This window comes from Lycium ferocissimum, chromosome 2 (genome assembly GCF_029784015.1).
Source record: "Lycium ferocissimum isolate CSIRO_LF1 chromosome 2, AGI_CSIRO_Lferr_CH_V1, whole genome shotgun sequence".
NCBI classification, from domain to species: Eukaryota; Viridiplantae; Streptophyta; class Magnoliopsida; order Solanales; family Solanaceae; genus Lycium; species Lycium ferocissimum.
This window is the reverse complement of record NC_081343.1, coordinates 70,311,451-70,562,357: the sequence shown is the minus strand read 5'-3', so window position 1 is coordinate 70,562,357 and position 250,907 is coordinate 70,311,451. Positions and strand designations below refer to the sequence as shown.

General features: G+C 34.1%; 23 protein-coding genes, 1 long non-coding RNA gene and 1 other non-coding gene across 56 annotated transcripts; 12 read left to right on the top strand and 13 right to left on the bottom strand.

Annotated features, from left to right (window-relative positions):
* The first annotated feature begins 7,977 nt into the window (after positions 1–7,977).
* Positions 7,978–11,002, top strand: LOC132047252 (uncharacterized). Of its 2 annotated transcripts, XR_009412819.1 has the most exons (3): positions 7,978–8,456; positions 9,026–10,223; positions 10,838–11,002. XR_009412819.1 is itself a non-coding variant. In XM_059438245.1 (2 exons), exons 1-2 carry the CDS (start codon positions 8,391–8,393, stop codon positions 10,124–10,126), a joined length of 1,167 nt encoding a protein of 388 aa, XP_059294228.1. In that variant the 5' UTR covers positions 7,979–8,390; the 3' UTR covers positions 10,127–10,597. The 2 variants fall into 2 exon arrangements, 1 of the variants encoding a protein (XP_059294228.1); XM_059438245.1 differs by lacking the exon at positions 10,838–11,002 and having other exon boundaries at positions 7,979–8,456; positions 9,026–10,597.
* Positions 11,003–11,597: 595 nt separating this feature from the next.
* Positions 11,598–15,878, bottom strand: LOC132047251 (SUPPRESSOR OF GAMMA RESPONSE 1). 3 transcript variants are annotated; one of them, XM_059438243.1, is made up of 7 exons: positions 15,697–15,878; positions 14,517–14,649; positions 13,972–14,158; positions 13,320–13,816; positions 12,202–12,498; positions 12,046–12,104; positions 11,598–11,952 (listed from the first exon to the last, which is right to left on the bottom strand). In XM_059438243.1, exons 1-6 carry the CDS (start codon positions 15,708–15,710, stop codon positions 12,051–12,053), a joined length of 1,182 nt encoding a protein of 393 aa, XP_059294226.1. In that variant the 5' UTR covers positions 15,711–15,878; the 3' UTR covers positions 11,598–11,952; positions 12,046–12,050. The 3 variants fall into 3 exon arrangements, with proteins under 3 accessions (XP_059294226.1, XP_059294225.1, XP_059294227.1); XM_059438242.1 differs by having other exon boundaries at positions 11,598–12,104; positions 15,697–15,877; XM_059438244.1 differs by lacking the exon at positions 15,697–15,878 and adding an exon at positions 15,607–15,629 and having other exon boundaries at positions 11,598–12,104.
* A 3,974-nt stretch (positions 15,879–19,852) lies between these two features.
* On the top strand, positions 19,853–19,924 carry TRNAD-GUC (transfer RNA aspartic acid (anticodon GUC)). Its single transcript has one exon. It is a non-coding gene; the product is annotated as a tRNA-Asp (tRNA).
* Positions 19,925–20,839: 915 nt separating this feature from the next.
* Positions 20,840–25,999, bottom strand: LOC132047250 (serine/threonine-protein kinase STY13-like). 2 transcript variants are annotated; one of them, XM_059438241.1, is made up of 6 exons: positions 25,267–25,993; positions 24,521–24,653; positions 24,208–24,403; positions 22,782–22,906; positions 22,522–22,680; positions 20,840–21,506 (listed from the first exon to the last, which is right to left on the bottom strand). In XM_059438241.1, exons 1-6 carry the CDS (start codon positions 25,395–25,397, stop codon positions 21,192–21,194), a joined length of 1,059 nt encoding a protein of 352 aa, XP_059294224.1. In that variant the 5' UTR covers positions 25,398–25,993; the 3' UTR covers positions 20,840–21,191. The 2 variants fall into 2 exon arrangements, with proteins under 2 accessions (XP_059294224.1, XP_059294223.1); XM_059438240.1 differs by having other exon boundaries at positions 24,208–24,653; positions 25,267–25,999.
* A 13,079-nt stretch (positions 26,000–39,078) lies between these two features.
* On the top strand, positions 39,079–50,197 carry LOC132047249 (uncharacterized). Its single transcript, XM_059438239.1, is given in 23 exon segments — positions 39,079–39,226; positions 41,421–41,649; positions 41,976–42,037; positions 42,146–42,210; positions 42,396–42,439; positions 42,696–42,738; positions 43,522–43,582; positions 43,682–43,749; positions 44,200–44,251; positions 44,542–44,601; positions 44,698–44,769; positions 44,883–44,925; positions 47,002–47,060; positions 47,209–47,289; positions 47,391–47,502; positions 47,888–47,938; positions 47,941–47,954; positions 48,050–48,106; positions 48,968–49,091; positions 49,315–49,481; positions 49,570–49,642; positions 49,724–49,853; positions 49,940–50,197. Coding segments are annotated over 23 exon segments (1,848 nt in total). The 5' UTR covers positions 39,079–39,184; the 3' UTR covers positions 50,079–50,197.
* Positions 50,198–50,474: 277 nt separating this feature from the next.
* Positions 50,475–54,748, bottom strand: LOC132047248 (ribosomal RNA-processing protein 8). The gene is made up of 9 exons (XM_059438238.1): positions 54,553–54,748; positions 54,422–54,483; positions 53,895–53,946; positions 51,847–51,961; positions 51,663–51,757; positions 51,459–51,565; positions 51,256–51,370; positions 51,128–51,172; positions 50,475–51,045 (listed from the first exon to the last, which is right to left on the bottom strand). The coding sequence occupies exons 1-9, from the start codon at positions 54,703–54,705 to the stop codon at positions 50,974–50,976; spliced, it is 816 nt and encodes a 271-aa protein (XP_059294221.1). The 5' UTR covers positions 54,706–54,748; the 3' UTR covers positions 50,475–50,973.
* Positions 54,749–56,992: 2,244 nt separating this feature from the next.
* LOC132048397 (chalcone isomerase-like protein 1) lies at positions 56,993–59,284 on the top strand. Its single transcript, XM_059439302.1, has 4 exons — positions 56,993–57,408; positions 58,028–58,268; positions 58,391–58,482; positions 58,926–59,284. Exons 1-4 carry the CDS (start codon positions 57,057–57,059, stop codon positions 59,057–59,059), a joined length of 819 nt encoding a protein of 272 aa, XP_059295285.1. The 5' UTR covers positions 56,993–57,056; the 3' UTR covers positions 59,060–59,284.
* A 2,563-nt stretch (positions 59,285–61,847) lies between these two features.
* Positions 61,848–64,928, top strand: LOC132047245 (putative pentatricopeptide repeat-containing protein At3g01580). Its single transcript, XM_059438236.1, is given in 2 exon segments — positions 61,848–64,182; positions 64,184–64,928. Coding segments are annotated over 2 exon segments (2,049 nt in total). The 5' UTR covers positions 61,848–62,226; the 3' UTR covers positions 64,277–64,928.
* Positions 64,929–65,546: 618 nt separating this feature from the next.
* LOC132047246 (altered inheritance of mitochondria protein 32-like) lies at positions 65,547–69,694 on the bottom strand. The gene is made up of 5 exons (XM_059438237.1): positions 69,281–69,694; positions 68,492–68,577; positions 67,789–68,094; positions 67,185–67,268; positions 65,547–66,117 (listed from the first exon to the last, which is right to left on the bottom strand). The coding sequence occupies exons 1-5, from the start codon at positions 69,641–69,643 to the stop codon at positions 65,796–65,798; spliced, it is 1,161 nt and encodes a 386-aa protein (XP_059294220.1). The 5' UTR covers positions 69,644–69,694; the 3' UTR covers positions 65,547–65,795.
* A 6,183-nt stretch (positions 69,695–75,877) lies between these two features.
* On the bottom strand, positions 75,878–80,335 carry LOC132047244 (serine/threonine-protein kinase D6PK-like). The gene is made up of 3 exons (XM_059438235.1): positions 79,877–80,335; positions 78,235–79,187; positions 75,878–76,900 (listed from the first exon to the last, which is right to left on the bottom strand). Exons 2-3 carry the CDS (start codon positions 79,164–79,166, stop codon positions 76,063–76,065), a joined length of 1,770 nt encoding a protein of 589 aa, XP_059294218.1. The 5' UTR covers positions 79,167–79,187; positions 79,877–80,335; the 3' UTR covers positions 75,878–76,062.
* Positions 80,336–84,701: 4,366 nt separating this feature from the next.
* LOC132047243 (uncharacterized) lies at positions 84,702–90,536 on the bottom strand. 2 transcript variants are annotated; one of them, XM_059438233.1, is made up of 4 exons: positions 90,390–90,536; positions 89,665–89,808; positions 89,464–89,586; positions 84,702–84,982 (listed from the first exon to the last, which is right to left on the bottom strand). In XM_059438233.1, exons 1-4 carry the CDS (start codon positions 90,396–90,398, stop codon positions 84,803–84,805), a joined length of 456 nt encoding a protein of 151 aa, XP_059294216.1. In that variant the 5' UTR covers positions 90,399–90,536; the 3' UTR covers positions 84,702–84,802. The 2 variants fall into 2 exon arrangements, with proteins under 2 accessions (XP_059294216.1, XP_059294217.1); XM_059438234.1 differs by lacking the exon at positions 90,390–90,536 and adding an exon at positions 89,970–90,320.
* A 79-nt stretch (positions 90,537–90,615) lies between these two features.
* On the bottom strand, positions 90,616–93,616 carry LOC132047242 (heterogeneous nuclear ribonucleoprotein 1). Its single transcript, XM_059438232.1, has 6 exons — positions 93,305–93,616; positions 92,701–92,741; positions 92,443–92,606; positions 92,226–92,328; positions 91,960–92,129; positions 90,616–91,377 (listed from the first exon to the last, which is right to left on the bottom strand). The coding sequence occupies exons 1-6, from the start codon at positions 93,454–93,456 to the stop codon at positions 90,853–90,855; spliced, it is 1,155 nt and encodes a 384-aa protein (XP_059294215.1). The 5' UTR covers positions 93,457–93,616; the 3' UTR covers positions 90,616–90,852.
* Positions 93,617–102,438: 8,822 nt separating this feature from the next.
* LOC132047241 (F-box/LRR-repeat protein 4) lies at positions 102,439–104,133 on the top strand. The gene has a single exon (XM_059438231.1). The coding sequence runs from the start codon at positions 102,629–102,631 to the stop codon at positions 104,027–104,029; it is 1,401 nt and encodes a 466-aa protein (XP_059294214.1). The 5' UTR covers positions 102,439–102,628; the 3' UTR covers positions 104,030–104,133.
* Positions 104,134–111,777: 7,644 nt separating this feature from the next.
* Positions 111,778–118,247, top strand: LOC132048396 (sister chromatid cohesion 1 protein 3-like). The gene is made up of 14 exons (XM_059439301.1): positions 111,778–111,982; positions 113,267–113,528; positions 113,609–113,655; positions 113,756–113,805; positions 113,898–113,965; positions 114,222–114,595; positions 115,027–115,138; positions 115,227–115,399; positions 115,486–115,559; positions 115,965–116,342; positions 116,898–116,998; positions 117,078–117,210; positions 117,797–117,925; positions 118,020–118,247. Exons 1-13 carry the CDS (start codon positions 111,859–111,861, stop codon positions 117,896–117,898), a joined length of 1,998 nt encoding a protein of 665 aa, XP_059295284.1. The 5' UTR covers positions 111,778–111,858; the 3' UTR covers positions 117,899–117,925; positions 118,020–118,247.
* Positions 118,248–128,805: 10,558 nt separating this feature from the next.
* LOC132048395 (cyclin-dependent protein kinase inhibitor SMR6-like) lies at positions 128,806–129,615 on the bottom strand. Its single transcript, XM_059439300.1, has one exon. The coding sequence runs from the start codon at positions 129,502–129,504 to the stop codon at positions 129,178–129,180; it is 327 nt and encodes a 108-aa protein (XP_059295283.1). The 5' UTR covers positions 129,505–129,615; the 3' UTR covers positions 128,806–129,177.
* Positions 129,616–135,488: 5,873 nt separating this feature from the next.
* LOC132047240 (uncharacterized) lies at positions 135,489–140,795 on the bottom strand. The gene is made up of 3 exons (XR_009412818.1): positions 140,360–140,795; positions 138,994–139,197; positions 135,489–136,197 (listed from the first exon to the last, which is right to left on the bottom strand). It is a non-coding gene; the product is annotated as an uncharacterized LOC132047240 (long non-coding RNA).
* On the top strand, positions 138,585–152,106 carry LOC132047237 (uncharacterized). Of its 14 annotated transcripts, none has more exons than XM_059438217.1 (20): positions 138,589–138,813; positions 140,806–142,458; positions 142,572–142,967; positions 143,079–143,501; positions 143,615–144,013; positions 144,127–144,795; positions 144,909–145,355; positions 145,469–145,894; positions 146,008–146,457; positions 146,613–147,011; positions 147,125–147,766; positions 147,874–148,272; positions 148,461–148,880; positions 148,994–149,398; positions 149,530–149,931; positions 150,062–150,508; positions 150,622–151,029; positions 151,144–151,509; positions 151,624–151,945; positions 151,985–152,106. In XM_059438217.1, exons 1-19 carry the CDS (start codon positions 138,778–138,780, stop codon positions 151,933–151,935), a joined length of 9,099 nt encoding a protein of 3,032 aa, XP_059294200.1. In that variant the 5' UTR covers positions 138,589–138,777; the 3' UTR covers positions 151,936–151,945; positions 151,985–152,106. The 14 variants fall into 14 exon arrangements, with proteins under 14 accessions (XP_059294211.1, XP_059294209.1, XP_059294201.1 ...); XM_059438216.1 differs by having other exon boundaries at positions 138,590–138,813; positions 149,530–149,949; positions 150,622–151,011; XM_059438215.1 differs by having other exon boundaries at positions 138,590–138,813; positions 149,530–149,949.
* LOC132047239 (uncharacterized) lies at positions 151,953–154,671 on the top strand. Its single transcript, XM_059438229.1, has 3 exons — positions 151,953–152,115; positions 152,248–152,640; positions 152,816–154,671. Exons 2-3 carry the CDS (start codon positions 152,251–152,253, stop codon positions 154,508–154,510), a joined length of 2,085 nt encoding a protein of 694 aa, XP_059294212.1. The 5' UTR covers positions 151,953–152,115; positions 152,248–152,250; the 3' UTR covers positions 154,511–154,671.
* An 8,952-nt stretch (positions 154,672–163,623) lies between these two features.
* LOC132047234 (uncharacterized) lies at positions 163,624–168,737 on the top strand. The gene is made up of 16 exons (XM_059438208.1): positions 163,624–163,885; positions 163,974–164,086; positions 164,365–164,473; positions 164,568–164,632; positions 165,452–165,490; positions 165,662–165,758; positions 165,879–165,966; positions 166,117–166,180; positions 166,269–166,345; positions 166,450–166,531; positions 166,765–166,844; positions 167,083–167,167; positions 167,265–167,333; positions 167,410–167,477; positions 167,561–167,609; positions 168,098–168,737. The coding sequence occupies exons 1-16, from the start codon at positions 163,819–163,821 to the stop codon at positions 168,488–168,490; spliced, it is 1,545 nt and encodes a 514-aa protein (XP_059294191.1). The 5' UTR covers positions 163,624–163,818; the 3' UTR covers positions 168,491–168,737.
* A 5,152-nt stretch (positions 168,738–173,889) lies between these two features.
* On the bottom strand, positions 173,890–176,110 carry LOC132047235 (LOB domain-containing protein 25). 7 transcript variants are annotated; one of them, XM_059438213.1, is made up of 3 exons: positions 175,842–176,091; positions 175,543–175,627; positions 173,890–174,634 (listed from the first exon to the last, which is right to left on the bottom strand). In XM_059438213.1, exon 3 carries the CDS (start codon positions 174,603–174,605, stop codon positions 174,051–174,053), a length of 555 nt encoding a protein of 184 aa, XP_059294196.1. In that variant the 5' UTR covers positions 174,606–174,634; positions 175,543–175,627; positions 175,842–176,091; the 3' UTR covers positions 173,890–174,050. The 7 variants fall into 7 exon arrangements, 6 of the variants coding, with proteins under 6 accessions (XP_059294196.1, XP_059294195.1, XP_059294193.1 ...); XM_059438212.1 differs by having other exon boundaries at positions 173,890–174,631; XM_059438210.1 differs by having other exon boundaries at positions 175,543–175,576.
* Positions 176,111–186,255: 10,145 nt separating this feature from the next.
* LOC132048394 (oleosin H2-like) lies at positions 186,256–191,222 on the top strand. Of its 3 annotated transcripts, XM_059439299.1 has the most exons (3): positions 186,256–186,640; positions 187,473–187,546; positions 190,871–191,222. In XM_059439299.1, exons 1-3 carry the CDS (start codon positions 186,360–186,362, stop codon positions 191,011–191,013), a joined length of 498 nt encoding a protein of 165 aa, XP_059295282.1. In that variant the 5' UTR covers positions 186,256–186,359; the 3' UTR covers positions 191,014–191,222. The 3 variants fall into 3 exon arrangements, 1 of the variants encoding a protein (XP_059295282.1); XR_009412960.1 differs by lacking the exons at positions 186,256–186,640; positions 190,871–191,222 and adding an exon at positions 189,215–189,937 and having other exon boundaries at positions 187,474–187,546; XR_009412961.1 differs by lacking the exons at positions 186,256–186,640; positions 187,473–187,546; positions 190,871–191,222 and adding exons at positions 187,584–187,603; positions 189,215–189,937.
* Positions 191,223–192,835: 1,613 nt separating this feature from the next.
* Positions 192,836–209,304, top strand: LOC132047232 (protein RST1). 5 transcript variants are annotated; one of them, XM_059438204.1, is made up of 25 exons: positions 192,836–193,407; positions 194,283–194,564; positions 194,703–194,786; positions 194,927–195,203; positions 195,614–195,864; positions 196,576–196,756; positions 196,855–197,045; positions 197,169–197,269; positions 197,949–198,024; positions 199,670–199,801; positions 199,874–199,955; positions 200,563–200,635; positions 201,242–201,410; positions 202,313–202,443; positions 202,533–202,624; positions 202,992–203,077; positions 203,162–203,377; positions 203,474–203,551; positions 203,767–203,949; positions 204,667–205,551; positions 205,692–205,988; positions 206,672–207,322; positions 207,714–207,864; positions 208,009–208,127; positions 208,576–209,304. In XM_059438204.1, the coding sequence occupies exons 1-25, from the start codon at positions 193,021–193,023 to the stop codon at positions 209,011–209,013; spliced, it is 5,613 nt and encodes a 1,870-aa protein (XP_059294187.1). In that variant the 5' UTR covers positions 192,836–193,020; the 3' UTR covers positions 209,014–209,304. The 5 variants fall into 5 exon arrangements, with proteins under 5 accessions (XP_059294187.1, XP_059294184.1, XP_059294185.1 ...); XM_059438201.1 differs by having other exon boundaries at positions 202,986–203,077; XM_059438202.1 differs by having other exon boundaries at positions 192,837–193,407; positions 194,930–195,203; positions 202,986–203,077.
* Positions 209,305–210,104: 800 nt separating this feature from the next.
* On the bottom strand, positions 210,105–218,454 carry LOC132047233 (zinc finger CCCH domain-containing protein 41-like). Its single transcript, XM_059438207.1, has 5 exons — positions 218,295–218,454; positions 213,601–214,399; positions 212,359–213,504; positions 211,483–211,833; positions 210,105–210,812 (listed from the first exon to the last, which is right to left on the bottom strand). The coding sequence occupies exons 2-5, from the start codon at positions 214,300–214,302 to the stop codon at positions 210,435–210,437; spliced, it is 2,577 nt and encodes an 858-aa protein (XP_059294190.1). The 5' UTR covers positions 214,303–214,399; positions 218,295–218,454; the 3' UTR covers positions 210,105–210,434.
* A 2,719-nt stretch (positions 218,455–221,173) lies between these two features.
* Positions 221,174–226,909, bottom strand: LOC132047231 (uncharacterized). Of its 2 annotated transcripts, none has more exons than XM_059438199.1 (4): positions 226,755–226,909; positions 226,394–226,660; positions 223,652–223,930; positions 221,174–222,534 (listed from the first exon to the last, which is right to left on the bottom strand). In XM_059438199.1, exons 2-4 carry the CDS (start codon positions 226,658–226,660, stop codon positions 221,425–221,427), a joined length of 1,656 nt encoding a protein of 551 aa, XP_059294182.1. In that variant the 5' UTR covers positions 226,755–226,909; the 3' UTR covers positions 221,174–221,424. The 2 variants fall into 2 exon arrangements, with proteins under 2 accessions (XP_059294182.1, XP_059294183.1); XM_059438200.1 differs by having other exon boundaries at positions 226,394–226,645; positions 226,755–226,892.
* Positions 226,910–229,629: 2,720 nt separating this feature from the next.
* Positions 229,630–234,161, bottom strand: LOC132047229 (probable galactinol--sucrose galactosyltransferase 5). Its single transcript, XM_059438198.1, has 6 exons — positions 233,333–234,161; positions 232,939–233,208; positions 232,419–232,849; positions 232,122–232,299; positions 230,838–231,205; positions 229,630–230,352 (listed from the first exon to the last, which is right to left on the bottom strand). Exons 1-6 carry the CDS (start codon positions 233,868–233,870, stop codon positions 229,789–229,791), a joined length of 2,349 nt encoding a protein of 782 aa, XP_059294181.1. The 5' UTR covers positions 233,871–234,161; the 3' UTR covers positions 229,630–229,788.
* Positions 234,162–250,907: the final 16,746 nt, after the last annotated feature.

Here is a 250,907-nt window from a genome sequence, read left to right as displayed (position 1 = left end):
AGCATGCATGACTCCGCCTTAAGAGACAATTAGTTACAGGCTGTCTCCTTATCTTACATTTTTGTATCTCTTTATCATGTTATTGTGTGTGCCTTACATACTCAGTACATTGATCGTACTGATGTCCTTTCTTTTATGGACGCTGTGTTCATGCCCACAGGTAGGCAGGGAGGCGGCTTGGATTCTTAGGAGCTATGTAAGCTTATACAGGAGCACTCCACTACTCCGGAGGTGCAGCTTATTGATGCATTCTTTTGTGTACATATTTGGGTATGACGGGGTCCTGTCCCGTCCTTATGTCTCAGTACTCCAGTAGAGGCTCGTAGATGCGTATGCGTGGGTAGTAGATGTCTCATGAATACACCAGTGTATATTTTGTATATCATTTTTTGGTAGCCTCGCGGGTTGATGTGTGTGTGTGTGTGTGTATATATATATATATATATATATATATATATATATATATATATATATATATATATTTTGTAAATGCTAATGACCATCTTATGAAGAGTTTCGTGTTGAAAATGCTATACGTCCGGAGTTGGGTATGATAGATAGCATTGTGAGTGGTCTTGTGATAGCCGACTCCGGGTACCCGTCATGGCCCACTAGTTGGGTTGTGACACCCACCCACGACCATAATCTAGTAGGAGGCCACGTGTCATATCTGGTATTGTAAAATCGCCGTTAATGAAAAATGACATGGATGAATCATTTTGCTAATGGGCGATGGCATAAATGAGCCAAACTATTGATGAGTGGCATTAATGAGCCATTTCCGATAGTTCGATGGCATAAATTAGCCAAACTATTGACGAGTGGCATAAATGAGTCATTTCCGATAGTTCGATGGCATATTTGAGCCTTTTTCCTAAAAGTTTGACCAGACACCACAACTTTCTAAAATAAATATTTTTAAAATTTTTAATTTTAAAAAGGAAGCACTTTTGACTTCCTATAAGCTTGGCCAAACAGGCTATTAATCCACCCGATTCATCGAAGCTATTTTCTCTAGACAGAATCAGGCTAGATTTATTAGTAATTGAGTCACTCCTCCTGACAAACACAAAAGGCAGATTCAGGCAATTGACAAAAATAATCTTTCCTTTCTTTATGACAGAGCAATTGAATGAGGCGATAAAAGCAAGTAAAATTCCGCCCTCATTTGAAGGCTATCTCCTGCTTCGGAGTTTCATTCCCACCTCATATTTACATATTAAAATTCTACGTTCATAATTAGTTCTGTTTGAAAAAAAGTTCGGTAATTTTTACATACATATTTATGATCCGCGTCTCATATGAACCCCATTACACAAGTGACACATGTTGTGTTTGAACACATTCACTGTTCTCTAAAATTATCATTGTGACACTAAATTCGCACAGAGTAATAATTAGTCAACCATTGATTCAAACTTTAGATTTGTCTCTATCAGCAATTAATAGTTACTTACTGTACTTGTTAGATGACACATGGTGACTTAGGTGAGCTGTGTTAGAGACTGAAAATGGTGTTTTTGCTAATAGACAAATTAATCGATCCAAACTAGGTAGAGGACATTTATATAAATCCAACACTATGTGATGAACAAACCTATCTAATATCGAGACCCCCAAATTCAAAAGCATGCATGCATTCACAATATCATTCTTGTTAATTTCTGGCCAACTTCACCAAAAATCACAATCATTGTAAATATTATTCCAAAAACAACCAAAAATAAGTCTGATTGCTATTTTAATTGTATAAATTTAATTCTACACTGCATCGCTTAGAGGTGGGACTTTAATCAATTGTTTTTTGCTTTTTCCTTCTTCAATCTTCTCCTTTCACAGACACGAAATTCAAACAAGTATAAATTAAAAAGAGAAAAAATTCAAAGTTCAAAAGTTTTCCTGCTATGAAAGCCCTATATTCCTGATAAAGTGATTATAATAAGTGGTGTACAAATTGAAGACGAAGAAAATCGTTTAACTAAAGCCACTCAAAGTTGGTCACTCAAAAATTAGCCATGTGACCTGTGAGTCAACTTTGGCCCCTATAGTCACGTTTGGGTCGATTATTGATTAAAATCATAACCAAACCAATTTAGTCGGTTTTTAAATGTCTAAAATCATAACCAAACCAAATAAAATAATAACCACCGGTTTGGTTCGATTTGGTTCGATTTTTTCGGTTTTATATTGCAGCCATGAAACTTATCAGTAAAATATTAAAAAGTTTTTTTTTTTTTTTTTGGTTCAAATGATAACTTTTATTTATAGTTTAAGGTGGAACATACATTATAGAAACATTTTCACTATTAGTGATAGTGTAGTACTCAAGTTACCCAAAGTTGCTAAACTATTACATATAGAGCTGAAAACTAACTTAGTAGTGATTGCATCATTTTGTCATCTAAATACACATACCTGGAATTAAAAACATACATATTAATTAAACATAAAGACTACCTAAAATTAAAATGAAAATATATGAAATAAAAAAACTTTGTGTAATGATCCCAAACTTCAGTTGTTTTTCTATCATTATCCCCAAGGCTAGGGTCTCGACTACAAAGAGTTGTTCTTTTCTACTTTTTAGGAGGATTACCCACGGAAGAAGTATTAGGGATTACCATGTGCTTGAGTTGCGATAAATCTTGATGTTCTTTAGAACTATTATAGAACCTCCAAATCTACAACCTCTGTCCTTTTCATATGAAAAATATTACAAGTTTAGGACCCATTTAGATAAGAAAAAAGAAAGGTATAAATTAGAAAAACAATAAATAAGAAGCAACCTAAAATCAAATGGCTGACAAAGAAAGGCTAAAAATTTAAGTTAAAGACATTAGACTCTAACGTGAGAACACATTAGTAGGTTTACACTTAACACTTAAAGAGTTAAAAGACTTAAAGACATGGGCTTGGACATATTCTTAAAAGCATGGGCCTTAAACAATCATGTGAAATAAGTAGATCAAAAATCAAATTAATGATTAAAGGTATAAAATATTTATAATTATTTATGAAAAACTAGTATTATACATATAAATAATTATAAAATTTATGTAAATAATTATAAAATTATCGGTTTGGTTCAGTTATTTATTCGGTTATTTTTTAATAGAACCATAACCAAACCAATTATTATCGGTTTTTAAAATTTATAACCAAATCAAACCAAACCAAACCAAATGTCGGTTTTTTTATTCGGTTTGGTTTTGGTTTTAACCAAAACCGTGAACAACCCTAGTACTCATCTTCCTTAATAAAAATTAAAAATCACCATGTTTTGTCATTTTCCTTGTCAATATTATTTGGAAATAAATCTTTTTGTTACTAACTTGTGGTTGTTAAGTACTCTTTTATCCCAAAATGAAGAGTTTTTTGGGAGGAAAAACGAGGACAATTTATGATCTAAAATTTTTAAGAGAGCTATTGACATGATATTTGATATTTGTGTGCTATAAAAGGCTAAAAACATATTAATAAAATCCAAATAAAAACATTAAAGTTAAATAGTTTTCAAGTTCTTAAAAATAAAATATAGCTTTCAAGTTATACAAAATAACTTAGAATAGCTAAAAATAGGTTCAAGCGGAGACGACAAAAATAACATATAGTATATCAATTCCAAAATATTTGACACACTATTTTCTCGAAATTTATATTAATAAGAAATCTCTAACTTATATTTTAAAGTTCACTCTTTCGTTATGGGATATGAAAAGATGTAATTTATAGTACTTTGTGTAGTTTATAAATATTTAAATGTTAAATAAGTTAAGAATTTTTATAAAAGTTTAAAAAAGAATTTATTATATTGGTGAATGGAGATAAGGGAAGAAATGTTACGCTATTGATGAGATTTGTACACACTGCAATGTTAAAGACAAATATTTTATAAAACTTGACTTCTATTTTTTTTTTTTTAAATCCGATAATGAAATTATTCTGCAAGATTTTTCTGGACCAGTCGGAGACAGCTATTTAATAATTAATTACTCCTACTTGGAACAGTAGGCTATTCAATTCGAAAATTGAATTGTATAGTTGCGCATTTAATTTGGGAATTGCATTATATCTCTAGTTTCTCAAGATCAAGTCAAGTCTACTACAACGACTACTCACTACGCCTTTATTGTCAAAGTTTTACTTTAAGTTTACGGAGTCAACGGACGAAAATTCCCAGAGAATGTGTGAAATATCCATAAAAAAATGTCAAAAACTGCAATATCTTGTTCTGCCGTATGCGTCGGTCCATAATTCAGAAGTTGTGGTTCCCTTCGTTTCAATTTATATTTCTTAAAAATACCACTTTTATATTTAGTGACACGTTTAAAATTATAAGATTCAAAAATCTTTTTTTACAACTTCTTTAAATTTTCATGTTCGATCCAACCAAGACATATAAAATTAAACCGAGCGAGTAATAGCAAGAGGGTTTATCCAAGTTGCATTTCTTATTCAATCTGTGATGCCATTCTTGTCAATTGGTTTTCTGATCCCATATTGTGATTAGACTCCCACTTTCTAAGAAGCTGCCTGGAAGCAAACCTTCTTTCACAAATGAATGATCTTTTTAAAAATGAAAATAAGGCGAGACGTATCATTTAAAAATTTAAGTTGTAATGTTCTATACTTTTGATTTGTAATCAATGAAGAAAGTTTTTGAAAAGTCAAAAAGTTAACTAAGAATAATTTAAGGCTCTACAAGGTTCGCAATAACAATTCCACTAAGTTTCTTGATTTTCATTCATTATCATTAGCTTAACGTCAAATTGAGAAAGAGAGATGTGCCTAAAGCGACATGTAAGCAAATTTAAATGCACTCAATGACCATCCACTAAAACTACAAGCTAGTCTACTATTATGTGGTTTATGTGGAGAAATCTAATTTTAGCTGAAATGTTACACGTGATCTGTGTGACTTTATTTTTCCTTTCCGAAAAAGGAAAATTAATAAGGAAATTGACATTTTAGACTCTTTTTTTTTTTCTCGTTCGGAACTAGGGAAAACAAAAGAAAGTTACAATTGTTTTATGTTCGGAATAAGGGAAAATAAAAGAAAGTTACAAAGATCCGTGTGACTCTTTATTTTTCCTTTTGAAAAAAGGGAAACTAATAAGAAAAATGACATTTTAGACTCTTATTTTTTTGGTTCGGAACAAGGGAAAACAAAAGAAAGTTACAAAGATCCGTGTGACTCTTTATTTTTCCTTTTGAAAAAAGGGAAACTAATAAGAAAAATGACATTTTAAACTCTTATTTTTTTGGTTCGGAACAAGGGAAAACAAAAGAAAGATACAAAATGTCAATTTCGTTAAACGAAAAAGGGACTCGGTTCGTAGAATTATGAAGTCTTTCACTTATTAAAGTTTTGTTATTTAGCTCAAAAAACATTTGGCACACGGCAGTGTTTGGCATGGTCAATTAGTCTTGGTCGTTGGACTAAACTCATCCTCCATTTTTTTACTCTTTAGGCAAACATGAAGTTAATTAGGAAAATGTCAAACTATATGACATTTGGCATAAAATTATTGGGTCATATTCCCCTATAACATTTACACCTAAAATACCCGGTCTTTACTCCTAGTTTATTTATATGCTTTATGTGGAATAGTTTACTTGTTCTGATTTTTTATTGCACAAATTCCTAGAAAGAGATTTGATTAGTTAAAATAATCATTGCAGGAAATATTCTCTTGAAATGCCATCACAATTTCTAATGCTGTCAAATTAGTTGTTTAAAAGCATAGTTAGAAGAGAAAAGTACAAGAATATGTCGTTGAACTATTTACCTCAAGAATATCTTGTGCGGAACAATAACCTACGTCAGTTTTTCACAAGGCAAATTATTTTAAGTTTGTTTTTCCCAATCAAAGTGAACTTTGAAAAATAAGAAGTCTTCTTCATTGAGTGACTATTTAATTATTGTTTTCAATTGTTCACTAAGGCGATTTTTTGATATAAATTGATAATTACAATAACCTATTAAATTGATTGTGTGGGAATTCCAAAGCATATGCCATTATGAACATTGTGTTCTTAGCCATTTGCAATGTTAAAATTCAAGAGTTGAGTGAAGACAAACACAATTTTGCTTGAGTTGAGCTGGATTTTGTACCTTGTTTTCTTTGTTTTTGTCACGATGCATATGCATTTTGTAGTATATGATTTTTTGAAGACAATCATTGTTAATAATATAATACCATAAACATTTAGTAATATCATCGTAAAAAACTACGAATTACATTATGCAAACATATATATAATGTAAATTGTAATTTTTTAATTATTCCCTGAGTATCTAAACTATTGAGTTTTGGATAGCGGTTAGCACTTTATTAGTCTTAAACTGCTAAATAGGAACAGCAGAAATGGGAAGGTTCCATTAAGGCTAATTTCGTAATTGAATAAAATAATAATACTTCCCGTTCACTTTTACTTATTCATTTTTTACTTTGAACCCCCTTTAAGAATAAATAAATTAAGTATATATTTTACATAATACTCATATGAATTAGTGTATAGTTTCAATAGATTTGAAAAATGATTTGAAAATTAATAATTACTATATATATGTATATATATATATATATATATATATATATATATATATATATATATATATATTGATATGTTAAAATGGATAAATAATTTTTTTTTTTTAATAAAGTAAATAAGTAAAAATGAACCGAGGGAACACATGTCAAATCGGTAGGTAGTGTTGCTTAGGAAATGTGAGGAGAAAGACCCTCTCCATGTCAATAAAAAATTAATGATAATTAAGTAATCCCCAGGAATGAGTAAAAAGTCTTTAATTAATCGTTTGTGTCAAATGAAATTATAACTTGTAATACTACTAGCAGTAATAAAACCACTTGTCATAGTAATCAATGTCCACTTGTTTCCAAGTCACTGATTACAAGAATAACACCTCACAATCAATATGGTTCAACTTCTGCGGACTTGGTCCAAGATTCAACAAACTATTGGCTTTTTTCTTTTTTCTTTTCATGCACCATTAATTGACATATTTTTCCTCTTTTTTATTTATTTAATTTAAGGAAATAATAGAAATGTAGGTAGGAGAAGATTATATCAAATGATAGAAGAAAAAAGAATATTTACCCGAAAAGCTAGCCAAATTTGTTGTTTACTTTTCTTAATCGGTATATATAAATTATACACTGATTATGTATTTAAAAGGCACACACATTACTTATGAACTATACATACTATATATATTCGCCGGCTATTTTTATTTAAATGATTGGGTGTGCCATTATTTAGGTTAATTCTTTGATTGCTTACCTATATCTTAATGATGCAATGATATAAGAATTATTATAAGACTACTTTAATCCTAAGTTGACATGTTTTTTTTTTTACTCCTATTAAATTCCAAAATTAATATAGAAATACCACTGTTTCAATTATTTCTCAAGTGCAAGATTATCTATGCTTTAATGTGCCTATGATGGCGTTACATAAAAATGAAAGCAAGCACGAAAAATAAGAAGAAGAAAAATCCATGCTTTATTGTTTCGTAGACTTTGGCATTGGACTGTAACTTCTGTAAAATACTATTAATACCAATTATTCTAATTTTCCACTTTCATTCCCTTTTTATAGAAAAAAAGCAAAGGAGAATCACAAATTTTTCAATAATATTTTTTCACTTGATTTACATTTTCTTTTTCATTTCCTAAAAGCAAATTTAATAGAAGTAGAAGCGGATAAAATGGTAGCAGTACTTATACTGTCGGGAATATGCCTCGGAAATCTCCCCACGTAAAATGTTTATCAATTAAATTTAAATTTATAAAAAAATGACAGAAGCAATCTTATGTGGAATAAGATTAATATTATTAATATTCAAATTAGGACTATCTTTTATTCCCTTTCTAGTTACATTTAGGAATATTTTTCCCCTACATCATAGACTTTCACATGGGAAGGAGTAGATACCCCCGCGAGGGGGGGTGGGGTAAAATTACCCTGCATGTGTGTCTCTATATATATGTATGTATCTGCAGAGAAAGAGTGTTGAATTACAAGCAAAAAAGAAGAAGAAGAACCCAACAAACGGCTATAATTTAGCGTTTTCCCATTTAGTCAATTCACAAAGGAAAAAAAAAATTTGTAAAAATTAATTCCCTCCTCTCATTGATAATGGCAATTCCATTGCTGTAAAATTTGAGAGGGAGGGGGTTCATTTTTTTTAATCTGGGTTTTTTTTTCTTCAACAATCTCTCTTTTGATATTTTTGTTATCTTCTAAATTTTATAGAAGGTAACAAAAGATCTTGAGAGATAAAACATAAAAAAGTTGGAAAAAAGCCAAAGTTTCATTGGCCATTTATTGAGGGTTTTGAATTATATAGTTATTGTGTTGTAATGGTGTCTGATATTTATTATCCTTCAAAGAAGAGTGACGATTTTTGTGAAGACGTTTGTGGCGAGGTACTTTTACCCTTTTAATTGTGAATTGCCATTTTACATGAAAATTTTGTGCATTAGTTTGGAATTTTGGTAAAGATCCTTTTTTTTTTTCCTTTTTTTTAATTGTGTGGTTATTGTTGGGTTTCTGGGGAAATATGAAATATGTGTTTTTTTATTCTGTTATTGATATAGATTGCATAAAAACCCTAAAATCTTGAATTGGTGTGTGCAGTTTGGTTGATTTTTTCAAATCCTTTCATATATTGTTATGAGCTTCTGGAAATTTGTGGTTTTGGGAAAATTTATTGATTTTAGTTATCCATTTGCATATTATCTTAATTGATTGAAGCTTTAGTTTGTCATATTGTGGGATCACACTGGGATTGTTGTTGTTGTTGTTGCTCTGTCTTGGAAGATATTTGGGAAATCCTCTATTGCTTTGTTCTGTTTTTCTATATGTGGTCTTTAATCATTCTTTTATATGCCTACACCCAAACTGTAATTAGTTTGTCCATTCCTGTCAGCTTAGCATATTTCAATGTTTGCTGCTATTTCCAGTTGTTTAAAGTTGTTATCTTTTTTATATGCAGCAATCTACCCCTGGAATAATAGGCATGTCGAGACTACGATGTATGCTTCGAGGATTAGATTTAAAGGCTATTGTCTTTTTGGTTGTTTTTGTGCCAACATGCATAGTTGGCATATACTTTCATGGACAAAAGATTACATATTTCCTCCGTCCCATATGGCAATCTCCTCCGAAGCCCTTTACTGAAGTTATTCACTATTATCATGAGAATGTATCGATGGAGAATCTTTGCAAGCAACATGGATGGGGAATTCGTGAATATCCTAGACGTGTCTATGATGCAGTTTTGTTTAGTAATGAAGTGGACATGCTTACTATCAGATGGAAAGAATTGTATCCTTATATTACGCAATTTGTTCTTCTAGAGTCGAACTCCACGTTCACTGGCTTGCCCAAGCCTTTTACTTTTGCTATCAACAAGGACCAATTTAAGTTTGTTGAACCTCGGTTGACTTATGGAACCATTGGAGGAAGATTCAGAAAAGGTGAAAATCCGTTTGTTGAAGAGGCATATCAGAGAGTAGCACTCGACCAGCTTTTGAGAATAGCTGGGATAGAGGACGATGATTTACTGATAATGTCAGATGTTGATGAAATTCCTAGCAGGCATACCATCAATCTTTTGAGATGGTGTGATGATATTCCTCCGATTCTTCACCTTCATTTGAGGAATTACTTGTACTCTTTTGAATTTGAGATTAAGCACAGAAGTTGGAGAGCTTCAGTCCACAGGTATCAGAGTGGGAAGACTAGATACGTACACTACCGTCAGACTGATTACCTTTTGGCGGATTCAGGTTGGCATTGTAGTTTTTGTTTCCGCCACATCTCGGACTTCATATTCAAGATGAAAGCTTACAGCCACACTGATAGAGTGAGGTTTTTGCATTATTTGAACCCTAGAAGAATACAAGATATCATTTGTCAAGGGGCTGATTTATATGACATGCTTCCTGAGGAGTACACGTTCAAAGATATCATCGGTAGCATGGGACCCCTCCCTCATTCTCACTCGGCCGTTCATCTTCCTGCTCATCTGCTGGAAAATCCCAACAAGTATAAGTATCTCTTGCCTGGCAACTGCAAAAGAGAAAGTGGCTAAGTTTTTAATTTACCAGTGCTGGGAACATTTTCGTAACATGGGAGGTGTTTTCATGTGCCGATTTTATGTTGCACCACGAGGGACAGACTCTTATCAGGTAATTGATGATGGTCACGTGGCAGTGCTTTATACAATTAAATCTTATAGGTAAAAGTAGTTTCAGGGAAGCGGCCGGGTGAATATTGTCTTTTGGTTCATTTGAGGTATCAGTACATTTATTTGCCAAGTAAACATTTAATTTAGGTGATGACGTGAAGGCGTTTGGGGAAACTTGAATGTTTCCTGTCTGTATCGCATATAAACCTGAGAGAGGACTCTCTGAATGACAATGCTCGGGCTTTTTGATTGTAGAATTGGTTTTCTGACTCTTTTCCTCCTGTTAGTGACATTATTCCAATGTATAACTCTTGTTTTCCCGAATTTGTTGCATATATATCATGCTGAAAAGCATCGAGGTCAGTTAGACGCCAAGTCATTGTGGTTTTTGATATATTATGATGTTTATAGTTTCATATTTGATGGGAAATTTTGAAACGAATGCATGTTTGGTTTGCCATGTTAATTGAGCAGTTGGTACCACATCAAACAATTGTTTCCATGTTCGAACCTAAGATCCTAAATCTCTTTTGAAGCTAGTCATTTTCTTTCTTTGCTTTCTAAGATGGAAGTTTGATATGTAATCGTGTTAATATATTTCTTTTTTCCCTTTAGTTTTTGCAGGAACTGAATCTCATCCTTGAATCCAGAAGTCATTTTCTGTCTTTGCCTTTTTAAGATGAAACTATGATTTTGCTGTTCACTACTTTATCAAGATGTTCCTTTGCCTGTTTCTAGAACAAAGATGATTCTGGCAATAATTTTTTCTTTAACCACAAAGGTGATTCATGGAAGTATTTTTTTCCCCAAGTAATCGTTTAAACTTGAATAAGTAAATATCAGACCCCTCGTTTTAGATTATATATTAAGCCTGTATACCTAAGGCTTTCCTTGTAAATACCAAATACTCCATAGCTTTAACAAAGATCACCACTTTTGATTTTTCTAGTACAGGAATTCCGATAAGCATACAGAGAGACTTAAATATGTATTTTTATGCATGCTTAAACATATAGATGCAAAGCAATCCATATAAAAGAAGTCAGTAATACTGGTAGCGCATCCAGTTAATTCAAATTAGACAACAATATGTTGTCAAAACAGTAAAATGAATCTTTGCTCTCTAATGCAAACAAAGAAACCAAATTGAGAGCATAAACTCCAATGCATATTTGTCTGTGCTCTATTGCAGTTTATGCTCTCAACTTGGTTTCTTTTTTTGCATTAGAGAGCAAAGATTCAAGCATCACAGTTTTTTACTTAACTACACAGAAATTAGCAAAAACACAAGCATTTACCCAGAAAAATTCTATGCAAAACGAAAAGGTACATGGAGTCGGACACAACGAAATTGGCATTAGAAAGCAATAGAATCCACGCTTTTAAAGTAAAAATAAATTAGTACAAACTAGAAACTTTCCAAAGTATTTGGGGGTCAGAACATGCTGAACAGTACACAAAGGATATGAAAGTCTTATAACAAGAGAGGTCACAACATTAAATCAAAATTTGAGCCACGTCAGTATGCTGAGTTTTAACAGTTCCAACTCCCAAATACTGATCCTTGGTAGATTGTAGTAGTAGGTTCTTGCAACAACTCCTTCAACTCGTCTATCTTCCAGCGTTTGCAGGATATAACAACCAATATTTGTGTTTTTTTCCTTTTCTCCAGATTACTGGTGGGAAAATTAGCATTTTTTTGATAAAGCAAATGCTGAAACCACAAGAAACTGAAATCGAAGAGCACAAACTTGTTGAAATATATTCTCCATCTCAGAATGCACAAAGCATTATCTCATTGTCATTAGAAACAAAGTATTTACCATCTCTATAGCCGGTCCAACCAACTAAAGATATTCTCCTGAGAACCAAACGGCAAATCCTGGTAGACCACAACATCAGATTCAACTATAGATGTTATTATGCATATCAAACAAAAAGAAAAAAAAATTATTAGCAACTGCAAGGATGAAACTTACTGCAAGTTGGAAGTCTGGAGGAGTATCAAATTCCAAGTTATCCAACTCTGAAATTTCGCAGGCTGTGTTACCATTTCCTTGTGGTAAATGGCAAGTGTCGTCTGCAGAAGGGCCATGATTGGGTCCAGAACCATCAAGAAGTGAATAAGAATCATTACGTTCATCACACAACAGAGAAATATCAACATCATATGCATCAGCTGCTTGTGATTCTCCAGCCAAGCATGTAGGGTACTCCATTTCGCACTTAATTTTAGCATCAGATGGTTCCCCTGGTTCTTTGGCAACTTCCACTTCCTGAACAGCAAAATGAATGTTATTGTATGGAAAAAATCAGGCTAAATGCACAGAGTTAGATGGAATTACTTAAATTATGTGTTCCTGAATTGAATGTGCACAATTTTATGAACAGAAATAATGTACAGATAAGGGTGTCAAATGGGCAGATTGGGCTGAATTTGGGCTATCAAATTTTTAAGAGCTGAGTTAATAAATGAACAGGTTATTGACCCGCCCAAAAGTTTCTTGGGCTTAAAGCAGGTCATAACCCAACCAACCCGATTCTTACTAAGTGTTTTTTTTTTTTGTTCTTTTATTATTTTTTAGTACCTAATACGCCCTCTGTCCCAATTTATGTGGCATCATTTTCTTTTTGGTCTGTCCCAAAAAGAATGTTACCTTTCTATATTTAGAAACAATTTAACTTTATGAGATGATTTACAGCCACACATTTATATAAGGCTTGTTTTGGACCACACATTCCAAAAGTCTTTCTTTCTTTCTTAAATTCTGTGCCAAGTCAAATGGTGCCACATAAATTGGGACGGAGGAAGTAATACTTTTTATCCTTTATTATGGCTATATATACATACCGAACAAAAAAAATGAACTTCAACAAATATTTCGATAAGATTTCTCATGGGTCAATTTAGCTCACATATCAGCCCAATTTTTTTTATGGCCTGAGCTAATAAATGGGTAGATCAATGACAAGCCCAAACTTGGATGATTGGGCGGGTCAGGTTTTTTATTGGGCTAAATTTTCCACCCCTATGTATAGAACAGCCAATGATAAAATTATAAGGAAGATGCAACTGCATGATCAACTTATTTATTACCTGATCAGGTGAAAAGGGTAAAGAGTCATCCACAATATCATCACAGGAAGGGGTTTCTCCAGCTCGAGGGGGATTGGGAGTAACCGTCTTTGGAGTTGTAGGTTCAGTTTGATTCGCTCCCACACTGGCTTCTTCATTGGCACGAGAATCATTGGCCTTGACGGATTGCTTCTGCTGCTGGTAAAAGATTTTTGAAACCACAAATTCGCCTTCTTTTTCATCTTCATCAGTGCCCAAATGGTACTGATGCATTACCCAATTAGTCTTTTCCTGCTTCGACCCCTTCGTACTAGTTTGATAGAGAACCATGACCTTCTTACATCCCTTTTGGAGCCCATTCTCCATAACAACTTTGGTCTTTCCCGTCTTGTGCCAGCGGACATGTTCTTTCATCAAATTGTTTTCATCATGAATCTTTCTACGCTTACGTTTGCCACTTGCATACGCATTAGTAGTGCGATAAAAGAAGTGAATGCTACTTCCATCTTTTTTGGCACCTGAAACAAAATTAAGGCGATTGCTAACTCTTAATTCTGTAGGAATCACAATACAATCCAAAATGGAAACTTATACAGCATAACCTATATACTTGATAAATGCAGCTAATAACAAACAGAAGATAGTGTATTGAAGAATTGAGTGCTTTACAAACCAGGAAGATTTTCAGGATGGGTATAGCAAATCCCTTCGTTAACGTCAAGAGTTGGGATGAATTCATCAATGAATTTGTGTTGCTCGGAATTTCCCATCCCGCACTTTGCTTCTAAATGTTCCACGAGCTCTACATCAGATGGATCAAATTTCACACCAACAGGTAGACCAGGCCATTCCTGAGAAACCTGCACCAGAAAGCAGCAAAATATTAAAGTAGGCTTGAGCAACAAATTTATGATACATTCAAACCTCTTTATAACTACATCGTTTGTTTAGATATTTTTTGGCTGCTATAGTGAAATGCAGTTATAGAGTATAACATAGCATAACATGACAAATCGGTTCCAAGAAAAACATGGTCACTAGAGTGAAATGTTGTTATAAAGGATGATTGTTATAGAGAGGTCTGACTATACAACTATTTGTTGGCCTAGTCTTGAACCAAGGGAAAAAAGAATGTTCTTTACAAGAGAGATTCTCAACTAGACTAAACAGTTTAACAAAAGATGTAAGTAAATTATGCAGGGACACTTATTAGCTTACATCTTTGTTATCGATACAGTAATGGCAGTTTGGGCATTGCCGTTTTGCCCCACAATCTTTTATTTGATGTGCAGCAGGGGCACCAACATTTTTAACTTTACTCGCAAGTCCTCTACCATCAATAATCCAAGATCTGTATCAATAAAAGGAAACAGATTAATGAATTAGAACCTCATCCAACAGATTCAAAAACTTCCACCCTAAAAAGAAAGATACTTTAACAATTAATGATAAGTGCACCAAACACTCTTGATAAAATTCAATAATTTATCTCTTTTCACTATCAGTTTAGACTTTAGGCCAACTTTTCCAAATCTTTCTATGACACTAACATGTTGAACAAGTAAAATAGACAGGTTTCAACATGACGTTTTGATAGTTAACAAAAAATTGGGGCAACTGGATAACTTATGAAAACATAAGGTAAAAATGACAATGTGACTAACAAACTGGTGTAAGAACTAGTGAAGACTTGCAGCAACCAGCCAGTAAAAGAAAACATTTGCATCTTTAAACAAAATGGGAAGTTTCTACAAACTGACACTACTGGAGAGATTAGTGTCTCGTGTAATCCATCACACACTAAATACACTTAATTAAAGCAACCCAAAGATTCACATTTTCAAGAGTGTTAAACAACCTGATCATCTAGCCCCAAAACAACAAATAATGTGCTCCAAATCTTTACAAACCCCTTAAAATGTTTTTATATACCCGATTAAACATTGATAACTCAACGCCCTTCAGCATTCTACAGAGCCCAATATTACCCACACAACAAAGGAGCTGCTTTCTCAAACTCAACTAATAGTTATTATTCTATCAGAAAGTCACTTTATTAAAAACTGGAGTAAAAAGGACTGAAAGAAACCCACATTCTTAATGAACTACAGTACTATTCAGCATTATCGCAGTAACAAACACAAATCTTACAACGGAAGCTACACTGATCACCGAAAAGATAAAAATTTCCCAATATTTTAAAAAGATTTAATTTTTGACCATCTCCGATCATACCAAATCAAACCCAGAACAAATCTTTTCCTAAAAACACAAACTTTCAAGTTTCATCACAAATATTCATCCTCACCTTCCCATAAAGGATTGAAAAAAATTAAAAGCTTTTTCAAGAAATATCTCCTAATCCAAGACTCAATGTTAGTCTTTCTACTATGCTTACCTCGCCATCTGCATCTATTAAAAGCATTCGAAGACTAAGAAAATGAGAGAAACTTGTCTGTTTTTATGGTGCCTTTATTTTGCCCCTATTCTCCACTGGATTAAGCAACTAGCTGGAGTGTGAATGAGCGGGAAAGTTTATCTTCCCAGGTTTGGAATCCGAGCCTTTGGTTCGGATGAAAATAAAAAATGATTAAAATGGTCCTTAATGTATGACTTTGGTTTCATTTGATCCTAAATATATATAAACATGAGGGAGATGATCCTTAATGTATTCTAAACTATTGATCAGTCTACTCCTAAGCTTATATAATTAAGGATATCGTTATTTTTGTTGTCAAAATAAACAGAGGCTCTAGACTTGCACTGAACGTGATTTATTAAACTATAAAATAAGGTATATTTTTGTCTTGTTCAATCCGATTTTAGAACCCACACCAAAATTTCTAATCGTAACTTGAAAGAATCGAAAGAAAACTTTGGATACAAGGGCTTGGAGTAAACTGTTATTTTATTGTGAATAAATCGAGTGGAGTAAAGAAGCTAAGTAGGCTGTGTATGGATGAAAATGCTAGAGCCTCGGGTTATTTTGACAACAAAAAGAGCGATTGTCTTTACTTATATATGGCTTAGGATCAAATTGATCACACTTTAAAATACATTAAGGACTATTTCCATCATGTTTATACCTTAAGGACCAAATGAAACCAAAGTCCATAAATTGAGGAACATTTTCTCATCTATATTTAACTATGTACCCGAACCAAAGGTTTGAGGGTGGCCCACTGTTGACCGAACCTCGGGTCTGCTGATGACTTCATCTTCGAAAAATGGGGAGTGGTGTTAAAACGGTAAATTTAGCAGGCCCCGAATTCCTTGCCCACCAAGCTATAAATGGAAATGTTTTATGTTCACCTGATTTCGCCTTTCGCTTTTTTTTTAACAACTCATTTGAGTAGATTTGACTTCTTTTGAAATATTTAAATTCATAATATTAACCGGAAAACCATATTATAATGCTCTATTAATTTTTTATATGAATTTTAATAGTTTGAACTTATCAATTATTTAACTTAAACTATCACACAATATTTAATATAGTAACTTAATTTCAAGTGTAATTCTATGAGTATTTTTTTTTTTTTGTCGTTGTTGAGTAGTAGTGTAGTACAACTAGTTAAGTCTAATTAGATTAGCTCGGATTAGCCTCAAGGTTAATGCGAATGATGAATGTAGCTTTTCTTTTGAAGCGTTAACTACGAAAGTGTCTTAGACTTTTTTTCCTTTTTTGTTTTTTGGTTATTTCATCTACTGAAAACCATATTATAATGCTATATTAATTTTTTATATGAATTTTAATAGTTTGAACTTATCAATTATTTAACTTAAACTATAACACAATATTTAATATAGTAACTTAATTTCAAGTGTAATTCTATGAGTATTTTTTTTTTGTCGTTGTTGAGTAGTAGTGTAGTACAACTAGTTAAGTCTAATTAGATTAGCTCGGATTAGCCTCAAGGTTAATGCGAATGATGAATGTAGCTTTTCTTTTGAAGCGTTAACTACGAAAGTGTCTTAGACTTTTTTTCCTTTTTTGTTTTTTGGTTATTTCATCTACTGAACTGTTAGCATAAAGACAAGTTTGGATGTTGCTAGAGCGTAAATTACTGTGTTATTTGATCTATTGAACTTTTAGTATAAAGATAATTTTAGATGTTGCTTGAGCGCAAATTAATCTGGCATAAGCTTGTATTATTCGCATATCACCGTGTTTTAAAGGAAAAACTTGCTTACAATGGATTGTTACGTTGCACTAAATTAATATTTACAATCTCATTTTTAATTATTGAGAAACTTCCTCGTCAATTTTTTAAAGCTGTCGGAGCCTCGAAGATTGGGATTACAAGAAAATCCAAGAGAAGGATTAACTGCAGAGAGAAGAACGGTTGTAAATTGATTACATGCTTCTGTTCCTACCAATGTTTGACACGTGTAATCATCTCCAATCTTATGCATCTATGTGCTGAGTACTCCGTTCACTTTTACTTGTTTATTTTGGACTTTTCACGCTGTTTAAGAAAATAATAAATAAATAGCATAATTTACCAATTTACTCATATTAATTGGTGCATATTTTTATTAAATTTGAAAAAATGATTTGAAGTGAATATTTAATACAATGGTCTATGGGTAAAATAGGAAGAAAAAAGTTATCTTATCTTGATATGTGAAAAATGACAAATAAAAATAAAAATAAAAATCTATTTTTATAATAGTAGATAACTAAAAGTGAATGGAGAGAGTACAATGTTTAACACATTTCACCTTCCACTTCCATATTTTGTTTTCTTATTTTCTTTCTTTAGCAGTCAAAATCTTTTTTTTCTGTATATAAATTTGTAGCTAATGTCACATGAGTTTAATTTCATAGACGATTTCATGATGAAACGTTCTATGTCCGCGGGTTCTGATGGTCATTGCTCTTGTGACATTTTGTTTTGTATTTATGACACTTTATTAATTCCATACATAATACTGTTGATATTTGTATCAAAACTATTTTAATTGAAAACCATTCCTGGACATGCAGCTTAATTAAGTTAGTAGTAATTTGCTATGTGCTCCCTACAAAATGATGGTAGAGAGGCTTTGTACACAGAGACGAATTCAAGATTTAAATTTTATATATGAGTTCAACCTTTAACGTCTTAACATTGAGCCTATTATATTTTTAAAGTTTTTGATTTATGTCTACTAATTTTGAGTTTTAATAAATTTATACTTCACATAAAAGTATTGAGTATGAACCTGATAGCATCAAGCTGCATCCGGCCCTGTTTGTACTTCCTACATAATTAGTAGAATAATGTGTTATGCATGTGACCCTAAAGTTCTACATTAATGATGTGAGATTTTTCGGAAAAAAACTATACTAATTTGATCCAAATCAGATAATATCGCATTATATCAAGAGTATATTGGTTTAACCAAACCAAATGGAAACTCCATTCTCACCCTTTTTATATTCCAATTATTAATAAGATTTACCTACCTAGGTGTTTTAATAATATAAATAAAATAAATAAATAAAAGAATATGACCGGATGTAGTCATGCAGCGTACATATTATGTGACAAAAAAGTTCACGAATAAGTATAATAACAAAATTCGAACTCGCTAAACCAAATACCGTGAAATCCATTACTCAAACTTATAAAGTCACATTTTAAATCCAACCCACGAAAATACACATATCAAGAAAGCAAGAGGACTCTGAATATCAAAACTGTAAACTAAAAAAAAGAATTCTACACACGAAAGTTAAACTAGCACATACGCAAATGCTCTCCTCTTTAACATGTTCCTTGAAAGTTGAAACAGATACACACGCCCTGTTTTATACAGTATTAATTAATTGCCCACCCACCATATTCTGTCAAATACGATTTCTTGTCTGTAGTAGTTTAATCTTTTCGTACAGATCCTTTCTTGATTGTGTATTCATTCCCTTTTTCCATCACTAATTATTTAAGCACAGCGGAATTAAATTAAAGTTGTCTTAGCAGCATCACTAATTTAATGAATTTATTTGGATGTATTGATTTATGTTAAAAGCAACATGCCCTTAATTTTTGTAGCAAATCATGAAAAATACCCCCTCTCTTGGTAAGACGATCAAATTATACGAACAGTGCCTTTTGCTTTGCTTACTTGAACGACAAATTACGAGTGTACTACATTATTATTTTAAAGGTAGAATTAACGATTTAATAGTACACCAAAGCACTCAGTATCAGAAGTTAGTATTTTCACTCGTAAAGGATGGAAATGCTTAGCTTACTAAATTAGCAACACCGGACTAAGCTCATGGAGGAAAAAGTCAAAACGTAGTTGTCTTAATTATCGCCTCAACATATTCTCTCCCCGGTCTCATCTCACATAGAAAGAAAGAGCGCAAGGATTTGACTAATTTTTAGTTGAAGAACCTAGTGAACTAATTGCTGAAGTAGATACATGAATATCAAGCATAGCTCATAAATCATAACAATATATCTTCTAGATCATACAATACTATCGGGGAGGAAAAAGATACTGTAGTTGAGGAGCTATACATGTAGTATTCTACATATTTCCGATGTTCCCTAGGCAACAAAGTCGTTGTAGTATAGTGGTAAGTATTCCCGCCTGTCACGCGGGTGACCCGGGTTCGATCCCCGGCAACGGCGTCGTTTTCTTTTTCTTTCCTTTTCTGTTCGAAAGGGCCGACAACTGATAAGCGCGTGACGCGCGTTCCCTGTAGGCTGTAATGATTGATTCTTTGGTCCCTCCTAAACTTTGTTCTATTTTAGTGATTTCTATGGTGGACCAAAATCATTAACTTTCACTGTCTGGCCAAAAGGTCCAAGACCTAATTATTTCTTGCCAAAATTTTCCTTGATATACTCATCCATCAATCAAAATGATGGAGTTATTGTTAGAGGTCGTAAATGGACGAGTTAAGTTAAATTTCAATAGTTAAAATTAGTCAAATCAATAAAGGAGCCATGACCGTATCAATCAAAATGAGTTGGATCAAATTAACAAGTCATACTCAACTAACATAATCAAATCTCCCCCGTTTTTTATTTTGCTTGTAATGTATTTTTAAAATTATTACTACCTTTGAGTGGAGGCGAGAGTCTATCAGAAATAGTCTCAGACATAAGATCTACGTACATGATGTACGGTACATGCTATACCCCCAAACCCCACTTGGGAAATTACACTAGATTTATTGTTTGTTTGTTATTATTACCTTTAAGTTCTTCAAAATTTCATACTGTATTTGTCAATAATATTGTATTTTGACCAGCCGCGTTACACTATTTTAACTCATATTTACCCAATTGACGAGTCATCTTAAGTTCAACCCAAATTGGTGGAGTCGATAACCGGATTATAACCCAACCCGTTTAAGCTCGGGCAGGTTGGGTATTTGTTGAAGTATGGATTAATGTTGCCACCTCTAGCTGTCTTTTACATAAGTAGTGCAAATTTTTTATGTCCTTGAAAACTTCATTTAACGTCTAAGGGAAAATGTTAACAAGTTCCTAACTTCCGATGCAATAGCTGCATTAAGCAGTTAATATAATGCACCAAAATGACGAGAGTCCATTGAGGTTTTTAACAATAGATTGGAGTACAGGCCTTTGGATGGACCTTATTTTTACAACTATAATATACATCACAGCAACCCAACTCCAGCATCCAGAAACTCCACACAATTAAGTCAGAACACATTTCGAGTTAAACAAGTCTAGATCATGCATCTTCCTTCACCAACTTCACCTTTGAATTACATAGCTGGTTTACTATAGAAGCTAAAATTTCAAAAGAGTACCTTTTTTCTTGTGTGGGACTGAGGAAGAAAGACCAAAAGCTAAGTTTCTAGTGACATATCTGGGCTAAACTAGGAATATCATCAAGGAGATTAACAAACTTTTCCCTTAGGGATCAGTAGCATTGGTTAAAGCAGAAGAAGAATCCTCTTGGCTGATTCTCCATTGGTGTTTTAGGGGTCTCACCCGAGTCATCACGCTTGATCATTAAGGCGCTAGTACCTGGAGACTCTGGTGGTAAGACATGATTCTCTGAAGTGAAAATCCTAGCTGGTATTACAGGTTCCGGTGGTGAAACTGAAGAAAGAAAGTGCAGAAGCATCTGTATTATCTGAGTGAAGTTGGGACGAGTGTTTGGATCCTCTTTCCAACACGAAGTTACAATTACAGCCAAATCCTCTGGAAGATCATCTGTGCTTGGTCTCACACTCTGCAAAACACAGAAAGTATAAACTTGGTTAAGCAAAACCAAACAATTATTAATTGTTATGCTAACCTTCTTGTTGGACGAGTGGCGGAGTCAGAATTTTCACTAAATGGATTCAAAATATGAAGAAGTAACATACAAAGAAGTTAAGAGTATTCAACACCTACTCTATATACATAAACAATAATTTTGACATTGTACACACAGTGGAATTTTTTGACAAAAGGGGGTACTCACCCTAGCTCCGCCCAGTGGCGGATCCAGGATTTTCATTCAGGGTGTTCGGAAAAAAAAAAAAAAAAAGCTAAATATACACTGTAATTTTTTGCCGAGGGTGTTCAAAAGTTAATATATGCACATAAATACAGAAAATTTACCCTATATATACATTGTAATTTTTTACCGAGGGTGTTCGGGTGAACACCCTCGACAACACGTAGATCCGCCCCTGGCTCCGCCCATGCGCTGGACGAAGTTAAAGGACCATACCTAGCTTTCCTATTGTGACAGAGACCAAGCATGGGCCCAAAGTTTCTTTTTTATTTTATTTTTGTGGTGGTGCACGGTTCAGAACTCGGTGGATGATGGCCTGTCCCTTTACCTTTTCCACTTAAATACCAGGCTTTCATCCACAGCATGCACTGCATGCTTACACTTGAACAAATCCCTGGGGCACTGGGCCCCAAGTTTCTGGATAGTAATCATCCATCTATTGATGTTATTCAGTCAAAAATTTAGGTACTTCCAGACAAAAACAACTTTTAAGAAGTCTTCAACTGTGGGACAAACCTTTGTAAATTAAAGTCCATTCAGCCAGAGTTGTTCAAGCGTCCCAGTGGTCCAATTTATCTTTAATGTGCCCTTTGAGAAGGAGGTAGTGTGAAGTGAACCAACTAAATGCTATCATATCTTAACCTCTCTCATCGTTTTAGATCAGGAAACTTACAATGATGATCCCAACAGAAGAATTATTGAGATAACTAGACGACAAAGACCAATAGGGAGAGAAGATATTTACCTTAAAAGCAGCTGCATAAGCAGCCTGCAAATTAGACATGCCCTCAAATGGTAATTTGTTATGTATGAGTTCCCACAGGACAATTGCAAAACTATAGGCATCTACTTTGTGATTATAGTGCTTCTTCTCGCCGTGTCTTAAAGTGACCGTGCTGTAGAGCTACCACCAAAAGGAGAGTGCTAAGTCAGTTGTATAGCCATAGCAGAAGCGAAAAGGAACGGAAAGTATATTAATAAGCACAGGGTTTAAAGAAAATAAACCTCTGGAGCCATCCAGCGATAAGTTCCAGTTTCAGCAGTCATCATCTCTGTCAATGATTCTTCTCTTGCCAAACCAAAATCCGCAAGTTTGACAGTTTTATGGTCTGCCGTCAAAAGCAAGTTCTCTGGAAGTAAATGCAAACCCAACCCAAATCAGAAAGAGGTTAGAAAGAGAGAAAAAAAATGATACTAGTGGCATTGTAATTTTTAAGAGAATAGCTAAGTTTGAAATCATTGCTAACCCTGGACAAGTTACACTACTGGGCCAAAGAAGATAACAAATATAATTACTCACCACTTATTGTGACTTTGCATCTTCTTGATGTTTTTTTAATATAACTCTTTTCTTCATTAAAGGAGAAAAAGCTTACATCTAAAAAAACATTATGTATCTCATGAGAGATAAAATTGTAGTAAAAACTAAAAAGACCTTAACTTTTTATTTAGGAGCAGAATAGAAGAATTTTTTTTTTTTTAACACCGGAAGAAGAAAATAAAAAAGTAAAGTTTCAATTTTTTTCGACCATTTTATTACAAAGGATGATGAGTAGGCATCTTTTTCTGGGAATTTATTCGAATTAAAGTTTCTTATGTATTCAGCTCCAGTGTACCGGTAGTGCTGCCAAGAATCTAGCTCCATAAGATGACACCAATGAGAGCATCTTAAAATTCCTATGAAATAGGAACAGTGAGTAGCAAAGCCAATGAAGGCTTGAAAGACGTCTTTTCTTTTTTCTTATAAGCAGAATAGTTGGCAACACAAAGCAGAGGATGCAAGAAAGAATGCGAGGGCTTATCAGTGATCTCGAACCACATGTCATTTGAATTTACTAAACCGGTAATGCTTTTACCATTACAGGGGCAGGCTAACAGACTGCATACCCTGTTTGGCCAAGCTTCAGGGAAGCCAAAAGTGCATATTTCTTTTCAAAAAGTGCTTATTTTAGAAAGTTGAGGTATTTGGCTAAGCTTTTAAGGAGAAAATAAGTGTTTTTGAGTGGTAGCAAAAGCTGATTTTCAGAAGCTAAAAAGTAGCAATTTCCCAAAAGCACTTTTGGAACATTGACCAAGCACAAGATACCGTCGAATATTGGCAAAAATGCTTTTCAAATTGATTAGCATACTTTTTAAAATAAGCAGAGTTATTAAGCTTGGCCAAACAGGCAAGCAGCATCTGAAGAAACACATTACCAGAGATCAAGACCACATAAAAGTTAGAATATCCATGGTAGTTTCGACCCAATAGAAATGGATGTGGACCTCTATTCATGTCTCAACTAATTTGTTAAACTGAGCAGTTTGAGACATGGTTCAAACTTTAAATGAGTTTGTGAAGCAAACTCAATAAGCACAACTTCTCAGTTGAAATAGTCTGAAATTTTTTTTTAAAAAAAAAAAAATCACGTGAGAGAGATGTATCAGTTACCAGGTTTTAGGTCACGATGAATGATTCCATGAGAGTGCAAGCATTCCATTCCACGAGCTATATCAAGGGCAAATCTAATAGCAACAGCAGTATCCAAACACCTCGGCCTCATGCTCACCAAGTATTTTCTTAACGTCCCACCAAGAAGAAGTTCAGTTACAATGACCATGACAGGCTCCTTGCAAGCTCCTATGAACTGTAAATGAAAAATAAAATGAAAACCAATAACCAATGTGAGCAATTCATTTAGCCGTCTTAATCGCTCATCAAATAGATCATATCCAAACACAAGTTTGGGACTTAAAAAAGAAACCTTCACTAAGTTCTTGTGCTGAACTCTGGATAACATTGCAACCTCCCTTCCAAAACGAGCTTCCCTCTTGGTGATCTCCTCAGGCGTTTCGCCTCTATGCACAATCTTTATCGCTACATTCTGGTTTCTGTACCTGAGAAGAACCCAACCAAAAAAAGAGGGTAAATTTCATAAATGGTTAATAAACTATCTTTTTTCCCAGCAAAGTCACATATAACTTTATTTTTGTCACATAAAAATCACAGAAGTCTACTAATGTAACAGAAAAGTCACAATGACCGGAAATATAACCTTCCTATGCATAAATTTCCACATCAGCATAAAACTACATCAGGAGCAGAAATTTAGGCGCTATTAATTTAACCAACTAACCCATATTTTTAAATAACTCTCACTTCAGGATTAAGGACCATATCTTGTAGCAAAACATTTTAGGGATTTTTCCACAAATAGCCAGTCGAATTCACTGTTTACTTTCCTAGCCATATACCCTGATTATACACATATTATACATGATTATAAATATATTATACATCTACAGGCAATTTTTAGTTTAACGGGTTAGTTAGGTAGCGGCTATTTAGATTAATTCTTCAAACATTATTTTCCTAAAATCAAACCATTGAACACTGAATTAAATCAAACAGTAATGCAATAAAAACGAAAGCTTGCTGTATCAGTTCAAAATTCAAATAAACAAACAACTCTTACAGATCAGTCAAAAAACATAATTTTACTAAACTTACTTTCCCTCATACACCTTAGCATGAGCGCCCTCTCCAATCTTAGGACCAACAAAAAGAAGCTTTGGATCAATCAACCATTTGGCCTCCAAATTAAACTCATCACAAGAGTAAAACCCATTAGCAGATCCCATTTCAATACCCCAAAATGCTCTCTCTAGTAACTTCAAGAATCAACAACACTAGCACATCTATTTCACTACCAAAATTGAAACACTTAACAAGAATTCACCAACCATTTGGACCAAAACCATTAAAAAGCAAAAAATTCAAAACTTTATGACTAACTATCAGAAAACTTAGTGATTTCTTGAAAATGAAATGAATCTACAACATGTGCCTGTGTTTATAACAACAGAAAAATGAACCCCACAAGCAAGGAACACCAGAATTTTTTACTGGTTCACTTAGATATCAAAACAAACAGTTCACAACTAGTAGATCAATTGGGATTATGGGAAAAAGAAGAGAATACTAGAAAATCAAGAAACTATATTTCTGGATAAATAGGCTGAAGAGTAAAGATGCTTAAATGAATAGAATAAGGTGAAAGAAAATGAAAGATATAGATGGATGTTAAGCAATTGGGAGACTTTGGTTAGTGGTAAATATACTTTATTTTTTTTAAGTTGCTTTAGTTCTTGATCTGCAAAAAGGAAAGATAAAGCCGTGAGGAAGGTGGTGTGTGTGAAGATGAACTTATTAATTTGTCCTTTTGAATTATTTTGAGGAGATAATAGAAATTATTTAAAGAGAGTAAATGGAGACAGGGAAGGGTATAATGGGAAAATAACAAGATGCCGTTGAAAAAGATATTATATTTATACTGAGACTTAAAGAATAAAGTATTCGAATTGGCACATGGAAGATGGAAGAAAGAAGGAAGTTGATCCTCTTTCAGACTTTCAACATCTAACATTTTTTTTGGTTTTTACCCGATGTCTGATTCCTGCATTAAATTTCGACTATATTTGGATTGGCGTCGCATAAGGCCTCATTCGGGGGAAAGCACTCCCTATCAAAGATTTTTTCACATCCAAGACTCGAATTCGAGACCTCTGATTAAGGAGAAGCATCCTTATCCACTGCACCACATCTTTTAATGGTCAACATCAACATTTAAGTTGGTGAGATAGAATATTAGGGATTTGATTGTAGTATTTAACAAAAATAACTTCAATATAAAATTTGGTACGAACTAATATAAAAATTTTAGTTGAATATATCAATAAATAGTTTTTTTGTATAATTAATATATAGCATCTGGTTGGTTGTATGTATAAGAGAAACTAATTCTTGCTTAACTAATGCAATGTTTGATCAATGATATTAAATAATACTTGTACTAAGCTATACAAAAATTTATACTATACAATACTATACGTAAGATAGGATCATGTATGATGTAAACAAGGATAAGCGTATAAGAAATTTAGAGACTAATTGAGTATTTAAAGACATAGAATTCCCTAAGGTAAATCATACTACATAACTGCAGTGCATAATAGCCTTTACTATTATTCACTGAATAAAAATAGGAATAACTACATGATATAACAAACATATAGTGAGTATTTACATTTAATAGTTATAGTTTAATTTAATTACTTCTCATAGCAAATATTTGTGTATTAATATCATTTAGTAACTATATATATATATATATATATACACACACACAAAATAGAATACTCATCCTACTATTCACTTTCAACCCATCTCTCAACCCATCTCTCTCCCCCCTCTTCTCCCCTCTTTGCTCCGCCGCCGCCACCACCGCCGCCGAGCTCGGCAAATGCCGTGCCGTTCACCACTGCCAGCCCCTTCCCCTTTTCCCCTTTCTTCTCCCAAGATACCCTTTTTTCTTTTCTTCTCCGACGGATCTGAGCAATGTTGGTAGCAAAAACCAAAAAAAGCTCAGATCTATGACGGATCTGAGCAGTGCAGCCGGCGGTGGCTTCTCCGGAGAAGAAGAAAAAACTCAGATCTACATCGGAAAAAAAAATGTTCTCGTTGTATTAGTCGAAATTTTTTCCGGTATGTTGTTGTATTAGCCGGAATTTTTTTTCCGTCGATCTAGAAAAAAATCTAGATTTTCGCTGTATTTGTTGTATATTTACCGTGTATACAATATTTTTTCGCTTGTATTTGTTGTATACATACCGGAAAATATGGTGTACTTGTTAATTTTTTGGTGTATCTATGTTGTATACAATATTTTTCGCCTGTATTTGTTGTATACATACCGGAAAATATGGCATATTTGTTAATTTTTTGGTATATGAATGTTTTATATTGTATTTTTCGTCTGTATCTGTTTTATACATACCGGAAAATATGATGTTTTTTGTGTAATTATTGGTGTATATGTATTCAGTTTTTTAATCGTTGTATTCATGAATACAGCAAGTCAATTTATGAATACAGATAGTTATTTTATGAATACAATTGGAAAAAAATTGTTGTATTCATGAATATAGCTAAAAAAAAAAAAATTGAATACACATGTGGGAGCTGGGCTGATTTGCTACAGAACGTAAATATTGAAACATTAGCATGCGCAATTTCATTAAACCCTAAATGTTTGCTATTTATGTAAAATGCCCATAAAAATATTCGTCATTAGCCGCTCAAACAATACACGCATTGCGATATTGCATAACTAATACAAGAAGCAAATAACTGTGCATTATGGCATTTACCTTGTATAATACCTACAAAGTTAATACGTCTATGAATATTTTTCATGAAGTAAAACCAATAGTAGTAGATGCATGCATTTTGTAGTAGTATTTGTCATATAAGTACTAATGTAGTTTGAATTAAAATACAAAAAATACACTTATGCTAAAGTATAGATCTGTCCTCATGATCGAAGGATGTTGTGCAGCGGATGGAGTTGCTCCTTCCTTAATAAAAAATTTTGGGTTTGAGCCTTGATATGAAAAAATCCTCTATATGAAGCCAGTGGCGGATCTAGAATATTCTTTGAGAGTGTTCGAAAAATAAAAATATAGCGCTTGAGGCTTGAACTTGAAACTTCAAGGTAAATTTTGAACCGGCTAAATCACTGAACCAACCCCTACTCTTGTATTCAGGGTATTCAAAATCTATATATATACGTAAAACATATAAAAATACCTTATATATATTATAATTTTTTGTCAAGAGTGTTTAATAGGCTGTATATCTGCCCCTCTATGAAGCGCTTCCCCATGAATGGACCCTATCCAATGTGAATTCAGATATAGTTAGGACACTAATGTGGATACTGAATACGGTGCGGGAAACAAAAAAAAAAAGTTAATTTGTCCTCACCCTTAGCCGGTCCCAAGGGACAGTACCAGTACCAGAAAACTAAAGTGATGGCGGCTATGAAAATCAGTACCATACGTCCTCTATACAGAACCATGTTTGTCCTCATATGTTGTACGGGTCGTATATATCTTGATATTTTCATTTTATTTTACTCGCTCTTTACAGGTTCATTATATTCCCAAGGAAAAAAAAATCACCATTCAATTGGATAAATATTTGGGTTACGTTTGTTTGGGAACGAAAATGACTTTTTACATTATTCATGTTTGATTGATGATTTTTTATTTTTATTTTTTGAGAAAATAACTTCTCTAACGGAAAAAAAAAAGTAATAGCCTGTTTGGCCAAGTTTATTTTTCCCTCAAAAGTATTTATTTTTTTAATAAGTGCTTATTTGAAAAAAGTGAGGTGTTTGACCAAGCTTTTGGGAAAAAAATAAGTGCTTTCTGGGAGTAGCAGAAGCAGTTTTTCAGAAGCTAAAAAAAACAGCTTTTGCCCAAAAACACTTTTTTGAAAAGTACTTTTGAAAAAAATATAAATAGAAGCAGCTTGGCCAAACATTAATTGCTTCTCAAAAGTGTTTTTTTAATTAATTGGCCAAACACAAACTGTTTTTTGACCAAAAGTGCGTTTTTGAAATGTACTTTTTAAAATAAGCTCATTTTAGAAACTTGGTCAAACAAGCTATAAGTCTTATAAGTGGCATGTTGATTCTCCCTTCCACCTAAACACTCCACCCATCCGCCACAACCCTGCCGCCTCCGACCCTCCACCTCCTTCCCCTTTCTCGACTTCAACTTTAATTGATTGAGACATATTTTCAATTTACTTACCAAATATAAAAATAAGTAAGATATTTATTTATCAGGGAAAAACATTTGCCGGTATCACTCACACCCTTGTTTATGTCTCCAGTTCCAAGAAAAGATAGGTAATTCAAATTTTATGTTGAAACATGTACTCATTCGAAATCTGTATTAATAGGATTTGAAGTTTGAATATTCAACCAACGCATGCATGCAATTAGTGTGTCTTGCAGTGTTACGTCAAATCAAATTAAGTACGGAGTGTTACATAACGCATGAATTAACAGCGCTATGCCAGTGGCTAGCAAAGATAGCTCAGTGAAATACCGCGTTATGACATAATAATGCAGTAAATTATTGCGTTATATATGTATAACGCAGTAAATTAGTGTGTTATTCTGACATAACGCAGTATTTTACTGCGCTATACCACTGCACTTATTGTCACCTTAGTTGTCATACAGAAAAACGTCATAATTCTAATCAAACTTTGGGTTTCATGCAGCAAGTGTTATATAATGTAATTTGAAGAATAGTTACCAACCGCACAAAATTTAGTTACTATGTCATTTTTTGACCAATTTAGAGATATTAGTCGTGTTATATCGTTCTTTCCAGAAAACATATTCGATGCAATGGGTAGGACATGGGAATTGGGTGAAGATTTTGAACACTCGAACAACCCGAACGAGAGATACAACTAACGTTACAACAATGTGATGACAGAGGAGTGGAATTGGCGTGTTAGGAAGGCTGTAGCACTGGAGCAAAAGTTAGCGTCAGTAGGGCTTAAACGGCCAAAAAAACGTGCTATATCAATGCCTCGTGGAACTCCACAGGAGTTTAATTTTGTTCTTAACCGTTTTTGCGAAGAGAACAGTCAGATGCAAATACGTTACCTTAGGGTAGAATATGGTATACATGGTAGCACAAGGTTTAGATCCAAGTGGGATTCGGACTGTGAGATGTCCGATGAAGATTAATAGTTTTTTATATAAAGTAAGTAGGTAGAGTCATAAAGACCACTACCCCCCACCCCCAACTACAACTAGGAGTACATGGGGGTTTGCAACTATATAAGTAGCACTTTCTTTTGTTATTAGACTACAACGTATTCAATGTCAAGTAGTAGAAACTCAGTGGTTTTTACTCCTTCTAAAAGAACCAAATAGCAGTGATGATGAGAGTTCAAATCATAGCAGTTTTGCGAGTGATACCAGTGATTTCAAACTAGACGAGCTAAATCTCCATCTTCTTATAGAGCGTAATGATGATTTTTGCAGTGTGAAATATTCAGATCCGCGAGAATATTTTTGCGGTTTACGTTGAGAATGGTCATATCGGCTTGCCGAATCAGAACGTCTTGTTCGTGACTTGGAAAATCTCAATGCTCCAATCCCAACAAGGTACTCCATAAGACCATAACCATGCCTCGAGTAGGTTCAGAAACTTGCGAGCTTGTCGTACAAAGGATTAGAAAAGAAAACAACAGAATGCTGGCAAGACAATATAGATTTTACATGCTAAAGTTGGTCGAAGAACAAGCATCATCAACCGGTAGAGAACTAACATCTACTGAAAAAAAGATGTGTCTTAAGAAACCGCCAATATTTTTCTGAGGATGATATTTAGGACTTTTATTCTGATGATGATTACGAATGTTGTAATTTTAGTTTTTAGTTTAATTTATGATGATGTTGTTATTTTGAAGAATATTAGTAAGTTTCGTTTTCATCAACTCAAGGGCATGAATTGATGAATGTATTTTAAGTTTTTTATTTTTTTTTTTTTTTTATTTTTTATGATTGTATTTTTACTAGTTTTGGTTTTTTAGTAATGAACAAGTTTAAGTATTTAATTATTTTGCGATTAGTATGAATGCAACAATTTTGACTAAAAAATAGTACACTTAAATCTAAACCCTAAATCATAAAGAACTTAAAGCTAATGATACCAAACCTTCAAACAAAAATGGCGTTCGAGCACTTTTCAACCACTAAAACGACAATCCGAAGATTTTCTTATCCTTGATGTATTGAGCCTACCTTATTAATCGCACAAAAATAAGTAGGGTTCTATATAAAATATTGAAGTTTCGAGATCCCGAAGCATGATTAATCTATGGTCAAAGTACGTTAAAAAGTGTAATGAAAGAGGGGTTAAACAAAAGAAAAAAAAACAAGGACCCTTTAGCGCAGTAATTTACTGCGCTAAAGGTAGTTTTGTAACATTTTTTTGTTGTTGGAGGTATTTTGGTTCAAAAACACTTTTTTGGGATCATTTTGGTTCCGAACTCAATATGTGTAGAGACTTTCGCTTTAATGATATTCAGTAGAAATTAAGGTGCCGTTTGGCCATAAAAATTATTCACTTTTTTCCGGAATCAGCGTTTGGCCATGAAAATTCCGAATACAACTTGAAGTTGTATTTCGGAATACCAAAAACTCAAAAAACTTGTTTTTTTTTTTAAAAATCACCTTTTTCACCTTTTTACAACTACATTTCACCAAAAACTACAATTTCAAAAACTATGGCCAAACACAACTCCAACTCCAACTCCAACTCCAAAATTTCAAAAAAAAGTGATTTTTTTTTTTTGGTATCTATAGACAAACGGGGCCTAAATAAGTTTTAGATGCAACTAAAAAAATTCAAAGATTGAGGTAAAGAATAATATAACTCGCGCCCTCTAAAATATTACTACTAGCTATTTTTCTACGATATAAACTCTTAAATATATTCTTGATCCCAGTTTTGGTATCTCATTTTATTATTATATGATTATTATAGTGTGAAAGTTGAAAGTTTCTTTATATAAATACCTAGATCGGGGCAGGGTGAAGTTCATGAGATAAGATTACCCAAATGTGAATCCAAAAAATACAAATAAATTTTAATATCTTACTGGTTAAATAATTGATTTTAATTTAATCGATTTCATCGAATGACATGTTTATATTAGTTCAAACTTTCTAATAGGACAACCAAAACAATGACTACATTAATGGAGCTGAACAATGTAATCTAATGGCGTTACGTTGACTCACTTAATCCTTTTTCTAAATCAATAATTCTTTTGGGCGACGAAAGATGCATGAAAGCAAATATTTATTTAGAAGTCAAAAGTTTTGGACTTTTCTTCTTGCATTAAAATTTCAAGTGATTTTCATTCTAGGAAAAAAAAGCATGCAGACCGCATCTCGCAGAGTCTAATTGCCTTGAATTCTTCTAAGACAATATTTAGAGTTGTAGCTTGTACGCACAAGGAGGTTGACTTTGTAAAGGGGTCAGGACAGAGAACCATTTTGACAATTTTGACAATGGTACAATATTATTCGTGGAAAACTTATTATTATTAAGTATTATAGTGTAATTATAAGTACCGTCGGAAAAAAAAATTATTTAGGCTGACTCTCGCGCGTATATCTCACTCTCTTTAAGTAGCTCAAGTACTAATTTTTTTTCTTTATCGTGAATTTGTTACAATCTTGCACTTATTTTTCTTCATAACTCTCTTTTGTCATAACACATAACTATACCTCGCTTTTGTCAATCCAAACAACAATTAAATATTTATAGAATGAAATATCCTTAATATTAAGTGATAACCATTACTGCAAATAAAAATCTATAGGCTCCATGTGATTCTATTTTGTGATATGTACTTAAAAACGCATAAGAGTGTAACAATCCTGTAAATATAGAATCAAATAGTCTAATACTATAGAGCAAAATCCAAATAAATTAATTATTACAGGTTAAAATATTGCATTTTTAAAAATTGTGGATTTAATAAATAGAATGTTTTTGGTACTAAGTAGTTGAAAGGAAAAGATTTCTAGTACGACTTTGAAAACCAACGTGATTTGCTACACAAAAGTTAAAGAATTCAAGTAGTACTGCGTGTCAGTCACTCACCGAATTTACGAAATTTTTCATAATAAAGAAAGGTGTCGGTGTGGAAATTTTGCTATGAGAAAGAGTCAAAAGATTGAAAATCAGATGAAATCATTTGTAGTAAAAGACTGTTTCTTCTTTTGTTTGTCTAACTAATTGGGTTTTGGTTTAGACTTTTGGGGAAGTCTTTGGCTTTTTTGTTGGCCCTACACCCAATTTTTTTTAGTAACTGATGAAGTCGACCTGCGAAGAAACTATTCTTCTAACAAAAAAATTGTTGGATAAGTTATTACTAGTATTATTGTTAGAATTTTTTTATGTTTTTTTATTTTGTCTCATCTCATAAGTCATAAATGTAATCACTCTCACCGAAAAATGTGAATATGTCATGTTAAATATTTTGCACATTAATTAAGTGGCACACCACACTTATTTATGAGTCTAATTTCACATCTAAAAACTATGAAACCCATATAACCCCACGTACCGACTTTAATAACCCAGAAAAAACATGTTAAAATGAAAACCCCAAATAAGAACGTTAAATTTTAGCACTAACGTAATTTTACTTAATACCCGACCTTAACAACATTAATAACCCCAAATAAGTGATGTGGTATGCCATTTAAGCAATATGCAAAAAAAGTTAACCTTATATATATTTTTTCGGTGATAATGGATTTTAAATGAATTGATAAATAATTGTTAAGTGATTTTTATGTGACAAGTAAGAAATATTGATTTTCCAGCAATAGACCTAGTGTATATTTTGATGACTATCCATGAAATTCAAATATTTGCTTGCACATCTAAGACTGGATATCAATATGATATGACATGATATTTGAGGCCCAACAATGACTATGAATCAGAATCTAATACGTCTAGAATAATAAGTCTTACTTTAATTCAAAAGTTAGATTAAATTGCAAAAGTGTCCAGAATCATATTACTACTATATATAAGGGCAAACTTAGGGACTTTTGTAGTCCTCACAAGAATTTCCAATTTTTTTTTAAACTTTTTAATTAATTACTTTTAGGTCCTAATCTATTTATTTAAGTCAAATTTTGTTTTTTGTTTTTAAGGTCTACTTTTCAAAATCTATCGAATCTCCTACCTCATTTTTCATGTTCTTTGATTTTCTGTTTGGTGCTTGTTATTCGCATTTGAGCCTAATTAATTCAGATAATTCGCATTGTATCACGCCCATTCGGGGGAAGCGTTCCCTCCAAAGATTTTTTCCATATCCATGTTCGAACCCCTAATCCCTAATTAATTACTATATATAAGGGCAAACTTAGGGACTTTTGTAGTTCTCACAAGAATTTCCAAATTTTTTTTAAACTTTTTAATTAATTACTTTTAGGTCCTAATCTTATTTATTTAAGTCAAATTTTTGTTTTTTGTTTTTAAGGTCTACTTTTCAAAAGCGATCGAATCTCCTACCTCATTTTTCATGTTCTTTGGTTTTCTGTTTGGTGCTCGATATCCGCATTTAAGCCCAATTAATCCAGATAATTTACACTGTATCACGCCCATTCGGGGGAAGCACTCCCTCCAATTTTTTTTTCATATCCATGTTCGAACCCCTAGTCCCTAATTAAGGGAGGAGCAGCTCCATCCGCTGCACAAGTTAAATTATGTATTTGTCTTAAAAGTTCATTAATTATGTATAGATTATTTATTTAGAACTAAATAACTTCAGAAAATTAGGATACATAACTTATAAATGTCAAATTTTGACTTCGCATTTGATTTGAAGTAAATAATTTTATCAAAATGAAAGTTAAAATATTAAAGGAGTGGAATGAAAGTTTTGCTTTCATATATTGAAAATATACTTATATGAAATTTAATTATTACTCTGTAACTACCCACTTGTGAGACTACAATGGATATATGGTTGTTGTTGTTCTACACTTGTACTAATACAAATTATATTTCTTTAATTAAAATATCTACTTTTATATCTTGAGTTTGGGCCCGGAGTGGAATGAAAGTTTTGCTTTCATATATTAAAAATATACTTATATGAAATTTAATTATTACTACGTAATTACCCAACTGGGGACTACATGGGTATATATTGTTGTTGTTGTACACTTGTACTAACACAAATTATGTTTCTTTAATTAAAATATCTACTTTTATATCTTGAGTTTGGAGCACGGGCCTCACATAACTAGTTACTATTATATATTAGGACAAACTTAGGGACTTTTGTAGTCCTCACAAGAATTTCCAATTTTTTTTAAAACTTTTTAATTAATTACTTTTAGGTCCTAATCTTATTTATTTAAGTCAAATTTTTTTGTTTTTTTTGTTTTTAAGGTCTACTTTTCAAAAGCTATCGAACCTCCTACCTCATTTTTCATGTTTTTTGGTTTTCTGTTTGGTGCTCGATATCCGTATTTGAGCCCAATTAATCCAGATAATTCGCAATGTATCGCGCCCATTCGGGGGAAGCGCTCCCTCCAAAGATTTTTTCCATATCCATGTTCGAACCCCTAATCCCTAATTAAGGGAGGAGCAGCTCCATCCGCTGCACAAGTTAAATTATGTATTTGTCTTAAAAGTTCATTAACTATGTATAGATTATTTATTTAGAACTAAATAACTTCAGAAAATTATGATACATAACTTATAAATGTCAAATTCTGGCTCAGCATTTGATTTGAAATAAATAATTTCATCAAAATGGAAGTTAAAATATTAAAGGAGTGGAATGAAAGTTTTGCTTTCATATATTGAAAATATACTTATATGAAATTTAATTATTACTAACGTAATTACCCACTTGTGGACTACAACGTATATATATGGTTGTTGTTGTTGTTGTACACTTGTACTAACACAAATTATATTTCTTTAATTAAAAAATCTACTTTTATATCTTGAGTGCCTCACATAACTAGCAATACAACTATGAATAATGTAGTTGTGGATGTGATATTCTAACACATTTCCCGTCCTCTTTTTCATTGCACAACTTCCCCAACTACTTTTAGCCTTTTATCAAATGTATCACGTTATTAGCCGTAAGTCAAAAGTCATAAATATGGCGAATATGTATGTATGATGAATGTACTCATTTTGGGTACCTATGAAGCTGATTATTTTCAAATTATTTAACATTCTTAGTGTCACTGTCAATTATGTACATACATCTTTTGTCTCTTCTCTCTAGATCTATATTTAATTTAATAGTCCATCCGTGCTAATAAAGTATACCACGTAAAGAGGTGATTAAAATAAGTTGGTAAGATCTAGTAATACTTAATTATAACCAATCAACTTATAAGTTAATAACGTAGTGATACACAACTGCTTCTTCATTTAATGATGTTTCCTAATTATTCCACTATCCTTTGTCGGAAAAGTACGCTTTAAATCATCGGCTCTGGGCCCCTGGCCTAACTTAGTTTGTACACAGAGTTAATTCTAATATGTTGAGTGTATCCTGACATATTTCCACCTAGGCCAAGTACATGTACACATTTTTCATAAAAATATGCAACTATGCATTGAGTGACTAAGAAGTTAATTCTTCATCCGAAAATAGGATAAGATATGAATGTATATTTTCATTATAAGTAGGCGTTTGGACATGCGATTTGAAATCATGAAATGAAATCAGCGTTTTGACATGCATTTCATCTCATGATTTCAAATCATGATTTGGGGTTTCAAACCATGGTTTCAAAAATTTTAAATACAAAACTTGACCCGTAAGTTTATATTTTGTAAAAAAAAAAAAAAAAAAAAAAAAGACCCATAAGTTGGTAGACAATTTTAACAATTACTCCCACCAACCATTTACCAACCTTTATTTATGTCTACCATGTGGGAGGATTATATTAAAGAGTAATTACATTACAATTCATGTTAAATTTTCTTTTTTATTGAATTAAAGTTTGATCAATTGATGTTGTACTTTTTAGAAAGGCCTTCTAGTAACGTATTAATTTTGTTATGAACTATGACTTGCTCATTTTGTAAGATTGTGTAAGAATTGAGAATATTTTGATAATTTTCACAACTTGTGGGGTTTTTATATCTATAAGAAAAAATATAACTTAAGAAATCCAAATTGCATGTTCAAACACGGTTTCAAATCATGGTTTCAAACTATGTCCAAACGGCTCCTAAGAGAAATTTAGTAAAGTGGCAAATTAATTTTTTTACTGGTATTCTATTTGAACACTGCTATTTAACTTGTACTTAATTTCTTTTTGAAAATTTTGCACGACTACCTACGTCAGATATGTGGTGTCTGAAGACTACATATGGTTGGAAGTTTAGGCATTTTACCTGAAGTTAAGACAAAAATGACTGAACTTTAGCTATATATGCGGGAATTTCAATAAAAATGACTGAATTCAGCTACATGTGCTTGAACTTCAACCATATGAAACTTCGGACACCGCATATTTAAAGTTGTTCCAAATTAATTAAACTTTAGAAGTGTTTACGTACTACAAATATGATTTAAACAAAGGATCCCAAAATCAGATATCTGTGCACTTCAACAAGGGCAAAGGAGGTTAAAAAAGGAAGAATGATGTATATATACATAAGAATAGGGTATATTTACAAAATACGATGATACTTTTCAATTTACAAAACATAACGATAGATTTCTCACAAAACATATACGAAAATTTTCACTCAAGGCTGAAAATTTTCGCTCAAGATTTTGTGTATGAAAATTGTATGAAATGTGTATATCTCGCTCAAGCCTAAAAAATTTCGCTCAATATTTTGTGTATGAAAATTATATGAAATATGTATATCTCACCCGAGGCTTAAAAATTTCACTCAAAATTTTTATATGAAATATGTATATTTCACTCAAGGCTTAGAATTATCACATTTTTCGTATATGAAAACGGTATAAAAACAATGTGAAATATGTACATAATTGTATAAAATTTTGTATAAAGTTCATGTTAGGTTTTTGAAAATTTAATACAACTATAACAACATTTTATACAACTTTCATACAATATTCATATAAATTTGATACAATTTTGAATCTCACTTTGAAATTCGACTGAAATTTAATACAACTACAACAAATAAAAAGGGATGCAACAGGCTGAAGGTTGGCATGAACATGTTAGTTTACAAGGAATCCTTGTAGTACTGAAAGTGATTATGTTAAAGTCCAATATTTGTTATGAGGCGTTTTAGTCGTTTAGAAATTTGTATATCAGCAGAAAAGGAAGAACCTTCGGTGTTAAAGAATCTCAATTTTTTGAGTAATTGAATGAAACGGGTCAAGAAGATGATAGATGTTGAAGATTCAATCAATGAATCAGAAAAAGAGCAGCTATCGGTAATAATTAAAACATTCTTCTTTGGAAAACTCTATTGCTACCACTTCTGACATTTGAATTCCAGTTAAAAACTATATTTCCTTCATCTTGCGATTATCTTTGTCGAGTTTCTAACATAGTTGGACATAGGCACCTGTTATAATTCTTAGATCTGAAGCAGAGGTTGAGTAGAAGGGGGAGAAGGGGAACGGAAGGGTGGCGGCTAGGAAAAGGGCTAAGGAAGGGTGGTGGTTGTGAAAAGGTAAGGGAAGAATGGGCTTTTAAATTTCCAAATTTGGTATGATTTGTAATTAAGTTACTATTATGTTTTGTAAATATGAAAAAATATTCTTATATTTTGTAATATAGTGTGTTAGGGGGTATTATTAGGTCATTTTCCTTAAAGGATGATTATTTTGAATCCTTGCTATAGTTTTTGCACCAAGCTACTGGGCTTCAAATCAGCCCAATATCCATTGCATTGGCCCAAAATATTAATCATCAAAATTCGGCCCTTCTATTTTGGCGCCAAGGCAGCTCTAACGGCCGTAATTGCCTCCGTCAATTTTGCCGCCGGAAATGTATTCAACCGCTCGCCGTACTAACCCAGTTGACTGTAGTGAGAAAGGCCATAAATAGTCCCTTATCTATGGGAGTAGGTCTAAAATGGTCCCTTAACTATACACTTATCGGTTTTAGTCCTTTAACTATTCAAAAACTTATCAAATTTAATCTCCGTCTATTTTTTATACAAAGATAAATGTTAAATCATTCTTCAAACCTGTCTCTCTCTCTCCCTGCTTCTTTTTCCTCGAGTTCCTCTTGTTAAAAAAAGAAAAAGAAAAAAAAAAGAGCATTCTGGCACTGGTGTCGCTCTCGAGTCTCTAAAATTCGAAAAGACAAACTCAGACACACAATTTCTGTAACCATTCTTCTCAGAGGCGGATCTAGGATTTGAAAGTGGCGGGTGCCACAATTTTTTTCAATGTACATCTTGTTAGGAACGTGTATTTGGGTCGGGTCCATCTCTTTTTAGTTTATTCGGGTCAACTTAATAGGCTTTTTTTTATTTGCAAATATGAAAATTACATCTCAAAAATCAAGAAACGAACATAATTAGCATCTTAAACAAGAAATCACACTCATTAACACCTATTAACAACAGAAGTAAAATCAACATTTTTTCACCGAAGAACTTGCATCTCTTATGTATATTAAAAAATGAATTTGCACAAGTAAAATAACATCTTCAATTAGGGAATTACACCAATCAAAATAAGAAAAATAATAGAAAAACTCTTCAATATGTAAATACACCCCATAAGTAAATGTAAAATTAGATAAACTACAAGTTCTCAACAATAAATCATAAATTTCATGTTTTTTCTAAGCAGTGCTTACGAAGTTTTCATCACAATTTAAGTAGTAGAGTGATTTAAATTGAATTTAACAATTATAGAATAGCATAAATTTTTATAATACACTCCCTCCGTCCATTTTTCTTTGTCCATTATAATAAAATTATATGTCCACTTTTACTTATAAGTTATATAGTTTGAAAAACCAAGACATAATTTACCATTTTATACCTATTTTACCCGTATTAGTAAGTACTCCAATTCATTTCTCATTTTATTTATTGCTTATTAAGAGTGTCCCAAGTCAAATATAGACAAGTAAACATGGACGGAGAGAGTAATAAACAAAAGAAATTATTAAAAAAAATGAATTTTGATCTCAATCCAAAATTCCCATTGAAACCCAAGTTTTTCGATTTAAATACTCGATTTGAGATTAAGAGAAATGCTTAATTTAAGGGATTTTGAAGTTTCTATTTGTGTGTTCTCGCTAAAGATCACAGATAAAATAATAGAAAAGAGGAAAGGCAATATAAATAATAAAAGATAAATAGAAAATTGGGAGGGCCGAAAAGGGAATTACTGGTACAAAGGAAGTAAAAAGCGCAAAGAAAAACGGGAATCGGAAAATGTTAAAGATATATTCAAACTTGTGTCTACCAGCCGTGACACCTTTGTCTAATTTACGACTGGGGGTGGCAGGATCAAATATTTAATCTAATTTAAGCAAATTACAACATAAGTATATAAAAAAATTATTAATCGAGGGGGTGCCATGCCACCCCCACCCCAAAGGGTGGATCCGCCCCTGATTCTTCTCAAACACTACTAAAAAACTGGCAAAAACTGATGGACTGCGTCGGTTATTTTTTGCGCAAAAATGCGCGAAAAAATATAATTATTTTTTATATTATTTTCTAAAATAAATCGATGGAGTCCGTTGGGTTTTTTTTCTTTTTTTTAGTAATTTTTTTATAAAAAACCGATCTATTCCGTCATTTTTTGGAGCGAAAAAATAATATAAATTAAATTAATGTAAGTATATAAACAAAGAATATCAGTAGTCTAGTGGTAAAGCTCTTTAATGCCAAGAAATATATCCGGGTTCTATTTCAAGTTCCGACATTTTATTCTTTAATTTTCAAAAAAAAAACCGACAGGAGTCCATCGGTTTTTTTAATTTTTTATTTTACAAAACTGACGAACTGCGTCGGTTAGCGAGAGAGAACTTGAGAAAAAAAGTTGAGGTTAAAGAATGAATTTGAGGGAAAAGAAGCGGGGAGAGAGAGACAGGTTTGAGGAATAGTTTAACATTAATCTTATGGAGGTTTATGGATCAAATTTGATAAGTTTTTAAATAGTTAAAGGATTAAAATCGATAAGTGTATAGTTAAGGACCATTTTAGACCTACTCCTGTACATAAGGCACTATTTATGGCCTTTTCTCTGACTGTAGTCAACGTTATTCGCCGTCACCGATATACAAATCGTCTTTTCAACTAATTCAGTCACGCAAAATTGTTTCCATTTCTTTCTACGCTAAAAATCATCACTTTCCCAATAGATTCCGGCGAATCCGTACCATATCCGGCGGACACGTGTCTTCTCATTCACCGGAATCTTCAAGTGTCGATAACAATGCATTTAATTGCGATTCAACTCATAATGACTTTGTATTGCCACCTGGTCCGTTATTTACAAACCTATATTTATACATGTGTATGTTAATGCTTTGTTATTAGTTGGCTTAATACATATGTAGTCCCTTAAACTTGTGATATTCCATTTAGACACTCAAACTATGCCCTATTCAAATTGAATACCTCAAGTCCTAATAAAGTGTTCCAATTAGACACTTTCAGTTCCAATTTTGGAATTTTTTGCGTGTGTTTTCATTCGTCTATTAGGTACTTAAGTTAATTACATAAAATATGTTAACTCACAATGCCGCCTGTGTATTCATCTTTATACCTGTGTATGTTAATCATTTATTAGTAATTTGTTTTATGTAGGTAAGTTGCTGTTCAGAAATGTGACATGGATTGGTGTTGCCACTATTACTAGCAAAGTTCTGGTGATTATTTTGTATTCATATTTTTTTCAATTGTACCTACTGTTAAACTTTTAAATATTTCCTCAATAATTTTTTTTGTTTACGGTTTTTCAATTTTTGGTCATGTAGGGATTAGTGAGGGAAATTGTAATAGCTTCAGCTTTTGGGATTGGTCCTGTAGTAACTGCCTTCAGGTATATGTTTACATGACTTAGTTTTTTTTTTCTTTTTCCCAATACATTAGGACAAATTTGTTGTTCTAGGAAAACAAGAGAGTGTGCTATATTTTCTAAAAAAGCTTTGTACTTTGTCAAACTTCAAGATATTTAGTTACTCTCCTCACCAATTTAGTCCAATTTGAATGGTGCTTTAATTACAGGTATGCTTCGGTGCTGCCTGGTTTTGCTGCATCAGTTCTTGGCGGTGAGTAGAGAATAAAATGAAGTAGCTGGTTTATCCATCCACAAGAATAACAAAACATAAAGCATATTAACATGATCTTTAGAGTTGGGTTCACTTTGTTCGTGTATGCATGTTTATTTAGAGTTTACGAGATTTCTTGCCATTGTCACTATCTTCCTGTGCATGTTTGCATCCTGTTGTTGACTTGTTAGTGCTATTTTTCGTGTGTAGGAGATGATAGGGAACTTTTTGATCACTGATTCCTTACTTTATGCAGGTGTTAATGGTCCCATTCACATCACAATGACAGCTACATTAAGGCTAGTTGATGTCTCTGTATCTGCTATTTTCTTGATTGCTAAAGCTGAATTCAGAGTGTTCTTCACTTTCACTGCGACAGAATTATATGTTTACCAGGAGCCAATGGCATCATATCCCTGTTGTCTCCATATTCAGCTAAAGCAGCAGGAAGCTTGCGATACTTGAATTTTATGTGTCGCTACATGTGATAACTCAGGATTCATTGTCCTCAAACACCCACATATCATGACAAATTACATAACGTATAGTATCCTCTTGGTCATTAGCCTTCTTTTGACATTGACGTTCTTCTGGATTAGACCTCGGAGACCAACTCAGTTAATTAGATAAAGAGCTGTATATCCATGTTCTAGTCCTCTACACACATATAACTTAGCTTCTTTGTCGACCGGGCTGTTTAATGCTTACCTAACTTGTTGCTAATGAGAGATTCTGAGGGTGGATGCTTATCTCCAGAAATAAATGCAGGTGTAGACAATGATATTTTGTCTTCTCTCTTGGTAATTAAATCTACCTGATATTAAGTATGACTAGAATTAAGTATGACTAGTGGCACTTCTAGACAAGGGGCAAACTATATGATGACTTTTGCATGTTCTTTTTTTCTCCTTCTTTTAGGTGATCTTTCATCCTTCATTGCAACCTTAAGTTTTATAAAATTTTGAAGCAAATTTAAAGTCTTTGAGCTAGTTTCTCAGTATTTAAGCATTTCCACTTTACCTTGTTGATAGTCTTGAGAATACATTTCTTACTCCTGGCTTATCACGACTGATGATCTTCAGTAAGCTTCCAGAGGATCGTCAGAAGAAGCTATTTAAGCATGCAAATACCCTCATGATCCTGGTGTGTGTATTCTCATTGTTTTCATATTACCTTTTTTTAACTTATCTATTACAGCTAAACAATGTGTTAGCATTTAGCAACAAAATGACTTTCATGCAGGTAGGAGGTTTGATGGCTGCCCTAGTGTTCATATTTTCTGAGTCTGTAATTCATATATACGCATCAGGGTAAGAAGGTTCAAATCCAATTATTTTTGTGCTATGTGAATTGCAAAATAGTACGATGGAAATGACCTGTTTTTCTAAACAGTGATTGTGCATTTATGCCGCACTGATATTTTAGGACCACTTAAGATGGAATTTTTTTTCTCAAAGTAGTGTGACAAATAGCTCATGATGAACGGCCCGTAACAGCCTTTTGTTTTATACTATGTTTTTACCTCTCTAGGTTCATTTTCTATTCTCAAAGATCTCCAGTGCCTTCTTCCAACATTTGATTCTTACTTTCCCTGCTCATGCCAAGTTGTAGGATCTTTATTTTGCACTTGCTTCTCACTGAAGGTTGTACTGCCAGTATTTCATAATTAACCTAGACAAGAATTTTTTTTTACTGGCATCATTGGAATTTATATGCTTGTGATTTCTCTTGCTGATTGCACTTCATTGATTCATTCTCAGTCTGTGGACCTCGACAGAAGGCCAAATAACAAGCCGACTAGCTATCCAACAGGTAATGAGTTTAATTTTACGCAAAATTCAGATTGAGTTTCTTCCTACTTTTACTTATCTGGCCATGATTGTTTAGTCAATTGTTTAGTCAATTATTTGTCTATTATCTCAGTTTTCTCTGACCTAAAAGTCAATAAGTCCCTTTGTATGCGTAATCCTTTACTTTGTATCAACATGCCAATTGCCAATTGGAGCACATATTACTGCTAGTCTTTATTTCTGCAATGTGTATTTTCTCCTTTTAGATTTAGATATTTTACTATTTTAACTAAATTTCACATATTTTTTCAGTTGAAAATAATGACTTCTTGCATAGTTTTGGCTGGCCCTGTTGGGCTTGGATTTGGTTATATATATATATATATATATATATATATAAATATATATTTTTTTTTAATTTCCTTGTCCCGTTATTGTTTTTTGAATAACTAACATTATATTACCCACTCTAGTGCAAAAGGGGAAAATGTCTTTCCTGCGATAAGCCCTACCTTGTCTAGCTTGCTCCTGATTGCCAGTGTGAATTTCTAACTTCTCGTAGCTCCAGTATTATGTCATTCAAAGTGGTTCTTCTATATATCGTGGTAGATTCTTTTAGACTCTGACATATATACAGTTTTAATTTGTTGCAGTGCATCTTTTACTCCCTTAGCAGACCGGATGCCTTTTGTTCTGGTAAAGTACTCTCTCAGTTACTTTAGTGATGTTACGTGTGCTAGAATATTTGCTTTTGGATTGCAGTAACTTTGTTTTACTGCTTTTGAATAAACTTTGTTTTACTGTTAGTAATTTAGTTAGTTAGAAATTCTGCAGAGATATTCTAGGCTACGTTGGTTAGTTAAAGATATACTTTGCAGAGATATTTTAGGTTGGTTTATGATTATCTTTTTATTGTTTTTTTCCTATAAATGCAGAGCTAAACATAGCTAAATAATATAATTCTCTTTGATTGCATTGCAATATATTTTTCTCTATTATTTCCTACTTTTCTTTGTTAAAAACCGACAATTGGTATCTAGAGCCATTTTCTTGAGGGACCTGTGAGTGAGATGGATTCTGAAAATAGCTTTTCTCAAATAGCTCCTCCTGTCTTTGATGGTGAAAATTATCATCTATGGGTAGTAAGAATGGAGACTTATCTTGAGGCTTTAGATCTTTGGGAGGCCGTGGAAGAGGATTATGATGTTCTTCCGCTGCCAAATAATCCCACCCTGGCCAGATCAAAAGCCAAAAAGAAAAGAAAATCAAAAAATCAAAGGCGAAAGCAACTTTGTTTGCTGGTGTGTCTGCAACAATTTTCACAAGAGTTATGGCTCTCAAAACAAAGAAAAGAAATTTGGGATTATCTGAAGGAAGAATACACAGGAGATGAAAAAATACGAGGCATGAAGGTGTTGAATTTAATAAGGGAATTCAAATTGCAAAAGAGGAAGGAATCTGAGACCGACTCAGACCGGCTCCTTGGCATTGTTAACAAGGTAAGGTTGCTTGGCACTAAGTTTAAAGATTCAAGAATCGTTGAAAAAATTCTTGTTACGGTGCCTGAAAGATACGAAGTATCCATAACTACCTTGGAAAACACAAAAGATCTGTCCAAGATTACTTTGGCAGAATTGCTAAATACATTGCAGGCACAAGAGCAAAGGAGGCTTATGAGGCAAGATGGTATGGCTGAAGGAGCCTTGATAGCCAACCACAAGACTCAAAGCAAGGGTGATAATTCAAAGAAAAATTACCCACCTTGCCAGCATTGTGGCAAAAAAGGTCATCCTCCATTTAAATGTTGGAAGAGGCCAGATGCAGTGCAAGATTTGCAACCAACTTGGTCATGAAGCAGTGATTTGCAAAAATAAATCTCCAAAATATGAAGCAGATGCACAAGTCGCCAGTGAAGAAGAAGAAGACCACTTGTTTGTGGCAACATATTTTTCAACCAAGAAATCCGATTTTTGGATGATGTACAGTGGTTGTACAAACCACATGACATATGACAGAAATATTTTTAAAGAGTTTATGTCAATGGAAAACAAGAAAGTCAGAATCGGGAATGGTGACTATATTCCTGCAAAAGGAAAAGGGACTATTGCAATCAAAACAGGTTCAGGTACAAAAATAATTTCAGATGTTCTTTATGTGCCTGATATTGATCAAAATTTGTTAAGTGTTGGCCAGCTAGTGGAAAAAGGATTTAAATTGTTATTTCATGACAAGTACTGTCGAATCTTTGATGCCACTAAGCAGGAGATTTTACGAGTTAAAATGAGGGGTAAAAACTTCTCATTTAATCCAACAGAAGATGAACACATGCCAGAAAACTGCAAGACCAAAGATGAATTGGCAGATTTGTTCACAAAGTCAATTCCAGCCAAGTCTAGAGTTTGCAGCCTCAAAACCAAGGAGGAGTGTTAGAATATTTGCTTTTTTACTGCAATAACTTTGTTTTACTGCTTTTAAATAAACTTTGTTTTACTGTTAGTAATTAGTTAGTTAGAAATTCCGTAGAGATATTCTAGGCTAGGTTGGTTAGTTAAAGATATACTCTGCAGATATATTTTAGGCTAGTTTATGATTATCTTTTTATTGTTTTTTTCCCATAAATGCAGAGCTAAACATAGCTAAATAATATAATTCTCTTTGATTGCATTGCAGTGTATTTTTCTCTCAGTATTTTTTTCTCTGTTATTTCCTACGTTTCTTTGTTAAAAACCGACAATGTGAGAATGATATTTAAGTTTTAGATTCTTTGAATAGGCGGTATTCTTCTGTCTTGTGGAGCTTCACTTGGTGTAGTAGTTCAATGGATTATCCAGGTAGCCATTGCTCACCCCAACTCTTTCATACCCAGTTTTATTGTTTAGGGTTAAAAGCCAATCATTATATGATATATATTTTCCATTTCTGTGTTCCACGTTTTACATATACTTGGTTCTTACATATAAATGTTATGCTTGAGTTTAGGTGCTATTGCTATGGGGAACAAGGCATGAAGTTATTTCAGAATCATGGATTGACGGATTGAACAGCGAGGATATTTATGACGTAGACCTTGTTGACCTCCCACTTCGTTCCACATTTCATTTTCAATCAGTTTATTGCTGTTGATCACTTTTCCTTTGTTTTCTTTTTTTCTTTTGTCATAGCTTTTCTCGATCCTAGTACCAGCAATATTCAGTTCAGGCTTGGCACAAATAGCATCATATACTGACCTCTGTTTCGCATCTCATTTTCATGGTGCTGCTGCAGGTCTTTCATGTAAGTGAAAGCGAATTTTTTATGGCATTGTCCATGCTAATCAAACACAACTTTTTGACCTTTATAATTCTTTGTAATGAGAAGAATGCCCTATAATTCCTCTTTGTTGAGGATAGTGTATTAAAAAAATGCAGAAATCCAAAATGAAAATTTTGATATGGTGGATGAGGTTATTGCCTTGGCCATATAGCTAAAGAAAGGAGACAAATTGTAAGGTATCTTTCAGGCAATTGCTCTTAAAGCCTCCCTGCAGGACACTAGTTTTTCCATCCTTTTTTCTGCATCAGAGCTCTGCTATTTTCTTTCCCTTTTCCCATTGTCCTGTGGTTGTTACTTTGTGGATGCCCTAATTCTCATTTCATCATTGATATGGTCAAAATTTCAGATGCTTTTCTTTTGGACATGGCACCTTTGGGTTTGCTTTCAAGCATGGTTATACTGGACTGATAAGGGTGATCATATTTTTGGCTTTGTGGCTATCAGTTTGTAACACTATGTAGTTATCCTTTCATTTGTATTTGTCTTCTAACTCCAGATCTTTTGGCAGACAGAGTCATGGTCAACCCTGGTAAAGAAGAAAAACAGAGCTGTTCTGCTTTGCATGGTTAGAGCTTTATCTCAGAAAACATGTTCATCTTGAATGTTAGTGATGCATCAATATATGTGCGACATTGGTAGAACTCTGAAGGAATGGACAGTTATTTTTCTGATCTTGACAAATCTCGAGCTGTACTCTGCCATTTCTTTAACCAACTTCTCTTTCTGGGGTATCCCAAAATTATTGCCCTCTGTGCTTCAGGGTTGCAGATTTATTCAAGTCAATACTATGATCGCGTTCTAACTTGATGCTATATCTCTGATTCCCATATTATAGCAGAAGTGACGAGTTGTATATTATTTTACATTTAGTTTTTAATGAAGTATTATTTTACAATTAGTTTGGGGATATTATTTTCCTCTTTTAACTTGAACAACCTGCTGGTAGGCATTTCATTATCTTAGGTCCCTAAAGTTAGTCTAGGACTCCTATCGCCCAAATAACATTTAGAGGATGCAGTTGGGGTCACTTCATTCGGACTGATTTGGTGAACAGATTTGTGTTGGACTCTTCCAAAAGCCCTTAACTGTACAGAAAAATTCATAGTAATACAGTCGTTTTTTTTTTTTTTTTTTTTTTGGGCAAGGAAAATGGCGCTTTGCTGGAGAATCGAACCCTTATAGTAATACATAGTATTGGTGGCATGGTTCCATGTAGTGATCCTATCAATCAACTATTACTCAATTCCAAACTAATTGTAGTTAACTATATGAATTCTCTACATCCATTCCACTCTATTCGGGCCATTTCAGTATGGTGCAGTGTAAATATACAAAGTAAGTATTAAGATTTTTCACCAACAAGTGAGTTTCACTTCCAAATGTACTTGGTTTCTGATTGTCCGACCATGTTCCTTTTTTGTTATAGGTGGTTCTCTTGCCGATTCTTTCTGTCATGAGTAGCTTAGCTGATCCAATCATCCGTGTCTTGTTCGAGCGATATGCATTTGATTCTTCGGCAAGTGCTTTAGTTTCTTCTCTTTTCCTTTTCTGTAAGTATTGGATCAATTCATATTAGGATGTCTGAATTACAATTTTACACTTTTTGAGTACTTTGTATGAGGGGTTTATAGATTATAGCACCTTTGTACTCGTGAGGGCCGAATCCATGTCTAGACATCAGACAAGAGCTGGAAAACTACAATAACTTCTTTGGTTAAGTGTACTTGTCAAAAAAGAAAGAATATAGTTATTGACTTCTTTCCGTTGTTATAGATTCTCTTGGCTCACCATTCTTGATTGTCAGAGGATTGCTAGTTGCAGTGTTTTATGCCTTTGGAGATGGACTGAGACCTTTCCTGGTTAGTATTGGAGCTATTGCTCTAAATGCTATCTTGGATTGGTTCTTTGTTCATAGATTACATATTGGAGTGCAAGGATTGGTTAGTCATCTTTACCTATTTTCTTGCAGTAAATAGTAGATAATATTCATGCTTTAACAAAATCTCATAGCTAATTACATTTATGAAGGCACTTTCAACATCACTCACAGCTGCCTTGATTCTCATTACTCTGATCCATCTTCTTCGAAGGAAGGTTGGAGGTAAAATTTAGAAGTATGTTAGTCCAGCAAAACAGTTAGTCTATTAATTCTGTTTTATGTAATTTTGGTTGTACATTGCAGGACTTCTCCTTCTTCGTGAATTGATAAGTCCTGGTTTGCTTCTATGCTTCCGTTGTGTCATCTCAAGCTTTGTTACCTCCTTCAGTTATGAAATGGTTTCCGAAATTTTCCTTTCTGAATATATTACAAGGTTTGCCCTTTTTGCTTGAGCCTATGATATGCCATGGGCCATGAGTATAATCATAATTTTAATTGCTCGTTCATATTCTAATCCAGGTTACCTAGGATCCAAGAACTCTTCTGTATAGTATCAGCCGCTGTTCTTGGAATTATTGGCTTCTTTGCTTCTCTTCTGTTATTATATATTTCTGGATATAAACTGGAGCAGAATAACTTGAATATTGACGAAAAATAAGATTAAAGCACAGTTCCTTAGTATTTGGTCCTAAACTACTTGTGCATGCCAGTTATTGCCAAGTGTTTTTGTTCAATGAAGATTGAAGAACTCAAATAATTCAGAGTAAAGTTTTGGATGATTGTTGGAACACATAACATTTGAATGGCTTAACTGGTATCAATGTGGGCTTGAGATAAGCCTCTTGATACTAGGCAGTCTTCTCGAATATTTGTTATGTACTTGCGTACAATTTATCTCGCACTTGCCTGATCTCGGTAAATGCATTTGACATGACAAGCAAATGCATAAAGCATTTGTTCTATAAGGCTGGATAATCTCATTGTATCTTTTTCCTATGTTTTCATCGAAAAGCATAAAAACACGATTAGATCCACAAGACTTGACCCAAAAACGAGCATTGAAGCAAACACTTTATTGAATTGAGGCACACGTAAGATTAAAGAGTATCAAGCATATATTAATTTAGCACTATAATCCTCAAATTTTCAATTTAAATAACTAATTTCAGAACCCATTATACAATAATGCTAATATTAATCCAACTCAAAATTGAGATTTAAAGAATTGACCACTTCTCGTCAGGATCAGCGTGCCATTGTTTTAAGCGCACACGTCTATGAGACACATAACGCCGTCCATGAAATAGACAATCCCTCACTCATCACTTCACTGCTGTAAGCGACAAAAGAGTGCTTTTAATAACACTGGTCTTTCCACAAGGCACAAAGGACTTTCTCATTCCTCACTTTAAAAAGCAGCAAAACTGAGCAGAGCTTCCCTTCCTTTTTCGGGAGCACGGGCTTAGATAACGAGTGAGATTCTAGAAAAGTTTAAACCATCTCCAGATTGGACAAGGACTACACTGAAATCTTAAGCCATATTATGACCAAGCTTAGCGCCGTTTATATATACAAGGCTTGAGCTCAGGCCAATTTATCTCCTTCTCTACTGAATTCGTTTTTTCCTGTTGAGAGAGGGGCAAAGGCAATTAGCAAATCTTTGTGTGTCATGGAAGAACCATAACAAAATTATGCATCAAATCTAACCTTTTTCTTTAAGTAGAACAGCACAAACATTTTGTTGGAGAAATCCTGCAGAAACATATATAAGTTTTAGAAGTTGATAGTAGATTTCATCAACTCATGAACGTATAATGAAAAGAGTTGGAAGAGACCTTTGACTCGATGGTAAACCCAAGCTCACAAATAGCTTTCAAAAATTTGTTTGTGTCTGCTCCTCCAGTTGTTGGATCAAGCCTGCTTTTAACTTCTGCAATCAAAAGCCACCCCCTGGAAATAGCCATCCAACTCAGTTCATAAACTAAACGATTGGACGAATATACTTATCTTACGATATAAGAAAGTAGTGAATGCCAACCTGGGTTTAAGAACTCTGCGCGCTTCCTGAAGGAAGCTTGGATAGTCAATTCCCATCAATGAAAGGCAAAAGACAGCCACATCAACTGACGAGGACTCTAGGGGGGTCTGCCAAAAGAGCAGCAGTAATTTAGAACAATGTTCCTAATCATTAATGTATTCAATATACTAAACTTAAAGGCAAGACACCAAGCCAGGCCCATACATTTGACATGTCACAAGCAATTACTGAAGGATCATTTGCAACAAGATCCAAGGACCAAACTTTGTTCTTCACGCTTCTTGCCAGCCGTGCATCTCCTGAAAAGTTGGACAATCAATGAGTCATACAACTGCAAAAGTGACAATCACATGAAATTTGCAGCTTCCTGATAATTTGAAACCCATACCGCAACCAAAGTCAGCAACAATTAATGAAGGGCTATGATCCTTTAGCCATTTTGTGATTACATTAACAGGTTGTTCTGGCCAATGTAACATTTGCTCTTGATACCCTGCATGATACTGACCAGCTAAGTATGGTTAAGAACAAGAAGATCATTACAGGATGATGGATACTTAACAAGAAACACTCCAGGATATTACATAAATTACAAAGAAAGCCGAAGTTGAATCAGACTCAGAAGTTACAGTCCATACAATTCTAGAAGGGGATGTAAACCAGCCATCACACAGGGGTAATTGTGGAAGACAGCAAAAATCTTATTAGGAGTGATTAGTCTGCCGTTACGAACATGCGGTCAGGGAGAAAAAAATCGACTAATTGTTCTCACAAGCCATACTTGGTAACAAACTTAGTCTTCTGAACCTGCCTGTGGGCTTAAATATATGAAATTTTTTTCCTCTCAAAATATTAACACCTTCATTCCTATACAACTTTCAGGAATTCAACTTCATTAAATACGCCAAACATTAATTTTTGATATGATGCTTTCTCTAAACTATAACTACCATAATATATAAGTCAATTTAACATCTTAGAGTTCGTGTTCAGTCAAATACCAGTAATATTGGACAAACGAAGTAATGAATTTGTACCAATATGAGGCCAAGAGTCCTTATAGAACGAAGTAATAGTGGATAGAGGGGGTGCAATAATCGTTTGTTTTTACTTCTCATCCTCTTTTAGTCCTTACCATCAAATGTAAAAACCTTATCCTTCCAATTTTTTACTTCTACTCATCCAAAGCCGCCTCTTTTCAATTTTGATGAAACGTCATATACACTATAACCGGTCATATTTTTATTATTTAGTGTTTGAACATTTTTCATCCTTTATTGAAATCCAAATTTTCACGTTATTTAACAACTCTTTTGTTTAAAGATTTTTATTGATTCTCCGTGTATATATTTGTAACAAATTCATCACACTTTAGAAATTCTAGGATATTTAATTGATTAGTTTTAGAATTACTTCTACCGGGTGATGGACAATTAATGAGTTATGGAGATGGTCTTCTATTTTTCTTTTTTGGATAAATTCGCTGGGAAGATAGTCTACGAGTCAAACAAGAAGGTCAGTAAGTAGTTTGTAGAGACTATTATGAAATCTGCGGAATCAAGAATTGGTTCTTTGCAGATTCTAAAACAAGTAGGTGTTATGGTACAAATTTGCCAATCTCCTTATATTAGCCATTGGATCCTTGAGGTTAATTTCTAGCCTTAGATAAGAAGGATAAAACTTTTACCCCTTTTGAGCAGTTGTCACGGAAAAACATCATTTGTCCCAACTTATCTTCTTTATCATCATTTTTATCTCCCTTATTAAAGCTCTCAATAGCAAACCTAAGCACTTTCTCAATAGAATGGTTTCTCCAAAGGACTTCCACTAAAGGAATTCTCTTGTTCCAAAGCTCCTTAACTTAGCGTAGCGTGCCAAGATATTGATGTGTACTTAGCGTAGCGTGCCAAGATATTGATGTGTTCTTCTTCATATGTCAAGTGATGATCGACTTCAATAGATTCAAGGGCCAGAACATGAGACGGATCAAAGCAAAAAATTTTAAGAATAGAAACATGAAAGACATTATGGATCTTGTCTAACTCAGTGGTAAGGCTAGTCGGTATGCAACCGGGCCAGCTCTGTCAAGTACTTCAGAAGGCCCAATGAATAAAGGACTAAGTTTTCCTTTTTAACCAAATCTCATAATTTTCTTAAACACCCACTTGATGTTCAATTTCACGCCTCCTAAGATCAGCATAGAACTGTTGTCTATCTGAAGCAGTTTTTAATCGGTCCTTGATAATTTTTACCTTGTCTTCAACTTGTTGCACAATTTAAGGATCTAAATTTATTTTCCCACTGACTCTCTTGCGGTCAAGTTAAGTCCAAAGCGATCTCAAGTCAAACCAACTCTAAAAACCTTGAGTTATCACGCGTATAAATAGAGGTGCAAAATACGGATGATAAATCTAACTAACAAAAAGTGATGCTTACCACATTAAATAGTTCTGGATTTTCTTTGAAATAATTGAGCGCCTCATCTCCACTGCATTTTAAAAAAAAAAAAAACAAAGCAATTAAATCAACATTCCACAGGGACAAGTAATTCAGACCATATCTTCACAAAAGACTCAATCTTGGAACAAAATTACAGCAACCTGGGAGAATTAGCTAACAAAAATGCTACTCCCTCTATCCCAATTAACGAGACACTTTCCTTTTTAGTCTGTACCAAACAGAATGTCACCTTTTACTATTTAGAAACAATTTACCTTTACGAGATATTTACAGTCACACAAATATTAAGGCTTGTTTTGAACTAAAAATTTCAAAAGTCTCCATTTCTTTTTTAAACTATGTGCCTAATCAAATGGTACCACGTTAATTGGAACGAAGAGAGAAGCTTTCTTTAAACTTCTTTTCATAAATATGCGAATAAATCTAGCTTATTTTACAAATAAAAACCTTAGTGGTTTTTCTCAATAAGATTAAAAGAATAAGAAAAAAGGAAGACGACGTACGAGCAAGTGTAGAGCTTTTCATTGAGCATACGGAAGTGTCCTCCTGATAATCTTGCCTTCATCTGCGTTAACAACACACAAGTATTATAAAACTATTTCTACAAATATGAATGGAGAAATATAATTGCAACCTTATCGAGAAAAGACGAAGATTTCTTGGTTTTTGAGATAGCATTTTTTGAAGCAGAAGATTGATCCAAATCGGAGATATTAGATGGACAAGATTTTTTCTGAACTTTTTTTCCTCTGTTGCGTTTACGGCTTCGCTTTTCTTCTTTCTTCATCGGAGCTATTCAGGTTGTCGCTTCTCACTTGTCACTGTTGTTGTTTAGGAATAGGTACCCAACTAACCAAAGATGGGTCAGCCCAAGACGTACTGGGGGGCTTAAGAGCCCAAATTTCTTATAAATTTGGGTCATTAGTCCTTATGCTGGTCTTTAATTTTTGTCGGCACATAAGAGTCTACATTTCCACATCATAATGCTCCACAAATAACGCACTTATGCCCTGCTAGGTAAGGGCAAAAATGAAAGACCAGCTCATTTAAAAGATAAACATTAAAGACCAGCCAATTTGAAGGTTTGACCTTCAAACGGGCAATTCGCAGGAATGGCCTTATTCGAGGTGGTCTTTAATTTTTGGTCCTCAAATTGCTGGAATTTAATTTTCGTCCTTCCCCTAGAATATTCTGAGGTTCTGAGTTCGAACGCCGGCTCAGGCATACAAATAAAAATTATAAGGCAGGGCTTTCGGAAAAGTCTGCCTTATGCTGCATAGGTTGCCTTAAGGTTGCCTTATGAGGCAGACTTTTAGTTATGCCAAGGCAACCTCTGTCGGAGACGGTATAGGTTATCTTAAGGCATAACTAAGTTATGCCGGATCCGGCATAAGTTGCCTTATAAGGCAGACTTTTAGTTATGCCTTAAGACAACCTATGCCGGATCCGGCATAACTAAACTTTAGTTATGCCTTAAAACAACATATGCCGCATAAGGCAGACTTTTCCCAAAGTCTTGCCTTGCGATTTTTTTTTTTTAATTGAGCGGGAATTCAAACCCAAAACCTCGGGGTATTTTCAGCCACTTTTTTAAATGAATGGCAAAAATTAAAGATCAGCAATTTGAGGGACGAAAATTAAAGACCACCCCAAAAGAAGGTCAATCTGTGCAAAAAAATGATTTCTTCGTTATATTGGCCAAGTATGGCCCAAGTTTCTTACTCCATAAACTTTCCCAAATAGAAGTAGTCTGGCCAGATTTGTAACTAGAGAAAATTACATCATTAGTCATGGTATTAGATTTGCGAACATAATTATCACAACTATCAAAGTTCATCAAAAATAGCAGTTTTATCACTTTTTTGGCATAATTAAATGCGGTCAATTAACCCTACTAGAAATTCACATTTAAATTTTATCCTACTAATTAGGGATTCACATTAATTCTCTTATACTTTATCTTTATCCTTTATTCTTTATGCTCATTTTCTTTCTTCTTTAACGAATACACCTCATTATTTTCAATTCTTTCTCTTATTCAACTAACTAATTTGATTTACTATAAAACTCTTAACTTGCTATGTAGTGTTCATTGCATTTACCTGCTAAGAGTATGTAAATATTATTATATTATTGGCTACATATGTTTTTTCCCTTGTAACTAACCAAAGATGGTTGGCCCAAGACGTGCTGGGGCTTCCGAGTTAGAGCCCGTTTGAATTGGCTTATAAGTTGCTAAAGACAAACTTATGTTCGTTTTTAAATTTTTTAGTGTTTGGTAGCCAAAAAAGTCACTTTGTGCTTAAAATAAGTTCAAAAAAATAATTGGATCCGTTTGGCTTAGCTTATCTAAAGCAGCTTATAAGCTGCTTTTTTAAGCCCATCCAAACAGGCTCTTATTGTGGGGCCAAGTCTGGCCCCAGTTTCTTATAAAATTCCCAAATAGAATTAGTCTGGAATTTGTAGGTCTTTCAAGACACCTTATCTTTAGCTAAGTCTGTGTTGATTCAAGGGATTTGTAGGTCTTTCGAGACAAACTATTTCCATATGATTTTAGTGTACCCTGTCTCCTTTTAACTCTTCCACGTATTTTCACACCTACCAATCGGTGCATCGGTAGATTGACACATGACATGATATATAATAGCATTTCATATGACTTTCTCTCATTTTAATATAGTTAATGCATGCTACGTGCACGTTTTAATGAATGTGATAATTTTTAATCTTATGGGAGGTGTACCTTATTACCCAACCGTTCGATTAATATATCCGCACCTCGAAATTGTCGGAATATCACTCACTCACAATGAAGAAAGGAGATCATTAATGAAAGCCAACATCACAGGTCCCTTGAAATGTGTATCACTACAATGAAAATAACTGCCTCCTCCTCTTTAAAGGTAAGCAGTTAATGAGCCTGGCTAAGCTACATATGGAATGACACGTATAAGAAAATTATCTGAATGCTCATACCGAGGTACAATTGCATGGGAAATCAATGATATTTCACACAATTTTACACTATAAATATAACCCTATTTGCCCCTAAAACTTCAAACCACAGCACACCAATATATATTATAGTCATTCATACTTGTCATCCTATTTTTTTCTTTGATCAACCATCAACTTAAGATGCCAAGCACTATGGAAAATGTGACTTCAAAGACTGAGGCAATTGAAATCGACCCGAAAACTGGTCTTGCTTTGAATAATAAGTCATCAGTTGATGATGAAAAAAAGAGTGAAACAAAAAAGGAGAATATTATTTCTGATGGAGCCAAAACTGAAGAGGAAAAAAAGGAGAAGGATGACCAAGAATCCAATGGTGCAGCAGCTATAAAAGAGGAGGAAATTCCAGTTGAGACAGAACCAAAAACTGGAGTTTCTTTTCCAGTCAAATTATTAGAAGATGGGAAGCTGTTGAAAGCTGTTGGTTTAAGGAAGAAAAGCATGCTTGGCATGGGCCTCAAAATTTATGCATTTGGTAATTTTCTTCCATTAAATCCATCTTTCTTAATGTTAACAAAATATAACTTTACTTCTGGTTCTTTTTCCGTATCATCACTAAACTTTATTATCTATATATAACGGTAAATTAGTCGTAGAATAATTCTTTATCATATTAAATTAACTGAACTTATCAATTACATAAGAGTAAGTCACAAAATTACATTTTGTCACATTAAAATAATTAAACAAAATCTAGTATAACAATATAATTAATTACTGCTTAACTTTACCAACTATACATATAACAACACAATAATTCAAGATATATCATAGGTGACTTTACTGTTATAATGGATAAAATTTAATAGTTATTTTAAAGTGAGTTAAAAAATTGTGACATTTTCAGCGTTATATATTATAATGTAGCATAAAATAGTTTTGTTGCTGTTATACTGAATAAAATTCAGTGACCATACATTTAATTAGCCCTCAATTTCACATAGATTTTTGGCTTTTTATAATATATTGTTCAAGATTTGAAGGAGGCTCACCTGTAGATATTTTTTGGATGACTTAATAGTGTAAATATTTTTTACACTAACAGTATATATTACTCAAAACTCATATATTAATCAGTTCTTCGTTTTATCCAGGAATATATGCAGACACTGAGAAACTGAAAGAACTTATGCTCTCAAAGATTGGAAAAGCACCATCAAAACCAACAAAGGAAATGTATCAAATGGTGATTGATAGTGATTTGGGTATGATGGTGAGATTGGTGATAGCGTTCTCTGGGCTTTCAATGAATATGGTAAGAAAGAATTTTGATGAAGGACTTGGAGCAGCCATAAAGAAACTCACTGGTGGCAAGAATGAAGAGCTTACCAAAAAGTATTACCACTACTTAATTATAATAATTTTAAATACTAGCTAATTAATTAATTAATTAATTTTAATTAATCAACTATATATAAGTAGAATGCTCAAATTCTAAGATCTTGTTGTTATTTTAGAATCATGGGTGAAGCATCTGATGACATAAAGCTCACTTCTGGATCAGTGATTGAGATTTCCAGGCTTCCAGGATATGTTCTTCAGACTAAAGGTAAAACTCGTAGGGTATGTTTGGTACGATGAAAAATATTTTTAAGTAATGAATCAGTAATTATCAAAAATATTTTTCAAGAAGAAAGAATTCCACCAAAAGAAGAAAATGATTTTCCTTACATTTGAATTGACGTCAATTTTCATTCACAATTATTTTAATTCTTTAACTTCATTTGTTGCGAAAGCAACAATAAATATTATTATCAATTTTTAATACGCATAAAAATCATGAATACACTATCCTATTAATTTGCTAGTTATTATAAACTTTTAATAAATATTGAGAAAATATATTCCAAAACGAATGAGTAAGTCATCTTTCAAAAGTATTTTTTGAAAAAAAGATTTTCATCGTAACAAACATGCCCCTAATTCTGACCAATTTTTGTGCGCTATCTATCCAACTCTATTATTAAACTTAAACCTTCACTAAAAATGCAGTTATGGGTGAGATTGTGAGTAAGGTGGAAAGTGAACTACTCTGCAGGGCCTACATTTACATGTATTTAGGTGAAGATCCCTTTGACAAGGAAGCCAAGGAGAAGTTTGGTGCATCCATGCTCTCTATGTTCTAATAAGATTGTAGAATTTCAATAATTTCTAGATTGTTCTGGAATAAGTTGGTTATTCGTCTTGTGCATCTATGGTGTTCTGTTCGTACGGAGAAAATCGCGAGAAAGTGCTGTCTTTTCATCTGTGCTCACTTTCGTGAGAAATCTAGTCTAGTTTAGCTATAGAGGACTTAATTTTGTATCACTGAATAATATGTTGTTGAATAAAAGAATGAGTAGGACATGGTTGCTCTTGAATTATATGCAGGATTTCACAAGTTCTAATATGCAAAGCTTCAATTGAGTATCTATGGTTAAAATGTTATATTAACGCAAAGCATTCATCCATCCAGTTGATTTTCCATAAGTTTGTACAGTTAGCTCTCCACTCTAATTATTATTTACCGAAATTCGAAGTAGTAAGTAGGTTGAATATGGGAGAGATCAGCGATGAATACATATAATCCAAACAGCTGCACTATAATAGAGTATTAAAAAGTACAATTATTCGTGTGTTTTCTGACTTTTTTCACACAGAGTATTAAAAAGTACAATTATTCATGTGTTTTCTGACTTTTTTCACACACAAAAATACACCTTATTAGCAAGACAAAAAGGATAAAAAGTTTTTTCTTAAATTACACAAGCCAAAACCCACTCTGCATAGGGATCAGTAGGGTGCATTTGAGTGTACTTGCATGATTTACAAATCCAACCATCAGAGCAATCACTATCAATGTTGCATTTCTTTCCACAAGTCACTATATCTGTGAGAGATAGTAACTTTTTTCCCATCAACATATTTGGTGGCATCACTTGGACAGCCATAACTGCATATAATAATTTTGGCCAAAATCAGATCACTATTAGTAATTTAGTATAATATAAACTGAAAAAGAAACATAACAAATAACACAATTGTCACTATGTTGCTCGGAATCTCCAAAAATGTTGTGGTACTCAAATTTGATTCTTAAATATGTACTACTTTGGAGAATTCGGCACACAACAATCGACATTTTCAAAGAATCCGAATAGCAGTTGATAAATATATACTTTTATCTTGTTTAAATATAAGAAAAGATAGAGAGAAAGAGTGATATTATAGTCACATACCTGAAGATGCTATAAAGAGAATGGTGAAAAAGATGCCACAATATTTGACCAATTCTTGTCCACTAGCCATACTAACACAACTTTGGATTACTGATCATAGAGAATAGAAGAGTGTATATATAGTTATTTGATTAAGACTCAGATCTATAGCTGCTAAAATTATCCTACAGTCAACTTATATAAAAGAGAAGTCTTTATTAAATAATGCTGAACTAATTAATTTGGAGTTTTTTGGGACAACTTGTTGCAATTGTTTAAAAATCTAGCTCCCTATTCTGAGGATTCATGAACATGTCACTGAAATAAATGATCATATCACTAGTTGGTATCCGATCATGTCAATATTTAAATGATTAATTAACTTTTTTTTAATTAATGTCAACTCTTTAGCCAAGATCAAATTACTAATAGTACCTCTATTTTTTCATAAAATAATGTCAAAAGCATTTAGGGTTTATCCATCTTTTATTTTCTAGTTGGTTTTTGGGGATCTCACTTGATAAATATTTCCACAATATATCAGAAGATATATTATGATTAGTTGTTAATCTCATTTCTAGACTTTTACCAACAGTTAAGAGTGTGACTAGAGTCTAGATTCTAGAAGTCATTATTTTTTCACGTATTTCCCATTGATAAGTTCATGATTTCTTTTTCTCATTTATTGAATTTAGAGAGCAATTGGCCATGATTACAAGTTATTCTTATTTAAATATTTCCCACTGAGAAGTAATCCTGATTACTATTTATTAGTCTCATTTCTTGACCTTGTAGAGCAGTTGATTGTAATTGATTGTGATAACAAGTCCTTTTTCTTGAATTAATCTAAAAAATAATGTCTTGTTATCATAGTCAAGTAATCAACTACTCTCTACAGTCTGGAAATGACAACCTGCGGCAGATTAATAGCTAGCCCATGTTACATTTTAAAAATCTTTTTAACGTACACATACTTAGTAGGCGTTTGGACATGTGAGATCATGAGATGAAATCAGCGTTTGGACATGCGATTTCATCTCTCATTTCATCTCAAAAGATGAAATTTTAAATCATCCAAAAAGGCATGATTTGAAATTTGAAATCATGATTTCAAAAAATATAAATGTAAAATTTGACTCATACGTTTATATTTTGTAAAAAAAAGACCCATAAGTTGGTAGATATATTTACCAATCATATTTACCAATCATTTGTATTAAATATTAATCTGCAAGTTAGTAAAATATATTTACCAATCATGTTTACCATGTGGGAGGATTATATTAAAGAGTAGTTACATTACTATTCATGTTAAATTTTCTTTTTTATTAAATTAAAGTTTGATTAATTGATGTTGTATTTTTTAGAAAGGCCTTCTAGTAGCATATAATTTTATTATGAAATATGATTTACTTATTTGGTAAGACTGTATAAGAATTAGAATTTTTTTTATGGTTTTCACAACTTGTGGAGTTTTTATGTTTATAAAAAAAATTACAACTTAAGAAATCCAAATTACATGTCCAAACATGATTTCATCTAATGTCCAAACGGCTCCTTAATAAACTATAGAAGAAAGAGAAGCTCAATCACAAGTAAATCCATGAAGAACTTTTCTAGGGTCACATTGCGCATGTTCTTTAATAAAATGGACTATCGCATTTACTTGACCCAAGAATTACTCAAAATCATAGTATAAGATTCTTTAACCAATATGAAACATTTAACTAACACCAACTAGTACACTAAGGGATGTTTGATTCGCAGACTAAGTTACCCAAAATTATAGTCTTGAGATTATAATTCTTGGACTAATTTATCCCAAACGACCCCTAAAGACCGAAATTTCCTAAGTATGAGGCATGGGGGCCTAACATTGAAAAACACAAGAATAATGATGGGTTTATAGTGTCTGCACTTCACCCATTATCTTAAATTTTTTGGTTGGTATGTTCAAATTCTTTCACATGATATTATAGCGAAACTTTGATAAGCCTGTTTGTAGTGAAACTTTGATAAGCCTGTTTGTAGTGAAACTTTGAAAAGAAATTTTCAATGTTGTAACTTCCTAGGTGGAATATGTGAAATGTAATTTCATGCGAACTACTTATCTTTTGCGACATATGAGATCACGGGAAATTGTCTTGAATCTTGTAGGAGTATGTAGAAAAGCCAAATTGCTGTCTCAATTGCATTCTTTAACTATCAAAACTGGACTACTTTACGAAACTCACTTGGCTCCAAAGTTGACCGAATTATATTTCGAGTTGTTACCTTTTCAAACTGCACGTAAGTTGTTCGATGAAATTCCTCACCCAAATGTATACACTTGGAATTGCATTCTTCAACGCTTCTGTGGAAGAAAACAATTTGAGGAAGTATTGTCACTCTTTTCGTCTGTGTTTTTATTCGAAAAGCCTGATCATTTCACTCTACTTTTCGCATTAAAGGCGTGTTCTGCATTAAAAACACTAAATTTTGGCAAAACAATTCATGGGTTGGGGAAGAAACATGGTAACATTGATTCAAACATGTTTCTTGGATCAGGCCTTATTGAGATGTACTCAAAATGTGGAAATATGGACGATGCTTTATGCATCTTTGAGGAATATTCAAAGCCGGATATTGTTTTATGGACTACATTGGTTTCTGGATATGAGAAGAACTTTAAGCCTGATGAAGCATTAGCTGTTTTTACTGGAATGGTGATGACACGTGGCGTTAGTCCAGACCCGATAACTCTTGTCACTGTTGTTTCCGCTTGTACTCAGTTGCTGAATTTGAAAGCTGGAAAAAGTATTCATGGAGTTCTAATTCGAAAGGGTTATGAAAATCCCCTGCCTTTATTTAATGCTTTGCTAAATTTATATACAAAGACTGGTTCCATAGAGTACGCGGAGAGTTTGTTTAGGGTGATGGAAGAAAAAGATGTAATCTCATGGAGTTGTGTGATCTCTTGTTATGCTCATAATGGGGCTACTGATAGAGCAATAAGTCTTTTTGATGAGATGATATATAAAGGAGTTGAACCTAACTCGGTAAGTGTGATTAGTGCTTTGCAGGCTTGTGAAGCTTCTTGTAATATAGGAAAAGGCAGGCAAATACATGAACTAGCTTTTCAGAAAGGTCTTGAACGGGATATATTGGTTTCCACAGCTTTGATTGATATGTACATGAGCTGTTGTTCACCTAATGAAGCGATTATGGTATTCGATATGATGTTGAGAAAAGATGCTGTTTCTTGGTTCGCTCTGTTGTGTGGTTGTGTTCAAAATGGAATGGCCAACAAGTCCATGCAAATATTTTGTAATATGTTGGCCAGCGATATCCATCCTGATGATACTGTGATGGTTAAAATTCTTGGAGCTTGTTCTGAGTTGGGGATTCTTCAATTGACTTGTTGTCTTCATGGTTATGTCACTAAAGGTGGGTTCATCAGCAATTTGTTCGTTGGGGCTTCACTTATTGAATGTTACGCGAAATGTGGTAGCTTGGAGGAGGCTATCGAGGTTTTTGGAAGATTAACAGATAAAGATGTTGTTATCTGGAGCTCCATGTTTGCAGGCTACGGAATTCATGGGCAAGCTAGGGAATCAATTAAGTTATTTCATCGTATGGTTACAGATTCTACAGTGAGGCCTAACAAAGTTACTTTCCTGTCAATTTTAGCGGCTTGTAGTCATGCAGGTTTTGTTGAGGAAGGAATTGAATTCTTCAATATGATGCTGAATGAGTACCAACTGATGCCAGAATCAAAGCATTATGCAATCATTGTTGATTTACTCGGACGAACTGGAGAATTGGACAAGGCTATGTGCATCATTAACCAAATGCAGTCAGAGGTTGGAGCACACGTATGGGGGGCCTTGCTTGGTGCTTGCAGGATTCATCAGAATGCAGAGATTGGAGAAGTCGCCGCCAGGAATCTTCTCCGGCTAGATCCAGATCATGCAGGATATTATATCCTGTTATCAAATGTGTATGCTGTTGATGGGAAGTGGGATGATGCAGCTGAACTTAGAAGTTCAATTAAAGAGAGAGAGTTGAAAAAGATTACTGGCCAAAGTGTTGTTAGACTTTAGGAACGAGGTCCATGTCTTTTTAGCCAATGGTAGATATCACTGGGACTTAAGAGCATATCTATGATCCTAATTTTAACATTCTGCTGCATCATGCTGAAAAAGTTAAATAGTTCTGAAAGTTGAGAGAGAAGACATCTGGGCAAGATAGTTGTCCACATTTAGAGAGATGGTTGTGTGTTTTTGGACTGCTGTAGTGTCACCAGATCCAGGATATAACAGATTGCACAGGAAACAAGAGGGAAGGTCAGAAATGAGTTGCTCAACTGGCCTTCATCTAGTCCTAAGACACGTTGGGGAAATTTTCTAAAAGGTTACATTTGAGAAATCCACCGAAGAGACGTGAGAGAAGATCACGTTCAACAAGTATTTGCTCAAGTCAGAGCTCGGGCAGTGGCTTAGATCCTTCTATCCTTAATCAGGTGTCTCAGGTTCGAGCCTAGGATGGAGATATTCCCGATGGGAAGCTTTTTCCCGTTGGTGAGCCCTACACAGCGCAAATCCCGTATTAATCGGTCAAGTGAATTTCACATACGGGTTGGTTATAAGCAAAAGTATTTGCTCGAATCCATAAGATTAACCTCACTTTTGAGCAAAAATTTCTCTCTTTGTTCTTTTTAGTCTTACAGTGATATACTTGTATCATGGTTGTGGTTGTAACTAGGAGTTTAGTCGAGCACTAAAGGGATATGTTGTGACTTGTGTGTGCTTATATCCATGACGGCATGTTACATTCATTTCATTTTACGGCAAAATGTCTTCTTTAGGAGCAGAATGGCCTAAAATCCTTCATACGGTACTGAACAAACATTCATTCATTATTTTGTCAAATATCCCACCAATTATTTTAACAAAATTGCATGAGAAGAGGACGAATTTTATAATTTCAAATTCCCCAAAAAGTTGGGAAACGGAGATAACCTAAGGTTCACGAGCCATTAGTCAACAAGCATCGCGTAAACGCATTTATAAGTTGTAACATTCAACAACTGTTAGAAGACAACGAAGTACAGACACCAGACGTACCACTACTGCTTGCTAGCCATTCATCAAGAAGTATTCTGTGACTCGTTTCCATGATGGTCAAAGGGAGCGGGCTGAAAAGACTATTATATCACCCTGTTTCTCAAAAAAAAAAATTGCCCATAACGATTAACGAGCCGGAAGCTACAATCCAACCCATTCCAGATAGAATTATTGAATCTACCAAATTATTAAGACAGAGAACCTAATAAAAACATATTGATCTTCACCCTTGAATCCAAGCAAGGAGAAGCGAAAACTACCAAGGCATCTGGAATTTAAAGAATCTATGTATAGTGTTACTTTAAAGTACATGTAGCAATCAGTTGGCATTTTATATTTATCAGTCCTAGTTCTTGCTTGGAACGAGCAGAGGAGCCCATCTCCATAGTCTGAATTACAGATTGCATTTAGTTTTCACTCTTAAATTTGACATATACTAATGTGTATGCATTTTCAGTGTTCGAGATATCACGAACATTATTACCTTTCTACAAAACCTAGATGCCCGAAAACCCTTGAGCGAAAAGTTTGTGCCACATTAACAATGAGTCAAGGATGTTTCACCGTGACTTCTTGTAAAAGCCATAAGCCACAGCAACAACAGCAACCGCTCCAACCACGCCCACGGCTGTGAGAACTTCTCGCTGCTCCCATTTGCCAAACCAGTTTGAAACTCTTCCCTGCCCCTTCTTATTCTCTTTCTGCTCAGCACTTGCATCTCTACAACAAGAAACTCCTGCATCACCTTGGCAACAGCTGAAACCAGTCACATTACTCTCCTGAGTTCCATTTTCTAGAGGCTTCTTTTCTTCATTGGTTACTTCGGGAACCTTCTGTTCATCCACTTTATCAGTTACCTTCTCATATTGTCCCATTTGGCCCCTACAGTAGACCAGAGTAGAGTGTATCACATCTGTGATTACAGCAATTTAAGAATAAAAGCAAAATAAATTCATCTTTTGCAGCTGTGCTAAAGACGCTTCCTCCATCCAAAACTTTAGGAGACGATAAAATTTAGAGGTCAAAGAAGCATGATGTAGGTCAACCAAACCATCAAAATTTGCAAAAAGTGGCCGCATTGAGGCAATTAATCCTAATAAAGGGGTATGGTTCCTCCAAGCAGTCCTCATAGAAACTGGTCCAATCATATCGGAGACACATCCAGAAAATGGAACTGACTAAGATGATATAGCCTCATACAAGGACTTGTTGACTGTTTAAACATGAGGGAAAGGAATAAGCTCTGTGTTTCTGAAATTTAGTGGCCCATCGTATGGAATATACTTATATAATATAATATATAATACTATCAACATACATCCTCCAAGTGTTTTTTTATAAGGCAAACAATTTAACTAATAATGGGAAAATCTTCCTATACACAACGCCCAACTGATAACACTCTCAACCCAAGAATATCTCCTTTCTGCAATGAGAAGGATCACCTTGCCGCTAGACCAAATAGTATGGAGAGAAATCAACTTCGCCACATTATGACATAATCAGCTAGCAAAAGAAAACAAGTTTTTCAAACAACAGACTAACCAAATCCCTAAGTGTCTTAAAATCAATAAGAGACAACCTTTTGTTACGTAAGAGAAGTAAGTGAGTGATATTGAACTATGTAAGTAAGTATAACATCATTCCCCATGCTCCACCTAAAAGGAAAAGGAAGCAACTGCTGCTCCTTCAAAATGAAATGATGGGCAAATATGGCATAGGAATGAGCACAATCGCACAGTTAAAGAGTACGTTGAGCAAGCTCATAGTTGAAGAGTAAGATGTATGTCTAGCTAGAGTTTAACGTATGGAAAACATCGAGATATTTCATAAAGATTAAGTGGCCCACAGCCAATCTTCCAAAAGCCAAACAGAAAAGTGGTTCCATGTAGCAAAACAACACTAAAGCATGAAAAAGAGAAACAAAGGAAAGGACAACCAATACAAACCTCCAAAGTCGTTCAATGACTTTTCCCTCTCCAATATGCTCATCAAGCAAAACAGGTACATCATTTGGTGTAACATAGCCATACCTGCAGTACGACAACACAGAGCACATAACATGTCTGTAATGGACAGTCTAATGCAAAGCTTCTTTATTGATTCTTGACATGCTGCTCGGAATGTGTGTTTTTCTTAATAAAATCATTTTCCATGTTGGCTTAAATTGTTCAACATCTTCCCACAATGAAAATGTTTTCCATTGAGTGGAGAAAATGACCATCTCCTAACACAATTCTTACTTTATTTCACTTGCTTCAACCAATATGTAATCAATGCGTCAATAATTAGCACTCAAAAATATCACCAGAACACCAACCCATGCCCCATCTCCCACCTTCCATGATTATGACATGTGACACAACTTTATAGCCAACCAAATACAAAAACTTATCTGTATAATAGTTTTCCAAGGTAAAGGATTTTAAAAATAAATAAATATTCATGAAAAACATTTTGTATCATACTGCCGTTATCAGATTACGAGTTTATCTGGAGGCCAGTGGAAAAACAACATATGGTCTTCCTTTATAAGAGAAGAATATGACTTACCAGTGGCCAACAATTTCCCCATCTTTGCCAGAACTGAAGATTATAACATTACCAGCATACTTGTGGCCACCAATATGGGAACAAGCTGTTACATGAACTTTGTCTTTCAAACCCTTGGACTCAATCGCCTTGCTAAATTCCTCAATTAGAATTGGTCCGCAAACACCACATCTTCGATCGCGATTATTATGGGCACAGACAAACACATAAGAACCACTCAGTGACTCCTGCAATCCAGAGCTCCAAGGATTTCCATTAACAAGCACATCATCAACAAATGCATCCACATCCGACTCCTTCAAATCCCTTCATCATAGAAACAAGACTTGAATATAAGTCATGAGATTCAACTGATTCGGACGAATCCAACAATGCATACTCGTTTAGATCGAAATTTTTTATAAGAAAAAAAATGTAAGGTTAATGAGGCAACTTAGTGTGGTATGGGGCTATGGCCTATGTGCCTACATCAGAACCGGTTTCTTCTGAAATATCAGAAAGCTAGGATCCAGCTAATAGAATCAAGTCAAATTCATGAATGCTTATTTCTCATTTTCTTGTTTTAAAATTGAGTATAATATTGTCATTCTTCCCCAAATGCTTGGAATATAAATATGAAAGAAATATCAGCTTTCTGCTGCTCTATGCCAAACTTTAAAACAAATGAATCTAGAACTAATAAATAAATAAATAAATAAACTACCTGTATTTGATCATTTCAGGAAAAATCAGAATATCACCATCTGATACTTCCATGTCATCACGTACTTCGCATACCGTCAAAAGAGTCTACAGCAAACAATCACCCAAAAAAATCAATCAATATCAACCAATCAACTAAACCTTAATCTCAAATCAGTTGGATTCACTCTAGAAATAATTACAAAACAGAAAATCAGCGCACTACTCCAGTTAACACACTTAGAAAGCTATTATTTTCACGAACGGCATCCACCTTACCTTTAATTCGCTTCTATATATTAACATATAAGGAAGCGGTAATCACAACAATAAAGTTTCTCCTAGCACAGCTTGACAAATTCAAAGTTGTAGGAAACCGATTTGGTATTTGCAAGATTATTGAATTCATAATAAATCAGAATTAAATGATATAGGAATAGGTTTTCGTGTTTTGAGTTAAAGTAGTTTTCGTAATATTTGCAGCTAGCTAGTTTCATAGCTTAGCATGGAGAATTGTAGAGAGCATTCAAAGATATATTAGTTTATGAATAAAATATTCTCCTTCAGTAATCAGTTCAGAAAATCTTACCTTGATTTTAATTTTTTTTTCTCATTTTATCTTACTTATTATCTAATAATCTTATTTTATCATTAATTACCGCTACAATACAATACAATATTATAGGACACAGAAATGATATGTAACAACCAACCAAACAAGGTGTACGTAATTCGCCTGTAGACATTAGCACATAAGGAAGCAGTAATCACAACAATCGTAGCACCGATTAACAAAATTAGTAAACCTAACCTTGATTTTGATATCATCCTTACGAGCTTTAAGAGCATTAGAGAGTAACTTAGGAAGCAGATCGGTATCAGATGATTCAACGCGAGGAGGCCACGTGTCATGAGACTTGTAGCAGAGGAACAAATGACGATCATATGACGTAGCTGTACCTGCTAGTTTACTCTCGTACATCTCCGAACGCTTAAACCCAAACTTGACGTCATCACCGTCGTCAGCAGCAGTGGAGATGTTTTCCGGTGTTCCGGTGGCCATAGAGTGGGTTAGTGCACGCGCGGATAAGAGAGTGAAGGGTTTTTGAGAGATTTTTGTTGAAGAGAAGTGCAAGAAAAATGTGATTGAGGAGAGAGAGTGCTTAAAAAGCATGGGAAGCCTTACAAGTTACAAGGTACAGACTGACTTGGGATTTGGGAGAAAATGATATTGTTGACAACAACCAATTTTCTCGTTAGAGATTTGTAAAAAGTTCGAGCCAAAATCACATTAAAGACAAAAAAGGAAAAAAAGAAATTTTACATACATTGTAGGGAAAAGGGTTAAAAATACCCCTCAACTTTCATAAATTAGTTACTTTTACTCTCCGTTATAAGTTGGGGCCAAATCTATCCCTTAAGATTCCTGATTGAAGTAAAATATCTCATAAATATATTTCTACAAATATACCCTGCTTTCTAAATATACCCCTCATTTCAACATAAGCACATGTTGTGGAATTGAGTGACATGAATGCCACATGGATTTTAACGTATTATATGTGGCGCCTACGTGATAATTTTTTTTAAAAATATCTGGAAAATTACTTTTTTTTTTAAACAAATTTGGAAAAAAAATGGCTTTAGTTAAAGATCTGAAACTTTTTTGATTTTAGAAAACCCGTTTTCTAAAAATATATTCTCGAAAATTAGATTTTTTTAATTTAAAAAAATCTGGAAACTGATTTTTTTTTAATTTGGAAAACAGTAAAGTATTTTTTTTAAAGTGTCCTACATTTTATTTTATTTTAAAATCTAGATTAATTTAAAAAATCTGAAAAATTGATTAAAAAATATTTTTAAGACACTTTTCAAAAAAAAAAAAAATACGTTACAGTTTTCTAGATTAAAAAAATCATTTCCCCAGATTTTTTAATTAAAAAAATGCAATTTTTGAATTTCGAGAATATATTTTTAAAAAACGAGTTTTATAAAATCAAAAAAGTTTCAAATTTTTAATAAAAGCCATTTTTCTAGATTTGTTTTAAAAAAATTAATTTTTCAGATTGTTTTTAAAAAAATTGTCATGTAGGCACCACATAGAATAAGTTAAATGCCATGTGGCGTTCAAGTCACCCAATTCCAATGACTAGGCTTGCTTATGTGGGAATATGTTATAAATGAGGGGTATTTTTGAAATTTTGCTAATGGTAGGGGTATATTTGGCCCCAACTTGTAATGGAGCGTAAAAGTAGCTAATTTATGAAAGTAGAGGGGCATTTTTAACCTTTTCCCCCTACGTTATATCACATCAATATATAATTTTTTTTTACACCATTACGTTATAATAATAGATAAATCCTAGTATCAAAGCTTAATATGATAATCTGAAAAATAAAAATTAACATGTTATCATCAATTTCGACTTAATGGTATAAAATAAAGGGGTAAAGGGTCAAAAATACCACTCTACTTTGGAAAGAGGGCTGAATATCCTCCGAACTTATTTTGGGTCAAAATACCCCTCTTAACCTTAAAGTTTTCAAATATACTCCTGTCTTGACGGAAATTATCCCCAAAATAACCCGAAATCATTTTTTAAATCCGCTCCATTATTTAAATTTGACCCAACTAAATAATTATTTAAATTTGACCCAACTAAATAATAAGCCATAAGATCCCCTTATTCTCTCAATTCCCTCAAACTTCAAACCTACATATTAGGGAATAAAGAGATCTTATGGGTTATTATTTAGTTGGGTCGAGTTTAAATGATGGAGCGGGTTTAAGAAATAATTTTGGAGGATAATTTCCGTTAAGATAAAGATATATTTAAAAATTTTAAGGATTAGAGGGGGCATTTTTAACACAAAATACATTCGGATGATATTTTTAATCTTTTTCCAAAGTAAAGGGGTATTATTGACCCTTTTCCCTAAAATAAATATACTATCCATATATATATATAACTTAAAATCTAAAAAGATCATATACTAGTTGTCCATTATTAAAAGATGATAGAATTGAATACCTAAAACACGTGCCACTTCAGAATGATGGAGCCGAACATTATAATAAGTATGGTCAATGTGTAAAAAAATTATACCATCACGTTAAGTTTACGTACAACAATAAGTATCTTCACACCAAACCCGATATGGAGACATAGTAACTTGAAAATAGAAAAATACTTGGGCAATTTGCAAGGTTGTCCTTCGCTTTGGGCCCGGGGGGGGGGGGGGGGAGTCCTTTAATTTTTGTCCTCTGCTTTTATAAATGGGCAATTAGCAGAATTGCCCTTCTTTTGGGGTAGTCTTTAAATTTTCTTTTCCCTCATATTGTAATTTTTAAATTTTTTTCTTGTTTAAAACCATGGGTTTCTAGGTTCGAACTCACTCGGTCAAAAATTTTTAAAAAAAATTCGCAAGACGAGTTTAAATTTCGTTATGCCCCCACAGAATTTTAAGTATGTTTAACCAAAAGTCTGCAGATGAAATGCGGATTTTGCCTTGAGGCATATATATATATTTTTTAACTTTTCAATGTAAACTTTTAGTTATGCCTTAACTAAAAGTGTGCCCATAAGACATAACTAAAAGTATCTCTGCAGCCAAGGCGAGAAACTTTTTCCTTAAGAAGAACTAAAGTTATGCTTAGAACCCGACATAACTATAAGTTCCGCCTTATAAGGCAAAGTTTATGCCTTAAGAAAAAGTTCCGCCTTAGGGGCATACTTTTAGTTATGCCTTAACTAAAAGTCTGCCCCATAAGGCATAATTAAAAGTATGACCCATCAGGCGGAATTTTTCCTTAAAGCATAACTAAAAGTTTGCCTTATAAGGCAAAGTCTATGTCTTAAAGAAAAGTTATGGATTATGGGGAATACTTTTAGTTATGCCTTAACTAAAAGTCTGCCCCATAAGGCATAACCAGGAAAAGACTTTTAGTTAAGTCTTAAATAAAAGTCTGCCCATAAGTATGCCAAACCCGGCATATATTTTTTAAGGAATAACCAAAGTTATGTCGGACCAACATCCTTATGCCAAGTCTGCCCATAAGGCATGAGTATGCCAGGTCCGGCATAACTTTGGGTTATTCCACCCTAAAATAGGATATTTGGGTTCGTCCACCCTAAAATAGGTACTTTTTTTATTCCATGCTTGAAAATAGGATATATCCCGGGTTCTTCCACCCGTGAATTAGGATATGCATCGAGTTCTTCCAAAGACCGAATAGATATATTGGGTTATTCCACCCCAAAAAAGGATATATCCAAGCAAAAAAATGTTTGCAAAAATAGATATTTTGGGTAGAATTTCGCAAACACGGCATTTAGGCTCGTCCGCCTTTAATTGGACATATTAAGTTTTTCAAAAAAATTGAATTGCACTTGCATTCGCACTACTTTTACCTTGAATGATTTTCGTACTAATGAAGGGCAATCCGCTACTTTTATCTCAAAAATTTTAAATACTAACTATTTTTATCTTAAATATTTTGGGTATAAAAGAAAATACACTAGCAATATATATAAACTTAAAATTTATGAGGTAAAATCTTATTTGATTTTTAAGTTTTAAACTTTAAAATTTCCTGCATAGTTCAAATAAGGAAAGACTTGATTAAAAAAAATATGTAGCTTTTAAAGTCATAAATAGTAGGAAATAATTAAATTACAATTTTAACCAATATAAAAACTATTTTTAAGTGGAGAAAAAAAAGAGCGAAACTATTTCGCTAAGGGGCTTCATGTCTTCAATATTATATATAGATTGTTCAATTACTTCAATCTCTTAGCTATTTCATTTTCATAAGCCAATAATATTTCTTAAGTTTGTATATATGTTTTCAATTTTGAAATATTATTTTATTGATAATTCGTAAAATTAACCTGAATGATATATATTGTTGTTATATTATCACTTGGTAAATCTTGTAAAATATAGATAAGTTGTAATTGTATTAATAGGAAGAAAAAAAGTAAATTGAAATTGGTAACCTGGAGTTATAATTTATAATTGGGATTAAATTATTATTGTCTTATTACAGATCTTATTACATGTTTTCTCCTTAGCAGAAGGAGAAAAGAGTACTTCAATGATTTATTGAAGTAGGAGATGATAAATTACAAGATTGAAAAGATATGACACTCTCTTTCGGAGGTAGAACGATTTTAACATCATGTATAAGAGTTTGCAAATTAATCTGTTCTCAGCATGTGTTCCTTCAAAATTTGTTTTGAATCAAATCTAGCGATTTCCTCTTTTTTTTTTTTTTTTTTTTTTTTTGGTGGGGGTGGGGGTTGCGGGGGGGGGGGGTGGTAGGAATGATGCAGAGCATAGGAGTCAACATTGGACATCAAGGTAGCTTAAAGGGGAGGCTAGTAAAACAATTATTTTAAGTCCCCAACATTTTGGGGCTTCAAAAAATATTTAATATTAAATTTATAATTTTATTTTTGCTTAAAAAATATTAAAGATTTTAGGGAAATACAAAAAATTTACAAAAAGAAATAATAGAAATACTTTTTTTAATAGTAGATATATTTTACACCTTAAATTAAACTACTCAAATCTTCATATTCATAAACAAAATTTCTTACAAAAAGATCCATGATAATGTATTGTAAACACATGTTTAATATCTTATTAGTTTGAATTAATCCTGATCAATATAAGAAATAACATTACTATCAGATGTTTGTTGTAAATTTAAAGGCTTTACATCTTATAGAAGTACTATATTATTTTTCTTTATTAATAAGTATGGGAAAAGAAGCGACAGTGTTGTTTTGCATATTTGTAAAACATAGATTCTATTTTAAAAAATTACGGTCTCTTACTAAAAATAACTCTAGGCCACTAGTTTATTGAGTTGTTCTTGTTGGGCATTCTAGGATAGTACATGTCTTCTAACTAATGAATGAATTAGGACAGAGAGAGAAAATCACAAAGTTAAAAAATTTAAATTAAATAATACTAACATTACGAGCGATAGTACGAGCACGATCACGACAAACCAATTCATCGTGAAATATAGAGATGCAAAGAGAACTTCACCGATGAACATTCAAGTTAAGATCCATTACATAGAAATGACTTATCTTTTTTGTATTTGTTACTTAAAAATCACCTAACAATGCTTCAATACACTAACAAGTCACTCTAGCTGGATTTTTCTAATGCCTTATTGGAAAAGTTGATGCGGTCCTCTAAAATAGGTTGATGCGGTCCTCTAAAATAGGCAATTTCCTTAACAAATATATTGTTTATGTTTTATCCTATTTATTACCGGTTTTTTAATTTGACCCTGACAAAAAATCAAATACCTATTTATTTACCCCACTAACTTAATATAAAATCGGAAAACCCCTATCATTCCCAACCAAAAAAATCAACATCATCTCAGTTAATTTCCTCCAAAACGTGAACTTCCAAAGATGCACCAGTCCAATATAACTTAAAACCAAAAAATGTACATTAGTTATCCACTATTAAATGATGATACAATTGTATACCTAAACACGTGCCACTAATATTGTATTATATTAAAAAAAAATTATTATTTTTGTTAAACATCCAATCTATGATGTTCTCACGAAAAGACTGCTTTTAATTTTTATAATTAATTAAAATTAAAATATTATTAATTTGAAAAATATATATCGATTATGTTTTACAATATATATGTTTCAAATACATGATTATTAATTAATATATTTTTAAGAAATAATGTATTGTTAAATACATATTTAATATAATTTATAAAAGCGCATATTTTTAACAAATATTAATTTTTAATTTCATAATTAAATTTTATTTTTAAATTAAACTAACTATGTAATCTCTTTCCTTAATTCTCTCTCTCCCTCACGAAAATGGGGTATGTAATTACTAATTTGGCCGTGAAATTACTACCCTAGTAATTACACCAATTCCAATTACCAGGTGGCTTTCCAAACAGACTCTTAATCTCAATTCTTCCGTTCACTACATCAAAGTATACATCTTCAAAAAACATTGTGGACACGTCGCGTCAGCCTATTTCTAGCGAAATTTACCCACATGATAATATTTAGCGACTGTATGTTCCTCTTCCTTTAATAAGCAAGTGAAAATGGACAATATGATGAGGATATGAAATGAGCTTAAATGAAAAAGTAGGCATTGATATAGCCGACCCCAACTTGTTTAGGACTGAGCCGCAATTGTTGTTGTTATGCATTTTGCGATTCCATCTAATACTCCCAATTACCATCAACTTTTTAATGACTGGATAATGGCACATTAACATTTGATTCTTCAGTTGTAAATTTTAAAACATCACATCCAGTAATGCCTAGCTTTAGAGCCACATAACCTCCACATCAAGGCCTACTTCATTAATATCAACAACATGCTTAACCATGGAGAGAAATCATTCATTTCTAGTTGGATAACATTGAACTTTGAAGAAGTGTATACAAGGGAAAATGGCCTTCAACATCCACATTTCAACAGAGTATGCGCTTTACATTAGCATAATCAAAGGAACACAAAAACAATGTTTCTTCAACGTGGCTCTCCGTATAATGCGGCCAAGGAAAAGAATTCCTCAGAAGAAATCAATCTCAAAATAATTACCTGAAGGTTTCACATCAACTCCGGGGGCCTTTCCTGCTGGTGGTGTTCGGGGCATATCATATACCATGGATGGCTTTGGTACATCTGGAGGACTGGCACATCGTATAAGTGCCCAGTTCACATTTTGAAAGAAAGGATGTTGCTTTATTTCAGTAGCTCCTCGCCTATATGCAAGGCGATGTTGTGGCTCCTTCACAAGTAAACCTCTTATCAAATCCCTTGCAGCAAAACTAACACTAGGTGTTTCAGGAAATCTCAAGGGCTGACCAACAACATTAAACAATGTTGCCCTATTGCCCCCTCCTTTAAAAGGAGTTTGTCCAAACAAGAGTTCGTATAAAAAGATCCCGAATGTCCACCAATCTACAGCACTGCCATGTCCTTCGCCTTTTATAATTTCTGGAGCCAGGTATTCATGCGTCCCCACAAAAGACATCGATCGAGCACTTGTTGGTTCAGCAAGAAGTTCAGGGCGATTCACTTGGTTATATGTTTCAGTTTTTAGTTTTGACTTCTTTTCTTTATTGGGCTTGCTTAGAAAACGCGGTGTAAAACATGAAGGTTGGATACATGAGGGCTGTACAACACAAGATGGCTCGATACAATATGATGAGCTCTTGGACTCTAAGCTTGAATTTGAGGATCTAACTAGAGTTGGGCTAACGGCACACCTCAAGGAGAGGTCAAAATCAGAAAGCATTATATGACCATCTTCTCGAACCAAAACATTCTCTGGTTTAAGATCTCTGTAAATGATTCCAAGCATGTGCAGGTACTCTAGAGCAAGAAGAACTTCGGCCACGTAAAATCTATACTCCAAAAATAGAAAAATCAACGGTAAGAATCGCAACTAAACTCAAACATAAGTACATAACTCCAACCTATTACTCACTGAACTATAAGTGTAGGTGTACTATCAATGATCATAGCAGAATGAACTTATCTTTGGTTAAGACAAAACTACTCGTTATATTCAACTCCATCAGCCCCAATAAACAAAATTGTAGAACCTTACACCAACAGTTTCCTTTTCTAAACCAAATGACAGAATGATGAATATGAATATGCACTGGAAAACAAATATTTGCCACTGAACTGCACATAGCAGGAAAGGTCTGAACTTAATTTTGAGAAAAATCAAGAATGAGTAGGGAAATAAGCAAACATGTTCAAGTGAAGAGATATCAAGGGAAATATACGGATACAGATCTAGAATACAACAGGACGAAACAAAGTCAACAGCTATAAGCACAATGCGGTATATCTAACTCATCATGTTTCGAACAGCAAGGCCTATAGAGGTAATAAAATTAGCAGAAGATATATATATAGGGACTTACTTCTGTTGACACAGGATCTTCCTTACGTAATAGATTAAATTTAGTTCTACTTCAACAGACCTTTAAGACACTTAGGGGTCGTTTGGTTGTTGGTTAGGAAGTGAATTGTTCATGTATTAAAACCAACATAATTAGTACCATGTTTGGTAGCATTTTCGATGCTATGTTAAAATTCATCACACAAAGTACGGTGTTAGGTTACCAGTTTACAATCCAAAGATAACTAAAACATGTACTCCCTCTATTTCAATTTATTGTGAACCTATTTCCTTATTAGTCTGTGCCAAAAAAATGACCTCTTTCTATAATTACAAACAATTTGCTTTTATGAAATGATTTATAGCCACACAAATCATATGTGACTCATTTAACACCACAAGTTTAAAAGTCTTCTCCTCTTTCTTAAATTCCGTGCCCAGTCAAATAGGTTCACATAAACTGAAACGGAGGGAATATAATTTATGAGCGAATTTATGTATTATTTTATGCAGAGCAGAAGATGGAATAACTAATACATGAATACTAAAACCAGCAAAATGGGTACCCTGCATAACTAATCTCTGCATTACTAGTACCTGCATAACTCTAACCAGCAACAAAACAACACTTAAAGCATAATAATAATGGCAGGTTCTCAGAAAGAGATACTTACATCGGCATTGCGTATAAAACAAAATATGCTAACAGATTTATTTATCCAAGCAGCAATTCTAAACGTTGTTTAATCATTAAGATCGCAGCAATAGTTGGATATCTTAATCGTAAAGCAAAGAGATGAATAATATAAGCGGACAAACACTAACCTGGCAGCATGCTCCGGAAAAAATTTTCCTGGCTGTTTTTGCCTAAGTGCATGTAAGTCTCCACCAGGGCAGAATTCCATCACCAAACAGGAAAATTTGTCTGTTTCAAAGTGTGAATACAGTGTTGGTAGAAAGGGATGATCTAGAGACTGCAGTATCTCTCTTTCTGTCTGAGCTCTCACAAGTTTCTTGCGACTTTCTAGAGCTGCCTTATCCATCACTTTCATGGCAAAGAAACTTCTCGTCCCAATCAACTCTGCTAGAAAAACGCTTCCAATATCACCACATCCCAATCTCTTCAAAAGTCTGAAGTGGTTAAAGCCCAGTGTACCCTCACGGGCTCTAATGGCTTGAATTGCATCCCACCTAGTATCATTTGACTTATGCGGCTTATATACTGCACTGTTGAAACTACTAGAGCTGCTTTCATCACTAATGTCACTACCTGTACTAGTTTTTCTGCTTTCAACAAAATCACATGAATTGCTCACTTCACCACTTTCAGTACCAGACTTGTCCACAGTACTGCTAGCGCATTCACTGACAGAAACTTCTGTGTTGGAAAAACTTTGTTTGGCTTCTGTGTACTGTGTAGCGGAATAAAAACTGTTTTGAGGACTAGGAGGACAATAGGTGATTCCTTTGGCAGCAGCATTTGAAGTAAAATCACTTGGCTCTAAATCGTCGTTTGAAGTAGTATTCTTCAAACCATGATGTAAATCCTCGATAGATGATTTAGTTTCAAAGGCCAAAACTTGCTCTCCTGAACAACCTTCTGCTAATTGATTGACAGTAGCTTCTGTTTCCTGAACTTCCTTTTTCCCTTCATTTGCCACTGATCCAGTTGGAGTGTGAGTTGCATTGCACTCAACAGAAGTGAAAGAAATGTGACCGTTTGGCAAGGAACTGATTCCATCAACAATAGACTCCATTGTGTTTTTATGGTGCAAACACTGCCATTACACAGTTTGAAAATGAAGAAATTAGCTACTTAAGTTCAACAAAAACTGTAGTTCAACATTATTTTAACTGAAGTTCACATTTTCGAAAAGAATTGATTTCCATGATCTGGTAATGCAGCATTGATTACAGAACTACACGTACACTAACAGCAAAGTTACAAAACTATTCAGAATGAAATGATCATACAACAAATCGGAACGAGGTACACAACCACAACTCACCCTCTAAGGCAGGAGTAGAGGGAGAGTGTCAGCTACAGGTTCGGCTGAACCCAATAGCTTTAATTCAAACTCCATATTTGTCTCAAGAATCTATTAAATATGTACTGATTATTTAATTTAGAACTCAGTAACTTAAAGGATTTCGAGTTCAAAACCCATAAGCTTCAAATCCTGGTTCTGCTCCAAGGATTCTTCCAAAAGAACGTTAAAATACACAGAGATTGCATTTCAACTTTCCAATCTCAAAAATCAGTTCATAATAAGGGGAAAAAAGAAAAAAAAAAAAGAGTTGGGTTACTTGCAAGATTCAGGAAATAGAGGTGCCAAAAAGAACTTATACAGCTTCTTGCATGACTTGAATTCTCATTACTATTTCCACAATTCACAAAGAACCAAAAAAAGAAAAAGAAAAACAGAACAGAGAAAGAAAGAAGAGAGTTATAGGCTATTGATTTCACCTGATTAGCAAATGCAGAAAAAAGAATGATCTGTCATGATCATTTAGAGTCACCAAAAGAGATAAATTCGCTCAAAAAGCGCAACAGCTTTGCATTGGTAGCACCTTTTCTCTTGTATTGATTTCTGAGTCCTTTTTCAGATCCGATCGAAACAATAAAGAGTGTAATAGATATGATTTAATTAGTAATCTAATAATTTTCGGTTAAAACATGAATATAATTAGTTTGGATAATGGGCTGAAATAGTAAAATTATATTGGGAAAGAGAGTCGATGAAACAAAGCTCCCAACAAGCAAAGCAAAAGGCTAATGGAACAGAGCAAAGCTTAAAGCCAACTGCTTAGAGAATAAATTGGTACGTGAAATTTCTCTTATTCTTTCTTCTTTCTATTTCACTCTGTTTTTTCCCTTCATCTTCACCTTTTCTTGTTTCTGTAAACGCTTATATTGTAATCTTACACGATGCTGCTTTCTTCTTACTTACTTACTCCACTATCCCAAAAAAGTTGGCACATTTCGCTGGTTAAGAGTTAAACTTTTTAATTTTGATCATGTGATTTAATATAAAAAAATATTTTTTTAAAATAATATTTACATATTTAAAATTATATAAAAAGTACTATAAATCACCATAATTAATAATTTAAAATATTTAAAAAACCTATGAAAAAATTACGATCAAGAAACAATTCATTTGATTCCGAAAAAGTGAAAAGTGTCAATTTTTTTGAGATAGAAGGTTTTTTTTCGTAAAATACGAAAAGAAAATACAAATACGGTAATTGTTTGGGGGGGGGGGGGAGTGGGGGGGCGGGGAGAAAGATGACAAATGGCCTTGTAGTAGGTTTAAAATAGTCCTCTAAATATCTCATAAGTAATTTTGGTCCTTTAAATTTGTTGGTCTTTATCAACTATTTATCAAATGCGTTAAATTTAATCGGTCTGGAAAAAAATATTTGACGTAAACTACCATTTGGAAGCACAGTTTTTTTGCAATTTATTTGTCTTTTTTCTATTTCAAGAGCTTAGTGAAACTTTGTTAGGTGCAAATTTAGTTTTTTTTTTTTTTTATCTATTTTCTGTTAGTATAGCTTTTTATGTTGCAGTTGCTGCGATTTAGCCGAAATTCTAGTGTTTATGTCAAATATATTATATTTTCATCGGTAAATTTAGGTTTAAAGGATTATAATTGTTCAAGTGATGCGTAAGGGACTATTTTAAATCTACTATGAAAGATGATTTAGGTTTAAAGGATTATAATTGTTCAAGTGATACGTAAGGGACTATTTTAAATCTACTATGAAAGATGATAGACCATTTTTGTTATTTTCTCTTACCTTCAGCACAGAGTTCTGGAAATTACAATTTATCATTTATTGTTACTGCTAACTTTTTTACCGAGAGCCACTGTTAGTTACTGCCGAATCATTCAGTGTTTTGACTGTTTCAAAGCCTCTGAATTTCATGCTCAATTCCGTTTTTCTTATCATTAATTTCATGCAAGTGGGAAAGCATGTTTTCATTTAAGAGGTTTCGGTTTTTAAAATTCGAAATTCCAATTTGAAATAGTAATAAATTTCAGGTACGTTACCCAATTCAAAACTATAGGTGCCAGTGAAAAAATAGAATCACTTCAATTATTGTTGTCAATCAATAGTATGATAAGATAAGATGAGTAAAGAGACGTGAAAATATATGAACAAAAAAGAGACAACATCTGTCACAAGAATAGTTGTTTATCAAAATTTTGCATATTGTTCCCAGTTTTGACATTATATGAGATATTTTTTATGAAACTAACTTTTGGTATTAACTATTTTAATTTTTTCTCCAGTCAAATAATTTAATATTAAATGAACTAAAGGAGTAATACACAATTATATGTCATTTAAAGAAAGGCTAGTAAAATTCTAGTGAATCAACTATTTTTTCAAATTGAAATTTTGTAATATTCAATTCCCAAATTTATCTCAATTCTGAATTCTCAAGTCGTGTTTGACTTGTGATGCTTCAAGGTCAAAGCAATTCAAAGGAAGCTACCTGGTTGTGCATATTATCAAGCTACGACTGACGTGTGTAATGAAGTTAAGATAGATAGGCTTCTCTTATACTTTACAACTTTACTGGTAAAAAATTACTCACATCAGTATTTATACCAAATCAATACAATTTATTACGGTTAAGTGGTTTAATAAAGTAAAAATGTATGTTAATTAATCATGATTAAGTAAAAAAAATAAGTGGTTTAATAAAGTAAAAATATATGTTAATTAATTATGATTAAGTAAAAAAAAAAACTCTATATTCAAACACATGGCATGTCTATATTGATTTGGTGTAAACACCTGGTGTGGATAAATTTTACCTAACTCTAATATAGTTATCTCCCTTTTTTCCTAATTTTGAAGTTTCAGGATATTTGAAGGAAACTTTTTTAGATTATGGTTTCTACAGTTGATATGATTGGAAGGTCCAAATTAAATTAGTATAACATTTGTGATAATGTGACGGCCCAAATAGCTTTTACGTGTACTAACATTAGTTGCTAAAGATGGCAAAACAACAGAAAAATAAGAAAGTATTGTATCCATTATGTTTGCGTTCATGCTATCACGTCAGAAGAATTGAAATTAAAGTTTAATAATTGCAATTTAACAGCATATAAATTATGAAATTAAAGTTTATCTTATATGTATCACTTAGGTGTTAGTTTCAATTTTGAAAAGTGAATTATTTTTTCCTTCCTCCCACACACTAATTACAAATTACGAACTCAAATTCACCCACACACACACACACAAAAAAAAAAAAATATATATATATATATATATATAGATAAAAAGCTAAAAAGGCAACTTAGGCATTTTGTCCAGATTCGGTAAATTCCATTTTTATTGGAATGATCTTTCATTGGGTTTACTTAACTATTATAGGGACTTTTACCATTATGCTTTACTTCTCTTCGAATTTGCACATTCTTGCCTTGTCATATCAGCATAAAAATAACTTTATAGCATTTATATACTAAGAACATTTATTTTTAACTAATAATTGAAAACCATATATACGATGCGTAAGACATGCAAAATAACATTAAGAGAGATAAAAAAAAAATACATGAAAAAACAAGTATGTATAGACTTCAATATATATAGTAAAACTCACTTATGAATTCGTTACTGCAACTGTAACACATAAAAAATCTTTTTTAAATTATCCTGCTTCTGGTAGATGAATCGGGAAAGGTGCAAGTTAAGGGAAAAGTTAAATTTTGACATATACTAATACTACTAAGAATGGTACATTATAACATTATAAAACTGCACTCAATTTAGTAGAGTAATAATTAAAAGTAATCACATGATGAGAGGCACCAAAGTTGAATAGATACAATATAACTACAATTACGAGACAGGGAAAAGGGTATCACATGCACGCACGTGAACCGGAACCGTCGCATGTGGACCGCCTGTCGAGTTCCTTTAATTATTTTGTTTATAAAATATAAACCATTAAACTAACCTCTATATACGCCAAAATTACTTAATGCAGAAACTACATCCACAAAAGAAAAATATTTGTCCAGATAAATTGCTCTATTTAGAAAATTTATAAGTAGTATATAATAGCAGAGGTCAATGGCAGGCAATGCATCCTTCGCTTATGGAATATTCACTAAAAATATCCTCTAGTCTTCTGATCCAGGAAACCTCAATACTGCATAATTGTTTTTCGTATTCTTTATCTTTCTTTTTTCGTAATGATTTCATTTGAATAGCTTACGTGCCTTTCAACTATTTCATCAGGTACGTATTGTCCCGTCAAAACAGATATATGACAACTTTGTTCACCTGAGCTTAGATAAATGAAAAGAAATCATCTACTAACGTTTTTGCCTCTGCTAATAGGTCTAATAGTACTAATAGATCTCATGGCACACTGAAATCACCAAATCGAAATTGTACATCCATCCATGCCATCCCGAAAGTTTTGGGTTACTTTGAATATTTTGAATCACCGTATGAAATGAGCTTGAATAAAGAAGTGAAATTCGTATAGTCAATCCCAATGTGTTTGTGATTGATTATTGTTATTGTTGTTATGATTTTAACTCGTAATTTAAAAGTGTGATGAATTTTTCGAATTTCTACCCCCCTAAATCAATGTCACAAGTTCGGAGTCTAATGAATGAAGAACCGATAGGAAGCTTTTTATCCTTGTTACTTGGTGGATTCATTCGATGTGAATATAAATGTCTGATCAGTGAAATTCGGATACTTGCAGAGTGTTGTCGGACAAGTTATATAGAAGCAACTACAATTATGGCTGAAAATTCAAAAGGCGTTACTCAATAGGCTACTGAGAAGAGAAAAGTAGTGAATAAATGGTGTCCTAACACGTGGTAGAAAAGATAGTGAGACAGTGCCTGCTATCTCGTGGACCCTTGCCTGCAATCAAATATACATGCTTTAAGCTTATACCAAATCACTCATTGTCAACGTAATACGAGACTTCATTCCCGTATCATTCTCCACCATAAGCTCTCCAATGTGGGAAAGTTCCCATTACCATCAACAATAAATATAGTAATTCCCTTCTTTTTATAGATTTTCCCCCTCCCTGGTAACATTCCCCTTTTTATTTTTTGTACTTGAAAACAGTAGTGTTCAAGTCAATTCGACTATTTCACTGAACACCTGATGCCACTTACCAACATAGTCACCTTGATAACTCCGACCACCAAGGCCTAAGCAGATGAAAAGGAACCTTGATACAATTTAATATTAAGGATCTGATGTATGATTGAGACATGCTACCAGCAAGATATCGAACGAGTTCTTTTGACATAGGCAATTCAATTAAGTTGTATTTCATAATGTACACATAAAGATGAAGGGAAGAATCATAATCAAGATTGTTCTAGTATCAAGATTGTTCTAGCAAATTTTCTAAGTACAAATTTAAGATGTATCTTCCAGTAGACAACACATCAAGCCTCTTCTCGCTAGGCTCGTATTTCCCTTTTCGAAGCTGATAACGATGGGTTACAGCTGAAATGGTGTAAGCTCGGCCTTCAATGGTTACACTCTCTCCGCACTGCAAGTTCTGTCATTGAAAATGAACTTTCTATTAGACCAGACACCATCAAACACTATATCCCAATTGCAAGGCCATTGTTAGATGTCTGTCAATTCCAAAATCTTATGTAGGGTCTATGCATGTAGCAATTCAATGAATTAGTGAAGCATTATTGGAAACATTACAGAAAGGTCACATGTCTTTTGTATGACATGAATGTTCGATATAGGAAAGGCATCTGTTGCAGTGTGTATACCTTTGCTTAGTTTCACATCAAGCTAAAATCTGACTGTTACATTGAAACAAGAAAAGCACAAACTTTATGAGTAGTGCTTAGTCTTAATATAACTGCCGACAAAGTGTCAACACCATGAATAATAATAGACTAGTGGTTGCATGAACAGGTAAATCACTTCTTATTGATTGTATTTTCTGACACACCGACCTATGCTTCTACATTCATCTTTCTGGTGAACCAAAAGAGGAGAGAAAAACAAAAAAATTCCACAGCCCACAGGTAAGCAGGATTGTGAACTTAAATGCACAAAGAGCTTAATGAAATTATATTCAGCCAGTTGAAAATTCACAGCTATTGTTCACTTTTGGGTTTTACGGTGAACCATTGAAACCTGTGACTTATTTCCAACTTTATCGGATGTCACCGAAGGGGCAAACCCAGTGATTTATTTCCTCTGTTCTCTCCAAGAGCAGAACAAGTACAGCCAATTCGAGGATGAACGATAAGATATGTTTGTATTTATTTTTGGTTAGGTAAATAATTTTATTAGCAGTAGGGGTATATCTTCGATAAGGAACCTCAGAGATAAAAATTTGCTTCTTGTGAAAAGAAAATAGGGTGATTCATCCCTACAAATGTCATATACCTTAGTCTTACGCACCACGCTTTGCACATGGTACACCGCCATTCAACTTCCAAAATTGGAGCTTCACTAAGGAACAATATCGTATTGCTTCCTGCCCTAGCTCTCTCTTTTTCTTTTTTAAATGAAATAAGTGGTATATTAATAACAAAGCATCCAGGGGAAGCGAGATCCTGCCCTAGCTCTCTCTCCACAGGACTCGTTCATCCAAGGGGATAATTATGGTGCTATCTTTATCATTCTGAGACTTGATTCAGGGAAGGAGAATTATTGTTCCGACACACACCTATCAAATACAGATTCCTATGACTGGCTTGGCATGAAGGACCAGCTAAAGGGCCCAAAAGCAACCAATTAGAAGGTCCAACCCATGAGGATCATTTACTTTTGGTTCTAGCAATTTCAATCCACCAATGTGCCAGATGAACAAAGACAACTAATAATAGAGTTAAAGAAGCCTCAGCCTTTACATCCTAAACAAAAAATATCATCAGCAGGTAACACCTTAAGGCTTGAACAGAAGTACAAATGCTTAGACAAGTGTGCTAATGCAGACACAACCAATGACCCGAGTACTGGAGGGCAAACATATCAGGCATCTTTCAGTTCTCAGATCTAGAGTTTAAGCAAAGATTTGCTAATTGTGAGCCCTTCAATCAAGTAGCGGCCCAACTTTACCTTTTCAACAACAAAGGAAACAGGTTAATTTCACCGACAGTCAATGAATTTACTCTTTGTAACACTTAAAGCATGAACTTACTCTTTGTAACACTTAAAGTAAAAAAAAAACTATCTTTTGTAAAAGTAAAGTCACTAAACTAACTATTTGTAACACTAACTACACCTGCATGCCACACCAACTTATATAAGTTGTCTTCTTCTGTTTTGAATAGTTAATGCCTTTGGCCTTAGCTTGTCCAAAATGGGAAATGCTCCTCTGAATGCCACCAGTAGAAAGGCTCTACTCAAGCTGAATTGCTAACATAAACAGAAATTGGTAATTCCTTAAGTGTCCTGTTGATGCTGCTTCACTATACATATTACATTTCCTATAAGAGGAAGTAAAAAACAGCACTACTTCTATAATTAAGTGGCAGCAGTAGTTATTATTCCCATTCAGCAGTGTAATCTACCCGGTATGCCCTTTAATTTCCACAAGTGTACCAACTCTAGTCCACAACTCATTCAACTCCACTAAAATACACTGCTTTCTTCCTCTGTTATGTTGTCTTCTTTCATCAAATTACTCTTCTTGCATAAGAAGATATAATTTGATCATATAAACAAATCCAAAATCCTTTGAGATAGAGCCACTCGTTTGTTTCCAACCGTGGGTGAATGGGATCCAATACATAAAATCTACTATGATAATTTTGATGTATCCCTCATCCCAAATATTGACCAAATTACTTTTTTTGATAAGAATTATTGAGCAAATTACTTCTTGAAGATTTGAAGAAAATTTTCTTTCAAGACGATTTTCCCAGATAAACACTGAACGTTATCTCTCTAAAAAGTTCTATTGGCAGTGTTTCTATATATGCAGTTCAAGTATAAATTTTGTTCTAAAAAATGCAAAAAACACATAAAATATGAGACCAGAACTTGGTCAGTTTGACCACCATGAACTGAGTCAGTAAGTTTGATGCTAAAGGAAATGTAAATGATTGGCATGAATATCATAACGTTGTTAAGTGCTTTATGGATAAAATTTAAACACATAGAGCTAAGGCAAAAAGCATAAAGGGGTCCACAATCTAAACAAGAAATCACAAAGGAAGGATATTTATATGTAAGTCAAATATCAGCAAGTTGCAGTGCTACAGAGTTCAACCAAGTTATATTCATCTTTATCAGTGAATAAGAGAGACCTGCAGCTTTGGACATATTTTGTACAGGTCTAATACATGCGAATGTAACTTATTCTCACAATGCCTAATAGAACCAGTTCCTGTTAATGGACCAGCGACAATATTCATGCAGGAATGTAGTCAGGGAATATCAGCAGGAACCCAAATTGTGCACCTTCAAGAATCTGACTTGTTTCTTCTTTTCATTTTCATCTCCTGTAGGGACATTCAACCAATACTCAAGATTCAGCAAGAACCCATAATTTCACTTGAAAGTTTTCCCTCTTAGGTTTTGGTTCTTCGTAAGCAAAACTATGAGCACTGTTAGCAGATTCTTGGGATTCAAAAGAAGAAAACCTCAAGAACTTTGCCACCACTCTCACCATGCCTCACACCCCTCGCTGAAAGATAACTTTACTGTAGCATATCAAGCCTACAAAAATGAATCTTTTCCTGACCATGGAGCCATTTTGGAACCTCTTTCTTCAAGCAATTAGAAGATTTTCACCTAATTTCACTAGAAAAAGTACTTTCGCGAAGTTTTTCAAACATTTTGTCCCTAAACTGAGTATATGTGATCAGGTTTCACCTTCCTTGGAACACTGGCGAAGAACATAAGTGGTTGAAATCAGGTCATTTAGTCTTTGCTTTACTGTGTATAATGTCGATATGGCATATCTTAGAGTTTTTTGTAAGCAAACTATAAGCAGTGTTATAGCAGATTGTACTGGTAACTAATTGTATAATAACTAATAAGCCTAGAGGTCCAGTCGTAGAAATGATGATGATGATGCCTTTAAGCTATAAGTACCAAAGAGTTTCAATACTGTATCTATAATTCTAGACGCAGCTCACGTGCTATGAGGCACAACTATGGTCCAACAATGAACCAACCAATTCCTGTGGGAGCACATATAGCACAAAATTCGCTCTTTGTGCACTACAGGTATTTGAAACGAAGGTGAATAGAGTGGACTGAACATAGAGATTCATAAAGTTGACCTTAACTAGCTTGAAGTTGAGCTGTACTTAATACCCACGTGAATGTAAAAGGAACATGAAATTAATCTGAAAACGTGGCCATAAGAATGCCACAAAACAAATTAAGACATTCAACAAAAGCCAATCAACCACGTCCTCCACAACCTCCTCGGCTGTTTCCAAAAGACCCTCGGCTCAAGAAAAACCATGACAAAAATAGGGTCAAATAAGAATTGACGAAAGTAAAGAAGTCATGGCAAAATACTATAGATAAGCATTATGAAGAAAAGTAACAGTAACTGCAGCAAACTAATACAATAAACGAAGTACAAGAGACACCATATAGTAACAGAAAATCCAAGGGCAGGAAACTACAAGATAATACTACGCCTACTAGTATGGATTATGGGAGGATACACGAGACAACACCCTACAACCAACTAACCTTCTACCCTAATCCACAACCTCCTACCTAAGGTCAAGTCCTCGGTATCTAATCCAATCAAATGACAAGAATTCCAACAACAACATACACAGTGTAATCCCACAAGTGGGGTAAATGACAAGAATTCCAAGATAAAGAAAGTTCTTTTCTAATTTTCCCAGTAAAGTAAGATGATATTTCTCCTTTTAACTATATTCAAACCAAAAAAAAAAAAAAAAAACAATTGCAAGAAAAGGAGCTTTAGCATAAACATAATAATCATAACGCCAATCAATCAATAAACTGGGAATTCGAGGCCATAAGCATTATATCAAACAAAAAAAAAATTGGTTTGAGAAAATGATTGCTTACAGAGGGAAGGCAACGTATGCCAAGGTTCTTGGGAGGCGGAGAAATTTCAATAACTTTATAAGGCTGAGGATTTTGACTCTTATCTTTCTCTTTCTTTTTGCAGTAAACTTGGTACATTTGTGTCTGCAATTTTCCTAATAACATCAAAACCCATATAGGCTTAACAAAACAAAAAAAGGAGATTAGAGAGTTGATTCATACCTTTAAGAATGCATTAGTGTTAGATACCATTGCCATTTCTCCTCCCACCTGCTTGTTTTGTTTCTTCTCTCTTTGTTGAATGCCCTGATCGAAAATATGAAGATTTTTATTTGGGTATCTGCAGTTTCTTCCTCGCTGTTTTCCCTTCATTCACCGACAAAAAAAAAGAAAAGGAAAAGGATAATCAACTTTCTAAAGTCTACATAAATCTGAGTTTAGTAACTTAATAGACATGGTAATTAACTTCGTAGTTAGTACTATTGGTTGGTTAAACTATATAAATGGCTTAGAATTAGAAGTATTACTAGTTGTTTCAATTTTTGATAAGGCTAAAAAGGTCCATACGAATCTGTGAATTTGCTTTTGTTTTTGACCTTCCATTCCATCAATGTTTTGTGTTCGTTCTGATTGTGTGGCTACGGGTTTACACCCTTTTTGTTTTATCTTTTGACACGTCTACTCCTTATTTGTTTAGAAAGATTTTTGCCATTGCGGACAAAAATATCGCGATTCAGCTATGCAACATTGCAACTACAGTATATGACAAGTTAACACATGTTTGGCTCTGAATTTATCACGTTGGTTATTCAAACCGATAAGCTGCGTTCCGAGACAAAAGTAAAGTACAATGCTACACTGTAAAATAGTAACTTCACTGATCATCTAAAAGTAATAGTACCGATTATCAGGACGAACAAATCAGGTTACCAAGTACAACTCCTTACCTTATTCATTTGCTCGTATTGACATTGTCACTAGAATCTATCAAAGCAAAATTTAACTTGTTTAACCAGCAAATTTGACCCAGGAACAATAGAAATACAAGAAAAAGGACAGAAATGTGACAGACAAAAGAAATGAAGAATAATTTTGATACTACGTAGATGCTATAGGGACAATGCTGTGGATTCTCAATATTTCAATTGCTTAAGGATTGCAGATAGCTGATGATGGCAGAACCATATTTTCCTTGATAAACCAATCGATATTAAAGAAACCAGTATATAAATTGAGCAAGTACATAGATTTAACAGAACTTAAGATTTTTCATTTAAAAATCGAGAAAAAAAAAAACAAGATTAGATCTCAACAATTGCCTCATTACGCAATGCGCATACATCTTTGGCCATAAGCTTAAAATCACCAAGCCAAAGACAATTCAGCTCTGCCCCTCAATATTTCAGCTTTCTATCTCCCATAAGGGTGATACCTGCTAGAACCAGAACCACCATAGCTTCCCCTACTACTTCCATACATAGAACCTCCGGTAGCATCTCCGCCATAACCACCCCCAAGACCAGCACCATATCCACTGCCATATCCACCGCTACCGGCACCATATCCTCCATAACCTTCACTGGGTCCCCCATAGCCACCACCAACATCATAGCCTCTACCAAAGGCACCACCGCCATAACGGCTAGAATACCCAAAAGAAGCCTCCTCTCTGAAGCCGCCTCCGTAGGCCCCACTGCCACCATATGCTGCTCCATACCCACCCATTCCGGCTCCACTATAACCACCAAATGCACCGGATCTGCCACCATAAGGGCCACCGGACCTATAAGGACCAGCACCAAAACCAGAGTCTCCATATCCACCATATGAATCTGAAAATCCACTGCCAAATGCAGCTCTCGGATGACCTTGACGCCTGGATGGGGCTGGTGGTGGCGCATTAGGTCTCTTAGGCTCAGCCTTCTTGATTTCCACCTGTTAGCCAAATAGAAAAAGGATAGCAAACTGTTAAGTTAAGCAAAGCTTCAAAAGGCTATTGAAAAAAACTCGATCATGCAACAGATGAACGCTCAACTACTATGAGCAGAATCATTTCAATTAGTAGTTATATTCAATTCAATCAGGGCAACTCGAGCATCATCACTCAAAAAGTAAGCTTGTATGGATATGCAAGAGCCCTCAATCCAGTTAAAGCAACTTAAGCTCATTGATAAGTTTGACGGAAGATACAAAAATACATGGTACAATGAACATAGGCATTAACATCGTGCTGCCCAATACATAGCATTGATTTTTCATTGGGAACACTCGATTTCATTCATCTTAACAAGAAAAGAGAAAAAAGATCATAAGCCTAATTCCTTTCAATTTAAGGACATTTTTCAGAAGGCCTAGAACATTTAAAAAAAAAATAAGCACATATATTTAAGGGCGCAACTTTGGCAACAAAATCATGTTCGAAGAAGACAGAGAAAAGCTTGATAACTTTACAAGTCCACCAAAACAATCCAGAAAAAGTATCAAAGCTTAATTAAGACACACTATGCCTATACTGACCTGGGTTCCAGCAAAATCAAGCCTGTTTCCATTAGCCAAGATATCCTCAACAGAATTTTCTGTCTCAAAAGTAATGAATCCAAAGCCGCGAGAACGACCAGTAGAATGGTCTCGCATGATCTGGTGCTCTTTCACCTCTCCAAACTTTGAAAAGAATTCACTGAACTCATCTGAAATATAAAAAGCAACTTAATACCTCAAAGACTTGTTTTAGAAGAATCCAACTAGTAAAGAAAGGGATCAGTTTCTAGTTACAGAAATTTAACCTTCACTAATTGTTGTTGGGATGCCACCCACAAAAATCTTCTTCGTCTTGAAATCTTTTGAGCTGGAACCTCCTCCTCTAGGTATAGTTCGCTTGATTTCCACCTGACACAATCAGAACACCAGTGTGAGGTTCCAATATTTCCATCCAAAATAAAATGAAATTGCACACAACTAATTCTAAGAATGAAATTAAATAAAAGGCAGATGTAGTCTTACTTGCTTTCCGTTTATAACATGGTCTTCCTCAATGACTTTATCCACCACAGAGGGGTCAGCATAAGTCACAAAACCAAACCCACGTGGCTGTCCTGTTCGCCTATCCTTCATAATCACGGAATCAATAATTTCACCATATTTACCAAAGTGCTTGACAAATTGAGCTGCAGATTTACATGAAATATTAGAGACAGGAAAGAGAGCTAAGGAAAAAACAATTTGTCAGACGAGCAAAACGGAGGATGAGAATCGACAAACCTGAAGTTGTCTCTCTAGCCAAGCCCCCAATAAATATCTTACTGCATAGCCACCAAATCCGTTGATTAATACAATAACATGAGCAACTAGATTAAAAATCAACCAAAACAGCGAGGCCTGCCCAACCAATAACTAAGTAACTCCTAATAACAATGCTAAAATGAAATTCAGCATGGTCTTAGATAAAAGAAAAACGCTTGATACATAGGTAGCTTTGACCGAATATTTCATTTAGACACTCGAACTAAGCCGTGTTACAATTGAACACCTCAACTCCTATAAAACGTTCCATTTAGACATTTTCGGTTCAAATTGCCGCAAAAAACCCAGGCATTTTCTACTTGAGGTTGATGCGTATAATTAAAGGAGATACATCTTTTATGTGATTAACTTAAAACCCTAATAGACGAATGAATTTGAACTGAAAGAGTTTAATTGAAACGATTTATTAGGCGTTGAGGTGTTCAATAGTAACATGAATTAGTTTGACCGTCTAAATGGAATATCCTGACAAGTTTAAGGGGCTGACTACGTGTTAAAAATGATACAGAATGACATAAAACACACACATAGAAGGAAGCGAAAGGGCAAAAGAGTAAAATACCCGGGACTAGCACCATCTCCGGTATGGGGTTGAGATGCGCCAACGTCGTCGTTTTGATGGTCGGGAGTAGTAGTTCTGTGGGCGTCATTAGTTTCTTCTTCTTCCTCCAACTTGATTTGAACACCATTTACAGTCCCATTTTGTTCGTCCATTAAGAAGGAACACTGAGATGCTTGCTTTTCAAGAAATTTTGTTCGTGCAACGAATCGGATATCTACAGCCTTTACCGGGATAATATGGGGGGTCTGATCTAGTACAGCACGTTGTCGGCGCCTTTATATACCCAAACCCTAGATACTTTGATGGGGAACGTTGGATTTAATTAATCAACTCCATCCTAAAATTAGTTACTTAATTATGTAAATTTTTTACTAATATTTTAAAATATATTTATTAATTACATTGACATGACAATATGATTTATTAGAATTTTTATATAATTTTAATCGTTAAATATTAAATTGATCAAATTTAATTTATAAAAACTACTCACATTAACCTTCAAAAGAAACGAATTATGATAATTAATTTGAAACAGAGGAAGTACTTTTTATACACTTGAATTAAGGAAAAACAAATACTTAGGGGTTATTTGGTTTGAGGATGCCTGAATGAATTATAAAGTTGAGATCCTAATATAAAAATTAACAAGTACGGGAGTGTTTGATAAAAGTTATAATTTAAAATATATATATATATATATATATATATATATATATATATCATACATCATGAAAAAATTAATTGAAAACTTAATCTCAGCTATTTGCGAAGTATAAATTTATTCACACTTCGAATTCCTTTTTTTAGTTTAGGGTTACTAACACATTTGAACTTAAAAAAAAAAAAAAGATAGATAATTAATTATAAAATTCTTGGCCTTAGCGCGATATAATTAGCTATGTTTGCATGACAATGCATAGTTTGTAATTAAACAAATGAAGACAAAGAAGATGAAAGAAGGATCAAAATAATTATTTAGGAAAAGAGAATAAGAATTAAAGTGTATTATTAATCCATTGACTCGGGTTAACAAATGTTAACAAATGCTTGATTTATTAGATTAAAAGATTATATATGTGTGTGTGTTTAGTTTTATACTATAAGTTATGATATATTTTTTGTTTCTAATTTAACCTTGTTTTTGAAAAAAGATTTCAAGAGAAGAACCTTGGAGAAGGGCATATTGATCATATAGGTGTTTTACTCGACTATCATCCCGCATCGAAGATAGTACAAAAATGATATGACATTTGAAGAATTACTAATCACTACATGTACAAAAATCAAGAATCCTACATTTTATAACGAGATTATTATACAGTATCTCACATTTCAAACGACCTTAAAGAGTTGTTTGGTTGCTGACTTGCTAGTTAGGAAGAGAGTTATTCATATATTAAAACTAGCATAATCAATATTCCTTCCATTTCAGTTTGTTTGTATTAGTTATTATTTGAATAATCAAAGGTTATTTTATTTGATCATAATCTTTTTCAAATACTTTCTAAATTTTTGAACTGTTAAGTATTGTGACTTATAGTATTTTTTATTGAGTTTCTAAATATGCAAATTTTATCTTAAAATATTAAAAATTCATGTCTGAATTTACATCGACAATTAGTTTGACTCAAGTACTCTGAACTAAGACAAATTGAAACAAAGGAAGTATCATATTTGGTAGCTTGTTAATTGCTTTATATAAAACTCAGCGCACCAAATATATAGTAATGGAAATAAAACAATTAATACATGAATTAATAATACATAAATAACTTAAGTTTAGACAACTAATACCGGTATAATGCTAACTACAAACAAACGGACCTTGATCGTTTTATATCATTACTTATGAAATTTATTTTATGTTATTTTTATCCCTTATGCTCAAATTATTCCAGGGTTGTGAAAGTGGAAACACACCTGCTGCTTTTGTTTGCTTGCTTCTCCAAAGTTAGCTCGCTCTCAGCGAAGATGATGAAAGTTGCAGCTTATTACTATCGCAATGGCCATCTCTTCATTCCATTCATGGCTATTTCTCATTACAATGCTGAGATTACTCATTCTTCTTTTCTAATTACACTAAGAGATTATTCTTCCTGTAGCAGTACATTCATTTCGATAAATAGGAAACTTGAAATTCCTAACGGCTTTAATAACGTGAAGTGTTTAGATGAAGTTGTTAATATGTTCTATCAAATTACCAGAACGCATGCTCTTCCCTCTCCCGAGGTCGAAAAGTGGATTGGCAACAAGTCGGCACGAAGTGATTCATCATGTTCAAACATGAGCCGATCATTCTATTGGAGTCCGATATCGACCAAGAGATAGAAACATGGACTTCTTTATATGGCTACAATTCTTCTTCCTTTGAACTAAATTTTGGGGTTGAGTTAGGCCCAAGATTATTTTTTTCAAGTATCAGAGCATCTCTAAATCCATATTATTTTTCTTAAGTATTGTGATTTCTATTTTTTGTTTTTATCTTTTCAACTAGAAGTTTTCTACTTCCTTGATAGATTAATAATGGTTGAAGTGACGGATTCATCTTATAAGAACATTGTTGAACAAATTGGTGGCTCGTATTCATTCTTTCCCTTACCATTAGGTTCTCTCGGAATGAATTTGATTAGCACTAGCTTTGATGGTGCCAACTTTGGTAGCTGGAGACTCAGCCAAAAATAAGCTTGGATTTATTAATGGTATTAGAGTCGGACCACCATCCATATTCATTGTTTCTAATGTCCCCCCCCCCCCCCGTCTTATGATCCGTCCGTTTCCATGTCCATAGTTTTGGACATGTGGGGTGTTGAAGTCCCACATCGACCAAAGGATGGGAACATGAATTTCTTTATATGTCTTGGGCAATCCTCCCCCGCTTGAGCTAGCTATTGGGGTTGAGTTAGGCCCAAGGTCTATTCTTTACTTACACATTAGTGATTATTTATAAATCTATCAAATTCTCGAAATCGTTGAAAAGTATGGTAAATATGAAGTATTTTATTCCCGGCGCGTTGTTTCCTTTCTTGGTATATGTAATGCAAAAATTAGGTATTCCAATTAATGAATTCATCTTGAGTATTATAGTTAACAGTTGTTGCTTAATGCATTGTACTGGTCTTAGATTTTCTATATTGTTGCTTAATGCATTGTACTGGTCTTAGATTTTCTATATTAGCAATTCAGTTGAAAAATGACATTTTATTGACATTGTCTCTTTTAATTGAGTTTAATTTTAATATTTATAATACTGTCAACATTTTCACACGTGTATCTCTTTGGTACTATATACTAAAACTAAGAATGATGGAGTTATTATTTTGTGAAATTAATGTCCCTCGAATAATCAAAGGACCATGTTGTAAAATTCCTTTCCCCTTCAGGTATATAATGAGCTTTTCCCTAGTGAATTTCAGAATCTGGGAGTAAATATCTCGAAAGGTCACTCAACTATGAAGAATTATGTGGTAAAGTCATTTAACTTTGTTTTGTATCAATAAAGTCACTCAACTAAGGGTTTTTTTGCTTATAAAATCACTCAATCAAATTTGTCATAAAAAAAAAAAAAAAAAAAAAAAAAACTCCTCTTTGCCCCCTTAATGAAGATTTTTGTCAAAAAAAAAAAGAAAAAAAAAAAGAAAAAGATATTTTATGTTATACATGTGGAGAAATTTTCAATCATATTTTCAACAATCCTCATGCTTTATTTTTAAAACAAAAACAACTTTAACTCATGCTTATCTCTTAATTCCATTCATGGCTTTAATTTTCAACTCATGCTTACTTTTAGCGTATGAACTCAAATTTTCAACCCTTGCTTACTTTAAACGCCTGGGCCAATTTTAATCCATGTTCACTTTTAATGCATGAGCTCCACTTTTAACCTGTGCTCACTTTTAACACCAAGGCTCAAATTTTTAACCCATGCCTACCTGTAACCATAACAAGCAGCAGTGATGAAGATTATGTGAAGAAGACGAATCAACTTTTGTCAAGAAAATTCAGGCCAAAAGGGGAGATTTATTAGGGTTTTGTCCTGATATTCTTACCATATTTGAATTTTACCTTTTCTTGAAGGTAGGGAAAGAGTTTACCATAACTGGTTTTCCTTTTTCCAAAAAGAAAAATATAAATCTTCTATGTTTGAGTAACCCTTTCTTGAAGGAAAAGATTTGGACATCTATAAATTAAAGACTTCCTTTCCACAGCTAAAAAACACAATAGCATCCATAATGTAGTCATTAAAGAGTCTTGTTTAGGGAGAGATTTTTCTCTCAGTATATTTTATGCTTATTTATATTAGTTTTCAATATGTACGTCAATTGACCAAACTCATATCATATTGTTAAAATCTTTTTTGATAATTTTTCTTTGTCATCTGATTTATCGTGTTTAAGGTTTTGCAATTATTAGCTTGCGCATGACGCCCTATTATTTCGATCCCAACATAATAAACTCCCTTGATCTTAAATCAATGACTAGAAATAAGTTGAATTATTTACTTGCCAGCTTAAAGAAACAAAATAATAATTTTAAACAAGGGAAAAGGGTCAAATATACCCCTCTACTTTAGTTTATTGGCTAACTTTGCCCTCCGTTAGCCAAAGTAGTCAAATATACCCCTCCCGTTACAAGTTGGGGCCAAATATACCCCTACCATTAGCAAAGTTTCAAAAATACCCCTCATTTCTAACATATTTCCACATAAACAAGTACAGTCATTGGAATTGGGTGATATGGATGCCACATGACATTTAACTTATTCTATGTAGTGCTTACGTGGTAATTTTTTAAAAAACAATCTGGAAAATTGATTTTTCTAAAAACAAATATGTTAAAAATGGCTTTTATTAAAAATTTGATTTTTTTTTATTTTATAAAACCCGCTTCTTAAAAAAAATATTCTGAAAAATTGGATTTTTTTATTAAAAAATCTGGCAAAACGATTTTTATTTAAATTAGTTTTTCAGATTTTTTAAAATTAATCTAGATTAAAAAAAATAAAAATAGGACACTTCTTTTAAAAAAAAAAATACTTTACAGCTTTCCAGATTTAAAAAAAAAATCATATTTTCAGATTTTTAACTAAAATATCCAATTTTTGAGAATATATTTTTTTAAAAATGGTTTTATTAAAACAAAAAAGTTTTGGATTTTTAATAAAATCCATTTTTTTTCAGATTTGTTTTAAAATAAATCAATTTTCTAGATTGTTTTTTGAAAAATTGCCACGTAGGCACCACATAGAATAAGTTAAATGCTTACCAATGTATTATGTCATCCCAATTCTAATGACTAGACTTTTTATGTGGAAATATGTTAGAAATGAGGGGTATTTTTGAAACTTTAATAATTTAAACATGAGGGGTATATTTGGCCCCAACTTGTAAATTTGGTTGAGTGATTTTAGGGCTATATTTGACTACTTTGACTAATGGAGGGCAAAGTTAGCCAATAAACTAAATTAGAGGGGTATATTTGACCCTTTTCCCTTTAAACAAAGAGTAATAGAGTAGAGAGCATTTGATTTCTTGTCTATTTGATGGACATAAAAAGAACGGAAAAGGGCGAAACAAATATGTTAAAAATAGTTATTAAAAATTTAATTTTTTTTATTATCTTTAGGGCTTAAAAAAAAGCATATTATAAATTGGATTTTTAGTTATTAAAAATGGGCAAAACGATTTTTTTTATTATTATTTCTCAGTATTTTTTAAAAAATTAATTTAGATTAAAAAAAAAAAAAACCAATAATCTTTTAAAAAAATATATTTTATAGCTTTCAAAATTATTTTACCCTCAAATAATTTTTTACTCATTTTTAACTAAAATAACTCAATCCCCCGTCGTCAGAATAATTTTTTTTTGTTTTTATTTTTATTTTTTAAGCAAAAATGAAAAAAAAATAATACGGAATTATTTTTATATTTTTTTTTTTGGAAAAATTATCCGTATTATTTTTTTTTGAAAAAAAAAAGTTCGGGTCTGATTGAGTTATTTTAGTGAGTAAAAAATTATTTGAGGGTAAAATAATTTTGAAGGGCTTGATGATGCCACGTGGCAAGTTATAAAATGACAATAGAGATTTAGATTAATTATTAATATATATACAACAAATAAGATAATCAACTCCCATTTGATAACTAACACATAAAGGCATAATTGGCCCTAAAAAGATAACGAAGGTTATTTTCCCTTTTCCCTTTAAACAAATTATTTTTCAAAGTTGAGCATTTGATTTTTGTCTTTTCCGTAAAAAGAAACTGCTAAAAATATATTGCTATATACAGTAGCTACTTATTTTCAGTTAGTCCGTTATTCACCCTTGATACGGAACAATTTGCAAAAATAAAAGTAAAGATGATTTCGTTTGCAAAGACTGTGTGTCCACACTTGAAGTAAAATATATGCAATAATTCAATTCATTTCTAGTCATTCATTCAAGTTTAAGGGAGTTTACTATCGCATTCAAAATATGAGGGGTATCAAATTCCAAACTCAAAATATTAAGGGGGTAAAGTGGGGTTTTTTAAGATAAATTTGGTTGAGTGATTTTATAAGAAAAAACCTCTAAGTTGAGTGACTTTATTGATACAAACAAAATTAAATGACTTTGCTATATAATTCTCCATAATTGAGTGACATTTTGAAATATTTACTCCAGAATCTTGTACGACTAATCATATAATATCAAGATGATCGTAACGTTTTTCATGGAGTTGACGGGTTGAAATCAGATGAGGCACCGCAACCAAATTGGATGAGTAAATTATAATTATTATTATATGCTATTAAGCTCAGGTGAGTGTGATGTCTCATGTCAATAGAACAGCATTATTATTTATTCTTGTGTAGAAAAATGATGCAACTCGTATACAATAATGTAAAAACATTTTGCACAGTTTTTTCATGTTAGTAAGTTTGTGTTTGCTTTATTTTTTAGATTACTAATCTCAATTTTTTTGACCTGAGTACTTATAATATCATTTATGTGGCCAGATAGTGTCAAAAAAATAAAATAAAAAATGAAGCAAATAGAAAAAAATGGTGGATCTACTTTTACTAGTAAGTACAATAACCATAGATTTCATACATTAGACAAATTGTTTGGCTGAAAATCCTGCGAGAATCTGTGGTCTTGTATTTTCCAACTTTCGTCTCCAAAGAAAAGCATAAATCAGCAAAGTATCGCTTTTAGGTCTTTTTTTTTTTTTTCTTTCCTTCTTTTGATTCAATTATTCTACATTTGAAATTTAGTGAACAGATTAATTCAAATTTGTATCAAATTTCTTTCCCCTTCTTCTACCTTATCCCTCATCTCCAAGAAAATGTAATTTTTAGGAGCATAAGTTGGATTTGGGACAAAAGGAGGTAATTTATGATGCAAAAGGAAAGAAAAAAAAACCAATAATCCATATTTCAGTTTATACAACACCTTTTTTTTTAAACTGTTTTAAAAAAATTCTATATCAATCTATGATGCCATATAAATTGAATCGGAACGAACCAAAACAAATAAAATGAAGGGTCAAGAAACGTGCCAACATAGCAAACGTGAGGGGCGATAAAGATGTAGACAAATTCGATACAAACAAATGAATAGTAGGTGTGGACTATGTGGCTCCCGTCGCCGCTTAGCACATTAATACGCCGCTTTCTATTTTTGTTATGTTTTTATTGTTATTTTTTAAGCTATGCACAACCTAATTCGTGGACATTTTGTTTTCAATTTTCGCCAAATTCTTTCTAAAATAATCTTTTACATATTATTTAGACAATGTTTGATTACCATTCTTTTTTCTTCTTCCAATAATACAAATTGATTTTCAATGCATTTATCCTGAGAAAATATCAGCGAACATATTCGTCTCAATAACTTAGGCATAAATTTAGTTGTTATGTGCTTGTTATTTTGCTGTTTATGACTGTACCAAATATTAAGATGCTAAACTTCAGCTATAAGATGGAGTAGTAGTGCAGCTGAATTGAAGTAATTAGCAATCTACTTTGTTCTCACTTTTGTGTTCCATTAAGTATCAAGAGATGCATTAATTTATCACTTCAATTCGTTTCCTTTTTTCGCTATTGAAAATACTCACTTTGGTTCTAAGTTATAAAATGAGTAGGAATAGAGATTTACTTATTATATATATATATATATATATATATTACAAAATAAAATATTTTTTATATTATCAACTCTATCAAGTTATTTAAAAGAAAATTATAAGCAACAACTAGTGATAAATAAGGCAAAAACGCATTACAACTAGTGAAAACGATTTGATAGAATAAACTCGATTATGTTCTCCGTATATATTACTCCTTCTTTTGTCCCAATTTATGTGACGTGGTTTGGAACATAATTCTTTTTGGCAAAAATGCATTACAACTAGTGAAAACGGTCTGATAGCGTAAGCTCTGTTATGTTCTCCGTATATATTACTCCTTCTTTTGTCCCAAATTATGTGAAGTGATTTGGAACATAATGATCAAAATATTAATTAATTTTGACTAATTATTCGGGTATAGATATTTTAACTTTACGTATTAAAATACTAAAAATCCTACAAAACATAATTAATGATTCAATATATTTAAAAATTTGAGAAAATTGTAATAGAAAACTGTTTTACTACCAAAACGCTAACATCTTCACATGGAATGAGACGAAAAAAGTACTTCCTCCGTCCCAAAAAAAAGTATCGCTTTAACTTATTTCACCTCCGTCAAGAAATTATAATGTATAGCTTACTGAATTACCCCTTTTGACAATTAAATATTTCTTGAGAATTGAGCATTATTACAAAGAAGTAGTTCTTCAATAATTAATATTAAAGAGTTGAAAAACTACTAATTTTTGTCTTGAATTCCTAAAGCTAACTATTATTTTGGGACAATAATTTTTGCTGAAACTACATTTATTTTAGGACAGATAGAGTAATACAATTAAACCGAAAAGTAAATTTTATTTCTATTATTGTCGTGAGAGATAAAAGAGAGTGACAGGCGGCTTAAGAAAATGAATATCGCCATTGCTTCACTGTATGTAATAACTTGGCATTGTGCGTGTGTCCCACTTAAGCTGCCTACTCTCTTTCTTAAGTCCTTAAAAGGGGAACAACAAAAACAAGTTTAGTAGATAGATGGAGAGAAAAAATAAGCACCAGATAAATACAGCCCAACCAAAAGCAAAATGAAAGCGAACCAAAAAACAAATCATACGAGTGGTTGGTAAATAAAGACACCTCAAAAAACCACCACTCTCTATATAGAAAAAGAATCAAGAATATATATTTCATACGTCTCTCCACACTACAGAAAATGGATTCAATTCTATGTGATGAACTTCTTCAAGAAATATTCCGCCGCCTTCCTCCGCCGTCCAACGCCGCCGTTTCTTTAGTCTGTAAGCGGTGGCTCTATCTTCTTCGTTCATCAACTACTTCTCTTTCTTTAAGTTTTATTCAACCCCCTTTTACCCCTCAACTTTCCTCTTTTCTCCGTTTTCATCCATATTTATCTGCTGTTTCTGTTACCCTTACAGAAAATACTATAGATTCCTCCGATCATATTCTTTTTTCGGTTGCTTCTTCTTGCCGTAATCTCAAGTACCTTAAATTCTTGAATGGTCCTGTTTCTCCTTTAACTCTTCTTTCTCTTTCTAATTCTTGTCCTAATCTTGTTTCTCTTGCTGTTACTCTTTTTAGACCACTTTCTTTTTTATGGTTAGCCCCTTTTAAGTCTCTTAAACAACTCTCTATTTACTCAGCTGGAAATTTAAATTCAAGGGAATTGGATTATGTTGACTTTTATGGTTCTTGTGATACTTCTGAGTTGAATTTGGAGAGTCTTTTGTTGACTGGAATTCAATCAGGTGATAAGGGTGTTGGTTTTTTATGGAGGAATTGCAAAAAGGTGAGAACTTTGAAGTTGAAGAGTTGTGAAGGGGTTGGTGATCAAGGTTCTTTTTTTGGATTTATTCAGTGTTTGGAGGGTCTTGAAAAAGTGGAATTGAGAAGCTGTAGGACAATTGTTGATGGGGTTTTGTTGAAATTGGCTGAGAGTTGTGGTATGTTGAACTCTTTGTTGTTATATGATGGTGGTAGTAAAGAGGGGTTGCTTCATTTCTTGACCCAAAGCAAATGTTGTAGTAATCTTCAGAATCTTGATTTGAGGTTGCCACTTGATCTTGACAACAATCATTTGACAGCTATTGCTGAAAATTTAGTGAGTTTGAGAAGTTTAAGGTTACAAAGTTGCTGTCTTGTTACTGGTGAAGGGCTAAAGAATCTTGGGAAAAATGCTATGGGTGATGGGCTTGAAGAATTGGTTTTGATTAATTGTGATGTAGTGGAAAGAGAATCTGGTTTGTTGGCTACGGTAGGACAAGATTTGAAAAGATTAAGGAAATTGGACTTGTCTTTTCATGACATGTTAGTTGATAAAGAACTGATTTCAATGCTAGTATCCTGCAACAATCTGAATGAATTCAAAGTGAGGGGTTGCAAAAAGTTGACAAATTTAGCCATGGTTTCATTGGCTAAGTGTTGCAAGAAATTAGAAAGCGTTGATGTAATGAATTGTTCTGGGATTGAGGCACAGGCTGTTGAGTTATTTGTGTTGAATTCACCAAAGTTGAGACTGTTGCGGGTTGAGGAAAATAAGGTTTCTGATGTGGCTAGGACATGGGCATCAAATAAATACATTGAAATTGTTGCTTGAAAATTGATTTAGCTAATAATAGCTGAAAAAGGTAACATTTGATTACTTATCTGTATATTTGTCACATTGTTAGCAGAGAGGAATGATGTTTCCTCTGCCAAAGAGAAACTGTTGTACAGAAAATTCCAAAATGAAAGCAAATTTGTTATGATTATTAAGTACTACTGCTATTAGTTTTTCTAAGATGGATCTTCATGACTCAAACATAGTGGTTAATAATATTCTTAGTTTTAAAAAATTATATATGCATTGATATGCAACACGAGTATCCAAAGACTAGTTCCAAAAAGAGATCATCATATAGAAGTTCCTTGTGAAGATGCAAATCAAATTAGACAGAAAGAACTCCGAGCAAACAGCCAAAAGCCCATTTGGCTGATCTCAAGTTGGAGCCTGGATGGAAAAGCTCTTCCACGCCTGTATGAAGCATCAATAAACTCGGGATTCACCAAATAGCTTTGAAATAACCTTCTTTTTTTTTCCTATGCTAAAGCAACAATAACATACCCAGTGTAACCCCACAAGTGAGGTCTGGGGAGGGTAAAGTGTACGCAGATCTTAATTCTACCTTGGAAGATAGGGAGAATGTTTCCGAAATGCCCTACTCAATAGAAAACATGACAAAAAAGGTCAGATAAAGACAAGCAGTATGAAAATGAAACTACGGAAAGCAAAAAAGTCATGATAAAGCAGTCTGAAAAAAAAGGAGCAGTTCTGTAAGATAATCGAACTACAAAAAAACAACAATGACCTGTTCTTATTGACATACATAAACATATAGAAATGTCGTTGGTGATCCGGATCATCTCAATCATTTGATTGGGAAGAGGTTACTTATGAGCAAAAGGGGGTGACGAAGTCGCAGGAGATTGGGAGGCAAATCAAAAAAAAATTACAAGAAAAATGTACAATTGTTAACCCTACTTACGAACAGAATTTCATAATTTCTCATTTTGTGGAGATTGGCCAGGTGTGTTGAACCTTGGAGATGGTGTCAAAGTTAGGTTGTTGGGCTAAAGACAGCCCAAAGACACATTAGCCCAACATCGGTAATGTTCAGGATATATTTTTGTGGGTTGATTGTGGAAGACTCATCTGCTGCTTACTTCTTTCTATTAGAGAAGAATACACTTGGTTCAAACTCCCTTTGTCTCAAAATATTTGTTGCATTTTTCATTTACACGCCCATTAAAAAAACATATATAAGGATAAAGATTTTGACTATTTTACCCTCTTAACATATTTCATCATGTTCTCTCTCGTCAATAAATATTTATTCCAATAATGATGAAACCTCTTAAACTTTGGTATGTGAACTCACAAAATCAGCCTATTGATGGAATTAATACAAGGGTAAAATAGGAAAAAGCTACTCCCTCCGTTCACTTTTACTTGTCCAAAGATTTTAAAAATAGATTTTCACTTTTACTTGTCACTTTTAGCATATCAAGATAAGATAATTTCTTTTTTCCTGTTTTACCCATAGTATTAATTACTTATTTCAAATCATTTTTCAAATCTATTAAAACTACGCACCAATTAATATGAGCATCATGGTAAATTATGCGCTTCATTTATTGTTTCTTAAGGGGTGTGCAAAGTTCATAGTGAACAAGTAAAAGTAAACGGAGGGATTACTTAGTTTTATCTTGGGTAAATAAAACGACAAATATTTTTAATAAGGATGACATATATTTTGAGACGGAGGAGTATTATAATTGTTTTAAAATTCTAAAGGAATTAATCTATATTAGTCAAAGGTTCTTACACTATGTTTGGAACGTTGTTACCCATCGTATTGTATTGTATCGTTACTACAAATACAATGTTTGTTTTGATTGTTAGTTAAAACCCATTGTATTGTATTGTTAAATTTCGTCATTACGTAACAATGAAAAGCCCCATTTTATGTAACAATCGATTTGGTGTTATCCCATTGTTACCTAATTTCTCTTTCCAATTATGTCCTTACTTAATATTTCATAATTCTATTTTACCCTTTATCCTATATTATTTAACTCCACCCAAATATCCTACCCTACGTCTTCTACGTTCCTCTGTCTCCTTCTACGTTTGGTTTATCTGCTTCCTACATCTTCCTCCTTCTTCTATCTCCTTCTACGTTTTGGCTTTACTTATTTTAAGAAATAAATTTGCAAACTCAATTTCGATGACTTCAAAAAATCTACAAAATTTATCCAAGAAAAAGGATAAGACGAAACATTGTTGTTTTCCCTGATGAAAACCATCGGTGTTTGGTTATTATTCTTGAATACATTTTCACTATAAAGTTTTTTTTTTAAAAAATTGATGTTAGTAGAAGGAAATTATGGATTATCCCTACATCGTCGATCCATATTGCCGGCTTCAACAAACATATGAACATTGTAGGCAATGATGATATTGCTTATCTTGGCTGAAATTTGGGGCATGTATTGATAGAAAAAAATATGAACATTGTTGTCAACCGCTCTCATATGCTACCCATCCGCATTGTATTAATAAATTCAATACTTACAATAGTTTAGGGCATTTTAGTAAACTTACCAAGCATAATACAAGATTTTATACAAATAATCCAAATAAAAAAAATGTTATTATACGGAAGAACGATACAGATCTATCCAAATATTATATTTACAAAACAAGATGAAGACGATACAATACAAAGACGAGACAAGACATTATGAAACGATGGGTAACAACGATCCAAACAAAGTGTTAGTCCTTACATTCATCGTCCTAACATTTCAATAATGATTTTAATATTGGGTATGAAATATTGGATTCTGCACCTTTCCATTTTCTTAAGTACATGCTTGGATGATTGACACTTGTCTATTACAAGTTTTAAAAGCTTAGATTAAATTAGCTTAATAGATTTTAACCATAGCTAATGAGATAAATTTTAGGAATACACTCCTTATCTTTGGTAAGGAAAAACTCCAACACCCTCAAATTTTGGCAACCCTTAGTATTATATTACTTTCATTTTATTATCAATATCTTCAATTTACTGATCCTATATCGTTTACATTCCAATAGATTTTTTTTTCTTTAATAAAATGGATCTATATATTCAATTTTAGTTAAGCAAATCATCTTCTCTTTCTCTCCTCAACGGCCGATTTGATTAAAAAATATTCCAATTTTTATTGTTAAAGCAAGTAAATGTTAAATCTTTAGGTGAATGAGCAAATGAAGAAATTTAAAAAGTTAATAATGTAATGAACTTTGAGGATATTAATTATTTTAATTCATCGTAGTCTCCTTTAAGGTAACCCAAAAATACATGAGAAATAAAATATTAGAAATTCAAAAAGTTCGTAGTGTACAACAAAACCAAAATAATAGTAAATAATTAGAAGTTCTAAATTGTCATTTGTGTTATAAATATTATTTATTATTATGGATGTCTATCTTTAGGAGAAATATTAGGGTTAGTGACTTTGGGATCAAGTCACTTTTCCCCTATAAATATAAAGGTTCTCCTTCATTGTAAATCAATCCCTAACAAGAGAAATAAAAGAATTCCTCTCTTCTCTCTTTGTCTAAAATATTGTTCTTGCTTGCTTTATTATTTTATAACACGTTATCAGCACGAGATTTTAATCAATTGAGGAATTAAACAACAACGTAAAGCAGTTGAATGTTTCTCGTGTGCTATCTTGTCGTTCCAAAGGTATGACTTGTTTCATTAATTGCTTATCATAGCTTTAATCTAAATGATATGTCAAAAGATTCAAAACTGGAGAAGGATATCACCACCCACTTATTGGAGGTGATAATCATTTAGTTACTATTAATAATAGATAATAGTGGTAATGAAAATAATGGTATTTGAAACCTTGAAAATTTTGTTAAGCCGCAAACTTAAGATCCACGTTTATATGGATATTACTCATTCTTTTTCGTTTGAAAATTTTGTTGCTGAAGTTTGCATATTTATTTCCTGATTTCTTCAAAATTAATATTATGGTTCTTTGGATGGCCTTCGGCTTTTATTTCGGTTGAAATCAGAAGTGTTCGTATTTCATTAGTCTCGTTATACTAAAATTTATGTGTATGTATCAAGTTGTAATTTTTTATAGATTTATTGTGATTACAATTGAAGATATGTTAGAGAAAATACTCTACGTTATATGGATACCTTGATTTGCTCCTGAAGTAGCAACATCTTAAAAAAGGTATTAAGCTATCATGATATGCTCAGAACACGTAAATATAATTTTGTTCCATTCCTGAAGAATGAGAACTTTTGATAAATATTACAAATACAGATCCAATCCTTGAAGTGATCAATGTGATGATATTTAGTAAAGAATATAAATACATACGTGTTTTTTCTTGTGAAAATAATACGCCTCACCTCCAGAAGAGGTAGAATAATTGAGAAGAAATATTTTAAATACTCTATATTTTACTCCCGAAGTAGTAAACACTGAAGTTTACTCCTGAAGTAGCAAATTTTGATCTCTACTATCATCGTTTATCTCATGACATCAACAGTGTTTAACTAAAATTTCTTTTATGATACCAACAGTATTTAAGCAATATTGGTAGTACAAAATTAATCAGGGCTCCAGAAGAGCTAAACATTTATCTAGAAGATCATGGCACTAGTAGTGTCAAAACAATAAGTGATTATGGAGAATAAATTAAAGACTCCTGAAGAGCTTATATAGTATTATGTCATTCGCTGTAGATTGTAATAAACAAAGTTCTTATGATTGAAATTCAAGTAGTAAACCCGAAGTTTACTAAAGTAAATGACTATCATATTGAAGCTATAAATGATTGGAGGATTAAATATCTTGAAAAGTATAGTGGATAAGAAATATGTATATGAATGGTTACCCTCTTTATTCTCCAAGCATGATGAATCACATGGTAAACCAGAAGTTTATTGGTGCAAAAAAATAATAATTCATGTCATAGTAAATCAGATGTTTAGTAAAACATATAGCACATAGTATGGTAAACCTGAAGTTTACTAGTATAAATAATTTTATTAGTCAGCATGAGCGGTTTGGCCCACCCGATTCAAATATGATGTGAAAATTGAGTATTTGGCATATATTGAAGAACTAGAAGATTCTTCAAGAATTTAGTTGTTGCTTGTTCTTATGAAAAGTTGATTATACTAGCAAATGTTGGGATTGAATTCCCTAAATTCTGAAAAAATATAAAAGGTGAATATGGGCCCGTTCACCTGTTATGTGATATCTTAAATAGATGCATCAATGAGATGGTCACATGTGTGTTTATTGTCAACCTGCAGTTTGACGTTTATAAAATTACTTGCTCAAAATAATTGAGTTAAGAGCACAATTTTCAGATTATGTAATCAAGACAATCCATCTTGATAACGCTGGTTTATATCCAAGTTGGTTTGGCATTAAATGCCTCTACTAAATAGCTAAACCATTGTTTATGAGAACAAAGCTTCATGTGCTAGTCTGAGATATGATATATTGTATACAACATCACTTGTATGCTTCAGACCAATAAATTATGATAAATTCTCCCCTCACAATTGGTTCAGGGTTAGGAACCATATATTTCCATCTAATAGTTTTTTTTTTATGTGTGGTATATGATTAATTAATCTACCATGATGCACAAAGATGAATTCCCCCAAAGAAGATGCGATATATGTTAGTTTTTCTAACATAAGGGGAAGAGAATAAGCAGCTGAGGAATATGTTATGAATTATCATTAGTATGATCCTCATTCAAAAGATGATTCAACTCAAATGCTAGAAGCATTTGCTGACCCAAAATTAATTTCTAATTTCAGCTGCAAAATGCTCCTATTAAATTCATGTCCCTGAAGGACAGAGTCTACAGTATGCATGAAGTGTGGTAGACTAATCGGTTCCAAACACAATAACCATTGAAAAAAAGAGAGGAGCAAATGATCAATGATCAACGATCATTATAAGGAGGCAATGTGCTTTTGAAGAGCGCACGACATAACACTTCATGAAACCTCATGAGAGGTTTAGGTACCTAAAAATAATGAAAGTGATGAGATCTCAATAAGTTATGTCATATTGCAAACCGATACAAATGATATATCGTCGACGATATCTTTGGTACAATATAGCGCAATATTGTAAAAGATTGTGAGGATCTGAATTCTACGTATATAAAGCATGCTAACGTAGACATTATTACCAAGTGAAATGATGCATTTTGGTAAGCTTCAAGCTTATTGGACCTGCAGTCCAAACAACAGAAAATTTCACTCATTGAGATATTAATGCATGTTGTCACTTGACAAAATTTATATGAAAATTCTTAAAGAATTTTAAATGCCTGAAGCATATACAAGATCTAGAAGTTTGTTCATTATTCATATATGAATTAAATCAAGCAAGGTAAATGCGATTTAATCACCTTAATGAATATTTAATGACTAAGGGTCTATTTATCCTTACGTCTTTGTGGAAATCAAAATCTGTCATATTGTTGGTGCAAGTTGAGGACTTGAATATTATTGAAACTCTTGAAGAGTTCTCAAAAGCAGTATATTATCTGTTGAAAGAAGTTGAAATGAGAAACTTGCAGAATTCTTTGGTCCTGAAGTGCCATATCTTTATGCAATTGATGCATTTATATATTTTGCTATGACTATGAGGGATTATAGTCATACGATGTTGTTCTACATGACAGTCAAATCATATAAAGGTAACATCTGTTTATAAAGCAAGTCAGGAATGCACTTGGAGTGATTTCAATAATATTATTTACCAATGCAACTCTATCCAAAGACTGAAGGTGCAGCAGCATACATAGCCCAACTAAAGAGAGGATTCATAAAAGCGCAAGGCAAGTTTCACCAATGTTGTTCTTCACACACGAGCTCCAGAAGAATAGTGATAGCAACATGCAAGAGATTTGCTCGAGCGATAATATGACTGATTTATTCACCAAGTCTCTACCAATTGCAACTTTCAAGAAGATGGTGCACAAGATTGAGATGTGAAAATTCAAGTTTTTGGACTGAAGTTCTCATCAGGGGGAGTTAATATGCGTTGTACTCTTTTTCCCTTTCAAGGTTTTTGTCCCACTGGGTTTTTTCTTGTAAGGTTTTTAATGAGGCAACCAAATGGTGTATTATTAGAAATGTGTACTCTTTTTCCTTTACTAGAATTTTTCCCAATGGGTTTTTTCTAGTAAGGTTTTAACAAGACACATTATCTATCAAATAGACATCCAAGGGGGAGTGTTATAAATATTATTTATTATTATGGATGTTTATCTTTAGGAGAAATATTAGGGTTAGTGACTTTGGGATCAAGTCACTTTTTCCCTATAAATATAAAGGTTCTCCTTCATTGTAAATCAATCCCTAACAAGAGAAATAAAAGAATTCCTCTCTTCTCTCTTTGTCTACAATATTGTTCTTGCTTGCTTTATTATTTTATAACAATTTGAAATAAATCTTAACTATTTTTACTTTGTTGCATTTTCTAAATTGTGGAATTATATCCTTATTTGACATTTTAAAATAAAGTACCAAAAATTAATCTACCAATGAATCGAGAATTTATTAATTTTTGGTATAAAAAGTTGGCACGATATAAATTTTACTAGGATAACCCACCGAATCCAACCATTGTCTTTCTATAATCACATTTATGAGGTAAATATTTTCCCTACTAATCAGGAAATCCAAAGCGTCATTATTTTTCCATATATTGGCGCCACATTCGAATTCCCGCCTTTCCATTTTTAGAACCGTAAAACCCTATTAATTAACCATCTAATATTAATTAATTAGGTCACCGGAAGGCATCTAAACTGAAAAAGTTGCCGTCATTATGTTCTATTCGCTAACACTTTTGGGTAGGAAAGGTCCATTAGCGACCGTATGGCAAGCAGCGACCATCCAAAGCAATTTAAAAAAGTCTCAATATGCTTCCACTAACATACTCTCTACTGTTGGTTTGTTCCCTATAATTTTTTAATCTTTCAGTACATATTTTTTATTTTTTATCGTGTTTTAATTTTCTTGAAAGTTTGCCCCTTTTTTATATTTGCCTAACTCTTTGGAAGGTTGTTACGAATTGTTTTACAATGTCTTGTATTATATCGTACTGTATTATTTTGATAAATACAAAAAGTTTTGATAGATCGTATCGTTTTCCGTCGTTACCTAATGTCATAGATCAACAATTTGAAGGATAAACCTACAAGAAAATTAGGGTAGAGCTACCCTAAAAAGGTAAGGTAAATGATAAAATAGAATTATTAGATAATAAGCAAAGACAAAACGAGAGAAAAAATAAGTTAACAACGAGATCACATCAAATCTGTCGTTACATAAATTGGACTTTTCGTCGTTACATAAAGATAGATTTAACGATATGATACAATAAAATTTAACTAACAATCAAAAGAAACATTGTATTTAAACTAACAACACAAAACATTACAACAAGGTCAAGTGTTTTATTTTTGTTTTTGTGGGAAATGATGGGTTGCCCCTTTTTTTCTGAGCCTTTTTTTTTTTTTGCTGTAATTTCATGGGGTTATTATCTGATTAATATTTTGCTGATATCAGTTCTGACTTTTTGTGAGATAAAGGTTTGTTCTTTTTCATTAAAGATTCCCCTTGTTATTGAGCTTGGAGTATTCCTAAACATAAAAGTAATAAACTTTAACATAGAAGCCATATAATTAACTCTTTGAATTTTTAGAAAAGTAAGAGACAACACGTCTTAATCTAAGTACCTAACTACAAATGAGGCTCATTGGAATCATTTGTAAATGTGAGTTCTGGACCTTTCTCTATAACGAGACTAAAGATTTGAATCAGACCATGATTTTTAATGCTTCTTTGTCTTCTCTGGTATATTCCAAGTGCACTTTGTTTTCATTGGATTATTCTTGATGCTCCCTTAATAGCTCAATTGCTATGCATTCATACACTCATAGTAGTAAATTATTTACTTCTTTATCGATTACTAGAGTTGATATTCTCCGAACCTGTCATCACTTTTCACGCTGATATCTTATAGAGAGCTTTTATCCAACTCATAGGTTGCTGGTGTTGTGAATCTTGTGAACAACGCAAGATTTCAAAAAAATGAAAGAAAGGATGCATAACAGCTTGACCTAAGTTGCTCTACATAAATATGTGACAGTAGTTTTGATATGCTCTTATTACAGTTTTTCTAAGTGTTTGCTCACTTTTACTGACGCTTATAGTTTGAAATTTATATCTAGAGCTCATCATGTTTCCGCAAGTACCCTTTGCACTGCGGCAGTATGGCACCCTTCTGCTTGGAGTTGTTCGGATACACTCAAAGCAAGTTGAATACTTTTTCCAAGACTGCAGAAACTTAGAAACGGGGATAAGAAAGGCATATTCTTTTACAAATGTCAATCTTCCGGAAGATGCCACTCATGCATCATACCACTCCATTACTTTGCCAGAAACATTTGAACTAGATGCCTTAGATTTTGATGATGATCTTGACCTGAATAGGTAATCTTGTCTGAGTGGTACTTTTTTAGTTTTAGTCATCTAAAGTCTGCAGGAAGTCATACGTGCATTTTGATTTCCAGGTTTGAGGATACTCATTTTAAAAATCAAGAAGAGATAACTTTGGGAGGTATGTATTTCGTTTTTTACTTAAATTTGTTTTAAGACCTTTTTTTGTTTCATTTTCATTAGTAATGACTTTTTAAATAATGAAATTCTTTTTCACATAGATCAAATACTAACACGTGAAGATCAGTATGTAGGTATTTTCATTGATGAGGTGGGTTTATCTTTTGCTTCATATTTGAATAAAATTCTAGATTTATTCACTCACATTGCAACATCAGTTTGATTAAGAGTTCGTTTTTACAGGACATATGGACGAGTTTGTCAAAACCGGGTGAAGTTTCTGGATTAGGTGGCCTGCCTTTGGAGCTAGAGTAAGGATCTAATTGACTATAGATGTAGATTGTTTCCGGTCATTGACATGTTTTGGATATATGTTCTGTTTGGGCTTTTTTCATTTTTGGCCCGTTGGCCGCATTAATTACAGGCGCTGGCCAAAATATACAAAACATATACACTGATTGTGTATATTATATGTATATTTACTTAATATGCAAAACATATATATTTGTCGGCTATTATATATTTAGGACGGTCCAAAAAGGTAATTACACCTTTCTGTTGCTGCAGTTCTGATCCTTCAAACCCAGATAGAACTTCTGGTCAATCTCAAAATTTTTCCCCTAAGAATCAGGAAGCATTAAACAAAGGAACTGTTCGCGAGGACATTCCTCAAGATATTCCAGAAATCGAAATCATGCGTGATGCTGTCCATGATCATGTTTATGAGAGTGTTCCGTTATGGCCGGACCACGGTAATGATGTGATGGAACCAGATAAAGCTCTGGAGGAACAGATCATGAAAGACAAGGAAACGGCAACCCCAGTTGTGGAAGAAATGGTGGCCTCTGGAGGACACACTCTCCCACTTCAACAACGAGAAGAACCACCTTCTACTACTGCAGCAGAGGTTCATGAATTCACTAATCCACAGATATTTTTCGGTGGGTGCAAGGGTCTTATTGTTAAACTCAAACTACAATCAAACCTCTTTATAACATCGTCGCCTGTTTCAATATTTTTTGGCTGCTATAAACGGAATAGAAAATATATAGTACAATCAAATTTCTCAATAACAACGTCGTTTGTTCTAATATTTTTTGGCTGCTATTATGAAATGTTGCTATAGAAAATATATAATATAACATAACATGAAAGATCGGTTCCGCAAAAAATATGGTTGTTATAGTGAAGTGTTGTTATATAGGATGACTGTTATAGAGAGGTATAACATAACATGGAAGATCGATTCCACAGAAACATTGTTGTTATAGTGAAATATTGTTACAGAGGATGGTTGTTATAGAGTGGTCTGATTGTATATATCTCATGCATACATGCTAATCCATAACTCACCCTTTTCATGAATATTCAGGTCATCAGTCACTTGATTTAGCACTTCGATCAACACCCCCACCTGAGGAGCCAAAAGCAAGGAGAAGAAAGCGAAAGCAAAAGCTAGATGAAGATATAGTTTTGTCGAATGCGTATGTTAACTTATCATCATCTGATTTAATACTAGATTTCTCTTCAACCATTAGTCTTTATGACGATGCATCATATCCAACACTACAGTTATATTCGAAGGTATCTAGACGATACCGGTGAATTGAAAAGAAACGAGAGACGTAGAAAAGATAACAGTGAATTGGAATGCCAGGAAAAGAAGGATCCTTTCTCTTTGGTCTTATGGAAACGAAACAAGAGATGTAGAAAAGATGAAATGTTATTTGAGCCTGTATTAACTGGTGGGTGTATAACAGAGCCTTTTTTAATCTAATATGTACGAGTCTGTATTATCTCCACTAGAAACTCAGCTGTTGTAAATTTGTAGGATTATGTGATGATCTTTGCAACATCTACAAGGAAGGTTTCATTTCAGAAAAAGTCAAGATGGCTTCCTCACAGGTAGGGGTGTCAAATGGGCGGGTTGGGCTGGATTTGAGCAGGTGAAAATGGGCTGAAAGAAATAAATGGAGGGGTCAATGACCTGTCCAAATATTACTTGGGCCGAAATGGGTTGGCATATAGTGGGCTAAAAAGTGCGTTATAACCCAACCCACCCAATTCTTGGAAAGTTTTAGGTTTTTTTTGTTTGTTCTTTTTATAATTTTAAGTACCTAATAAAACTATATTTTTTTTATTATTATTATAGCTATATATGACATATCAAATAAAATAAAAAATTGAAAATATTTTGACAATGTTTTTAACTTTTTATGGATCAATTTGGGCTACACGAGCTAAGCCCAAACTTAAGCGGATTGGACGGGTCATGTTTTTGTGGGCTAATTTTGCCACCCCTACTCACAGGAGGATCATGCAGAACCCAGTGGTAAATATTCCCCTCAACCTGTGAATGGTCTTGGGAATGAGATCGAAAGACTACGTGATAATCAAGACCATGCATGCACCAACTTGTTGTCTGAAATTTTGCCTTCACCAAATAAGTTCATTTCCTCTCCACCAGACCGAAGAGATGATTTCACTCCTGCTACAGCAACTGTTGGGACACAATCAGATCAGATGGGAAGAACTACGGAGAGTGGGGCCCTCCCGATGCCCGACCCAGCAGCATCTACTGGACATGTTGGTTCTGATATGGAGACCCCGTCAACATGGTACGAAGAGGGACTAGGTTTGGAGAATACAGTTCTGTCTGATATTCCTGTGTTTGATCATTCTGCTGGGGTATGTTTGTCTAGAGTAATCTCATTAGCTCTAGATTATCATTGTTTGTTTTATTGTTGAAGACTTAAGGAGCCGTTTGGCCACGAGAATTGTTCATTTTTTTCCAGAATATTTTTTTCATTGTATTTCAAAATCAGTGTTTGATTATAAAATTTTAAAATCCAACTTGAAGTTGGATCCCAAATTTGGAAACGTGCTCCAAACTTGTTTTCCAACTTCATCTTCACAAAATTTAAATAAAGTGCTCTCATCTCTCCTTTGCAAAAACTATAACCAAACACAACACCATCTTTAACTCCAACTTCATAAATTCCAAATAAAGTGAAAAATATTTGGAATCTATGGCCAAACCCCTACCTATATTGTTCTATTTTAGGCTAGTACTTGTAAAGAGAGAGTTCGGCTTTTGAAGTGAGTGGAAGATTATGTTTCATATCTGATTGTTCTAGTGGTTATTCTCATCAAGCTTGATTAAATTGTTACAGCCAAAAATGACATTTAAACTTTTAGTTCTTACCTGTTTTTCATCTGATAAATTGCTAAATACTAATGCAGGATCTGAATTTTCTGGATCAAGATGACGACACTCCTATTGGTCACTTATCAATTAAGCAAGGGGTAACACCAGAGTTTGACACATTACCTATTAGAACAAGGTAGCACTTGGTAAAAATTCTTCTCATAATATTGTTTTACTTTTGCAAGATAGTCTTTTAATGGTATATGATTTTGTAGAGCTATGGCTCAATTTTTGCAAGGGCAATCACCAGTAACCCCCATCTCAGAAAAGGCTATAAATCTTAGCTTAAATACAATTCTAGAAGGCAAAAACAGGACAATATGTGCTCGAATGGTTTTCGAGACTCTGGTAAGTCCTCTGCTAGTATTTCCATGATTATTATTGCTATTACTAGTAAAATCATTTTTAACTTACATAGGAAGGTATGGAGGTCGAGAATTAAGGTAGAAGGGTAGTAGGTAGGTAAGAGGGGGGGGGGGGGGTATCTGGAGTGCGGTACATATTCTTCTCATTTCTTTGACCTTTAGTAGTAGTACTCAGTTATCGCGTAACCACTTATTCTTGATGTGTATTAGCTGTTGCTGCATATGTCTTGTCTCTTGCTATTTTGCTGTCTAATTTCTTTAGCCGAGGGCCTATCGGAAACAGCCTCTCTACCCCACAAAAGTAGTCTGCTCCATCCATCTCCCCCACCCCCCCAAACCCCCATCCCACTTGTGGGATTACACCGGGTATGTTGTTGGTGTTGGTGGTGGTGGTGTTCGATTGAGTCAAGAAAAAGGTGTATCTATACGTTGACGCTTTTTAGTTGCATACATGTTAAGTTTTGTTGCTTAATCAATGATCATATTTAGTATAATGTGTATCTATTATTTAAGGAACTACTATTTCATCAGATTTTACTTGTTGTCTTCCTTCTGGAAATTGATTCCAGGTGTTGCAGAAATGTGGACTTGTCGATGTGAATCAAAATGAACCTTATGGTGATATAACTTTGAAGGTTACTTCCAAACTGAAGGAATGCTTTGCTAGCTGAGGTCATTGTGTAGATCTATATATAGAGGTAAGAGTTTAGTCCTATTTTTGACTGCAGGCTTTCCATTGCTTAAAGAAAAATGATGCATTCTTCTTAATGCAATTTTGTTTTTGAAATGCAGTTAAATTATTGTACAGACATACAGGATTAGCAAGCTATATGAGGATGTCTAAACTATTAGCATTAACTATGGCTTCAAGTAAATTGGCACTGTTTTGCTACTCTATGAAGTCTCTCTGCTGGCTGACTTTTTTTTTTTTTTTTTTTTTTCAGTTTCTGTTCTTTTAGGTACAGCTCCTTCTTTTTTCTTCTTTATAAGTCAAATAAAATCTAATAACTCGTTCAAAAAAAAAAAAAAAAATGCCCTTTTGTTCTATGCATCATTTTTTGGGCTTTTTATATGATTTGCTATAAGAGCTTTATAAATGATTATTTGACATAATATGTTAGTAATAGCCTTCAAAATAATTGGACATAATACGTTAGTAAATTCCAATCTCGCAAAGGATATTAGTATTTGTATTATTCATCACTTGCCTCCCCTCACCCTTTTCTTTAAACCATATCAAATATGAGAAGTCGAGCTTATTACCCATTCTTGTCTAACTTGTTCTAAACTTGCCCATTTGATACTATTGCTGTAGACCTAAATAAGATTTTCAAATGACTAGTAAAAAGGACGTGACAAATATAAACAAACCATCAGAGCAAGTTTGTTCAAACTGATTCGCCCAATTCTTACTTGAGAAAAACTAGCAATGTGCAAAATCAGACCGACAGAAGCAGACCAAATTAGTATCAGAAAAACCAACACAAGAAGCAGACCAAATTAGTAAAAGGAAAATAACACTCTATGTCTATTTTGAGAAAATATTAACCTGAAATGACCCATATTTCTAATACCCGGATTGGCCCTTTTATACATTATTATACACTTTTATACAAGGTTGATACATTATTTATAGTAAGTGTATAATGTTGTATATTGTGTGTATAAATAAGCACTATTGAAAAAAAAAATGGCTATGCGGATGTAAATTAAAAATATGGCTATGTGGATGTAATATGTTATACTGGATTGTATATTATTGAAATTACAAAATAAAAACTAGATAACTGGGGGAAATGAGTGGGAGAATTTGATTTATTTAGTTTTAAACTGCTCATGTATTTCTCACGTGCTAATTTTGTTAAATATAGCAAAGATTAGAAGTATTCAATTTTGATAAATATAAAAGATTATGTGTATATTATGTATATTGGCTAAGAGGTGTAAATACTTTTGGCCTAGCAGCAAAATGTATATTTCCTTTTTCAATACTAATAGCTAATAGAGCATGGTTATTCGTACAGCGGTACAAAAAGAAACAAGAGAAACGGAGATTGACGCTAATACTTTAAAGGTCTCATTTTTACTACTAGAGAAGTTGCTGTATGAATATATTCTTAATGTTCATGTCAGCTTAATTTGCCCCTCTATTTTTTGCTGGTGATGGACTGATAATCAACTTGATAACATAATCATGTACTATTATCTTGTCTATTTTTATTTCATCGATCATCCATTAAACATGGCTAAAATTCTACTTCCTTCGATAATTAATCATATAACCTTACCATGATTAATAATCATATCATTTTCAGAACTAATTGGTTTTGCTTGGTTCTACTAAAAAGTTGATGCTTAGTAAGGTTAAAAATGGGATAATCTTGATTATACAAATAATACTCCATAATATTCCACGAAAATTTCGGTAAACTCGTGTAAAATTGCAAACCAAACAAGCCAAATTCTACTTCTGTGATGTAATCCCTTTTTCTCTATTTAAGTGTATTATTTTTCTTTTTGGTCTATCTAAAAAATAACGTCTCTTTCTATATTTAGTAAATTCACCAATTATGATATTCTACATGGCAATTCTAAGAGTATAAGATTTAAATGATTCAACATATCTTTAATTTAAGACCATAAAATTCGAAAGTATTCATTTATTTTTTAAACTTTATGCCCAGTCAAACGAAGATACTAGGAATAGAAGCCGCAACTTAAATGACCCAAAAAGTGGGATTTGGAACCAAAATAACCCATTAAAAAAGAAAACGACATAAGTACCTTTTGCGCACCAATTTAGTGCGCAATAGGACTAAACTGTAAAATTAGTGCGCAATAGGAGTATTAAAAAAGGGCCCTTCTTCTTCCCTGCTGATCGGTCTCCCCATCTTTTTTTAAAATCAAAACTGCCATTATCAAGCAAAAAGACCTTGGTCCCACATCAAAAAACATCATTTTCGTGTTATTTTTTTAACTCGAAAGTCAATATTCTTGATATATTCAAAGCAAGGAACAAGTTTCAAAGCTTGGATTTCGGAATAAAGCGGCGTAGAACTCGATTTCAAAAACTCAAAAACAACCTTCAATCTAGGTATTTTACTATGAATTTTCTATTACATTATTAAATATATTATTATCCTACGCGTGATTATTGTGTAATAGTTGTGGATTTCGAAAAGAAAAAAAAATTAAGCAATTTTTTCTTGCGCAATTGGGGACTGTCCACTGCCCCTTTTTTCGTTATTTTTTTAATTTTTTTTATTAATTAATTGTTAATTGTTAGTTAGCTAATTGTTTATTTGTTAATTTTTATTAATTAATTGTTTGTTAGCTAATTGTTTATTTATTAATTATTTATTTAGTATTTGTTAATTGTTTGTTAGCTAATTGTTTATTTATTAATTATTTATTTAGTATTTGTTAATTGTTTGTTAGCTAATTTTTTATTTGTTTATTACTTATTTAGTATTTGTTAATTGTTTGATTAGATAATTATTTATTAATTATTTGTTCAGCTCCGGCAACATCTACATCTCCGAGCCAAGATGTAAGTGTTTAAAATAATTATTTTAATAAATTAAAATATTTATACTAATTATTATATAATTTTCCATTTCTTAGGTTCTAGTTCTAGCTCGGGCCCGCTCAGGAGATCTTTGAGGAGCCAGCTCAAGAGCCCGTCGACACATAGGTCTGATTTTTTATAATAAAATAATGTATTAATTAATTGTTTATATGTTATTTCATGTTTAGTTTAGAATAAATCTAAATTAAATTGTTTATATGTTATTTCAGGTTCATTCTTCTGTGCTTGTGGACCCGTCTCCTGTTGAGATTGAGTCATCTCCTGAAGCTGATGACATTTCGACCACCGCCGTCTCCCATAGGAAGCATATTTTCAGCAAGGGCTCAGAGAAGGGAAGGCAGGATGATCATGCTATAGAGCATGTACAGATTAAGAGGAAGAAGGGGGGTGGAGATGATGGTGAGGGTGGTGGGGTTCGCCTTAGGCCTAGGTTATTTTAAAGGCTCCCCATATGTGGGACCTAGGGGGTGGAGATTGTGTATTTGTAAATAAAATGTACATTTTATGTTAGTATATATTTTTTTTGGTATTATTTTTTTAATGATAATTAGTTATCTTAGTTTTTATTGTCGTTTAATAATAACTCATGTGACGTCCTAAATTAATCAAACCCTATAAAATAAAACACTTAAACCTAAAGATAATAGGTTTTCAAACACACAAAACTTACTTCGGGACACTTTACAATCCCTAAAACGACGATCCAAACATATATGTATACTTGATGTGTTGAACATACATTATTGTTCGCAGAAAAAGATATTCGATTTTATATAAAATATTGATATGCCGACGTTTTGAAACATGACTAATCTTTGGTTAAAGTACGGAAAAAACGTGAATTTCAAAACTTTTGAACAATGAACAATGGGTTGGGGCCGTTTTATTAAACCCCTTATTTAGTGCGCAATAAGACTACACTGCACACTAAATTAATACGCAAAAGGTATTTATGTAACTTTTTTTTCAAAAGGTTATTTTTGTCTCAAATGTCATTTTTTGAGTCATTTAAGTTGCGAACTCCAGGAATAGAGGGAGCATGGATTAAAATATCTGTGGCTCATCCACGTGGCGGAGTACCATAAGGAAGGAAATAGTCGTAGCCTAGCACCGCCTTTTGCGGGCTCATTATTGGCGCAAATCCAAAATATTCTTTTTTTAAGGTTCCCGCGGTGGAATTAACGGGCAGTTCGGGCAGGACAAAGATTTTTCTGCCATGGCTGGGGGCTGGCACCTAGAGCCCGACCCGTTTGAGCCGTAGATATTATTTCAAATAATATTTGCAAAATAAAAAATAAAATGTTTTTTAATAATTTGATCTATTCTTTCGTCTTCAAACTTGAAATTTTAAAAATATTTTTAATTAGTTTTTCAAATGAATAATGATTTCTCCATAAAATTTTAAAAAATAATTTCAAGTTTCATACTATATTCAAACACAAGTTCAAGAAAAATTGGTATATTCTTTTAGAAGCTTCTCATGTCCTTAAAGAATACTTTTAATCCAGTTTGATAATTGGTATATTCTGGCATGACCAAAATTTTAAGGTAAGTTTAATATTTTGCAAGTATATATTGTGTATTATATTTTAAACTTTTAATCCAGTTTGATAAAGTATTAACAACACTAAAAACCGAAATACAAAAAGAAAAGTTGATTCAACCATATCATGACTACGGCTTTGACGTTATAATTTGTGATTTGGGTTATACTCTTTATGCCATTTTTTTCAAATTCAAATTTTATCAAAAAATAAAAAATCATAGTCTAATTAATTTTATTTGAAAAAACAGATAATTTATGGTGAAGATAAATATGATAGGAGTACATCAATTCAAAATCAGGGGTAGGAATCCAATTAAGAGCCCGTTTGGATTGACTTATGAATGTTCGATTTCAATTTTTTTTGATGTTTACTCACAAAATTAAAATATTTTCATGTCTTAAAAATAAAATTTCAAAAAAATAATAATTTAACTTATTTATCTAAAAGGAGTACATCAATTCAAAAAAAATAAGTTTCTACTCAACTTATTTTTTTCACTTATGGGGTTTTTAGGATATCCAAACGGGCTCTAAGTTCCATAGGATTCCTTAAAGGGATGTGTACATGTTATCTTTTTCTTATTTCTTTCACACTCTTCCATGCATGTATATACTGCATTGGATTCCTCTTATCCTTTATCCAATGTATATTTGCACATTAATTAATAGTAATTTCCTCACCCGAAAAGATTATTATTACTGCCGGTGACTAGTAGAACTGTCTCTCTCACTACGTACCATCAAATGCAAGTTGAAATTTTTACTTGAACTCATTAATTTTCAATACCTAATAGAGTATGCTTGCCAGGAGAAGAAGAAAAAGAGAACTGAAGACCGACTATAAGTATAGAGTAATTAACAGTTCTAGAACGTTTTCATTTATTACAAGAGGTAGAGAAGTTGTGAAAAGTTATTACATGATCCAAACTAAGGTGTCGTTTGGACATGTTTTGAAACCTCAAATCATGTCTTTGTGGATGATTTGGGATTTTATCCCATGGTTTGAAACCATGAGATGAAATCGCATGTCCAAACGCTGATTTCAAATCGCATGTCCAAACCCCTACTAAGGTTATTCTTAGCTCTAACTGTAATAGAATTACTTAGGGTAGTGATGAGATGGATATGACGCATTCATTCTTCGCTGGAGGTCTCGAGCCCTGAATATGAAAACAGTTTAGTCGGGATCGCGAATAACCTTATGCTATACGCATTCAGATTAATCAGGGTCCTGATACTAGTATCAAGCATCGGTGGGGAAACAAAAAATAAAATAAACGTGAACTCTTTCATTTATCCATGATACTATATGGTTTCTTTGCAAAAATTAAGTCAAGATACTCCCTCCTTCCCATATTAGTTGTCCACATTATTATAAATATCCGTCTCAAAATACTTGTCCATTTACAAAATCAAGATTTAAGTAATTAAATTTTCCTGTTTTGCCCTTAACATTAATTGTTTTTTAAAGTAACTAATATTGATTAGACTGCAATTAATTGGAGAGAGATAAGGATAATGTAGTAAAAAAAACACTTTTACGTATGAGCTCTTAAAGAGCGTGTAAAAGGAAAGATGGACAAGTAATATGAGACGGAGGTAGTAATGTGTTAGCGACTCTATTGCACGAATAGAGAGAGAAATGTACATAAAGCTTAGTGTAAATTAATCAATTTCAAGCTTCGACAATTTTCTCATCCAAAGAGAGAAGAAGAGGAAACCATATGTCGAGAACTGCTGTTATATTTGGTACGATAATTATAAAAGAAAACCAATAGAGTGCATTTGTAAATAACACAATAGTAAAAATTAGCCCATATAAATTTGACTTTTTGAAACTACATGGAAATTTAACACACTAATATCTGAATAGTTACAAGTATCAGTTCTAATCAATTGAGTTTCTCCAATTTAATTCGTTCACAGTTGAAAACTGCACGGTAACTGAACAGAGAAAAGAAAGAAAATATAATTCTAAGTTCTAACAATCACAAATCTGACTCACTCCGTAGTTCGATTAGAGATTAGTAGCACTAGTCCTACCAAATTACTCCTATTATTTTCTCCATAAAAAATCCCTATGGTAATATGATATGTTGTTCCTTTTTTCGAGGACTCTAAGGATAACTTCACTATTTAGATCTTTTATCATTAGACATTTACAAATTAGAACGAAAGCGTCTTGCTTCCTTCAGTGTCCCCACACGCAAACAACTGATGATTTATTTTACTGTTGGCAGTGACGGATCCAAGTTTGAAATTTATAAATTTTACCTCAAGTTAATAAGATTAACAATTAAATATTTATAGATATATAGTAAATTTCTTAAAATAAATATAAAGATTGAGAAAAAGTCTGCGTGTTCACATAATCCCAGTGGGTTAAGGCTAAATCCGCCTCTGATATTTAGTCTGTTGGAATCTTGTTTAACACTAATTAAGTTTATGAATATGAGATGCATGATATGCCCGAGATTAAGTCAAATTTCAATTTACAATAGTGCATATGATATGTAAAGGCAGTCAAATTTCAGTCACAGTGCACATATGTTAAAGTAAATGCTAATTACATCATTAATTTTTCCAATTTTTTATTCCACCATAAATGGCGTTTGAAATTTTTGACTTCTACTCTTTTTAATGTCTTTAAAAGAGCTAACAGGTGTACTATTAATAATAGCCTGATATATACTAGTTCTATCTGTATGCTTCAAAATTCAAATAACTGTTCTAATAGGAATATATATTTGGTTTCCTTAGACTAGCTAGCAAGATATACAAGCCAGGCATTTTCCCTCAGTATTTGATTCTTTTTCAAATGAGAAATTATTTATCAAATTGGAGCATTTTCTCCTGCACCTTAGACATAAAATAGAGAATTTAAAATTTGAAAACATATTTGAGAAGTTTTCAAGTTTCAAATTATCTATCTCAAATTTTCAATATAGGGCCTGAGAAGTATGTTAGAGTTAGACTCATTATTGGAGAGATAGAAACCTTAGCATTAACTACGGTCTAAACACAATAATGGAGCATTTATTATGCGAACCAAGAGGAGTAAGTAGTGGTAGTAAATTTTAACTAGAGGAGTATTTGTTTGAATTACTCATCTCTTTTTAAATATCTCATTTTTTTATCACTTCACTCATTGAAATAGCAAGGTTAAATTTAAAAATTATTAACGTTAGGATAAGATAAGATATACTATTTTAATATATTAGTACCATATATATTGGTAAGGGCTTTCTGAAACAAAATGTCCGAATCCCTAGAGGAGTAAGGTCACAGACACTCTACCCTTTCCTGCATTTCACGCGCGTTGTGGAATTTCACTGGATTGTTGTTGTTGTGTATATAGGGAACAAATAAAGATTATAATAAAGTGGTAAGTAATCTTTCATTTAGGTTTCGGATTGGAGGTCTAACTTTCGATGCGAATCCGAATTTAATATATCGAAACCAAAAAAGTACATAGATAGACAATTGATGATTTTTTTTTTAATTAAGAAGATTACAAATAAATGCGGTATAAAGAGATCCTTTCGGCCGCATCTGCCATCAGCTGTTTCCCAGAAGGTAACAATGGTAAAAAAGATTGACACTTATCCAAAAGGTAATTTTAAGGAATCCAATGAAACAATCACAAAGGAATTTGTAGTACTCACTCCGTTTCATACTACTAGGCCATATTATTAAAAATATATGTATCAAATTATTTGTTCATTTAAAAATTAAGATAAAATTAACTAAATCTTTCTCATCTTACCCTTAGTATTAAATGTTCTTAAAAATAATCAATATTGATTAGAATGTACTTATTGGAGAGAGATAGGGGTAAGATAATAAACACATCTTTTATTAATGATTTGTTAAGGGGCGTGCAAAAGGAAAAATGACCAAGTAATATAGGACGGAGGGAGTACTGAATTCAACTCTGCTTTTTAATTAGTGGAACTTCGCTGCTTTTTAATTAATGGAACTTCGTTTTTAGGTTAATCCAAACACTAAACATGGAGTCTGACATGGTGAGTTTCCAACCTTTGCTGCTGTTGCAAATTGCTAATGCATTTTTTTCTTCCTAAACTATGCTGATCCCTATGAAAAATTATTTAGGTTGAAGGACTTAAAGAACTTCCTCATCACTTTCTAATAAGCTAATCATATTTAATTACACATTTGGCCATTTGGTAATTAATTTTTACATTCGCTAGCCAATATATGTAATATATATATATATATATATATATATATATATATATATATATATATATATATATATATATATATTATGTGTATATTATATATATGCCAGACTATTTTTCTTTTTCGGTGGGCGGCTATTTATTTCAATTTTCCTTTATTAACTACAAAGAACTATGATGGGATATTTCAATTTTCCTTTCTTAAGTACAAAAAACTATGACGGGATAGTTCTACGGTAGGTGGCTATTTATTTCAATTTTTATTTTATGGTATGAATATTTTCCATTTAATGGACGCCACATGGCATAAATGCGATTAACCGAGTCAGTGAATATCAGTGGGAAAATCGGGAAAAAGAAGACACTTTAAAGGTAATATTCACTATTTCAACTTGGTGGGTTGGTTGAAATTAATCAACTAACATACCACAAAGTTTATATTTATCCAAAAGCACTCCAATTGCATATTAGAGGCGCAACACCACAAACAATCAAACAAAAGGCAATTTTTCTTTGTCATCAAGTAGTATCAAAAGCAAGGAATGAATTTGAATATCTACCAAACAATTTAAACCCCACCTAGGATTCTCAAACAGTAACATCTTTTTTGTCTTTTAATCACAAATGAATCATTCCGAGGAAGAATTGGTTTTGCCAAATACAGATTTGCAGATGCAGTTGGGACCCGTGAAGCTGGACTTGAAAGTCTAAGGAGGAAAGGCTACAACTATCATTGTTTATAAGTATTACCCTATGTCATTTTTTTTTTTTTTCAATTTAACACATATACAGAGAGTATATAAAATTTACACTACTAATTAACATAAGTTTAACTTATTATAACAGGTTAGTTTTTATATTTTGCAAGTTACCGCAGTACACATTTGTTATGAAAATTACTTATAATTGGCTCCTAAGTGACCTAATAGTAGTTTAGATTTTTTAAAAGTATCAATGGATATTAGTTAAATTTTTTTTTTTTAATTAGATGTCCCGAAGGCAGGGGAGGATACACCCTCGGCAAAAAATTACACTGTATATATAAGGTATTTTTATATGTTTTATGTACATATATAGATTTTGAACAACCTGTATACAAGAGTAGGGGTTGGTTCAGTGGTTTAGGGTGTTTAAAATTCACCTTAAGGTTCCAAATTCAAGCCTCGGACACTACATTTTTATTTTTCGAACCCCTTCAGAGAATATCTTAAATCCGCCACTGCCTGAAGGGACTCAATCTATGACATACTAATCACATTTAAGTAGGTTTATTATTCACGTAAAAATCCATTTAACCCTAGTTCAGCCGGTAAAGTATTTGTAGTCGATTGTACCTTCATGCAGGATTTGTGGAGGGAAGAAATTGTAGTATAAATTCCTTCCTATACAGTTCAAGTATCGATCTCTCTACCACCTGTGGTGGAGCTGGAAATTTATATAGGGAACTCAAAAAAGCTATAGCATTTTTGACGTGTCAATCAATTTGGCCAAGCATCCGTACAGTATCTCTCAGCCATAAGAAAGATTTACCTTTGTCAAATTTAAAATGTATTGGCTGACTTTTGTTTTCTTCTTCCTAGTAGATTATTAATCCCACCTAGTTTGCTTTACTCAGCTTCAAAAAGCACGTGTCTCTTCTTGTTTAGTTAAGAAAAAGGCACTAGTTGCAAGTTGCAACAACAAAAAATTACTCTTTAACTTTAAAAAAATTGAAATTTGAATTTCTGATTTTGTAGTTTACTTGTTATGTGAATTCAATGCTAGGATTCACTTTCTGGAATTTGAAATCGTAACAGTTTGAATTGCTTTACTTTCTTATATTTAAGTGGAAGAAAAAATACTGAGATTTTCTTACTTCATTGAGTAAAAAATCTGCAGTACATTAACTAATTTGCAGAAACCATAGCTAGTATTCTGCATATTACATCATTAGTATCAGAATCTCAATCTCAAAAGCCTATTTTACATTAAATTAAAATAAAAAAGAATTCAGCCAAAGAAGATACTGGAATTTTCTTAGTTTTATAGATAAAAATTTAACTAAAGTAGCTAATGTACTGAGACCATATCTAGTATTCTTCATCATCATCATTATCTCAGACTCAAAAGCCTGAGCTACCAAAAAAAAATAAAAAATTAAGGACTTAAAATAAAACAGAACAAGAGCAAAACAAAAGGCCATAATGCTGAGATTCTTCTTAGTTTTATAGATAGAAATTGAACTAACACTAGCTAATCTACTGAGAAGAAGAACCATATCTAGTATTTTGTATATTACATAATCATCATTATCTCAATCTCAAAAGCCTAAGCAACTACAAAAACTCTCAATCTCAAAAGCCTAAGCAACTACAAAAACTAACTTAAGAAGAAAAAAACAGAACAAGAACAAAACAAAAAGCCATAATACTGAGAATATTCTTAGTTTTATAGATAGAAATTGAACTACACTAGCTAATCTGCTAAGACCATATCTAGTATATATTCTGTATATTACATTATAACATCTAAATCTCAAAAGTCTAAGCTACTGAAAAAACTAATAAACTTAAACAAAAGGACTTCTTTCTGGTTGCATAAGGTGTTATTGTTTGGCCCTTCACTAATTATGGTCTAATAATTTGCTCTCTCCACATGTCGAATAATAAACACAGATTCAAGATCTGGTGGATTAAAGAACTCTCTGGCACCATTATAATGACACGTAGATGCAGGCCGGCGCTTCACCGGAGCCGGTGGACATGGAAGTTTTTCCGGTATCCTTGAATCTCTTGCTGTTGGAGTTGTTGACCTTTCTTCTTCTTCGTCTTTAAATTCTTCTTTATTTGGCTTTGTGGATATTGATTTCAGTTTAGGCCTAAAGGCTATTCCAGCAATTACCCACATTTTGTTCTCTTCTTTGCTTCCATCTACTAATTGATGTTTCTTTGAAAACCCCATGTCTGTATTCTTGAAAAAGAAACAAAACTTTGTAATGAACAAAAGAAAAAGATTTATCCTTTGGATTTTCTTGAACACAAAGACTCTTCTTTTATCAAGAATCTATGTAAATTGGAGGGTATAAAATTAAATGGAAAGAAGAAGAATGAATGAACTAAAAGGGTCTTTCTTGATTTTGCACTAAGATTCTAAAACTATAAGGGAGAAGAGAGAAAAGGGTTGGTCTAAAATGTAAAAGACTTCGAATGAATGAAAAAGGAGAGAAGGCGGCAAAATAAGGGGCAAATTTATAAAGAAAATAGAAGATCCAAATAAACCTAATTTGGTTAAGATTATATACTAATCTATAATCATAAGGCTATATAGGGAGTTGATAAGAATAAGAATTTTGTGACAGATTTTTATTTTTTTATTTTTTTTATTTTTTTGGGATGCCCGTAAAATTTCGGGCAATGGGCAGCTGAAACCCAGTGAAAATTTTAGATTTTGGCGCCAGAATTTGGTGTTTTTGGGACAACGGCTCTCTTTCCCGCCAATACTTTTGGTTTTTAAAGTTTACCCCTCTTTCCCCAATCATTAGTTCTTGGATTTCATTAAAGGCCCAAACCTGCTCCTTCAAAAGCCCTTCAATTATAGGCCCAATTAAAAGGGGCTCTTACAATAAAATAAGGCCCAAACCTGCTCCACCAAAAGCCATTCTAAACCAGATGATTTACAAGAATAATCTTAGAAATTGGTGGTCTTGAACTTTTGACTCCGCTTGATTCATGGTAAAATTTCAACGGTCATTTGCACGATTTAGCTGCAAAGGCACTGGCCTTTAATTTTTGTCCCTTAAATTTTTGGTCTTTAATTTTTTCCCTTCATCTAATGGCCCGAGGTTTTGGGTTCGAACCTCGGCTCACTAAAAAGAAAAAAGAAAAAAAGTTAGTAAGACAAATGTTTGTAGCATAATTACGCCTATTCGGCCAAAAGCTAGGCCCTAAGGCAGAGATTTGCTTTAAGGCAAACTTTTATCCAAACTCTGCCTTATAAGGTGCAAACTCTACCTTTAAGTAGCGTTCGAATCCAAAACTCCATCTTGCGATTTTTTTAAAATTTTTGATAGAGCAAAGGTTCGAATCCAAAACCCATGAGTTTTTTAGGCAGAGGGCAAAAATTAATAACTAGTGCCTTTGAAGGACATTCCACACAAAAAAAATGAAATTTCAAGTTTAAGAGCCCGTTTGGATTGGCTTATAAGTTCAGCTTTTTTGAGTGTTTGGCTTGCCAGTTTAAAGCCATTTTATGCTTAAAATAAGCCCAAAAATTAATTCTACATTTGAAGCATTTTATCTAAAGTTGAACATATTTAGTTTTAAAACTTATGTCGCTTTTTTAAAGTCCATCCAAACAGGCTCTAAGAAGTTTTGGCCATGAGCAACACTTTTATTTATTGACCTTGACAAGTTTGTCCATAAGACAAGCGGGGGTTAAAAGTTCAAGACCATCAATTTCCAAGTTCATTGGATGTAGTTTCTTTGTTCCAAGCCTTGAATATATGATTTATTTGTCTACAATTCCCGAAAGAGGTGCAAAATTAGAAATTCTTAGATCAATTGCACATATGGAGCCCAAGATATTATTATATTTATAAATACATAGTTCTTCACTACCTCTTGTTAGTCTCGCGTGGCATTCTGTACATTCATTTGTGAATTAGCTTCCAACATGCTCTGATAAATTTATAAACTTTTCTAAACCGAAGAGCCTCAAAACACTAGGAAAATTCAAGTATAGTTGGCTTTCATCAATTGCTATATAAATGATAAATAATCTGTTCGGAATCACTAAGGGCCTGTTCTGAACCTAAAACTATTTCTTCGGCAGAGTATAACTGCATTTTAATATAATAATTAAAGACGCCATCTATCCACTAACTTCATATGGATGCTAGCTCATTATGATAGAGACGTCCCAGTATAAGTTTGAAAACGAAGATCACTACAAGCATAGGCAGATATATATATATATATATATATATATATATATATATATATATATATATATATATATATATATATATATATATATATATATATATATATATTGAAGATAACAAGGACGGGTGATGCAATAGGGGGCGGAGCTATTCGTGAAGGAGGTTCGATTAAATTTACTTCACCAGGAAATTGTACCTTGTATATAGGTAAAAAGAATATTTGTGATTGAATCCTCTCTAAATAAAGAAAACTTTTGACATAATGGTAATTTTTTGAATCCCCTGTTAGAATTTCTAACACCGCTACTAAATACATTTATATTACATTTGTCGACAGCTATTTTCGATGATTATACTGCTCCATCCAAGCTCGATCAGTTCAATATAACTTTTTACGATACTATCTCAATTCAATATAACTTTTTACGATACTAACTCAAGATTTTATATATTCAATTATAACTATAATTTTGGACTTAAAACCTTACTTACACCTAGTGTTTACACCAAACTGACTAATCAATGACATATGCTTTATCATATCACTCTTACATTAAATTAAAGTTAATTAATATACATTGACTTCTTAATTTGTTATTTAATCATAATAAATTAGTATAATTTGATATAAACTATTTTTTTTTACCGCATGTTAGTGGTGTCTTGCATGGCATTTTGGTGTTGTAGCATTGCAGAAAATATTGTCATTTTTTGTGTGCGGAGTGCCCTTCAAATGCACTGGTCTTTAATTTTTGCCCCTCGAATTGTTGATCTTTAATTTTTGTCCTTCGGCTAAAACTCTTAAGTTCCGAATTCGAATCTCCGCTCAGTCAAGAATTTAAAAAAATTTCGCCAGATAGAACTTAAATTCGCAGAGTTTTGCCTTCAAAACTTTGCCTTAAGGCAGAATTTCGAAGGCAAAACTCTGCCTAAAGGTAAAATTTTGAACCCAAAATTCTGCCTGCAAGCCTAACTTTGGCCCGAATAGGCCTAAGTTTGCCATAAAACTCTGACTTGTGATTTTTTTGACTGAGTCCTGATTCGAACCCAAAATTCATGGTATTCGGCGAAGGGTAAAAATTAAATATCATCAATTCGAGGGGCAAAAATTAAAGACTACCCTAAAATAAGGACATTCCTGCTAATTGCCCAAATATTATCCTTTTTTTTGCGCGGATTACCCTTCATTTGGGTTGGTCTTTAATTTTTGTCCTTCAAATTGGTGATGCTCTTTAAGTTTCTGCCTTCGCCTAAAGTTGTGAGTTTGAGCATGAAATAACGCCAGCTAAAAAAGAAAAAAAATTGCAAGGTAAAATTTGCGGCAAAATTCTGCCCATGCAAGTTCGGATAGAATTTGGGTCTTAAAGGCAAAAATTAAAGATCACCAATTTGAGGGACAAAAATTAAAGACCCCCTCCAGCGGAGGACAATCCTGCAAATTGGCCAAATATTATTGGAGCAGCATGGTGGGGGCCGGGCCTGAGTCTAATGGACGGTGAGTCGGCCTTTGTGGGACAACCCAATATGCATCACACTGCGCCAGCTCATATGTTATTGACCTTAAGATTCTTTTTGGGCCCCCCTATTATTCCCGTCAACAATTGCTGACAGGATAACGTTAGATGGATTAATCAGCATTATCATCTCATTTATTCTTTAACTTAGTCCAAATCAAATTAAATGTTTCATTGACTGCCCACTTTTTTACATTTTTTTGTGCGGATTGCCCTTCAAAAGCACTGGTCTTTTAAGTTTTCCCATGGCTAGAAGCTCGGATTCGAACTCTTATTCAGTTAAAAAATTTTAAAAAAAATACAAAGCACAAATTGAGATTCGCAAAGCAGAGTTTTACATGCTTCAAGCAGAATTTTAAATGCAAATTCTACCTGCAGGCAGAGTCTGCAAAACTCTACCCGCAGGCATACAAAACTCTCCTGCAGCCTTGCAATTTTTTTTTTTACTGAACCGGGACTCGAATCCCAAACCTCATGATATTAGGCGAAGACAAATATTAAAGACCACCAATTTAATGGGCAAAAATTAAAGACTACCCCAAAATAAGGGTATTCCTGCGAATTGCCCACTTTTTTACTCGCATATACTTTTCAGTTTTCTCAATGCACTCGATGAAATATGAGAAATAACTCTTATTACGAATTTCATGATCATTTGAGATATTAACTTTTTAAACCGTTTTTGATATAGTATTAAGCAAATCATATTAACGTCTTGGATGCTTAACTTGATCATTATTATTGTAACATAAAGAAATAGGAGTATGATGCTTCATGCAACTAGGTCTGAGAATTTCAGTTCTCTATCAACTGAATATGTAGGAAAAGATTGATCTCCAGTAAGTGAATATAGAGTTTGCACTGAATATTCGAAAATAACTCTCCAAAAAATGTTGGCAACATGAAAGAGAAATATAGTACCTTCTACTAGCTAGTAGTAGTGTTGGTTGGGCCGGGGGGGGGGGGGGAGGGGGTTAACAATATCATCAGCTACGGATTCAACGAAATTTAATAACTTTGACTCAAATTCTGTATGTGTTAACAAACTTACTGAACGTATATAAATAGTAAATTTATAACTCAAATGATTACGAATTCAATAAAATTCCAGCCGATAAATTTGTTTGGGTGGGGGGGGGGGGAGGATACAATATTAGTTACGGATTCAACGTTATTAACTCAAATTCTGTATCTGTTAAACGTATATAAATAATAAATTTCAAACCCAATAACTCAAATGATTACGAATTCAATGACATTCCAACTGATAAATTTTGTTTGGTTGGGGGGGTTACAATATTAGTTACGGATTCAACGAAATTTAATAACTTTAACTCAAATTCTGTATGTGTTAACAAACTAACTGAACGTATATAAATAATAAATTTCAAACCCAATAACTCAAATGATTAATAATTCAATGACATTCCAACAGATAAATTTCAAATTTGGAATCCGCTCACGGTGACCAGTAGAAGATTGGTAAAACAAAAGCTCAAAAGTAGAAAGGAACAAGAACAAGTCGTAGCAAGTTGGAGCCGTCCATCCAAAATTGCTGAATGATGAGGACACCTTCGTGGCCTACTGAAGGTGACACTTAGGCACTAACGTCTTTTTCTGAATTCATATACTTCGATATATGGCTGCCGATTTTTGGATAAGGGCTGTGGGACATTGTGGGTTTCTTCTTCTACGATAAGTGTGTGTCAATTTAGTGTGATTGATCAGAATAACTATTTTTCTGGTACGTTGAACCATATACATAATATGATGGATCGGTTTAAATTGATCCTAACCGAATGATGATGTACTTTTATTACACATAGAAGGACTGATGTACTTTTATACACATAGAAGGACTTTAGTTTCATGAGTGAGCCAAAATATGAATTTTGACATAGGCAGAAAATGTAAAGGGGGGGGGGGGGATTATGAGGTCTTAAGTTCAAATTCCAGCAGAATAAAACCACGAGGTGATTTCTTCTCATCTATCTAAGCCTTGATAGACAGAGTCACGTAGTATCTATTGCTAGTGGCGTACGCAAGATTTTCATAAGCAATGTCACATTATATTGAGAACAAATAAATAAAGCACTATAAAGTCATATTAAAAAAAGTACAATATAAATTAAACACAACTTACTTATATTACTACAACTCTTGTCATGAGTATTTATTTTTTGAAATATATAAGATAACCTCATTAAAAATAATATTTAACACTTTTCTATATGTATATAATGCATCAAACTATCACTAAAAAAACTTATCATTCATTTTATTCGGCAATCGCTTTAATCAATTTCGTTGGCGAGAAAAAAAAAAGAAATGAAAAATAAAAAGAAAAAATATAGCACAACAACTAGAAAGCAGCAACATCGTTACTCAAAAATGTTTAATTATCGCCGAGGCGTATAAAAATATCTATAGACTAAAGGGAATAGTGTTTTTAAATCCTCTAAGAGGTTGGTGGTTCGACCCTCTCCTATGTAGACTATGTGCAAACATTTTAAGTTTTAAGACAGCCAAATTAAGCTGCCAGTTTCGAACTCAAGAACTCCAGTTCAAAATATAGGCACCTGACCGGCTGAGCTACAGTTCTTTCTATGTCCGGCAGTGTCACTTTATTCAATATACTCGCTATTTCGTTCTTCTTTTTAATTTTATATACATATTTAGTGAAGTTTTCCGACGAAGCTGTGTCACGCGACACCCCTCGGTCAAGGGTAAATCCGCCCCTGCCTATTGCTAGTGGGAGGTAGCAGGTAACCCATGGAATTAGTTGAGAGGCATGCAAGCTGGTCTGAACACCACAGTTATTTTAAAAAAATAGACGGGCGGGAAATGTAGCCAACCATAGAAGCATATGCTGCGCATAACTATTAGTAAAGAAATAGCGTAAATATACATGTTCTTTTATTCACCAATTTGTTTGGAGTTAGGGTCTATTCCAGAAGCGGATTCAAAATTTGAAATTTATGAATCCCAAATTCTATCCTTTTTGAGTTACTAAATCTTAAATTAATAATTTATACACATTAAATAAAACAATTAAGATAAATATAAGTTTGAACTAAAGCTACTAATTTTGTCACACCCATATCTTTTATGAATGTCACCTTTGGTGTGCAGGTGCTACCCAAGCCCGCCCTTAGAATTCCGTAACGTCAGAAGTTATTATCAATAAGGCACCACTACCTAAAATCAGTTAATTGTAGCACTCAATAAGCCGTAAATGATAGAAATGTAATTCACTACTTATTAGTACAATTAAATTTAAGTTTTTATATATAAATTTACACACACATACATACTAACAAAGTTTTATACGATTATTATAATTTAACATGTTATAACAAGTTGACTACCGCTTTTATCAAGTTATCAACTAAAACAATTGTTGATGTTTTTTTTTCTAAAATCACTTTATAAGCATGATTGTACATAATCTTTTTATATCATCGCTGCATAAAACTAAAACGCAATACAATTAAGAATTTTTTACACAATAGAACAGTCTAACAAAAGTCACAAAAAAGTAGTAGTAATTATTATAATCTTCTTTTTTTTACAAATTCTGTATACTAATTATTCACTAGTTATACAATCATAGCTACAAAATAAAAGAAGTTGTCGGAAGCGGTACAATCTATCTATTACGATCAGACGAGTGAAATTTTCTAATTGTTAAGCTAAAATATTAAGATCCCATACAAATATTTTTCGCGCTTATCCGACCCTTGATTCATCAAAGTGGTGAAATGTCTCTCTCACTTTTTTTCCTTGATCCTCCCAATGCATTATTGCAGCATGTTTAAGGAAGAAGGGAAGAAAGAAAAATAGAATAAAACATAAACAGCTGAACTATTGCTATTTGCTTAGCTTTATATTCACCTAAAGGGGCGGCGATAAAGACGAACCATCTATTTTGTTTTTGATCGGTTTGATTGAGACAGCTCTTTTTTAAACCAATTACTTTTGCAAGTTTCCACCAGTCCTACACATGCATGATGCATCCCGTTACAATATTCTTTGATCCTAGTCAGATTTTTTAAAGTTCATCGATAATTTTATGTTTTATGTAATAGAATTATGTACGATAAACAGTTTTTTCCACGTCGATGAGTGACATGGAACATGGAACTTTCCTCTTTGAACATCTCATCAACATGCTCTTTTAATAGTTTTTTCATTAAAAAAGTCATCAGCTAGTTAACTTCTAATATGAACTGATAGAAAGGAAAAGGTTAATGGTAGATCAAAATCTCTATCATTTGATGAGGAATCGCCTAGCTGCTCCTGACTTGAACTATATACTAAAATCACACCTGTTGATGCTTAGTAATTATGGATGATAAAATAATCCATCTATCGACTTAAACCATCTTATGGCTTCTTAAGTAATTATTCTGATCACATCACAGAGGCTTCCCTTTACCTTAAGACCAGGAGGAAAATCAGTAACTTTTGGAGGAAATTAGTTAAAAGGTGTCTTTACAAAAATGAATAGAAGTATATGACCCTCATGACCCTCTGTATACATGGGCGATTCTGACATAACACATAGGCGATCTGTTATATTTTGTAGAGGGTCATTTAATCAATTCACTAATTTTTGCCCTTTATTTTTGTACCTGAGTTGAATCTTTTACCTGCAAAAATGATTATGCCCTTCTATTACCTAGTTACTTTTTCTTTTCCTTTTACTCTCCATTCCCTGTATCCCTTACCTTTTCCACTCTATATTTATAGTAGGTGATTTGTCATGGTGATTGAGGATAACACTCACTTCATAAATCACAGTTCTCGGCTCAAATACAACAACCATAACCACATCTCAATCCCAAATAAGTTGCGGTCGACTATCTGAATCTTAACTGGCCATGTTATTACTCCATTTAAGCTTGATCTTAGTCCAATATCATCTCGCTCAAATAACCGTCAAAAAGATTTTAGGATAACTTGCAAAATGCATTAAAATTCAAGCCGAAGTTTTCCAAGATCAAGTAATTCAACTGAACCAATTTGTAGGGAAATTCAAGCCACTGTGAAATGTTGCAATCTGAAGGGGAGCCTTGGCGTAATCAAAAGTTCTTACGCCATGTGACGACTGGGAGGTCACGGAGTTCGAGCCGTAGAAACAACCCTCTGCGTAAATGCAAGGTAAGGATACAATACACAGGCCCGCGTCCCGCGCGCTGTGAGTCTTGACCACCGCGCCCTTTTTTATGAAATGTTGCAATCTGATAACACCTAAGGAATGTTAGGAAGGCATGTTACTCTTTTTATATATGAAATGTTTATAACAACTGATAACACCTAAGGAATGTTAGGAAGGCATGTTACTCTCCTTTAAATAAAATATATGACCATAAAGGAATTTATAACCACATACCTGGGATGAAGTAAAAAGTATATTCTTCTGGCAGTTTCTCCTTGTCAGCAGCACAATCCTTACTGTTATTAGAAATAATTATCCCGACTGTTTGATGACTAAATCTATACTAGAGGGGCATGTGACCACTCATCTATGTCCAACTCATAATATTAGTAGGATTAACAAGTGGTATTTGTCATTTTCTATCTACTTTAACAACATGGTCATCAATTGATAATATATTTAACTATTGTAATCCTACATGGTCATATTAAGAAAACCTCTACTTATAGCTATGAGAATTTCCAGTCCAGTTCACTTGTCCAAAACACACACTGATAGTCTTTAGGGAGGTGGAAAAGAAAACTTAACACAGAAATTCCGCGATCAGCTTGTGAGATATGGAATATGAAGCTGGAATACCAGAGAACATTTGTGTAAGTTAACTCACTTGTTTTTACTTTATGCGAGCATGATACTTCATCATTTTGCGTGTCATTTTTATTAGCCACAACAGTTATTTCTATAGCTTATTGCAGCAGTCAAGCTTGCTTTCATAAACTTAAGAGTCTCTGAAAAAACTTCAAAAGAAGCAACTGCATGATCTGAGATCATACCTGAAACTGTGTGAAGAGATGTTATTTGTTCCATAAAGATCAGCCAGGAATACAATGTCCCTAAGAAGTACAAATAGATATTACGTAGCAGAATTAGTATATGTATGCCACTGAACTACATATTTAGTATGAAGTATGCTCAACTTAGCGTTGACTTAGAGTGCTGTTAATTGAAGAGCATCCTGGCTACCATGGTGTATCAACCTGTACGATCATATAACAGTGTCAAAACAACTTTAGCCTAACTGAGATTCCTTCTTGATATACTCCTATATTGTAGTTGATTCTTCTTAGGCAATAAAGACTTAACTGCTATAGGTGTATGGAGGTAATATGACCTAAAAGAAATAGCACGGAAACAAATCAACACAATTATTAACTTTCAACTGGCTCATCTTAGAAAACGAAGTACTGAAAACTTGACTCTCTCCATAAGACTATTGCTGTTCACAGAGAATATCATGAGAAAAAACTTGAATTAGCACAGAATCAAATCAATGCACGCAATCTGATTATAAAAAACACTCTTATTAAATAAATTAGTATTGAAAAATTTGACTCTCTCCAAAACACCAGTTTCATCCAAAAACACAATCAAAAGAAAAATAATTGTAAGGAAATCTGTTTCAATTCTATCTCTAATCACACCAATTGGAATTATATTAGTTGAGAATCCCAAATCCTAAAACCTGTGGTCAAAAGGAAATAGAGAGAACAAAAGGCCCTGAGTTTGGATGTAAGTAAAGATTCGTTAATTGTCTAAATGTTCAACAAAGTAAAAGCCAGAGAAAGGCTGTGGGAGATAGCCAACAGAGGATTTTTCACACTTTTCTTGTCAATTGTATTGCCCTGACACTTTAACAGATTCTGGTAGTTTTAGCAAGAAGGAAGTGAATATTTCTTTTTTCCATTTGCTGTCATATTCTGAAACGATGGTTAGTATGGTCTGAGGCGTTGTTTTTAGAAGGAAAAAAGGGATTAGAACAAAAACTTGTTCTTCATTTTAATTGTGTGAGATGAACTTCTAGTTAGCGTGGAAGAAAAACTATTCCACTCTAGTACTTACACGGAGAAGTTATGAATATATTTTTCAGATCAGTCTTCTCATATTTTAAAAAAACTTAAGAAATTGGTTTAGTATGACTGTTTGACACCAACAATTAAAATTGTCTATACGACTTCTTTGTCACGTCAAGCTAATCAAGAAACATGCTACTGGTAATTAATTTGCATGTTCTCAGAAGCATAAAGAATTAAGCCCCCAACTGAAGGACTAATCTGAATTTACCCAACTGAAAACTCAAAATTTATCTTTCTTTAGAAGCCACTAACAGATCACTTGTACATGCAATAAACAGTATCTCACCGGCTTTTCACAAACTTAGTAGGTCTATGACAACTTCAAATATTGTAGGTAGAAGCCTTCCTGCATTTTTTCCTATTGTTTTATTGGTTCATTCTGCAATACCTGATACATTATACGAAGAGTAAATAGGTCCTGTTGGACATTGATTGGTAAATACAGGGAAGAGCAGTAGCAACTCTTTCTGCAGAATTCTCAAACATGGCAAAGAAAGTTCAGTGAGCAGGTCCTATATTGGGACCTTTAAGGTTTTGACCACTAGGCTAGGGTTAGTAACTCCATTTTAATGATAAAACAGGGATCTTGCTAACACCTGCAGTTCCAATAAGTAAAGGTTAGTCTGACAAATTTCATGTTGTAACTTCAGTGCTGCTCTGCCAATGTTAGATAACTTAAACACATTTCTTCTTAATTCTTTTACAACATCGCAAAAATAATTCTTTATGCAGAAAAAAGAAGAGAATTTGCTAGGGGAATTGTATGCAATATCAGACAAACTGAAGACGGAGAGAGACAAGAAGGGGCATACATTATCTGAGTTTGAAAGAACTGCAGAGGTTGAAAATGTTAAGGATCTGATTAGAGGTAATGATGGAAGAACTGAGGGTGAAATTTGTTATGCATCACCCTTAGTTTCCAAGGCTGTTGAAGAAAATGGCAGTTCATTGGAAGTCCATGTGTCAGTCGATACACCAAACAAGTCAGATGAACAGATGTCTGGGAGTTTATTCCACCTGGGGGAGAAAACAGAAGACAAAAGAGCAGAAATCAGCCCAAATGAATACCCAGAAAATGCAAAAGAATCAGCAACTAGCTTGGACAAGGATGACAGATGCATGGCACAAGAACAATCCAACGAAGATTTGACAAAGACAATCTCAAGTTGGAATGTACATATGCCAAACTATGAAGAGAGCTCCATTGGACATTTACGAGAGGATACAGCAGAAAAAGAAGAAGTTTGTCACGAAGATGACAGCACAGAGCATGTACCTGCTACCGACAAGGGAAGAGACTCATGTGAAACAATCTTTGAAGGAAAAGAAGAAGACGTAACAATGTCATCCATTTTAGATAGTCAAGATATGGATCCTGAGGCAACCATCTCGTCTAATGATAAAGAGGATGAAAACACAGAGAGACAGAATATCTTGAGTTGCATCACTGGCATTGTCTCTGCAGAAACAAAGAGTCCAAGTGAAGAGAGTGAAACGTCATGTAAAACGAACAATATTGAGAAGAACACATCTGTCCCCTTGACCGTCCGAGAAGCTGTTAGCTCTGCAAAATATAGAACAGAAGGGACGGACGCTGAAGCAATCAAATCACCTAGTGACACGAAGGATGAGAAAGCAGTCAAAGATGAGAATGACTACGATAGTGATAAAAATATTTTCAACTCCCCCCAATCAGAGTGCCAAACAGGAGAGGACGAGGAAAAAGAGACAAGAGATGGAGAGATACATAGGAATGTGCTTGTTAACCCATTTGTTAATGTTGTAGAAGAAACCAGGTTAGATGATGCTGATTCATGTACGAGTGGGAAACATGGGAACAACTCAGTTGAGAAAGGAATGCAAGATGTTGCTGATCATCCAGAAGTAGAGGAAAAACCTGAAGAACTAGCAGTTGACGAAAAACATGAAGAACCAATGATTGAAGAAAAACCTAAAGAGCCAGCAGTTACGGAGAAACATGAAAAACCAGCAGTTGAGGAAAAAACTAAAGAACCAGCAGTTGAAGAAAAAACTGAAGATCCAGTTGTAAAAGAGAAACTTGAAGAACCAGAGGTTGAGGAGAAATTTGAAGAATCAGCAATTGAAGAGAAATCTGAAGAATCAGCGGTTACGGAGAAGCCTGAAGAACCAGCAGTTGATAAAAAAACTGAAGAACCAACGGTTGAAGAGAAACTTGAAAAACCAGTGATTGAGAAGACACTTGAAGAATCAGCAATTGAAGAGAAACCTAAAGAGCTAGTAGGGGATGAAACACCTAAAGAACTAGCAGGTGAAGAGAAACTTGAAGAACTAGTTGTTGAAGAGAAAGATGAAAAGACAGCAATTGAAGAGGAGAAAACTGAAATGGAAGCTCTTAAAGAGAAGGTGAGGATTAAACATAGTCACAAAGTTTATCCATCATATTAGCTTTATATGTGCAACAAACATACATTTGTGTATCAATTGAAAGACTAAATGAACTTCAAATTTTCTTGCAGAATTTGCCACTTGCAGACACAAAGGACCAGATAGACAATGCATTTCCATGCAATACCAACAACGCTATTGCTGACCATGCATCAATTGAGGCAAAACCTGAAGAACCAGAAATTAAAGAGAGATCTAGAGAATCAGTGGTTACAGAGAAGCTTGAAGAACCAGCATTTGAGAAAAAACCTGAAGAACCAGTGGGAGAGACACTTGAAGAATCATCGGTTGAGGAGACACTTGAAAAAACAGCAGTTGAAGAAAAACCTAAAGAGCTAGCAGGGGAACAAACACCTGAAGAACTAGCACTTGAAGAGAAACCTAAAGATCCAATGGTTGTTGAAGAGAAGGATGAAAAATCAGCAATTGAAGAGGAGAAACCTGAAATTGAAGCTCTTCAAGAGAAAGTGAGGATTAAACACTGTCACAAAGTTTATCCATCATATTAGCTTTATATGTGCAACGAACTTACATGTGTTTATCTATTGAAAGACTAAATGAACTTTAAATTCTCGCAGAATCTGTCAATTGTAGACTCAAAGGACAAGATAGACAATGCAATTCCATGCAAAACCAACAACAATATTGTTGACTATGCATCAGTTGAGGAAAAACCGGAAGAACCAGTAATTGAAGAGAAATCTGAAGAATCAGCGGTTATGGAGAATCCTGAAGAACCTGCAGTGGAGCACAGCCCTGAAGAACCGATGATTGAAAAGAAAATTGAAAAACCAGCAGTGGGAGAGAAACTTGAGGAACCAGATGTTGAGAAGACATTTGAAGAATCAGCAACTGAAGAGAAACCTAAAGAGCAAGTACTTGAAGAGAAACCTGCAGAACCAATGGTTGAAGAGACACCTGAAGAACTAGTTGCTGAAGAGAAAGATGAAAAACAAGAAATTAAAGAGGAAAAACCTGAAATGGAAGCACTTCAGGAGAAGGTGAGGATAAAACACTGTCACAAAGTTTATCCATCATATTAGCTTTATATGTGCAACGAACTTACATCTGTTTATCTATTAAAAGACTAAATAAACTTACAATTTTTTCGCAGAATTTGTCAATTGTAGACTCAAAGGACAAGACAGGCAATGCAATTCCATGCAATACATACCATGATATTGCTGACTATGCATCAGTTGAAGAAAAACCTGAAGAACCAGCAATTGAAGAGAAATCTGAAGAATCACTGGTTATGGAGAAGCCTGAAGAACCTGTTGATGAGAAAAAACCAGAAGAACCAACGGTTGAACAGAAACTTGAAGAACCAGCGGTTGAGGAGACACTTGAAGAATCAGCAGCTGAAGAAAAACCTAAAGAGCTAGGAGGGGACGAAACGCATGAAGAACTAGCACTTGAAGAGAAACCTAAAGAACCAATGGTTGTTGAAGAGAAAGATGAAAAAACAGCAATTGAAGAGGAGAAACTTGAAACGGAAGATCTTCAGGAGAAGGTGAGGATTAAACATGGTCACAAAGTTTATCCATCATATTAGCTTTATATTTGAAACGAACTTACATCTTTTTATCTATTGAAAGACTAAATGAACGATAAATTTTCTTGCAGAATTTGTCACTTGTAGGCTCAAAGAACAAGATAGACAATGCAATTCCATGCAATAACAACAATGATATTGTTGACTATGCATCAGTTGAGGAAAAACCTGACGAACCAGCAATTGAAGAGAAATATGAAGAATCAGCGGTTACAGAGAATCCTGAAGAACCCACTGTTGAGAAAAAACCTGAAGAATCGATAGTTGAAGAGAAACTTGAAAAACCAATAGTAGGGGAGAAACTTGCAGAACCAGAGGTTAAGGAAACACATCAAGAATCAGCAGTTGAAGAAAAACCTAAAGAGCTAGCACGGGAGGAAACACCTGAAGAACTAGGACTTCAAGAGAACCCTAAAGAGCCAATGGTTGAAGAGAAACCTGAAGAAACAGCAATTGAAGAGAAAAATGAAGAATCAACAGTTACGGAGAAGCCTGAAGAATCCCTTGTTGAGAAAAAACCAGAAGAACTGATGGTTGAACAGAAACTTTTAGAACCAGTGGTTGAGGAGACACTTGAAGAATCAGCTGTTGAAGAAAAACCTAAAGAGCTAGCAGGGGAGGAAACACCTGAAGAACTAGCACTTGAAGAGAAACCTAAAGAACCAATGATTGTTGAAGAGAAAGATGAAAAACCAGCAATTGAAGAGGAGAAACCTGAAAAGGAAGATCTTCAGGAGAAAGTGAGGATTAAACACGGTCACAAAGTTTATCCATCATATTAGCTTTATATGTGCAACGAATTTACATCTTTTTATCCATTGAAAGACTAAATGAACTTTAAATTTTCTTGCAGAATTTGTCAATTGTGGACTCAAAGGACAAGATAAACAATGCACTTCCATGCAATACCAACAATGATATTGTTGACTATGCATCAGTTGAGGAAAAACCTGAAGAACCAGCAATTGAAGAGAAATATGAAGAATCAGCGATTACGGAGAATCCTGAAGAACCCACAGTTGAGAAAAAACCTGAAGAACCGATAGTTGAAGAGAAACTTCAAAAAACAACAGTGGAGGAGAAAATTGCTGAACCAGAGGTTGAGGAGACACTTGAAGAATCATTAGTTGAAGAAAAACCTAAAGAGCTAGCACAGGAGGGAACACCTGAAGAACTACTACTTCAAGAGAACCCTAAAGAACCAATGGTTGAAGAGACACCTGAAGAACTAGTTGTTGAGGAGAAAGATGAAAAACTAGAAATTGAAGAGGAGAAACCTGGAACGGGAGCTCTTCAGGAGGTGAAGATTAAACACTGACACAAATTTCATCCATCATATTAGCTTTATATGTGCAGCGAACTTACACCTTATTATCTGTTGAAAGACTAATTAAACTTTAAATTTTCTTGCAGAATTTGTCAATTGTAGACTCAAAAGACAAGACAGACAATGCAATTCCATGCAATACCAACAATGATATCGCTGACTATGCATCAGTTGAGGAAAAACCTGAAGAACCAGCAATTGAAGTGAAATATGAAGAATCAGCGGTTACGGAGAAGCCTGAAGAACCCGTGGTTGAGAATAAACCTGAAGAACCGACGGTTGAAGAGAAACTTGAAAAGCTAGAAGTCGTAGAGAAACTTGAAGAACCAGCGATTGAGGAGACACTTGAAGAATCAGCAGTTGAAGAAAAACCTAAAGAGCTAGCAGGGGAGGAAACACCTGAAGAACTAGCAGTTGAAGAGAAACCTAAAGAACCAATGGTTGTTGAAGAGAAACATGAAAAATCAGCAATTGAAGAGAAGAAACCTGAAACGGAAGATCTTCAGGAGAAGGTGAGGATTAAACACGGTCACAAAGTTTATCCATCGTATTAGCTTTATATGTGCAATGAACTTACATCTTTTTATCTATTGAAAGACTAAACGAACTTTAAATGTTCTTGCAGAATTTGTCACTTGTAGACTCAAAGGACAAGATAGACAATGCAATTCCATGCAATACCAACAATGATATTGTTGATTTTGCATCAGTTGAGGAAAAACCTGAAGAACCAGCAATTGAAGAGAAATATGAAGAATCGGCCGTTACGCAGAATCCTGAAGAACCCACAGTTGAGAAAAAAACTGAAGAACCGATAGTTGAAGAGAAACTTGAAAAAACAACAGTGGGGGAGAAACTTGCAGAACCAGAGGTTGAGGAGACACATGAAGAATCAGCAGTTGAAGAAAAACCTAAAGAGCTAGCACGGAAGGAAAAACCTGAAGAACTAGCACTTCAAGAGAACCCTAAAGAACCAATGGTTGAAGAAACACTTGAAGAACTAGTTGTTGAGGAGAAAGAGGAAAAACAAGAAATTGAAGAGGAGAAACCTCAAATGGAAGCTCTTCAGGAGAAGGTGAGGATAAAACACTGTCACAAAGTAGTTTTAAAAAATAAAAAAATAAAAAAACACTGTCACAGAATTTATCTATCATATTAGCTTTATATGTGCAACGAATTTACATCTGTTTATCTATTGAAAGACTAAATGAACTTAAAATTTTCTTGCAGAATTTGTCAATTGTAGACTCAAAGGACAAGACAGGCAATGCAATTCCATGCCATGCCAACCATGATATTGCTGACTATGCATCACTTGAGGAAAAACCTGAAGAACCTGCAATTGATGAGAAATCTGAAGAATCAGAGGTCACGGAGAAGCCTGAAGAAGCCGTTGTTGAGAAAAAACCAGAAGAACCAATGGTTGAACAGAAACTTGAAGAACCAGCGATTAAGGAGACACTTGAAGAATCAGCAGCTGAAGAAAAACCTAAAGAGCTAGGAGGGGACGAAACACATGAAGATCTAGCACTTGAAGAGAAACCTAAAGAACCAATGGTTGTTGAAGAGAAAGATGAAAAAACAGCAATTGAAGAGGAGAAACTTGAAACGGGAGATCTTCAGGAGAAGGTGAGGACTAAACATGGTCACAAAGTTTATCCATCATATTAGCTTTATATTTGCAATGAACTTACATCTTTTTATCTATTGAAAGACTAAATGAACTTTAAATGTTCTTGCAGAATTTGTCAATTGTAGACTCAAAGGACAAGATAGGCAATGCAATTCCATGCAATACCAACAATGATATTGTTGACGATGCATCAGTTGAAGAAAAACCTGAAGAACCAGCAATTGAAGAGAAATATGAAGAAACAGCGGTTACGGACAATCCTGAAGAACCCACTGTTGAGAAAAAACCGAAAGAACCGATAGTTGAAGAGAAACTTGAAAAACCAACAGTAGGGGAGAAACTTGCAGAACCAGAGATTAAGGAGACACATCAAGAATCAGCAGTTGAAGAAAAACCTAAAGAGCTAGCACGGGAGGAAAAACCTGAAGAACTAGCACTTCAAGAGAACCCTAAAGAGCCAATGGTTGAAGAGAAACCTGAAGAACCAGCAATTGAAGATAAATATGAAGAATCAGCAGTTACGGAGAAGCCTGATGAACCCCTTGTTGAGAAAAAACCAGAAGAACCAATGGTTGAACAGAAACTTGAAGAATCAGCTGTTGAAGAAAAACCTAAAGAGCTAGCAGGGGAAGAAACACATGAAGAACTAGCACTTGAAGAGAAACCTAAAGAACCAATGGTTGTTGAAGAGAAAGATGAAAAAACAGCAATTGAAAAGGAGAAACTTGGAACAGAAGATCTTCAGGAGAAGGTGAGGATTAAACATGGTCACAAAGTTTATCCATCATATTAGCTTTATATTTGCAACGAACTTACATATCCATTGAAAGACTAAATGAACTTTAAATTTTCTTGCAGAATTTATCAATTGTAGACTCAAAGGACAAGACAGACAATGCAATTCCCTGCAATACCAACAATGATATTGCTGACTATGCATCAGTTGAGGAAAACCCTGAAGAACCAGCAATTGAAGAGAAATCTGAAGAATCAGCGGTCACGGAGAAGCCTGAAGAGCCCATTGTTGAGAAAAAACCAGAAGATCCGACGGTTGAACAGAAACTTGAAGAACCAGCGGTTGAGGAGACACTTGAAGAATCAGCAGCTGAAGAAAACCCTAAAGAGCTCGCAGGGGAGGATACACCTGAAGAACTAGCACTTGAAAAGAAACCCAAAGAACCAATGGTTGTTGAAGAGAAAGATGAAAAACCAGCAATTGAAAAGGAGAAACCTGAAACGGAAGATCTTCAGGAGAAGGTGAGGATTAAAAACGGTCACAAAGTTTATCCATCATATTAGCTTTATATGTGCAACGAATTTACATCTTTTTTGAAAAAGTGAGGGTCAAGCATTGTCACAAATTTTATTCATCCTATTAGGTGTATGTGCAATGATCCACATTCTGCTACTTTAGTAAAAGACTAAAACTTTAAATTTTTTTGCAGAATGTGCTAGTTGCAGACTCAAACGACAAAACTGGTAGTGAAATTTCATGCAATACCAATAATGATGATGCTCACTTTCTAGAAGTTGTCGGAAACCTTCAAAAATCAGCAGTTGAAGAAAAACTTGAAGAACTAGTTATTGAAGAAAAATCTGATGTACCAGCGATTAAGGAGAAATCTAAAGAACCAATGGTTGATGATAAATCTAAAGTACCAGTTGAGGAGAAACCCCAAGAACCAGTGGCTGAAGAGAAACCTGAAGAGCTAGCAGGGGAGGAAACACCTGAAGAGCTAGCACTTGAAGAGAAACCTAAAGAACCAACGGTTGAAGAGATACCTGAAGAACTAGTTGTTGAAGAGAAAGATGAAAAACTAGAAATTGAAGAGGAGAAACCTGATACAGATGCTCTTCAGGAGAAGGTGAAGATTAAACCTTTCATAAACTTTATCCATCAAATTAGCTTTAAATGTGCAATGAATTTACGTCTGTTTATCTATTGAAAGACTAAATGAAACATTAAATTTTCTTGCAGAATTTGCCAATTGTAGACTCCAAGGGAAAAACAAACAATGCAATTCCATGCAATACCAACAATGATACTGCTGACTATGCATCAGTTGAGGAAAAACCTGAAGAAGCAATAGTTGAAAAAAAACATGAAGAACCAGCAATTAAAGAGAAATCTGAAGAATCAGTGGTTACGGAAAAGCATGAAGAACCAGCGGTTGAGAAACAACCCGAAGAACCAGCAATTGAAGAGAAATCTGAAAAACCAGCAATGGGAGAGAATCTTGAAGAGCCATCAGTTGAGGAAACATTCGAAGAACCAACAGTTGAAGAGAAACCTGAAAAAACAGTAATTGCAGAAGCACCAAATGAACTAACATTTGAAGATAAACCTGAAGAACCAGCAGTCGAAGAGGAGAAACTTGAAAAGGTAACTCTTTTGGAAAAGGTGATGGTCAAGCACCGTCACAAAGTTTATCCATCCTATTTGTTATGTATGTGCAATGATGCACAATTTCTTCTTTATTGAAAGACTAACTGAAACTTTATATTCTTTTGCAGAATATGCGAGTTGTAGACTCGAATTACAAAATTGGAAATGAAATTCCATGCAATACCAACAATGATGCTGCTCACTTTCAAGAAGTTGAGAGAACCCCTGAAGAACCAGCAGTTGTAGGAAAACCTGAAGAACCAGTTATTGAAGAGAAACTTGATGTGCCTGCAATTAAGGGAAAACCTGAAGAACCAGCAGTTGAGGTGAAATCTGAAGAATCAGTTGAGGAGAAACCTCAAGAACCAATGGCCGAAGAGAAAGCTGAAGAACCTGTAGCTAAAGAAACACCTGAAAAGCTAGCAGGGGAGGAAACACATGAAGAACTAGCACTTGAAGAGAAACTTGAAGAACCAATGGTTGAAAAGACACCTGAAGAACCAGCAATTGAAGAGGAGAAACCTAAAAAGGTAACTCCTTTGGAAAAGGTGAGGGTCAAGCACTGCCACAAAGTTTATCCATCCTATTAGTTATTATGTGCAATGATTCACATCTGCTTCTTTATTGAAAGACTAAGTGAAACTTTAAATTATTTTGCAGAATATGCTAGGTGTAGACTCGAACGAAAAAGCTGGCAGTGAAATTCCATGTGATACCAATAATGATGCTGCTCACTTTCCAGAAGTTGAGGAAAATCGTGAAGAATCAGCAGTTGACGAAAAACTTGAAGAACCGGGTATTGAAGAGAAACCTGATTTATCAGCGATTAAGGAGAAACCTGAAGGACCAACGGTTGAGGAGAAATCTGAAGTACCAGTTGAAGAGAAACCTCAAGAACTGGCAGCTGAAGAGAAATCTGAAAAACCAGCAGCTAAAGAAACACCTAAAGAGCTAGCAGAGGAGGAAACACCTGAAGACCTAGCACTTGAAGAGAAACCTGAAGAACCAACGGTTGAAGAGACACCTGAAGAACTAGTTGTCGAAGAGAAATATGAAAACCCAGCAATTGGAGGGGAGAAACCTGAAACGGAAGTTCTTCTGGAGAAGGTGAGGATTAAACATCGTCACAAAGTTTATACCTTATATTAGCTTTGTATGCGCAACAAATTACATCTGTTTTTCTAATGAACAACTACATGAAACTTTAAATTTTCTTGCAGAATTTGCCAATTGTAGACTCAAAGGACAAGAGAGACAATACAATTCCATGCAATACCAACACTGATATTGCTGACTATGCATCAGTTGAGGGAAAACCTCAAGAGCCAATAGTTGAAAAAGAACATGAAGAATCAGCAGTTATGGAGAAGCCTGAAGAACCAAAGGTTAAGAAAAAACCTGAAGAACCGACAGTTGAAGAGAAACCTGAAAAACCAACAGTGGAGGAGACACTTGAAGAACAATCGGCGGAGGAGAAATTTGAAGAACCAACAGTTGAGGAGAAATCTGAAAAATCAATAACTAAAGAAACACCTGAAGAACCATCACGGGAAGAAACACCTAATGACCTAGCATTTGAAGAGAAACCTGAAGAACCAGTACTTGAAAAGGTAACTCTTTTGGAAAAGGTGAGGGTCAAGCACTCTTACAAATTTTATCCATCCTATTAGTTATGTATGTGCAACGATTTACATCTACTTATCCACTGAAAGACTAAGTGATTCTTGAAATTCTTCCTGCAGAATATGCTAGTTCTAGACTCGGAGGACAAAACAGACAGTGAAATTCCATGCAGTACCAACAATGATGCTCCTCACTTTCCAAAAGTTGAGAAAAAACCTGAAGAACCAGCCGTTGTAGAAAAACCTGAAGAACCAGTTATTGAAGAGAAACTTGGTGTACCAGCAGCTGAGGAGAAACCTGAAGAACCACCAGTTGAGGAGAAATCTGAAGAACTAGTTGAGGAGAAACCTCAAGAACCAGTGGTTGAAGAGAAACTTGAAGAACTAACAGCTAAAGAAACAGCTGAAAAGCTAGCAGGCAAGGAAATACCTGAAGAACTAGCACTTGAAGAGGAGAAACCAGATACGGAAGCTCTCCTAGAGAAGGTTAGGATTAAACACTATCACAAAGTCTATCCATCCTAATAGTTTTAAATGTGCAACAAACTCACATATGCTAATCTATTGAAAGATTAATTCAAACTTCAAATTTTCTTGCAGAGTATGCCAATTATAGACTCAAAGGACAAGATTGACAGTGGAATTCCAGGCAATTCCAACACTGATGTTGTTGATTATCCAAGAGTTGAAGATAAAGCTGAAGAACCGGTAGTTGAAGAAAATCATGAACAAGTAATTGAAGAGAAACCAGAAGAATCAGCAATTGAGGAAAAAGATGATGAACTAGCAGTGGAAGAGAAACTTGAAGAACCAGCAGTGAAAAAAGAACCTGAAGAACCAATTGTCCAGGAGAAACTTGAAGAACCAACAGTTGAAGAGAAATCTGAAGAACCAGTAGTTGAAGAAACTTGAAGAACCAACAGTGAAGAGAAATCTGAAGAACCAGTAGTTGAAGGACCAGCATGGAAAGAAACACCTGAAGAACTAGCATCTGAAGAGAAACCTGAAGAACCAGCAGTTGAAGAAACACCTAAAGATCTAGCAGTTGAAAAGAACCTTGAAAAACTAGCAGTCGAAGAGAAACCTGAAAAGGTAACTTTGTTGGAAGAGGTGAGGATCAAGTACAATCACAGATTTTAACTATATTATCAGTTTTGTATGTGCAATGATTCACATCTGATTATCTATTAGAAGACTAAGTAAAACTTTAACTTGTTCTTGCAGAATATGCCAGTTGTAGATTCAAATGGGAAGACTGGCAATGAAACTCCATGCATTACGAACAAACCTGAAGAACCAGCAGTTGAGGTAAAACCTGCAGAGCCAATGCTTGAGGAAAAACTTGAAGAACCAATTGTTGAGGATAAACCTGAAGAACCAGTAATAAAGGAGAAAGCTCAAAGACTAGCAGTTGAAGAAACACTTGAAGAGCAAGCAAGGGTGGAAACGCCTAAAGAGCTAGCAGTCGAAGACAAACCTGAAGAACCAGCAGTTGAAGAAACACCTGAAGAACTAGCTATTAAGCAGAAACCTATGTTCTCTGAAGGTGAAGCTGCGCACATTAATAGTCAAGAGGATGTAATCAGGCAAGAAACTTCAGGAAGCACAAAATCTGAGGTAAATGCAAATTCAAGTAAAGGAACAGAAAATAAGGCAAGTGATATTGCTAATAGAAAAGGACCTAGCAGACTTGGTTAAATAATTTATCCATCCTATTAGCTCTGTATGTGTGTGGAATTCACATTTACTTATATATTGAAAGACCAACTGAAACTTTAAATTCTTTTTGTAGAATATGCAAGTTGTAGATTCAAACGACAAGGCTGATAGTGTTGCTGAAGTTGAGGAAAAACCTGAAGATTCAGCAGTTGAAGAGAAACCCAAGGAATCGCCAGTTGAAGAGAAACCGGAAGAACAAGCCATTAAGGAGAAACTCGAAGAACCAGCTGTTGAGGAGAAACCTGGCAAACCAGCTGTTGACGGGACACCTGAAGAACCTGCGGTGGAAGAAACATCTGAACATCCAGTTGAAGAGAATCGAGAAATTTCATGCAATACCAGCAATGATGTTGTTGAAGTTGAGGAAAGGCCTGAAGATTCAGCAGTTGAAGAGAAACCCGAGGAATGGACAGTTGAAGAGAAACCGGAAGAACCAGGCATTAGGGAGAAATTTGAAGACCCAAAAGCTGAGGAGAAACTGGAAGAACCACTGGTTGAGGAGAAATTCGATGAAACAGCGATTGAAGGGCCACTTGAAGAACCTGCGGCGAAAGAAACACCTGAACAACCAACGGTTGAAGAGAAACCTCAAGAACCAGCAGTTCAAGAGAAACCGGAAGAACGAAAAGTTGAAGAGAAACTTGAAGAAGCAGCAATTGATGAAAAACTTGAGGAACCAACAGTTGAGGAGAAACCTAAAGAACCAGCAGTTAAAGAAAAACCTAAAGAACCAGCAGTTGATGAAAAACTTGAGGAACCAGCACTTGGAGAAAATACTGAAGAACAAGCAGTTGAAGAAACACCCAAAGAACCAGCAGTTGAACTAAAACCCGAAGAATCAAAAGTTGAGGAGAAACCCAAAGAACCAGAGATTGAGGAGAAACCCAAAGAACAAGCGGAGGAAGAAGCACCTGAAGAACCGGTGGTTAAAGAGACACATGAAGAAATAGCAGCTGAAAAGAAACCTGAAGAATCAGCAGCAGGTTCCATGACAAAATGCAATGAAACAAAAGAAACACAGAAAGAAGAAGTAAAAACTGAAAATGCTCTAAGTGCCCAAGTAGGATGTGAACAAGAGGAAAAAGCAAGGGATGAACGGGAAGAAATAACAGAACATTTCACATCGTTGAAATCCGTTAAGGCTACAGAAAAGGAGATAGCAATGGATAACATGGTGAGCAATGAAAGCAATGTAACTAAGCAGATACAAGAGCAGGCAGCATATCCTCTACTTACAACGGATTGGGTGGAAACTGTTCGAACAGGCAGCACTGATGTCAATGGTACGCCCAAAGACAGTATTACCCCACATGTGCAACTGGATGCAGCGGCCAGAAGTCTCCAGCACATGCAGGAAACTGCTGAAACAGTACAACATCAGGAAAATCACGAAAACGAGAAAGAAGTGGAATGTGATTCAAAAGAAGCACCAGGGGAATCCAGATCAAGAGAGCCACAAGCTAAGGCCGCGCTTTCTGACGTTATCCATGTATCAGTAAAACAGAGATCAAAAATGGAGGAAAATTTTGATGATGAAAGAGAAGACAACGGCAAAGAGGAGGAAGGAATTCAACAAACAAGAGAAGGGTCAGGTTCTGATGATACAGTGATCGTAGAAGTCTCAAGAGATGCTGATATCAAAGTTCCTCAGAAGAAACATCAGAACATATTGTCAGGAGTTGGATCAAAAGTCAAGCACTCAATTGCAAAGGTGAAGAAAGCCATCACTGGTAAGTCCTCTCAGACCAAGCCACCATCACCAAAGTAAGGTGAATAAAAAGATCAAGACTTCACATTGTACAAAGTTGTAATTTCTCAAGAAAAGCAAAGTGAAAAGCTTTTCACCAATTCAAGTTTTTAATAAAGTAGAAAAGTTTTTCCAGAATGTGAAATCTTATTGTATTAGGAATTCCTTTATTATTGGATACATACTAGCAACTTCTCAGCGACAAGTCAATAACAGCAAAATCCAAACACTCAACAAACCAGGTGCACCGTGCACCACATACTAAGGACCTTATTGTAGTATCAGTACATCCAATATCTATAATTAATTTTCCATGACCCACAGTTAGCACTGAGAAGGAAGACTTGAAATAGTTTCTCCTAGTAAGACAACTTTCCAAGTAAGCATTATCGTTATCAAAAATATCCATAGATGCATTATATAACTTCCTCAAATTAACTACTACTCCCTCCGTCCAATTTTTGTGGCACCGCTTGACTAGGCAAAAAGTCTAAGAAAGAAAGAAAGACTTTTAAAACTTGTGGTCTAAAACACACCTTAGACATTTTTGTGGCTTTAAATCATTTTATTAAGGGTAAAAAGGAAATTTTAAGGTTAAATTGTTTCTAATTATAGAAATATAACATTCTTGTAACGTACTAAAAGGAAAGTAGGCTACATGCGCGTAGGAGCAATTGTGAAAGCAATATTGTGTTTCCACTATACAATGAACTATGCGACAATAGTAGCAGATGCAGCCTTTGTGTTGCGGGTTCAACCAAAACCAGGAATGTAATAAAGGATGCAATATTTTTTTAACCAAACCAAGTGTTTTTGACGCGTGAAAAAACTTTAAAAGGATATTAAATCTGAATCAGTGATTTCAAAAGTACAATGAGTTCATCATTAAAAATCTTGAAGGTTAAAAAAAGCGCGCCCCTGCACTAAGCCCGCTTACGCTACAAAATCGAAGGCGACCACAGTGGTCTATTGTACGCGTTCTCGCTTTGCATTTCTGCAAGAGGCTGAAGGTTGAATCAATCAAATTTTAAATTCTAGATTCGCCTATGTGCCTCAATTCCAAATTAGTTACAGTCCTGCATGGATTCACTGCAACCATGCCGCTCTATCCAGGTGCATTTTCTACTAGAAACAATGAATTTCAGAGCTTCGACGCGGTTTCCAGTTGGATGATTGTACTTGTAGGTTCTAAACCAAAAACGAGCATTCAAAAGCAGAGAGAATAAGAAAGTATTTCAAAGAGCAAGGCTCTCACGTTATATAAATATTTTTTTGAAACTGATTGTTAACGTTATATAAATATTTGTACGTAGTAGTTCCTTATTATGAGTATCAGAACTTCAAAAGAAAACATTCACCTAAAAATAAAAATACCCGAGTGATCTCAATAAACTCCTACATCGTCGTATACAGCACATGAACATGATCCCTAACAATGATTTTTGAATGCAGATAAATTAAAACAGTCAACAAGAAAAATCTAAGAGTAAAATTCAATATAATTACCAAACTGGAACATATTTAGTGATTTCCAATGTAAAAATTTATCCTCCCAATTAATTGAATTAGGTATCAAGTAGAATCATAAACAAAAGCAATAGAAACTCACCGCGAGCTTCATTTTTTGCACTTTGAAGCCAATGACTTCGCGGGGAAAGGGAACGTTTAGAAGTTGGTATGTTGCTTTTGGTCCCTTAAGTCTTAAACACCTAACTTATAACATCGTACATTTCAAGTCAGCCTTCTTTTAATTGTGCATATACGACCACCTTCTTAAGAATTGGAAAAACGGGAGCAGCATTGGGGAGGAAAAAAAAGTTCAGGGACCTATTGATGAACTAAACTTTTTTTTTGGGTACTCATCGCTTAACTTATATATAGATAAAAAAGCAGATTCTATATATAAAAAGTGTGACAAACCCGCTCGACCTGTGGCCAAGATTTGAATTTATTGGTTCTTAATTTTTTCCCCACCTATCTTTTACTTAGCAGTATAGTTTAAAAGGAAAAAAAAAAAGAGCCAAAAGAAAAACCGTTTCTTGTACTCATTTATAACGTCACAATCATTCGCTATCATTAATATGTTTGAAGACAAAACCGTTTTCGAATAACTCCTAATAGAGAACCCACAAGCCTCTATCATTGTTTGCATCTTATAGGAAAAGGTTGGAAGTAAAAATTTGCATCAGAAGTGATCAGATATACAAAGAGGTATAATCAAACATATTAGAGGACACACAATGGCGTATATCAAATATGTTATGTGGAGCGACACAGAGTGATAGGAAATGAGGTATAATCTTTTTTCCTTTTAATTTTAATACGTTGTTGTGTTAGTTCCTTTGTGTTACGTAAGAATAACATAGTCTACTGTAATATTTGGTAATTGGTGAATGGATTTTCTAATATATTTTTGGTTCAAAAAAAAAATTTGCAAAAAAAGAATATTTTCATGTAACAACTCAAGTAATTAAGTCAAATATCCCCCTTAACTTTAGGGTTTGCACTACACTCTTTCACAAGAGCGTATTCACCCGTAAATGGTGACAATTTCTATTTTGGGTAATCAATGAATTGAAAGTATTTCCATTTTTCCTTTTGTATCTCCGCTAATCAAAACTCTATTATTTGTAGGAAAAAGCAGGATATGAAGTAATTGTTGAATTATTCAACTATCAATAATTTATGCATGTCATAAGTCAAATAAAGATAGGGTAAGATTTGCAGGAGTAGGAAGCAATTAATTTAATTTGAATGATTTCATTAAATAATTAATAATACTATTCTTATATTTCTAATGTTTTCTATATATTTGTCTTTAGAGATTTTCTTAACCCGATGTACCCATTCCATCCATTTTAGTTGTTTTGTTATTTTTATTTAATGCCTCTTTAGAACTATTACTAATAAACAAGACATTTTGACTATTATAACCTTATTTATTCTTTAACACATCTATATATATATATATATATATATATATATATATATATATATATATATATATATATTCATTCATCTTTAATCATTCATCATATATAAGTTCACTCATAACCGGCTTATAAGAACGTGAAAAAATTCTTGATTTTGAATGTCGCAATATTGTATTTTCGTATATCTTTTCTCCGGATAAGTAGTTTATAGTATCGTCATGCTTCAAAATAAAAATTTATTTCATTGAGAAATGCATTTTTGGCAAATTGTTTACCGACATGATTTTTATTATCAATTGAATTAAATAGTTCTAATTCATCTAAAAATTAATTCATGGTAAAAGGTGACAATCAATTACAGAAAAGCAATACAATTATATTCTTGTGAAAACGGAGGCACATGAATTTTGAAAGCAATTGGAGAATGAAGGTATTACTGCTAGGCCCTAGCTAAGAATTTTCTTGCCGAACAAATGGAGGCTAATCTTCATCATGTTCGATCTTCGTCGACATATCTTCAATTTTTTGGGACAAATAATTGTGAGCTATTAGATGATAATCCTTTTTATGTTTTAAGTTAAAAAGCCTTAGATTCTGAGATAAGTGACAATGTCGAATGTTCTAATTTATGTTCAAAGATATTATTAAACATATCTTTACTTTTTACAAGAAACGAAATTTAAGTTATTCTTATTATTTAATCAGATATTATCGAAGGATCATTCAGAAGTCATCCAACAAGGTCATTCGCTACGGGTAAATTTCCTTGGCCAAGATATATTTAACTATCAATATGATTTCTTTTAGGTTTAATATTAATCATGCCAACCACTTCATTACAAGCTTGATATGATAAGCCGAAACAGAAAAAGAAAAGTAATATGGAGTTATGACCACTTAAGTTGTACAAAGAAAAAAAAAATATTGGGGTATAACCACTTAAGTTGTACACTTGTACTGGTAGTGCAAAATATTCTTACATAACTAAATTAATTTTGAGCGTGAGCACAATGTTACAAAACCTGAAATACTAGTAATTTATAGTTTACCTTTATTTTGAAATAAATTTTCTATGAAATTCTTCAGACACTGCAAAGAAGCTTCACTTGATAAGATGGAGACGTCAGTTATGTCAAAAACTCCTCTCTTTTTTTCTTCCAAAACAAGGTTCAAATTTCAACAACAACCCAAAATATCCTTCAATACTATATATTTTTTAATCTCACCCCTGAATTTCAGTTATGACAAATAGTGGAGGATAACCTAAATAAGTAATTTGGCAAGCAATGACTTCCACTAATTGAAGTTGAATACATGCCACAAAGACGGGCGAAGAAAAAGAAAGCCCAAAAGAATTATATTTATCTTATTCCCTCGCTAGAGACTCTCATCGACTTATCTTTCTTTAAAAAGAAACCAAAAAAATTATTTAAGAATACTAAGATTCGGACGCTAGCCGAATCTTTTGTTGAAGTGGTAGTAAACCTTGGTAGATTTGGTGACAAAGACAACAATTTTGGACAAATAGTAAAATTCATTGAGTGCAGTTCTCTGCTAATGCGGGTGTGTGTGAGAAGATGGAAGTAGCATGAAATTTTATTTCATCTCTATCTATTTTTCCCTCCCTTTTCTAAAAACGAAATACAACATATATGCACAAGTTATTCAATATTTATGCATGTTAATACAACATGAATACACAATATTTAGGTATACACAATGTATATAAGGTGTATAAAAATTATACAATATGTATAGATAGTATATAAACACATTATAATAAGTATATGGCAACACACACATATATATATAAAGTGTGCGTTTTATTCAACCTCTCTTTCACACACACATCGGTTCTCTATTTGTTTATTTTTTTATATTAGATCTGAACTTTAACTGAGGCGCTAAAATTTTAGGGGTGGGTTAACGGTGGTAGGGTGGCAGTGGTGGGAAGAAATAGGGAGTTCACAAAGAATAAAGCTTATTGCCGATTTTACGGCCAGTTTGGTTATTGGTTTTGAGAGAGTTTGTTGGATTCTTGGAATTCTAGTCTTTTTTGTATGGCTACTGATAGTAAATTATAAAATGTGGTCTGTAACAGGAGGATGTTGCACCGTTAATTGTGTTTTCCCTTTTTATTTTAGTTTTTACTTGCGGAAGTCTTAGAATTCAAGTAAATAGTAGTGTAGGAAACTTAAAGATGATCATTTGCAATCAGAACTTAAATTATCGGTTGAACGTATTTTTTTACCACCTAAATATCTATTAGATGTGAAGAGTATTAACACCAATAATTGTACATCTATAGAGTATTAGTGGCTCCCATTTTTTCAGAAACCCTAACTCTCTTCCTCGAACAAAGAGGGCGAGAGACAGAAAACCCAATCGTTCAATACTCACAAATGGATTTCAAAACCCTAGTGGAGTGGTACACATTTATATCTTCCGATTTACTTCAATTGCTAAAGGGGTAGAAATGCGTTCATTTGTAGTGATAAATGGAAGAGGAGAAGAAGAATGAGGAGGAAGAGAAGCAGAAGGAGAAAAAGAAGTAGAAGGAAAAGGAGGAGGAGAAGAATAAGAAGGAGGAGGCATCTAATAAAGCACTTCAAATGCCATATTTGTCATAAGAAGGTTTCAACTGTTGTTGGCACAGCCATTCACGTTCTTCAGGTTCACAAAAAAAACATCAGCAAGGTACCGAACGCCAAACCCAGTTGAGAGTCAACATATATTGAAGTATATGGAATGCAAGGAATCCCACATGATGTCTTAGCTTCCCAATATGGAGAGGGAGCCCTAGTACCAGTAAATTCACATTCTTATGCCTCCGGCCCAAATACTTGTGGCCTCTCAATTGGTCCACCACCTGTTATTATAAGCCCCGGCTAGTCCGGCGAGGTACCAGACTCCACGTACCCACGTGGTGATATTATGTTGTCGGTTTATGAAATGCTTTCTCTACTTACCATGTTTTACTCCAGGTTTTCAGTTTCACATCTTATCATGTTATTCCATGTCCCATGTCATTTCTTTCGATTTTACACCGACATTCGATGTCTTTGAGGCCCCTTTCCCTGGGGCTGCATTTCACGATACACGTACTGATTTACAGGATGACGCATCTGCTTAGTAGGACTTTGCACTTATCAGCTTTTGGGTGAGCCCCATCTTTTCCGGGGTTTAGACATTTATTATTTATTTATTTTCATGATAAGAGGTGAGGTATGCTGGGGGCCTTGTCCCAGCGGGTATGTTTTCATGTTCAGACTTATGTTAGAGGTTTCATAGACTAGACAAGTCAGTTAGATTATGTCGGACTTTTAGAGTCGGTTAGCCATTTTGGCTTATTTATGATATTATCCGCATTCATGATTTAAACAAGTATTTCTATTTAATATTAGGACTTACTATGTTCACAAAGGCTCACTATGCATCCATGTCTTATTCCGCTTATGATACGTCTCGTGATGATTCAGCAAGCCATGTGGTTCGCCCGGTCACATGCAGTATTGCACCGAGTGCCGTGCTACGCCCGACCCCTGGTTCGAGGGGTGACAGGAAGAGAGCTTGGAGAGTCCCAATTGTAGTGGCGAGGTTTTGGAGAAAAACTGCAATTGCGAGACTCGTTATTTATTTTTGAGTTAATTCTTCTTACCTGCGTATCTTTTCTCCTGTATCCATTCTTTGTCTTTTTCATTTAGTTGCAAATTTAGCCCCTCTTGCCAATTATTTAATTGACTAACTTAAAGTTATACGTATTAATAAAATTATTTTCACAAATAAATATCTACTGACATATGATATAAATATAATTCAAATTACCCACATGGTATTGAAATTGAGGAAATCAGGTACCAAAGTAAAAAAATGACAAAAATGGTCCTTTATCTTTGATAGTAGGTTCAAAATAGTCTCTTAGGTATCACTTGAACAGTTTTGGTCCTTTAAGTTTATCAAAAGTGAGCACTTTTAGTCTCCCTCAAATACTTACCAAAAATTAATAAGAGACCTTAATTGTTTTAATAGAATCTATGTATTACAAATAGGCAAAAGAAAAATTGTCGCCTTTTTTCATACTTATAGTGTTATTACTTATATTGGTCAGGGTTAACTCAAGTGAATAAGATGTTAATCGTGTTTTTAGAATGCATTACCATGAATGTTTTTTGTAAGAAACTTTGTTTATTAATATAAAGATTTGAGTAGTTTAATTTAAAGTCTAAAATATATCTACTATTTAAAAAAAGAAATAGTATTTCTTTCATTCATTTTTATAAAAACTGTGCATTTTTTTCCTACAAACTTCAATATTTTTTAAGCAAAAATAAAATTATAAATTTACTATTAATTTTTTTTTTGAAGCCCACATTTTTCTGGGACCTAAAGCAGAGACTTTACTAGTCTTCACTTTGAGTTGACTTGATGCCAATGTTGACTCCTAGCTCTGCATCATTCCTTGCGCCACCCCCCCACCCCCCACCCCCCCAACCCAAAAAAAAATAAAATAAAGAGAAGGGAAATCGATGCATTTGATTCAAAAATGAAAATAAAAATTGGAGGACCATCTGTTGAGAGCAAATAAATTTACAAACTCTTCATTATACATGATGTTAAAACCATACTACCTCCAAAAGAGTATCATACGCCTGTCACGACTCCCAAGTATTGGCATAGTCTTGGGGGTTAAAGACCTAAAGGAATTCAATGAAGCCTTATTCCTTTTGGAAATTTGAGATTCGGGAACATGCTTCTTTGAAGAAGATAATAGCAGATCAATTTGCCTTATGGATTTGATTTGTGGAAAAATATTACGAAGGGACGGGAAGGGTTTAGAGCAGATGTGTGGTGTGGGGATAACACATTGAGCATTGCTTTTCCAAGCATCTTTGGAATCTCATGCCAAAAGGAGATGATTAAAAGTTTACGAAATGGAGAAATGTTTTGGGATTTGAGATTCAGGAGGTGCTTTCAGGATTGGGTGATGGCATAATTCCAAATCCTAATTGATTTACACTACATACATACTTTATCACGATACAAACAAGATATATGGAGGTGGGAATTGAGAACAATGGAGTGTTTTTTATTAAATCACATCTAACAAAAAATAAACTCTTTTTAATATGCATGGCATCAAGATCATGCTTTCGATAAGTCAACTCTCATAATATGATTAGTTTAAGTCAACTCTCATAATACGATTTGTTTGGTTCAATTATGATCACTTTTCATAATCAGCTATTCTAGACAGTGGTGATTATGTTATATAGTCAGATCCCTAATCCTCTCCCAAATTTCTTCTCCCGACAATTAATGTTGGTGGCAACGAATCATTATTAGTTCGAATTTTCATAAACACATCTTTATTTCTTTTGAACTCATGATTCATTGACAAGAAATGACGGTGATCGTCAAATCATGAATTCTTACCTTCATGTTTTAAAATGAATATTTTTTTTCCATCAGTCATCTACCAATGCAAGACAACTCATTAGTAGTCCACATCAATGCAATATGCTATCTGAAGCTTTATTTTGTTAATATATCATATATTGGGATACCTTCCCGCAACAATAATTTTAACTTATCTGATCAAAATATGCACATACATATCAATCAATTTTTTTGAATTATGTAAACCCCAAAAAATAATACTAAGTCAGAAATGTAGGTTAAAATATATTAAACCTTCCATTTAAGCTTGTTTTGTTTCTACTTTATTCATCATCACTGGTTAAGTAAGTCTAATATGTTGACCCACACATTTTTTTTTTCCATCGAAGGGATTAATCTGTCATTACTCTTATTTCAAAGGAGTGATATTATCCTTTTAAGAGAATTTTATATTGTATAACCGTCCATCAAAATAATAGCCAACAAATATATATTCTTTGTATATAATTGTAATATACCAAAATATACATATTTTATACATACATACATAAAGTATATTTTTGTGTATTTGCTAACCGCTGTAATTATATTTAGCTGAGTAGTCAAATATGTAAATAGACCTATTTCAAAGAGCCAAAATGAATATATACCCATTTTACATGGGCCGTTCATGATTTCATCACTGGAACCCAAACCAGTGTCACCTTTTTTTTTTTTTTTTTGTTTAAAAGAAAAAATAATAGAAACCGCCAAAAGCAGCTAAAAAGTTCAAATATACTTTCCCGCCTTGTTGAACAACTAGCTCGCGCCAAATCCAACATTAGTAAACTTCTCTTCAAAGCCGCTTTCATTTCATCTCTTGACAACACGAACAACTACTCTCGTTTACACGCGAGCTAGAAGCGGATCTAGAATTTTAATTTAAAGAGCCTATCGAGTACCATTTTTTTCTAGGTTTTCTCCTCATCGAAAACAGATTAGGGAATTTGCTGTAAATTAATGGATGGTTTCAAGCATCAGTCGTTTTTCCAAGATATCAAATCAAGAGAGCTTAATGGATACAGAGGTTTGTCCCAAAACGCTTCTCGATTAACACTACTTTTTTTTATTACTCCTTGCTTATTTTGGTTAATCTGATGATTTTTTTTTTCCAGTTAAAAGACGACCCTATATCAGTAATGAATCGTGTGATTTCAACCAAATTGGAGCTGTAGCAGTTGACCACAACGGATTCACGCCACCTCCTATGGCCCTATCTTTCTGCAAGGTTGGATCATCTTTATCTCTCATTATGTGTAGATAGGGTGAATTTTCTGAAAAGTTACCAATATGTACAGTTCCGCCAAACTTATTTACTGAAATATACAAAACCTATACGCTGATTATGTATATTATATGTATAAGTATGTATATTATATGTATAGATATAAAACACCTATACATTTGGTCATATTTTGTAAATTCGATCACCCAAAGGCATTGGGCCGTAATTTTACCTAATTCTTTTGTCTGAACTTGGCTTTTTTTTTTTTGTTTTTTTTGCAGACAAGTAAAAACTCACATATTGTTGCTGTGACTGATGAGGGTGGTTACCTTAGCTTGTTTAACACTCGGGTGCAATTTCCTTCTTCTTCCACTCACTTGCAAAATGCAGGTAAAATATCAACTTTATAGTTAAGATACTCTCAATTTAGCATTTCAAGGTATCTTTTATTGAGGTTTTCTGACGAGAATTTTGCAATTTATAGAAAAAGCTAAGATATCAGAGTGGGTTGCTCATGATAATGCCATATTTGATGTATGTTGGATCAAGGTACATTTCAGCTCCCTAGACTTCAGAAGCTATTTCATTAACCAAAGGTTGTTCTGTGTGTATCCAATATCGCGCGTAAATGAAATTTATGTTACTGAATAGACCAAATAGATCAGGCTAGGAGATGAAATTTTGAGGCATCTATTTCTTGGAGGTCCATTATGAGGGGCTTTTGCATAGGAAATATCTAATGGGGAAATATTTTAATGTTCAAACTAAGAACCAAAACATCTACACATGTTATTTTTGTGCATGAGTATAGCAGTAATATAGTCACAAGACTGGTGTATGTGTTTTATGCAAAATTACCTTTCTGGAATTGCTATCAAATTGACCTTCTTAAGTTTTTTTTTTTTTTTTCCAGAAAAAACATAACTGAAGATATTACTTTGGTTAAAAAGGCAATAAGCTCGTTTGACAACATAATAAGTGTTGAAGACCACTAGAATTGTATAATAGGTCCTCTTTCTAATATTGTTATGCGGGCAAAAGTTCATAATTGGAGTTTTATCATTAACCGTCAGTAAAGAATTTTCACTATTTGGCTCAAGGAAAATAATCCAGTAACACATAAGGGGCCTGTTGAGTGTTAAGATTATCTTGAGTAAATAAAGGTGTTCCATTTCTAACAATTTAATCTTTTAGATAAGGTGGTTCACACAACTCAACAAAGAGGAAGCTGTGGGAACCTATTTATGGGGTGAAATGTGTTAAATAAGTTTTTGACATTTTTAGTTTCTGTTTACTATTTTTTTTCCTCAAATCTTTTGGAAACACCTGCTCTTATTAAAGATGAGATTTGTTTGATTTTCTTTGCAGGAAGACACCAATATCTTAACAGCTTCAGGTGATCAAAGTGTGAGTTATATATTTTACTTCTGTTTTGTAGTAGCTAATTAGTTTTATTTGTCTCTCTCAAACCGTCCATGCACTCAAAGGACAAAGCCATGTTATCAACAGATTTTAAAATTAGTTACGCGATAACCTCTCTTTTGCATTATTAACAAATGTCATGCTGAACTCGAGCAGATAAAGGTATGGGATGCACAAGGAAAGCAATGTGTGAGATCACTAATGGGTCACACTGGGAGTGTAAAATCCATTTGCCCTCATCCTACAAATCATGGTAGGTTTGAGGTCTTCTATTTTTCTTTCTGGAGCAGTTGTTTTTCTCCTATAGTTTCTTTAGAAAAAAAGACATGATGTGCCTCATTTTGATGTGATTATATTTTTTCGTTTGATACAGATATTATTGTTTCTGGTTCTAGAGATGGCTCTTTTGCACTTTGGGACTTAAGGTGCTCTGACAGTAGCAGTGAAAACCTTTGCATACCGTAAGTACAGTGTTACTGTCACATGAGGATAGAATGGTGATTCAAATGTTATAATAAACTGGGACAACTATTTTCTTTTATCATCAGTAAAAACAAAGAATTAGAGTTTATCACATATGACCCTTTGAAGAACTTGTCTTCTCTGTTTAGGTCAATTGCCAGTGTACATGAGGCTCACATTTCTCCTTGTCAGAGGCGGACTAGACGTGGAAAGGTTAGTCCTATAATCATTACTTTAAAAGATTCAGCTCTCAATATTCCGATACAACCAATCTTATCCTTACTGGGCACAACTATTTCAGGCTTCCGCTGTGAGCATTACATCTATTCTTTACCTTAAAGATGAGGTTTCTATAGCTAGTGCCGGAGCAGTTGACAGGTGATTGAGAAAACTTGCCATGCTATTCAAATAAGCATGTAACTCAGGCAGGGATTTCATTGTGAGATTATGCAATACTCACTCCTTTTCTCCATAAATTTCAGCGTCATAAAGTTCTGGGATACAAGGAATCTCAAATGTCCTGTTATTCAGGCATGCCCTCATCCTGATGTGTCAGCTCAGAAGGTAATAATAAATGTTCCATTTCAGATGTGTGTATTCTAGAGTACTCAATTCCTTAGTGTCTTCAGTGTCTCTCAAAAACATACAACAATGTCCAATCTTGCTTAAGATGTACCTGGCTGCCACCATGTGGCTAGTGATGTTGAGTTTGGAGGCTGGGTTGTAATTCAGAGGGTCCAATTTGTTGAATATTCAGAAATCCCTCATGTGATACCAATTTTCTCTCTTGTTTTCAGGCACAACGATATCACGGAGTATCTAGTTTGTCTCAAGACTTAAATGGAGCTTTTCTTTCTGCATCATGCATGGACAGCAGGTATTCCAACTCTTTGATGAACGTATTTCAGCCTGGTTTATGTTTTCTTTTTCTACAGTATAACATACCCTGCATTGTAATGCTGGTTGAAAACTCAGGGATTTCTAGATTATGTGTGGCCAACGCATTCTCAAGAAAAACAATGTCACTAGTTTCACCATATACGAAAACCTATAGAAATTTCCTTTACTATGCACAATGTCTGATACTTTTCTCTCGCTTTTGCTGTTTCTTTCAGGATCTACCTCTATAATGTACTTCAGGCAGACAAAGGACCTGTTAAAACTTTCAAAGGATGCAAAATAGAATCATTTTTTGTCAAGGTGAGTGCTATTCTCGATTTCTGCTTCTTGTGACGTGGATACATTCCTTGCAAGTTGCAACCAAGTGATAAATGCCTTGATTTTGATATAATCGCAGTCAGCGATAAGTCCTGATGCAGCTCATATTCTCAGTGGTTCCAGTGATGGAAATGCCTACGTATGGCAGGTAAGTTTTTCAACTATAGAAGCTTCTCACTGGAGTTTTCTCTATGTGGTGTTAACTCATCAGCTCAATGAATCAGGTAAACAAGCCTCTTGAAGATCCAATCATGTTGAAAGGCCATGATGGAGAAGTTACAGCACTGGATTGGTAAGTTTGCTCAATACTATAGATTCTACCCTGGTGTGCCTAATCAAATCTAAACCTAACTTTTCAAAACTCAACTGTTGCAGGTGCACATCAGAAACAGGCAAAGTTGCTACCTCATCAGATGATTTCACAGTAAGTTGTTGAGAAATATAGCATGTCTCCATGATCGAACTGTTGGATAAATGAACTAGGTTCATCCAAGTACATGAATTTACTTATTTCATGAATCATAAAACTTAATACATTAGTCTTAAGATGCATGCCTTTTTTTATTCACGAATTAGGGTATAGAGAAAAGTTTAGAATAAAATTGAGGTATGTGTAACAAATTAGGTATTTGTTAGAAAAATATTTAAGCCAAATCTGAAGAAGCAAAGAACAATATTTTTCCAAAATGGAGTGCTCATCGTCTCCAGAGTTTATGGCATTTGGTATTAAAGCCAATTTTCTTGAGGTACCAATGAGATTTTGGAATTCTTGAAGGCCAAGAGGTTTCCTATCAAACATTTTCTTGCAAGATTTTGCGATTCTTGTTCTTTTTTTTTTCTTTTCTTTTTTGAAGTTTGGCCTTGCTTGTTTTAGGAAAATTTTAATGTGTTATTCTATCGAATCTGTGCCAGGTACGCTTTTGGAACATTCACAGCAGCTGTTACTCAAACACAAGATCTCCATCATCCATTCGAAGGAGAGTAACAGCACTTTCATGTATGCAACGTCGGAAGCTGTTTTCATCTGATGAAAAACCAGCAAGCATCAAGAATGACACTGCTGGATGTGACTCAAACTTGACATGTCATCAAGACTTGCCTGATCCTATTACAGTCCCTGAAATGAGTACCCCAGTATCAAAGAAGAGAAAACCTTTAGCAGTTTTTGAACCTCAAGAGAACATTGAGAAAACCCCAGAAGCTGCAAAGAGAAGCCCTTCTTCTGTTCTGAATCCTCCTTCCTCTTTGAGGAAGACAATCAGAGATTACTTTGCAGTCACTCCTTCAGGCCTACACAGTAAATGACAACCTCTAGTTTGAAGAATGTAGCTTTCTGCTTATACATAAGAAACAGGTTCAGATATACGCTTCATCAAGGAATATGGGGTGATAAAAATGGCAAAGATTCTTGATAAGTAGTTCCAAGTTTTGCATCATATACATTTTTTATAGCCAAGAGCAAAGCGGAATTCATTACGAAAAGAACCAAAAAAATTACTGTAAATAGAGTGAATTGCTTTATGTAAAGATATTTTGGTCTTTTGATCTCTAATGGGATTAGTTCTCAGCTTGGGTTAGAGGTGGCAAAATAACTCTTTTTTTAGTAATTGCTAGCTTGCCTAGGTTAGAATGAGTTGTGGGATAAGACTTGTTTGTAATCTGGATTAGTGCAACTTGATAAATCAAAATGCAACTCAAACGGGAACATAAAAATTCAAATTTGCAGAAGGGGAGGTTGGACCAAATTGGCATATCGTATAAGAGATGTGTACTGGTATCATTAAACTATAAGCCTTGGTAACCATCTTGTTTATTGTTTGTTTATATTCCCCGACAATAATCATGTACATATTTCTTTTGATTTTTCTTATTACATTGCTGATCAAGGAAGGGAATTGAACCAACACATATAATTGTACATGTACATAAGAGATTCCTATAGGTATCACTAAACTGTAAGCCGTGGTAGTCATCTGTTGTATTACTATTTGTTTGTGCACTGTTTTGGAAAAGGAGTTCCACTAGGACAAAAGGCAAAAAAGACGGAAGAAAAATAGAGAAAGGACAAGTGAAAGGGAAGGGGGTGAAAGCTACGGATGGTTTGGTAGTCGTACTAGTCCAAACAGAAGTAACTGGAGAGGGGCCTTTAACTTGTCAAATCAATCAAACAATTTTTTCCGCGGATTGCCCTTCTTTTGGGGTGGTCTTTAAATTTTGTCCCTCATATTTGTGGTCTTTAAATTATGCTTCTCATATCTTCGCATTGTAATTCTGAGCGTTCACACAGAAATCATGAGGTTCTGAGTTCGAACCCCCGCTCAAGCATAAATTAAAAAAAAAAATTACAAGGCAAGGTTTGGGTCGCGTGTATGCCGGATCCGGCATACACTTGTTAAGGAATTGCCAAATTTATGCCGGACACGGCATACTCATGCCTTATGGGCGAGCCGGGCATAAGTATGCTTAGTCCCAGATAACTTTAATTCCTTAACAAGTTTATGCCAGTGGGGGCATACTTTTAATGGGCAAACTTTTATGTCGGACCCGGCATACTTAGGCCAAGTCTGCCCATGAGGCATAAGTATACCGGATCGGCATAACTTTGGTAATTCCTTCACAAAGTGTATGCCGGTGAGGGCATAGCGAAATTTAAACTCTGCCTTGCAATTTTTTTTAAAATTTTTTTGACTGTGTGGGGGTTTGAACCTGGAGCCCATGGGTTTTTAGTAAGATAAAATTTAAAGATTTCAAATATGAGGGGCAAAATTTAAAGACCACCCCAAAAGAAGGGCAATTCTGTGAATTGCCCTCAATCAAATGTGATATTTTAGTTTGGGCTGCAGTTCTTCCATTTTTTTGCGCGGATTGCCCTTCTTTTGGGGTGGTCTTTAAATTTTACCCTGCATATTTGTGTCTTTAAATTATGCCTCATAATATTCTTGGTCTTTAATTTTTGCCTTTCGCATTGCAACTTTGAGCTTTCACGCAGAAATCATGAGGTTCTGAGTTTGAAACCCTGCTCAAGCATAAATTTTAAAAAAAATTTACAAGGCGAGTTTGGGTCGCGTGTATGCGGACCCGACATACTCTTGTTAGGGAATTACATGCGGACCGGCATACTCGTACCTTATGGGCGGACTTGGCATAAGTATGCGGGTCGGTATAACTTTGATAATTCATTCGTAAGTTTATGCGGTGGGGCATATCACAATGGGCAAACTTTTATGCGGACCGGCATAAACTTGTGAAGGAATTATCAAAGTTATGCCGACCGGCATACTTATGCCAAGTCTGCCCGCAAGAGCATAAGTATGCGGGTCATGACTTTAATTCTTCCATAATTTATCTTAGGTGGGGGCATACTTTTAATGGGCAAACTTTTATGCGGACCGGCATAAACTTGTGAAAAATTATCAAAGTTATGCGGACCGTATACTTATGCCAAGTCTACCCATAAGGCATAAGTATCTTACGATCCGTATGCTTTAGTAATTCTTTCACGGTATCTTTGGTGGGGCATAAACGAAATTTAAACTACGCATGCGAATTTTTTTTTAAAATTTTATTGTGTGTGGGTTCGAACCCTGGAACCTATGGATTTTAGCCAAAGGGCAAAATTTAAAGATTTCAAATATAAGGGGCAAAATTTAAAGACCATCCCCAAAGAAGGGCAATTCTGCGAATTGCCCCAGTTCTTCACTGGAGCATTTTGAAGTCCAAGTCCAGATAAGGGCCGTTGTTTGGGCCCACTTAAGGTAGAAAAATTTCATTAATTCCGTTGTCTCACACGCTGGGGGCAACTTGCAGGATTGGCCTTTGCTGGTAGTGGTCTTTAATTTTTATCCCTCAAAAATTAAAAATCACCCCAAATGAAGGCCAATCCGCTAAAAAAAAATAAAAAATGACACGCTGGTCCCCTTGTTGAGTCCATTGACTAAGGTCAACCGCGCATGCAGGGCGGAGCAAGTGGGCGGAAGAGGGTTCTCGATCAGGCAAAAAATTACACTATATATATAAGATCAATTTTTTTTTGATATACATTTTAGTAGATGTTAAATCTCCTTGGCTTTTTCGCGTGTAAAACCCTTTTGGTGAAATTATGGCTATTCCACTGCATGCATGCCCTTTGCTTGGAGAGGGAATTTCACCCATGGACGTGGGCGGAAGGTGTTGAACCTCTTCATAGAAAAATATTATATATATATATATATAAGGTTAGAATTACTTTTTACGTATATATAATAGATATTGAATCTTCTTGGCTTCTCAATATATTTATTTCTTTATATTTTAATTTTTCTTTAGTGAAAATCCTGGCTCTGTCACTGCCTATTGTTATGAAATAATGCAACAGAACTCAAGAGACATCATTATCCAATATACGAGAAAGGATTCAAGGTCTTTGATATTGGTGTCGTTCTAAAAGTATCTCGTAAAGAATAAAACAAAAAGAAATTAAAATTTAATTATTTTCTAAATAAGAAAACATGACACTATTCTTATCACCTGAATTGGACAAGGGGATCTTTGGGCGGTTAGTAGGGGCCTCTCTAAACAGGAGAAATTGGGCGAAGGATGTGACGGATTCTTGAATGTTCAAATACTTAAAGACCTTTCATTTCTTTTTTGTGGTTACACTTTTGCTTTATATCGTAAAGGCAGGGGGTCGCCTTTCTGTTGTTTATATTACCTGCGCGTGCGCCTAAATTTCCTTTTTGCATGAAATAGAGCGATACATCGCATATTTTGATTGTCAATCAATTAATTTTTTTGCGTTTTAGATAATAAACTGGGTAATATCTTCCTAGGTATTCCCCCACTATAGATATATATATAGCATCATCCATTTCTTCTCTTTTACGGTTTAACTTTGGTTTAACCATATATACTCAAAATTTACTACAACAACAACAACCAGTGTAATCCCATTAGTGGGGTTTGGGGAAGATGGGGTGTACGCAAACCTTACCCCTATCTTTGTGGGGTAAAGATTAAAAAGACTATTTTTAATAGACCTTCGGCTCAATAAAAACGTTTATCAAAACATGTTTTAAGGAGGTAAATATTGCTCCATGTGGACCTATGGTTGCATGGTGATTTAATTTTATGAGGCATTACTACTACAGACTAGAGAGTACTTTATATGAAATGCATTTATTCAAAAGGGGGACAAGAATTACAATGTCCCTGCTTGGAATAGTTGTCTGTGTTCACATAATTCTCGGTTCTGCTCACATGGAAGAACAATATTTTTCCGGACCCTATAAGAGTAGGCAACTGTATAGGTTACTGTTATTGCTAGACCAGGACAATGGCGATATTGTACATTATTTAATTGAAGATGTCAAAATGTTCACAAGCACCATCCACAGATTAGTATGGTAAAAGATCCCCATCAGAGTAGTCAGAAATTTTACGAGTTGTTTTTTGAAAATATGCAATTCACTTGAGAAGACATATACTGTCAAAGGGTAATTAAAATTGAAAGGTGGTTGATGGTTGAATCAATTGCCACAACATTTTTAGTAAATATGGTTTCGTTTTCCCTCTTTGTTTTGCAGACAAACTTAATCGCGTTTTAAGAGAGTAGCTTGTAATAAAGCACGTATATAACAAGCAGTTTCTTGAAGAAATGTGCAATCAAATAATTAAATAATTTGCAAGCAATTTCTTTTCTTTTATAAAATAGAAAATTAATGCAATTTTACATCAATTATAAGAGAAATAAAATTACCTGCTGTCCTCCAAATTCGTTCTCTACAGTACTTGATAATTTGCATTTCTATTATTTTATTCATGACACTTGCATCACAGTACGATTTTACATAGCAGCATAAAAAGATGCCTAATTAAGCCCATTGAAACAACTACTCTAAAAGGGATGAAGAAATTTTACTTGTTATTGCCACCAGCGAGTTGATTATTTAATTAGGTTACAGTATAATAATAAAAATACTGTAATTTGGTTACAAGAACAGATGTTTAAAATAAGAAACAATTTCCTTTTCAGACCATTTAAGTGTACAAGATTCTGACGGCTAGCCTTGAACTTTGCGAGCAACGGACCACTGCAGTAATCCTTAGTGATAACTAGGACGTCTTCTCTATAATTGTTTAAAGCAAAACCAATCATAAACATTTTTTTTTCCTAATCCGTGTCCGATATTTTATTGGGGACCTATTAAATTTGGCTTCGCGCTGAAAAGGATATATTCGATAAAACGCTCTCTAACAAAAGCGACTTTATATATACTTAGATTTAAATCCGAAATCTCTAATTAAAAATAAAAGAGTATTTATCTCTCCACCACGACCTTTATTAATAATCACAAACATCTTTTGCATTTACACTTCTTCCTTCCCCTCTTCTTTCTTCCAACTTAAATGACATCAGGAATAGAAAGACAGGAACCCACCAGGGTTATATATAACCTCTTTCAATTAATCAAACTAATAGCTATATTTTGGAGGTTTAATTAGGACATGTGGACGATGTCAGAGTTAGAACTTACTATACTGACAACTGAAAGAAGTTTAACAGAATCAGTTTAATTTAATTAATTATAGCAAGTTATTTCAGGTTATCGTTTTAGACTCGTCATAAAAGCTTACATATTATTGTATGTCACTTAACCTGATGGTATATGAACTTAAGCTCTATATAAAATGTCCAAAGCAATGATTGCCACATAAAACTTTGAACAATACCCAAATCACGACCATATATATAATTCAGTTTTTGTACAATACAGATGCACTTAATTGCCCATTCAAAACGGAGCAATAATAATGATCACCAAGTAATTAATTACCAATAGCTATATATAGCATCACACAAACAATTAGTAAATATCATTGGGACATTTCACATGCTACTATCATCATCTGCCTCAGGGTTGTGATTACCTGAAATGGTATTGTCCCATGTATAACTTGGAATACAAAACCCATAATTAGTTTGATCAATTCCAGTAGTTCCTCCAGCAGAACCCATTGATCTTCTCTCATAATTCAAATTCCTTTGTTGATTCACCATTTGACTATTATACGCATATGAACTATTAACTTCACGATTGGCATATCGCATTAAATCAGCATTCGTAGCATCGAGTTCTTTCTGAAGGCCTATAACTTGTCTTTGTAGAACTGAGATGGCTCCAACACAGCCATAAACTGGATCTTTCATACGTGCTTCAGCTTCATAAGCAAGAGAATTAACTGCGTCTTCTCTCTGGTGAGGTTGAATTTCGTTGAGGAGTTTACTTACGTTGCTAGCACCAAATATTTTGTGTACGTTGGCGAATTTTGTTGGTTCTTCTGGAGGAAAATAGGGAGCAAAAATGCAACCTGGCAAACATTTTCTTCTCAAGAATTTGCAAGCTGCACATGGGGGATTAGAATAGCTGCTGGAAGAAGCCATTTAATTGGTTGCTTCTGAACACTTTCCTGCTAATGAAACAATTTTGTGTGACTTTAATTTGTACTTAAAGTATCATCTTAGTTAATACTGTTTACACCTTGACTCTCTCTCTCTCTCTCTCTCTCTCTCTCTCTCTCTCTCTCTCTCTCTCTATGATATATATATATATATATATATATATATATTATCCGTGGTAATTAAGGTGAGTCCTCAAGGACAAGTGATAAGAAATCATGACACTAATTAATCTAAGGATTTTAGGATGAGGGACTGCAGAAATGTGTTTCATATGATCACAGCATACGCATAACAGTGGAGCAAAAGTCCAATGAACAATTTGTCCAACCAAATACTGCCAAGCAGTTGTCTAATAATTTTTCTAGCACCCAATTTCTTGTATGTTTGGGACGACCAATTCTCCACCTTTTTCCTGCTCCAGGTTACCTAGTTTGTAACTGTGAAGAAAAAATGAATAGCTAAAATTGACTAAAGTTTAAGGGACACTGACAGTTTTTTTAATGTGAAAAATCCTTGACAGAGAAGTCAAATCTGTTATACTCATTAATAAATATGGAGCAAATTAGCAAAAGCCTCAAATGATCATAGCCATGAACCTAATAAGAAACTCTCCTTCGAGTCTAATCACATGGCCCTTTATTTGGACAAATGAAACACAAGGAAACTTTAATCTGGCTGGATAAGAAATATGATCATGCTCAGTAATCTTGATTGCTCAATTTACTAAAACACACTGTCACACTAATAATGGGATATTGAATATTCATAAAGGTAGTGCCAAAATTCTTTGAACTTACTGTGATCTACTTGATTATTATCCCCTTACCGATTACTACAACTATATATGTACATGACCTAATATCATGAGTGACAGTTTATTTAATTTCCATCAAAACAGTAGCATATATTGGAAACTTACTGTGCTACCTTTTAAAGGGTATCCGACATTCCACCTGCAAAGTTCCGGGAAACATGTCTTTTACATCAAACCAACATGAAAAAACCTAACAAAAAGTCACACTAATGTAATTTCATATCATTGTCCTTCAAAAAGATGTTGTCAATATACACATCCTTGAAAAAAAAAAAAGCTATCAAGAAACTGCTACTTGCTAACAGATCTAAACGTTCAAGGGAATTTTATAGGGTTGTCAGCCCTATAAATTGAAGATACTAAAATAAAGTGTAAAAGGGTTTCTTTTCATATACAGAATATACCTTAATTTTCCTTTCGGTAGTGCAAAGTCTTTCAAGCTATGTACCTTGATTCTCGTAAGAGCATATGGCAGCTATTAGAGTTTGAATTTTTTTCTTTTGTAGAGAGAAAATTAAACCCTAGAAGGAGGAGACAGATAGCAGGTAAGCCTGCAAATACAGTGACTAAAAAGTATGAGGAGAGAGAGAAAAAAGAAGAGAAGGCAATAAGCACGAATGGGAGATGGAAAGCTATAGCGGAAGTTAGTAAAAGGAACCAAAGGGACTAAGCACATTAAATAAGGGCTTCAATAATTTATTACTAGCAAATTAATGGTGACTGATGACATTCCGTTTTTAGTGTTTCCAAATCAAATAAAAATAATTCGACACATCTTATTTGGCACAACGGCGCTTTACTAAATTTACCATATTGACAAAACTGATTTAAGTTATGATGGATGTGTGCAGAAATTTAATTTACATATTATTTGGGGTATATATTAATGACACTTATTTGTGAACAATCACTTGAAGTTTTTCTTTTGAACCAAAAGAAAATTGTAAGCAGCTATTTTGAACATTTACTTATAGTTGTTTCGTAAACACAAAAAAAAAAAAAAAAAAAAATGTAATGAGTTATTGTCACGCCATTGCTTTTTATGTTAACTCTAGTTATATTAACCTCATTCATGTAAACTTAAAACCATTTTTGAGTTTCTTAAGTTATATGCATCAATATTAATATAGAAAACATTTAAAAATCAGTATCTGTAGGATAAAGATTAATTGATAACTTGTACGTATAACTAATTAACTTATATTATCAATATATAAATAGACAAAATAATTCCTTCCTAAATGTATAGGAAGGCGCGGAAAAAGTGTATAGGAACGCTTTTGACATGTCGTATTTTATAGTTTAATCATAGTCAATTATTTCATGCGGTTTTTTGCATATAATTGTTCCATTGTTTCTCTTCTTTTGATCTTTTGGATTGATTAGTTTCATTAATGTATTTGTCTGTTAATTGCAGGAATTTTAACTTTCATTTCTTTGCATATTCTTGATATTCTACGGGAATACAACAAAATCTAGCTAAATTTAATCCACCGTGTCGGCGTCACGTGTACATGCACGGTAAAAATTAGCAATTGCCAACTTCTTATTTTTTCCCCCACTCCCTACCAGTTTATTATTTGAGGACCTTTTTCACACGCCAGTTTATTAGAAGTCGATGGGCGATGGCCATATTTTAATTTGGACATTTTGCACCTGTGATTCACAGTTGCCTCAATATTCGCCACTTTGCTGTTTTTATTTTTATCGGCAAGTGCTTTCATGCTATTTGCATGTGAGACCCCAAGGCCTTGTAACTTTAATGTTACTTAATTAACCATCTACCTCGTGTCTGAAATACAAGATTTAATAACGCCATGACTTAATTTTTAGTGGAAGTCAAAATATAATGTTATTTTTTTCATCTGTTCAAATTTTAGTGGACACAATTATTCGATACTTGTATTGGTGAAATAAAAAACTACTCGTAAAATTAATCAAAATGAACAAGAACGAATCCAAACACCGCGATTATAAAGAAATTGTATGACTTAATAATTGATGATGACAATATGGGAAAGTTCAACTCTCCCCACTCCACCGTTTATTAAGGATGTGGTGCGCCAGTGGATGAGGTCGATGGCCATATTTTAATTTGGACATTTTGCATCTGATTCACAGTTGCCTCAATATTCACCACTTTGGTATTTTTATTTCTATCGGGTATGGAAAAATCCTTGATAGTGTGCGCTTTCCCCCGAATGGAGCCAAAATGACAAGAACGAATCCAAACACCGCAAATCTAGATATAGTCGAGTTCAACTCTCGCCACCAAAGGATGTGGTGCGATGCGGGAACCTCGGTTCGAGCTGCGGGTAGGACACCGAGTGCGAAACCAAAAAAAAAAAAAAAAAAAAAAAAAAAGTTCAACTGTCAGTTATTGTCATACATATAGCCACATACCTTTGAGCTTTTGGCATGTCGTTATTTTATTATTAGCCAGACACATGGAGTCTATGCTTTGACAATTGTACAGGAAAAGGAAGGAGGAAAAACTCTTCATGTCATTAAATATGAAAAGAAAATCATCATTTCTTATTTTTTGAAAAAATATAAATATTGGGTGCATGTTCTATATATATGAACTGACACTTTACAATAGTGAATACTTTACAGTTTACACCTTTTTATTTTTGGGAAACATTAAAATATACTACTCCTTTTGTTTTTGCTTACCACAAAAGAAAAAATCTCCCGTAATTGAAAGAAGCAAATATTCTAGTAGGTCAAAGTTCCATATAAAAGCCCCCACCTACCAAATGTACAATATCCCACGCAGATATTCCTCAATTACTATATTATTGATGCACTCAACTCACTGTGTCTCTGAAGAAAAAGAAAATAATTTGAAATCCCTGAAAACATCACTATTTGCCTTTATTATTGAAGTCCCATAGCAACAGTAACTATATCTTTGTAAACAATAATGGAATACTGAAAGAAAATCTCGTTGAGAGGATGGATAATTTGCCATACTGTTTCTCATGCTTCATGTCTTCGTCATTCTTTTTGCTCTTTTTACACTTTCTATTTGAGATAAAAAAATAAAAAAGAAAGAATTTCCCCCGTCTTTCTTTTGTCTCTCAACATGTACTACTTAGACAAGTAATTACTTCACGTTATCAGTCGTTGTTAGAAATTTGTTTCAGGTAGTAAATGTTGTGTTTTAAATCTATGATAAATAAATATATTTGTACCTATTTTTCGTAGTTTAAATTTCTTTTAGAAAAGGTGGATCAAACAAATGTTACAAATCTTTATGATATTTGAGGAACGAGAGATTTTGAACTTTAGTTTTACCCCAATTTATCTACAAAATACTTTCACATACTTGAACATTTAGAAAGGAAAGTTGTAATATATAGATAGACACATAAAATTGATCTAAAATATCGATCAATTAAATACCTTAACTAACTACATGACTAGTTAGACATCTCTTTTTGACAAAAGCATGTCTCTTAGCTAGATCTCTCGTGTTGACATGCAAAATGTATTTTCTTATATTACACTCAAATTATCTCCTTCCTTTTTGTTTTTCAAAATCAACACGTGAACCCTGTAGCCTTGAAATGTCGGAGTAACGGATATATAAATATAATTCCCACAGCATTTTTACCACGATCCATGCAATTTGGACCATAATTAGCTATGTGCGTTGAGTCCACAAATGTATATTTATTATTGGTTCATACTGTTTAAATCATAGTGTTTTTAGAACCACATACGATCATATATATGCAAGAATCCCCTGAACGTATAGTTCACCCAAGAAATCGTAGGTGACCTGGACCTGCCCCTCTTTTTACAGCTGGACTGTGAAAATGTTCCTTTCTACAAATGTAGAAATGATCGTTCTCTCTTTCGGGATCACTTCGTATGTATCTGTTTAAACTTAAAATTTAGTTATTTCATCTCAATGTTGTCATCAAATCATGTGAAATTTAGTTGGTCTGGTACTAATCGATTGGTAAGGCTTACAAATTCTTGGTATAAGGCAACATGGGTGCTTGGGGACTATATTAACGTGTCACATTTGTGACATACGTAATAATATAATGGACTTTATTTTTGAAGGGTGTTATCAATTATTGATTGTGGAAATCAGGCGTCGTTTCTCATGATTATAAACAGCCATTAGATTCGCGTAGGTACATGAATCTATCTTATCCAATCTATCATATTCTTGTGCTTTATTGAAAATAATAATCCGTTACTCAATTATAAGGCCAATTCTCTATTCTTAATGTTATCAATACCATATATATGTAGCTTTAGCTCATAAATTAATAAAAAGAAATGATGTTAGATTCTGAAGCTCTTTGAAAATTATAGAACTAGTACTAATTAGTACTACTATATAGCATGCCCAGTGCTAAGATTCTTTTCGTAACAGCTCAATCATTAATCGCTTGTTAGATTGCAATTAATCATTCACTGAGTAAAGGTGTAGCAGAAGAAAGAATCATCTTTAAAACACTACTTATAAAGGTGGTAAAAGAGAATGTGCTTCTAATGATTGTGGAGCATATTATTGGTCCTTAGAAGTGTATTAAAATGGTATAAATATAGTAACATTTTCAATTCGTTAAATTTTCGGCCCTTGTAATTTGTTTATTATTGAGAGTGAGTTGAGGATGGCATCAATTCAAGAGTTCACGGGCACCTTTATCTAAGTGCTTCCATTCTGCAGTATTTTAGAGGGAAAAAGAATAAAGTGCCAGATAATTAAGACTTTTTTTTTTTTTTTGACAATGTTAAGAATAAAGTTAATAATTTTTCCAATCCTAGCATCGATCCCAATTCCTAAAGTTGCGTCTTTTATGCGAAAATTTAGAGCATGATGTAAAGAACTTTGCGCATGCATTTAGAAAAAGTCAAACAGTAAATATTCTTTGTTTATTGAAAAGTTTCTCATGATTTCTTGCTAAAACAGAGCAGGTTTTGGACTCTTTTTTTCTACAAGACGGAGAGAGAGATTATCAAGTGTTAATGAATGAATCCTAATTAACCGAAAGCGATCGAGAATTAGTATTTTCCTCTTGCGAAATACTCCCCTCCGCTCCACTTCAATTAGTTGTCGTGTGTAGTGGTTACTAAAATTAACTGGTCCAAAATAGTTACTATTATTTAAAAAAACTAATTACTTGTTTTCACCTTTATTCTTACTCAGTAAATGTTGAGAGAGACTAGTGCGGTAAAAAAAAATAGTATTAAACTGAGGTCAGGAGTATATAAGGATAATTTACTCTTTTAATTAATATTTTTTTTTTAAGATCGTGTAAAAAAACATGACAAGTAAAATAAACCGGATGGAATAAGAGGATATTGGAAGTGCATCTATCATTTCGTTAGCCGTCCATCTGATTGCCCTGTGTGTGTTTGTGTCTTGTCCATATAGATGTTCCACTTTTCTCAAGTGAAAATTTTGATACCTTAAAAAAACACTTAAAAATTGTAAGAGTCCCACTTTTATTAATTTTTCTCAATATAATTTCATTTTCTATCCGACTAGCTACTAGCTAGTAGAAAAGTTACAAGTATGATGTTCATATGTTTCTCAAACATATATAATATTACAATACATAACGGTTTTTAAAATAATAGTGTCAAATCAAATGTGGATAAACAAAAAAACAGAATATTTTGATCCTCACATTCCACTAGAGTCTAGAGTATATGCTCCCAGTATATTTAGGCTTTTCATATTCGCCGACCAAATGCGTCTGATCAGCTCATTTCCTTAGTGGCATATGATCACATCTACTACTACAATGATTAAGGAGTGGATTGGAAATTTGTCTATACTTTTGTTCCTCCATTTCAGTTAGGCAGTGGTACTAGTTAACAACCACTACTTGAGAAAACAAAAATTTGCTCTTTGTTCCCCAAATGCCCCACTCCACCCTCAAACTCTTTGCTCATGTTTCCACCATAGTTAATAAAATGAGACAAAACATTCTAATTTTTTTTTTTTGCAATCCAATTTGAAGTGTTTTTTTTTTCTTCTTCTATTATGATATGTAAGACAGATTGCCAGTTTTTAGGCTTGCTAATGATCTACATGCCAATCACAGAAATCCATCCTAATATTTTTGCCATAATAAACTAGTGTGATCCTATGGTTGTTTTAAGTCGATCGATGTCAATCAAGTGACGATTATCATTTAAGAAACTGGAAGATTGTGTCAGCATTATATTATTCAGTGTATTGCTCTCATCTTTGTCCATTTTATACCTACAAGAGAAATTTACACTATGGCCTATGGGTCAGACTTATAGATTTATAAACATAATTAACACAACTTTTAATATACAACAAAAATAGCAGATTTTTTTTTTTTTTTAGCATTTTAAGATAAATGGGTACACTTAATAATCCCACTAAATTAGGAATTTAATTTTATTCTCTTGCTCTTTATTATTATTTCTCTGTCTTCTTTAAATGATACACCCCCATTTTTTTCTCACTTATCTCTTCTCATTATTTTCTGGCTTCTTCTTCTTCAATCTTCAACCAATTCACCCTCATGTTTTTACTGGCTTTAGAGACGCATAGAAGAGGATGAAATACATATATTTCAATTCTGAATGTACTTTTAGTTCATATTTTGTCTAGGTTGATCTATTGCTAACATTTGAAATGTAATTTTTGTTATTTTCAAAACCAAAATTTTTCTTAACAAAAGTTTTACTTTTATATTTTGAACCCTTAATTAAAACATAATGAGCATAATTATATATAGTACTAATTATACTCATAAATATATATAATAATAGTAGAGTATAATAATGTATACTATTAATTGTACCAATTATATATACTGGTAATATTATAGTATTATTAATTATACTAGTAATATTATATGTCTAATAGTAACAATAATAATAAGGAAAACAATATATATAATTAAAGGCAGAAGGCTAAGAGAAGAGAGCAAATGGTAAAATTACCATTACCAATAAAAACATGGTTTATGCTAGTGGACAAAACAATATTTTGAAAGAAAGAGAAAAGATAAGATTCATGTAGAGCATAAAATAAGGAACTGCACGAAAGTTTTGGAAAAGAAAATACCTGATTTTCGGAGGGGATTGTGATGGGGACACGGGGATAAAAAGATAGAAATGTAAATAAAGTAACTCTGCTAAGAAATTATAAATAGTTTTAAAATTTGCACAGTTATATATTTTTTTTTTTTTTTTTTTTTTTTGACCTTTATACAATAATACCATAGGGAATTTGCCTTTTATGACATGAAAATTATATTGGGCCTGCTTTAAATCATCAGTGCTGAGGCTTTTCATTCAAACAACAGGGTCAAAGCTCCAGAGGCAATCTTGAGCTCCATACACTACAAGGCCCTTACATTTAACGAAGAAACCAAACGCCAAACAGACCTGATCACTAGGGAGCAAGATGTAAATAATATCAAACGGTTACTGGTAACTGCTATAAATTCACAAAAGTCATGCACAACTCAAGGACACGGTACAATAATTAAACCAAGACAAATTAATGTGTTTTAAATTGAATTTTCACATTCAAATTGGAATGAAATCTAAGATGGGTGTGAATCATCTGTAATCTCTTGTATTAAAAGTTGAAACAGAGGGGTGAGTTTTAAAGAACAATTTAATCTAAGATGGGTGTGAATCATCACTCGATAACATGTTTTTAGAAACTAAAGTTCATTTGGAAACATTAACCAAAAAAAAAAAAAGAAGGAAAATTGAATTGTCACGCCCCAACCTTGGTTAGGCGTGATTGACACCCGGCACCTTACTAGGGCCAAGCGAACCAAACTGTAACTTGCGTCTTCTATGTCTCGAATGGTATAATAAGGCCAAGGAGGCTAACTATGAATATAATATCATGCATATGTATATGTACAATGGGCCCACGATGCCGATGTAACCACTGACAAGACATAACTAAGTTGTATACAAGAAATGTCTGCAAAGCCTCTATGAACATATTGAAGTATACAAGTCGAGACAGGGCCCCCGACATACCCGTAACACACAAGAATACATACACGGACCCAGACTCGGCAATGCTCCAGGAAGAAGTGGAGCCCACTAATCACTACTAGTATCTGGAGGGAGCCTACTGTGGAAGGTCCTCGTCTCGTCTGTTTATACCTGCGGGCATGGACGCAGCGTCCACAAGCAAAATGACGTCAGTACGAATAGTGTACCGAGTATGTATGGTGGAAATGTAACGTAATAAACATATACTGCAAATAAGAAGGATAAGAATCAACTTAGACCAACTGAATCACTAATGAGAACTTAGTACGCATGTCTCTTTATACTCTCATAACGTTAACTACATCTATGTATAATACTGTGGTCCCGACCTTCATATCATCCGTACTACTCCGCCCACCGATCGCAGTAATCGCCCAACCGGCCGTAGACGGTGTGCTTCCCATCCGATTATCGCCTCGACGGTAGAAAGCACGTCCGCCCGACCGATCAATGGTAACCGCCAACCCGCCCGTAGCTCGGTGGTAATACATAGTCGCTAACCGGTCGAGACCGCGGGTAAATATAATCAACATCATGACCCGCCTCTACGAGTAATCTCCCATGCACTTCATGATCACATAAGGCTTATAAGCACGGTTTCCGGGGTCGTTAAAACTTCTTCTCGCTTAACTAAACATTAATCAAATCCTGAGATACACCATAAGCCTCTCTATTCATGTCCTACAAAACATTGCTTAAGTACACATTCCTAAACTCAACAAAGTGACGTAAGATTGGTAAACCTCCGATTTATATTATGGAACAATCATCATCGCTATATCTCACCTCAAGAACAAGTAACATAAGGCGAGATCAACAATAATGAATAAAATCAAGAAAATCCTGAAATAAGATCAATAATCTCATAATAGCATCAAATCCACAAGCTTTGGAATCTCTAGAATGGGATCATCATCATCATCATTATCATTATGGGACATACTTATCTTTAGCATCAAAATAAACTCTAAGAATCATGAACTTCTAACTTTTGGGAATAAGAATGTTTAGGAAAACGTACATAGGTTCATAAGGAAGGAATCATGCCTTTAGAAAGAAAGAGATTAGCCTTAACCTACCTTTTTGGTCTTCTACTACTTAACGCTTATCCTCCCAAGCTCGTAATTCTACATTCAAGAGAATTCATACTATTGTTAGGCTTATCGTCATATGCCTATCTTAAGTCTTCAAATTAAACTCCTTTAGAATCTGCCAAAATTCGGGCAACATCTCCCCCGTTTATATCCCTTGCCCGAAATCACAACACCAACAACCAACACTAGAACAACAACACAAACACCAACAACATCATCATCAATATCAAAATATTCCATAAAACATCCCATACGATGTTTGTCAACATACAATAACAATAGACACTTCCTTTCTTCCCAATCAAGGAGCATAATCTCATCAACACACCAACAACATTAGATACCATCCATATACATGGAAATTAGCCCAACAACACAGCCACAACATGCTCAAAACAGTCCATAAACTCAACAACTACAACACAACACTTTATGACCTTTCCTCCATAACTATTTTCATTTTTAAGACTTGCTAAACCTTCAAATCAACTCAACATGAGAGATAGGATGAAGAACGTATCTTATACTTGAAGAACTTTAGCCACACCAACTTTCTTCAAGACCAAACTCACCACAACATCAAGTAGAAACAAGAACAATCACTTTTCATGGACTAGTTTGGTGTAATCTTGTTGAATTCTTGATTTAAGGGGTTATAAGTGTTTAAGAGAAGTGTATGGATGTGTTTAGAACTCCCAAGAACTGTAAATGATGAAAAAAGTGGAATAATAGGGTATTTATACCCCTTGAGAGTCGGTTCCACCGACTTTTCAAGTAGGGCCCGCGGAGCCATTTGGTAACTTATCTTGAAATGCCCATAACTCCCTACTTTGATGTCGTTTTGACAAACGGTTTGTTGCGTTGGAAACTAGACTTCCTGAACTTCAATTTAGGCTTGTGTTTCACTTCAAAACTCCTGATATACTAGGAGATATACCCCTCTAAATTTGACCCAAAATTCTTTCAACTTTTTCCAAATTTTTGGCAAACTTTTTTTCTTCGATTTGCTTGATCCCAGAACCTTTAGACACTTGCTTAACACTTGTTAATAGCATTCCTTAATCTTATAAGGGTTCCATGACCTCTCCTAGCTTACATTAGTTTACTTACAATGCAAACGACACGAAAAATTTTCAAGGTGTAACATGAATCTAAGTAACTCTGCCTCTAACTAATAAGAAAGTAGCCAAGAAAATCACGATTCTTTTTTTATTTTTATCTGATGTCCATTATTTTCATTGAAGTCTGATTAAATTCAAATTTGCGTCAGAAGTCTCACATTGAAGATTTGAAAGTAAGACACCCTAACAAAAGACTAGCCAAGGCTCAAACCCGAGGCATTTATTTAAGAATAGAAAAATAGGTTGCGAGAGGGTAACGCAGGAATACTTTGAAAAGAGCCTAATAGTCACTTGTCCATATTCGATATCAAAGTGACCAAATATATTAATCTTAGTAATTAATGTCGAAAAATACAGTTCTTATATTCATTAATTGTTTATATACTAGAATAAATTTTGAGGTGTCAATCAAAATAAGCCGGCTAGTTTAGACAGGCACCATACAAAGGCGTTAAAATTCAAAAATCCAACATAGAGGGAAAAGACACAGATTCTCTTCCTATTACATACAATGCTTACTTGTTCCTCATGCACTCCTAAATTCACATGCATTCCAACACGTTGCACCCTTTTCTCCCCTTTAAAACTAGTAACACCACCCCAATTCGCTTCACAAAAACAATTCTCATCATCTTTAACACTCTCAACAAATTAAATCACCAGTCTATTAATCATGGCCGACCGTCACACACACGGCCACCTTCACACTCACCCACACCGACGTCCTCATGAAGGTGGTGGCATGATGAAAAGTCTTCTTCCTTCAAAAGGTCCTTCAGCTACACAAATATTAGCTATTGTAACTCTACTTCCTGTTGGTGGGACCCTTTTTTGTCTTGCTGGTCTTACCCTTATTGGCACTTTAGTTGGGCTTGCTGTTGCAACTCCAGTGTTTCTCCTCTTCAGCCCAGTCATTGTACCTGCTATTCTTACTGTTGGGCTTGCTGTTGCTGGTTTCATGACTGCGAATTGCCCTTCTTTTGGGGTGGTCTTTAAATTTTGCCCGTCATATTTGAAATCTTTAAAATTTCTTCGGCTTACCAATGCTCATGTTCCAGTTCGAACCCACGCGCGGTCAAAATTTTAAAAAATTCGCAAAACAAGTTTAAATTTCTCTATGCCGGACCCTATACTTTTGTTAAGCAATTACCAAGTTATCAGCCGGACCGGCATAGCTCTTGTGGGCGGACTTGGCATAAGATGCGGGTCCGCATAACTTTGATAATTCCTTCACAAAGTTATGCCGGGTCCGCATAAAAGTTTGCCCATTAAAAGCCCCACCGCATAATTTGTGAAAGATTATCAAAGTTATGCTCGAACCTAAGATACTTTATGCCTTATGGGCGATTTTGGCAGTAATATCTTGGTCCGGCATAACTTTGATAATTCTTCCAAAAAGTTATGCGGTCCGCATAAAAGTTTGCCCATTAAAATATGTCCCCATCGCATAACTTTGTGAAGGAATTATCAAAGTTATGCCGTGATCAGATACTTATGCCAAGTCCGGCCTATTAGCATTTAGGTATCTTGGTCCGGCATAAAAAATTTGTAATTCCTTAACAAAAGTATGCCGGTCCGCATACACGCGACTCAAACCTTGTCTTGCGATTTTTTTTTAATTTTTGCTTGAGCGGGGGTTCGAACTCGGAACCCTCGCGCGAAAGCTCAAAGTTGCAATGCGAAGGGTAAAAATTAAAGACCAGCAATATGAGGGGCATAATTTAAAGATCACAAATATGAGGGGCAAAATTTAAAGACCACCCCAAAGCACTCCGCGCAAAAAAATGTTCATGACTTCCGGTGCTTTTGGTGTTACTGGGCTTTCATCTCTATCTTGGATCCTCAATTATCTCAAACAAGGTAATACTTGAAGTGCCCATAAAAAATTTTACGGGTACCTCAATTATCTCAAACAAGGTAATGATTATTTATTAATTTATTCAAATTAAAAACATTCAACTATATGAATAAGAAAGTTATTTGTATATATTGATAAAATCACAATATAAGTGTTTTAGGATAGTTAGAGCCTAAACAAATCGCATTTTTGTTGTCAAAAATTCTTTAAAATTAAAAAGATCATTTGTAGGAAATTTTTTCATATATTTTGTGTGATGTAGGTCAATACCTTCGTCTAATATAACCATTCTTGTATCTAAGGATTCGGTTATTTTTTTCTGCTTTAATTAGATTGTATAATTTTTATTCAATGAACTTTTCTTCCATTCAAGTAAAAAAGAATTGAAAAAAAAAGTAATGAAACCAAATCTCTATTTTCTTCCCCTAATTCACTATAAAATATACAATAAATTTTATTTCTATTTTAATATTTTCGCCACTCGTCTTATAAATAGAGAAAAGTAACTCTTACAACGAGAGATATATCCAAGTTCCAGAAAAGCAAATAGCCCCAAAAGCAAAGCTAACAGAGTATCTCAGCAAAGTTCAGGGCACATAGTCGATATATGACAACATCATATTTCATCCTAAACGAAGAAAGTATTATAGTAGGTACACTTAAAGTTTAAATGTAAATCGACTAAAATAGGAGGAAAAATTAACACACCACATGAGTAATGTGAATATTGCCATTTGACAACCAAGATTATTGACCTGTATGTGCATTATAAAATGAAACTACAAATACTAATTTTCTTCTAGTGTTGTCTAAAAGGGAGGCTGAGATTTAATAAGATGGAAGATTGAAAGGAGACAGATATGTAAGTAGCACTTCATTACAAAGAAATTCAGGGTACGGATTCATATATGATAACATCGTCTTTCATCGTGAAAGATATCGTGAAATCTTTGTAAAATAGGAGGATTAAAAAAAAGAGCACACCTCATGAGTAATTAAGACCAGTTGTGAAACATTGCGAGAAATAGATAGTTAGCCCTTTACAAAAAAAGTTAGTTTTATGACCCTTTTACGAGAGATCTTCATTTTTTACACATAAGAGATCTGTAAAAAACATATCAGAGATCTGAAAAAGTCATTTTCTTCTATTCAAATTGTAAGAGGCAAAAACCGTAAGAGGCCAAGAGATCTTATTTCCTCTGAAACATTCTTAAGGACTTGTAATAAGTACAATTTTTTTATTGTAGAAAAGAAGTTTGGCTCCTAATTTGAATGCAATATATATATATATATATATATATACACACCCACTTTAAAACAACCTCAAACATGATTAGGCTTGGTAAATTTTTTATCTGAAGTTACTATGACTAAATTTCAGGCATTTTTGCTATGCATTTTTACTATACCTGTGCATGATATAATTGAACTTTAGGTAAAATTGAATGAGTTGTCAGATGTGCCTGCCTGGACTTTAGCCGGATGAAACGTTCAGGCATTTTGTTTAAATATCAAGCCTAATTAACTTCGGACATCGCGTGTTTGAAGTTTGAACTTTATTTCAAGGGATAGACTTATGTATGGCTTAAGTCTATCGGATGTGCACATTTTGATGTGCATGCATTTTGGCCTGGAGTGTATCATTTCATCTAATAATGTTTCTTCAATAGGTAAATCGGTCCCGGAGAATTTAGATGCGGCAAAGAGGCGCATGACGGATGCTACTACACACCCAGGGCAAAAGACAAAGGATGTGGGACAAACAATCCAGAGCGAAGCACAAGAAGGGAAAGAAGGAGGTAGGCCAAGGTTTCACCCTTTTTGACCTTCTCAACTTCTCTATGCTCCACATAAGTAGGAGTTAAGAAGAAGATTTTATCCGTGTTGATTTCTTGGCCAGACACAAATTTAAGTTTAGGATTATGCTAAGATGGAAATAAGAGATGTTGAATGTGCATTTTAATTTTTGCTTCAGCATCGCTTTGTTGGATGTTCTCAAGTAGTTTGTCATTTTAGATGTGGTCAAGGTTGGAAGGCTCTGGAATTAATATCCTCTATTGTTGTATCCATAAAGTCTTACTATATTTTTGCTTAAGCATTGTCATTTGTCTCCATTGACATATATAATTTTAAATCCGTCAGTCGTTTTTCATCTCTTCGTTGAATGGTTAATTCTTATAAAATCGTTCTAACATCTATTGGGAGCACATTTCCCTACCCCTTGTTTGGTACCAGTGCATGTATAGAGAAAATTAACAAACATAAGATTTAAGAAAATAGAGAAAAGGCTTGTGACAGCTTAATTTGCCCATAAAACTTTCTCCACGTGACGATGGACTCATTAATCTCAAAATATGTTTTGATAAATAGTTCGTGATAGTTTAGGTAGGAAATCTAAAAATGTGATAGTTCAGGTAGAAAACTTGACAAAAAAAAAAAAATGATACTTGAGGTGTTTATGTGTTTTTGACGATTATTTTTTCTAATTAATTTCTTTAATTATTTGCATGGAGTGTCATTTGACACAATTTTTAAACAAAAAAAAAAAAAAAGTGTAGATCACACACCATCAGATAGTAGTCATAATGGGTGATAGTTAATAGTTTTACGTAAGAAACTCAAAAATAAAAAATAACTTTAGGTATATTTTGACCGACCATTATCAATCAAACAAGGGAATACTTGAAGTGCCCCTAAAACCTTATTTGGACACTAGTATTTAATTTGCTTATTTATTAAAAAATTTGCACATTTATCCACTTTAAAACAACCTCAAACGTGATTGGGCTTGGTAATTTTTTTATTTGAAGTTACTATGACTAAAGTTCAGACATTTTTGCTATACCTTCGTGGTATGATTGAACTTTAGGTAAAATTGACTGAATTGTCATATGTGTATGTACTTTAGCCATATGAAAAATTTAGGCATTTTGTTTGAATATAAGCCTAATTAACTTCAGACATCGCATGTTGAAAATTTAAAGTTGACCAAAAGAGATAGACTTGAGGCATTTTATTTGAATATTAAGCCTGGTTAATTTTAGACATCGCATGTTTAAAGTTTGAAGTTGATCCAAAGGGATAGGTTTGAGGCATTTTGTTTGAATATCAAGCCTAATTAACTTCAGACATCCCATGTTTAAAGTTTGAAGGGATAGACTTGTGTATGGCTTAAATGCAGGTCCCGGAATCGGATTTGCACATTTTGATGTGCATGCATTTTGGCGTGCAGTGTATCCTTTCATCTAAGTTTATGCTTAAGTCTATTAGAAATAATACCCCTTTTTTTTTTGCATAATTATACTCCATATTTATGTTTACAATAGGTAAGTCGGTCCCGGAAAATTTAGATGCGGCAAAGAGGCGCATGGCAGATGCAACTGCCCACCCTGGGCAAAAGAAAAAGGATGTGGGACAAACAATCCAAAGCAAAGCACAAGAAGGAAAAGAAGGAGCCAGGACTACTTAATTTTAGGACTATCTTAAGTTGGAAATAAGAAATATTAGAATGTGCATTTTAATTTTTGCTTGCTCACTTGGGCTTTCTAGTGTTTTGTGCTTTATATGATATAATGTGTAAGTGGCTCATTTTTCTTTTGCAACGCTTTGGCTGTTTGTTAATTATTCCTCATTTTTGATGTAGTCAAGGTTGGAAGGCTCTAGAATTACAATCCTCTATTAAAGTCATCTTTGCTCCAGCATTGTCTCCATTGACATAATTTTAATTTGCCGTTGGATTAGGACATGGAAGAGAAATTAATCAAGTAAGAGAAGATATAAGAAAAAAGAAAGATATAATCAATGTTTGTACGAGTTTAGGAGAAAAATTTTGGCTTGTTAATTCGCACTTTCTGTTTAATATTTAAGCAGTGAAATTTAAAAAAGGTGAGTGAGGAGGGCCAAAAAGTGAGAAAGAGGCTATGCGTATTACATGTTCCCATTTTGTTACTTTTCTTTTTCTTTTCTTTTAGAAAAGACCTTTCATTGAACGTCACAAAATTAAATACATTCGGGTACGTTCAAGATATTTTTAGGTTAATACCACAAGATTCAGATCTGCTAAGTTATAATCAGACAAACAAATTGAAACACAGTAATGACAAGACATCATTTGTGTGTGTATCAAGTACGAAAAAGTTTTAGAACTCTCTAAAGCTGAGGATAACGAAGGATTTACGATTTTGTTTTGATTACGTCTGTAGCCTCAACATTATCACTTAAATGTAATTATTTATCGCACAATCATCATTCCATCATCCTCGGAGAACATGTTTTAAGAATTGTCCCTTAATCTCAGCTAGAAAGTTAATCAGGTAAAGTAATTTAGCAGCAGATTAGCAAGTTGACTAGGTGAAGTTATATAGCAGGGGACTGGTATCCTTATCAAATGAACCAAATGAACCAAACACTTGAGCTATTAGCTAGCAATTAAGATCAGTTGATGTGGTATGTTGTGCATTAGAATTTAGAACTACTCTTTGTTTATCAACTTCAGTTAAATGTCTTTTTGAGTTATCAGGGTCCTCATACTAACTCAATTAACTAGACTAACAAATAAAAGAATTCAAAACTAAATGAACCCTAATGAAGGAAATTATGATTAAAATTATCTAAGAGTGACCTAATTATCTGTTCAACATGTCTAAATAACTTACCTTATACTCCTTTGGTTGAAAAAATGTGTCTGCTTAGTCTTTATATTTGGTTCAAAAAGAGTGTCACTTACCAAATCAAGAAAGAATTAGCATTATTTTTCAAGATTTGCCCTTATTTAGTGTAAAGTGACCAAATCCCAATATCTATTTAATTAGAAATATTTTAGTCAAATTATCTATTTTTCTTTTAGGAGTTAGTATTTTTAACAGTAGATATACAAATGGTTAGGTGAACACTCTTTTTGAATCGGAGGGAGTATTCAAGTATATGTATTTTTTAAAAATCAACAAAAAATTGAGTTAATCGAAAAAACGATAAAAATTGAAGCTACCAAAAGCCGACTTAATTGATTTGGTTTGAATTAAAGAGGAAAAAACCAATCCAAAGCGAACCATGGACGCCTCTAATTACCAACAAGTTGCATTACAATTAACCACACTAATTAGAAGAATCCAGAACTAAACAAACCCTAATGAAGGAAAACTAATTACGATTTAAACTATCTAAGATTGGCCTAATGGTTTGTTCACATATGTCTAAATGGTATCAGTTTATCTTCTTCTTCTTTTCAAAGTTATAAATTTATACTATACCTGTAAATCCCTTTTTTATTTAGGTGTACATAAAACTCGATAAACATACATCATTTTTATTTATTTTTACATAAAATTCACATGTCAGTTCGTTTGCCCCCTGGCACTCTACTTGCCCGCCACACTTCCTTTCTCAAAACTCATCTCCATTTCCCTCTACAACGATAATGCTACTAAAACTGTGACTTTTACATGTAATCCAAACAAGTCCTTAATTTCGCCCCAAAATGGACTCTTACTCTCAACTGTTGGAGAAAATTCGAATCCCTCAACCATCCCTACAAAAATTTGCAGTAATCTCGATCTTCGAGAAGCTTCGATCGGCTCCACCTCACTTGAACCCTAACTCCGACCCGGGAACAGACGCAATTACTCAGTGCCTTCATTCCACGTCAGCTTCTGTACTTGATCAATCGGTTCGAGAACTATGTCGCCTTGTAAGAGACTCCAAATTGGACCTTTCTCGCGGGTTAATGGAGCTCCAGTCTGCTCTCGAAGCCTCCGATTCGAAATTTGTCAGTTTATTTGTCAAAGGCATAGGTTTTCTTGTTCGGTTAGGTTTCCAGAAGAATTTGTTGCGGTTTTTAGCTTCAGAGAATCATCCATTCGTCAAGGTAATTTCAATGTTAGCAAAGTTATTAAATGTGCATCTTTGCAGTTTTAAGTTTGAGTGTACTTGTTATTAGAACTGTGATAAATCGCTTCCATTTGTCAAGGTATTGCAACGTTAGCAAAGTTATTAGAATGTGCACCTTTGTAGTTTTAAGTTTGAGTGTACTTGTTATTAGAATTGTGATAAATCCAAATTCTATATCACTATATTAATCCGTGCTGTGCTACTATTTCTATGTCACTTTTACTGACAGAGTTAAGTTTGAGTGTACTTGTTATTAGAATTGTGATAAATCGAAATTCTATATGGCTATATTAATCCGTGCGGTGCTACTGTTGCTGTGTCACTTGGATTATAAATGGGATAGATAGTGGTTCGGTAATGTGGCGCTCATTATGAGTATCTACGTATGGAAGAAAGTAAGAGAGATTAGTAGTTGTAAGAATTCATTGCGGTTTCTAGCTTCAGAGACTCATCCATTTGTCAAGGTAATTGCAACGTTAGCAAAGTTATCAGAATGTGCATCTCTGCAGTTTTAAGTTCTAGTGTACTTGTTGTTACTAGATTTGTGATAAATTGAAATTCTATATCGCTATATTAATCTGTGCGGTGCTACTATTTCCATGTCTCTTTTACTGACAGGGGTAAGTTTGATTAAACGTAAAGCTATAAAATGATTTTGATCATACTTGTTTGAAAGACTTGTTGGACTTGATTAGCCAGGGAATTAACATTGTACACAACACAAGAACTTGTCATGTGTTCGTTCTTGTAGTTTATTAGCAATTAGTGTCTGATGAGTTTATTGCTTTTAAAAATCTTAAATTAATTTATTTTGGTAATGGTTCTGATGTGAATGGGTTAATGGCCGGACAGGTGCTTTCTTGTCGAGTGGAGGTTCAAACAGAGCTAGTGCAACAAGTGCTTATTTTTATAATGCAGAGCAAGCATTTGGGAATGGTGGAAGTTTGTGAATTCTTGGTACCTTTCTTGAATTATTCAATTGTTAGGATGCCCTCATCTGTTTCAGTTTCTTCATTTATAAGAAGTTTGATGTCATCATTAGCTGGACTTTGTTGTTCGATTCCTGGGGAGGCCATTCCTGTTATGAAGCTTCTCATTGGGCGTTTGAAGTTTTTTCCATGCGACAATGCAGAAGTAAGTGTATTATTTATTATGCAAAATGTGTTTTTTCCTTTTATTCTTGCTATGGTGTCTGTTTGTCCGATGGATGCCTGCTTTCTGATAGATGTTCCATCAATATTTAAGTGCTTATGCTCTGTGATTAATGTGCAGGATTTTACTAATATTTCGCACTGCCTTGAATGCATTGTAGATGCGTATGTCGTGGTCCTGCAACAATTGGTGGAAATGGGATCGGTATTCAAACTGGCCTTTCCTTTTTCTTTCCCGTTTTTAGAATTTTATCACATTGTTTGGATTAAAGTTACTTTTGTTACTTTTTAAGATTTATATTGTTGTCTAGACTAACTAATTGCAAGTGGCATCATCAATGCTAGCAGCTGCTTCATGAAGTTCAGTTGTATGGTGTGGAGCTACTGGATGCTATGTTCTCCTTATGTACAAATCCAAAGCACACGAGTTCAATTGAGAACATTTTAGAAGTATCAAGGCGCATATTGATTGTGCAAAAAGATCTTGGTTTGAGCTATATGCCTGAATTATCAACAGTTACGCTGTCCTTATTTATGGTACTTGTGCAGTCTGAACTTGAACACGAACAGTTCTTGGAGGTGAAACTTATTCTATTTCTGTTGAAGTGGAAAAATGAGAATGGTATGGTTACTAGCATTGTTGATTTTCTGGAAAAAGGTTGATATCTGATGCATTATATATATATATATATATATATATATATATATATATTCTATTCAAATTGTCCTGGATGTCAAACAAAAATGTACTTAGTACCAAAGGCACAGACCAGTTCACGGTGTTATAGTTGCCTCCCTTTGTACGTATTGGAGTACTAAGGTTCTATTTCTTATTCTATTAGCCTGGAAGATATCACGTCTGTCTGCACTATCAAGTAGATCTTTGAAGATATGTAAAGTATTTCAAAATTAAAATAGTGAATTTATGAACACTTTCACTTTTGAGAATACTCTGCGCTTTACTGCATAAATACCAGTCTCTGTTGCTTAATTTTCGCCACTAGCTAAAAAATTGTTAAACTACTTTTGCAGAGCATGATGTCCTTAGAGATGCATATGATTTGAATGAAGAGCTCTTGTTCATCTTCCCTGCTATCAGCCTTCTTTCTTCTCCATCTAAATCAGTAAAACAAGCAGCAACCGATTTGCTTCATATTTTGGGAAAGCTTTCGAATAAGCTACTTATTGCACAAAATACAGGAAAGCGAAAAGGAATGAAATTTCCTTCCATTAGTACACCTAAGTACATAGTCTTCAGACTCTTGCAGCATATATGGCTTCAGGTTTATTTCATTGTCTCGGACCTCAAAATTTTATCTCATTGTCAAAGTGTGTAAATGATACTCCCTCCGGATCAAAAAAAGAGTCCACTTAGCCATTTGCACACCCCTTAAGAAACTACTCACTCCAAGAAAAAAATATGTAAATTGACTAAACTACCCCTAATTAAATAGGCATTGAGATTTGATCACATAACACTTAATAGGGGCAAATCTGGAAAGATAAGGTTAATTGTTTCTTGATTTAATAAGTGAACACTTTTTTTGACCCAAGAAAAAAAGGCTAAGTGGACACTTTTTGATCCGGAGGGAGTATTAGTTAAGACACCTACACTCTGCACGTGACATATGTGTTTCTTGTCAATTATTACTAGATCATCCTACAAGACTTCCTGTAAACCCCAACCCCCGCCCCCCCCAAACACACAGAAAAAAAGAAGAGGAAAAAATATTTATCTAAATTTACGCTTGAATTGCATGAAGTAGAACCATATTCCATACATCTGCTTAAATAACATACTCTGAGTAGCAATGATAGTGTTGATGGTTCATTCCATCTTTGCTAGATTCTTGTTCTTATTTTTATGCGCGGCATTGACTCAATGATGTCAAGGGGCAATTGAAGCATTATTTGCCTTTTTTTTTTTTCCCGCTAAGGTTGCTCCTGTTGAAAGTACTTTTTGTACTTACCCTGTAACGAGTGGCTTTTTTCAGGACCTATCTCCATTATCTGGTTCTTTTTATCTGAATTATGCGCCTGCTCATGTCACTCCTATTAGAGACAAGCACTATGTATCAAAAACTTGGAGCTCCTTGGTTACAGATCACCTGCATCGTATTATTGCAAGAAGAAAGTCGTCATCCATCTCACAGTCTCAGAAGATCTTTCTGACCGGTTAAGTCCTCATAAGCTCTTCTCGTTGAGTTCAGGTTCCACCTGCAAATTTTTATTGTTGAAATTTTCAACATCTGTTCTATCCTTTCTTCTTGCAGATATGCCCATGATACTCAGTGCGATTGCCTGTGTCCTTGTCATGCATCAAACAGATGGGAGCTCTTCTGTTGATATCTTGGCTAATAGCAGCAATGCAGATCCTAAACTTGGTGTCCCTTTGTTGCTAGTCATTCAATTCTACAATCATATATTTTCCACAAATACAGGTGTTGATTTTCATGGAGTTCTGGTGAGTTTTAGTTTGCTACGTCAAGATCTATTAGCCATATTTATTATATCATCTGTATTTACTCTTTTTTCTGGTGGATGCCTTCTCATTACTTGGATACGTTCTGTTTCAAAATACGTGCAGCTAAAACTTTTGGAACTGCTGCCATCACTTGCTTCCCATCCTGCAATCATACCTCTCATTATTCAGACATTGTTGCCTATGCTTCAGAATGATAAGAAACCGTATGCTGATTATACCCTCTTTTGATATCTGTTGTTTATTTTACAGGTGGATATGTCTTACTGCCTACAGATGATGTATTGCATTATTTGATCATTTCTTTTCAGCCTATAAGTTTGTCTTTATCTTGAAGAATGTTGTATGTAAATTGCATATCATTATGTCAAACAGTTCATGGGGTAACTAGCTATTTGCTTGAGAATATCTGTACTTTCATTGGTCTTAGAGTTATGGTCAATTATCACTGAGTTGTGTATTGTTTGCTCTTAAGGGTATAAATCATTGGTTAGGAAAGTGATCAGTCACCAATAGTTATTTCATCTTTTTCCTCCGTACACGGTTGTTGATAAGTAGGGTAACAATATGCTGCACCATCTTGAGTTCTGCTACTTGTACTTTTTTACTGGTAGTTTATTCTTGAATAAGTTGAAAACATCATAACGTGATAGAGATAGTTTATATCTGAACATGCATACATGCCGCCCTTCTCCTGATGAAAGTTTAATCACCATTTATAGCCTTTATTATGAGAGCTGGTCAATGGTCTCTTAAATTGTAGTATATTAGCACTTGTTAGTGATCTAAGATTTCTGATAATGTTCATTCTACTGAAAATATAGGTGGATATGCCGTTCATACATTTATCTTTGATACTTTTGATGTATGTTATTTGTCTTATAGCATTCTATTTGCCACTGCGATTCGTTTACTTTGCAAGACCTGGGAATTCAACGACCGAGTCTTTGGGACCTTGCAGGCAAGATTATCAACCTTACAATCATTCTCATGACTATCATTGTTCTATCATTCCTTTCACTGCTGCTTGTAATGAACATGTTATATGCAATAAACACGAGGAACTATTCCTTTCCGTCATCACATACTTGGCCTCTGAGACAAATCTCTTTGCCTCAAACTACTACACTGTAAATATGGACAGTTGAAGAATGGGTAACATGCTAGGAGAAAATGATTTTCCCTTTAAAATTTGGCTAGGTGCCTATGGTACCACATCATGTGCTTAAGTCGTAAATACCCTGAATATAACAGAGAGATTTTTTTGAGTTACTCCCTCTGTTCCAGTTTAAGTGGCAACATTTCCTTTTTAGTCCACACCAAAAAGAATGACAACATTTCCTTTTTAAGCCTTTATAGCCACACAAATGTTATGGCATATTTAAGACCACGAGTTTCAAAGGTCTTCCTTTCTTAAACTTCCCGCATCTGCAGACTTTGCCACATAAATTGACACGGAGGGAGTATATAGCATTTGGTCAAAAATAAAAATTGGCTGCAAAACTATTATCTTTGTGCATATGCACAAGTTAACTGTATGATGTTATCTTTGACATACTTGAATACCTAATAAAGAAACTTCTTTTCCGAGGCCCCAATTTTAACATATATTGTATTTTCTACTCTAACAGCTTGCATCATTAATCTCTTTTCTTTAATAAGTACTTCCTCCATCCCAAAAAGATTGTCTTAGTTTGAATTGGCATGGAGTTTAAGAAATTTAGGAAGAATTTTGAAATGTGTGGTCCAAAACAAGCCTTAGATATTAGCTATGTTGTTCGGCCTCTTCAAAAATATCGAGGTGTGCGTGTCAGAAAGTCCAAAAGTAGTGCATTTTTGAAGAATCCGACACAGGTGCGGCAACGAAAGTGAAGAGTCCACGCAACTTAGGATATTAGTGTGGCTGTAAATCATCTCATAAAGTTAAATTGTTTCTAAATATAGAAATGTGCCAATCATTTTGGGACAAACTAATAAGGAAAGTAAGAAAATCTTTTGGGGACGGAGGGAGTAAAACATATCGTACAGAAAGGCACCCAATGCACATGCAAGAAGTGATTGGAAAATCCTAAAAGATATAAACCAGGTCACCAGCGAACTTTTTTCCCCATTGCATTAATCCTTCACCAGACTGAGAGATTCTATTTTTTTTTTTTGAATTGGAGAGATTCTATTGGCTTATTCACAGCTTTTGCTTACCAAATTTTAGACAACATGACTAGAACTGGTATACTCCATTCTTATAAGGGAATAGTTTAGCAGTTACTATAGTATGGCACCACAAAATTAACAACTGCAATGAATATATCGGTCGAAGTTTTCTTGGATGATTGAAGAATGAAACTATGTTACTTTGGGTTATCTGAAGATAAAAAATTGATGAACCATGAACTATCTCATAAAACTTGATTCATTATGAAAAAAAATGAACTATCTCATAGAAAAATTGATTCAGCCCGAAGATAGGTGGATAAATTTGTTAGGTAGTTCTGAAGTGACATGTTTATTACGTGATGGTAATTTTGGAGTTTTAATGTCAGTAGGTCAGATTACCCTTAATATGTGGCACGAATAGTCATTGTTTTTCTTTTTCTGGTGAAAACTAGGGAGTACTACAAGCAGATAGATTTACTCGGTTTGCGTCTCAGCGAGATATTTGCATTAGTATGGCTGTTTCCATCTGTGATATCTGCAGAAGAAATCCTGATCGTGGAGTGGACCTTATTTTATCTATTGCGGTATGCTGTACTAGTTAGTTTCTTTAGTACATGTAAAATCAAGCTCCTTAATTATATTGTTTCAATTAACAGGCTTGCATTGAGAATCAAGATCCTTTAATGCAGTCTCTGGGTCTTCAAAGCCTTGGTCACCTCTGTGAAGCAGATGCTATTGGTAAACCTACACTATATGTGTTAAATTTTCAAATGTCAAATTCGTGTGAGATGTTGGTAATTTGACATGACCCACTCGATCTATCGGAGACACAGCTGGAACTAAAAAAGATATCTTTCTTTTCTAATGCATCTGAAAAATGTACTTCCCATGAATTTTTTTAGAGCTGCTAAGACACAGAAACTTCTCTAAGATTGTTTTTTGATCAGGAAAAACTTTCCCAAGATTGTGGTAATACATCTAGTTTATGTGCAGGAAAATATAGGTACGTTTTAGCAGTCTTTGTGCTGTTGGATGATAGATCTCTCAAAGATGTGTCCTTGACAGATCGGGAAAGAGATTGAAATGCAGCTTTTCCTTAATTTTTCCTTATTTTCATTAGGATTCGGTGGATACCTTGTGTTCTTCTGTTTCTTCTATTTTGTCATTTCGTTGCTTTGTTATAGTGAAAGAAAAGCTCTTAGATGTGGTCAAGAGGTATTGATTGATTCTCTACGTCCTCGCAACTCAAGAAACTAGCATGTTTTTTGACTCTCTTTCTTTTCACATGCAATTTTCCTTTTCAAATTTTCCCTTTGACATCAATTATGTCATGCACCTGTTTCAGATTTTTATTCTGCTTGGGATGTGATTGGGAAGCATGTGCTTAACTATTCAGCGAATGCCATGGTTGCTGACAGGCAAGTAAAGGTTATCACACGCTTAGTAAACCATGAAAAAGTGACTATTCAGTATCTGATTGTCAAGAACACCTTTCCACTGATCAAACTTCAGAATGATAACTCTGATAATAAGCTTTGCTACATCTCCTGAGAAACGAACATTTTACTCAAGTATTTTCTGTACGGTAGTTCTAAGTTTTCTCCGTGACTACACAATCTGTAATGTTGCTGTCCCTGTAAATATTTTCCAGCGTCTTCCTAATGCTGGACATTAATACAATTACCTTTAACGATATAAAAGAAGTTTTCTGTGATTTTTTTTTTTTTTTTTTTTTTTTTTTTTTAAATAAGGCTAAGAAGATTTTGAGCTTTACTAAGCAGACTTGTATTTTCCGTTGCCGGGTTTTCTCTATGACCACTTGTACTATCACTAACAAATTTGTGTTTTCTTGTGTATAATCTGAAGGTGCATGTTTGAAAGTTATGTTCATTTCCTTGTAGCTTCTCTCTTCCTTTTTTCATCATTTACTCTATCATGAGCATTGCATGTTCTCATGTACTCTCACATTTCTTGCCAAATCTGAAAAAATATTTCAAAGTTTTTCCTTCTATCTCAATTGTCAGCCTCTGTCTTCTTTTGAAATGGGGTGCGATGGATGCTCAAGCACACCCTGAAGCATCAGTAGATGTGTTGAAGATACTGTGGGATATTGGAACCTCCCAAGACTTTAGGCCAGCTTCCTTATGGTCCAAAGCTCGGGCATCTGCCTTTGTGGCATTAGCCAATTATGAGGTAGATCTTGTAATTGCCCGTGCTACCTACTCTAATATTTTAATAGACAAATCTTAAATATGTATGGCCCCCCTGCATTCAATGTGCTCTTGCCAGAGGCGAATCTAGGATTTTTAGATGGGTGCACTACTAAAGAAAGGAGAAAAAAAAATGCGTCAAGTGGGGATTCATCCTTGAACCTCTTGGTAAATAACTTAGCTTTCAACCAATTGCATGACTAAGCCTTTTGTAGCATGGGTTCCAGAAGGTAATGCTAGATATATTTTAAGAATTACACACATTATATACCGAGTTTAGTTAGGCAACTATGAGTTCACGGGACCCTTTTTTAACACATAAATTCACCACTACCCTTGCCTGATAAAGAATCTGAATATCTAACCCAAATCTGTAAGGAAATAGGTGAAGCAACCCAAATCTATACGAACCATTTTGGATGCCCTTGTATACTCAAATTGGGGCATTACATGTATCCAACACCCTTCCGTATGTGTAACATACTTATGGGGTTCAAACTGGATCTGTATGCATGCTCTAGTACGCGAACAGTTTAGCGAAGGTTAGCTTTGATATCATGTTAGAGAATTTAAGTATCTAGATCTTGAAGGGCAATTTGGTTACCTGTTTAGGGAAATAATCCTTCTCGTAACTTCCACATAGATACTTGGCAATTTTGTTGCCATTTTTGGTTTTCATACTAATACCCATGTTTTTTTTGAAACTGAAAAAAAAAAAAAGGATCTTTAAACCACTTTGGATACTGTCTTAATCAATATGGCAAACTTGTTACGTTGCCAATGACTTAGAGGAAGTTGTATCTCATTTTGCTCAGTTCAGGTGAGTTTTCTGGTTGATAACTCCCTTATCTCATAGCTGTTGTCTCCAAATCTGCATTTCCTTAGGTAGAGCATCTTGAAAGAAGTATTCCAGATTTCAAGGACAGAAACTATGAGTATCTTGTGTCCGAAACTGACCCTGAAGTGCTTACTGCACTGGAAGGATTTGAAGTCAAACTTTTAACTTTTGAACACATGTGAGACACAATGTTGTTAATTTCTTGTTTGATTAATTTTTTTTTTTTTTGTCAAAGATGCCAATCTACTGCTTTTAATTTTTTTGCAGCACCCGTCGAAGATTAGTAAAGCAGAAAAGGGTGTCTGCAAACAAAATTGAGAAGCTGTTAGATGTCTTTCCTCGTCTCATCTTTGCTTCAGGTACTGGCGTACGGTTTCTCTATTTGTCCAGTTGATTGGCTCCTAAGCTTGTCATCTGGATATCCACCAATCAAATATGCTTTTGCTTCTTGGTGAGGCCCTTTTCCCCTCACAAGCACCTACGTTAGCATATTTCTATAACTCACATGCTTTGTTTGCGATATTTTTAATCGCACGGAAATGATCATTTTGCTCCTTGACTAAATGCAAATAAGTCTGACATGTAGCATATGAAAGGGTCTAGGCCTTTGTCCTGAAGACTTGGTCTGTGTATAAATTGTGTCGAAGTAAGTAGAATGCAAACATCTTTTATTCACTCTTTGCACCTTATTTATGTACGTTCTTATTGGTTGCTATCAAGGAAAAGAAAGAAGAGAAAAAGAATTACCTGGTGCAGCTCTTTTTTGCCTTTCCTTCACAAAGAAAGATTCAAGGAAGCCAGGAGCAGCAGAGGTAAGATAACTAAAACGTGGGATTGCAACCAAATTTTTTTCTGTGTTCCGCCTGGAATCTTCACGTGCATTGTTTGATGCTCAGGACTGGCAAGATGTACAAGCTAAATATGAATCCTCACTGGTTGATATAGCAACATCTCTTCAACTGTCAAGAAATACATTGATAGCAATTCTTTCTTTGCAATCATGGAAGCCCTTCATGCGGAGGTGGATGAGAGCCCATATCTTGTTACTTGATGCTAAGTTGCAGACTGCTGTTTTGGACAAAACTCCTAAAGCTGCTATTGAAATTCTGAAGGTGTTATTGTACTCTCAACTTGTTAATGGATTTTTTGTTGATTTTTTAGCTTATTTTTCAGCATTACGAACTTCATGTCTACATTTTCTGATGCAGAGTATGACAGCAATTGCAGAGAGATCTCTCCCTCGATCTGCTGAGAATATCGCATTAGCTGTTGGAGCCATTTGTTCGGTAATTGATTCCTCTCCTTGCTTTTGGAAACATTCTACTTGAAAGATAGGACCTTTCTCAGCAGCTCATATTGTGCTCTACTGGAGTAGGAAGATTGACATGGATTCCGTTTGTCATAAAATCAGTCAGGGACTAATGTTCATATGATTTTGTAGGCTGCTTGGTATTTGGAAATATATAGGCCTTCTGTCTCTCTGACTATTTCTTTCTTCTAGGTGTTGCCCGCTTCTGCACATGCTGTTAAAGCGACCGCCTCAAAGTTTTTGCTGGATTGGTTGTTCCAACATGAACATGAGTATCGCCAGTGGTCAGCAGCAATCTCTCTTGGTGTGATATCAAGTTGCCTACACCTGACTGATCACAAGCAGAAATTTGAGAATATCAATGCACTGCTTGAGGTATGAAGTTCATTTGTTATTCACATCTGCATTTTTTCATATTCAGTGATCACAAGCGGTTGGATTAGCCTTGTTAACCTCTTAATGGTAATCATTTTTTAGTTTTATTGCCTATGGCCTCCCAAACTAGTTTGCATTTCTTTGGAATTCAAAATGTTAGAATACCTACATTGTAGGTGTTACTTATACATACTAGATTAGAGTGATTATATTTGTTTGCTGTGTGTATTTGAGGACTGAGGTCATGTTGTTACTTACTATGAACAATATGAATATGCATTTTATTTAGAGGATAAGAGATTTCCAGTAGAAAGTAAATGTATCTTTATAGTTGATGGTAATTTTCTTGTCAGGACGGTGGAAAATAGAATATATTTCTTGCAATTATCTTTATATTGCTTCCTTTTTCTCAGACATCTTTATCATGTTTCTATACTATTTTTTCCATGGCTTTTTATACTATTTTGAATTCCTTGTCCTTGTGCCGAGGGGCTCCCGGAAACAGCCTCTCTGCCTCCCAAGGTAGAGGTAAGGTCTGCGTACACTCTACCCTCCCCAGACCCCATTTGTGGGATTTCACTGGGTATGTTGTTGTTGTTGTAGCGAATGTTTATGATAATTGAATGAAACAAAATGAACATGATACTTGATTAAGCAGCAATGGCACTTGTAGAAAGTTAGATTGCTCAAAGCATGCTTAAAATGAGGGCATTTCAGGTTGCATCTGTGAGCAAAAGCACACTTGTGAAAGGAGCTTGTGGAGTTGGGTTAGGTTTTTCATGTCAAGCTCTTCTAGCCAGAGCCGATGCTGATGATAATGCTCACCCGGGCAAAGAGACATACAAGATAGAGGAAGCAAATTTGTTGAGAAAGATCATCAGGACCTTATCCGAGTTGATCTCTCAATTCACACCTTCTTCAGCAGATGTTCTTGAAACTCTGTCAGTATCTTTTCCACTTGGATCAGATCATTTGAATTCAGATATTGCTGGTGAATTTCTTGGTTCGACCAGTGAGAATTTAGAGGAAGATGTCTGGGGCGTTGCGGGGCTTGTATTGGGTTTGGGTAATTGTGTTGGTGCAATGTACAGAGCTGGGATGTATAATGCAATTCTCAATGTGAAAGCGTTACTTATTTCGTGGATTCCACACCCTACTGAAGTTACAACTATGAGCAAAGATCATGAAATTTTATTATCTGTGGGCTCGTGTCTTGCTGCACCTATTGTAATGGCCACGTGTCAGAGGTTTGAACTTACTGATGATGCAGATCTGGAACATCTATTGAGTTCCTATAAGGAACTAATTTCTGACTTACTCTCTATTAAAAGATTTGACACCTTCCATCAGAGCTTATTGATGGCATCTTGTTTGGGGGCAGGAAGCCTTGTTGGTGTGGTTTTGAATGAAGGGTTGCACTCTTTCAAAATTGAACACATTAAAGAATTGTTACTATTGTTCAGAAAAAGTTACTCTGACTCCAATCCTCCTCTTATTCATCTTGGTGCCATGCTTGGAGTTGTAAATGCTTTGGGAGCAGGTGCAGGGACACTGATTGAACCCCACCCTTTGAGCTCATCACATGCTTCTTCTGATCGGAAGGTGTAAAACTTAGTTTTTTTATATATACATATATGTGTGTATCAGAGTGTGTGTGTATATATATATATGAAAGCTATTAGAAAACCAAAAAATCTGTATCTTGTCATCTCTTTACTTGATGATTTTTCTATTGTTCGCAGGAAGCTTCTTATATATCTGGTCCTTTAATTACAAATGCTGTTCTCGAGCCTGATTTAACATCACTAGTGCAAGAGATGTTCCTAGTTGCGCAAAATTCTGATGCTAATCAGTTACAGCAGCATGCAGCATGGGCAATTTCATTTCTTAGACAGTATTTGTGGGTCAAAGAACTCCAAAATGATGGAAGTACGGCAGAGAATGATTCTGTTGGTTCGAAGACTGTCTCACAAAGTTTTCCTGAGGACAGCACGGTCATGAAATTGTCTTTGTGGCTAATGCATCTGAACTATCTCAGGGTAAAATATTTTGCTTCTTTGCTTATTCAATAATGCAGTGTTCTTATTCAATAATGCAGTGTTATTTTGTTTAAGCGGCATTCTTCCTGTGGATTTGTATAGGCATTTCTTGCATTATAGAATTTGAGGTGCACAACTTAATTTTTTCTTTTAATAACCTTTCATAGTGCCATTAACTTTCTTAATTATTGAGCTTAATTGAGCTTCACCACATTTGACATGCTTTATTGGTCATTTTCTTTGAGCTTCCGATCAGCCTGTACAACCTTACTATGACCTTCCGATCAGATTTGACATTCCCAAGTATTTCAATTATTTTGTTAGCAATGATTGTTTTTCTTCCTAAGCATTACAAGTCTCATTCTGAAACTAGTTTATTTATTGCATATAGTTAGTTTGGCATATCAAGGACAACTTATATGGAGAAGTGACTCCATATCTTGTTTGGCAAATCATTTACAAACTGTATGCTACTTCCAATATTTTTCAAATTCTTAAATGATACTAGCACAAAGGAGTAACTCTCTTGGGAAAGAGGATTCCTGTTCTCTTTTGCATTTGGCGCTGTTCTACTGCCAATTTGTGATAGCTCCCCTTTGCTCTGCTTTGCAAATTTTGGGGCTCGCCAATAACAAAAAGTGTGTATGTTATTGACCTTTTTCTTTCTTTACGTTTGAGATTAGACAGGTGATGTGTCACATGTAAACACAGTTTCTAGTATTCTGCGGTGTCTTTCACATGCTTCTAGGCTACCACCATTGGATTGGGGAGCAATCATCAGACGGTGCATGAGATATGAGGGTCAAGTTGCTGGCTTGTTGGTGCAAGACATAACTTTCGAGAGAGGAAATCTCAGGGAGGAATGCTTACTTTTCTCATTATCACATGCTAACCAATTTGATCCTCTCCTTAGCTTCCTTGATGAGCTATGCGACATCCCTCGGTTGAGGATGCTTGAGCCTCGTCTACAATTCTTTGTGCTTTCACATTTGGCAGATCTAGTTAAGATTTTCTCAGGTTCTCGGGTCGTGAAATTATTTGAAGATGTTGCTGAGTTATTATCATGGTCTACTTGTTCTGAGAGTTGCAACTCCCTAGAGAAAATCTCATTTAGGATTTCATGCTGGAGGGGACTTAAATTGTGTTTGGATGAATCTTCTCATCACAGTCAAGACTATAAATCTAGCATGGAAAAATGCATGGAGTTTCTCTTTACTTTGCTGCCTTGTGCTCATACTGAAGGGCCATGTCAGGGTAAAATTTTTGAAGAATGGTCTGAAGCAATTAGATGCCTTGAGAAGGCTCAACAAAGATGGCTATTGGATCTTCTAAAGGTGCTGCAGAACTTCTTTTCTTCCACTCTTCTCCTTTTTTTTCTTTTTATTTTATCATTCTTTTGGAAGAGATTTTGGGTTGGCCAGGGGTTTCTAGTAGTTTTGCAAAACTGAAAATGGCATCATTGAAATTGGATACTGGATATGGTAATTGTTGGACCTGTTCGTATATCTTCTTTATGGGAGAACTTAGTGGTCAAGTATTACTAGTCACCATTCTATTTAGACTAATTCACTCTGTACAACTCGTGGGTGATAGGCATATTTTACATTAGTTAATTGCTTATGAGTACTTAGTACATTGGTAAATCACTAGTTCGTTACAAAATTGTACTTTACTTTTCCTTTAACAATTATTACAGAATTACCTATGTTCCTCTGCTCCATGTAGGTTTCAGAGGTGAACTTCACTGTCGCAAACTCTCAGCCGTTTGAAACTGTGAAAAAGATTCAAGCAATAGCAAAACTAGTCCAAAATGGTTCCCTGCCATTGACTGTGCTTGGTAAGCTGAAAGCTTGTCTTTTGGACTGCAGATCTCAAGGTTAGGCTCTGTTTAGACTATTGAAGATGATATGTGTAATAGTTAGCAAATTCTAGTCTGAAGACTTTCCATTTATCAACATGCTAAGTGCATTATGCTAACTGCTGTGGTGTACTCTCTAAGTGCTTCAAGATTTCTGCACAGATATTTGGGATGCTCTAACTGAAGTTTCAATAACTGTACAACATGCTGAAGGGAATGCCAAAAGACAATGGCTCATTGAGGCACTGGAAATTAGTTGTGTTACGAGATTTCCTTCCACGGTAAGATGATTTACTTCAGATTCATGCAGAATATGGCTCATCTTTCTTCACATTTGTTGTCTGCATATGTCCATGGTGCACTTCATACATAGTGGCATGCACAGTTGTCTGCAATTAGTGATTTTTGGTGAGCATATGCTCCACTGTGAGCCAACATGTCCACGAAGGGGATTCCTTGTGGTAGCTCGATTTATAGGCATGTTCTGACCCCAATTTTGGAAATGCTGTCCGGAGTTAAAACACTATGTTAACGCTATATTCCAGCCCTTTGCCTCTTTCAAAGTGTTGTTCACATTACATTGTCTAGATCACCCCTCAAATTACTTTCAAAATCTGGTTTCTATGCTAGGACTGTTACTGTTTCTGTCATTACTGTTCATGATGTGGTAGAAGCTGTTGGTTGCTATATGTAGACAGTTTATGATTGCTCCCCCCTGCTTTTCTGTAGGCTCTGCAGTTTGTCGGCCTGCTATGTGGAAGCTGCTGTATCTATAGGCCCGTGTTAATTGTGGACAAATTCACTGTGTTGAGCGATCTGCCAGTCACCCTCACGTCCCTCCTCTCTGATAGCACCTGGATGACAGTAGCAGATTCTGTTGTTTCTTATTTGTGGGCATCGACAGAGCGGATATATGAGTGGAACAAACAATTAAAAGGTGATTGTGATCAGTTACCTAATACACAGCCCATTGACACAAGTGAAAATGATATAGCCTGCTTTATTCTACTAGTGATGTATCAAGCTTGTGTCTCTTTGAAACACCATCTTCCTCCAGAGAAACTGCTTCAGCTTGCCAACATGGTGGTACCAGCAAATATGGATGTCCATGAGTTGCACGCAAGGTTAAATTGCGATGTGAAGAGTATCTCTGCTTTCAGTCCTTGACTAATTCATTTAAATGGATGGCAAAAGCAGTATGCGTCTCTTTGGACGTCAGTTTGCGTTGTCACAAATATTCCAGGATACGTGGCTAAAATAGTAGGTGTAGTATTTTAAATTGCTGCCTAGATGGGAACAATATTTATCGATAAAAGATGGATATACAGAGACTTCTCTCAGATGGTGTAATAAATTGAGCAGTTCAATTCCATGCGCTTTTTGTGTGTTTGGTACGAGGAGAAGTTGTGGAGAATGTAATTGAAAGGTATCTTACGAGAAATGATTTTCTTCTTATTATACTGGTTCCCTCATCGTTTCAAACAAAAAAGAAAATGATTTGTACTTCCTTTTCTATATTTTCCAGCCATTCTTTTTGACAAATATGCTTCCAATGACTGACTTGATATCTCTAAGTCTTGGATAATTGAAAATTTGAAATGATGCGATCCTCATTCATATTGAAACCCAATCAAATAATCATCTCATCGGCCAACAGATTTAGCCCCTCAAACGCCTCAATTCAGTTTTATTAAAACTTGACCAAAAATCGCAAAACATATGTCTTTCCCCTTTCCATCTTTTGTGAATACAAAATGAAAATTTTGAGAAGTCCGCAGATCACAAAACAGAATAATAAGACCGGTAAATGCCAGCTACTAATTATCAAAAGAAAGCTCGATGCATAACTTCAATCCAGAACGAATTGTCATATGACTGATCCGGGATTAAACAATGAACCTATAACAAACAGGAATTAACCCAAATACAAAGTGGCAGGAGATCAACCTTCTCCTGCAGCTGACCTAGCTCGTACATCTTTCTTCACAGTTTTGTACAGGAGATACAATATGCACCGTCAAAACGTGATTTTAACACAAATAAACTTGGTCAACATACAAAACTGATCTAGACCCTTGAGGCAGATACAAATTTCACGACAACTGTGACTGGTATGAGAAGATTTTTTTCTTTTTCTTTTCAAAATTAACTGTTTTGAATAAGCAATCAAAGGCTTAGGACACAGGAACCCAAATTCTGGTAGAAAGCTGCAATGGGTAAGAGTGGGGAAGTCACTTGAAATAAATAAAAAACCAAAATTAAGGGCACTATCTCATCTGCAATTTCTTTTCAGAACTATAGTATATCCTCAGCTGTCTGAGCATTCAGTGACTAAAGAGAATTAAATACAGCTAACCACAAGGACCAGTTGATGGTCTAAAATCAGAAAATTCCTCTTTACATTTGCAGATAATGTGAGAACAAAATTGAAACTGAGATTTGTCAATCGCTAAAACTCCTGAAATTACATTTAAATGATTTAAATTTACCTTGCTGTACAACTCTGAGAATTAGGCCATCATCGTGATCAATCACATTGAGCTAACTGTTAACCAGACGCAGAAGTTGAGCTTGACTTGAATCTTCATTCATCTCCTTCTTTCTTGATTTTCAGGTTCACCATTCTCTGCCCCGCTTCCTTCCTCCTGCGAACCAGCTAGACAATTGTTTGCAATGGATGGCCCATTAGCATCTGAAGGCTGCTTTGAAGCTGGAGTGACATTTTCTCCAACACCAATATCCTTTGCAGAATTACTGGATTGCAACCACATAAACTGCAGAGTTTGGCCTTGCCAGCATTTACCATTCAGATATGCTCTTTCAGCAGACCGACGTGATCGGAAAGATATCCTAGCAGATGTACTTTGCACCTCTGAGCCATTATTACAATCTTGAGGTTGCACATCTTCCAGCTCAACAGAAGGAAGATCACCAAATGTAGAAAAATGTTCCTTCAGGACGTCAACCTAAAAAAGGAATATATAAATGAGAATACAAGAACCACAGCAAGTGAATCTACAAAATAACCTGAACCATGTACTAGACAAGGGAGATAAAACAAATTAAAGGTTAAAACAAGTCATCCAAGTTCCTTCTTCACATATCTATAAGAAATTTGGGGTACCTAAATTGCCATAGCCATAAGAAGGAATTTCCAGAAAACCAAAGATGAGCAAATAAGCCAACAAACAGTAGCCCCATGTAGCTCATGCCTAAGTCATATGAGTGCATTAAAAACAAATTAAGTGCATACTTCTCAAGATTTGAAACCATCTACCTAAAACACATCATACCAAGGAGCACAAGGTCAGAGGCACAGAATTCAATACCCCGCATCTCCACTAAGAACCCTTTTTCCTTATCAAATAAAAAAAAAGGAGCACAAGGTTATAGCAAAGACATACATATGTTTTCACCCTTACAGCTTTGCTGTGGAAGGATCAACTAAATCATAAATGTGCTAAATGGGACAAACTCTTGCTGATAATACATATTTTAAGTGTACCACGTGAAAGAGCGTGTAAGGAAAAAAGCATAACAGCATAAGAAAAGGGAAGTAAGAAATATCAGCATTTTTTCTCTTTTAAAAGATTTTAAAACAAACATCAATTTCCTGGAGTGAGTGAGAGAGATTACATTTGCCAGACCACTTGGCAGAGGTGGAAGTATCTTGAATGCGGTGGGTCTGTTATCTAGTTTGTATCTATTTAAGATAAAAGGTGCGCCAACTGGTGCCAATGGACGGATTGACTGCTTCAAGTTTGAAGATTCCTGCGCTATGACAATCGAAGATGATTTAGAACAACTGGGTTCGGCGTTCTCTGTAGATCTGCTATTAAATGGTGTTGCTTCAGCATGTGGTGATGACACAGCATTACTAGGTTCTACGGGGCTTGAACTTTCCACTTCACCGGTGGTGGAAACTGTTCCTCCCTTTGGTTTATTCACAGCCTGATCTGGCACTGCCTCATCTTTTACAACCACAGCCTGCATAAGAAAGGACTCAGAAGAGATGGGGGTTTCAATCACCAGTTATTAAGATAAAGAAGTATTTACAACAACTGCTACGTTTCAATCTTGAGCTAGTAGGGGTCGACTACAAGAATCCTCACTGGCCATGTAGCTCCAATTAAGACCAACTCATACCAATAGTAACCCCAAAAAAAGAAAGAACAGATCAATGAAGTTGTATCACCATACATGGGGAGGTAAACAAATAAACTGCAGCAGACATCCGAATGATTCAAGTTACACAAACGCAGTTACTTTTTTTAGAAGATAAACAACACAAATTCTGCAGCCAAGTTGATCCCCAAATATTTCCACCACTTCTCAGTTAACGATAAGGAACCTAATCAGACAACACCAGCAAAACGCTGGCTGAGAATAGCATATAATGGTATATTTCAAGTGCACAAGACAACCATAAAACCATAATTGTGAGATAATAAGCCTAAACAAAAAAACAAAAACAAAAAAAAGTTCTTTACAGTATTAAGAAGAGGCCATTACTTGCTTCTCAAGTTTATCCAACTTGCGTCGGAACTCATTCCGCTTTTGGTCAAGCATCTCCTGCTTCTTGCGCATTTCTTCCTTCAGAATTTCTAGAGTTTCCAGCTTTTTTTGCAACGCTGGTGTGGTTTTGGGACCATTCTGAGCCACAGACTTGGGCAGATCACAGGTGGCTAAAGGAACAAAAGCATTTTCAGCAGTTTTTGGGGCTACTGTCCGCAAATTGTCTTTTCTTTTATGAGGAACAGATAGATGGGGTGGAAGTGTACTGGGGGTCCCACTGTGGGGTAAATTACTACTACCATTTACTCCGCCATCCATAATCCTATCCCTGTTTGCCCAGAAAAGCTTTATAAAGCGGTTTCCCATCACAGCATCTGGTGCTTTTAAAGCAGCCTCAGCTTCTTCCCTCCTAGAAAATTGAACAAAAGCTCGTTCACCATTCACCGGGATATAGATGTCAATAACCTCCCCAAATTTTTGAAAATGTGAAAGAAGGGCTTCTGATTTGTTGTCTTTTTGAGGAATCCCTCTTACAAATAGCGTACGAAGTGCCTTTTGAGATGGTTTTCGCATATTGCCTCCAGAACTACTTTGGGGCTCTGATGATGATTCCATCATTTGCGGGTCTATGGTATCAACATTTGTTTTCTTACCATGATGGGTCACACTCTGAATGCTGCTAAATGATTCCAACTTATTTTTTGAACTACTGATTCTTCCCCACACACTTTGAGATCCTGAAGCTGCTCCAGCACCTCTATCTAGACGCTCAAGTTTACAGCCATCATACAGCCCAACGTGATCTTGATCAGAGGAGTCCGCATTCACCAAAGGCCCCATGTCATCAATTTTAGACCGATTTACATCCAAGAGTGCTGCTGAAGTTGCAGGATGATCATTTGACCATAAAGGCTGATCAGGATCGTAAAAATCAGCTCCCCCAGCCACAGAATCACTACCAAAAGTATCAGTCATACCTAATCCACTTTCAATCACAGGAGGGTTGATACCTTTGCTATGTAAAGCTTTTCCACTAGCTGATGAGCTAGAGGGTCCTATTGTAGGTAAAGATCCTTGTGCAGTATTTGGTCCCAGCATATGAGCATTGGGAAGTGAAACAGGAAGATTAAACTGAGAAAGGCTCTGCAATTCGGAACACAACAAGTCAGAATCAAAGTGCCCAAGAACATAGAATTTAATGAAAGAGATAAACAACTATTTGTCAGTTGAAAGGCCTACCTGAACATCTTCAACAACAATACGATTTACTCCATGCTCCAGTGGGCACATATCTCCTCTTAGGCAAAATCCACGCTCCTCGAAGTCTCTACACATTTGCCTTGGAATGCCCATACTCATGGCAGGATTCAAGGCTGTCCTAAGTGTTCCCTGTAAACCAAGGGTATGAAGTGTATCAAAACCACCATTGGATATTCCTGGAACCATCCAAGACGAACTCGGTCCGCTAGAAACATTTTGCACCCCCCTTCCAGTATAAAGAAGAGGTGGAATCAATTGAGATGCAATATCAATAGTGCTGAACCTAGATTCACAGGGACCCCAAGCACCAGATTCTCTTCCTCGACCCCTACCAGGACCGGCATGACCAGAAAGATACTGATTTAGCCTCATCCTCTGATATGAATCTGAAGGCGTCCTGGCAAAAGAACCCATTCCTCGTCTTTTACCAAACCTAGTATCACCCCAATGAGAATCTCCTTCCTGGTACGGATGCCCATTTTCAACCGGCTTGTTCCTTTTCCTGAATGATCTACTAAAAACTGGTTCAAGAGCTTCTCTCTCTGCAGACTGTGAACTTGTTTCCCTTCTACGATGCTTGTGATTACGATCATCGTCATCACTAATTTCTTTCTCCTCGGGATCACTGTCGCAATCAGATGTTGAAAATACCGGCGTTGGAGATGAAGCTTTAAGCTCCATGAGTCGACAACCTTGCTTATATAGAAAATATTACCTCAGCTACGTGAGATAATCAAACTAGTTCAATTGTCAACATCACTTAACAAGTCGCTACTGCCTGAAAAGGGAGAACGATAAAAGGGAAGATATAAATAATGGCAATTCAGATTGATAAAAGAAGCTGTATTTCATAATTCCATGAAGGCAGATAAGATACAACTAGCTGTCTTTGAATCACATGAAACCTATAGATGTTTCTTCCTACTTCATCCGAACAATCTGGAGAAGAGGATAGCCCAGAAAAGAGTACTCAAAAGTACCCCAAATGATATGAGATCGAGCTTCTTCGAGCTGTACAAGCTCCTAATGACACTAACAGATATCATGTGACACCTGATGCATGTCCATAGTTGCAAGAACTATCACATAGCATTTATCTAACAAAGATAATGGTGCAAACAGCTATCATGCTATACCATGCACGTGCATAGTTTCAAGAAACATCAGATAACATCCATCTAAAAAGAAAATGACACAATCAGCTATCATGCGAAACCTGATAATATTAAATATCTTCCCACCCACCCCACCCCCCTCCAAACTTGTAATGAAATCTCTGACACACACCTCCTACACGGGAAATTTTTTCCACTCCAATCCTTTCCCCAACCGTGTCTAATACACCACTTTCACTACGTGGCGCACGTGTGCTTAATCAAAAAAACTAATTGCGTTAGCTGATGAATAAAAAAGACGAGTGTCTAGAGAGCTACCTGTGGCCACATCACCCAAGAGGCCCCTTTCTCTGACGACCTCTTACTCCTTTTCTCCTCCTTACTTCCCAAACCCACTTCACAATTGAACTCAGATCCCAATAAGAGACCACTTGCCGAAAAAAATCAAGCTCCGCCAGACTGCCTCACCAAAAAATAGAAAACGGTGACTCCTCATTTAAACTTTTATCCCCTATACATCACCGTCTTCTCTGGCGAGCCCAATTTGTCTTTTCCCACAGAACCCTCTTTCCATCTGGTCTTTGTTTGCCCGACTCGCCCTTGGCCCTCCCCCTTTTTATGATTTTTAGTTCTTAAATGCAATTACATGAAACAAACGATCTTAAGTCTTGGGATTGCAACTGTTTAATTCATTATTGCTTCATTGAAGTTCCCTAAAACTAGTCTCTGGACATGCCCATTGCGCACATACCCTATATCAATAATTATAAACTTTTTTGAAAACCACATCAATACTTTTATAAAATGTTTTTGAGTTATAAAATAGAGTTTTTTCTAAACTGGTAATTGTAGTAATAAAATAGATATTAATTAAAGAAAAAAGTTCAAGATCTTGAAAATGATGAATGTTAATCTTATTTAGCTAACACAGTAACCGGAGAAACTATCTCCAGCAGAAATCCTTGAAAACGGAGGCAACGACGTTTGATATGTTATATCGTACCTCATCTTGTGTACAAATGTATCTCATGTTATTTTTCATGTGTATGAAGGCCCGAAATGTTGACAAAGTTGAAAGGGTTTGAACTTTGTACATATTTGACAACACAAAAACATAAAACTAAAAAATACACAGAAAAATACAATCTAGACATAAAAAATCACAGATACAGAAGAAAAATGCATATGAGTTTTGTTGACAATGACGAAAATAGCAAGCAAAAGGGAGAAAGAGAAATGAATACGAGGGAGATGAATGTGAAGTCTAAAACAGTAAGTGAAAAAGGAGAAATGAACACGAGGGGGGGAGGTGCGAATACAGTCCTCTTCTCGATTGGAAAAAATACGTACGAATTTGGAATTAAGAGTAAGCCCATCATGTTACCGCAATCGTGTGTAATATGGAAATTAATGTGATAAAGATGAAGACAAAATTACACGTTTAGGGCTAAATTTAGTTTGAGGCTTTCGGCTTCAGACCAAAACTAAAGTATTCAAGACGAGCGACAAAATAAAAACAAACAGAACCAAATACAAATAACAATGTCTACACCGCTACACATGAGGGGTTAGCTCCTGGGTTATAAAAGAGCGGAGAGCGAAGATCTACAATAAAATGAATTAAAAGATAATAATTTCTGCTTCAAACTGCCGGAGACCATAAATGCCTAGCATAATCAACATATTAATGGAAAAGATTACGAGAAATCTATGCTTGGTCCCCTTCATCCCAAAAAAAAAAAAAAAATCTATGCTAGGTCCTGACTTTGAATATTAAAATGCATATTTCCTTAATTATGTGAACACTTGAAAACTGACAGTAAACTAAAACTTCAACACCGCTCATCTTGTTTTCTCCAGCTCATAAAACAAGTCATGAAACGGACAAAGTAGAAATTATGCTTTGAAATGCAAAAAAATCTCCAAGCTCCTCGGGTAACATGTAAATAATGCCCAAAACAAAAATCACAAAAATGAGAACGCATAGTGATAATTATGATTCGCAGGAAGTTTTCCTATCTCAACTTCTATTGATACTTTTGCAAGACCGAACAATAACTTTTTTAGTAACCGAAAAATCCCGAGGACTAGTGACGCCGATTCGAAACTCGGTCGCATGATGGGCCAGCCCCTCCACTTAAAAACCAGGCTTTTGATTGCAACATAGATCGAACCCGTGAAGTACGCCTAACCCATACATCATCTGCTGCTAGACCAAAGCCTTGGGACAACCTCAATAATCATATGCATATCTAACATTCTTTGTATTTCGATAAGGTAATAATTTTATTAACAATTGGGGGAAAAAGACCCCGTATACTTTAGAGTTATAAAATTGGTAAAACGACTTACATCATTGGATAGAACATGCTAAGATTTTCTGTTTCATTTTTCTTATACTATATACAGGGAGCTGTAAGCCGATGCTACTTATGGGACTTGAACCTTCTCCTTACACGGTGGACGGTGAGGGTTCTCAGCCAGTTAGCAAACTCTCAACCCCCAAAATGAGCTACAATGGTTACACCCACTAAACCATGTTTTCTACCAACTCATTTTGACAGGTCTTTACCCAATCCAATAGAATCATTCTTTCATGGACCTTCCAATAATTGCACACATCTCAAATGTAAATCAACACTGAGTATGAGTAATGATTTTAGTTTTTTTTTTTTTTTTTTTTTTTTGTTTTTGAGAAGGAGTACTGATTTTAGTTTTTATATAATTCCAGATCACGACATTAGCAGAAAATAATGCATTTAACCTTCAGTAAATGACTAACTTTAACAAGCCCTAATTAGGTGTTTGTGTATCAAAGCTTTACTGACAAAACTTACAAATCTCTAAGAAAGCTACAATTATATAAATAATTTCGTCATTCAACACTCAAAAATTTCAAAACTAACAGTTATATTAATACTTTCTCATTGCACCTTCAGCTTATTTACCAACATTACTGGATAACGCCGGTGAGTTTGAGATTGAGGCATAGAAATTGTTCTAGTATTCGATGACACTAAATTCATTTCCTAGATATCCTCAGCATCAGAAAACGACGAAGGGTTTGGAAATAATGTAGTGCAATAAAGTCATTTTATTTTAGGAACCAAGACACATCAACACAGGTAGTTTTGTTGAATCCTGGGAAGGCGCGTGAAAACTCCTGTCCAAATATGTGCAAGAGCGCGACAAAAATAAAATGGCTTCTTTTAATAATAACGCAACAAACAAAGCCAACTGAAACAGGCATAAAAACGCCAACTATAAATCATTTGCAAATGAGCTAAAAAGGAGTTTTTTGAAGCCATTAGCTAAATTGTAGTGGAAGCAAGCTCACCAGCTCTATTCATTCCAGTCCAAAGTACCAAAATGGTAAAAATGAATATAAAGACAAAATCAATAACTCTCTTGTCAAACCTAACTCGATCGAACGCAATATAATCAACCAATAGCTTGCTTATCACAATTACTTATCAAATTTAATCAAAAAAACAACAAGCTCGATTACAATTTATAAACCCAAAATAATGAGGAAAAGAAAAGATAGAAGAACCGAACCTCTAAAAATAGGAGTCGTAGGGTTTCGATTCACTTTCTAGAAGTTGTATACATCGCCGGAGAGATACTTCAATAATGACAGCACCCGTCTTTGTAAATTTATTCAGTATTACTTTTCCCTCTTTTTTTTTTTTTTTTTTTATTATTTTGTCTCTTCTTTTTTTTTCGTTTTTTTTTACAACGATTATTCATTTTTTTGTCTCTTTGGGGTGGTCTTTAAATTTTTGCGTTTTCGTGTATAGAAAAACCTGAGAGAGAGGTGTTTTACAAAGATGGGTTGATCAAAATTAAAGATCTTGGGCATAACTTCGCAGAATGGGGTGGTCTTTAAACTTTGCCTTATAAGGCAAACTTTTTTTTTTTTTTTGGTTGAAAGTCTATTTTATTCCATCCAAAAAAACTTGTACCATGAGTTACCGACCTTGTTTCCTCCTCACTAACTTGTATAAGTCAAACTAAGCAAATATTACATTAAAAAAACAACGACGGTTCCAATCAACTACACTTAGCTAGGGATAGCAATAAGGTAGAATTTAAGTTGTTCTGCCTTGGATGTGAATATGTTGTGCAATCTCTCCCCGGAAGAAACCGAGTGTTTTGAAATACGAGTAGGTTCCTTTCTCTCCAAACCAATGCCACTAGCATACCAAAAATGCGAATTATCAAAGATCCATTTGATTTCATCTGGATATTCTTCTAGTGTACCCCGATACCAATAATATGCCTTTTGTGATGGAGCATTCAAAATAAAGATGGGAAAATATTTCTTGGAGTACGCCGCCTACGAAAGATATGTGGCAACTTGAATGCCAAATTTAACTACTTGTATTGCCACCAAAGTGTGAATTTGTATACGGGAAGGACATTTGGTTGCAAGATAATACTTTTCCATGTAACTTTGGTATATATGCTTGAAAAAATACATATATATGCTTCGAGGCAAAAGTTTGCCCATTAAAAGTATGCCCCCACCGGCGTAAGTTTGGTAAATTTGTTTATCTTGGGGGCATGGGGCAATTAAACTTTTATGCAAAGGAATTATCAAAGTTATGTCGGAACAGGCATATTTATGCCAAGTACGCTAAGGCATATACTTTTGCTAAATTAAACTGCCGGAGTGTATGCGGATGGGGCATAGCGAAATTTAAACTTTGCCTTGCGAATTTTTGTTAAAAATTTTGATTTGTGTGGGGGTTCGAACACGAAACCCATTTTAGTTTAAAGATTTCAAATATGAAGGGCAAAATTTAAAGACCACCCCGAAAAGATCCGTCAAACACGCGGACCCCTTCCGCTAAAATTCATGAGTTACGGGTTTGAACCTTACAAAATTTTGTTATAAGATAAAGTTTAAATTTCGCTTGTTATGCGGGAACCGGCATACTTATGCCTTATGGGCAAACTTGGCATAAGTATGCCGAGTCCCGCTAACTTTGGTAATTCCTTCAAAGTTTATGTCGGGTCCGAGTTTGCCTATAAAAAGTATGCCTGAAGGCGAAACAAAATTACCAAGCTATCGGACCGGCATACTTTTTTGCCAAGTATAAGGCATGAGTATGTCGGGGTTCGGCATAATTTATAATTTCTTAACAAGTGTATCACAAATATACGTACCCAAACTTTGCCTTGCAATTTTTTTTTTTATCTTGTGCGGGGTTCGAACTCGAACCTCATGATTTTTGTGGTAACGCTTCGAGTTGCAAATGCGAAGGGCAAAAATTAAAGGCCAATATGAAGAAGGGCAATTTAAAGAACCGCAATCCGCAAAAAAATGAAATTAGAAAGTTATGGCCCACTTCGACTCGTACAACCCCGTATCTTCATTATTTGCAAAATATGAACAGTAATAAATTGTTTATTATAATGTCTTATTTGGTGAAATTGTTAATTGACCTGTTTTTTCTCGGGGGAAGGGGAGGTTACATGCTAAGTTGCTTCAATTACATTAGGAAATAATTTGGTATTTCCCAAAAGTCAATGTATCTTAAACCTATCATAAGAATGTTGATATGTAATGAGTCTAATGACAAAGGATAAATGATAGCTTATTGCTTCATAAATTATTGCAACAAAAAAATGCACGGTCATTTATTAGTGCCAGGCTCTTTTCAGCGAGCTTCATATACTTGGACCAAAAAAAAAAAAGCGCGAAACTTAATATTCATTTGTTTTACAATATGTTTTTCTCACGCTCAGATTTATAATTAATTTAATGTTTTGGACCTTTGGTTAACAAATGTGTGAATTTTTTTTATTTTTGATCTTGTAACGTGTGAATATATTATTAAGAAATTAGAAGTCTCACTTATTGTAATAGTCTCCTCTAAACATATTGCATTGAATGAACCTACGCTACCAACCGTGTTGCCAAACAGCCATTAATAATAATAGTAGTAATAGTTAGTTCCACTCATTCTCAAAGTAGTTCCACTCAAGAATGGTGGTAATAAAAATAAAAATAAAAAAGACACTAGCATCTCAAAAAGAACATACGGCTATTTCTACTACACGGCTATTTCTACTACACATATTGCTGAAGGAGGAAGGATGAAGCAGCATGCAATTAAATGGTTTTTTCCTTACTGTAGAACTAAGAACAAATGTCTAATTCAATGATTAAGAACTCTGTCTTCATAAAAAGAAATGTCTAATCCAACTGGCTGTCAAAAAAACAACTGTTCAAATTAATGAACTGGAAGGATTGAACTTATTATCCATACACCATCAGTTTCAAAATGATGATTTGAGTTGAAAGAAATCGATTATGTATAATCATATCACTATTTGAATTATCAAAATCAAAAAGCATGCGGGAAATTGGTAAAAGGAAAATACAAAGTGAAACACACAATGAGGGTGGCTTGGTTGAGCGCAAAAACTGATCCAGCCAAAGCAAATAAATTACATGTCTCCAATCATGCTGTACAAGAATAAACGAAATGAAAAGAAAAAGAAAGGGAAATGTCAAATTAACAAATCTTTATCTAGTGAACACAAGAATGAAAGTTTCAGGACAGTCAGAAACACAGAGCAAACCAGTAAAGAACGCCGCTTAAATCCAAGCATAGTAACAAATTTAGACTTTGAAACTCAAGACTCCTATACAGTAACTTGAACACGGGCATACATGCTACCGACCAAACCAGCCTCGGGGTGGTTGAACTTCGCCATCATTCATCAACTTGTCCAACACTGTATTCAAATCCACTGCCTGTCCACTCTCAGTCAACCTCCGCACTGTTGTCCTTACTTGGTCTCTTGAAAATCCCATGTTCGTTACTTTGTCAACAACATCATCAATAGGAACCCTATTACCAGTACGGGGAGAACTAGATCCACTACTCACAGCAGAAGCAGTAGGCAGTGCTTGAGGTAATATCCTTGCAGTGGGGAGCTGCTGATAGCCACTTGAACCACTCTGGCTCATTGCAGGTAGGGAAACTTGTGGTGGTTTCATTGAGGAGCCACTGCCATACTGGCCTGGGGAACTGCTATAAGGATAAGGTTCACCAGGCACAGAGGATGGGCCATATGCACCAGAATATCCGGGACCAGGTCTGCTAGATTGGGGCTCAAACATATTAGGCGGAGTTCCATATAACTGCTGGGATGGAGGGGCTCCACTTGATGGATGAGAGGGTTGTTGGCGGATGTTTGCTGGTGGATAAGTCTGAGATGGTACAAAAGGCATCTCTTCACGATGATGGCCTGCTAGAGTTTGAGGTTGAGAGGGATTAACAGAGGAATGAGGGGGATGTGGTTGAGCAGGAAGAGGTGGAGGTGGCTGAGAGTACATTGGCGGAGGGGCGGGCTGATATTGTTGATGTGGAGGTGGTGGGGGAGTCTGATGCTGCTGTGGTGCAGGCTGTTGGTACAGCTGACTTATGTTTTCCGGTGCTTGACCAGCTGGCGGGTAATAAGCTTCTGACTGAGGATGGGAGGGAATTGGATTCTGGGGATACTGGTTCTGAGGCTGAACTTGGTATGGCAGATTCTGTTGAGGAGGGGGTGGAGGAGCATTAGGAGGGGGTACGGTAGAAGGTGGTTGTGTAAGAGCAACAGGAGTAAAATTCTGGTGAGATTGAAGAGGAGCAGATGCTGTAGGTTGTGCTGAATCGACATGCGTAATATTGTGGGTTTCTGCTTGCTGCTCAACTTTTGGAGCTTGCGATTTCATGAGCTTCAGCTGAGCATCCATTATGTCCTGCTTATCCTTTATCACCTGCACACCATCTTGCACCTACATGACAAATTAATAAAACAAGCGGATAAAAATCCATCTTGATAACCACAAAAAAAGGGACATGCAAGGGCAGACTTAATTTAAAACATTCCTCCTTTATCAGTAACCAACCATCATAACAGTACAAAAATCAAAAGAATACATTAATGCCAGATTCAATATAAATTTCTTCCTTTTCTGATGGGACAAAATTTACATCTTTCTCCGGCGCAAAGCAGATAAAACTGCCGAATTATATCTCTCCAAACAATCACCTATCAGCCTTATTGTAATAACTGCATCATGCCATCAGAATGATATCCTAAATTTTATGGATGCTTATCCCAAAATTTGGTATCACAGAGGAGAAAGCTAGCTAGGACACAAAATGACGTACTTTCTACTCTTGTCCTGCCTGACACAATTCCAGAACTGAAATCGTCATGTGGAGCAAATTGAAAATGATTCACCTCTTTATGTAACTCAATTTGTAGTTAATCAGATGAAGTGATTAATGAGCACCTCACTTTTCCGGCATGTCATTGAATTGCAACATGGTTCTCACACACTGAGGTTTTAGATTTATATACATGGATTTTATTTTATTTTGATAAGTAGATCTATACACATGGATCAAGGTGTCCTTGCACTATCATTAAACAAAGAGACAATAAAACCCATGAAGAAACAGGTGTGTAGGTCGGGGATTAGGCTAGAGGGTTAGTAGGTAGCCTAGTGGACCACATTGGGTGTGATGTTGTTGGACCACACTGGGTATGATGATGTTGTTGTTGTTGTATATCAAAAGTCAGAACAATAACTACATAGCGGTACTCTAACTACATAGCAGTACTCCTTTAGTAATTTAAAATAGATGAGGAAAGAGGCAATAATATAAATAGCCCAAGACCATGGTCTTGAAACAAGCGTAAAAGGGGCAATTCTCTTGCACTTTTCATTCTAAGGACAACTACTGTAAAGTGATAAAAATAATAGTTAATCTATTCAAAAATGAAAGAAACAGAGGGCAGCATACGCATCCCCAACTCTAGAGCAGTTCGATAAATTTCATTTTGGTGCCTAATCAAGAGCAACTTAATTCAAACAATATGATAAATCTATGAACTTAGGATACCTGTGTGAGAATATTTTCCAGCTGTCTCAGTTTTCCATCAGTGACTCCATGGTTGTTACCAACAGACAACCTGAGTTCATCAACAGAATTATCAATCTGCCGACTTCTAGTTTCTAATTGTGATAGCCGAGCACTCACTCCCTCCATTGCATGCAGAAGGCTATCGGTGTACTTCTTAACCGTGTGATCAATTTCCGATAACAAAGATGAATAAACACTGCTCAAATCTTTCTCCACAATAACTTTGGTAGGCTCAGTCGAGTCGAGGGAACCGTAATTCTGCATAGAAGTAGAGAAGTAAATACAAAAAAAATCCAATAACTAAAAAGAAACTTATATTTCACATACAGTATACACGAATTGGTCATGCATCGCCATAAAGCAGGTCCAACTTGGGATCCACAAAGACATATAAGTAGTAAGAAAGAATGAGAAAGACATTGGATTCAAGAAAATATATATGTAGAGCAAGAAAAATGGGAAATGCATTTACAAGAAGAATGATGCCTCAAAAGTACGACTGTCAAAATTTACCATAGAAATTAAAAATCATCTAACCTCCCAAACTTTGAAAGGTTGGGCAAGTAATATAATATTAGCTGCTTAATTTGGGCATAGCTCAAACTAACCCAGTAACCCGTCTAAAAAGTTGGATCAATTTGGACTATTCCCAAATCGACCACTCTCTCTCTCTCTCTCTCTCTCCCCAAAATTACCTTGGAAAGTATAACCCGCCAAACCCAAGTGATATAATTTTAACTTGTTAATTTGGGCACAGACCAAACCAACCCATCTAAAAAGCTGTGTGGTGACTACCCAAGGGAGGGTAAAATGTACCCAGAGAGCAACAACAACAACAACAACATCTCGGAAGATAGAGAGGCTGTTTCCGGAAGACCCAGAGAGCCCGTACAGGAAAAGTGAAAACGGCAATAAAACTATACTATGTACCTCGCTCTCTCTCTCTCTCTCTCTGTGAAAATGGCACCTTCTCGTCTCTCCTTCTTGCGCTACCAGGGATGGAGTTTCGACCATGACCAAGTCTGACAACAGCTGATTAGTGTATTCTACTTCTTATCTTCAGTTCCTAGTCAGCTTAGCTATTTCTTTTTCTTATTCCTTCTGTGAGAAATTGTTTCAAGACGCTATCTTTTGAGTTTTGTTGACAAGTAATACATCATGTGAAGAAATAGGAAAACTTTGGGCGAGCTAGATCATGGTATATTCATTAACTTAACCTGTCTTAACCCATTCAAATTTGACCCAACCTGCCATTTGACACCCCTACTCAAAAGTCTCACAGTAACTAAATACTCACAATGGTTTGTATGTAAGTGAAGCCACAAACATTAACTTCTCTCATCAGAAATTACTAATTGAGAATTTAAATATTGGCAAAAGACAGGTTAAAAGTCATAAGCTGACTAGCCTGCTCTCTGTCATGATAATCCAGATAGGAGGAGCACAGCGAGCACATGCTAAGAGAAACCACGAAAATAAAATTTCTCGCTAGTACTGCATAAATTGAGATACATATGATATCAACAGAAATTTGAGAGAGAAAAAGGATCAACCGGCCAGATTTTTCATGACGAAAAACAGGGCTAGTAAAGCATCGCTGTCATATGCTGAGTAACATAATTGATTCTTCTTCAACTGATTAGTAGAGCGTAGAATTGTGTATAATAAGGCAATTGCCATAATAAGTCGGCCTAGAAATGCAATAATGCCTCCCCCTGACCCAGCAATCAACAATTTGAGAATTTCTAATAACTTAAATTTCACTTATCCTCCTGTTTCTTGGCTAGAATACTGAATATCCATCATAAGTTTCCTTGTTTGCAACTAGCTAGCAACATAAAGAGAGTCTAAAAACTCTTTATACAAATTTCCTTGCATTACATTAGCTTTAAATTTATAATGAAAGATATAACAACCCATGATTCCTTCCTCACATTCGAACTGATTGATTCTATAGCAGAGGAGATCATTTTGAACCAGTACCTATCAAGTGAGTCAAGAGATACTTAATACAACCAAGTCAATAGTTTCCTTATATATAACTTTGGCACAGAAATAAGTACAAATAATTGATTGCCAACCCAGCAAATCAAATGACTTGTTATAGAATCCCAAACTCAAAACAATACAGTTCAGAATCCACCTATACAAACAACAACATACCCAGTGTAATCCTACAAGTAGGGTACGCAGCCTTACCCCTACCTTGTGAAGGTAGAGAGGCTGTTTCCGATAGACCCTCGGCTCAAGTAAAGCATAGTAAAATCAAGTATGGAAAGAAAAATACATTAGTGAAGCAGTCATGCTGAACATAATGGAGAAGAGAACAATAGCAACAACACATAATACAATAACCGAAGCAAAGGAAACAACAGGTAATAATAAAATAATAGTATGTGAGTAATAACAACAATACTGATAAGGGAGACTGGACAACACTCAACTAACTACTAACCTTCTACCCTAATCCTCAACCTCCATATCATCCTATCTAGGTCATGCCCTTGATAAGTGTCATGCCTGGCTAATCACCTTTGTTGATACAAATATATATATATATATATATATATACACTAAATTAGGCCACAAACACAAACCCTAACAGTAGTATTCTGTATCCAGTGATTTAAAATCCTAGATCCGCCTCAGATATTAATTTATAGGTAATACAAATAAATAAGTTGCAAATCGGATATATAAAGAAAAAGATTTAGGGTTTACTCTGATGCTACTCTCAGTAGTATTGTTGTTTTTAGAATCAGCAGAATTCCAAGCCCTGGCTGCAACATTAGTAGAATCAACGTTTGATTTTGGCGATGAAGATCCAGTAATTGGGCGAATTGGATGAAATTCGTAACTAGGAACAATATCTTCTTTCTTTTGATCAACTTGAGGGTTAGCGAGATCGATGAAATCATTATTGTTGTTGCTGTTCTGTGAATTGGTTAGATCCATGATCTGTTTGTCCATATACTGCGATGTATTCATCTGATGTGATTTATATCATGTGGAAAAAAAATGTTCAACAATTTGTTGATTGAAATTATAATTGTAGATAGATACGGAATTGAAGTTTGTTTACCTTCTTGCGAAGTTGTTTCCGGAGAAATGATTTGTTGAAGATGACAAAGTCGCTGTCGCTTCTCGGTGGAACGTTTTGGATCCGGGTCCTAATTATGGGTGGGCTTTATATGGGCCTATATCATTATTTAACAGTAGGTCACTACTTGTTTATAAGGGTCTTTTGCACTTTTTTTTTTTTTTGTGCTGAGTGTCATTCAAATGCCTATCTTATTTTTATTTAATTTTTATAGCTTTTATTTTTTTCTTTAATTTTTGTCCCTCTCTCAAATTAGTGGTCTCTTCTCTCCCCTTCCCCTTTTTCTCTCCCTTCTTTCTCTCCTCTCCTTCACACCGTCTAATACCACCAAGTATGAGTTGAATTTACTAAATGATGATGGAAATGCATCATGGTCATCATTGTTGTTGTTATTTGGATTGGCTTGTAAAAAAAAAAAACGAAGGCATCTTTGAAATTTGATTTCGCAATGCCGATGTTTTGTAAGGCGAAATGGTGGTGTTAAAGTGGATTCAAGGTAATAGTTGGTATCAATTTTGTGAGTTTTTTTCGTTGAGACATTTTGCGAACAACAGTTGTCGAAGAATTAGAAAGGTTTGAGGATGCAGTGAATGGTCATTTTTTTTAGTGAGGAAGATGATTTTCATTTTGTATTTCGTTATATTTCAATGTATTCATTTTTTTTATGTGTAAATATAGTGAATGTAAATATGAGCGTGTACTCTATTTTGTTGGGTTTCATTTTGTATTTCGTTATATTTTAATGCATTCATCTTTTTTTTTTTTTGTAAATATAGTGAATGTTCCAAATATAGAGCTAAATTTACCTACCATGTCTCGTTTTTGTTTTTCAATTTCATAATATCGAAATACACGTTTTTTTTTCCTATTATGGAAGTTAATTTTTGGGAAAATTTAATTTGATTTCCCGAATTTTAAAAAAATCTATTCCAAAAAATAGGGTTCGAAAATTTACGCAAAAAAATAGTTTTAATTTGATTTGTGTGAAGGACAAATTTAACTTAAAAAAAGAAAAGAATATTATGTTCCAAAAATATGGCCATTTTTTCTCTCAAAAAAAATATGTTAAAAATGGACACAAATTAAAGACAATAATATTTTCAGGTATTCCTTCATTTTTTTGTGCGGAATTCAAATGCCCCGCCTTTGCACTTTTGTTCCTATTTTGTGCTGGTCATAAACCTTTTTTTCCCTTTAACGACAAAAACCAAGGGGTAACAAACAACTTTTTTTGTTCCTATTTTGTGCATAAACCTTTTTTCCCCTCATATTTTTGAATCATAATATAAATAATCCCATAAATTATGTCGCGCCCTTAAAGAACTTATGCTCTGCTAAGCATAATTTCGATTTTGAAGGGAAAAAATTAAAAATCAATCCATTTAAAGGCCAAAAATTAAAGACCCGTCCATTTGAAGAACAAATCGTTCAATTTCTTCAAACTGAAATCGGAAAAGGGCCAACAATACCCTCAACATATGGGAAATGGCTCACAAATACCCTTCATCCACCTATTGGTCTAAAAATACCCCTAATCTATTTTTTTGGTTCAAGAATACCCTTTAAACTAACACTCCAAACTTGATAGCTTTTTCAATGTTAAAAAAGTCACATGGCTTATTATGATAAGCCGCATATATTATTTAGTTTAAAAAGTTAACACACTCCTTTTAAATCTACACCAGCTGATCTGTTTAATCTTAACCCTTTTTTTTCAATCTAAACCCACATTATATGCATCACACAAAATTAATTTATCTGCCGAAGAACATCATGTATGTTAAACTACTAATATCAAATTGGGGCAATGACCATTAAATTGAACAATAATACACTAAGAACAACAAATAACAGGAGCCATGCATCTAGTATAAAATTCATTAGTTCTGAAGCATAAACTGCAACACAACACATTGTTCCTAACTCATTAAGAATCAGAGAAAAAAAAGTAGTTGAGAATGGCACTTAACCAGCTAGTTCCTTCTACCTACTTACCCTGTTAATTCTAGCATCAGTGACCCTTAGAAATGCTAGAGGATTTGCTATTTATTGGAAGTGGAGGCACCTTAGCATAAACTTGTGCCACTGGAAATTACTTGTGCCACTGGAAATTACTAAATTGTTAGTTTCTCCTACACTTTTGGAAATGGCCACAATCTCATGATCAATCGTGTTAAAAGTGGGTGCTTACTTCTTAAATTAAATAATATATGTGGCTAATCATAATAAGCCATGTGGCTTTTTAAAATTGGAAATAACACATCAAGTTTAAGGTGTTAGTTTAAGAGGTATTCTTGAGCCAAAAAAAAATAGGTTGAGGGTATTCTTACACCAATAGGTGGATGGAGGGTATTTGTGAGCCATTTCCCATATGTTAGGGGGATTTTTGGACCTTTTCCGAACTTAAATATATTCCCATGTTTCTTGAATCATTTGCACTTTTGACCTTTTTTGTGCTGGTCTTTAATTTTTGGCCCTCATAACAAACAACTATTTCACAGGACATGAGTTTACATTTTCGCATCATAATATCACATGCCCCACGTCCTTAAAGAACTTATGCCCTTCTAGTCATGTATTCTATTTTGAAGGACAAAAACTAAAGACTTCTATTTTGTAGGACAAAAACTAGAGACCAGCCCATTTGACGGACAAACCGTGCAATTTCTTCTATTTTGATCCGGGGATCTTATCTTTAGAATAAGCAAATGATTGCTGCAATTTTATTGAAATAATTAGATTTAACGTGCTCAAATAAATACGATAATAATTTGTTATGATTAATTTCTGTAATATTGACCGCACATCAAGTGGATTCTTAAGAGTACTAAAATAATAGAAAGAGAGAGATAATATGTATATGCAAAACATATTTACTACATTTCATCCCATAATACTCGAGAAACATGTATAAAGTCATAAACAATAATAAATATGCCTCAATCCCAAATAATTTAGGATCGGCTATGGATAGGCTGGCAGCTAAAACTTGCCAATTCGTGATTAGCTATTTACATCAAAACAAATAATCAATGACACATGAACCAGAAGGACTGGACCATGGTACATCAATTACAACCATAAAATCCTCATATTCAAATGGGACAACATCTCCATTGATCCTGCAAGTTCTTGGCTTCTCAGAAGCAAAAATCCTCATTTCCCCAGTGCCTTTTATTTCCACTTCAACTGAATTAGCTTCATCATCTAGCTTAATGGACTGGATCGCCCCACCAGTATTGAGCATGTTCACCAGCCCAATTGGAGCGAATTGGACGGATTTGGTTCCCAAAATGGTGACAGGAGAAACTGTTAAGAGCTCGAAATTAAAGGGCTCGAGAGTGATTTGAACTGTGTCGTTAGGCTTTGTCAAAACCAGCTTCTTTTCTTTGAATGAGTAGAGCACGAAGGTTTCAATTCCTTCCACGTTAATTGGGCTGGTTCCATGCTTCCACTCAACGTCTTTTGGGCCGGCCTGGCAAGTCACAGCCTTGGAATACTGAGAAGCACAAGTGTTACGTCTAGCCTCACGGTCCCATCCTCCACCTTGGCAGTTAAATGCTCCAACAACTCCCGTGTACTGAGAAAATTTTACCAAAAGTTAGTACTCAGAGATTTTAAAATGGGATGTTTGATAACGAGTGTAGCTTCATTGGGCCTTTGTTGGGGCTAGAATTTTACAATTGTATTTAGACGCCACTTTTCCAAATTAAACCAGTTGTCTGAAATTCGAAAGTGACCATCTGATATGAAGTTTAAAATTCAAAACTAATATCCAGATCATGGGTCTAATTTGTTAACATGGTCAACTTCTAAATATAAGTCCACAAAAGCGTCTTACCTCGGATGAGCCTCGTCTTATTTTGAGGTGGCTAGAACTTTCAGATAAACAGTTCAGCCAAACTCACTAACCAATATGACCGAAATATACAAAACCTATATACTTATAATGTATATTATATGTATAAATAGACAAAAAATATACATTTGATCATATTTGTAAACTAGATCACTCAAGATTGTGCTGTATTTTCCCAAATTTTACCATAAGCGTGATGTCTTTACCTTATTCAGGCTCCAAATTTTGAGCATAGTTTTTCCATTATGGAGTGGATCTTCAAAGAGGCAATCACGAGTAGGAAGTGCATAGTGCTGGCAACGCAGGATCGAACCATCAGGTAAGACCAATGTTTTGAGTAGCTCAAAGTTGTGTTGGCCGACAGAGTCACTAATGTAAATAGGGCCACCAGAAATAGCCCGAGAAGCAGCGTGGAATTCAGCACAAGGGTGTGTCGACTGAAACATGTCCCAATCTGGGTGAATAAAGTTGCCCATCCATAAGCTATTGTAGGCACAATGGACCATGTGGCAACCTTGTAGCCAGAAAGTACCATTTGGATCACCAGAAGGATCTGTGCACCAAAAGTCATCCCCTGCACATTCATAAAAACAAAAGCCCAATTAATTTTCTTAGAATTTATCTTATACTATTGACTATTTGGGTAAAATGTAAATAGATTTTGGCATGATAGGTGTAGTTTAATATGTTATAGCATAAAATAGGTGTTCACAGTAGATTAAAACTCCCCGAAACTATATCTAATAAGAGAAAAAAAAAAAGTGTTAAATCTTTGGCTCTCAATTTATTGGCTACTTGCTTTTGTTAATCTCTGGCTCTCAATTTATTGGCTACTTGCTTTTGTTAATCTCTGGCTCTCAATTTACCACAAAGTGAGCAAAGCCACTTTCCCTGCTATTTGACCCTGCATAGGGTTTTAAGTACGAAAAAATATTATAGTTCAAAAAATTCTGTAAACACTCAATAATTTAGATATGGAAGTAACAAAATAGATGTAGTTTAGGTAGGTTTTAATGTATTTTCTCTATAAAATATTACTACAACTCTTTAGTAACGTGTGAATTTTCCACTTAAAGAAGCTTATTTAATTTGTTTTGGCATTATGAATTATCTGTACGTATCGTTTTCTTCCCTATCTGGACCAAGAATCTGTATACGTGTCTTCGTCATGATTAATGGTCATAAATTAATTCCCATAACTTGCAGCAATTCATTAATTATCACTGATATCACTTACCTACAAAACACGGCAAAAATCAACCATAATCAATAAACAATTTAAGTTTTACCAACTCGTGTGTTGTGAGTTTCAATTTTGCAACAGTCAAAATAATAAAGAATATCACTTACTTACAAAACACGGCAAAAATCAACCATAATCAATAAACAATTTAAGTTTTACCAAGTCGTGTGTTGTGAGTTTTAATTTTGCAACAGTCAAAATAATAAAGAATAAAATAGTAAGAATAAAGACTACTAGAATAACTTACCCACACGACCAAGGGAAATAGTCTCAGTACCAAGAAACATAAAATCATTGCAGTGCTCCATGCTAGCAATAACTCCATTTCCTTTGAAATGGTTCTTCACTGAAGATGTCAAGGCTTTGTAATAAGCCTTAGCCAAATCCACTCTACCACCATAATCCTCACATAGCATTTCCAGCAACTGCACATCCATTAGAAAAATAATAAATAAATAAAAAAGAATTCAACTTTTATACACCAGCTTTTATATACTTGAGAGTTGAGAGTATAAAAAATTAAGAAAAAAGATCGAGTAGTTACGTGAATGACATCGACTTTGACTCCATCAATCCCAACAGATTCCAAGTGAGAATGTAGGCCCTCATACAACTTATCAGCAATTTCTGGTGGGACTAATCCAATTCCATTGTTCACTATTTTATCAACTGCCAAATCTTCCATTGTCTTCTCTAATCCAGGGGTTAATTTGGGCCTAATAACTTTGGATTCGGGTAGATCCGATGCCCCAGGCCTTAACCCGCCCCAGTAACCACATAAAGCATGCCACACGTACACAAAATCCACAGTATTGAACTCCTCCTTAAGGTCCTTAATAAAAGCGCCCATGCCCTTGTTGCTATGGTCACCCTGTCCCGAACTTCTCGGGCTCACATAGTCTCTAAACTTGTAATTTTCTTGGAATTTAATGAGCCTGCAGGGCATTTGCTCACCAGCAGAGGTCCTATTTACACCTGTTGAGACAAAATATAATTATATAATTAAAATATATTTTTTCTCTAATGGATTAAACTTTTATCAAACTGTTTAACGAGGATCATACCTTCTGAGGTGATTGGATCATCGTCGTGACAAATGGATTGCCAGCCATCGTCGATCAGCACGAGTCCTGGTGGACACCCACCTTCGACTAGTCCTTTCACACCTTCCCACACACCTTGAGGGTGCACAGTAAGGTAAAATGCATCCCATGTACACCAACCAAACTTATCCACAATTCCTGGTGGTGTTTTTTCCTCAAGGAGCTTAAAAGTGCCTAGATGAAACCTGGCAACTTTAATTGCATCTTTAACCAAGCTGTATGGATCATCACCTGCAACATATACGAATTCAGAATTTAATCTCTATGAGTTCAAAACGCAGTATTTGTACTAATTTTCACATATGTGTCTATGGTCTGAATAAAAAAATGTGAATTTAATTGAACGACTGATTACCTGTGTGCATGTAAAGTACACTTCGGAAGGAGTCTCCGGTGACTTTACTGGACCCACTTTCGACACAAACGTCGACGAAATCATCTTTTCCGGGCTGGAGAGAAGCCCGAAATGGGCCTTCAATAAGTGGTAAAAGCAAGACATAGGGCCGGCCCGATGAATCAGACTTATCAAGAATGACCATTTGAGTCTCATGTTCTAAATCTCTTCCATTAGTTCCAGTCCAATGAGTAGTCCACCAGACTTTAAACCTGAAAATACTCATGAACTTGATATCCTTCAGTTTCCCAATTGGCACAACATGGTGGCTTTGGGCTCCAGTTGCTTTAAATCCCACAAAGCAACCGGGAGTGGAAGTTACGGGTTTGTCCCTAGTGGTGTAGGGTGATGGTGTGACAATTATATTTTCTGGAACTTGCGACAGGATGATTTGGTCATTGACCATGAATTTTGAATTTTCCAAGCTAATAGATGACCCAAGGCTGCCATCAACAAGAATTTTGAAGTTTTCATCAGCTTTGTTCAAACTAGGTGCCATGGATGAATATACAGAAATTAATCAGAAATAATCGGTTTGTGATTGAAAAAAGAGGAACAGTGTATATACGTTATATAGAGATCACAAAAATATTTGGTCTTTAAGAAAAGAATGGAATGAGTATCTGAAAAGATTCTAAGTGAGACACTGAAAGTAATGGTACGTAGTATTTTTCTCTCTGTGTTGTTAAGAGTGAATTGAAGTTAATGAGGAATTGGTAATTGGGACATTGCAAATTTATAGACAAATAAAAAGGTAATGACTGTGCAGGTAGGAAATTTCAGAGGAAGGAGGACGTATTGGTCGGTATGCAAGAATTGAATTTAGATAGTAGATTTTTGGGTGGGACAGGCTAGTCTAGTGTAGCTAATTAATATTATCCACATGTCCTTATCGTCGGGAAGATTTCTTCTCCTCATTTTTAGCAAAAGTTTGAATGTGACGAGTGATTTCACTTTGACTGGTATTAACTAGAGAGGAAGAGAGCACCATATATTTGTTTTCCCCTCTTATTTCTCATTTGCTATTGTTCTAGGAAAATCTATGCAAATTAATGTGAACTAATTGTGTAAATATCTCTTGTACTCTCTATTGTGTATAAAACTTAAACTCGCAAAATATTTAAACTTATAAGGCTTTAAAGTAAACTCAGAGCACTGTCCTTTTTTTTCTTCTCTGATAGAGGATCTTATTTTATCATTCAAATTTGATGAAAAATTCTTTTAATTCTTAAAAACAATCTTTTGACTATTTAATGCAATATTCATGAACAACTAAATTCAAGGGAAGAACTTTATTAGGAGGAAAAAAGTGCGAGAACAAACTTGAAGAATAAGGCGTCCACGTGTAATAAATTTGTGCTCCATGACCCCACCGGCCACTATCTAGAAGATATGTTGTGTGGCACTGTGGTTTGGCGTGTGGGTTGCTCTTGCACCCTATGGGCCCTATGTTTGGACCCACAAGCACCGACCATCTCTAATATTCATGACTTTTACTTGTCAAAAAGAACAACATAAGAAAAAAGATAGTTTGATCTCTCTAAGAAAAAAACAAAAGAATATTACTTTCTCCCTTTTTTCCAAGGCCCAGCGCTTTTTCTTGTGGAAAAGAACAAGATTTTTTATATAAATAAAGAAAAAGGAAAAGAAAGAACGTGTTACATAATTTCAGAAGCCACGTAATTAAAAGCTTAGTAGACAAGAAATGAGAACTTCGGGAAATTGACCCAAAGGTTTCCGTTAATAAAAATAAATAGCATCATGTATTCACGTTGAATTCAGGAAGAATCAAACGAATATTATCTAAGCAGCCTTATATATATATATATATATATATATATATATATATATATACACACACACACTAGGTTGCGTATGCCCGTGCCCAACACTTTGGATTATAGTGTATCTATGTGTATGTAGTTGTGTTTGGATAGTGATAATATATATATTTTATATTGCTAATAAACATACATAAGTTTGCACTGTTTATATATATATATATATATATACACATTATGTTCAAGACATGATTAATATAATATTGTAGTTTGTGCTCCGTATCCAAAACTTTATTATACTAGCGTTTGCTACGAATATAAAGTTGACAAAAATTTATTAATACTTTTTAAAAGAGAAGACTTGTTTAAAAGGAAACTATTTTCCTCTCTTTGAGATAAAACAATAAGAATATTTAAGCGTCGATACTTTGAATTTTAATTCGATTAATTTAAAGGTGTAAAATATTCTAAATATTCTATTGTTAATGTATGTAGATTGGACCTAAACAATACTTATTATTTTTTATCAAATTTTGATTTAGATAATTCTAATTCAAATTATTAAATTAATTTTACATGTTTAAAATGAAACAAAGTAGAAATTTGATTTTCTATTTAAACGAAGAAATACTATTTTTTAATTTTTGGTAAATATTCTTGGTTTAGCTCATTTTACTTGTTATGTTGTGTTTTGCACGATTTTTTAAGGAAACGTCAATTAGAATTAGAATTTGACTAATTTACCTTATTAATTATTTGATCTCCATTTAATATTATTTTTCTTTTACGACATTAATCTCTTTTCACATTTATCAGAGTAAGGGAAAAAATGAAAAAGTGATTAAATTCTATCTTATTTTAAAATATAAATATTTTAAGTATATTTATTTTAGTAAACATAACAAATAAATGACATGACGGAATAGCAAATACAACAGTTAAATATCTAGATTAGATCTCAGGCTAATATAAGAAAAGAAAGGAAATTATATGGTTTGGCTACTTAACCTTTTGAAGAAAAGTAATAATACAGGGTCCATATTTTTTATTGTACAATAATTTCATTTGCTCCCACTAATGAGTTGATACACATGTGGCAATGAATCCACCATTATTGACTTAATGGGAATACTTTGGGAATTATATGAATATTGTTTGATTTTTTAATATGGGATGCACGTTTTTTTTTTATTTTTTTGACATTGCTTGTTTTTTTAATACGGGATCCACTTTTTTTTTTCTTTTTGATATTGCTTGATTTTTGTAATATGGGGTCCACTTTTTTTTTTAACATGAGTTTGGAGATGGTGTGGTCCACTTTTTTTTTTTTTAATATTGTTTGGTGTTTTTTGTATGGGGCCCACCTTGTTAATTTTTTTTTTTTTATTGCTTAGTGTTGGTGGAATAGCAAATACAACAGGATAAATATCTAGATTAGATCTCAGGCTAATATAAGAAAAGAAAGGAAATTGTATGGTTTGACTACTTAACCTTTTGAAGAAAAGCAATAATATGGGGTCCATTTTTTTTGCTGTACAATAATTTCATTTGCTCCCACTAATGGGTGGATATGCATGCGGCAATGAATCCACTATTATTGACTTAATGGAGATACTTTGCGAATTATATGAATATTGTTTGATTTTTTAATATGGGGCTTTTTTTTTTTTGACATTGCTTGTTTTTTTAATATGGGATCGACTTTTTGTTTTTTTGATATTGCTTGATTTTTGTAATATGGGGTCCACTTTTTTTTTTTTTTTTTAATATTGCTTGATGTTTTTAGTATGGGGCCCAACTTTTTTTTTTTTTTTTTTTTTTTTTTTTTTTGATGGCCGATGACGACGACGAAGCATGGGTAAACCCATATATATATATATATATATATATATATATATATATATATATATATACTAGTTATGTGAGGCCCGGGCAAACTCAAGATATAAAAGTAGATATTTTAACTAAAGAAATATAATTTGTGTTAGTACACGTGTACAACAACAACAACAACAACCATATACCCATCAGTAGTCTCCACAAGTGGGTAGTTATATGAAAGCAAAATTTTCATTCCACTCCTTTAATATTTTAACTTCCATTTTGATGAAATTATTTAATTCAAATCAAATTTGGAACCAAATTTGACATTATAACTTATGTATCCTAATTTTCTCGTTATTTAGTTCTAAATAAATAATCTATACATAGTTAATGAACTTTTAAGACAAATACATAATTTAACTTGTGAAGCAGATGGAGCTGCTCCTCTCTTAGGGATTAGGGGTTCGAACATGGATATGGAAAAAAATCTTTGGAGGAAGCACTCCCCCCGAATAGGCGCGATGCAGTGCGAATTATCTGGATTAATTGGGCTCAAATGCGGATATCGAGCACCAATCGTAAAAATCAAAGAACGTGAAAAATGAGGTAGGAGGTTCGATAGCTTTTGAAAAATAGACTTTAAAAACAAAAATAAAAAAATTGACTTAAATAAATAAGATTAGGACCTAAAAGTAATTAATTAAAAAGTTTTAAAAAAAAATTGAAAATTATTGTGAGGACTACAAAAGTCCCCAGGTTCGATAGCTTTTGAAAAGTAGACTTTAAAAACAAAAAAATTGACTTAAATAAATAAGATTAGGACATAAAAGTAATTAATTAAAAAGTTTTTAAAAAATTGGGAAATTATTGTGAGGACTACAAAAGTCCTCACATTTGCTCATATATAATATAGTAATATATAAAATAATTGATTTGATCACGGTTCAAATCAGTAATTTATATAGGTTACATTGACAAATTTAGATAATTTTTCCGATCCCCATCAACGGTTACAGTTGTTATCTAGTTGACTGTTAGACAGTTGGTTTCAACTAACCTGATAGTTGTACTAATGGTAGCTAATTAACCACACGTCCCAGTAAGGAGCTCCCACCTTTGCATGCATACTGTATTCTTTATCCAATACTTAAAAACAGTTGGCAGGCGTTTGGTGAAGAAAAAAAGTTGCATTAAATTAAGCATAAAAGTGAAAACGCGGTCTTTGACGAAACTTTAATTTTATTTTCTTTTTGTTATGCCGACGTTTCCTAGATTTATACATGTCATATCCTTGAGTAGTGGCGGATTTAGTGTAACTAACAATATTACTAAGTCAGTTGGTTGTCATATTGTGTGTTATCCTGTTAACATATATACAGGTCAAAGCTCATGCGGTCATGCTCATCTACTACCTTTGATATTTTATAGGAGTACGATGAAAATGTAGTGTATAATGGTTCTTTATAATTATAGATTTACAATTTTTTGTAGTGCACCTCTAATAGGAGTAATTTCACGAACTTATGACTCAGGACTGCCAGTTTTGTTTCCACATATTGATTGTGATCATCATATTAGCAAAAATTGTATGATCATTTTGAGCACAAAAAAAAAAAAATTAAAAAAGAAAAAAGAGAGGGAGAAATAAGAAGAAACTTATCTACATTTGTTGTTACGCCATTGATGGAGCGACATGTTATGAAGGGGATTCAACTCCCACCGAAAAATTACGTTCATTAATTGTGCAAATGGGTATTTTTCTTTTTCCGTGTGTATACATGAGAGTTTCTTTAATCGTTGAAAAGGTTGGTTTAATTAAGAATTGCTTTGGTTGCAACATATATTAGTTAACTATAATTAGCATTGCCCCAGTTTCAATTTAGATATAGTATGACTTGACACTGAGTTTATTAAAGAAATGAAAACTTTTGAAAATTGTGATCTAAAACAAGCCATAAATATATGTGTGGCTCTAAATCATTTCATTAAGGTAAAAGAGGAAGTTTTGAGTTAAATTATTTTTAAATTTAGAAATGTATCATTCTTTTTTTGGACAAACTAAAAACAAAAAATCACATAAATTGAGACAGAGGGAATAATAACGGTGCGTATAAAAGACACGATAATATTAATTGGATGTAAACATTTAATGTTAGTACTATTTTTTTTAAAAAAAATGATGCAATTGAAAATTGAAAATTCCGAATGCAAGACCGTTACAACGGTTGGACACTTTCATGTATCCGTGAATTGCGTGTTGGTTGAAATAATTGGTGGAGCAGGATTTGTGACGGTGACAAAATATACTTAAACAAATTATCCATTTAACTCAGCACTTTTTTGGGGTCAACATGTTCCTTATAATAATAAATCAAACACTTGAACCTGACACGTACTGCGTTCTTTTTCTTCCTTCAACTATTAGAAAAAGAGAACAGAAAATAAGTAAATATTGTCTTGTCCTTTTATCTTTTAATTTTGAATTTAACCACAGAACTTTAGGGGTAATTTGGTTTAAAGCCAAGTTATGCTGAGATTAGTTATGTTGCGATTAGCTCTATTGAAAATTAATTATGCGGGGATTAGTTATTATGGTATTATTTCTTATTGATTGTTTGGTATATTATATTAAAAGTAACATACATTGCATAATTTGTAAGAAAAAGTTATTTGTTTATGAAAATACCCTCCACTTTATTTAATAGAAAAGAGATTTAAGGGATCTCAAGACTATTTTTGTCATTTTCATTGTTTCATCCTGGGATAATTAATCCTGGAATTGTTATTTCACCCTCTGCTAGGATAACTTATCCTGATACTATTTTTAATCCTGGAATAACTTATTCCAGGATTAGTAACCAAACAAGTGATAAGGTGATACTAAATTTTTATCTCAAAACTATCTTTCTTATCCATCATACCCGATGACCCCTTAAAGTTTGCAATTCATTAACCACTATATTGTATCCTTGGATATAGAGCCCGTTTGGATTAGCTTATAAGTTGGTCAAACCAACTTATAAGCCATTTTAAACTTATTTGAGTGTTTAACAAAAATAAAAAACAGCTTAAATTAAGTTAAAAAGTACTTAAAATAAGTCAAAACCAAGAAGTTGCTCAAACCCAACTTTTTTTTTTTTTTCACTTAAAATCCATTTTGGTTTGACCAACAACTTTATCCTTTTATCCCTCATATTTTCTGTTAATTTCAATACTACCCTTACTTCTAAAAACCCTTTAAGCACTTTTATCCAAACATGTAACTGCTTATTTATAAAATGACTTTCCGCACTTAAAAGTACTTTAAGCACTTATGCTTAAAAGCCACTTTTTTTTTCAGCTAATCCAAACGGGCTCATAGTCTTGTTAGGTTTTCTTGTTAGGTTTTCTATTTTTGGGTGGCAATGAGAAAGCTTTTACTAGAACTTTTACAATTTTATTTGTAGTTCATTTCAATCAACACTTTTTTACAGATTAATAATTGCTTATTATCTGATTTGATATTTTTATCTGAACATATAGATGCTGCTTATTCATAAATTTGTTTCGAACACTACTTATAAATGTTTTCACAACTTGATGTTTATCAACCGCTTAAAATTAATTAAGTAAAACGGACTCTAGATCAAACAAAGGACGTAAATCATGAACCTTTGCTCCTTTAAAAAAAAAAAAATCATAATTTAAGCTGTAGTACGCGAGCTTTGGTGATTACACAAACTATAAGACTAACTCGACAATCAAATTAGAGTAGTGGAAAAGACAATAGGGGAAGATACAATAGGCGTACTTTGTACTAACTGCCTCATTGTCATCAATATGCATCCATTCCAACTTTGGCAGAAGTTGAGCCATGTTGCCTACTATATAGGTAAGTAACACTAATCCCCAAACTGAAAAATTAGGTGTAAAAAAGGGAAAGAAAGAGCAAAAAACTATCTAATTTTTAGTAGAAATATTTTACAAATTTGAACTAAATTACTAAATTCTTCATATTATTAAATAAAGTTTTTACAAAAAAAATAAATAAATAAGGCAATGCATTTAAAACACATGGTCAACATCTTATTAACTTAAATTAATGATCACTATTGTATATATTAATGTTACTATTATATGTACTATATGCAAACTAGTGTCTCCTAGGGTTTCGATCAACCATGATTGCAAGCCATGTAATGGTGCATGTATAGCATGTGGAAAGCCATGTAATGAGTCCAATTACAACCATTACATGGCTTTCCACATGTTATACATGCACCACACACATCTTCTTGACATTATTAGTTTTTGGAGAAGTTTAGAGTTTGGGGTTTGGGAGAATAAGGTTTTGTTAAGGCTTCTCAGTGAGAACATTTATAAAATTTAGGTAATATTTCAGGAGGATATGATGATGTGCATGGCGGGTTCGATTTTGGGGATAGAAATAAGGAGGAGTTTCTCTTTTAAACTTCGCGAAAGCTTTCGAGTTGGTCATAGCTATGCCAAGTTTCCACCGGAAAGGGCAAATCAATTTGCAATAATGCTTGATCAATTTGGCAAAGCCAGATTAGAAAGGGATTTTAAAAACTATCCATAGAAAAGGGCCCAATTTTTTGAAACAAAATATAACGATGCGGTTGTAATGGAAAATTATACCGATCAAGGTGGTGTGGCCAGAAAAATACACCAACTAGAACAAACAATTCAAGAACTAAAAGCATATATTCATCTTCATAATTTGTAAGTTTAGAATTCTTTATATTTTTTTTAGTATATGTAACTTAAATTTATTTCTTGAGTTTGGAAGTTTTCCAAAATCTTGTCCGTGAATTTAATCTATATTATTTATTTTCATCACATTTGCATTTACGTCATTTTTTTTCTTGTTAATTATAGTTACTCCACTACTGTATGGGTCCCACTGTATATCGTCATTTTTGCACGTTATTTAAAAAACAATGATTAAGATAGATATTTTACCGCAATACCCCTATTAACTAATACTCAATCTCAATAATTGAAACCCGAATTTCCATACGTAATTAACTAGAACTTTACAGCTCATCCATCTCTTTAGTGTTTCAAATTCTTTGGAGCCAAACAGTAAACGAAGAGGTTTGTGTCAATCTCAATGCTATGCATTGGTTAAGTAAAATTGACTATTACAGTTTCTAAAAGTCTTGGTAAATAAATTAAGGGTAAAACAGGAAAAAGAAAATTGTCTAATCTTGATATGTGAAAAATGACAAGTAAAAATGAAAATCTATGTTAAAATAGTGATAAATAAAAAGTGAATCTAGAGGGAGTATGTACATTAATTGTGCAAATGGGTATTTTTCTTTTTCCGTATATATATAAAAATTTGAATTCCTTTGACACAAGAATTTCTTTAATCGTTGAAAAGGTTGGTTTAATTACGAATTGCTTTGGTTGTACTACATAAGTTGACACTTTTACTTGTCGTTGATATACCTCCTCCGCTCACTTTTACTTGTCACGCTGACTTTTCATCATTGTTTAAAAACAATAATTAAGATAGTATTTTACCACAATATCCCTATTAAATAGTGTATAATTGTATTGGAGTTAAAAAATGATTTCAAATGAGTAATAAATAAACGCTAAGTAAAAACGATTTTTTTTGTCTTACTCGATATGTGAAAATTGACAAATAAAAATAAAAATCTATAAAAGAAATAGTAGACAGGTAAAAGTGAACGGAGGAAGTATATTAATTAACTATAATTAGTAATAGGGTGGGGGGGGGGGGTATAAAAGACACGATAATATTAATTTGATTTAAACATTTACTAAAAATGATGCAATTGAAAATTCCAAATTCAAGACAGTTACACCGGTTGGACACTTTTCATGTATCCGTGAATTGCGGGGTTGGTTGAAATAGGGATGATGTGATAGCATTTTCATGTCCGCTAATTTGTGACGGTGACAAAATATCCTAAGCAGTCGTTTGGTAGGCGGAACAAGATGGGATATCCTAGCATTAAGTTTGGTATTAATTTTATACTCTGTTTGATACAAGTTATAAATTTATCTCAGGATAATGTTATATCTTGTACCAAACAGAGTATAAATGAAGCCCAAAAGTAATCCTGGGATATCCCACCTTATTCCATCATAGTTGGGATTATTTTATCCCATCTGAATCCCACCTTTCAGATGGGATAAATTAGTCCCAGAACTATAATTCCAGGATTATAATACCGGGATAATTTAGTCCGCATACCAAACGACCTCGTAGACAAAATTATCCAAGATAATAATCCTAGGACTAATTTATCCCATCTTTTGGGACTAATTTATCCCATCTAGGAGATGAGATAAAATAATCTCAGGATTAATGGGATATCCCATCTTTTTAAGTTTGGGATGCACTTTATACTTTGTTTAGTACAAGGTATAAATCTATCCCAGGATAAATTTATACCTTCTGCCAAATATGGTACAAAATTAATCTCACAGTTAGTGCTGAGATATCCCAGCTAATACCGTGTACCAAATGACCCCTAAGAGTTTAAATTTACTGCATTGTCAGTGTTATCATTTTCTTACACCATCAGGTAATATTAACTTGCTATAGCAGGTTACCAACTTTCTCCTTTTTTTTCTTTTTTTTTTGCCCCCCCCCCCCCCCCCGCCCACCCCCCCTAAAATTTAGGATTGTTCTTTATTCTCTTCCCTTCAAATCCTATCTGGTCTTTCTTCCCTTTAACTCCTATGTCTTCATCGTTCCCAGAAATTTGACCGGGTCTCTGTCTTTGCTTCTTCTACCACCGTGAGCTTTTATTTCTTCTTCAAACCCTCCTCTGATTTGTTTTAAAGTAACAAACTTTACAAACACATATCGAAAAGTGATATAGTTAATCAAAGCTTTCTATTGTTAAAATTAGAGACAGATTCAGAATTTAAATTTAATTGGTTCATGTAACGATTTTCAACATTGAAATCCTTGCAACGTCAAAATTATGAATTCAGATCTAATATTTATTGAGATTTTAATATAATGGATTGAACCCGTGTAGCCGAAAGACTTACGCCCGCCTCTAATTAAAAAATTAGTAAACATTAATAAAGCTTCAATTCTTACGTTCCTTCCAAAGAAACTAAAGAGACAATAACCTTCAAATGCTTGCATCGAACACAAACTCCAAAATTTGTTAATAAACACTTATTGTTAAACAAGAAGAAATTCCTCAAAGTTCACAATATATGAAATGCTTAAAGAATTACTTATTACAAAGTTCACAATATTTGAAGGATTAAAGAATTACTCAAAATATTTTGAGAGAGAAAGAACGTCAAATTGTAAACAAACTTTGAGAAGGAAATAATTGATTAGCAGTAAAACTAGGAACTAATTTTGGGTAGAGTACAAGTAGGATTCAACTTTCCTTAATTTTAATTACTCTACCATAAATTACAATTACATTACATATTTTTTAAAAAGGTAAACATATTTACTTAAGAAAGTTACTGTATTTACCTTCAAAATTATCTGATAGTGTAAAAAGTATTGTACACCTACAGTCCACCAAACTTAAAACAAATTATCCTTTTACTCTGCACTTTTTTGGCGTCAACATGTTCCTTATGATAAATCAAACACTTGAACCTGACACGTACTGCGTTCTTTTTCTTCCTTCAACTATTTAAACTACCATTCTAGTGAGGGAAAGGGTAGGTGATACAAATGGCACCTTCTCTTTTATCTGAATCTCTTTCTGTTAGAAAAGAGAACAGAAAATAAGTAAAATAAAGAGAAAAGGTCATAAATAGTTCCTTTATTTATTTGGATATAGGTCTAAAATGGTCCTATACTATATACTTACCGGTTTAGTCTTTTAACTATCTAAAAACTTATCAAATTTGATCTCCATCTATTTTTTTTTACAAACAACGTACAAACTCATAAACCTTCGCGTTAATCGTTAAACCATTCATCGTACCTATATTTCCTCTTACTCCGCTTCTTTTTCCTCAAGTTCATTCTTTAACCTCAACTTTTTTCCTCAAGTTCTCTCTCGCGTTTCAGAACCGACCGATCGCATTAAAACCGACCCAAATACGGCTTTGTTAAAAAAATAAAAAATAAAAATTGATGGTCTCACGTCGCTTTTTTTTCTTTTTTTTGTGAAAATTAAAGAATGAAACGTAGGAACTGGAGTCGAACCCGGTATGTTCCTTGGCATTAAAGGGCTTTACCACTAGATCACCGATATTTCTTGTTCATATACTTACATTGATTTAATTTATATCGTTTTTTTTTTAAAAACTGACGGACTCCGTCTCCGTCAGTTTTTTTTATAAAAAATAAAAATAAAAAACCGACCGACTCCATCGATTTATTTTAGAAAATAATATAACAAATAATTATATTTTTTCGCGCATTTTTGTGCTAAAAATAATCGACGCAATTGGGCTTCGCTTTTCTTTAAAAAGATTTAAAAAATTATTGAAAAAACCGGCTGCGTAATCCGTTCTGGCTTTCCGTCGGTTTTTTCCATCGATTTTTTCGCCGATTTTTACCAATTTTTTAGTAGTGTTTGAGAAGAATGGTTACGTAAATTTTGTGTCCGAGTTTGTCTTTTCGAATTTTAGAGACTCGAGAGCTACACCCGTTTAGACGTTTTTTTTTTTTTAAAAAAAAAAAAAAAACAAGAGGAACTTGAGGAAAAAGAAGCAGGAAGATAGAAATATAGGTCTGAGGAATGGTTTAATGATTAATCTCACGAAGGTTTATGAGTTTGTACGCTGTTTGTATAAAAAAATAGACTAGAGACCAAATTTGATAAGTTTTTCGGATAGTTAGAGGACTAAAAACCGTGTTGTGATAGCTAAATTTTAATATTTTAGACCTACTCCCATAGATAAGGGACTATTTATGAACTTTTCTTGTAAAATAAATATTGTCTTGTCCTTTTATTTTTTATTTTTGAATTTAAGCACAGTATTTTAAGGTTTGCACTTCATTAACCACTATGAGCCTGTTTGGATTGGCTTATTTTAGATATTTTTTTGCCAAAATAGTTTTTAAGTACTTTTATAGTATTTGAGAAAATAAAAACGTGTTTTGAGCACTTATTTTTAAGCCAAAACAAAAAAATAGTCAAAAGCCATAAGCTATATTCCAAAGTTATACCAGGCAATGAGAAAGCTTTTACCAGAATTTTTACTATTTTATTTGCTGTATTGTTTGTAATCTCTAAAATACCTTTCAAAATCAAAATCCTAACTCTCTCCCCACTTCTGTTGTGTTGCTTATCCTTCTCGTTTAAAGACTGTTTAATTAATAATTTTTGTGATTAACTTTAAAGATAATTTAATCATTTCAATCAACAGTTTTTTACAAATAAATAATAGCATATTATCAGATTCAATATTTTTATCTAAACATAAAGATGCTGCTAATTCATAAATTTGTTTCGAACACTACTTATCAAGTGTTTTTCACAACTTGATGTTTATCAACTGCTTAAAATTAATTAAGTAAAACGGACTCTAGATCAAACAAATGACGTAAACCATGAACCTTTTCTCCTAAAAATAATAATCATAATTTAAGCTGTAGTACACGATCTTTGGTGATTACACAAACTATAAGACTAACTCGACAATCAAATTAGAGTAGTGGAAAGACAATAGGGGGAGATACATACACACACAGTACATATATGTATATATATATATATATATATATATATATATATATATATATATATATATATATATATATATATATATATATATATATATATCAAGATAACCCTTCATGAAAAATTATGTGTAGAAAAGGAAATAAAAGAAAGAAAGAGCGAAAACTATCTACTTAATAGAAATATTTTAAAACTTTGAACTAAATTACTCAAATTTTCATATTATTAAATAAAGTTTTTACAACAAAAAATCAAGATAATGTATTTAAAACACATGGCTAACATCTTATTAACTTGAATTAAAGATCACTATTATATATACTATATGCAAACTATACACTATAGTACTAACTAGTTAACAAACAAAATCTATAAAAATAAAAATAAAAAGAGAAGGAAATTCGTGTATAGAAAATCTGAGAGAGGGTTTTTATAGAGAGGCATTTCAAGAATTCATCACAAATCCTATGTTCTTCCTAAAATCCATGAAAACCATATTGCAGCAACTTGTTGTTGAACCTATTCAAGAACTGTTGCCGCATTTGTTGTTGTATTCCAAAGAATTTGTTGTTGAAAATGTCCAAAGAAACTCGTTGCCGCACTTGTCGTTGAAAATGTTCAGCAAACTATTGCTGCACTTGTTGTTGTATTTGAGCAACTCGTTGTTGAACCTGTTTAGCAACTCGTTGTTAAAACCACACTTGAACCTTAAAGGAACCAGCTGCATCCATCTTTTCTCTACAGTTTCAACAAAATTACCGTTTTTGGAAAATACAGTCCAAGTTAAAATAATCACGCTGAAAGAAGACAACAAGAAAAGATCTTGGGAAAACACGAGTTATTGCAGGCTTAACTTTGGAAGTCCTGAACTGTTTACTGAAATAAGCTGAGCCAAGCATGTATTAAAAATCATTGGACTTAACAGTATGCCTAGGAAATAGCAGCATTTGTTTGAATTATTCTAGACAAGATAAGAGAGAGTTTAGAACTTAGACAACTCATTGTTTTAAAACACCAGTCATAAGCTAATTTTAGTAATTTCTGAGAGACTTGGATTAGACTAAAGGAAAACAAAGGTCTATTCTGCCTCAACAAGGTCATATTCTAGTATTCTTTGAATGAGCACATCAGCAACCTTCCCTGGAACTTGAACCACTCTAGAAAGTTGCACATAGTATTCTTTAGCTCAAAATATAAGGAAGCTAGGATTGTGTTGTTTTAAGTTCTTGAATGGTTTGTTCAAGTTCATTTATTTTTTTTGCAACGCCGCCTTGATCCGTGTAAGTTTCCATGGCAACTGCGTCTCTGTATTTGTTTTCGAAAAAGTCTGCCCTAATATGTGCATAGACTTTAAAGTCTCTCTCCAATCTGGCCTTGCCAAACTGCTGGACCATAATAGCAAACTGATGTGCTTTCTCTGGTGGAAAGTATGGTGTCCATGGACAGCCATTACACGGTTTCATACATGCAATACATGCACCACACGTATTCATCGACATTTTTTTTTTTTGGGAGGTTTAGAGTATGAAGTCTTGGAGTCCTTTATTTAGAGTTCTTGTTCTTCAACTAAGGGAGCTTGAATAAAAAGAATAACAATATTTTCAACTAAATTATTTTTTATATTGTTTTTATTTAGTAGAGTTCATACTCATGTATAGCAATATAATGTTATATGTTTATAAGATTACTTCAATACATAAGTGTACACTCGAGCTAAAAGTGGTCCTATAACGCAAAAATTATTGGGTGCATCTTTACAACTGAAATTGGCGGTTCAAATTTCACGTCAGTCTTGTTATATTTTCCTTTCTTTTTCTAGAATTGAGCCCGAGGTATTTTTTTCCTTTTCCTTCTTTCTTTGTTTGGTTTATTCTTTCAAAAACTATTATCACCATAAAAATTGTATAACTAAACCAAATGTCTATATTAAAGCTAGTAACAATGAAAAGATTTAGCAAATAGTCTACTTGTTCAATTGATTTCAAAATTTTCGGGTTCCGATACGTGTGTATATATATATATATAGAGAGACACACACACACAAAAACACATACATATACCTGTGCGCGCGTGCGGGGGTGTGTGAAAATTACTAACATTGTAAAAAGAATTTAATTTTGAACCAATAATTTCAAAAGTGTAATAAAGTTAATGTTAAACCCGTCAAATGTAAACTTTTGGATTGGTGTTTCATATATAATAGTGCACTCATCCTGTTGAAATTCTAGATTCTTCTCTGCTTTTGAATATGCACCAAACTTCATTTTACAACATTTCTTTTAATACTCTTTTTCATTAATAAATTTGTTCAAGAAATGGATCTTACACTTCCCCTCTAATCTTTTTCCATTTACAAAAAAGAGAAAAGACATGTTTTAACCCTTGAACTTGGCACGAAAACTCACTTTAGCAACTAAACTTAAGTTGTATTTATATACCCCCCTTAACAACTTTCATTTCAATTATTTTCCACCCTAAAAAAATAATATCACTCTCACAATGGGAGGTGTATTACACTCGCGCCGCGTCATTGCCACATCGTTGCCACGTCATTGCCATGTCAAAAAATACCAACACTTCATTTTTTATTTTTTCTCTTTCTCTTTCTTCTTCTTCACCATTTTCTCTTCCTTCTTCTTCTTCTCATCGCCGCTGCCGCCCAAGCTGCCGCCGCCCAAAAGAAAATTATTTTTCTTTTATCATTTTTTTCTCTTTCTCTTTCTTCTTCCACTTCTCCCTTTTCTCTTTCTTCTTCACCCGCTCCTCTTCCCCCACCCCACTATTCCGCCCTCCACAGCCCTACCCACCATCTACTTCCCACTCTACAGCCCCGCCCCTCCCCCCCGCCGCCATAGCCCCGCCCCCAGCTGCTTCTTCTTCTTGTTCATCACCCCACAGCCCCGCATTCCCCATCTACAGATCTGCTTCGTCTTCTTCTTCTTAATAATCATCGCTGCCCGCGCCTCCACACCCTTCCCATGGTTCTGCACCCCATCTTGGTGGTGGTGGGCCGGAACACCGTCACCGTATCCACTTCCTAACTACGACCATTCCATTTCATGAATTCGGATGAAGATGAGTCAACAAGTAAAGAATCCATGGTTGTTTTTTGGTGTCATTTCCTGATTAGTATTTAGTATTGATCGGATAACATTTTGCTGGAGTGAACCTTTTTAAAAAGAGTTAGTGGACCACTTCATTATCATGTCGATCCCTTAATAATCCTTATTTATGTAATTGGATATTGATAGTCTGTTACCGATCTCCCGACTTTGAATCCAAAGACTTCAAAATGAGATGTTTTTTGTGCCTATCGACTGCAAACAAAGAATAGATCAAGTCAAGTTACATGATTTATCTTTGTGTACGCAGTTGAGGTTAGAGGGGAAAGATTATATTGTGCAAGAAGGGGATATAATGCTGTTAAACAATGAAGAAAGTGACTGGTTAATAATATACTTCCATGGTGGTAGCCAAGTGGAGGTGGTGGTGGTGGTGGTGGAGGTGGCGATCGTGGGGAAGAGGACCCGGGGGGGTGGTTAGAAAAAAGAGAAAAGACCCATTTTTATTTAATTTTATTGATTTATTATATAATAATAATATATATATTAGTGGGCCCATCTTTTTATGTCATTTACTTGCCTAAATTTCTTTTTTTTTTTCTTTTTTTACATCAACATTAGAGGTGGAAAATAATTGAAATGAAAGTTGTTAAGGGGGTATATAAATACAACTTAAGTTTAGTTGCTAAAGTGAGTTTTCGTGCCAAGTTCAAGGGTTAAAACATGTCTTTTCCCTTACAAAAAATTAAAGATACATCCTGTCATGCCCTATTTTTAACGGGTTAAAACTAGTTCACAACTTATGACTATGTTTCCTCTGGTGTTGTAAATTTTCAGAGTCGCCACCTAATTTTAGGAAAATATTAGGAAACCATTCGTAAAAAAGTAAACTCCATTTGAAACCTTGTGAGATTCTAGGTAAGGGTTTTATTTACCCCGAGGAAGGTATTAGGCATCCTCGCAGCTCGCCGAGGACAGCTTTTTAAACTTAGTTTAATTAATACTAGAGGGGGATTATTATTTCTTATTTATCATCACCTATTTAAGAATTGTGGAAAAGAAAACTACTCTTTCAAAACTATTTGTATAGAAAAAGGGATTTTTAATGTAATCGTAATTATGTGAATAAATGCATATACATAAAGGAAATAGTTAATACTAATGTGTGCATGAGAAAAATATGTATGACATTTTATTTTATATAAGAATAACA

What these genes read in the sequence shown, in the direction of transcription:
- LOC132048395 (XM_059439300.1), bottom strand. Translation starts at nt 129,504, where the DNA reads ATGGGGTTTTCAAAGAAACATCAATTAGTAGATGGAAGCAAAGAAGAG.
- LOC132047248 (XM_059438238.1), bottom strand. Translation starts at nt 54,705, where the DNA reads ATGAAGAAAGAAGAAAAGCGAAGCCGTAAACGCAACAGAGGAAAAAAA. An exon ending in ATCCAGAACTATTTAATGTG is followed by an intron (nt 51,962 to 53,894) that starts GTAAGCATCACT and finishes TTAGCTGGTCAG; the next exon opens with TATCATGCAGGGTATCAAGA. An exon ending in CGCAGAGTTCTTAAACCCAG is followed by an intron (nt 51,371 to 51,458) that starts GTTGGCATTCAC and finishes GGCTATTTCCAG; the next exon opens with GGGGTGGCTTTTGATTGCAG.
- LOC132047241 (XM_059438231.1), top strand. Translation starts at nt 102,629, where the DNA reads ATGGATTCAATTCTATGTGATGAACTTCTTCAAGAAATATTCCGCCGC.
- LOC132047235 (XM_059438214.1), bottom strand. Translation starts at nt 174,605, where the DNA reads ATGGCTTCTTCCAGCAGCTATTCTAATCCCCCATGTGCAGCTTGCAAA.
- LOC132047246 (XM_059438237.1), bottom strand. Translation starts at nt 69,643, where the DNA reads ATGCTTTTTAAGCACTCTCTCTCCTCAATCACATTTTTCTTGCACTTC. An exon ending in CCTGAAATGATCAAATACAG is followed by an intron (nt 68,095 to 68,491) that starts GTAGTTTATTTA and finishes TCTATGATGAAG; the next exon opens with GGATTTGAAGGAGTCGGATG. An exon ending in GTCATTGAACGACTTTGGAG is followed by an intron (nt 66,118 to 67,184) that starts GTTTGTATTGGT and finishes GGTCTACTGTAG; the next exon opens with GGGCCAAATGGGACAATATG.
- LOC132047231 (XM_059438199.1), bottom strand. Translation starts at nt 226,660, where the DNA reads ATGAATACATCGCAGTATATGGACAAACAGATCATGGATCTAACCAAT. An exon ending in CTACTGAGAGTAGCATCAGA is followed by an intron (nt 223,931 to 226,393) that starts GTAAACCCTAAA and finishes ACTTCTATGCAG; the next exon opens with AATTACGGTTCCCTCGACTC. An exon ending in TGGAAAATATTCTCACACAG is followed by an intron (nt 222,535 to 223,651) that starts GTATCCTAAGTT and finishes TTTGTCATGTAG; the next exon opens with GTGCAAGATGGTGTGCAGGT.
- LOC132047237 (XM_059438215.1), top strand. Translation starts at nt 138,778, where the DNA reads ATGGAATATGAAGCTGGAATACCAGAGAACATTTGT. An exon ending in TGGAAGCTCTTAAAGAGAAG is followed by an intron (nt 142,459 to 142,571) that starts GTGAGGATTAAA and finishes ATTTTCTTGCAG; the next exon opens with AATTTGCCACTTGCAGACAC. An exon ending in CGGAAGATCTTCAGGAGAAG is followed by an intron (nt 144,014 to 144,126) that starts GTGAGGATTAAA and finishes ATTTTCTTGCAG; the next exon opens with AATTTGTCACTTGTAGGCTC.
- LOC132047251 (XM_059438243.1), bottom strand. An exon ending in ACTGTATCGATAACAAAGAT is followed by an intron (nt 14,159 to 14,516) that starts GTAAGCTAATAA and finishes TTTCTGGTGCAG; the next exon opens with GTTTCTCAGGAATGGCCTGG. An exon ending in TACCCTTTTCACCTGATCAG is followed by an intron (nt 12,499 to 13,319) that starts GTAATAAATAAG and finishes TTTGCTGTTCAG; the next exon opens with GAAGTGGAAGTTGCCAAAGA.
- LOC132047229 (XM_059438198.1), bottom strand. Translation starts at nt 233,870, where the DNA reads ATGGCACCTAGTTTGAACAAAGCTGATGAAAACTTCAAAATTCTTGTT. An exon ending in TCAAAGTCGATGTCATTCAC is followed by an intron (nt 232,300 to 232,418) that starts GTAACTACTCGA and finishes ATGGATGTGCAG; the next exon opens with TTGCTGGAAATGCTATGTGA. An exon ending in TATTTCCCTTGGTCGTGTGG is followed by an intron (nt 231,206 to 232,121) that starts GTAAGTTATTCT and finishes ATGAATGTGCAG; the next exon opens with GGGATGACTTTTGGTGCACA.
- LOC132048396 (XM_059439301.1), top strand. Translation starts at nt 111,859, where the DNA reads ATGTTCTATTCGCTAACACTTTTGGGTAGGAAAGGTCCATTAGCGACC. An exon ending in TAACATACTCTCTACTGTTG is followed by an intron (nt 111,983 to 113,266) that starts GTTTGTTCCCTA and finishes ATTTATATCTAG; the next exon opens with AGCTCATCATGTTTCCGCAA. An exon ending in TCAAGATGGCTTCCTCACAG is followed by an intron (nt 115,560 to 115,964) that starts GTAGGGGTGTCA and finishes CCCTACTCACAG; the next exon opens with GAGGATCATGCAGAACCCAG.
- LOC132047243 (XM_059438233.1), bottom strand. An exon ending in ACACTAATGCATTCTTAAAG is followed by an intron (nt 89,587 to 89,664) that starts GTATGAATCAAC and finishes GGAAAATTGCAG; the next exon opens with ACACAAATGTACCAAGTTTA. An exon ending in GCATACGTTGCCTTCCCTCT is followed by an intron (nt 84,983 to 89,463) that starts GTAAGCAATCAT and finishes TTTCAATGACAG; the next exon opens with AACTTGCAGTGCGGAGAGAG.
- LOC132047244 (XM_059438235.1), bottom strand. Translation starts at nt 79,166, where the DNA reads ATGGAGTCTATTGTTGATGGAATCAGTTCCTTGCCAAACGGTCACATT. An exon ending in TTTCCGGAGCATGCTGCCAG is followed by an intron (nt 76,901 to 78,234) that starts GTTAGTGTTTGT and finishes TTTGGAGTATAG; the next exon opens with ATTTTACGTGGCCGAAGTTC.
- LOC132047239 (XM_059438229.1), top strand. Translation starts at nt 152,251, where the DNA reads ATGCCAGTTGTAGATTCAAATGGGAAGACTGGCAATGAAACTCCATGC. An exon ending in CAGGAAGCACAAAATCTGAG is followed by an intron (nt 152,641 to 152,815) that starts GTAAATGCAAAT and finishes TTCTTTTTGTAG; the next exon opens with AATATGCAAGTTGTAGATTC.
- LOC132048394 (XM_059439299.1), top strand. Translation starts at nt 186,360, where the DNA reads ATGGCCGACCGTCACACACACGGCCACCTTCACACTCACCCACACCGA. An exon ending in GTTGGGCTTGCTGTTGCTGG is followed by an intron (nt 186,641 to 187,472) that starts TTTCATGACTGC and finishes GCGCAAAAAAAT; the next exon opens with GTTCATGACTTCCGGTGCTT. An exon ending in CCTCAATTATCTCAAACAAG is followed by an intron (nt 187,547 to 190,870) that starts GTAATACTTGAA and finishes TGTTTACAATAG; the next exon opens with GTAAGTCGGTCCCGGAAAAT.
- LOC132047242 (XM_059438232.1), bottom strand. Translation starts at nt 93,456, where the DNA reads ATGGACGAACAAAATGGGACTGTAAATGGTGTTCAAATCAAGTTGGAG. An exon ending in GGAGATGGTGCTAGTCCCGG is followed by an intron (nt 92,742 to 93,304) that starts GTATTTTACTCT and finishes GTGGCTATGCAG; the next exon opens with TAAGATATTTATTGGGGGCT. An exon ending in ATGTTATAAACGGAAAGCAA is followed by an intron (nt 92,329 to 92,442) that starts GTAAGACTACAT and finishes TGATTGTGTCAG; the next exon opens with GTGGAAATCAAGCGAACTAT.
- LOC132048397 (XM_059439302.1), top strand. Translation starts at nt 57,057, where the DNA reads ATGCCAAGCACTATGGAAAATGTGACTTCAAAGACTGAGGCAATTGAA. An exon ending in AATGAAGAGCTTACCAAAAA is followed by an intron (nt 58,269 to 58,390) that starts GTATTACCACTA and finishes TTGTTATTTTAG; the next exon opens with AATCATGGGTGAAGCATCTG. An exon ending in ATATGTTCTTCAGACTAAAG is followed by an intron (nt 58,483 to 58,925) that starts GTAAAACTCGTA and finishes CTAAAAATGCAG; the next exon opens with TTATGGGTGAGATTGTGAGT.
- LOC132047250 (XM_059438240.1), bottom strand. Translation starts at nt 25,397, where the DNA reads ATGGGATCTGCTAATGGGTTTTACTCTTGTGATGAGTTTAATTTGGAG. An exon ending in GCTAAGGTGTATGAGGGAAA is followed by an intron (nt 24,654 to 25,266) that starts GTAAGTTTAGTA and finishes GGTTCTTCTCAG; the next exon opens with GTACAGAAACCAGAATGTAG. An exon ending in CTTATGCAGCTGCTTTTAAG is followed by an intron (nt 21,507 to 22,521) that starts GTAAATATCTTC and finishes TGTGTTTTGCAG; the next exon opens with AGTGTGAGACCAAGCACAGA.
- LOC132047234 (XM_059438208.1), top strand. Translation starts at nt 163,819, where the DNA reads ATGGATGGTTTCAAGCATCAGTCGTTTTTCCAAGATATCAAATCAAGA. An exon ending in AGTGCCGGAGCAGTTGACAG is followed by an intron (nt 166,346 to 166,449) that starts GTGATTGAGAAA and finishes CATAAATTTCAG; the next exon opens with CGTCATAAAGTTCTGGGATA. An exon ending in CTGATGTGTCAGCTCAGAAG is followed by an intron (nt 166,532 to 166,764) that starts GTAATAATAAAT and finishes TCTTGTTTTCAG; the next exon opens with GCACAACGATATCACGGAGT.
- LOC132047232 (XM_059438201.1), top strand. Translation starts at nt 193,021, where the DNA reads ATGGACTCTTACTCTCAACTGTTGGAGAAAATTCGAATCCCTCAACCA. An exon ending in AATGCCATGGTTGCTGACAG is followed by an intron (nt 200,636 to 201,241) that starts GCAAGTAAAGGT and finishes CTCAATTGTCAG; the next exon opens with CCTCTGTCTTCTTTTGAAAT. An exon ending in TCGTCTCATCTTTGCTTCAG is followed by an intron (nt 202,625 to 202,985) that starts GTACTGGCGTAC and finishes GTTGCTATCAAG; the next exon opens with GAAAAGAAAGAAGAGAAAAA.
- LOC132047252 (XM_059438245.1), top strand. Translation starts at nt 8,391, where the DNA reads ATGGTGTCTGATATTTATTATCCTTCAAAGAAGAGTGACGATTTTTGT. An exon ending in GTGAAGACGTTTGTGGCGAG is followed by an intron (nt 8,457 to 9,025) that starts GTACTTTTACCC and finishes TTTTATATGCAG; the next exon opens with CAATCTACCCCTGGAATAAT.
- LOC132047233 (XM_059438207.1), bottom strand. Translation starts at nt 214,302, where the DNA reads ATGGAGCTTAAAGCTTCATCTCCAACGCCGGTATTTTCAACATCTGAT. An exon ending in TTGTTGTTGAAGATGTTCAG is followed by an intron (nt 213,505 to 213,600) that starts GTAGGCCTTTCA and finishes TCCGAATTGCAG; the next exon opens with AGCCTTTCTCAGTTTAATCT. An exon ending in TGCCAAGTGGTCTGGCAAAT is followed by an intron (nt 210,813 to 211,482) that starts GTAATCTCTCTC and finishes TTCCTTTTTTAG; the next exon opens with GTTGACGTCCTGAAGGAACA.